Source organism: Plectropomus leopardus, chromosome 1 (assembly GCF_008729295.1).
Source record: "Plectropomus leopardus isolate mb chromosome 1, YSFRI_Pleo_2.0, whole genome shotgun sequence".
In the NCBI taxonomy this organism is placed as follows: domain Eukaryota; kingdom Metazoa; phylum Chordata; class Actinopteri; order Perciformes; family Serranidae; genus Plectropomus; species Plectropomus leopardus.
In genome coordinates, this window is record NC_056463.1 from 24,723,928 (window position 1) to 25,003,479 (window position 279,552).

At 39.7% G+C, this 279,552-nt stretch overlaps 8 protein-coding genes and 1 pseudogene across 14 annotated transcripts; 5 read left to right on the plus strand and 4 right to left on the minus strand.

Annotated features, from left to right (window-relative positions):
• The first annotated feature begins 4,547 nt into the window (after positions 1-4,547).
• Positions 4,548-10,672, plus strand: rhcga (Rh family, C glycoprotein a). The gene is made up of 11 exons (XM_042506532.1): positions 4,548-4,847; positions 5,555-5,747; positions 6,353-6,503; positions 6,607-6,754; positions 6,914-7,080; positions 7,173-7,310; positions 8,348-8,484; positions 8,666-8,790; positions 9,187-9,260; positions 9,387-9,460; positions 9,547-10,672. Exons 1-11 carry the CDS (start codon positions 4,619-4,621, stop codon positions 9,578-9,580), a joined length of 1,470 nt encoding a protein of 489 aa, XP_042362466.1. The 5' UTR covers positions 4,548-4,618; the 3' UTR covers positions 9,581-10,672.
• Positions 10,673-47,837: 37,165 nt separating this feature from the next.
• Positions 47,838-59,295, minus strand: kif7 (kinesin family member 7). 2 transcript variants are annotated; one of them, XM_042506648.1, is made up of 20 exons: positions 59,227-59,295; positions 57,056-57,448; positions 56,631-56,828; positions 56,107-56,506; positions 55,680-56,027; positions 54,995-55,187; positions 54,754-54,921; positions 54,372-54,530; positions 53,946-54,076; positions 53,685-53,803; positions 52,841-52,996; positions 52,535-52,740; positions 52,103-52,300; positions 51,746-51,871; positions 51,334-51,510; positions 51,022-51,237; positions 50,514-50,720; positions 49,541-49,739; positions 49,098-49,259; positions 47,838-48,517 (listed from the first exon to the last, which is right to left on the minus strand). In XM_042506648.1, the coding sequence occupies exons 2-20, from the start codon at positions 57,384-57,386 to the stop codon at positions 48,123-48,125; spliced, it is 4,089 nt and encodes a 1,362-aa protein (XP_042362582.1). In that variant the 5' UTR covers positions 57,387-57,448; positions 59,227-59,295; the 3' UTR covers positions 47,838-48,122. The 2 variants fall into 2 exon arrangements, with proteins under 2 accessions (XP_042362582.1, XP_042362659.1); XM_042506725.1 differs by lacking the exon at positions 59,227-59,295 and adding an exon at positions 59,147-59,222.
• Positions 59,296-61,835: 2,540 nt separating this feature from the next.
• LOC121958064 lies at positions 61,836-81,080 on the plus strand (annotated as a pseudogene).
• Positions 81,081-81,521: 441 nt separating this feature from the next.
• On the plus strand, positions 81,522-87,554 carry LOC121958154 (keratinocyte-associated protein 3). 3 transcript variants are annotated; one of them, XM_042507208.1, is made up of 7 exons: positions 81,522-81,819; positions 81,927-81,963; positions 83,253-83,437; positions 84,832-84,891; positions 85,030-85,227; positions 85,442-85,576; positions 86,145-87,554. In XM_042507208.1, exons 2-7 carry the CDS (start codon positions 81,951-81,953, stop codon positions 86,214-86,216), a joined length of 663 nt encoding a protein of 220 aa, XP_042363142.1. In that variant the 5' UTR covers positions 81,522-81,819; positions 81,927-81,950; the 3' UTR covers positions 86,217-87,554. The 3 variants fall into 3 exon arrangements, with proteins under 3 accessions (XP_042363142.1, XP_042363062.1, XP_042362991.1); XM_042507128.1 differs by lacking the exon at positions 81,522-81,819 and having other exon boundaries at positions 81,833-81,963; XM_042507057.1 differs by lacking the exons at positions 81,522-81,819; positions 81,927-81,963 and adding an exon at positions 81,971-82,227.
• A 2,761-nt stretch (positions 87,555-90,315) lies between these two features.
• On the plus strand, positions 90,316-149,921 carry LOC121957973 (frizzled-3-like). Its single transcript, XM_042506845.1, has 11 exons — positions 90,316-90,397; positions 91,361-92,291; positions 115,796-115,992; positions 116,687-116,989; positions 117,193-117,355; positions 117,713-118,012; positions 119,007-119,258; positions 122,937-123,085; positions 123,463-123,577; positions 147,211-147,374; positions 147,468-149,921. Exons 2-11 carry the CDS (start codon positions 91,950-91,952, stop codon positions 147,688-147,690), a joined length of 2,208 nt encoding a protein of 735 aa, XP_042362779.1. The 5' UTR covers positions 90,316-90,397; positions 91,361-91,949; the 3' UTR covers positions 147,691-149,921.
• Positions 149,922-150,472: 551 nt separating this feature from the next.
• On the minus strand, positions 150,473-165,132 carry kif28 (kinesin family member 28). The gene is made up of 27 exons (XM_042487828.1): positions 164,905-165,132; positions 162,951-163,142; positions 161,766-161,816; positions 161,444-161,596; positions 161,296-161,331; positions 160,404-160,523; positions 160,087-160,194; positions 159,132-159,286; positions 158,940-159,051; positions 158,771-158,838; positions 158,446-158,588; positions 158,234-158,355; positions 157,076-157,166; positions 156,370-156,430; positions 155,857-155,980; positions 155,299-155,434; positions 155,091-155,209; positions 154,753-154,860; positions 154,530-154,622; positions 154,209-154,349; positions 153,892-153,962; positions 153,585-153,719; positions 152,412-152,578; positions 152,001-152,095; positions 151,520-151,652; positions 151,191-151,324; positions 150,473-150,631 (listed from the first exon to the last, which is right to left on the minus strand). The coding sequence occupies exons 1-27, from the start codon at positions 165,130-165,132 to the stop codon at positions 150,473-150,475; spliced, it is 3,255 nt and encodes a 1,084-aa protein (XP_042343762.1).
• Positions 165,133-166,976: 1,844 nt separating this feature from the next.
• On the minus strand, positions 166,977-194,554 carry ahctf1 (AT hook containing transcription factor 1). 4 transcript variants are annotated; one of them, XM_042507461.1, is made up of 40 exons: positions 194,355-194,554; positions 191,703-191,829; positions 190,845-190,995; positions 190,579-190,681; positions 189,796-189,976; positions 189,467-189,674; positions 188,556-188,672; positions 187,654-187,738; positions 187,357-187,507; positions 186,884-187,016; positions 185,766-185,947; positions 185,491-185,552; positions 185,107-185,235; positions 184,830-184,920; positions 184,067-184,156; positions 183,419-183,559; positions 183,056-183,160; positions 182,612-182,708; positions 182,058-182,181; positions 181,878-181,934; positions 181,608-181,754; positions 181,202-181,392; positions 180,865-181,009; positions 180,595-180,726; positions 179,801-179,948; positions 179,488-179,638; positions 179,264-179,365; positions 177,843-177,987; positions 177,452-177,667; positions 176,543-177,248; positions 175,824-175,994; positions 174,756-174,852; positions 174,155-174,276; positions 173,714-174,051; positions 171,623-173,599; positions 171,034-171,298; positions 169,606-169,779; positions 169,432-169,529; positions 168,448-168,530; positions 166,977-167,796 (listed from the first exon to the last, which is right to left on the minus strand). In XM_042507461.1, exons 2-40 carry the CDS (start codon positions 191,821-191,823, stop codon positions 167,598-167,600), a joined length of 7,935 nt encoding a protein of 2,644 aa, XP_042363395.1. In that variant the 5' UTR covers positions 191,824-191,829; positions 194,355-194,554; the 3' UTR covers positions 166,977-167,597. The 4 variants fall into 4 exon arrangements, with proteins under 4 accessions (XP_042363395.1, XP_042363484.1, XP_042363243.1 ...); XM_042507550.1 differs by having other exon boundaries at positions 171,034-171,268; positions 179,264-179,368; XM_042507309.1 differs by having other exon boundaries at positions 179,264-179,368.
• Positions 194,555-197,193: 2,639 nt separating this feature from the next.
• Positions 197,194-204,659, minus strand: si:dkey-127k13.1 (PWWP domain-containing DNA repair factor 3A). The gene is made up of 14 exons (XM_042486729.1): positions 204,484-204,659; positions 203,220-203,343; positions 202,220-202,542; positions 201,833-202,100; positions 201,424-201,567; positions 201,251-201,321; positions 200,723-200,799; positions 200,463-200,523; positions 200,307-200,382; positions 200,151-200,201; positions 199,788-200,029; positions 197,878-198,099; positions 197,659-197,747; positions 197,194-197,566 (listed from the first exon to the last, which is right to left on the minus strand). Exons 2-14 carry the CDS (start codon positions 203,224-203,226, stop codon positions 197,473-197,475), a joined length of 1,725 nt encoding a protein of 574 aa, XP_042342663.1. The 5' UTR covers positions 203,227-203,343; positions 204,484-204,659; the 3' UTR covers positions 197,194-197,472.
• An 8,038-nt stretch (positions 204,660-212,697) lies between these two features.
• Positions 212,698-263,032, plus strand: LOC121944145 (putative protein TPRXL). The gene is made up of 4 exons (XM_042487842.1): positions 212,698-212,832; positions 246,975-247,694; positions 260,548-260,729; positions 263,008-263,032. Exons 2-4 carry the CDS (start codon positions 247,110-247,112, stop codon positions 263,030-263,032), a joined length of 792 nt encoding a protein of 263 aa, XP_042343776.1. The 5' UTR covers positions 212,698-212,832; positions 246,975-247,109.
• The last annotated feature ends 16,520 nt before the right edge of the window (positions 263,033-279,552 follow it).

Below are 279,552 nucleotides of genomic sequence, written 5' to 3' on the forward strand. Positions count from 1 at the left end.
ATGTTTAACTGCTCCACAGCTGTTTTAAGACGACATTGTATCATTTCACCGATTAAGTTGAATAATCAACATTTCAACTTCCTCAACTCTTTTACAACAATCATTTTTTATGTGACCTGTTTATTTTATTTTTTCTTAAGAAAAATGGTAGGATCCTTCCTAGCTGTATTGCGGCATTGATTTATGACTGTTAGATATTCCCCAAAAGCACATCTTTTTGCTCAGGGTGGGTCCTTCCGGTGACATGGCCTCATGATCCAACAGCTCTCTTCAGCTGCCTGAGCTCCCTGTGTCCTAATCACATTTTACTCGCCTACTGTCGCTAATAGAGATGATGTTTAAAAATTATTTAGGTGTCTTTCTTAATCTTAGACAAATGATAATCAGAACAGGAAAATTAAGACAAATAATGTGGCACATGTCCCTGACTACGTTCACATTACAAAATATTCCATTTTTTGCCCTTATTATTCAGAAACAGACCATAATCCCACCAGGCTGTTTTCATGGCTAATGAAAATAAGATTTCCCTTATATGGAGCCATGCATACTCACATTACCATGTCCTAACATGTCATGTATCACGTCTAAAAATGGAAAAGTGGAACGGCTGGAGTTGCTTGTCATTTTGCTTCTTTGCATCAAAATAGTTTTCCACCGGGAGCCGACTTTCAACAATGCAATATTTGTGCATTTCTAATAACCTATTCATATCGATATCTTTCATACTGTTTGAAAGTATGTGTGTCTATCTTTTAGACCAGAAATGTGAGCTGAAGGTCCAGACAAACTTAGCTAAAGGTCAGCCGTTAGTCAATGCTGGTTGGTGAGCGTCTGTCGCCCTAGCCTTTGTGGTATGTCCCACACTGTTGGCCCTCGTTGGCCTTTGTTGACTTTTCAGTCAATTCAGCATGTCGAATCTGCATTGGGGACTACTTTTCTTTAGCCATTGAGCTCTCCAGCACAAATGTTTTCTAATGGTTAGTGTTTTTGTTCACTGGTGTGTGATAAATCTGCTTTGTTCTTTCAGTTTTGGATTGTTAATGTGCTAACTGGATAACTAGCATCAAGACAGTCTTCTGGTTTCCGTTTTGGACTGATGGTTACAGACTGCTGCCGTCTGCTGGTATGGAGAGTTTTCCTCTCACGCAGGTGCAGAACATATGTCCTGGTTGGCCATCAATTTTAGTTTTGCTGTGTGTTCATGCAGAAGTTTTTGGTTCTTTCTCTTCACAAAAACAGGGCTTGTCACACCAGCTCTGCATACAACGGTTTGTTTGATATCAAATGAGTTACCATCTCACGAATGTTGTTGTCACATTACTAGCTTAACTCAAATTAACAAAGGTGAGGTTTAAGCAAATAAAGTTAGGTTTGCTAGGTTAAGGGAAAGAAAAATGGTAGGGGGTTGTTACATCACGTACTTCTCTCTCTACGTCAGATTTACCCTTCATTCCTCCACAGCTCCACCCTCACGTCCAAATAAAGTCACTTCTGGCTCCAAAAAAACAAATGTGGCGATGACCAAAATGCCAAACTTGAGGGTTCAAAACAGTCGTTGATTATTTTTACAGTCTATGCTTCTGACCCCATAACCCAACTGGTTACAATTGTGGCCTGCTCTGACATGATTTTCACACCTGATGATTTGTTACTAATACACTCCAGACACATAATCTGTTAGTGAATATAAACTAAAACCTCACACTCCAGTAAATGCAAAAACAATAAATTTAAAAAATCTAAGTCCTAACATCTGTCATTAAAGCATTGCTTAAAATGACACATTTTGTGATTAATTAAAAAAAAAATTTAAAAAAGAGAAAAAGAAAAGCTCTTCGACACGCGTTATGTTTTACCGTTTACCATTCTCCCACAAATTGTCCCTAGTGACAGTTACTCAGTAAAAGTTAGAATCACTTTATATTAAGTTTAATTTTGTTTTATTTAACACAGTAAATAGAACACTTTTTTTTCACTAGTGTACTCGTGATTTCGGTGTGACACTAGTGAGGTTCAGAAGGCCTTAGTTTGTTCAACAACACAAGACAATGCAGTACAACAAGACACAGTGCAAAAATATACCAAAACACAAGGTCATAAATCAGTCTGTCATGAAACCATAAATACTTTTTAACTCACCCTGTGGACACAATTTAGGACTAATAAATCTAAGGTAATACTGATAAATATCGATTCAGTAAAATCATGCAGCCTGTCCATCGTATTTAACAAGAATCTTTAACCTGTTTGTTGTTTTTTTCACTCGTTAAACCCAGTGATACAGCTTGCAAAAGATATTATGTACAAGTACAAAAAAAAACATTACAATGAAGCAGAGCTGGAGTGAACTCTCTAAATCATCATTTTTGACTCCCGGGCACAAGCTGTCATGTTTTCAAAGAGGGAGAATCTCGTCAGTGATAAATACTGTTATGTAATCAGCTAAAGAAATGAATGTGTTGAACGAGGAAAACAGATATCATCTGGAATGTTCTTGGTGTCACAGAGATACATATGATGAGTCCTTAAACTGGAATCTCATCTGTTAGGTAACCATCAAGTTCGGATAAAACAGTCAGAACAAAAAGTACACCTGAGTAGACGGGGGAGAAGACAAAAATAACCAGTCGGCACGTGTTGCGCTGAGTAGACAGTCCTCTCCTTATTTTACCACTAAGCTTGCTTTCATGTAAATTAGACAGATGAAATTATAAATACAGATATGTTAGTATTGACCCATCACTCATTTTGGGTCATATGTTTTCTGTCACTGAATAAATTAGGCCTTCTTTTGTCTTCATGCAGTGGTGAACTAAATAATAGACCTGAATGGTATAATACGCTTCAGGGGGTGGTTTTGCTTTCATTTCATGCTTTCTCATCACTCAGCCACCAGGATACAAATTCTTTGAGGGTCCTTAATAAAGGCGCTTTACCTCCAGCTGCTCCAGTGGAGTGGCTCAGTGGTTAGCAGCAGTCACAAACTGGCTCAGTAAACCCTCTTTTAAAGTAATAATCATGTTATTTGCTTTAACTTTTTATTATAAAGTCAATGCACAATGTTAACAACTGCATAATGACATAATTTGTATTATAACTGGTTTCCTGTAAGTCTTGCTTTCATTTGCTGTCTGCCACTGACAGTCAACCAAGAAAATAAAGACTAAATTTATGGCACAAAGGAGGTGTGGCAACCATTGTGCAACCAAAAAGGGAAGATGTTAAGTGCTTTTGTTTTATTCAATAGCTGTTGGAAACTATGTCCTGTTACCAAAGAATATCAATGTGAGCTCGTTGCGGCTGCCATCCCCAGCCAGCATTGAAAAATTACGTTGGAACAAACAAAGTAGAAATTATAGTTGATAGACTCTGAGAAAAAAAAACAGAGAGCAATCTGTCTTTGCAACAGCAGCGGCAACAATAATACCACTTTCCCACTGCACAAAAAATCCTGTAACACCAGCTAAGATCTGGCTTTTGTATTTAATGAGTAAGGTTACAATCAGCATTTACACCTGGGTCAAACGACTCTGCAGTAGTCACGGGTATTTCTTTGCTCCAGCTCCGGTAGTGATGGAAATACAACACCCATGTTTGGAGGTGCTAATCTAGCCCCTTTACCTGCAAGATGCAGTGACGCACTGCCAGAAAATACTGTCCGTCAGCAGTCAATCATCAATCCACTTTAGTCTGCACTGACTACTAGAAATTTTAAAAATGACTGGGATAAGAACACTGAAATGAACAGACTGAATAGGCTGTGATTTTTTGCTTTTTTAGCCGGTTTAGAAGGCTGCAAACATGCGCTAATTTTGTTAGAAAAGGGGTATAAGATACACCAGGGAAGGGAAAGTTAAAAAGTTTCCACTTTAAAGGTTATAATGAAGTAGAAAATGATTGTCACTGGAAGACTCTATTGGCGATTTTCTGATTCCTGGAAAGAAACTGACTTCTGATTTAAGTAATACAATACCTTAATTCAGTTTACAACTGTGGTAATGATATGTAACGTAAGCCTAAATGATAGATGTGTTCATTCTGGAGCAGTTAAACACTCTCACACAGCTTATTACTGACACTCAAAATGAATTTCCAAAAACAGACCAAGGAAATAATTTTAGCAAGTCATCATTACAACTGTAACCACAGTCATTGGATTCTGTGGTTTATATTTTTACAGTTTTACCAAGGCCAGATATTTACCATGTTTTTGATTGTGTTGACCACCTGGAAAATGTGATAATTTTTGTTGTAATAGCCAGTAGTTGCCACATTACAAAATAATGACATATCAAGTTATTCTGTGTTGTATCATTTCCATCATAGATTCATTAAGAGATATTTTATTTCCTGATGGTAGCCTACCTGTTCTAGGAGGAGTGTTGCCAGCTTGGCCTGGATTTAATCTCACGAGGAAAGGTGAGGAGGTAAGGAGTGGTTACCTGGTGACAGGTGAGGTATGTCCAGCCCCCTTATTTTTGAGTGCCGAATTGAAGCACACCCCCTCCAAATGTTCACATATAAATATACCTGCTGAGAAGCTGCTGAAAGTCACAGCAGAGCAGGGGGCCTGGTTTAGGAGTGATCGGAGCATCATCAGCATAGCGTTACCAACATGGGGAACTGTTGTGATGGCATGAGGAGTTTCTTTGGCCGGCAAAAGAACACCAATATCCGTGTTAGTCTGCCGGCTGTCTGCTTCGTCTGGCAGATTGCTATGATTATCCTGTTTGGAGTTTTCATCCGGTATGATGAGGAATCAGATGTTCGGAAATGGATAGAGCACAAAATTAGCCACAACATCACCAGCAATATCGAAAATGACTTCTACTTCAGATATCCCAGTAAGTACAGTAAAGTAAAAGTTACATATTTAAATGTGTGCATTGATTTGCTGATTCTGTGATAGTGATGTTGGTACAAAACTCTAGTAATTTTCCACTGATGGCAGTTGAATTCTTAGGCATTTTTTAAGATATAAATGTACAAATGTAACAGTTTAGAACCAGATTATAGCTATTTTACCTCGACTTTACTCTCTTGTTTCTGCCCTTGGTTTGCATTCACTGCTGGAACCTGCCACATTACAAAATGATACTGCATTAAAATGTCAAAGGTCATAAAAACAACATGAATTATGATTTAGGAAGACATTTTTCCATCGTGAATCTAAATGTTTAATGTGGAAAAGGCAAATTTATGAAACTTGGTTACAAAAGCTGGACATTTTATGAGACAACCATTCTTCTCCTTGTGTGTAACATTAAAATATTAGCACTGCACAATGCAAATTCCAGTATGTTGCCACCTCATTCTGACATTGCAAGTGAAAACTAGTAAAAGCACAAATTACAAATCTACACTTAACAACAACATAAATTCAGCATTGAAATTACCACAAATTAATTAATCTGAAGAAGAAATTTAAGTGTAAGAGAGAAAGAGATTTTGTTTAAGTAAGACAATTTATTGTAAGTGCTGTTGTATTTAATTATTCTACAAAAACTCACTGCATGCCATGACAAAAATGTGTTTGTTTCCCTCTCTTCAGGCTTCCAGGACGTCCACGTAATGATCTTTGTTGGATTTGGTTTCCTCATGACCTTTCTGAAACGCTACAGCTTTGGTGGTGTGGGCTTCAACTTCCTGATCGCCTCCTTCGGTCTGCAGTGGGCTCTTCTCATGCAAGGCTGGTTCCACTCCCTCGACCCAAACACCGGAAAAATCTCTATCGGAGTTGAGAGGTGAGTCTTCAGTGCCAGCAAATAAACATATTTTTGTACGTCATCAATCACTTAGCAAACTGGAGAAATGCCGACAGAGATGCACTGCTGTATTATGTAACACATTCTTTGGCCTGTCAAGGTTACATGTCTTTAACGATGAACATGAAAGTCTCACCTTTTCTCGTGTGCTTTGAAGAGATTCTCGAGTCACTGCTGTCATCATGCATGAAGTCTTTTGTTCGTTTGTGCCTCGCAGCATCAATGAGTCAAAGCAGTTATTCTTGTTTTAGTGAAATTCATTGCTGGTTATGTGTACAGAAAAATAACAAATGACAGATTAAATATCTAGACAATCCAGTTTGTCCACTGGAAGCCTGGTTAACTGAACGCTGTTACACTCATTTGAACTTCTCTCTTCAGACCTATTATTTCTATCATCAATCCAACAATGTTATAGTAGTTCACTCTTTAAAGCGTGGTGAACACAGCAGACTACACACGGCAGCTCGTACATGGCTAGATCTGAGTCATAGACTATGGCGACACCTTGCAGGCAGCCTCCACTCAAGCAGCGTCAAAGTTCCCACTTATTTTGACCTGGTCCTTTTCTTTGTCCCCCACAGTCTGATCAATGCAGACTTCTGCTGTGCCGGCTCCCTGATTGCCTACGGTGCCCTCCTGGGAAAAGTTAGCCCCGTCCAGCTGATGGTTGTCACCTTATTTGGCGTCACACTGTTTGCCGTGGAGGAGTACATCATCCTCAGCCTCCTTCATGTGAGTCTCACCAAACACAATCATCCCACAGGAAACTTGACTATTTCCCAGAGAGTATGAATTTTCCTTCAAACGTTGCAATTTGTGCTGCTTATTCCCACAGTGCAGAGACGCTGGTGGCTCCATGGTCATTCACGCCTTCGGAGGGTATTATGGACTGGCCATCTCCTGGGTCCTCTACAGACCAAACTTACACCAAAGCAAACGCCTCAACGGGTCTGTCTACCACTCTGACCTCTTTGCCATGATTGGTGAGTGATTTATATTTTACTCTACAATACTTATAAACCTCACATCAGTGTTTTCACAGTTCATTTGACATGCCAACAGTCAACATGATCAAACTTGTTTGTCTGATTGTAAATGAGTCAGTTTATCTGTGGTTTAACTGACTGCCTCTCCCCTCACAGGTGCTCTGTTCCTGTGGATGTTCTGGCCCAGTTTCAACTCGGCCATCACAGACCATGGTGACGGACAGCACAGAGCTGCCATCAACACATACCTGGCCCTCGCTTCTTCTGTCCTCACCACTGTGGCGATCTCCAGCATGTCTGAGAAGAGAGGAAAACTGGACATGGTATTGCTCCGTCACTGAAAAACAGCAGTTAGTCATTCAACACTCACATATTTCTCAATTTCCCATGACTGACATGCTGTCGTACCTGACAGGTGCATATCCAGAATGCCACTCTGGCAGGTGGTGTTGCCATGGGAACAGCAGCAGAGTTCATGATCACGCCCTATGGTTCATTAATCGTGGGTTTCTGCAGTGGCATCATCTCCACCTTTGGCTACCTGTTTGTCACGGTGAGTGTGTCGTCTTTCACCCCCCACCTTTAAATCTGAGAACTCCTGAAGTCCGTGCTCTGGTTTTGAATCACTGCAAATGGAAAGTTGTTAAAAAAGGGGGGGGGGAGTTGCGTAAAGAAACCATGAAGGAAGCAGTGAAATTAAACCATTTGTGGGATGTATTACAGTAAAAAGGCAAGAAGTGATGACTCAGTTTAGGAACACTGAGTACTTAGAAAATTAAATGGAATCAGTCCAATGAACTGATGCCACTGGTGCCAACACACACCTTAAAACATGAGTGCCAGTGTGGATGACTTTATGGCAACCGTGTTTTAGTTTGAGAGAAAGGAGAAAGCATTTTTTTCTAGATGACTCACACACAGGCATGACTGTATTTTATACTTTGTGAGTTAAAGGCTGATACTGATATGTTTTAGAGTCATTCATATTTTATTTGGCTGGTTTTAAATGAACTTGAATAAAAGAATTTCTACACAACAATTAGGTTCTTAGCATTGTGGGGACAGATTTGAAGATGCAATTAGTCCACAGTGTGGGCAGATAAAATTTATAGAACATTTTATTATTATTCATTTTGTTATTCTTTTTTAACTGTAAAAATTGCCTAAATGAATACATACAAACAGAATTCAAAACCACATAAACATGAAGACCTTTAAAGCATGAAAAAAGAGATAAATATATAAAATAAATAAGTTAAAATAGGGGTTAAAAAAAATAAGAATAAAGTAAAAATACATAAATGGATTATTAGTTTAGAAGACATTCTTTAAACTAAGAAATTGGATCAGAATGAACTTACAGCGACAATGGGAGACCAATGATTAGTAATACAAATTTTCATTTTAACTTTTAATTGAATATATAAATTTAAAATAAGAAGAACATTTTTCACCGCTTTCATTGCAAACTGCACTGGACTAGAACTGCATGGAGCTCTGTATTTGTTGTTGTTGTTGTTGTTAAATAATGACTAAGGCCCTACTTACAGATAAGTTATCAATGTGCGGCTGTTTTTTCTTCGCTTTCAGCCCTTCTTGGAGAAATACCTCAAGCTCCAGGACACATGTGGTGTCCACAACCTGCACGCTGTGCCGGGGATGCTCGGCGGCTTTATTGGCGCCATTGTTGCTGCAGCAGCCACTGAAGATGTCTATGGCAAAGAGGGGTGAGTGACTCATGCACGGACAGGCACACGCTTGATACTTTCAGACCTGTTTGTTGACTCCAGCAGAGTTTATGAAGGCATGCACTGTCACACCCACATATCAGGTCATGGTCTTTGTCTAATCCTGCTGATTAAGTACTAATGATTCATTGGATTTCAACTTTTTTTTTTGTCTGTTTAGGTTGATCCAGGTATTTGACTTTGAAGGCAAATTTGCAACCAGATCTGTCTTAACCCAGGGAGGCTTCCAGGCTGCTGGCACATGTGTGGCTATTGCGTTTGGACTTGTTGGAGGAGCCATAGTTGGTGAGTTTGTAAAACCAGTTTTAAGTGATTTCAGTTATTCAAAGGCATGATGTTTATTTCTAGAGCACTTAAAAGCATATTACTATTTGTTTAAAAAAAAAAAAATCCACATGTTGTGTTTTAAGGAAACTTTACTCTCTAACTCTAAGCAAAATATTTCATATAAAAATTACATAATGAGAAACATTGCCATTTAAAAAAGCATTTGCCAATGTCAGTGTTTTCTGTGTGTGTCAGTTAGGAAACATTTACAGGGATTACTGATCTTAATCTCACCATCTGAGGTGCTTGTTTAGCAGCAAATGTTTGCTTAAATGCAACTTTGCTGCCAAGAAAAAGTTATTAAACAGAAAGTGGGAAGTCTTGCTTAATGTCGTGTTCTTTTTCTCTTCAAAGGCATCATTCTAAGGTTCCCAATATGGGGCGACCCTGCTGATGACAACTGCTTCGATGATGAAACTTACTGGGAGGTAAGAGCGCTTCTCCACCACTAGGTGGAGTCCTTGCCCTCTGTTGTTGCTGAGTAAAGACAGTGGTCTATGAGATGACTCAGATAAATGTGTGGTTCATGATCTGATCCTGTGTGTTGGTTTCAGGTTCCTGAGGATGAGGAGAGCATCCCTCCTGTTCTGGAGTACAACAACCACATGATACACAAGCACCAAGAGATGTAAGCTCACTAACACTTAGACATCCTCATTCCCTCCCTCTTCTCATGAATCCTCATTAAATATGATCTTCTTCCTGTTTCAACAGATCCGAGTCAAACTTCTCCGTGGAGCAAAGTTAGACAGAACAACCCTCTCACATCACTTTAAACTTGATACAGCTGTGAAACTAATCCATGAAGGGGCCAAACTTAAAAAATGTGCAATTCTACAAGAAAGGAATGATATTGCTAACACTTGGGTCCTCTGCCACGCTTGTTTCGCATCATTTTCGCCTGATATATTTGTCAATGATTGGAAGCTTGAGGTTATGACAGTGATGACCAAATATCTTGCTACTGGAAAAATGATTATGAATCAAAACTTCTTGAGGGATTTTAAACAGCATTTACTTTCTCTTTCATTTTGGATTTAACCTGATATAATTTTCAGATGCTTAATGACTGTAAAATAGATATCCAATGAATCCAAGCAGCACGATGAGAGGTCAAAGACACTTTATGTTGTGGAAGATGGTTGCTATGCATGCAAGAACTGAGAAACATTTTCACAACTTTGGAAATGCATCACTGTACATAAGTGGCTGTAAATCTTTTATTTTAAAACTCTGAATAGTTTTTAATATTATGTATTTTAATTGTTGAATATGATCATTGATGATGTTTGCCTATTGTTTCTCATCTCACCTCTTATTTAGTTTTGTGTAAAAAAAAAAAAAAAAAAGAAGGAGCTCAGTGAATAATCAAAGGTATTTGTGAAGTTATTTAGTTATTTCTTTCAATTTTTAGACTTTGTGTATATATGAGTTTTATTACTCACTATTTTTTTGTTGCACTTGTTCTTTCGGTGGAAGTTTTGAGTAAATACTGTATCTATGATACAATTTCCAGCAGTTTGGGTGCTGTAGTGTTGAATGTGACAGTCTGTTTATTGTATTATTAACATTTAGTTTAATATTTACACATTCAAAAATCACTGGCATTTTAATAAAGTTATATTATTGTCTTTACACTTCTGATGAAAATGCAACAATGTCAAAACTAAATTATTACAATACTGATATTACTGATACTACTGTGATAGCCACACTCATGTACCTTAATAACTGGAATAAATGACAATCATGATGTGAAAATTTTCCTCTGTGCATACGTCGATAAAATATATGAACAAATGTGAATTAAAATCATTAAAGGAATACTTCACCCCCCAAATGACCATTTGTACATATATCAATTACTCACCCTGTGTAACACTGAATTTGGGGGAAAAAAACAAAACTTTTTCTCATGCCTTCACAGCGCATGAATAATCCAGAAACTGAGAATAATTTTGATGAATTGAAGTCATAGGGTCCAAGTTTAACAGCAGCTCCTTCTTGTTCTTGTGACCCTCCCTCCACCATAAATAACCATACAAAATGATTATTTAAAGTTGAATGTCCCTCCCAAAAGCCAAATCAAAAAAACACAATCCTCTCCCCTGGTCTTAAAAATGACTTGCATTGCCTCTCCCATCTTCGATTATTTCTTATTTCATTTTTATCATCTCTTATTGCTTTATTCTTATACTCAAGAAAAAAAACTTCAGCCATTTAGTAGTTAAACTGTCTTTCGAGATCAGCCTGTTCTATCACCTCTCTTCATTTTATTTGCTTTATTCTTGTTGACCTTTTGTGTTAGCATTTTGCTCTTTTCTTTTTGTTTGACTTCTCTGGACCTTTCTCTGTTTGGCATGTATGTTGATGTTTATTTTATTATTTCCTGAGTTGCTGCCTTTACTTTGTCTGTCAAAGCACTTTGTAAACATCTGTTTTAAAGGTGCTACATAAACAAACTTATTATTATTATTATTATTATTATTATTAATTATTATTATTATTATTATTATTAGCGTATTATTAGCATTATTATTATGCTACACCCCTCCCCTCTCAAAAAGGGAATAGTCCCTCATGGTTGAAAGCAAAGCAGGTCTTTTAGCAACTTAAAAAAATAACCTTAAAAACATCTGTCTCAGTAAGTGAACACTGTATTGAGAGTAGCCTATTATCACCGCTTTACCTCGCCGACGCCGTCACGCAGCCTTTTCCCTTGGCACTACATTTCCTCAACCGTATAACTTCCGTATTCCTACGCAGAGGCCCAACTATCAAGCGCATTGTATCACGCCGCCGGTCAGCTGCTGGGTTCAAACTTTCAGCAGTAATTATGACAGCGAGGACGCAATGGCGGTCACTGTGGACGCAGGGATTATAAACCTTCACTGTAATACATCCATGTGATAAACCCAACTTTACGGAGAGAGACTGAACGGGCCGAAAAAAAAAACAGAAAGGTTTTTCCGACTTCCGATTGAAATGCTCCCATCTGCTCGGGAAAACGTGTACGCCCACAGGAAATGTTTGTTTGGCTAGCCTCTGAACACCAGGAGCATGTAGTCTGTATGGACAACAGTATTCACAGACACCAGCTAACAAAGAGAAGTTTTCGGCGATTTTACACATACAGATTCATTGATGTAGCTAGCTGACAGAGACGGAGGAGTAGGCTAGGAGGCTGCTAGCCTACATGCTAGCAAAGACTTGGATCCAAACGCGCATCAACTGAATGGAAAGGCCATTAAGAAGTTATTATGGCCCATTTCACAACGCAAACACTATATAAATGTCAAAATCGAGAACAGGTAGCTCTGATGACCGTTCACCTTGACAGACTGGGTCTACATTGACGTTGCCAGAGTTTCGCATTTGGACTTGAGCGGCTTTTTTATCGCACTTTTTGGAGTTGGAGGTCGTTGTCTTCCCGCGTCCGAGTACGCTGGAGCACCGCATAACTGACCTGTGCATGACATCCGGTGACCGAGAGCTGCTGCTGTCTGGACTCTGATACAGCTTCAGGACCTTTGCTTGGTAAGTAGCTGCATTCATTTCTAAGTATTTGTTATATGTTTGGGTTCAGCAGCGCTCTTCAGCAGGTGTCTCTGTAGCTTATTTGGTGTTGGTTTTCAGGGTTGGAAATTAACTTTTTTGTCCACTTTGTCCACTGTCCACTGGTGGATTCCAAAATCTACAAGCTACTCATTGTTTATCTATCTACCATTGTTTTATCGACTCTAGCAGCGACTTGCATATTTTACCAGCATTTGTCTGGTGGCTGGTGCTTATTTCCACCCCTGAGTTTTACATAATTCTCCGAGAGAAATGTTCACTGAAACCGCACACTTGTCTCAGTCTTGCAGGTAAAGTGTTGTTATTTAGATTCAGTGCAACCAGCCACAGCTGTTTATATGTCTTTGTTTTAAACAAAACATGAACAGGGAGCACGCTGAGCATCATCTGCTATGTGCAGGATATACTGTGTGTAGTAACTGGCGTTATTGTTGGGTTCAGCAGTGCTCTTCAGCAGCTGTCTCTGTTGCTTATTTGGTGGTGGTTTCACATAATCGTCTGAGAGAAATGTTCACTTGTCTTATTGTTGTGTGCAGAGTGTTGGTGTTTAGATTCAGTGAAACAAGGCACAGCTGTTTTCATGTTTTTAAGCAAAACACAAGCAGGGAGCACTCCGAGCACAATCCAGGCCCACTGTAGTCAGTCTCCAGGACCACTGTCAGCTGCAGACTCCACAGAGCTAGGCTTCATGGAAGAGTGTCCAGAAAGTGTGCTTTTAGTCTCTTATGACCAGAATAACTGCTTGCATATATCTCGGGTATTCTTCTACCTGATTTACCTTGAAAGATGTACTTAATAAAGCCCAGTTATTTTTTTATTTTTTTTATTTTTAAAGTTTCCTCTTTATTGCAATTACTCTATTATTCCACGAGATGGCGGTAGGGGGCAAAAACAGAGTTGATGACGTTTAGTCAAAATCTTTTCCTCTCTTATTCTGTTATATTAACGCTTCTGTCCTTTAGAATAAATGTCTGATTATCTGATGATTACTGCCTTGTATGACAGGAAATTTTAAGGTGGAGGATCAGAGGGAATAGATGCACTAAAAAGGGAAACTGTCCAGATTTACCTTCATTTACCACAGTATTTATTTAGGTAAATACCCAGCTGATAGGTGTAAATATTTTTTTAATGTTAGAATAATTCTAAAGTTCAAATGCCCGTGAACTGAATAGGGTTGCAACGGTATGACCTTTTCACAGTTCAGTAACCATCTCAGAAAATATCCCAGTTTCAGGGTATATCAGTATTTCAAAAATCAAATTCATTATTATTATCAGTCAGGATGACCCTTAAAGGAATAAACAGAAGGTGGAAGAAGGACAGAAGGTCAGACAGAAGGTTTAGTTTTGTTTGAACACATGTTTTATCAATATAATCAAGACTTGAAACCATTTTTAATGAAAGTATGTGTAAAGCTGGCCCTTAAATAAAGGTGAGATGTACACGGTATGATAATTGTTAACTTTCGGACCATGGTGTGCCTTTAAAACCTGTATATCACTGCAACCCTAGAGGTGAATGAGTGTAAATACCCTCATCTCAGCAGACCACGGATTCATTTTCACTTGACTGAAGGTGTAAGTGTGGAGAGTCTCTGAGAGTTAAACCCATCAGTCAGTGGACGTCCAGGCGGCTCCTTCAGGTCATCGTGGCTTGTTGACCTCCAGGGCTCTGGTCTCCCTGCTCCCCGTATTCTGATGGTAATGAGTCCTGGACAGGCCGGTCTATAGGGTCACTTCCTGACCAGTCACTGGGACATTTATGAACTCTTAATACACTGGGTGGGTGGACATGAGCTTTGTGTTGGTTTTGTCCGGCTGGCTGGTGGTAGAAGCTTTATTGAGTGAAGAGGTCTCTGAACGGTCCTGAAGGGGTTTAACAAGTTGACTGAGAGGTTTTCTGTGAAAACACTGCTGGAGTCAATTACAGCAGAGTCTGTGTTGTTAGTACAGTGAAACACAGCGTTTACATGGTATCATACATGTGCATTAACGTCATATTATATGCACTGTTTTTACACAGATCTGTTTTACTTATATGAATGAAGTTGTGTATCAGCTTCAGCCTTTGGTCAACATAAACTCTGATCAATGTGCCCTAACATATTGTTTATCGTGAAAATATAGAAAAGTGGAATGGCTGGATATGGATTTTTTAAAGTTTCCTACCAGAGGCAGACTTGTTCAACAAAGCAAATGCACCCTCCGTCTTTCATTCCTTCAACCATTTTCTTGATATTTGCACATGTTGATATCCAAGTCAAGAAAGAAGAACAAGTCAGAAGACAATATCTCTGGTGCTTTAACATCCATTTTGAGTGTTTTTTAGAAGAACTGTCCACTGTGAGTCCATCAGTTTTTTAGGAGTGCAAATTCTACATATGTGGAGTGTTTTTTTTTAAAATGTAAATGCAGAGGACCTCAAGAGTCTCTTATAGATTTTAAATTTTTTGCAGCACACAAAAATGTGGAAGGGCTTTAATCACATTAATGTGTAAACCTCATAGACATGTATACACTGTAAGTTGGATAAAACATGAAAAAATACTTCTTTTGAGCATTTTTAAGTCACATTTCATCACAAAAGTTAATATTTATAGTCATTATTCATCAATATACATGAAATTATATTCCCTATAAGTCATGAAGGAAGATGTGGCCATTATTTTGTATCCTGAGGCCTGGTAGGAATTTCAAACCAAGACAAGCACAAACCCACGATCATATACTTTTAGTAGGTACTGCGGCTGCCCTTACAAAGTACGCAATGTTTAAAGCTCTTGCTCATATAGCCTTTGCTTTGGAGTAGAAACAACATGTCATGAGACGTCAACCCAGAGGACTCTGCTGTGTTACTTTGCAATGTATGTCGTTTTAAACTTTTAAGTTATAGCTGCATACATTGTAGATGCTAACATATAATTTTCACAATAGTAAAATATAGACTGTGATTCGATTGTTTTGTTCACTTAAATTATTAATATTACTGTTTGACTGGTCATCAGTCACCACGATGTGATGTTTGACAGCTGTCACTGAGCTGCATCTGTTTGCAGATCAGTGTATGCTACTTGTTATCTTGCTACGCAAAGTTTTGTGGTTCACAATAGTTAAAAAAACTTACTGGTTTGCATACTGCAAAAAGCCACCACATGCAGTAGGACATAATGGTATTTTTGGCATACTTCATTTGACGTACGATGTATTGGTACATACTAAATCTTTCACTGGCATACTAAATAGTATTCTAGTAGATAAGTAAACAGGTAGTATCCCCTAGTGATGTGAGGCAGCTGTTTCCTGCAAACTTCAGAGGGAAAAACTGGACTGGAGGTCACTGATTTAATCTTTTAATGTTGAATATTAAGAACATTTTGACAAATCTGTAGCTCTGTCAGACTTCACTCGAGTCCAGTCTTTTTAGAAACTACACGAGTTTGCTTTGTTATTTTGATAACAGGGTCCAATAGGTGAAAGCTAGGACCACTGTAACAGAGATGTTTCTCTTAAATCACCGTGCAGACAGGCCTTGCAGTGGCTTGATGCCGACGAGAGTGGATGCAGCTCTTCTTGTGAATCATACGACCCTGGGGAGTGTGTTTGTGAAACCACTTGGTCTGCTATTGTCCTCCTGGGACTGGCCTTCTTTGAAAGGCTGCAGAAAGCCTGTAATCAGATTAAAGGTTGCTGGGAAAGGGAGGAGGGATTTTTGAGGGATAGCGAAGAGGTCGTGGAAGTTCTCTAATCAGTACCCGCCATTGAAGTGCAGAAGAGGGGCTAAATAACGCAGCAGGAGGGGAGGCGGGAGCCAAGCTGGAGGGACAAATTGGCCTGTTGTTGAAGGGGGGATAATGGGACAATGAGGGAGGGGAGTATAATCAGTGAGCATAGAGTGGGATAGAATAGGTGCAATGGGAAAAGGAGGAGACTGAAGAACTCCAAAGGCGGTGGCCTTGTCCCATCCTGCCCTGGCAATTATATCACCTTTGTGAGCTGATTGGAGCAGGCTGCAGAGTCCATCTGGGCTTTAAGATGGACGTAACAACCTACATTTTCTCACTGTCCTCACCAAGGGGTCTCACCGGGCCACTCAGCGAGATACCAGAGGCTCTCGTGGTCTAAATAAGACTCATCAGCACACTCCTGAAAAGCTCCTGCCCTTCTAAACGTCCACAATACCTAATTGCCACATGACACTGACAATCATTAATCACATCTCCATGCTTTCTCTCAGGGTTTTATGTTATCTCAGCTGAAAAAGAAACACACAGAGCAGAAAATACTCTCGTGACTAAAGTTTGTTGTTGATTCAGTGAGTTTTGTTGAGAGAGGACCCAGTAAGTTAACCAACAGAATTAACCCCCTCACTGTCCAGAGCTTGTAATGCCGATGTCGTATCACAAGACATCCCGAAGCCTGCTGAGCTCCACCAATCTTTCCATAGGATCCTTTCTGTCATTGTGATTACTCATCAAATGTCCCTTGCCCAAACAACAGGCATCACTAAAGGCCAATCACTACTTTTTTATTCAGTTGACAAGAGTCCATTTGTTGGGGTCAAAGGGGAAAGTCTCACGGGGGAAGACCTCTCTGCCGGCACTGGTGAGGAGGAAAACCAGAAAAATCACTATTCATAGCAGGGGAGTGCTTTGATTCGGGCACAAAGGCCACAAGCTCCCTGCCTAGATTGAAAGAAGTAGAAATCACAGCTGCATTAAAACATGTGTGAGGTATCCAAACTGAATGGTTTTGCTAATTAGGAGCTCCACCTGCCCCCGAGCCCTCATGAGAGTAGAGGAGATAGTATTTGATTATTATAATAGAAATGAAAATCTCAACATAGTATTTTTTTTCTGTCAGGATGTTTGTTAATGCTGTTGCTGACAGGAAGTAAACGTGGGACCAAAGCTGTTGCCCTAGCAACAGAATAGCAATGAAATAGTTCATAGACCAAATCACCATGACCTCACGCTGATAAAAACTTATTAGCCTAGCTTATTTTATGTATTGTGTCGCTTTGCAAGTGTCTTTGATCAACCACATCTACAAGCATGGAGGCTAAGCATTGTACTGCTGTTGACAAGGCGCAGCAAAAATTATTTTAGCTGACTAAAAAAAAATCTACATTAGTTGAAGTGTAAACTATATTTGGAATATTTTCAATACTTTACCTCACACACTTATTGAGCGATGCACGAGTAGACCAGTAAGTGAAATGACTGTTTTTGTGGGTGGAGTAATTAAAGGCCCAGACACACCCGTCAGCTGTCGGTCACTGTTGGGTGGTGAGCGTCTGTTGCCCTAGTCTTTGCAGTTTGTCCCGGTCCGGCCCCAGTCGGCCCCAGTCGGCCCAAGTCGGCTTTTTTTTTCCAGCACATGCAGCATGTTAAATTGGTGTCGGAGACCGCAGAGCCCATCAGTGAATGAAATCACTGTCATTGGCTGTTCAGCCCAGCGCACGAGAAGAGAAACCGAAGTGAGGAAAGTAAACAAACAGCTAAAGTCAAGAAGGAGTGAGGTCGAAACAAAGTTGTTATATTAAGAAAAATATTTGTAGAAATGTTTCCTGATGGTTTGTGTTTTTGTTTACTGGTGCATGGAATATTGTATTTGTGTTGTGAATATGCTCACTGACTAACTAGTGTCAGGACAGTCTTCCAGTTTTCTTTTTTAATGACAATTAGACTCCATACCAGCTGCTGATATGGGAAGTTATTTACTCTACACAGGCACAGAATAATAAATACACATATATATGTATTTTTTATTTTGTTTTTTTTAGGGGGGCAAAAACAGTTAAGGCAGCGTTTCCTCAGAACAGTTTTATTTTATGTTTGTGATGCGGGCAGAAGTTATTGAAAACAAACATTGTGATTTAGCAGCAGAAAATCTACTTGATTTTAGGCCTTTTGAGATTTGATAATTGGTTACTTTTGGTAACATTACATTTTAATTATCAGTACTCCTGGTAGAGGAAGCACTTAAATGCACAGGTGATATGACAGAATAGAATCACATTTTTGTCTTTGTGTATGTGTTTTTGTTTCCTACCGTTTGGTCTGCTACACTTTAACATTTGTTTGTAGTAACACTTAGTCTGCTGTGTTTGTGCTCAGTGTAATGATTCCAGGAGGAGACGAATATTCATTATTACAGTTGAGCTTAATCAATATACAGTTTGGAATTATATCTGTTTTTGGACCGTGAAATTTACTCTCCACTTCCTGTGTATGCCCGAGTTTTCACACAGGCATTAATAACAGTTATCCCAAAAGAGAATTTTATATCAGTGCCCTCGTATACCTTAATCTTAAGGTATTTGTCAGAGTGTGTTTAAATAAAGAAATGGGTTGAGCAGTAACGGAAATAAAAGAAAGTACAAATAAAGAGAGAAAGTAGAGAGAGACAATTAGACTTCTGCCTCTTATGGACAAAATTCTCACAGAAATACTCGACTGTCAACATCTGTTTGAGTTTGGCCTTTCAATGGAACCACAACATTAAACATACATTCCTTGTATTTATTTGTTTCTGGTTAAATTAGACCAGAAATAGACACTCAAATGGAAAAAGGCCTTCTCGGGTCTGCAGGGCTGCTTTGACAAAGTTTTGGACATTCTCATTGCTATGCCGCTGCTGCTGTCTTACTGCAGACTGGTTGCTAGGCAAGACTGTGGGCTGGAAAGTGCATGTGCTCTTTGGCAGTGTGTGACTGAAAAGGCCTTTCCTGTACCATGTCAGTGCTCGGAGTTTGCTTTTAAAATATGAGTTTTAGTGCTCTTTTACAAATACATAGAGATGGACAGACACAAAACACACTGGTAATACGTGAAACTAAGTGGCTTACATTTGCCTACACGGTGACTTCTCCAGCTTATACACCAATGTTTCAGGTAGATTTCACCTCATAACCCTCTGGTTGTTCCATGTAAATCTCTATATCTATTGTTGCATGTAGGTAGGAGATTTTGACGTCATTCATGTTGAGATTTCTCATGGAAATTTTATTGTGGGTCCTTTAGTAGTCATGGAAAAGTTTTAAAATGTTGTCCAAGAAAATATTGGGAATTGATGGCTGACATCTGGCTAGCAGTGCCCATTATTTTATACATTGGATACTTGCAGCACTTTTAATGGCCTTACTGCATTGCAATGAAAACAACCAATTAGAGCAATGAGTCTCTAAAGCAGCTGTCAACTATGTCTATCACTTCCCATGAACTGTCAAACTAGGTCGCGCTGATCTAATATGAATCAGATTTCTGCTGTTGTGTGCTTATTTCTTGCCCCAAATGTTTTCAGAAACATTTTCTGTAAAGTTTACCTGTAAAGTGAGTAAGGGTTGGTCTGGCCAGTGGGCAGTGCTTGGTTCTTCAGTCGACTATTTCCAACATGCCAGCCAGGTCACAAATTTTCTCATTTTACAGCTAAACAGTATACTAAAGTATGTTTTTGAAATAAATAAATAAATAGGTAATGCAGTAACAGAATCTTGATTTATTAAAAGCCATTTTTTTTCCCACCAATATACTTGACTAAATTATTTCTTTAATATAACTTTCTTCATCACTCCAGTTTTTCCTGTGACCATTTTTTTTCTTTAGATCCTAAATTTCCCCCTGAAGTTGACAGAGCACATGGCCTATCGCTCTTCTTTTTCTCAGTATTTTTGGGGTAAAATAGCCAATGTGGCATTGTGACAGTAACAAATTGAAAATTAATACATCCCACCAACAAATCTGTCTCCTTTCTTCGGTGATGGTTTGCAAAGTGGTAGGCCTGCAGTAGCTATCATTTCTGTAAAGAAAAGCTTTGTCAAAGAGTCTCAGGAAGGAGGGGACGTTTAAAACTAAATGTACCTTTGTGAAAGCAGAGTTGCTGATTTTAGAGGTGGAAGTACACGAAAAAAACTACTCTTCAAAGTAATGTGATTGGATGTGAGTGTTTTAGAGAGGAGACTGCACAGGTTGCACAATAGAATTTCTACACCAAATCCATCAATGTTCTCAATGTGCAGAGCCAAATTACCCATTTTCTGCATGATGACTGTGTGCCAGCATGTTTACACACTTTAGGAGCACAACACAAGACTTGCAGGTGACACAGTGTATCTTCAGCAGAGACCCAAAGTCAAAGCTGATGAGCCTCACTGACAGAGAGGGGGCAGTAATCTCACACTCCACACTGTGACAAGTGCAAATGAAGGAGGGAAAGTCGTGGAGCAAAAAAGGAGGGAAAGAGGGGGACAGGAAAGGAGAGGAGAGGAATGATTCTCTTGGGAAGGGAGGGTGTTTGGGTGAAAAGCAACAGCATATGTATTGTTGGAGGTCCTGACTCGCCACCCTGGAGAGCTCCCTGTTCCCACGGTTTGCTCAACAAACAAACGCACCCCCTCTAACACACCCACACACACACACACACACACACACACACACACCACCATGCACCCGCACGCAGTGGTGATGTCATTAATTACCATCAAAATGAGCATGACAGCAAGCAAGTGTGCGTGCGTCTGCCAGCAAAGCTTTGTGTGAGTGTGTGTGTGTGAGAGAGAGAGGGAGATGTAGGGAACGAGAAAGAAAGAGACCATTGTCCATTCTGAAATAAAGAAATCTCCACTGAAGCATTGTAAATGGAAAAGGCAGAAAAATGGACCAAATTTGGGGATCTTTGAGTGAGAGCTGGGCTGTCACATCTCGTCAGAGCCTCACAAAACCTGATACGCACACATTGCCTTGCCTGGCTACAGAGACACACTGTGGCCCTGTGATTGTGTGCTCTCCTGATGCAATTCAGCCTTTTCCCCATCTCTGTCGTTCAGGAACAGGGATCCTGTTTTCATGAACCCTCTGTGTGTTTGTGTGCATGAGTCCACATGTGTACGTGTGGGATGTTGCACCTCTGTAAGCTTTTTTTGGTCAAGAAGAAACATAATAAAAATGGTAATTTTCAGGTCCTCATTATGGCAGGCATACTTTTACTTTTACTAGTATTTAGGTTTAGATTCAAGGGTAGTGCACTGGGCTTTTCACCAAATCCAATATAAACCCACCTGCATCATTAATAGATGCTCAGAGCATAGAATGTAGATTATAGAGCATGTAAATTTGTTTAAGCAGAGTTTGGTAACTTTAATTTAAAAAAATTGAAACAAATAAATAAATAATATTTCAAAAGAAAATAAATAGAATGAAAATAAAATAAAATTTAGAATAAAAGATTTTTAAATAACAATTCTTTTTTTGTCCCAATATTCACACAGCACTAAATCTGACAGATAATGTGCATTAAAAAAATAAGAATATAGGGACAGGGTTTCAGCAAATATGGCACAAAAGTTGTTTTCATAAAAGCTAACAACTGTAGCATTACGATGGGCTGGAGTGGAGGTTGGAGTCAAACAAACACCAGACTTTGACCCAGGACACAGGTGTTAGCGACATCCGCAATTGTTTCATTGTACCATAACAAAGTAGTTTTGTTGCTCAGACGTAACCGCAAACCAATTCTGAACAATGACCTCTTCTGCATCTAGATAAAATGCAAAAGGCTTCCCTGGCATCATTTCAGTATTTAAGGTCTGGGGCTTCTGCACACAGGCCCTGACACACCAAGCCGACAGTCGGCCGTTGGTCATAGTTGGGCTGCCGGTGAGCGTCTGTTGTGCTAGTTACTACGGTGTGTCCCACACTGTTGGCCCTCGTCAGCCTCTGTCAGCTTCTTTTCCACTGATTCAGCGTGTTGAATCGGCGTTGGAGAGTGCTGAGCCCGTATGTGAATGAAATCACTCTGACTGGCAGTTCGGCTCAGCACACAAGAAGAGAGATGGAATTGAGGAACGTAAACAAAGGGCTAAAGTCAAGTCACTCAAGTCAAGCCAGAGTGAGGTCGAAAAGAACATATTATTATTTTTCTTTAACCATTGAGCTGTTTAGCAGAAACATTTTGGTGGTTTGTGTTATGGTTCACTGGCACACACTAGATATGCTTTGCTCTTTCAACACTGCATTGTATTTTTATTGAGCTAACTGGTAAACAAGCATGAAGACGGTATTCTGGTTTCCCTCTGAATGGCGATTACTAGGGCTTGAATCATCAGTTGGAGACTATAAGTTGACTGAGATAGCTTCAAGTCGAGCAGTCATTTTTTTCTGTGCAGCATAAGTTTTACTGTGGCGTGAGTGCTCTTGACATTCACACTACTCTTTTCAGCTGCAGACATGCAGGCAGCAGCACGGACAGAGAGACAGAGAGAGACCACATCTACAGGGACCACAGGTAAAGAAGGGGTGAATTTACAGCTCACGGCAAGTTAATACAGTGATACAGTCACAGGCTTTTGTTGGCAAAAAATGTTGTGCATGTGCTATTCGTCAGAAGCACTGTTAGCTTGTTTATCATGTGAAGTGGATGCCACTGTCACACTGAACGTCCCCCGGAGCCCAATTAGGTTTTAAAACTTTGTATGGAAAACTAAATGAATAAACAAATACTCAAATCTGATTCAACTGGCATAATTCTGATTTGGGTACAGCCTGAGTATTACAGACGAAAGCCGTCTGCTGGTATGGAGAGTTTTTTCCTTTCACACAGACTCAGAACATGCATGCTGATTGACGGTCGGTTGAAGTGTTTGCGTTGTGTTCATGTGCAGCTTTTTGGCCAAGACAAGGTGAAGTGAGATAACTCAACAGTCAGCCCTTGTCGCTGCTAGTTCTTTGATGTCAGTTTAGTGTGCCTGGGCCTTAATATGCAAAATATGAGGAGCAGGGATGAGATCACATTGGTTAAACCTTAATTTATGGTTTGATGCCGCATTTGGTTCACATTTGATTAATTTCGTATACTTTTTCCGCAAAGAAAATATAATATTCACAGTTTGCCTAATCTGTGTGAAACTCATTACTAAAGCAAATGCCATGCAAGAAGGCAAAAAAAAAAACAAAACAAATGCAATCGTCAAAGTCGTATTTACATTTTAGGTGTGTTGAATGACTCACAATGTCAGCTGTGCATTGAGTAACATTCTCAATCTTGGTCTATGTGTTAACTAGTAAAGATCAAAAGGCAGGAAATCAATCATTCATCAAACTTACATTTTATATATATAAGTTGTCTGATATATACAAACTGGCCACTGTCTGAAATGAGCCACAACTTTACATAGGTAAGCTCCAGTACGTAAAGGAATTCTTCACCAACAAAATAAACCATTTTAATTTAAATTTTTAAAGAAAACTTTGTTTTTCTTGCATGCCTCCATGGAAAATGGCCAAGAAATTGTTTTACTGATTGATTGGGGACCACGTTTAACAACTTTCACACAGACTCTCACACAAAACGTGCAGTAAAACCAAGTCTTATTTATTAAGTAGTCTGCTCAGTGCTTCCCAAACATGCATTTTCATACCAAAAAAAAAAAACTAAACCCCAAAACCCCAAACCTTAACATTGGAGTCTGGCTTTGAAGAGAGCACAGAGATAAGTGTCACTGTCAGTTCCGTTTTGAATAGAAATGTTTTAGAGAAAATGCATGTGGGAAGTACTGCATACATCTGGATAAATGAGAAATGCACATGGATGCGTTGGACTGACCCTCTGACATTCATCCCTAGAACCACTAGCATCGCTAAAACAATTTCAGCTTTGTGTGTTCAAATCATGAATACTTCCAAGCTGAAGCACAGAGATGACCATCCTGAGTGGCCTTTGTCTGGTTTGGCTGAAACACATCTGAGATGTGGCTTGGTTGTTAAAAGTGTAAGGTGAGAATTGAGTGTCCTGCTGTATAACTAGAGACTCCAGGTTTCTCTATACATCTAGTATTTTCTCTAACCTTTATAAAACCTAACTGCCTAACCTTACTGAATCCCAAGAGTTTTTCATATCATTATTGGAAACCGTGTTTGTGTGTGTGTGTGTGTGTGTGTGTGTGTGTGTGTGTGTGTGTGTCAGCTCTGTGTCCTACAATTTTTTTGGCACGACATGGATCATTGTATGGACCTTCATTAGAGATCAGAGTGGGCCTCTCTAAGCTCTGTTTGTGCAGTGAACCAGGCTGTGGACCAAGATTATTGTTGAATGTGCAGCCATGAATGCATGGGATTCCACCTCATCAAAGTTTGCACAGATAATTGCTACTATTTGATCTCCGCTATCTGAAAAGAAACCGTGTTAATTAGAAGCTTTGATTGGGATGTGAAGAGAAAAGAAACAAACGTGTGCTTTGTTGTCTTCCACACATTTCTCCTCTCCGGGGTTTATTTATCTGCAGAGCTGAAAGGTTTTTGTGTCCCAAACTTTGATGAGGTCCTTGTTTCAGGACCAGTCCATGCGCTCCATCCTCCAAGCTCATCAGCCATCCCAGTGAACTAAAACAATGCACTGCATTGAAGACAGAGGTGGAGGGTTGAGAGCTTTACTTATATGTATAATTTGCTGTTTAGCTCTTTAATACCCCATTTTCACCTATACCTATCACCTATATAAATTAGCACATATATGAAGGTTTTTTTTTTCAATACTGGAAAAGATTAGATTATTTTCTCATTGCCAGTAGATCAGAGCTTGTATGCAGTAAATTAGTATGCCTGTCTTTTTTTTGGTGTCTTTTTTACTAGTTTGTTAATTCGCACCATCACAAATATGACATAAAATAATGTTAGTAAACAGTAGAAAGAGGCATGGAGGTCAGTGAAAATATTAGGGTTGTAACCAACTCAGAATTATACCAGCTGAATCAGATTTGCCTGTTCAATACAAACACTGAAGTCCAAACTGGTTCTACAGGACGTTCAGTGTGACAGCAGCATCTACGTCAAAAAGTAAACAAGCCAGTGGTGCTAACGATAGGTCCGAAATGCGCAATTTTTGCCAACACTAGATATCAACAAAAGCCAGAGACTATCGTATTAACTAGCTGTGAGCTGTAAATTCACCATTTCTTCACCTTACAGTGCCGTCTCTCTCTTTCCCTCTGTGCTGCTGCCTGCATGTCTGTAACTGCAAAGAGCAGCGTTAAAGTCAGGAGGACTCACTGTTCAGCAAAATCTGGAGATCAAACCCCCAAGTTTAGGTAACAAAAGCACATGGTTAGGTTTAGTAAAAAACACGGCTTGGTTTTTAAAAAAGTATACTTGTGATATGACATGCCTCTACTGTAGCATGCTACACACGCTAGCATGCCACATAGTTATTAAAATAACTTTTAACAGTTCACTCTGCATGTGTCAGGAGATAAATGCAGGTGACAATGGAAAACTGCAAGTTTCCAGCAGGTGGTGCCGAAATGACACCGGCTTCTCATTTATTCTGTCAGACACATTTCTTTACACCAAGTTTACTTTATTTCACTGTATGTACTCAGTCTATATGTTGGAAGTGACAGTGTGTACGTCTTTCCTTTTATACCTTTGTATATTCACGCAAGGTGACAGGTCTGTGCTGTTTTGCATCCATGATGCTCTCATGTACTGTGTATCCAAATGACTCTGTCATGTGGTTACAGCCACAGTTCATCACTCAACGGCTCCACTGAAGCACCGACCTGCACACAGCTTTTCAAAGCAGATCCTTAAACTTGAGTAAATTGGATGATTTGCTTTTCTAAATGTATTAGTGACTCCAAAGTGGTAATATTTGTTAATGTGAAATCTGTCCAAAAGTAAACAAGGGAAGACTTTTAACCGTTACAACCATGGGCAGATTATGAGAAAATGGGCCCATGCAAAAGGGCCCCACCAACTCTCCTAAATATGACAAAGTCACACAGACTCTCTGCAGGTTTTGCATCTATTTTTAGCTGTTATGCATCTTTTTGTAGTCATTTGGGTGATTTTGGTTAACTGTTATTTTTGGTTTCCTGGATGTTTTCACTACCAGAATATGAACCCTTATACCAGAATCATGTAGCTCATTATGAGGGATGATCTTCAGTGTCAAGCACTTTTTCTTGAAGTGTGAACGCAACAATCTGCTATAAATTAAAAATATAATCGCTAGAAAAAAAAGTCTAATTTGCAAGACAGCAAGCTGTTCTGTTACTTTGAGTTTTCAGGTGATTTTGCTGGTTTTAGATTTGTGATATGGCACCTTTCTGGCACTCGACTTTTTGGGGGGCATCTCTGCAATTTTTTAAACTATCCAGCCGCTTAAAGCCTTTGAAATCTTGCTTGCAATGTGTAAGCCTGTCATGTGTGAATGACGAACTCTCTGAACTCTGAACTGAACTAAATACATCGCTGTAATCTTTTGTCTCTTCCTCTCCTTTCTTAGTGGTCATCTCTTTGAGCTGAATCAGTGCCCTCAGTCTTTCTTTTGGCAACCCCCTTTCTTTCTTGCGTCCATGCTCTATTCTTTCCCTGCCATTTGTCTTTTCCACTTCATCTCTTTCCACTTGATAACAACTTAAGAAAAATATGGAATTGCTTCCCTGCAGTTGTATGCCTGCACGATCCAGCCAAGATGCAGTTTACGTCTAAGTCTGTCCAGACTATGTAGCTGTGACAGTTGACGATGCTTCAGGTATTGATGGTGCTGTAAAGATGCTATAAATTCTAAAGCGTGGACACTTTACACACATCTTCAGCCCGGCAGCACAGAGGATCTATAAAATCAGCACAGTTATGACGTTGAGTAATTGCCAGAAACATTTTTTAGCAGAACATTTTGATGTCACAGGGAAGTTGACCTTTGACCCTTTGGATATAAAATTTTGTCACTTTTTTATCCTATTAGATATTTGTGTGAAATTCTGTTATAATTAACATATTAATTATTCAGTTATGGCAAAAAACATGTTGTGTAAGGTCACAGTGACCTTGACCTTTGACCACCAAAATCTAATTAATTCATTCTTGAGTACAAGTGAACGTTTTATGCCAACTTTAAGAGAAATTATGTTCTTGAGATATCACTTTCACAATAATGAGACAGACGTAAGATCACCGTGACCTTGACTGTTGACCACCAGAGTCTAATCAGTTCATCGTTGAGTCCATGTGGACATTCGTGACGAATTTGAATAAATTCACGTAAGCCTTTCTTGAGATATAAAGTTCATGAGAATGGGACGAATGGGCAGATAACCCACAGATGTAATGCCTCCGGCCATAGCTATCGCCAAGGCATAAAAGTCCGATTGGCGAGGTTTGCATTGCTCAGTGAGGCCCTGAATTTAGCTTTGATTCTGTTGTGTGTGCTGAAACCACGTTCACATGACACACTTGCAGCTGTTACAGTACGCATTCTTTGCTGAATCTGCCAGGTCCAGGTTTATTTTGGCAACTTTCTATGCATTCATTTAAAACAATTTTTTTTATTTTTTTTTTAACTTTTTTGGCACCTTTTAAAATACAAGACAAATGGCACACGTGGCTATAAAACCATACAAAAGTGTGAATGGATAGTGAACAGTTCATAATTGTGGGAAGTAAATGTTTTACAAACGTATACACCCAGATACAGGAGAAAAATGTAAGAATTACAACTATGTTACAGTCCCAGTCCCAATTTGTTTGTGCTTTTTTAAACAGACTCTCTATATATCTGTAAATTACTGAAAATATCAATATTTCACTGTTTTAAGAGGGTTTTTCAGACCCATAAAAGCAGTTTGAGCTGTTTTGCCTACATTACCTCTAGATAATATGTAAATACAGTTCTGCTACTGAAGATGTATTGATGACAGACTCCAGATTAGTGGACATAAAGCTGCTAATGAGCCTCTGATACATTTGAGATAGCCTCAGCCTTGCTTGATCATGATGTTCTTCATCTGTATAATCTTGGCGAGATTTTCCTCTTCTTCTAAATCAAAAGACTGAATAGCAATAAGGAAAAAAAAACATTTTCCTAATTATATAGAATCCGGGCTTATTTAGCTGCTGAAAATGAACTTGTAGTGCCACAGCAGCCCCTTAAATTTGCCAAATAAGGAGCGGTGCTGATGAGGTGAGAAGCGGAGAATGCCTAAAACAAACTGTAGAGGGGCTCCAGCAAAACAGCCAGGGGCTTAAGATATATTAAATTACCATGATTGGGACTTAAGGCATGGTTAAAGCCTGTTTGAGAGGCTGGGGAGCCTCATAGCAGAGCTATTCATGTTGAGGGAGCTGGGTCAATAGGTTGGGGAAGTTCACAGGACCTGATTCTATTCTTATGCAAACGCAGAGTACAAGACCTAAAGCTCACTCAGTTGGAAGATATAAATGACTGGACAATCATCCACAGTCCTCCACAGACACAAACCTGGTCTAGAGCCGCCTGCTCTTCAGTCTTGATGAGGTAGAGAGTTTACTCTGATCATCTTACTTCCTACTCCGACAGTAAAATGCTCACGATGATGTTGAGACCCACTTTCTGGCACTTTTACATGAAAACTCTGACAAAAAAAATAGTATTGAATCCAGTTTTGTCTCTTGTAAAATGTTGCCTGTATGCCATACTGTAGTTTTACGCAGTGTAATGAATTGGATGTCATGATAAGTATGAGTTTATTTACATATAATAACAGCAGATAGTGAAAGCATACTTTGTTCTTTGCAGCACAGCCTGAAAATTAATTTCTCAGCTTTGGTGAGTATTGCGACCACTGCTGACACCTAACACAATAGACAACATCCATCTCCATCTGTAGAACAACAAGCACAGAGTCTGAGCATAATTAAAGGGGGATTTCACCCCAAAATCAAAATTGCATATGCATTGTTATGGGAAATGTGCATCTATTGCTATCTCACCTAGCACCTGTTGAAAATATTTTAGTTTTTATGCAAAAACTGCTAGAAAAACACATCTCTTATCAGCAAAAGAGGAGCGCTCAACAGGCACACTGTACCATAAGGAAACAGTGGTTTTGCTGGCGATGTTTTTCGCACTTTGATTGGTCCTTCACTTTTGTATCCTTGTTTTATGACACTCACAATGTCACAGATGTCATAAGTTTTGAGGAAGCGTGCAGTCAGAATGCCAATGGCACGCTCCCTCCAAACTCATGACATCTGTGTTGTGTTGTGTGATCAAACTGCACATTTTAGAGTAGCCTTTTATTGCAACCATTCCAAGATACACCTGTTTTGTAATGATGCTTTTAAATGACCATCTTTATATGCCGCACTTATTAAATGGATGGATAATCTGGGAAAAGAGGAAGTGAGCAAGAACAAATTTGCCACCAAAATTTGAGAGACCTGTTAGCCTTTTTGTGTGCGCAGAAAAAATATTAGATTATTTCTTTAGTATTTCGTTTAGTGTAAATTAACGATTGCATTGATTAAAAATAATGTTTGTGATCTTCAGTGATTGAAGATAATGTTGCATTAAGACATCTCTGTGATTTAAACACTGCATAGCTCCCCTAGAAATGCTTTTTCATGATTTTAGTTTATAGGAATTATGCTAATAAATACATACATTTATGTATATTATCTCACTTAAAAAGAGAGGCAAAAACTGACCGTGACCTTTGATGTGGCCCTTGCGGACACTTACACATCCCTTTTTCACAGAGTCATTCTTTTTTCTGTCTTAATTTCTGTGAGATATGCTGAAATAAGATATTCTCCTAACAGAGGCTGTAAATACAGACCTGCATGCTGCTGGGGCTTTATTTAGTAACGCTGGTAAGGTGTAACAACCTAATCTATGTGACGCATCAAAGGAACGCACACGTGTCTGTCAGCTTGTGCCGGGTCAAGTTGCGTCCCTGGAGAGTGAAAGGTCATGACCTCCGCTGCCCAGCAGCAGACTGACACTCCGCGGACACAAGGCTGTCACACTGTGGGAGACAGTTTACTAATCTACAGCTCAACACCACAGACAGGCTGCATGTAGGCTGCACGTCTCAATAGTTTACTGAAGACAGCTGCTTTTATGATACAATTACACCAGCTTACATCGCTTCTCTTTCATTATGGGTGAATGACTGGAGTCCTTGTGAAGATTCAATAAACTATTTATGTATTTACATATTTCCATTATTATCCTTTAAATTCTTACACTTACAGAGAAATATTACTGGATTTGTTGAGACACTGGACTAAACTTGAGCAAATTACTTGACTTTCAACCCACAATTGAGGGTTTTTGAACCCATTTTAAAACCCCTTAGGAGAGATACAGTAAACTGTTTGCCCAGTTTGGCAGAGAAATTACATCCACCAAGTGTGAATGAAGAGTTTACGTTTACTTTTCGTTTATTCATTTACTCCTTCATCACTGTGGTCTTTGTCATTTGTTTCAGCCAAGGCCTTTTTATCTGTTCACTGATTTATTTGTTTTGTTTATTGTTCTGAGATTTTAAAGAGAGAGATGAAAGAATGAAAGAAAATCACTTCCTGAGTACTTTCACTGTAGTTTTTGTGAAAAGGTAGTATATAGCCTTTATATGGGAGATTTATATGTAAACAGCCCTATGATGCAAACAATATCAGGGTTCCCACACATTCAAAGACCAATAATCAGCTGTCCACCATTCACAGTGTATAACACGAACATTGATCCATCTCAAAAATATTGACATAGCATAGTGATGGAAACTTTTGAATTCATGATTTTGCATGTTAAATCAAACTGCCAAATTATGTTTCTCTCATTCAAAGATGTCAAATTCAAATTTTATTTAAACAAAATACCAACTGGCTAGCATACATGGAGAGAGAGACAGCGCAGGGAGAAATTGAAGAAAATATGTGATGGTGAACAAAACATAAGCCATTGGCGCATGTTAGAGCTACGTTCAAATGCTACAGAAAATGAATCAGCCGTTATGTTACATTACATGAAACGCTACCCATGCAAGAATACTCTAACAATTATTTTATTACACACAACAAAAGTCCATGAATTTTCCAAAACTTTCAAGGAATTTACTAATCCATGACTTTACCAGGCCTGGAAAATAAGATTTTGAAATTCCATGTCTTTTCCAGGTTTTCCATGGCCACACAACCCTGCAATATGCAGCTTTATTGAAGACTGTCTCAAAACGTGCAGTGCTTGTTTGTCACTGTCTCTTTCCAAGGTGCTGACACACAGCAGCCTTTCTGAACTGTTTCAGCACAGTAAATAAAAACACAGTTTCTTCTTCTAAATTTTATTGAGGAAAAAGCAAAACATGTCATTCAGCCCTCATGCCATAATGCCATCTGAATAAAGAGTAAATGAATGAAAACAGCAATCGTTCCACATTTTGATTTTTAAATGCCTTAAAAGATCCTCTAAATACAAATAAAATCACAAATAATTAACTACAAAGACAAAAAGTCAATATTGCTTTGACAAGAGAACGTTGGGTCATAAATCAAATATCACATTTTGGTTAAAATCCATCCACATTTTTACAAACTTTTCAGAAAATGATTCTCAAATAACAAATACATGATGTTCAAGTATCATTATATTCAGAGAATATGCATTTTTTATAGTTTCAAATCTAGTGTGAGACTATTTCTATTTATGAATTGTGTCTAAAACTGTGTTTGCAGCCAGAGACAAAACCACATGTATCGATTGGCCGGCAAATCCATGTGATTAACACAGTGACGTAAGCTCTGAAGATTCTCCACAGCATGGCAGCATCAGCATGATTGTGGTCATTTTCTAAAAGAAAACAAAAGAAAAAGACAAAAACATAAATTATAAGAACCAGCTCACCATTTAAAATTTTTGTACAGGTTTACTCTGATAATATGGCATCCCCTCTGATACATTTACACATTTCTTAAAGTGGTTGCATCATCTCAGCACATGTATGCTTGTCTAAGGGGAGATCACTCCTGCAGCCACGCCGCTTCCAGATTTCATCCATATATATATATATATATATATATATATATAAGTAGATTCCTGGACAATTTAATCCCACTGGGAGACATGGCAAGACCTTTTCTTTGCCAATTGTCACCCTCTCTCTTATTCAAACCTCCTCTTTCTGCCTGCAGCTCCACAATGCACGATCGTGCTTGCTTTATTTTCATGTTCTCTCATATCTTTACTGCCACCCCCGAGCCCCTCAGACAGCATGCAGTTTATGCAAATCATCAGCCTTTCTTGCTCAAAGTTGAATGAGACCTCAACAAACTCTATCACCCCTCACTCACTCACTCACTCGCACGCACACGCACACACACACACACACACACACACACACACACACACAGTTTGAAAGTGAACTTGTCCTTGCCACCATTTGTGTAATTTCAGTTTTTGTTTTTAATTAGAAATTCTTTACTTGATTACTCAATACAGGTGGGCTTAATGAAGTGAGGTGTAGCTCTGAGAGAAGAGCAACACATAAAAGTGTGTGTGTATGTATGTGTGTGTGTGAGTGTGTGTGTGTGTGTGTGTGTGAGTGAGAGAGAGGATGATGAATGTGAAATTCTTGGTGTTCCCAGGGTCTGGGTGGTGTTTGAAAGGCCTGAGTGGGGGGTTATAGGGGGGGTCCTGTGCCCAGCTGTTGGGGGGAACCTGAGTCTCTCTCTCTCTCACTCTCTGACAGGCTGTCCTTTTCACCAGCGCATTGCCAGGCCGTTCAGCCCGCTGCCATAACAACGCCACAGCCCCTCTGTCATAGAAACGCCATGCAGTGACTGCAGAGCACGGGGGGAGGGGGGAGGAGAGAGGAGGAGTTTTGGGGGGGAGGTCTGACACAAGTGAATGAAGAGTCGAGACATTTCTACCTCTGTGAACTTGAACTTGACTGACAGTCTGAGCGACTGGCGGGGAAGAATGGAAATCCAGTCCTTAGAGGTTTTCTGTGATTTAGTTCCCACAATACTTTTATATGTGGTTAAATATTTGCTGTATAAATCTGTTCTCTCTAGAAGTTTAGAGAAAAAGTAGTTTGGGTTATTATGAGCGGTATGGTATGAAAGAGTAGAGATCAGATTCGATTTGGTGCATGTGTGTTTCGTGAGTCTGACTATATTTCTGACAGAAGGCCCTGAGGACAACCTTTTTCCATGTGCCTGTATAAATCATGAAGTTTCATCAAGTTTTTTAGTCAAATGCATAAAAATAAAGCATTTTATTGCAGTCACATTACTATAAATCATCTTGTTACAGTGAAATTAAGAAATAATCCAGATAATAAAATGATACTAATCTTTATCAACACAGAAATATCAAAACTTCTACAACTCATGATGGTAATAATAATAATAACAGGAGGAATGAGAATAGTCTTTTTCTTCATCTTACATTATTGCACATCTAACACTACTGTCATAAACTTTAAAACTTATATTACTACTTATTATTATTGGTATTTGTGCACATAAAAATTATCTTTAGATTTTTCAAATAATCTTTTAAGACAGTTGATGAGGACTCAATAACAATAAGGCTAATATTTTCAACATCCAGTTTTTATATCCATCTATCTGCCTCAGGGTCAGTGTGATGTGCCCGTTCGCTCCAGCCTAAACCCTATGAATGGTGACTGGTCCACATCGGGGGTCTTAGCTGCTCAGACCCACTCGACCATGGGAAAAAAGGGAGCTGTGAAAGGTCCCCTGTCGCTGTTACAAAGCCAAGAACAAGCCATAGCAGGATAATCGCGTTTATCCCCAGATTAAGACAGGATCGCAGCTGCAGTATCCTAGTGGGGGGACTGGGGGCTGTTGGGACGTCAAAACACACAATGTCGTGCCTTCAGGAGAGCTTAAAGTCATTCTGCGCAGGTTCAGGTACTGAGATATGAGGCTGTTTGGACCCGGATGCCTTCATGCATCGTTCCTGTATACTGTAAAACCATGGCTTTGTTCTGGTGAGCGCGAGGTCTCGCAGCAGAAAACAAAATGGCTCGTACAAAGGGTGAGACCTGACATTGTACGCATCATTCTTACATCACTCTTGCTATAATTGTGATCTGCGTATCGAACCATCTCCTTCTTTGCTTAAATGCCAGTCTCAGCCTCTGTCACATAGCAACACATCATCTAACTCCCCCAACACACACACACACACACACACACACACACACACACACACACACACACACACACACACACACACACACACACACACACACACACACTCCAATGAAGACGTGCATATTCATGAGTCCCAATGTTTTCTGCTGCCAGTTCTAGTATTTCTGTATCCCCCTGCGGCATTTAAAAAAAACAACCTAGAATACGGCTTGAGAATATATATAATAAACTGCACTGTATGTACATAGTACAGCCTCGTTTAATCACAATATCGCTGTAATCCTGAGCAACTACTGCTGGCACGTCTTGCCATCGCACCTCCTGATTTGAACACTAGATGTCACTACCTCACCTGATTGATTAGTAGTCGATAAAATCATTTACCTCAGTATGCATGGCGGCGGACCTGAAAAGACGGAAGATAGACAAATACTTTGCACAACAGTAAACTACTGTTAAGTCAGACATTAAACTGTTTAGTAGTGTTGCAAAGTTGTTTTGATAAGAAATTAATATTCTATGGTAAATGGGTTTTTCTGGTCTAGAAACACTGATTTTCTTGCAGTGTGTGCATTTACTATTGTTTGACCTGTGACTCCTTATATTTTTCTGTATATGGCCTACAATCAGAAAAGTCTGGCCAACCGTGCTGTAGTACATTTTACTGTCTTTTTATTGAAGTTTTAAAATGCTACTAAATCGGGTTCTCTTAAATGTCTGTGTGATTGGTACAGATGTCGTAACAGAAATCAATAACAGATAGTAGCTTTTACTCAGACCACCCTTACTTGCATAATTCAGTAAAAGTATTCATTCAGGATTATTTTACCCTTAGTAACAAAATTGAAAGAATATGCAGTTGTTTTGTAGGCCTTTGTCATTTATAGTTTGTTTTATTTTATTTATGTTTATATATATTCATTTATTTATTGTCTCCTCGTGCATTTCCAATGTTGGGTATAATTAGTGTATTTTGTTTTGATTTGTTATTATTATTATTGTTATTAGTAGTAGTAGTAGTAGTAGTAGTAGTTGTTGTAGTAGTAGTAGTAGTAGTAGTAGTAGTAGTAGTAGTAGTAGTAATTTATTAGTTGGTTATTTTGCTAGGGTTCTTTTTGTAAATATTTGGACAGGTGTCTGATGTGTTGGTTGTTTATGAATTGTAGTTTTGAAAATTGTTCATATTGTGCAGAGAACTTTGCTCCATTGAGGTACCTCTGCTATTATTACTCAAGCAGGATACACATCTGACTCGAGCATCAGTTCTGGCATAAGACCACACACACCCATACACTGATCGTGAGAGAGTCACTCAGACGTAAAGAGGCAGGAAGACAATGGGACAACTTTTCCAGGAGACACTCTCATGGCTGCTGTGCTAATGCAAGCATCTGCCACTGTCTGGTCTGACGCGACGTTCCACTGCCTGGGGTTTACTGCAGCGCCCTCTCACATATATACAGCGTTGGGAAAAAGAAGTGGCGGACCTTTGTCAAGTGCTCCTTTCACAAAGCAGCCATTGTGGAGAGAAGCCAGGATCAGAATGATAATGTGGACACTGGCGACTGTTTACCAACAGGTCTCCTGCAGCTGCAGCGCTCAGCACCAACATGCAGCGTCTGAGAGGGCTGCACTGTGTTTGTGCATGAGAGAAAATACAACACCTAGACTTTAAATGTGTACAGGTGTATGTTAGGTGTTTGTGCTTGTCCATGAATGTCTCAGAAATCTAAGAAGAATAAAATATAATTTTTGGGAATTCCTTCAAACTGTAAAGAAAATCTAATTTGCAATTTAGAACAGCCTTGTTATGGACAACAGTTATTGCGCATTGAGGCTGAAGGCCAAAGAGAACGAGCAACTATTATCAATTCTATTCTGTTAATCTATAAAATAAAGTGAGTCATCCACACACTGAAATGTTTAAATCCAACGGTAAACCCATTTTTAAATGAGCTAATCAGGCAGATTTACACATGTGCACTGTGTTGGTAGTCTCACAGCGTTTTGCTGTATGAGCTCACATTATCACCCAGCTTCACACCTGCCCCTCCCCCAAGCTGCTTGTCTAATTACAGCCTGGTGTCTAATAAAGGAACAGTACCCCTTTTATTTTTCAAGCCGTTGTGCCGACAGTTGAAGCCAGTACTTGGCTTTGTTTTGATAAGAAAACAGAAACCTTAAACACAGATTATTACAGAAAACTCAGATGGCACAAGGAAAACAACTACCCAACAGATCTGTAAGTCTGAATATAAAATACTGGAGTGTATTCTATGTGCTTTGACTGTATTGAACACAATAGTCTTATAATGGCACCATATTGTCTGTGTCTGTGTGCTAGGACTGGCATGATATCAGATTTTCACTAAACACTTATCATGGCGAATAGAGTTCACGATTACGATCGTGATATGTATATAGAATTTGACACACACATAAAAAGTAATTAATCGTTGTCTTTATTTATATAATAAATATTTATATATATTTATCTCAGTAATGTGACCCCACTAATTAGTTTCTTATTTATAAATATATTCATAGATATTTTATAGTTTTTTTATTATTCCTATTTTATGTAAAAAAAAAAAAAAAATTATCTAGTTTTGGTTTATCATGTGTATTGCCTTTTGGCAAATAATTTTCACTCAAAATACAAATGTAGGGACGCGGCGATAACTGTACAAAAGCTTACAAAAAGAGCAATTTCACTTAACTGATAGTGAAGAGGCAGTGCGATGGTGTTTGGGAGGGAGACAAAGCAGGAGTGGAAAGTAACAAACTATTGAAGGGGCTGATTATTCACACGATATCAAATGTGTATTAATAACATGTCAATATTTTATTTTAAATATCACTGTAATCATACCGGTATATTGTGACGCCTCTACTTTGTGCAGCATTTGATCAGCTGAGGACAATTATGAGGACAATTTCTTAAAATACTAAAGTTTAAGGGACTAAGCTGGATTTTTTTTAAAGCAATTTTTAGGAAAATTGCATTTTACAATTAAAAATGAACGAATTGTGGGGTTTGTAGGCAGTTTTAAGTATTTTAAAAACCAGATTAAAAACTTTCAATGTTTTAACCTTTAAACTATTTCCCCACCAGAAATTAAATAAAGGCACCTTTTAAAGCAACTTTCTTTTTTTTCTTCAGGTTTTTAGAAAATTAACAGTTAGGAAATCATTTAGGTGTCTGGTCAAAATTTTGGGGGCAGGTGAGCATTGGGGGGGCTTGGACTAGTGACTTTAGTATTTCTTTTTTACAGCCCTGGTTGTGGCTACTTCGTTATGTGTTTTTATTTATAGACATTTTTTCCCGTTTTTTATGCAGACCTCTTTGGCAGAGCGTTTTAAAAGATATTATGAGTTCAGCTTAGGTTTAAGGGCGAATCAGCACCTTTATAAAAACGATTAATGACAAGAATTGACTGTCCATTTTCTTTGTCCGTAATTTAAATATTCATATTGGTCTTGTTCTCCAGACAGGCAGATAAGAGCGGAGGTGCTGCTGCGCCTTTAAATACTCTCTCTGCTCCCCTCGTTTCTATGCAATTATGTTAATATGCAGAGCTTGTCTGGCTCCTATTCATTATCGGCTGGAGTTGCGTGATTGTTTCCTTTATTTTCCATCTTTGTAAGGCCACTCTTGTTTTTTTCTGTCTTTTTTTTTTTTAGGCAGGCCCGCTTTATCCCGCAGTAATGGTTTGGCGGAGGGACCATCAGAGAGCGCTCATGTCGGATAAAGACTTTCGGCAGGACGCGTTTCTGCTCGCAGCTTCAGTCTCTGTTTCAGCCGCTCTGTGAGTAACTTATCTCTGGGCTCTGTTTGTAAAATAACCCAGGTGAAACGTAAAACAGCCCAGGTTTTTGATGATACTTATTTAACTGTATTAAACCGTAAAGTCCAGGTGACACAAGCAAGCCCGCTAATGAAAATACATTTCCATATGCAGATTTTTTTTGGAGGTCAGACCACAGTTTGAAATATAAGTGAAAGAGGGAATATTACATATGTATTTTGCTCTATTAGAAATCTTTATTAATCATCTCTTAATGTATGACTTTTTTTGAAAGGGGCTATTATGAAATTATAGGCCTTCTTCTCCACTCTCACTTCGATACAGTAATTCGCGTTGATTGACTCATTAACGAAAAACGCCATCATTGTTGCCTCCTCTGATTTATTCATTCCTGCGCTTTAATGGAGATTTGTGATGAAAAAATATTTCCATGTTCATTGTTCACGGGCTGCATCTCTACCCATTACACGTACAAGACAGATAGACAATAATTAACACATTAATTAACACAGGCTGGTGGTCTGTGAGATTTTACCAAAGCAGATCTATTGACTAAAGGCCTGTTATTTAGGCCTGTAATTTCCTGTCAAAAAAAAAAAAAAAAAAAGAGGGCACGTTAGGTAAAAGTTTCATATAAGGCCCATATTTAAGGCCTATTAAGGCTCATTTTTCTACTATATTTTTAAATAAATAAAATGAAAATAATTTCAGTGAATGTAATATTTTTTGGACTATTGACTTAAAAATGGCATCTCCCTTTAAAGGATCAAATAAACAGATTATACACAAAACCAAATGAAAGCATTCAGTGTTACCTATTTGAATTTTTAACTCCTTACATTTTCTTTTCTATTTAATTTACTTTACTTTTTTGCCCATGTTTATGTGGGAGGAGACCACTATAACAGGATGTGGCCACACTGATGTAAATGAATCAGGTGATTGCAGTTCGATCTTATCAGTTTTAAATGACCTTAAAATGTCCAAATTTATGTGAAAGTGGGCCTTTTCTTTTCTCTTTAAATCTGTCGCGCTTTCTTTAAAATAAGCAACAATTACTTGAACGTGCAGACTGTACACCATCAGAACAAAGTGTGTGTGTTGCTGTAAGAGTGGCATTCAAAATGAAAAACACTCACTGGTGTGCCCTCGTGCAGGATATCCATGAGAAATAGGAAATATGAAGACACTCTGTGGTGTTGCTGGTGTTACATTACATTTTAATGTTTTTACTAATTGGTTTATCATATATAAGATATATATGATTTTTATTTTTTTTTGTGTGTGTATTGTTTGGACCCAAAATAACTATCTAACTAACTCACTAGAAGCTGAATCTGGGTTTTATTATGCGAGGCAGTTTTTGATAGGAGCTGTCTAATATTTGCTCCTCAAAGGTCAAGTGTGCTACAATGTGTTGTTTCTCTCAGCTTCACTTAATCAGACTTATTATTATTTCCCCAGCGGTGACATTAGTGGGAGATGTCAGGTGAATAGGAACAACAACTTTAATGAAATGCCATGAGATGGTCAGCCAGCAGATCACTGATTCATTCATTCACTGTTCAGTCACAGTATAGCAGTTACACGTACACCGACTCATTGAACGATCTTAAAAAGGGCTCAGAAACGTGACCTCACTAATTACATCTCTTAGTTAGTGAGATCACACCAGAGAGGAGACGTGCAGTAAAACCTGAGACAGGAGGACTTAAAGACCGTGCTGATTATGGTCTGACAGACAGCTAACGAATTACAGCGGCCCCGCTATGTGCCAACACAACCATTTTAGAGGCAGCAGGGAGACGCCGTCAAGATGGCTTCCATACAGACAACATGATGTTCTGACAGTGAAGGAGGCCGAACTCTATAACCTGCACAGTCTGACATGTGTCCTCACCACAGGACAAGTCCTTTCTTTCAGAGTAAGGACATCACAGCGGTGGCCAAGTAGATTCAGGACAATGTTTTAGTTTTCTTTTGCATTTCCAACAACTGGTGCAAAAATTTATGGCATTAAATAACTACTGCCATCTGTACATCAAATAATACCCAAAAATACAGTTAAGAAAATATTTGGGTAATTCAAAATGAAATGATGCATTTTTTATGATTTAAAAAAGAAAAGTTGCAGTAATAAAAATGAAGCCCTTTTACACCAGCAAAAAGGGATGTTTAGATTCACGGACACAGGCTGACATTTTCCTCTCTTGCCCATGGCTCGACAGTTTTGGAAAGACTAAATTGTGAAACAGGTTCTTCATTTTTTTATCATGTATTTTATTTTATTGCTAATATGCAAGACAGGGGTTAAGGAAGAAATGTCTGTGGGGGTTTTCACAGTAAGAATAGTGGATGTTTAAAATATACAGTCTGGTTGACAATCAATGCAAAATAAATTGTGAATCTCAGTGATGATATGAAACATACAAAGTTACACAAATGAAGCCACATGTATCATGTGTCTGTATCTTCACTTTACATCATTTACAGCAGTGTGCTTAAAGGCAGCAAAAAATCCTGTTTAGATACATTTATTTAAATAACAGTAGGATTAAATAACATTTTAAGACTTTGATAACATAAAGAATAATTAATAATTTTATAAAGGAATTTATGAGCATTATTATAGTTATATTGTAAGTTATATCATCTGAAGTGTTTGAGTTTATCAAATCAATAGTGAAACTGGGCTATTAGTTAATACAATTTGTTAAATATATCCATAAAATACATTTCAAAGAAATGGTACCAGGTATCAAAACTCGAAAAGAAGTGTGGAGCAGCAAGTGTCTGTGTGTCTGAAAACATTACAGCAGAGAGACTCTTTTAGGATTTTTAACATATGCAGTATTTGCTCTGTATTTATTTATTTATTTACTTTCCAGTAATAACTCCTATGTTCCCAGTAGTCTCAAATGTCAGAAAACCTTCTACAGAAAGTTAGCTCTGTCTTCTGAAACGTGAAATTTCACAGAAAGAGAAAAGGGGAACATAGTATAAATTACAGAGCTTATAATGACATAAAATATAAAATATATGTGTGTGGTTTGTCTAAGTGGTGTAATAATTAAACACAGAATGTGTGATAACTACTGTTATTTAAAAGGCTCAACAAAATACCAACAAATTAAAGTAATTGGAATGAGGTATTCACATCAACAAGCCAACAGCTCTAACTGTGTTCAGGACTGTTTCAGAAACTGAAAGTAAAAAGACATATGTGTTTTTGATCTATGATTGCCAGCAACTAATGCTAGAAAACTGATCATGCCTAAACAATTTCTCAAAGTTTTTTTTTAAAATAAAACTAACAGTCCCATATCCAAAGATGTTCAATTTTCTATAACAGCAAATCCTCACAAATGAGAAGCTGGAACTGAAATGTTTTGTCTGGAAAATCCCTTCAAACAGTTGCTTATTGTTTTTCTGTGGATCGTCTAAATCTGCTTATCGACTAATTGTCTCAGCTTTGTGTGTTATTTGCATGTTCAGATGAATCAAACTACTCAGTGTGTTGATAACCCACCTGAAAAGACATGGTGTCCTCTTGTGTCTGTGTTTCTCTTTTTGTTTATTGTCATTAATGCAGGAAGCTGAGTGTTTGGAGGTCATTCCTACTTTCGGTTATCTAGCTTTATGATGGATGATTAACACTCATACAGCTAGATAACCAAAGACAGGAACAGGCTCCATTGTTTGCTCTAACAGCAAAAGGTAAGTGTGAACCTGGGAACAAAAAAATGGAAAAAAAATGAGTTAATGCTTGCTAAATTGAACACAGCAGGGCTTCGACTAACAATTTTGATTTAAAAACTGAAATACGTTTATCTTAATATTTTCTTCCATATTTTTCCCCAAAACCAAACGAAACAAGTTTTTGAAGCCTTTCTATCAAATAGTTTTTTTTCCATCAAAATACACAATAACATATATAATCTCCCGGGCCGTCAAAGACAGACGTCAAGTCTTCATAAGGTAATTGTAACTTATTCAAATTTACGGCAAATAAAAAAAGTGAGGATGAGTCACAAACTTCACAGTATGGAGCTGTTAAGTAGCATCTTGTACTACATTGTATATTGCCACTTTAAATTATATAACCTCGGTCACCGGTCTCTACGCTGTTACCCTAACTTTTCAAAATGTTCCCCCCAAAAAATCACCCCGTTCACCCCCACAAAACAGGGCTTTACCCTGTTATAAAGCTCCACATAATATTTTTTCATCAAAGATCAACCTCTAGAGTAAGCTGCGGAGACATATATATCTAATTTTTGGATATTAGTCTTGTATTAAATGTTTTTCATAATTTTAAACAATAATCCTGTTTTTCATTTCTTGCCATTACAGTACTGTGTTGCTTTAAGGTATCCAACAGTGTACCTGTAAAAAATACTTAGTGGAAATTGCTCTGCTGCAATACCATAATTAATACTTTATTATGACACTCACTGAGATTCTGAAGGAGCACTTTTCTACATTTAAATATATATTTTTTTCCTAAATACGATTTGTTACATTTCTTACATTTGAATTATCCAGTAATCTTATTAATATTTAGATTATAACATAACCTCAAAATAACCTCATGATGAACTTACGCTTTCCTTAGTAAGTGCGTCTGACGTCAGTCGTTTTAATTGGGGAGTAAATGCACTGACAAGGCATGCGTCACTTTCTTTGTACATCCAGGAGAAAACTCTCACACACATTACTACAATTATCATAGCCTTTGTGAATTAACATAATCCATTCAAAAGACAACAGAGTCGGGACTGTGTCTATAGTCCATTTTAGACAAGCAGGTCCCATTAATAAAACTGCAGGTTTGAAGTTGCTGTTATTGACTCAATCTGGAGGGTTTGTGGGCGCTTTTGGTTAAACAGGCCTGTAGCTTCATTGTTACAATAAACAGCCTCATGTTGACTTTGATAAACAAACAATATCTTATATATTTACTTCATGTGAGATTTTAACAAGAAAAATAATGTAATGTAGACATAATAAAAACACTGACTGCTGGTTGTGACTTTGACCATGAACCCAATTTGAAACATTAGACTTGAATACAAGAAATGATTGCAGACTGTCTATAAAACCCTTTTCAATATGTCAGATGTCAGGCAATGCACGTGCAGACTGAGAATAAGATGTATCAATTTGAAACACGCCTGTAGGTGATACTAACAGGTCTGGTTTGTGGAAACTACTCAAGACCATTGATTTCAAAAGACTTACTTTCACATCGCGCCTCCTGCATCCATGGACACTAAAACATCCACATGTGGTGATGAGGACGGTCGGTATCATCTTTCAGGCTCCAGATGTGCAGGACGCACGTGCAGCCTCGCTGTGACAAACAGGTGAGCGCGTGGATCAGATCAATAAATCCCACACCATCTGCCGAGGCTGGGTGTCCGCGTCGGGCTGTGGGTGAGGTATCCTTGTTGAATTGTGTGTTTGTATCCGTCATCAGGAGGTTTTTTGGGTGTTTTTTTTTTTTTTTGCCGGGTCCGTGCACGCACGAGCAGATGAGAGCAGAGATGTGGGACGGCCTTTCATCTGCAGTGTGAGCGTGTGTCTCCCTTCAGCCCGAGGTCCTGAGGGGTCTTGAGGCTGCGCTGTGTCCCCTGACGGAGCCTCCACTGAGCTCCTCTCACCTCCTCGCTGCCTTTTTTCTAAACGCCCCCCCCCCCCCGGCTGTGGTGACGTCACGCCGACGGCAAGTTGACAACCAATCACATGGTCTCCTCGTGTGTGAATGTGATGTTCACATGTAGCCTGGCTTGGATCGTTTTAACTCTGGGTCTGTGGGAAATAGGAAGTTAAATGTAAATATATTAGATTTTTTTTTTTACAGTTTTATTATATTTAGACATTAAAAAGTAAATCCAGCAAAAGTTAATGAACTCATTTTTTGGAGCCTGCATGCACATTTTGTCTCAACTGTAAAAAGCAATAGCTGATGAGTTGACGTCTATTCCCTGGTAATTAAAGCCAAGATATACAATTTGAAAGCATCTGACTTTGGCGCCCCTCAGTGGAAGTAAAATTAAAGACACTGTGGCAGACAACAATGCAAAGTCTGATTTAGTGTTGGATGTATCTGCAAGGTCAAACATGTTGACATGTGACAGTTAGGCCTACACAACTTTGGTTGGATTTTCAAGCAAATTGCCAAAATAACTGTTGGCAATGTATGTTACTGCAAACCACAGATGCATTACATTTCTAGGGTATTATGTAGTAGTTATGTTGAACATTTTTTTTATGTTGCTTCTTTTTTTATAACAACAACAAAAAAAGAATCATCAGACATCAAACTCACATACACTACACTTTTTTAAAATTGACAAAACCATACATATAAATAAACAAATTGAAAAAACAACAACATGCAGACATACACATAAACAAATAAAGAAGACAATGTAAACAAAGTAAAATAAAGAATAGTATAAAAAAGTGTTGTAGCTGGTCACCAGAGGTAGTTACAGTAGTGTTGCGTGATATAACCAAACAACTGCATCACATTTCTTAGATATTTGGCAGTATCACAGTGTATTTCTATAGCAGCGTATAGCATGCGTCATCGCCAGGACACACACATTTACAAAACATTCTGAAGTCACCTTGTATATAATAAAAGCCACGTATGCTGTATGCCCTGCTCGCACCCACAAAACAGCTGCAGAGTGCACTGCAGACAGCCTTCATGTTTCAGTAATGCTATGGTTAATGTGTGGTTAGGTTTAGGCACAAAAACCACTTGGTTGTGTTTAGGAAAAGATTATGTTTTGGCTTAAATGTCCAATGTGTAGAATTTAGGGGGATGTATTGGCAGAAATGGAATATGATGTAAAAAGAAGCCTATTTGTTCTTTGAGGTGTAATCATCTGAAAATATGAATTGTTGTCTTTTCCTTAAAATTAAAGAAAAATTAACAATTAAAATGAGCTGTTTATATCTCTATAGGAAGCTGGTCCTCGTCTACGAAGATCGTCATTTTGCACCACCATGTTTATGCAGTAACCTAAGAGAGAAATGAAAGACCAGGAGAGAAAGAGACTTCTGAGAGTTATTCAGCTCCGTGTAAAAACCTGCTGAATGTCTGGATATGGAATAAGGTAAGCACGCACTAAATAACCAGAAATAAATAGGTGAGCACAGATTAGCAAGTGCAGGGCTAGAGGCCTGTCTCCAAAATGCTGAAAAGTGTCTGAGAAAAACTGATTTGGAATGTCAAACTGTTTTATTAATTCTTTGACTATTTAAAATCCAGTGGGTCCATTTATTTTGGAGAGGAGGAGACCTTTGTGGATATTTCGGCTCCCGGTAAATACCTCCTGAACAATGAACACTGAAGGAATCAGATCCGGGAGAAGTTTCAGCTGGGTGCAATCTGCAATGCTCACCACTAGATGTCACTAAATCCCCCTAAATTTTACTCACCTTTGGTCTCACAATACCAACCAGAAACACAGCGATATCTTTATAAAAAATAAATCACTTTTCATGGCACATTCACCAGTAGAAACACAGTGACTGGTTGCTAAATAAGACCCATGTTTAGTGGTTAAAAAGCTGTTGGATATGCGCCAATGATTTGCTACAAAACAACCCTTTTTATTGTCCGTGTAGGTTCTCAGTCATCCAGGTCACTGTAATCCGAGGTTTCCTTTAAAGTGGCAACTTGACTTGTTGACGTTTCTTGAAGATGTTTCGCCTCTTCTCCAAAAGTCTTCTTCAGTTCTGAAGAAAATCCTAGCACCAGGCCTGTTTTTGAGCTAGAATGAGGTGACTAACTGATATTACAGAATTTCATACTGGACCATTGTTAGATTTTTCTTTTACAAGGTCTTGTTTTTAATTTATTGAATCGTTTTTGTGGAATCGATAAGTACCCTTTGAACTTAATTCAGTGACTTTATTGCTCACTTTTTCACCAAAACCAGCAACAAGGCTTGAACTTCCCCTTAATCTGGTTTGTTTTTAAAGGGGTAAAGAATACAAGTTTCAGTCTGGAGGAGATAAAACCCAAAAAGTCTTACTTGAGTTTGACTCATGGAGCTGTTTTCAGAGATATCAAAGACTCGTGTGAAACCCTGAGGATTTACCGCCCTCTGCTGCTCACATTGTGTCCACACTGTGGACAGTTTCACTTGTGTGCAGAAGGACAGATATATTGAGCTCTTGTTCATGAAATGAAGAGTCAAGATCAGTCAAATGGTGCTCTGTGTAAATGCAGATCAGATGGCTTTCTCATTTCTTGTGGGGTATAATCATCCTGGAATTACAGTTCCTATAATTTGGGGTTTTTTTTTATGTAACCAGAAAATAGGCCATGACATTGCCATGGAGTCAGTAAATTAGCTGTAGCGGCAAATTTGTTTTTGTTTTGTTTTTTGTTTGTTTTTTTAAAATTTTGTTTACATTTTGACAAATTGACATCATTAAAAGTATGCCGAGTTAGCTATTAGCAGTTACTTTTTCCAACATACTCATTAATGTACAGACATCTGTCACTGGATTAATTTGAAAATGACGAAAACTGAAAAACTTCTCAATTCTCAATTATGTTCTGTAGTTATAAGGAGCATATTTTTTTGTTCACATAGATTTGTAATATATTTTTTTTGCCTTATCAACTGCAATTTAACAACATAGCGCTCTTCATTCTCAGACACAGCAAAAAAAAAAATAAATGAATTAACAATTAGAATAATACATTAAATGAAAGCAAACACCACTCATGCTAAAATAACTTTTCAAGAGGCCTTAAGGAGCACCTTTTCAATGATTTGTAAGCAAATATATGGAAGATTATGGATGGACATAATAATTACGATCATAATTATAATAATAAATATAGCCATCAAATTCAAGCCCTTTATTGTTACCAGAAGGAAGCCGCTCATTGCCAAAATCAGTGCCACAGAGGGCAGAAAGCAGGTTTGAGGCTTCACAAAGCTGAGTGAAGTTACAACAGCTGGTTTAATTTTATCCAAACACGGAGTGAGACCAGTCACACGATTCTCTCCGGGGTCTGCGGCTTCCTCTCACAGTCCAAAGACATGCAGGTCAGGTGGATTGGTGACTCTGTCTGTCTATACGTATGTATCAGCCCTGCAATAGTCTGGTGACCTGTCTACTGTGTACCTCGCCTTCTGCCTCCTGATGACAGCTGGGATTGGCTCCAGCCCCCCCCCCTGCGAGGACAAGCGGTAATGGACAATGAATGAATGAATGAATGTTCCTGGTATTATTACTGATCATCCTCATGGACAAAAAAGTTGCAAGCTTGTAAATGACAACAGTCTTCACTATCACTGTTTATTTGATCTCCTTGTGAATTTTTGGGTACTGATTAGATTTCTCTTCTAGAAAAGGACTCAACAGTCAGACACACCCTGCACTTAAACCCACACCACTCCTACACTAATCTGACATTTTACAGCAGCTTTCATACCTCATTGACATCAGCTGTGATAACAGCCAACCTGAGCATCGATTTAAAAAGGATTACAGACAAAACGGCAAAAATCATTTCTTTTGCTGTAAGTTGTGGAAGAAATTAGAACTTCATGTAAAAAAAACACACAACCCAGATGAGAGTGAGAGAAAAAGACATTTTCATATAAAATACCATAGAAGGTAAAAAGCACTACATGATTAGATCATTTTGTCATTATGCAAATGATTCATCTCTTGCTGACTTTTATAGTTGGCACGTTCATAAACCTACCCATTTTATAACATGGAAACAAACTTTACCCTAGTGAAAGTGCTTCATATAAAAATCAGTGGATGTCTTTGTTTATTAAAAAACTGTATATACAAGTACAAAAATCAAAATACAAAAACCAAGGATGGGTAATGCGTCAAAATATGTCAGAAACCACAGAACAAAAATCTATGCGAATGGTCTTAAGTAACACAATTTGTTTGTTTGTTGTTTTGTTTTTTCAGACAGGATTCTTCCGCACGTCAATAAACGCGTTGTTTGACGTCAGTGGTCCGATGTTGAGGCTGGATCTGCGGGACTCTCTACGTGACTTAACCACAGGCAGTGATGTCTGTCCGAAACAGGACCCCATACCAGTTTGAACTACACGATTAACAGGAACGTCTCCAGCCGCTCGAAGCCACAACTCCTCCATAACAGCAGGCTCCTCTGTGGGGAGAGAGGAGCGTCTCCATGTGGACGGGAGAGGGGTGTTCACCAGCTCTCGCATTTCTTCTCTGGACCTGGGAGGTTTCTCAGACTGACCCGTCCCCCTGCCTCCTGGACTGTCCTCACGGCAGCGGCTCAGCTTCTCCATGCTGCCGACGCCTGCTGGTTTACCATCAGATGCCACAGCTGACGGACAACACGTCGAAAGGACAGTTAGAGCTGCGGGAAAACACTATTCTCAACAGTGAGTATTACCTGACAGACGTCAGTGCTGCTGCTGTGGGCTTACTGAATATCAAAATGATGAGATTGAGATCTGTGGCTAAAATCTGACCAACGAAAGACGACATCTCTCTGCCTCTGCATCATTAGACGTAGGGCTCAATAATGTGGAGCAAATAAAAAAATCACAATATTTTTGATCATTCCTCAGTCAGTGTACTTGTTGATCTTTGGATTTTCCTTTCAGAAACCAGATTGAATAAGCATTCATTTATATATATATATATATATATATATATATATATATATATATAATATCCAAAGACCAAAAAGTAGTATTCTGGGGTTGACCACTGGTACTTTCTCTAAATAATAACTTCAACATGCAAGTAGGCACTTAAGTCATTTTTATATGCCAAAAAGCAAGTATGGTTTAAAAAGATGGATATCCAGAGCCATCTTGCTGCAAGCTGTAAATGCAATTATTATGATAATCATAAATATTTAAAGAGACATATAAATATTGATGTAATAATACTCCTACCTTTGGCATACTCTTTTGGCTGGCTGGCTGAACAGCAGAGCTCCCTCAGTTTGTTGCTTAGCTCCAGATTTGCTGCCTTGTAGTGGTTCAGCTCCTTGCTGAGGTTATGGATCCATCCTTCATACTGCCGCTGCCTCCCTGCCAGGCCCTCGTCCATTTGCTCTGTGGGAGCAGGAGGACACACACAAGGGTACACAATTACTATCAATTTTATTAGATAACTGAGTAAATAGTACATTGAAAAAATAAAATGTCGATATGATAACAAAAAATGGTTAAAAACTTTCAAACAATATTCTATCTGTAAACCTAAAATATATCCTGTATAGACCAACAATTATGTTTTTATTACTATAAGTGGTGAAAATATACAAACACATGCATTCAACCTTTTTTTAAATGAGAGACCTTTTTTTTTTGTCAAAATTTACTGTGATCCGTACCTCGACACTGTTGCAGTAAGAGCTGCACGCTCCTCTCATGTTCCTTCTGCTGTTGTGTGAGCCGGCGATCTGTGTCCAGTTGTGTGCGATCGAGAGCATTCTCCAACCACTGCACCTGCTTCTGCTGCTCATCCAGATGCATTTCCAGCTCAGCTAGGGTGAGCTGTAGCTTACGCTCCTCCTCCCGCAGAGACACCACCTACAGGAAACATCAACACTCTTCAGCGCACATACCGGGGACTTCAGACGTTAAGAGTCTTACCGCACAAAGTCTGACACAGCTCAGCTTTCTTACTGCTGAATAAAAAAGTGTTCCCACTACTAGTAGCTGTTTAAAGTTATCTATGTTTAACCCTTTGAAACCTGAGCAAATTGGTTTATTTCAAAAACATACGAGAAGGTGACAAGCAATTTAACAAGACATTGTCATAAATTTGTAAAAAATTATTTTAAAAAAAAGTTACGTTAAGAAGATAACCCGAAAACAGGCAAAAAAAAAGTAAAATACAAAAACAAACAAGAAATGACCTTTAAAAGGTACTGATAATAAAAATATGTTGTTTTTTTTTTCAACATAGTTTAAATATAAAATGATTTTAATTGTAGATATAATTTTCAGGACACTTAACCAATTTTTGGATATTTTAAAAAAATAATCCTTCCCTCTTTTTCAAAACAAACTTTTAGGTTATTTTCTTGTCACCTTTTACTTATTTCTAGCAGTTTGTGTGACATTTCTTGCCAAGTAAGTCATTGCTTTCCCCCCCCGTATTTTAGAAAGAAATCAATTTGTCCATGTTTCACAGGGTCAAACGGCTTGTGAAAGGCGTCTGAGAACAGCACAAGAAAAGCGATGTCGCTCCACGTTTTAAAGGGTTAACTGATATTGTTATTATGATGGCATTTCGCAGTGATAAAGTACATAAGAAGGCAGTAAAAGTGAGCTGAATCTCAGGTTGAGTGTTGCACAAACCTTGTCGAAGTACTTGCACAGCAGAGCTCTTGTTTCAGAGGCAGACAGGTAACTTAGTTTGGCCATTAGGTTCATCTCCCACTGGGAGAGCATACTGGCAGAAGCCCTGAGCTGTCTCTGTCTCTGAGTGATGGCCTCATTCTTGTACTCAATTGCTGCATCCAGAGCCTCGATCGCCTCGTCCAACTGGAAAAGTGTTCGCTCCTCCTAAAATACATCAGAACAGGTGGACTTGATGTGAACGTGAACATGAAGACAAACAGGTGATATCACAGCCTCCAGTGAGAATTTGTAACTGCTCGCCACATGTTTCCTTATCAGTTACTATCACTGACATTCTAAATTTCATTTGTATATCTCTTTGAAATAATTTCATCTTTCTCTGCCCAACATTTCAAAATGTGTTTGGCTATCAGTGATGTGAAAACAAAAACAAATTTTATACATTGTTCAGAGGACACAAAGTGTCTTTTTTCTGTTACTATTTGAACCATGACTGATATCTGACCTCAGGTGAGAGCAGGCTGCCCTGCCGCAGCTTATCGTCCAGCTCCACTCTCTGTTTAAGCAGTGAATCTTTCTCTTGGCGCAGGTTGGAGATTTCTTGGCGAATCTGTTGTGAATCTTGAGCACTGCTGCTGCGAAGAAGACCATTCCTTTCACTCAGCTCTCGCTCAAGCGTCTCGATGCGTCCCGTAAGCGTCACCAGGTCTTTACTCAGGGCCTGGAGGAAATATGAATGGAAATGTTGGAAATGGAAATGTAGCTTTTACCAGCTTACTGTGTCAATGAATGGAGTTGTTTGTGGTTGTTATAATACCTGACTGGAGCGAAGCCTCTTGGTCTCCAGTCCGCTGCGTTCCTGTAGCAGAGCTTCTTTCTTGGCCAGGATTTGCTCTCGTTTAGTGAGCTCTCCTTCCAGATCTTCCAGTCCTTTCCTCTGGTCCAGTACCCGCTCCATTTCCTCATCCAGCCAGCGTTTTTGTTCCTCGATCTTCTGCTCACACAAAAGTCCATGTCATGTTGAAACAGAGACATACACACACACAAACTGAGGCTGCAGGGGAGTGATAACTCTACAAGCAAAACTCCACACATCTTTACCAAAAAGAAAAATTCCTAAAAACAAAACCACTGAGTGACAAATTTTCCTACAGGTTTAAGGGCAGTTTGTTTTGTATGAATTCAAAGCTGCTACGGATATAATCTCCTTTAGAGTCTCGTCCTCCCACCTGTTGTTCTTCCAGTGAAATGACAGAGCCGTTACTGCCGCTGCGTCTCTGCCTCTGGAAGGCAGCGATCTCCTCTGTCTTTATTCTCAGGATCTTTTGCTGCTGCTCATTCTTTATTTCGAGTTCCTGCAGGTAGGATGGAGGAGTGAAGAAAAGGAGGATAAAGCTCAATTGCAGGATTTGCATAGTAGAAAAGTAAAATCTCAGCCTTCATACAGTGTACTGTTAAATTTTCCTTTAAACCATTGCCAGATGTTTGGACTTTTGATGGGTAGAGGTTACGTTTCACGTTTTCACTGTTTAGGAAAAAATATGAAAAGCACTCTACTGCTACTCTGCTGTATTAGCCTGACTCACCTTGACTCTGTGAGTTCTTCGTTGCATCTCGCTCTCCAGACGTCGTTTCTGCTGACTTTCTTGGCGCAGCCGCCTTTGCAGCTGCTCCTGTTGCTGCCTCATACTCTGAACACTTCGCTCCAGCTCCAACACCCGACGTTCGCTCTGAGCAGGAAGGTTAGCGAGACGAGCGGTGTCCCTCTGACGCTGGCTGAGAACCTAATATGAAGCCATACACATTTAATCTCACATAAGTTTAAATGTACAGGTACAAAAGGCATGAAAAATAGTACAGTGTTGTCTTGCTCATCACATGGCAAGGGCATGGGCTTCAAATAGTATCTTAGCTGCTCAAAAATATTCTTTCAGATGTCACCGTCACAGTCAGCATCACTCAGTCTCCAGTTGTCTGTTGTGTTTTTAGGCATGAATCCAGAAGTGAAGCAGTCAAACCTGAACTTTGCTCTGAGCCGCAGCAATCTTCCTGCGACACTCCTGAGCTCTGGTCTTGTCCATCGTACTGATCTCTCTCTCCTGCCTCTCCAGGTCCTGCAGCTGCCGTTGAGCCTCCTGCAGCTCCTGTCGAGCCTGCACAGCTTCACTCTCCAGAGCCGTGATCTTATGGCTGTACTGTCTGTTCAGGGCCTGAGCATCCTTACCTAAGAAAAAAAAACACATACAAGTGATGTATGAAAACACAGAGCTGAATCTCTATTTGAAAAAGATGAGGCTATAGAGCAACTAGATCCAAACAACTACCTGTTTTGACCAGCTCCTTGATGAGTTCTTCCTTCATGCGGATGGTGACCGACAGCTCCCTGATCTTCTGCTGTGCCTGGAGAAGTCCCAACTCTGAAACACCTTCAAGACTTTTCAAACTTTCACGCACAGATGTCTCCCCAGTGCTGGAGTTGGCTACAGAGATTTAAGGGAAGACACAGGTGGACATCAGCAGAGCAACACTGTAGCAACTACATCACAAACACATGTAGGGCTTTCTCTTTGCACTTTTGGCCGCGCTGCGTCAAACCATGCCGAGCTGATTTGTGTTTCTTTTGTGAGTTTAAACATGCTGTGCCAGAGGTGAACCATTTCTAGAATAGGGTCAAAAGCGCAACCGGGTAGCAGTGACGTCTGCAGACAACCCCACTTTTCCCCCTCAAACAGGCGTGTTGCAACACTCAACTGCCTATGCAAGAGACCAGAGACAAAGGTGTTTTTTAAAGTGTGTCAAGTCCTCAGTGCTTTTGTAGCCTCTAACTTCATCTCTGTGTTTTGGAATTTAGTTTACCCCTGGGTCTTTATTTGTACTTTAGATATCTGCTTTATTATATTGTTTAATATTCGCTTTCAGCAGAGTTGTGTTAAGTCAAAACCCAACATTTACTAATTTTGCTGCTTCACAACAAAAGCTTTTCGATTAAAAAAAATATATATATTGGGGGAATGTATGTGGGATTTAAAAGGATCCTAAAAGATTTTAAGCATGCAAAATGTTATGAAAGAACATGTTGGTGAAAAAACTGTGTTAATGTTTATCAATGAGTGAACATGTAAGTAAAACCACAAATCGGATAGGGGCATCTGAGGTTGTTAGACTTACATGCTTTTCTGGCTAAACAGGGGTGCTGGTCTGGCTCAGGCAGAGATATGAGCCCTTGAATACCAGCTGCTGGTCCTCCTGACAGCATGTCCTTCTTAGTCCAGGTAAGGTTCACATGTCTGAAAAAATCACAAGCACTACATTATATACAGTACATTTCACACGTAACATGAGCACGTGCTCATTCTTTCAAGCGTGCATCATTTATTTTATCACTCAGTTTAAATGGTGTAAGCTAAAAGCTGATTTCTATAAACATACTTGCGTCTCTCCTGACTGCCCTCATCTTCTGTGTCCGGCAGGTCTGCTCTTCCTGGGATCTCCTGCTCCTCATAGAGGCTACCATCCTGATCACCACCGGGTCCATTACCAAGATAGCCCACTGGACTGACCTGTAACCACACACGTGAAGCCACAGATGTACAAACAAGTAAGCTACAACATATTGTGGTTAACTGTGTGAAAATGAATTTGGATCTTTATACACCTGATAGTGTAAACAAGCTCAACTAAATGGAAGAAATGTCTAGTTCTTTGTACACATGTGGGCTTTTTTAGAAGATGGGACTTTTCATTGTAACATTGGTATATGCTCATCTCATTAAAGAGCACACACTTCCACTTCTTAACACTATTTAAACCCACACAGAACCACAGGCTGATAGACGAACTGCGCTGGTTGGTCACCTGTCTGAATGTGCCTCCATTCTGACTGTGCTGCATGGAGCCCATGGGGGCCGTGTGGGGCCGTGGCCTCAAGTTAAGGCCCAGGCCCATCAGTCCTGGAGTAGACAGCAGACACTGCAGCTCTGCTATCATGTCCTGTTGCTCCTGCAGCTTATCACTCTGAGACAGAAGGAAAGCAATGAAATAAGTAACATAGCAGCTGAGCCAACAAACATGTTGAAAATCAGAATGTTATATAACGCTGACACAGCCTGAGCTGGTATCATCACCCTGCTCCCAAGTTAGCCCATATTAGGACAGCTTGTTTGACCCTGTGGTGATTACAAACATTAAATTCAGGTACTTGTTACATGTATTCATTATTTATTTCTTTGTATCTCACCTGCTGCTTGTATTGCTCCATAGCGTCCTCCAGAGCTGCTAAAAAGTCTGTGTTTTCTCTCTCCAGCCGCTGGATCTGTGCTTGAAGCATGGCAGTGCTATCTTCTTTCTCTCCATCTTTCTCACTTTCATGCTCATGGCTCCACCTCTCCTCAGCCGCCTCTGCATCCTGGGAAATATTCTTTATAACACATTTACAAACACTAAATAAATATTGTCTTAGAGGTGTGAAAGAGACAAACCTGGTTTCTCACAGAAGGCCTTCCTCTCCTTAACGCCACACTGTCCTCAGTGGAGCTGTTTTCGATGCCGCTGTCTGGTCCCGAGGCAGTGGTCAGTCCGCTCCGCTCCTCCTCCACTGAGCACAGCCACTCCTTCACTCTCAGACTCTGTTCTGCGGTCAGAGCCCCTTCACTCTGCAGCTCCTGCAGCAACCTGTGATACATTAACAATAGAGCATTAGAGGGAAGGAAACTAAATCTATTCAACAGATTAATTAACAGATATCTCATACTCAGGATGAGAAGCCTAAAAGTAGCCTTATGATACCGCCTGTAGTTTTATACCAGCAAACTCCATTCTTTTCAAGAGAGTTGAAGATAAAAACATAAAAGTAAAGTAACACCTGTGTTATTCTTTAAATAGGGTAAAATTTCTCAAGAGCTGCTGTGAAGCCCTCTGAATTGCGATTTGTGATAATGGGCTTTATAAATAAAAATGATTTGAACTGAACTGAACATGAGTATGGGGCACCAATGGCTTGTTAATTACAAATACACATTAATTCACAAATTAACTTCCCACTTAGTGGTCAAGGGCACGCAGCACAATATATACAAACAGAATAAGTAGCAGTCAAAACTGGCCGTTAAACCCTCACAGCACAATGACAACTAAGTTTAACTCCATCAATCGACATGCTTGAACCTGTAAGCAGTGTCTGTGCACGTCCTGTAGTGGGCGCTCTGAGCCTGCAGTCTGCTGATCTCTCCCTCTCCGAGGCGGGGTCTCCTGTTTGGGTCAGCGTGAGAAATGATGCGGGTCTCTGAGCGCTGGCGGTTTTCGAGCGCTCTGCGAAGGGCCTTGATTTGTTGCTCCAGCCCCTCCACGCGATCTGGCTCACGCTTGCAGTTGACTGTCGCCCGGTTCTGAATGTTTCTGGCCCTTGTGGCGTAGTTAAGTGTGTTCAGGCTCTCATCAAAGTCTGAGGAGGATGGACTGATGCAGGCGATCATCAGGGTTTTTGAATTTCCTCCCAGAGAGTCTTTTAGGATCCTAGGTGAAACAAGGATGATAATTTTACATCTGTTTCTGTAAGAATAGCATGCTAAAGTATCTCCTCTTCAAAACGTACCTCGTGATTTTAGAATCTCTGTATGGTATGTGAGAGCCTTTCCTCTTGGGGTCCCCCAGTGCCCCGATAACATTTCCCAGGGCCAGAAGACCGCTGTTAATCTGGATACTCTCTTTCAGTCTCTCTCCAGTGTTCCCCGTTCTCAAAATGCGCTCTGATCCTGCAAGGTCAACAAAGTGGAACTTGGAAGACAACATCTGTGGTCCAGAATTTGTTGCAGTCCCATAAAGGCGAGAGCTTCCCCGTCGCTGGTCCATGTAGACGGTAAAAATGGTATGTGAGCGGCTGGAGTTTGGATTCATCTGGGTTGCACCAGTGTGCCTGGCTGTGTTTCCTGACTCCAGTAAACTCAACACCTCGTCGAGACCCTCCACTTCACACTCCTTTACGCCACACAAAACTATGAAGTCACAGACGCAAACAAACACAAAACGCCGATTAATACAAACTCAAACCATTATTAAAAATTCATATCAAAATCACAAAGACATGCTTTAAGTCCAATCAGGCTGCCTGTTCAATACCAATGTTGCCTTTATCCTCCCGGATGTGGATGTCTTTGCTGGCTGTCTCCACCTCCAGTAAGTCCTTAAACTCCTCCTTGTAGACCTCAAGATAGGAGACCCGGACCGAGAAGTCTGTTAGGTCATTTTCATCTAGCAGCTTGAAGACATCTGCAACAGCCCGGGGGATGATACCCTGCTCCTCATCTCTAAAAGAACCTATAAACACAATTAAGACACATAATTACACACAACTGGCTTGTTAGGGTGAAACTTAATTGGAGTAGTGTGCACTTTGTTTAACAAGTACAAGTGTGCTGTACTGTCTGCCTGGTCTTGTTCTCTTTTTATTGTCTTATGCAAACGGACCTTAGTTTACAGGATAAACTGAACAAACAACAACTGAAGTGGAAAATGGAAGAAAAGGTAAAAAAAAAATAACTTACAAATATTAGCTTCTCCGATGGTGTAAGTCTTGCCTGAGCCAGTCTGCCCATAGGCAAAGACTGTAGCATTGAAACCTTGAAAGAAGGCATCTATGAGTGGCTGAACAGACACTGAATAAACCTCGTCTTGACAGCAAGTTTCTTCAAACAGGTAGTCGCAAAGAAAGTGTCGGTCGTGGCCCAGAGTCACACGACACAGCTCCGAGTCCACGGTGATGCAGCTCTCGTGGCAGTGAAGAAGCTCTTTAGGCAGCAGAGGACGCACTCGAACAGCCACTTGCACTGCAGAATAATCCCCTCTGCCTTGGCCGCTGGGCAGTTTGGGAGACATTTCTGTTTCACCACTGGAGCTCTTCTGTGTTCCTCTGCTACGTACGGATCATCTTTGGGCCACTGAAGGGGATAGAAATCACCAACAAAGGTTTTCTTTTTTAGCATCTCTTGGCGTCTGAGCAATGTAATATGGCTACAAATGAGAATGTCATTGATACATAATAACGAAATAAACCGACATAATAGCTCAAATACATTTTTTTTGTACAGGTGGGCAACAATTTTTGGGTAAAGCTATTTAGCAAGCAGCACATATCTGGCAAGCAATATGTGTCACTGGCAACCATCATCTTTCCTCAGGCTTTAAGAGTCATTCTCTGTAACCTCACCATGAAAAATAGTTTTTGACTTCTTTTTTGTTCGAGTAGCATAAAAGGACTACAACTTGCATTTGGTAGTGCAACATTGCATTGTAGGTTGAAAATTTGTGTAATCAATAATATTAATTATTGAATATTAATAGATAATATAGATATTATAGGCTATGCAGTGCTGTCAACGTATATGCAATATGTTGCTTTGAGCTTTGATTGAGGAAAAAACACATTTAGTATAGCTGAAATAAGCAAACTTTTTTTCTTTTTTTCAAATAACGAATAACTGATCAAAATGGAGAAAAAAATCCAATAAGAAACTTGGTAAGAAATTTTCCTCAAACGTGAACAATTTATTATTTTTAGAAAAAGCTAGGGTAAAATGTCTAGGGGGGAAAAAAGAAAAATCTATGGAAAACTATGTTTATAATTAATTAGAATAATTAAATATTTAAAAATGTTATAGAATTATTTTTAAGCACAGGTCATGTCCTTTTTTTTTTTCATTTTTTCTCTTTAATTAATTAATTATACAAAATTTTAGGTAAATATCTTGTGCTTTTTACCTTTTTTGGCTATTTTTGGGGGGAATTTCTTCTTTTGTTGCTCAAACCTTCTTTACATGTTTTTGAAAGAAATCAAGCCAATTTGCTCAGGTTTCAAAGGGTTACTACTAACTCAACCGCAACTCATTTTGTAGCTACTTTATAGTATATGAAAAAAAAAACTGAAAACAACCGACAAATAGATATGAGACATACATTTTAGTTGTGTTTTGTGAACATTTATGGTAGTGCCACTGCATACAGACTAGGGTCTGAATGGCTCAGTCCTGATCTCGACTTACTGCTGAATTATTTTAATATCAGCTCTCGGCTAACTCTAACCGAGGTCTCCAAAAGTCACGTCCTCGAGTAACGTCATGGTTTAAAAGCCATTACAATGAGTGGTGACTTGTTTCTTACGTTATTACACAGTAACGTGAGACAACATAACGTTAAATCTAACTAGTAAAGTTGTATAAGTCCTTTAAAACAAAGTCGGCCAACTTTGACCAACTAGATTCACGTCTAAAGCTTGGCGCCACCATTAAAACGACGTTATCACTTTACATCACATTCACAACACCACGGTCCTGTAAAGTCAACTTATTTTGACTATGTTAGCAAGGTGAAGTTAGCTAACCAAAGCACTATTACAGCTGTTTCACGAAGTAAATGCGTAAGTTACCGTTATTCATTAGTAACACACGTATTCAGGCTTTTTTTCTAAATCTTCTACAACATAAGTTTCCCCAAATCTCACGCTACTTTAGTCCCCTGTTTCTCAGATAACCTCCGCTAAGCTAAAGTTAGCAAGTTAGCCAGTAGTCCGAACAACAAAATCAAAACATGAGGATGAAGCTGGATAACTTTTATCTAGAAAGGTTAACGAGATTCATTACCCCGTTAGAGATGGGTAACATCAAACTGCATGCATTGATTGTGTGAGTTCTCGTAGCCGCTGATGACTAACATAACTTACTTTAGTGAGGAAGAAATTACTCCATGGATTCAGGATAACACTCGAGTTTTTCTCTCCTTTGGAGTGTGGAAGTTGAGGGGCAGTCAGGAGGAGGAGCCCGAAAATTTGGGCTAAATTCTGGGTGTGGACTCTGGAGAGCATCATGGCTGAGAGGGCTGTGCAGGAGAGAGGGACCGATAATATCTCACTATGTCCGGATCATATACCCGGAGAGACCTCTGCATTGTGTGCTACATCTTTCTAGTCATAAATATGTAATAAACACTGTGTGTTGGTCAGACGTCTATTCAAATTTTGGAAGTTTAGATCAGTGATACTCAACTTACGGCCCGCGGGCCAAATCTGGCTCCTGATAGGGAAACGACCAAAAATCAGAGAAATGTTCTAAAATCCGAGAAATATTCCAGTATTCTAGAAATTTCCTAAAATCCAAAAAACACCATAAAGTCCTAGAAATGTCCTAAAATCAGAAAAATGCCATAAAATCCTAGAAAAGTCATAAAATCCTATAAATGTCCTGAAGTCTGAGAAATGCTCCTGAAATCCTAGAAACATCCTAAAGCCTTTGCAATGTCCTAAAATCCTAGAAATGTGTGGAGCTGCTGCCACTGGCCCCTGGTCTGCTGTCATTTTGCAAAAGTGGCCCCCAAGCAAAGGAATTTCAGTATCCCTGGTTTAGCGTGTGTATAGGCTTAGAAAATGTAGGTAAGAATAGCATTTTTTGGCAATTGGATGGTGAGCACTTCTGTTCTGGAAACTGCTGAGAAATCCCTTTATGGTCAGTATATCTCTAGGAGCCATTCATCATCTCAGTGCTGCAGATCTCTAGTTTGTGGCGTTAAAGTTTGATGAAGCTTAACAGATCATCCTAGAGGTCACGGTAGGTTATTTTATACAGTGATGTTCATTTCAAAGATATGGTCTCACTACAATAACATTTCCTGATATTATCTATTTACCCCGTAACCCCTGGTATACAAGTTTGTTTTTTAAAATTTCACTTGTTTTGCGATTAGGGAATTTAAAAAGAAAAAAAAATCTTTGTGTTAAAAAATGACTATTTAGCCAGCAACTATGCTTAGGCTATATAGGTAGGGAAAACCTTCCCTAAAACGTCATTCTCCTCATAGAGTTTTGTAGTACAAAAAAACAGCAATGCGTGTTAAGCAAATGTCTTCATCTGGTAAAAATGATTCAGTACTTGTAGCTGAATAACTACTATTGTCCACTTCTATATATTTTGTCCAAAGGGAAAGGCACTGTGTTAAGGTGTTGTAAAGGTGCTGGAGTTTAAACAAGGGTGTTACATTGACTCCATAGACTAGGCTATAAAGGTTGTTAAACATTGTTTTGTCATTTAAATTTTTAGTGATTTTTTTTCAATCAGATATCATTCACAGAAATCATATGACTTATAAAACAACAAACAAAACAAGAACAGAAAGACGGTCTATAATGACACAAATGTTTCACACATGCACCCATATATACTTAAATGTCATGAGCTCTTAATAAGTAGAAAGTAATTATCCCAGACTTTAGAAAATTTCCCTTTTGTATTATTCATCTGAGCCAATAAGTATTCAAAAGAGGCAGACTCTGTCATAAGTATAGACCTCATCCATTCGGTGAATTCTGGGGTTTTTTTTCTATATTTTTCCAGTTCCTCAACACAACTCTTTCTGCAGTAATGAAACCATTTACCAATAAACCACACTGTGCTATAGTGACACCCAGGGACAAAATTGTTTTATTCACAAGAAGACTGTGAGGAGTGTGGTAAGAGCTGAGCTGCTCAGTCACCAAGTTTCACCAACACCTCTTTCCAAAAGGGAAGAACCACAGGGCATTTCCACATAGCACGCAAGATTGTACCCATTGCATCATTACATTTAGAACAATTTCTATTGTGTATCAGATCCCTTTTTTATACATATAATTATAGTCGGCATTATTTTTCATAGAATGAAATACAGAAGATACAATGTAGGCTGGGAACATTAAAAAAGGACATTGTATAACAGTGCTAAGGGACAAACCCTTTAAAGTATAGAGCATTGAATTATACATAATAATCACAAAGCCAGTAACATAAACAACATAAATTACAAAACTAACTAATTTTGATGAATAACAAACAAAACACATGTAAACAAAACAAAACACTGAAAAAGGGAAAACCTTAGAGGGATAAGTATTTTACAGTGGTACACAAAATAAAAAGGGGATCAGGGAGTTTACGTGCAAACCACCCTTAATGTGGGCGTCCCATTTACGCACGTAGAGATCCACTTTATTCTAGACTGTGAATGACGTTTTTCTAAATAACTAATTAAGTATCAGGCCCATTGTAAATAATTTGAATGGGGTGTAATAGTATATGTGTGTAATTTTGTAATGTGTAAATTCACTTCAAATATCAGTAAGCCAGTAAAGTTAGAACATTTTTGAATACAATAATATATCTCTCTAGTATATGGTCATTTATAACATTGTATTCATTGTAATATTTGTCAAACTTTATACTCATTTTGCCGGTCTCTACACCACTGCGTTTTTAGTGCGCAACCTCGCGCTCTCCAACAGCTGACCTCCCCGCCCACTCCTGCTCAGACAGAGAGAGACCTGAAACACATCAACACACCTCATGACGAAGTGGCCAGCATTTTGTCTAAAAACTGCTGTTCCTCTGCTTTTTAACAATATGTAACCCGCTGCTTGTTGGTGCGGTGGTAGTTTTCTGTTACGCGGTAAGATTTTTATTGCTACTCAACTTTATGTCTGCTAACCAATGTGTATATTTACCTTTCATTAGCTTGTTAGCCGGGGAAAAGTTAGCAGAGGCTGAACTAGCTAAATTAGCTACAGTAACTTCTCTGATTTGGCTGACTGATGTCTCTGTGTCCCGTAACAGTGATTTGTCTCCGAGTCCACGCTAACAGTAAAGCCTGCGACATAAGTTTGTCTCCAAGTGGGTAATTAAATTAAGTGATAAAGTAAGTCACGACTTCGAAAAAATGATACATGCTAAATGTTACAAACCGTTGTCACATGCCACAAGCGTAACGTTAATTGTACGCCCTAAAGTATGTATCTTTTGTATTTTTCCTGTAAATTGTAAACTAAGCAAGGCAGATAAGAAAATGACTATATACTGTTTAGTACAAGCAAAACACACCATATCCAAATCCTGGAAATCTCCTACCAGACCGAGCTTACAACCCTGGCTTGCAGGTCTGTCGCATTATATTGCCCATGAAAAACTTACACTTATAAGTAAGGCTAAATATTACACCTTTGTGAAGATATGGGGGCGTTTTATGAATTATCTACTAGGTGAGAAGGGTGCAGAAGTCTGCTTGTCTTAATGCTTTAATGATACCATAATTGTGTATATTTCCATTTGCTTTTCTCTCTTTTTTATAGTTTGGATCATCAATAATTGTATAGGTAGCAATTTCACTCCCTGATTATTTATTTTAGACTTAAGAAACACTCAATGTGATGTCCTGTCTCAGCAGTTTTATTAAGATGATACCTTGCTATGAATGATCTGTATTGTACCTTAGTTGCTTTTGTTTTTGCTGTACCCCGCAGTATAACAAAATCTAATTGAAATAGTTGTTTTTAAAAAATTTCTAAACCTTTATATATGTCATTTGTTCACAGCCCTCCCTCTTTGAGCTCTAATGTTATCCCGTGCCAGGCCAGAGAGGTAAATGGATGTGTGACAAACAGAGAGAGGAGATTTCAGCTGAGAGGCTTCCTATCACTTGTTGCAGCCCAGGAGCAGTTTTGTCAAGATGTCAGAGGCACAGGAGACAGAGGCTCCAGGTGCAGAGGGGAACCAGTCAGAGTCCACAGCGGGACACATGTCCAGTAATATTCAACAGGTAGAAGCTGGTGCATTTGTGTCATCGCCTGTAGCCTCTGTACAAGCTCCCTCCACCACAGCAACTGAGGATGAGGATGAGAGTGAAGATGAGTCAGAAATCCTGGAGGAGAGTCCCTGTGGCCGCTGGCAGAAACGCAGAGAGGAGGTAAGTCCACCCAGGATGCTGTGCTTGGATGTAGAGTTTCTGTCTTAATTTTAATGTTCTAAATAAAAGGCCTTAAAAGTCAATTAATTAATTTATCCACCTTTTGTTTAATTTTTTTTGTCAAACTGAGTTAAGCTCTCATGCGTTTAAGTCCACAATTCTGATGCTACAAATCTCAAAAGCTAGTCTGTCTTTTTACTTTATATTTGAACCAATCTTTTTGGAAAATATACATTTACCTATCTCGCTCTAATAAACATATTCCTAATCTGCTCTTTTTAACATCTTTTCTTAGAAAAATTATCAAATGAATCAAATCTTTTGTCTTCTTTTTGAAGTACTTTGCATCAAGCGCTTTGATTAGTTGTTAAACATCACAGGAAACAGGAATGTCATGTTCAAATACTTAATCTCTCTGTCACAGCTACACATATAAATGAAAGGGACACATTAAAAACCTTTTCTAAAAATCAGATTTTTCCAGTCAAGATGTTTGAAATGGTTTGGATTACATAAAACCTACCCGCTTATATACCTATATACATAATTGCTATGCTTGGAAGAGGAAAAATATGATTTGTCCAAAAGAAGTCTTAACTATGGTTAAAAAATACCCTAGAAGATCTTAAAAAACGTTCAATTTAAGTATCAAACACCTGTAGACTCCCTGTGATAGTACCAAGTGAAATGACGTACAAAGTATTAACTGTTTATTTAAGTGAGTTTGTACATTTAAGTGACACTTGTTGGGCCAATATTTTCTAATTTTATCCCACACATCATATCACTTACTTCTAGTTTGAAATAAATGTATGACAGCATAAACAGTCATGTGCGAAAGTTCATTATATATCGGTATCAAGCCAATGAGTCAAAATCTATTTGTCTGCTTTTGTCATCACCCTGTTGAGCCTGTGTGTTATCCTATCAATGGATTTTACTACGGCAAAAAAGGGGATTGCTCCTCACATTTGATCTTTAGCAGATGATCGTGTTCAGTAATTCTTTTCTTAATTTTAGTTTTTCTGATGGGAGCCATTTATAATTAAGATGGTGTGTCTTTATTCCATAATAATTTGCAGCAGGTATGATAAGCACAACTATTTCTTCACCAAGTCAGCTGAAACAGGGCATGTAAAACATGGCAGTAAATGTATGATTTTCAATAGTTTTGTTTAATTATTTCACTGTTAAAGATATATCCTCATCAGTTGTTTTTTGTTCACTCTTATTGCAGGTGAATCAGCGTAATGTTCCTGGGATAGATGCTGCGTACTTGGCCATGGACACAGAGGAAGGGGTGGAGGTAGTCTGGAATGAAGTCATGATCTCAGAAAGAAAGAACTTCAAACTGCTGGAGGTGAGGCACGCCAGTGTCGCAATGTACCAATAAAACAGTTACAGACACTCACGAAGGTGTGGTCGGGATGATATCAGCTCCAAGTGTAAAGAAGGAAACAGAACACTCTTTTTCCACAGATCTTTTTGTGCCTCAGTGGTTGATGCACACATATAGGACAAAAGTATTTAACATCAATGGGGTAAAATTTCTTTCACTACAATATAGACAAAAAAGTCATTGTAATGAGAATGACACAATGGGAAAAAAAACAGCATCAAGAAATTTAAAAGGTTTTCTGCCCCGCAGATCCATCATCTCACTTTAATTAAAAAAAAAAAACCCAAACTGACATATGTTAAAGAGCATGAACTTTGACAGTCAATGATGTATTGTGGCTGGTATTTAAAGTAGTGTGATTTAGGGAAATCTAGTAGTGAGGTAGCAAAAACTTTTGTGTCCCAATTGTGTAGGAGAACTGCTATGGCTGAATGTCACTAATGTCCCCAGGCAGTGTTTGACTTTTCCATTCTGGGCCTCTGTAGAAACAAAATGCTAATCTCTGTGGAAGAGGACTTGCTCTGTATGGAGGTAGATAAACATGGCTCATTATAAGATAATGAAAACACAAAGATTCTTATTTTCAGGTGATTATAAGCAAAAAGTAGAAATAGTACTAATAGTTTCCAATAGTAACATAGTTATGAATATTATATACTATTTCTGCCAAAAAATGCTCCTAAATCTTACACATTGGACTTTAAAATGAGCTTCTTTACAATATGTTTAAGTATCAAGTTATGTCAAAGGAAACTTTTCTTCTTATGTTATTTATTTATTTTTTAAATCCCCTCTTGTCCTTTTATCACAATGTGTTTAAAAGAAGTGAAAAAAGTTTAAGTGACATCTTCTAATATCTTGATTTGTCTGACCAGCAGTTTAAAACCCAATGATATTTATTTTACTATGACATTGCCTAGCTCAAAAGCTACAACAGAAGACCCAGCGGGCTGGCAACTGAAAACAATAACTTATTTCCAAAAATACAAGTTAATTACTACAACATGTAACACCAATAAATCAGTTATAACAGGCATGTATAAGAGAGAGAGAGAGAGAGAGAGAGAGAGAGAGAGAGAGAGAGAGAACAACTACAGAAGTCCACAGCCCCCGGTGTGACTCTTCTTATATCTCCCTCCAGAGAGGGCCTACAGCAAAAGCATTGACATCTTCCACAAATTTAGTCAGACATAAGTACTAACTATAAATATGAAAAAGACCAACATATTAATCTTTCAAAACTGATCCAGCTCTCTGAGAAACAAATTCACATTAAGAAATAATGAAATTAAACATACAAAACAATATACAGAAAGAGAGAGACTGTCTTTAGTTGCAATTGTGCTTTGGCAACGTATATCAAATGTCATGCCAATAAAGCCTATTGAATATAACATTGGAATGAGAGTGAGAGAGAGAGGCTGCCAAAGTAGGGAGGTATTTATAGCAGTGCACGCACAAGGCCCAGGTGTGGCTCATTCAACCGAAGAACCTCCTTTTAGCTCCTGCAACCCAACCAGACAAGAACCAGCAACAGAGTCTTCTCGGGATTGGGAGGAGGGTTGTCACAGCTGTCATATATGACAAAGAAAAACATTAAATCTTCACACTGGAGAAGCTTTAACAAGATAGTGTCTGACTTTTGCTTAAAAAAAATGCAATCATGTATTTTGTATTTGATTACTTCCATAGTGAGACAACAGTTTGACACCCTTTGGTGTCTAAGAAAATGACCTTCTGGTCATTTTCTTAGACATTACTTTACAGTTTGTTCACATGGATAGTTCTTTAGATATATTACTTAACAGTCTGGCTCAGAAGAGTCAGTGCAAAAGTTAAATGTCTTAATAGTTAGTTATTATTATATAGTATTGTTTGTTTTTCTGTGTGTTTAGGAGAAAGTGAAGGCCGTATTCGATAACCTCATCCATCTGGAACACGCAAACATTGTTAAATTTCATAAGTACTGGGCCGACACGAAGGAGAATCGGGCCAGGGTGAGTCTCAGATCTGGCAAAACATTATTTGGTTGACTTAGAATTGGCTACACAGGCCTATTATTGAATCTTTTGTCTGTTTTTATATTTAAATTAGTCATTTAAAAAATGCACCTTTTTATTTATATTGCCATGATGTTTGCCCAAGACATTTTCCCCTAATTTCTTCTTCTCCCTCAGGTGATTTTCATTACAGAATATATGTCATCGGGAAGCTTGAAGCAGTTTCTAAAGAAAACGAAGAAGAATCACAAAACCATGAATGAAAAGGTAATAGCTGAATGTATTTAAATGTACCACTTTAGAATAATGGCATATGAAAGTCTTGCTGTACATAATGTGTGCATCTTGTGAAAAGTGACACTTTATCACAGCATGGATCAGATGGGCTTTCCAAAGCCAGGACCAATAATTTCGTTAACACAGTAATTCACATTTGGCAGTTGGCAAGAAAAATAAATAATTAGAAAATACACTGTGTAGCAGTTCAGAGCAAAGTTAAATCGCATCATAAGCAGCTAGAAAGTGCTCTGATAAGGTGTGTGGTCCTACAGGCTTGGAAGAGATGGTGCACACAGATCCTGTCTGCTCTCAGGTTGGTTTCACCTTTTCAGGCATCATGTAAAATTCAATATGATCACTCAGAAAAATGCACTCACACAGAAAACAATCCACCCCTTTCTGATAAAGTTTGTATTTGTGGTTGTTTTTCTTCTGTACTGCAGTTATCTTCATTCGTGTGACCCTCCCATCATCCATGGCAACCTGACCTGTGACACCATCTTCATCCAGCACAACGGGCTCATCAAAATCGGATCAGGTATAGAGTTTCGCAGGTTTCGTCCTAGAGGGTTCAGTAGTGGAGCAACACAGTCGCTGATGGAGTCAAATGATACTGAATTATAGATTTAAATGTTAGTGATTATCCATGATTTCACAGTGCCAGTGTTGTTTTGTGTGTAAACACACTGCAGTGACTCAAGTCCAGCCACAAAAGCTTCACTACACTTTGTTCACCTCTCGTGCTGTTGTATCTGCTAAAGATCAGCCTCTAACGGTCCACACTGTATTATATTTACTGTGTTAAGGTAATGCTGATGTTATTTTTTTGAAATTCTTTATTTTCTGGGACAGCATTTTATGGTACAAAACATACTGTAATACAGACAGTTCATTTTCCCCTGTTGTTCAGATTAAAAAAAAAAAGAAGAAATTTAAGAGCTATTAACAATTTGGGCGAGATCATGTGTACATATAAAAGCTCTATAAGACATTTCATAAGGAGACTTGTCGGTAATATTGATGTTCTGTCTTTTTTCCCTGCCTCTTTTTTTCTGCCTTTATCACAAACTTTCTGTCTGTACTTTATCCGTCTGCGTCTGATGTTCCTCACTTCTCTCACTGTTCTCGATCCTACTTCTACATATCCTCCATTTTCTCTTCTCGTCTGCAGTTGCCCCAGACACCATCAACAACAACGTGAAGACGTGTCATGAGGAACAGAAGAACTTGCACTTCTTTGCCCCAGAATATGGAGGTAGACATGACCAAAATGATACTTCATTGTTTTTTCTGTTGGTACTAGTATTGACAGTTTTCTAAAGCTTCAGAGTAAAATGAATGATACAGATATATTACAGAGATGTCATAACGTTGTAAATTTGAAGTGTGTGGTTTCTTACAAAATTACATCATACATTGAAATAACACAGTAGAAGCAGGACATGGTATTGTGCAATTTCTTAGTTTGATGAATATGTTTTTTTAAATATGATTTTCCACAAAACCATTTTTTTTATTGAACTTATTATTGCAGTGACTACATTTACATGCAGAAAATGTCAGATTTTTGCCCTTATTTACGAAAAAGACAGTATTCTTACTAAGCTGTTTCCATGGCTAATGAACATGAATGTTACACTAATATTCCTGTTTATATGCAGCTATGCATTCTATGATTTACATGCCCCAACATGTCTGCTATGTCAAAATATGGGAAAGTGGAATGGCTGGACCTTTTATGCCATTTTGCCTCTTTGTTTTCCACTGATGGCAGACTTGCTCGACCGTGCAAACACAGCCTCCCTCTTTCATTCCTTCAGCCACCCCATTGAAAAGGTCGGCATTTCGACATTTTCACGTATCCAAAAACATGTTGCTATCTGAGTCTTTCACGATGTTTAAATAGAGTTACGTGTCTTCAGAAATGCGTGCTTTCCTTTTGACATGAATTTTTACGCCTGGCTTGCAAATTTTTGGCTAGCTGGATCTTGTATAACGCATCAGTGACAATGAACAAAGCCGATGGTAAACAGCCAATAGGCCGTGTTGCGCAAACAGTGGTATGACGGAGACACATATTCTGAATGTATTGTATTCATTTTGAAAAAATGCTCCAAAAGCAGAATAATACTGAATACAGATATCCCACATATCTGAATCAGAAAATGCTACATTTGGAATAAGGCGTAATTCAGAATATTTAAACGCAATATGCTGTTTGCATGACTCTTATCAGTTTCAGAATGTTAACATATTTGGAATAATAGTGGAATATTAGTATGCATGTAAATGTTTTTTTTAAAGTTGTCTTAACATCAGAGCAAAAGCTTTGTCCAAATAAAATAACCTAAAATTGAGAAAATATCTTATCAGAGAAAAATTAAACAAGACAAAGAAACTGGCCAAGCATTTGATGCCAATTTTTGATACACATTTAGCTCTGTGATATAATATCTGTGCACCTTTTTGTTTTTATTCCCTCTTTCATTGTAGCTGATGATGATGTCACCACAGGTGTAGACATCTACTCATTTGGCATGTGTGCCTTAGAGGTGAGATTGCACCCACGATACGTGATTGAATGGCCTGAGCCCTTTCTTAAAGCAGTATGTTAACACGTGTTTTGGTGTGTTGCAGATGGCACTCTTGGAAATCCAGGGGAACGGAGAGTCCTCTTTTGTTTCGCAGGAGGCCATTAACAATGCCATTCAATTACTAGAGGACCCACTGCAGAGGGTGAGATGAGTGTCTTGAAAGATCATACCAGCTGCGTGTGCATTAACGTGTCCTAGCCTTACGCGACATTTGTCATGAAGTGTGTGACCCAGATTTTGTTTTTGTAGGAGTTAATCCAGAAGTGCCTCGAGTGTGATCCCAGTACGAGGCCGACAGCCAGAGAGCTGCTGTTTAACCAAGCTCTGTTTGAAGTACCGCTGCTAAAACTGCTGGCTGCACACTGTATTGTCAGCCACCACCGTGAGTCTTTAACACAAACATACAAAAGACACAGAATCACAGATTTAGTCACAGATGTTGATTTGCTTTATTCAGGATGAAAATGTTAAGAAGAAGACTGAGTGACTTTAGCTAGAGTCAAAACTCATGAGCTTGCTCATTAGGAAGAGGTTCAGCTCAACCAATATGCATTAAATCTCCACTAATCACAATTTTCTGTTAACAATGGATGGGATTGTTACGCGTAATGTAGAAGGGATCATACTGGCCTCACAGCTACGAGAAGTATGTAGACAAATACGACTAACTGGTTAAGAAAGTCAAATATCCTGCAGGCTTAGAGGGACATTTCACCCCAAAATTAAAAAAAAAAGAAGTTTCCTCTTACCTGTAGTGCTACTAATCAATCTAGACTGTTTTGGTGTGAGTTTCCGTGTCTCTTTCCAGAAATTACGTCTCAGTTACACCAGATAATCCACAGCTGTTGTTAGCAGTTTGTGATAACACTCGTATCACAGCGCAGAAGGAAGCACACATCTACTCATGGATCAGAGGCTTGTGCAGGGGTAAACATTAATGGTGTCCCCCTCGGCTGAGGCTGCAACGTTAGCAAGTTCAGTGGTGCTACGTAGGTGGACTAGCTGTAGATGCACACTTTCTTCTAAGCTTTTGTACGGTTGGCGGGTGTAGTTCAATAGAAAGAAAATAGTTCCTACATAAAACTGCTCACAGCAAGGTCTGTGGATTATCTTGAGTAACTAGGTCGTTTCTGGAAAGAGACATTTCTGTTGACTGCATGTGTAACGGGATGTATCCAGGATTTAACCGTCAGCATGATCTGATCAGTGCTTAATGATTTTAAAATTATTCAGACATGATTCCTGAGAATGCCCTGTAGGAGATTACTAAAAACTTGGACCCCAATCTCGTCATCGCTGAGACGAAAGAGGACGTTCAGCTGAAGTAAGTGCCGGAAGCTGGTACCCTCATTTATTGTTTTTGTGTCAGAGACAAAGACCGCAAATCATAACAGTCGTAATTCAGAAAGAGGTATTCTTTTTCATAGCAACAACACCATTGATATTAGTCTTTTACTTTGAATATGTTTAAAAAGATATTTATTAATCTAATGCAGAGGTGGGAGGAAGTCAACCATGTGAAAGTCACGAGCAAGTCTCAAGTTACTGAAGTGACATTAAAGCGCGTCTAGTTTAGTTTCTGCTTTCAGTTGAGCAAGACATGTCATCGGTCAGGTCTAGCAAGTCATGAAATTCTGCGGATCTGTTGAAACTGTTTAAAAAAAGACACATTCATGTTCCTTTCTTTGTGGGGTTTTTAGTGATGGATGAAGTTGGGTGTTGTGGTGGTCGTTTCACTGGTTTTTGAGCTACAGACCTTGCATGCTGCTTTTTTTAATCACCCAACTGTCATCGATAGCATAATCATTGAATCCAATCCTTGAATTTTATTATATTTTTGGACAAGCCCCTCTATGATAGCTGCCTCATGCGATAGCCTCCTCAGGTCTGCAACGTCCAAGTAGGTTTCCAGATTTGCACTTATTGCACCAGAAATCACCCAATCATTTTTTCAAAACACAAACTCTTAACTTCTGAATATCTAAAAAATGTAAATATTTTGTTAAAACAAGTCAAGTCAAATCTTGTGTCTCATCTTACTGATATCATTTGTTGGTATATGTTCAACATATTGTGTTTTTCATTACTCATATGTAAATCCTCACTGATTTTTTGAGTTTGTTGGTATTTTAAATTTCAGTGATGTGAAGACATCAAACTGTTGTATCTCATTTATTTATTTTTTCTGTAGGCTTTCACAGTTTCCTGCCTTGGAGCTCGATAAATTCCTGGAGGATGTGAGGTAAGAAGCACAACACAGAGAGGCTCGAAGGTTCAACCCATTACCTTATTTGTATCCATGTTTCATGTTTATCAGAAAACAAAATATAAAACTCTGAAGTGATACACAGTTTAATCCGTTAAATATTACACTCAGGTGATGTTGTGATGTAACACTTCAGCATCCAGTCAATAACTGATTTCCAACAAGGGGCTGTGTTGACCAGTTAAAGACTTCTGTGAAGGCTGCCCTTGTGTATTCTCGGTCATGGCTCCTCAGAAATCCCTGCTCGATCCTCCATCCTAGATCCTCAATCCTCAATCTTCAGAGTGCATTTAGGGAATTGGTATGTCCTTTCAACATGGTGGATCTCGATTGGTTTTGCAGGTGAAGTGGTCAAGGATAGAGCAGTTGAGGAGGGATATTGTTGTGAAGCCAGAGTCTGAGCAGGCTCAGATGTACTCTCTGTTTCCTAAAGCCCTTAAGATAAATGCAATCCGTCCACATGGGGGCAGTACAGGACCATCTGAGTATTCATGTGTCTTCCATTAGCTTTCAAAATATGATATAATCAAAATATCATATACCACACTTCTGAAACATTAATCCTGGATTTTCATAGATTTGATACTGAATTGAACAATAAACAAATCACATGCTTTTTGGCCACGTTGCTGTGCAGCCAGTCCAGTATGTCTGTATTTTGCATTTTTTCTCTGGTCATGTTTTAAGACCTCTGTGTATAAGATAAAATCAGGGCCAAAGAACTGAATTCACCAAAAGTGGACCACGAATTGGATACATTGAAAGGAATTCTTAATTTTTGATAGTAGTAATTAACATGTTACTTTGTTGTACACATTTGTAATTTGTAATTAGGGTTATACAAGTTTTGACTGAATTCAAAGAGAAACAAAGATTTAAAAAAAAAAACACGTTTGGCCCCCTGGCTATCTTTTTCTCACTCTTCTCTCTTTTCCCTTTCACTTTCTCTGCCTTCTTTCTTGGAAAAGGAACGGTATTTATCCATTGACGGCATTCGGTTTGCCCTGTCCTCAGCAACCTCAACAGGAGACTACCAAATCTCCTGTTGTTGTCCCCTTGGTCAAATCTCCCACCCCTGAACCCACAGAGCTCGAGACACGGCGGGTGTGTACTACAGTTTACAATGCATATTACAAAAGGAAGACACAATAGTGACATTTTATTCTTAATTTACATGATCAGTCATTAAAAAAGATGTATACTGTGCATTTGTTTTGCTGTTCTGAACTCTTAGCACTTGTTGTGATTTATCCAGATTCCCATACTTCTTCCTCTGCAGGTCACTCATATGCAGTGTAACATTGAATTTGTCGAGGAGGGGGCAAAATATCATGTAAGTCTCTGCAAAAATATATACAGGTTGATAATTTATTGTTTAATTAATTGAAAATGCAACATAAAGGGTTCGCTCATGGACCATCAACATTATTTTATTCCAACAATTTGTTATTTATCATCCATATGGAAGTGTGAGAATAATTTTGTCTGTCTTTCCCTTTAGCTAACATTACTGCTGAAGCTGGAGGATAAACTGAATAGACATCTAAGCTGTGACATGTTACCTCGTAAGACCACATCTTCTATCACACACTGACTTTTAATCACACTGTGAGCCTCAAGATACAGTCAATAATTTAGTCATCTCAATACTGATGTGTTGAGGAGTTCACAGTCAGATACATTAGAGGTGAGCTGGAGCATTGATTTGAGTACCCCATTAGGTGCTAAACCACAAAATAGGGGCGAATATTTTTAAGTAATAAGGAACAGTCTTCTGCACTTGGAGCAAGCATGTCCAAAATCCTGCTTTGGGGCCAATTGTGGCCTGCGGACTTATTTTAAAGGGTCTTATTAAGCAAGCTCACTTTGCATTTTTTCTGTTCACCTCAAATGGCAGGACTATCATACAGTTTGTAGACTTGCACCAAGAAGGACTTATGCAGGTGGAACTGATGTTTTCATAAATAGATGTTAAACAAGCTAACAAATGCAGCAAACAAGAGTGAAGTTAACAGCGAGCGGTGAAAAGTACAATGCTTTTTCACTGTAAGAGACAACAGTTGGGTTTTGCTCATTTTTATGACGTAAAACATAAAAAAACGTGAAAAAAACATGATGTAAGAAGCAGCTGAACCCCAGGTATTTTTCACATAACCTAATCTGGCCCCCATTCAAAAATGTTAGGACACCCCTGAGTTAGAGGATCATTTGATCTTGTTGGAGGGTGTGTCTTGTGTAGTTGAGATTAGGGCAAGAGAAGAGGCCATTCTTTCAGCCGTGTGTTACTTTGTGTCACTTTGTCAGCTTATACAAGCAATTCTACATGTGTCAAAAATATCGCACCAGAAAGCTGGGCTCAGAATATTCCCCAGACCCCTAGACACAAGATACAGGAGACCCACCACTGTTTTTTTTTTTTTTCTTTTTTTTTTAATCAACAAGCTGTTTTTTGATGCTTTCTTTGTGCATTCTGGCACCTTATTTACATTCAAATCACAAAAAGGCCCAGTGCGAATCAATTTCATTTTTCATTTTGAATTAAAAAATGGTCGGTCGGCCATCTGGCACCCTATAGTGAGCCAAATTTGGCTCACGGGTCTTAAGTTGAGTTTCACTGGCATATAGTATTTTCTCTATGGGAGTGGAGAGGGAATGACATATGGTTATACATGTGTGTTTGCATGGGTATTTTGACTTTAATACTCCCAAAGTAGGACATCTGGACAGTTGAGGTTTATTGTTCAGGTTTGGGTTTACAGGAGATTACATTTGACTTTAGGTGATGATAAATGATTGTGTTTTGTCTGTATGAGTTACATAATACCCAAGTCCACTGTACTCTGAGATTTGACCACACACAGTGTTTTAATAGGCCGTACCTCTGCATATGTGTGCACTGAGGCATGCAGGAAAGTGAGAGTGAAATTCCAGAGAGAGCTTGAAACTCGGATGGCGTCACAATATACAGTACACTATGCAAGACTATTTTAGGCAGGGAGACTAACTGTCGCTTATGTGTCACAAAAACCATGCACCTCTATTTTGGACAATTTATTAATTGTTTTTTTTTACATTCTGGAGTTGTTGTTTTTTTATTAGTCATAATTGCTCTCAAAACCCCAGTGGGCATGAGTAGATGTTTCTGAAACATTGTCTTTGAAAACAACAAAAATCCCCCTGACAAATTCTGAATGCTGCACTTACTGAATTATTTTATTTGAAATTGAGGATTTGCATCTCCATGCTGTGCAGATGAGTAGGAAGCAAAGGAAGGCGGATGAGAAAGCAACTGTTGCAGTGGTCATAATAATGTAGGCAGTATGATCCAATGAGCACATGCACTCACAGGTATGGAAGGCATGTGTAACGTTGCAGGCGTGTGGGGAATGCCGGGCCTGTGAAAGGCTGCAGCTGACAGCTGTCACCTCCTGTGTCAAGATCTGACCATCTCTACCCAGGCTTTCATCTCCCTGTCTCTCATTTACTTACTCGCTCGACTTTATCTTCTCTGCTCTTTCTCCCTCCCACAGTTTCTCCCATCTTACGTCTTCTCTTACATACTCGCACCTTAATATCAATAGATCACATACTGTAATGACACATCATAGACACGCCCTGTTCTCTTTGTAAACAGTCCCTCCTGCTGATACGGGGGGGTTTTCCTTCAAAGCTTTCCTTATCAACACGCCAAAGTCCAAAGTAACACTGTGCAGCGTCACTGGCTAACTGAGCCACTTGAATTTCACTCCCCCGACCTTTTGTATGGATTTTCTACAAGAAACTTATACAAATGAAGCTTTTTCCCCACTCAAAACTAAGCAGCAACAAATATTGTTGATGATTTTATGTTAAACCACATATTGCAGACAAGCACCAAAGCCTCTCACTCAGCTCCATTATCAGTCCTTTCATCATATGGCTGTGAGCTGCTAGTGTTTTTCTGTTCTTAATGTCAAAGTCTTTGGACACTTCATCTCCACTTGTTTGTCTTGTCCACATTCCTGATATAATTGACAAGCAGGGTTATTAAAAATCGGTAGACCATGACAACTCCTCTGCTCACTGGGCACAAGCAATGTCTCATGTTCAGCGGTAACTAAAATAAAAGTTAACAAACACACTTATAAGATAAATGTTTAAAAAAAAACACTTGCATGATATACTATCCATATAAAAACAGGTCAGGGGCTGAACAGAGGGTTGTGAATGTTTATGTGTTTGTTGTGTTTATACTAAAGTTTTAAGGTTGCAACACAAGTTCTGAAACTTTTTATCTGAGATATTTTGAGCTTGTTTGTTACGAAAGCAAGTAAAAATCCAGCACGTTTCCAAATTTTGTGCAATGTTGCATGTATTTTGTTAAGACTTCTGTTGATGCCCTTTGTATAGTTCACTATACATACTTCACAGTTCAGTTTTCAGTGTACTGACTTATACTTTCACAAAAGGCACTGAGTCCTTCATTTATGCAATGCAAACATTCAGAAGAATAGCACAGTTATAGTTATTTTACATAACAAAAGGTTGTACAGCTCCATTGCGACATGGATTATTGACACTGCTGCTGCTGCTGCTGCTGCTGTAGGAATATTAATCTTTGCCTTTTCTTGAAAGAAGTCATAAAGGTTCAGTGTGTAGGACTTAGGGGGATATATGTGCTTAGATTGAATCTAACGTAATAAGTATGTTTTCTTTAGTTTATAATCATCCCAAAATAAGAATTGTTGTGTTTTTAATACACTATAAGGAGCCGTTTATTTCTACATAAACGTCCACAGAGATCGCCAACCAAACACTGGCTCTAGATAAGGCCATTTTCACATTTTTCTGTTGAAAGTCCATCTGTTGAAAAAAACACTGATTTGTAACATGAAACTGCTTTATTCAGTGTTTTTAGAGGTTTAAATCACTTGGTCAGTTTGTTTTGGAGAGGAAGAGACCTCTGTGGATAATTCTGCTGAGTTAAAAACCTCCTGAGCATCTGGATCTTCAGTTATTGCACAAAAAAGCTAGCACGCAGTAGCAGGTGCTGGGACGGTGGCCTATCTCTAACATGTCAAACAGCATAGGAGAACAAGTGATTTATATGGTGAAACTGCTTTATTCAGTATTTTTACCGATATCAATCCCCTGGTCTGTTTGTTTTGAAGGGGAGCAGACCTCTGTAGATAATTTGGATCCTTGTAAAAACCTCCTGAATAATGAACACTGAAGGAATTCCAAAACCTGGAAAAGTTTAAGATGGTTGCAAGCTGCACTCCTCACCACTAGATGCCACTAAACCCCCCTAAATCGTATACATTTAATCTTAAACTGTAATCTACTGCGGATTATTAGGTTCAGAAGTTTAAAAGGGGGATAAGCTTTTGATGAACTGGGAGTAAATTGGGTTTTTAGGACAAACACATGGCTCATTAGAACATTTGTAAATATATAAAAAATATTAGCCCAGAAAGAAAGGTTCTCAGCACTCTAAAATTGAGGAGAGGAGAGAAGGTTTATGACTGTCCATTAAATCGTTAAGCCTTTAACAGCAAGTCAAAAGAGGAAAATTTGAAAAGCTTACATGTTTTAACAGATCGTGCCCTATTGAAGACCATGCTGGTTGAAACATGTTGGCTTTTTAATTTTTCTGCCAGATGAGTCCCAGTCTAGATTTTCCGTCCTTTTAAACGGATCGGACATCATCACTTATTTACTCACTGGAACCGACATGGTTTGAATTGGTGTGGCCAAAAGTGCAAACGGAAAAGCCTTCCTAATTTACACTTTGTCCACAGGAATATAAACACGGCACTACCAAAAAAAAAAGGGGTTCAGAGACTCAAAGAGCAGCAGCAGTACTGCTGTTTAATGGTCTTTAATGTTTTGAAGGTGGGCTGTGGATTTAAAAACTGCATCTGGACCATATTTTCTGAATGTGGTTTTAACCCCTAAGCCTGACCTTTTTTTTTAGCTGTAGATCTGTGCGTTGTAGCACTTGCATAACTCCTTGAGAGATAGTGCATGACTGGTAGAGTTGATGATGATGAAAGTGGTGTTACATGTCTGTGATGTATGTTATTAACTGTGCTGTGTTTTTCAGATGAGACTGTTCAAGAGATGGCTGAAGAGTTGGTGCAGCTGGGCTTAATCAGTGAGGTAGGTGTTATGTGTGTTTAAGAGAGATTCATGTTGTGTTTGTGTGTGTGTGTGTGTTAAGCTGCAGGCAAAGGTGTGTGGGTGATACTGTAGGTGAGCTATTTTCTGCTTTTTCTGCACCAAAGTCAGTGAAAATGCTGTTGACTTTAAAAGGCGAGGTGACTACTCTCCTACGTACCCTCCGACACAAACACACCTTCCCCTATAAGAGCCTAACGTTACAGCTGCACATTCACTGCTGCTACATATGGACTCTTGTGCCCACTCTCTCACCAACCCACGTTAATGTTATACAGTCGCTTCATCTCTCCGTGGGCGAGAGTTTACATAGGTTTTTTCCTTAATGAGTTGCTTCTCGTCATGGATTTTATGGATACTTAAAGCAGTTTTATACCTCGTCTGTTGTACTGACTTACATATGTTTGTCTGTGTGTCTTACAGCTTTAATGATGGGCTGTGTCTGTGTTATCTGTTATGTCCTGGTTTTCTGAAAATGTTTGTGTTCTCTTCACAGGTGGACCAAAGCAAAATAGCCTCTTTACTAGAAGAATCATTTAGCCAAGCTCTTCACTAGCAACGGTTTCCTCGACTTTGTTACTTTTTTCATCCTAATCAAGCTCTCTGTTACATGTTGTTTTTGTGGACTATATTTAATGATTTTTTAAATGTCTTTTCTACTAAGCTTTAGACGGTACTGTTACCAAAAGGGAGGGATTCTTCCTCCACATCAGGCTTTAAACTTCCAAAAAATGCACAAAACCTTTGTCATAAAGCCAATTTTAGAGTCCTGGTGACTCCAAAGTTCACTATTTTATTGTAAAAGTCAAATCATGCACATATATGTGCGGTCATTCTTTTGAATGCATTGGCTGTTTAGTTCAAATAAAAGGTAAACCTCTATAATGCTGCAACAGAGACTTGATCGTGACAGTGCTGACTTGATTACAACTTTACCGTTAAAACCCCTTTTAGCTCAAAACACTGTTTTATTTCACTGTGAGGTGTTTACATAATGAATAGCCCGGCTTGTTTGCGTCAGGATGAGACGGTCTAAAACATCTTCAAGGTTGATTCAGACCTTTTATTAGAGTCACAACACACACTTAACTCACCTCTTGCTGTAGTTGTACCTCAAATTTTAGTGATTGGATCCACTTTTGTTGACTGAAACTATATCTTTTGTAGGGATGACTGGAAGAATTTTTATCCAAAGATGATTTTTCAAAATAAGCCAAACCATTCTTTCTGGATTCTAATTTTACAAATTTGACTTCCGTTTTTTTGCCTTTTATGAACATGAGCTTTAGATATATGAACATCCCGGGCTCTTTGGCTCACCTATCTGATTAAATTTATGTTAGTTTGAAAACAGGATGGCAGAAATGAAACTTTCTCCGTTGACTTCATAATAGACAAATACCAAACGGATATTTATATCATGATGCCAACTCTCTCTTAATAATGGTTACTTTGAGGTACTGTGAACTCAGTGTTACTGAATTTCCATTTGTGTTTGTTTTTATATATTGTTGTATTGTTTGCCTTATGCTGGACCTACGCACATGTCTTAAAGTCCTCTTTTCTCTGTTTATTTTTATCACTTTATTCATAGTTTTACCATTTGCTGCTTGTTGGGTTCACACATGCTACTCTACCTGTAAAATTAATTCATGTGGGACTTGTGTTCTGAACTCGGCTGCCATATGCTGTTGAAAGAGGACCTGGCCTTTAATGATTCATCTTTTATTTATGTTAAAAACAGTGTATAGTATGTATTTTCTCTACTTATTTCCCTTTTCTTTACTGTGACTTTGCACAGAGACCACACTGTTGAGAGTCTGAGCCAACTCACAACTTCTCTTGTTTCTGCTTCTGTTGTTTTCAACTGGGACCCAGCGGGTTGACATTATACTTCACAGAGTGCACATGCTCTTGAATACAAAACATTACATCATGCATGTCTTGTCTAGACTTGTACTTGACATCAGAGAGTTGCCTTTGGCCTTTTAGTGACATTTTGACTCAACTCTTCATGGACTACTTTTGCTGCTGTGTCTGAAAGCTCATACAGTTCAAGACCTTAAAGGTATACTGTGCAGGATCATTGCTTACTGTTTGTAAACACACTTGCCAGTGAAAGGAAAAAGTAAAGTAAAAGCCAAACCCAGATTAACTTTTGTTTGGCATTTCACCTGGCCATATTTGCTATTTTTTGGCGCTATGTCTCTTGGATGTTGCTTATGGTCTGTCACCTGTTGGTTACCTTTTATAAGGCCCTGACCTCACCTGACTGCTGTGGGGGTACACACCCATAAACCTCCCAAACACCAAAAATGAATAAATACAGGCAGAGGGCAGAGTCTCTGCAGATAAATATACCGCCACACGCATTTAGAGGATCATAAGTGATGATTGAGAATGATTACTTTTTAGGAGTCTTTGCATTTTTTATTGTAAGAAAGTCCTGCATGGTGTACCTTTAAAGAGGCAGTTAGATTTCAAAGAAAATGTAACACTCAGTATGCCTAGAAAAAGACAACAACTGTTACAATGTTATTAGATACGATGTCTAACCATTTTTCTGGCATTTTATTGAGATTATACCACAGAGATTATGTGTTTTATAATCACAGTACCAGTTTAATTAAAGGCTGCCATATGAGCTTGCAGACAGTCGCCTCACCAGTAGATCATAGTAATCCATTCATCGCCACTCATATTTCTATATTTTTTACTTACTTTTCTTCTCTTTGTATGTGCATTTGTGAACTATATTCCAAAGACATGTTTTAAAATCAGCCAGGAGAATGTAAGCACACCGCTTCTAGTATAGAGGAGTGGTAAAAACCAACCAATGTGATCACCAGTGCAACTTTACATGTACATACTTTATCTCTCTCTCTGACTCTCTGTACTATCTTTAATACCCAAATTATTGGTGGTCTTAAAACTTGTTATTAAATAATCACACAAGGTGGGCAGCCTGAGTGTTGCTCAAGGATGTGAGCTTTTGGTTATGTTTGCATATTCCATTTTGTAAATGACATCAGCGTCAGTAACTGTGTCTGAGACGTGTATCCCGACAGTCTCTGCAAAGTACGACTATTCTTTCAAATAAATGGGTGAAATGCTTCATTTTGTTACTTTTGGCAGGTCAAAAACAATCCTTTACTAATTATTATTAGTAGTAGTAGTATTTATTTATTTATTTTTGCATGTTGAGAGAATTATACAACAAAGATGCCTGTAGATGTGCAATGATAAGTCAACTAATTGATTGGATTGAAAGAGAAGTAATCAAGTTTTTTGATAACCGATTCATTGCTAAAGCGATCTTTTCAACAAAAATGGCAGAAAGTAACCATTTCAGAATCCCAGATGCAGAGATTTTTTTTTTTTTTGGCACACCAAAACCCAAAGCCATAACTGAATTTCAGGAATTTAGTTATGCTGTTGAAGTATTTAATATAACTGCATACTGATATACAGTATTTGATATATATATATGATATATGATATACTTTGGTTTCTTATTTTACTTTTAATATTATTAATGATCTGATATGCAAAGAATTATACTGGTACAGTTAACATTTTGAGTTCTGCATCCTGTTTTAATATGTTATGTATTTGTACATATGTCATTTCCCTTAAAAAGACAAATACACAGCTTTGACGAGAAGGAGTACACTGATTGTAAGACAGAAAACATTTATTAGGTACAATCCTTTTCTTAGAATATAGGGGAGAAATGCCAAAATTGAGCCTTTTCAACAATGAAAATAACAGTTACTTGCAGCCCTATGCTCATAATAAATCTGAAATGACCGCTGCGCCCCTCAGCGTCCAGAGGACAGCCACAGGTAACTCACAGGTGAGTGTTCTGACGTCATACAGGAAGTGGACACAAGGACCTTGGAGTTTCTGCTTTTGTGTTGTCGAACAGTTGCTCGGAAATAACTGTCATTCATTTATTTGAAGGTAAACGTTTAGCCCAGCAGAGGGATGTGCACTTTTGGTGAGTAACTCTCTAATGTCATTTTTAACTTGAAAACCGCCTTGCTTTCGGTAAAAGTAACGTCATTCAGCGTGCGTGTCCGACGCTTGTTTTCCCTCCTCGGGTGTAATTTACCGCAGGCCTGCAGGCAAAATGATCCGGTTTCATTTATAAAAGTTAGCACAGGCCTCTGCGACGTGTTAGTGCGTGTACAGCAGTCATTACTCTGGCTTATGCTTAGAGGAAACGAGCTTCAAACGTTCAAAGAGACTGACGAGAGACGAGGTCAGTAATTTAAACGTTTTTTTTTTTTACTGCTTCCTCACATCTTTGTGACTCTGTACACACACACACACACACTCACACTCACACTCACTCACTCACACTCTCACTGAGTGCTGCCTTTCTATGCAAATGTGTATCCATTCCTAAGCAGTCAGTGGTAGAAGAATATGTGTTCTAGGTTAAACGACCTACTGTTGATAAATGCATTTATTAGAAACTTGATCTTTTTATATCCTTGATATTTTAACCCTTTGAAACCGGGGCAAATTGTCCTGATTTCGTACAAGAGCAAAAGAAAAAGCCATTGAGCAACCTTATGAGAAATAACCTCAAAAATTAGCATGAAGTTAGTTCAAAAAGGTTCAATAGATTAAAAAACAACAACAAACAAACAAGGAAATGACATGGGCAAAAATAATAATTATTTGATAAATATATAATTATTATAATTAGCTTTCTAGGCATTTTTTTTGTAATTTTTGTTGTATTCTTTTGCAATTTGCAGGACATTTTTTGCCAAATGCTCATTGCCCTTATTACATGTTTTCAAAAGAAGTCAAACCAATTTGCTCAGATGTCAAACTTATGAAAAGCATCTGAATGCAACACAAGAAAACTGATATTGATGCAGTTTTCAAAGGGTTAATGATCAGCAGCCATGCGTATGATGACACCAGATTAATTTGTTGTAATGTTAAATGTTTGTGGGCATATAGCCTAAGATTTGAGTTCCTTTTCTCATACAAGTCACAATTCAGTTGCTTATTTTTTCAATCTGCATTCAACAATATTGTCCAGTGATTATGATTGATTTGGTGCTCATGTAATTTGGCCCTGAAAAAGCCAATATCGGTTGGGTGTTAATCCAGAACGAGGTGAGGTAAGGTAACACAGAATTATAAATCATTTAACCAATCAGTTTCAAACTATAACTCAAGCAATGTTCCAGATATTATTTTTATAAGCTGTATCTAAAAATAATATTTAAGTATTTTTTTGTATTTTTTTTTGTATTTGCTATCCAGATAAGGACAAAGGGCCGAGGAGGCTGATGAAAAAGGGATTGACTCTAATCCTGGTTGGCCATATCAACTTCATCCTTGGAGCTATTGTCCATGGCAATGTCCTCCGCCACATTTCCACACCCAGTCAGCACATCACCACTCAATACACTGTTGCCAACATCATCTCTGTCACCTCTGGCCTGCTGGTGAGTCAAGAATCCAAACATTCATCCTTTATTTCAGTGTCAGATATGCAGCGTGCACCAAGAGGCTTAAGGATTTTCTAACTTTAAAAAGCAAAGCAATCCTGATCTGAACTGTCTATCATGGATTTGATGAGCTTTGTTGTTGAATTGATCACTGTGTTATTCTGTAGTCTGTGAATCAGAGTAACACGTATTGACCTGCAGTAAACAGCAAAAACGATTTGCACTGTTGGCTTCAAAGTGTGTTTTTCTCAGCAACCAGGACTGAACTTGCCTATTACAGAAGCTGGTTTTTCAAGCCAGTTACTAGTTGCTCCAGGGCAGGCTTCATTACATTAAGGTGTCAGATAAACTGGCAGCGTCTGATGATGAGATGGTGTTAATGTCAGATGTCTTTGAAATGGACTCCTTACCATGTACTTTATATAGGATGTTACAAGTTTAACAAGTAATATAGTCAGAACATAAAGATTAATTACAAAATATATCTTACAAACACTGCTTTCCATTGGTGCTCTCTTACATCCTGTTATTAGTAAGCCTCACTGTGTTTTCCAGCATCCATACTACCATACTATATAGTATGGCAAAAAAAAAAAGACTGAGTATGCCAAATGCAGTGTGCCAAAAATACCAGGATGTTCTACTCCACCTGGTTGGATTTTGCACTGTGTAAGCCATAATGCTTTTCTGGCTATTCTGACCTACAATCCTCTGCACAGCGGCAGATATGTCACATCGACTGAGCTGCAAACAGATGACCGCTGATTAACAGCATATTGACGGCTGAAAGAGGCCACAATGACAGCACAGAAAAGTGACTGATGAATGGTCAAAAGGTAATTATAGGAATATAACTTGTTTAAGTGAACAAAATAAACATAGAGATTACCACAAAACAAAACATGAAAAAAAATAAAATAATGGAGAAATGTATATTTAGGATGATTTAATTAATTTAGAATGTCATAATCCATAATGTATGCATCCATAACTTAAAAGTTAAACTTGCAAAGTAGCAACAGCAGGGCTTATGGAGTAAACCTATGTTTCTGGCGCGTTTTGTTTGATCTCCATGGTAACGGATACATGAGCAAGAGGGTCAAAGTTCAGGGCGTGGTGTTATTAAGTAGTATGTCTCAATTGTGTGCATACTGCATACAACAGTACATATTTTGTAAGGGCAGCTGCTGCACCTATTTAAATTTTTTAAAAAATGATGGGATTTGGAACGCATCTTCATTTCTTCCTTTGTGTCTAAAGTCTTCTTAGCTTGGCACCCAAATAAAAAAATGCAGCCCCACATCCTTGGGGCCAGCCACTATTTATGGCTCATAATTTAATAAACGCCGCTCCAAAGCTGAAACAATCATCTTGTTATTTGAATCTTGCAGAGCATTGCCACTGGGATTATTGCCATTGTTGTGTCAAGGAACCTTCATGTTTTAAAACTGGTGAGATTTTAATTTGTTTTCAGCTACTGATATAATCACTGTAGTCATTCATTGTGTGTCTACTCAATAATTATTCATGTTTACTATTATTCATATTATTCATTCATATTTCATGTAATGTTGTCTCTGTGTCTCCAGCAAATAGGACTTCTCATTGCATCATTTCTGAACGCCCTGCTTTCAGCAGCATGCTGCACTGGGCTCCTCTTTGCCATCAGTATCACTATTGCTCATGATGGTGAGGGTTTGATGACCGGATGCAATGACACAGAGGTGCCCATCAATGCTCGGTCACCTGTCAGTGCCAGATGCCCGTTTGATACAACACGAATCTATGTGAGTCTGTACTTTCCGACAACATTTCCACGTCACTTCATCCTCCTGCACTTTTACCTCAGTTTCTCTACAGGTTGCCCTCTGTCTGACTATTCAAGCACCAACCTTTGAGGCAAAAAAATCTGTAAAAATGTCACAGGAGAAATGTTCGACCTCATAGTGGTACTTAATTTTGCATTTTTGCTCCTTGTTTCCGTCATCCCCTGTCTCTCAGGATACCACCCTGGCGATGTGGATCCCTTGTGCTTTGTTTTCAGCAGTTGAGGCTGGTCTGTCTGTCTGGTGCTTCATCGTTGGTTTGGCTCTAAGAGGCCTGGCACCCTGTTGTAACAGCTACATCAAAGAGCAGGTGTGTGTGTCTTTGTGGTGGTGGTGGGGGTGGTCTTGGTTGAGGGGTGTGTCTGTCTGAATCTTTGTCTGACTCAGACAGACAGTTTGTCATTCTCTGTTCATGTTATCAAAAGACCATTTAAACCCTGTTGCTCATGGTACAGAAGGAAGCGTGCATCTACTGCTTGCTCACCTAGCAACACCGAGCTAGCTAACATTACAGCTCAGACAAGAAGGATGGCATTAACGCTCTCATCTCGAGCTGCCACGAGCACAAGTTTGCCACTCGTGAGTAGATGCACGCCTCCACGGTGATACAGTTGGCTGCTCACAGCGAGGTCTGCAAATTATATTGAGTAACGGAGTTGTGATTTCTAGAAAGAGACATTGCTGTTGAGTTTTCCATGTGTATTATTTTGGCGCTTTGAGCATGACAAGTCGAATGCCATCTAGTTCCATTATACTGGAGAGAAGGCAAACATCTGTATGGCCGATATCTCCAACACTCTGCAACTCACACCAAAACAATCAAGATTGAGAAATAGCACTACAAGTAAAAGGAAAAACTATATTTTTGATTTTCCCAGTTGGAGGAGGAAGCTGAGGGCGCTCCCCACAGCCAACGCCTGATTGGACAGCGCTTGAACCCTGATGCCTAACAGAGCAGAGAACAGGAAGGACAGCACTCCTTGTAGATAAGCAAAATCCCAAATGGCATTGCTGCACCTGAGACCAGTAGATTTTGCCCTACAGTCAGATAGGTGAGTGTTAATATATGAAATCAGTTTTAAGAAGCTGGACCATGCTTTGCTGTATCATACAGCCACATACCCTGATTCACAGATAAATTACCAAACGGCTCTATTTGTTTTCATTGATAAACCAAACAGTTTATTTAGTGAAGCTGTGAGCTGAATACAGTTGGGTTAAAGCTGTGATTGGTAATGTTTATAAACTTGTATAACTTTTTGTCATATTTACTGAAGCATGACAGATGATCTTTGAAAAAACATGGCAAAAAACTGGTAAATTGACATTACCACACATCAATGAAGGAAACGAGTCTCTAACTGAGCTGTCAATCATGTCAATCACTACACGTGAACTGTGGTCAAACTGTCAAACTCGACGGCGCCGATCAAATATGAATAAAGATAGCTGGAACATGAGAGTTTGTGACCCGGCCAGAGGGTGGTGTTTTTTGTTGTTTTTTTTTTTGGCTCCGCTGTATCCAACATGGGGGCCAGGTCACAAACCTTCTCATTTTACAGCTCAACTGTACACTAATATGCTTCTGAAAACCACTGAGGCGAGAAATGGGCAATGCAGTAACAGAATCTTGATTCATATTTGATCAGTGCTGCCTAGTTTGACAGTTTCACAAAGTTTCATGCTGTTCGCAATATGAAGATGTGATTGGCAGCTGCTCTCAAGACTTCTCAGCTCTGACTGGTTGTTTTCAGTGAGCCACAGTCTACTCTAGCAAATGCCATTGGTGAGAATAGGAGAAGGAGAGGGGACATAATTCTCCTTCATAACTCTATGTGTCATATATGATACTGTGAGTATGTAGTTACAGTTTCAACAAACATGACTAAAGATTATATTTTTTAAAAGTTACTAACTGTAGTTTTAATGTCGGGTCATCTGTACAATTATGAAACCCATAAATGGGAAATTAATTTACAGTGACTCAGCAAAATAACTCACCAAATGTTTCTTTCAGTAGGTGTATTGCAAAGTGCTGATCCTCCTGTGCACATAATAGGACTATGTGTGCATATATGTGTGTGGAAGCTGAATAGAGGTGTAAATGTAGTATTATCAGTATCCATGCATGACTGTTTAGGTTCAAATATACCAGCTATGTCACGTCTTTTAGTAAACCAATGTTTATGAAGGAAATAGGTTTTTATATCTAGTGAAACTTTCTTTGATCATTTATTAAGGTACATTTTTGTTTTTATGAACTCTTGCTTTCAGCAAAACATATTTTATTTTATGTTTTTTATATTTTACCTTTTTGGACAGTTTCTAAAACACAGATTTAATGCCCGCAAATAATGATGTTTAATGCTCACTGCAACTGTGTAATGTCTTTGCTATAAAATATCAAATTATCTTTAGTAGTGTGCAGATTGAGTAATTGGCTTCAAATTGAACTGGACAAGCGCTGACATGTTCATTAGAATTACTACTGTGGCTTAATTGTGCAGGTAAACCATTGACCAGACCACCATTTATGTTTTTGTTTTTGTTTTTTTTTTTTTTAAATTTTTTTACATTGTGTGCATTTTTATTTAAAAAAATTTCCACTTACTGCATTTTATTTGTCAGCATTGTGCTATAATTGAATAAATTTTATTATGTAAGGTATATAAACTCCCCTGTGATATCCTCAAAAATTATGTTTAATGTTTTACATATATATTTTTTGGTTTTGTTTCTAGTAAGACATATGCAGTGGCAAGATGACAAGAGAATGAGGAAACTGAAATGGCAAATTTTAATTATTTTTTTGGGTGGATCCAGAGTTACAGCAGGTCATCACTTAAACTTCAGATTGCTAAAAGTGTCACCGTGGTATTAAAAGGATGTTTTAGGAAACATTCCCTGAATTAGAAGTAATCTGGATTGCAGCATAGCTATATTTAGATTTAGTGCATTTGTGCATGTCCACTGTACTGTGGGTGATGTCAAGTGGGGTCACGTTAAGAGGTTAAACCAGTATGTGGGGCAGCCGCCTCAGCTGGCAGTGACCCCCCACAACTCAACGTCAGAGAAGATCAGATCAGCGTTGAAACGGTTAATCTAATGCCGTGCTCAATTGTGTGGAACGGAATCATAGCACGCAATGCTAATCCTCAGGCTTCAAGGGATAAATATTGACTTAGTGCTGACTGATACAATCACAACACATCTGTTTGGCCATTTCAGTCAGGATGGCGTTGATGTCACTCAGTAAACTCATATTTGAAATCATGAGATGAATATGAGGTAAGAGTATAGACACAAGCTTATTGTGGTGTCCAAACAAATGATCTGAATTCAAGCAAAGGCGTGTGTTATACTGCAGTGATGTGTTGGCATTTTCAGAAATTATGGCTTTTCTGAAATGTCTGACTTCATTATCAAGTGGTTCTTGCAGAAAATGTTTCCTGTGAAGTAATGGATCTCCCATATCTGAGGTTTTTGCAAAGAGCAGTCCATTTAGGAATGTACCACAATTCATTTTTTTTATTTCAATAATTGACCATCCAGCAAATTACATTAATTTTGATGACTTGGATTGTCAGTGACAAAGTCGGCTTGCATTGATTTCTTGAAACTGACTGACTTTAAACCCTACATTTTATACAAATTGAAAATGTAAATTCAAGGCAGACTTAGAATGCACTTATCAAGCAAATGTTTGGCAAAATGGATAGTCCAAAACTTCTGGTGTTTGCACTGCTGTTTCCAAACAAGAATTTAAGCACTTGAAATAACTTGAGCAGGACAGCTCGATAAAAACAAATCCAGTGTCATTACTCATATTTTCTCCGATTCAGGCTAGCTGTAACCTCTAATATATGTGTGGTGTATCTTGTAACATCTATTGCCTATTCTTTTAAAACTGTACAAATTTGGATGTGCTGTACATGTCATTATTTGCTTTATGGGTTCATAGCAGTATGCATTTAATGTATGATTTTTAATAAAGATTTTTGATAATGTTACCTTTAGATATTTTTGTGATTTTAGTTTTGCCTTTCTACTTTATATTTTGGTTCCCATTGTTGCCACAGGAAGACTGCTGTCCCTTGTTGCACCGAGCCCCTGAGGGAGGGAGTCTGTCTAATGCCACAGATACGGTCATGTCTTTAATGGGGTCCCAGGTTGAATCCCATTTAATCCCAAAATGGCCATCATATGACCTTGAGAATGATGCTGAATCCCTGGTATCTCGGTAGCCTTTAAATTCCCAGGCACCATGGGTGGATTATGAGTGTGCGGGCTCCTGGTAACAGATATATAAAGGGGGGGCATAGGGGCAAGGCACATTGATTTTGTTGTGTTTTTGTGTTTCCTCTTGTTATGCATCCTTTTGTGGTTGTTATGTGTATCTTTTAGGTTATTTTTTGTCTTTTTTCAGTCGCTACTTGTTAATTTTGAATGACATTATGAAGGTGAAGGCCAGAGCCCACCATGTATATTGAAAAAGGCAAGATACATCATGAAAGGTGACCAGGTTCTCCCCCTTCATTCGTGCCATTAATCTTTATAAAGGTAAGACGTAGCAAGTTTCACGGTGCCACTGCGTGACTGAGGGATGCATGTCACTTATCCACTGTTTTACGATACATCTATCCAGGGGTAGAAGTTTGTTTTATAGTCTGAAGCCAAATTTACTCAGAGACGGTGTTTTAGATGGCAAGCTCAGCATTAAGAGGCCTGGATCTTTGATTATTTTCAGTGAAAACAATTTGCTTAATTCCTGTGCAATATTGCTCCAGAATTTTGAGATCTTGGCTCATTCCCAAAAATTGTGAATGTATGCCCCCGTTTCCTCTTACATTTAATATAAAAAGGAGAGATCTAGTTATACGTTTTATTAAGAATAAAAAGGTGTTTTGTAAAGAATTGTGTTTTTAAGTTTCAGTGGCCACAGCAGCATGCAACGTCCAGTGGGGCCAATTTTGCCCTGTTGCGCGGTCACGATGAATCCGCGGGCACGATGTGTGTTCACTGCACGCTGCAGGCGACCAGCTGCAAACAGAGGAGCAGCGGAGTGCTGCAGTGAGAGGAGCCGGTGGAGCCAAGGAGGAGTGCCCGAACCACTCGCTATTCTCCACGCAAGGTAAAACATTTCTAATCGTATCCTTACACAGAAACTATGTGATTTATTTGATTGATTCTTGTCGGAGAGAGACTGCAGTTGCTTTAACGGAGTCGTGCACAAATAGCGCGCCGCTGGGCTGAGGACGCTGCGGTGACACACACACACACAGCTCACAAGATTGATATGCTCCCGCGTGCGTGTCAGCGTGTGTGATTCTTGCCTCAAGATGCCCCACTGAAGCCCACATACGTAAAGGTTTCTGCTATGTAAAACTAGCCAGGGTTTCTTCAACAGAGTGCTAACGTAAAAGGCTGCGTCCTGTAACGTTTACCGTACGTTAAAACGGTGTTCAGTGCAACTGATCAATTCAGTGTAAACGCTAGCTAGCTGTCAGCGTTGTTTGGATTTCACGCAAGTTAGCTCGTGCGTCGCTTAAGAGCAATTAGGTGTACATTTAAACATTTTTTTAAAGGACACCCATATTTGCTCTGCGCGTCCAATATCACATTGACCGAGCTTATTATTATTATTATTATTATTATTATTTCTAAGTTTACCTTGTAATGTTGGATAACCATAAAGACACCGAGTGACAGTGTGAAACCTCGCAGGGGGACGCTACTGTTGCCCGGCCAACCTCACACAAACATGAGAGTGGGGGAGTGTCTGATCATCCGCAGGTGTAACGTTCACGTCAACAGCTTGAAACTGGCACTGGTCACCGTGGTTTGCTTTAGACATGTTTTTTTTACTGCAGCATGAACTATGTATGACCCTGCCGACGAAGATTATTTGACATTGAAGAGTCTCAGTCTTCCCTAATGGGCTGCTGCAGATTTAATCAGATATTTTAATCCTGACTTGTATAGAGACAAGGGTGTGGCTGATCAGAGACAATACTATAGATACAGCACAACTTTGCAAGCCCACTCTGCTTGTTTGACCATCAGACCTTTCTTCTTTGTGTGTTTAAACCTGCAGGACCTGCTCCATGGATCCTCTCCAGTGGGGGAACTAGATGTAAAATACAGGATCTGTGTTTTCCAGAAGATTCTGGGAAATCAGTTGGAGGATAATGACAGGTTGTGGACTCATCATCAAATGTGTCTTTGAAACATCGCTGGAAATGGAGTGAGAGGTGACAAAAACAGAGTGGAAGAATACAGCAGCAAGGAGGAGCCCTCCAGCAGACGTCTGATGGTGGATCTATTATCTTGGCTACATGCTTTCATTTTTCAGGATGGAACAAGGGGGATCTTACTTTGACCAGGGGATTACTAGGGATTGGAGAGAAACCGTGTAATGTTATTTTTTTGTGAGGCATTGCAAGAAAAGCAGATACTACAATGGCTGGTGGACGTTTAGACTGACACAAAGAGCAGCTTCATTCATGGCCCGCAGATGAATTGGGACTCCATCACATGTGCAGCTCAGAGTGGACCCGCCTTGTGGATTTCTTACTTCTGCCTCCACTACTGACAGTAAAAATGGACTCAGTCCCTTCTAATGTTAAGACGCTTTAAAAACACTTCCTGCATGTCTTCAGGGCTATCTAGTGGGTGTCTGCGTGATGAAAGTCATCAGTATAAGTCCCTGTGGAGAGATGTCCAACATTAAGATGCATGCACCTGTTGGAAGAGGATGTATGAAAGACTGGTTTTCAAAAACCACTGCATTGTACTACAGACAAGTTCCTGTGGGTTTTTCGTTCCACCTCATCCCCGTCTTCCTCCTCCTCATCTCCCTGTTTACTCCTGCCCTGTCCATTCATATGGAGTCCATAGAGAGCCACAGCGAGTTCAGCTGTGAGCCCATCAGACTGAGAATGTGCCAGGATCTGCCTTACAACACCACCTTCATGCCCAATCTACTGAATCACTACGACCAGCAAACGGCTGCACTAGCCATGGAGGTAAGTTAATTTGTGCATGTCAGTTGGGGATGCATGCTTTTTAATTTATTTTTTATTTAAAAAAAAGAAATTTTTTTTAGGGACAGTTCATATTAATTGGGATGAACAAAATATGAACAATACCTCAACTTAGGGCTGATGTTTTGCGCATGCTCACTTTGTCATTAAAAGAAATATAAGTTTGTGGTATCTGCAGATAATCAGCATGATGGCCAATTCTGATATTTCATTTTAAAGCCAATATCTGCCAATTCTCATGACGTATCAATATTATCGAGCATCCCTAATGTTAATAAACATCACTGTAAATATGTCAGAATTAGCCAGGGGGCTACTTCTTCATCTGTAGTCCTTGGGCAGGTGTACATTTGTCAGCCTAAAATTAAGAAACAGTTTTAAGGGCAAAAAGACTTCACATGCAGTGCAAAAGGCTATGAGGGTTTATACATGATTTATATCACAGCAAAAGACGTTGTACACTCAATATTCTAACCTAAATTCATTCACCTGAGGAAAATGTGTGATCTTATATACTTGGCAGTCATGTAGTGTGAGCTTTTTTTTTTAGATAGGATTTTTTTGGGCGTTTTGCCTTTATTTGATGGGACAGCTTCAGCAACAAAAGGGGGAGAAAGAGGGGATGATGTGCTGCATAGGGTCAAGGTGTAAATCAGACCTGCAGCTGCTGCGGCAATGACACAGCCTCTGTTCATGGGGCGACCACTCTACCACCTGAGCTACTGGGCACCCCATTTGAGCTTTTTTTTAATAACCATAGTTAGTTAATATACTGAGATTTTTTACGTCTTCTGCAAACATAAAACATAACCAAATCACCTTAATGTTTTTGCGTACAGAGATGGTTTGCACAGAAACATTGAAGAAGCCCTGTTCTACACTGAGAGAAACAGGTAACCTTTATAAAACATTGCCCCGAAATGCATTATCTGTAGGCCATAGTCGACAAATTGGATACATGGAGCAACACTTGGAGTGGAGCGGCCTTCACACAGGCGTGGAATATCAAAGAGTTAACAGGAGCAACAAAACAGTTGAGATTAGGTGATAGTCTCTCGACGCTCCTCATGTTACAGCTCCAGCCTCACGCTACATGTCACCGCTCCAAGTACGACTGTGTATGTGCTCACTCAGGCACTCGTGACCTTTCATGTATGTGATCAGTAGCTGGCAGACGCAAGCGGCAATCTAATGGCAGTAGCAGGAGAAAATTTACATCAGAGAGGAATTAGGTGGTTATGTGAGTGATACTTTCAGGTAGTTTGTTTTTAAGGACATTAGTTTTGAGCAATAAGGGGGAAAGGGTGCTGTGTTACACACTATCTGAGTGCTAGTACTAGACACACACCATCCATCTATATCATGTTACCTCTCTTTCCTACTCTTTTGTTGCTCTCCAGAGAGGGAGATAGAGCGCAGAGCAAGGTGTTGCTCAGTGACTGTAATTACCTGTTTGCAGCCGGTATTTATTAGTAACAAAGGCTGTGTATAGCACTATGTTTGCGAATTGAACGTGTTTGGACTACCTGGTAATTTCCAAATGATAAAAGATAATATATTCCAAACAAACAATAAACTTCATTTTTGCAGACAAGGCCCATCCTGTTTTAGTGGGAAAGTCAGGTTGGGATGTTTTAATTTCCAGACTGTCACATTTTATGTGTCTTCATCTTTTCAGATGTCTGTCACGCCCACTATACATGCCGATTGGCATAGTTTCAACCATCCTTTTGGCTAATATGTATAAACTGTGGTTTACACTTTGAAGAACAGGGAAGGATAGCAAATACAGTGAGTTGAATTAAATCCGCCTCCAGCTGTTCATAGTTGGCATATTATATTACCCCTGTTGAAAAGCAGATGAATTTGGACAAGGCTAATGTTGGCTTAGCAATGCTGTGTGTTTAATCTTGAGGGATTTTTATTTTTGGTGAATGTTGAGTTAATATTTTCCCATGTCAAAACCAGATGAATGTCAGCCAAAAGATCAAGCCAAAAGACTCTCTAAATATTTAATCACAGAAAGGGATTCCTAACATTTTCTCATGTCAAAATATGCAGTTCAGGAGACTGTCAGGATCACTGCTGTCTGGCGCTCCTTTGTTCCCGTAGAGGATTTAAGAAAAACAGCTTTATTTCCGATTGACAGCCGTGCATTTTGAATTTGCTTTGTGTGTGTTTTGAATGGGCGATGACAGTCATTGAGTCTCAGGATTCACTCGGCACATTAAAGACCATGCAAATGTTCAAATCAAGTCGATTCCCCAGTGTCATGTCAAAACACGCTGTGTCAGGGATTGTAAAAAGCATCTGTTGTTGAACTTGATTTGACCCAGATGAAGAGGGAGCCAAGTAACTGACACCCTCAGTCCCTCCTGTCATGGAAGAGACAGCTTTCTGAAGATGGTGGAGTAGCAACATGAGCCTTGTTAGGTTTCCTGCTCTGGTCTGCTTTGACCAGTCATGGTAGTCCTGGTGGGAACCCTGGAGGAAATTCAATAATATCTCTCATGGGACAGTGGCTGCATAATGACAACTTGTGTGCATGTTGACAGATCTGTGCATGTAATGTATGTGCATGGGCTTATGTGAAGGTATGAGACTGTGCAATTGAAGCTGTAACTCTACTTTAAATAATAGTTTTAAAACAAGGGTACCTTTTGTGTGGATTCCACTTTTTTTCCACCCATTACTTAAGTGAATAGAATTAGATTTTCGATTTATTTATTTATTTTTTTGACAACAGTAGTTCCAAGGCTGGGGTTGAACCGGGATGTTGCTGCATACTCGCTACCATCCGTGACTGTGTGATAATGTTACTGTGGCTGAAGGTAGTGTCGCCACTTTCTGTATCCGTCATTTTCAATGAAAAGCCCACAAGTTTAAAAAAGGTGTTTCTGTTACTCGCACATTGTGCTCCCAAATTATTTTCTAGTTCGAACCTATCAATTTTAGGTGCAATTGCTCGTGAATTTCTTGCACCGTAGAGCCCTAACCAAGGTACGCCTGACTTTTGTTTTCTTTCGACAGAAAGCCAATATACATTTTGAATATACATATGACAGGTATTGTCAATAGGAAATTATTTTAAGTTGGCATGTTGCACTAAAATCCGATTTACAGAAAATGTGTAACTTAAGTGATTTCAGATGGATGGCAGAGTAATTTTGCTGATTCCCATGTGTCCATATATCTTACTGCTCTGGCAGTTTTTTCTTTTCCAGAAAACTGCGACTGGGCTGATGAAATTGTTGTGCCTTTTATTATAACAGTATCAATTGTACTCCTGCAAAATATGAGTTATGGTCCAGCTGGACTAACATCTGGATGTTCTTTGTCAGCAAATTCAGCCTGAAGGCCCTGACACACCAATCTGACATCAAAGAACTAGTGTCACCTGTGTCTTGGTTTTAAAGTTGTACCTTAACAAAGAGTACAGCCAGTCGCCAACTAGCACATACATTCTGCGCCTGCGTGACAAGAAATAACTCCATACCAGCAAGCTGCTATAATTTTGTTTTGTCATTTAAAATGGGAAACGGTAAGACAGAAAAGACGGATTCAAGATGCAAGTCAGCTGGTGAGCAGATTACCAACTTTTTTCTTATTTCTGTATTTCAACATGTAAGTACAAGATTGCACAATGCAAAATATGAGATACTGTGAAGGAGGATTGTCAAAAACCCTCCAGGGGCTTGAAAAGGGGCACTACCCAGGCAATGATACATGAAATATAACATTTATAATAATCCATTTTCAACCCAATATTGAAAGAACAAATGATATTTAGCAAACAAAAACACAAACAATTATGAACCATTGCTGCTAAAGAGTTCACTGGCTCAAAACATAATTGTACCTGACAACGCCTTTTCAACATTTGTTTGTCTGCCCTCCTTACTTCTTATTCCCCCCTGTTCACTGAGTTATACTGTCAATCAGAGTGATTTCACTCATTGATGAGCTCTGCTGACTAATCAAAATGCTAAATCTGGCTGAATCGAGGGCCACACCATCAATACTAGGGTGACAGACGCTCACCAACAGCCCAACATTGACCAATGGCTGACCGCTGGATTGGTGTGTCAGTAAGGATTAGTATTGCACTATATGCAAAAAAAAATCATATTGGGATTTTTTGACAGATATTGAGATATGAGTGGGAACGGTAATTTTTGCATTTCATTTTCATGTTCACCTGTATCAAAAAATTGCAGCTCTTGCAAATTGGATATTGTACTTGAGCATAATGCAATTTCAAGAATAATTTAATGAATTCTGCAGACACATATGATTAGCATGCCAATATTAAAGCTTGTGCTTGTGTGTGTGTGTGTGTGTGTGTGTGTTTGGGAGTTTTACTTGTAAAAAATGTGAAATAAACAACTGCTGTTAAATCAGTGTGACATATTTCAGATGCCTTAATGAAACTGGAGCCATTGTCAGCAGCTGTTGTAGTCACTTTTTGGGTCATATCACATGATGAATGTTTGCTCTGCCTCAGTGACAAAGCTTCGTTTCTTGGCTTTCTTTCAGATGCTAGTGAGCTATCATGTTACGTCATTATTGTTTTTAGTTGTTTTCAAATCATGGTTTGAGACATAAACAAGCCCTGGATATAAAGCCGCTTTTAAACTCCACTTTATTTAGAAAAGTAAGATGTGCCTCCCCAGTGAGTCCTCAGTTTTAGCTGACTTTGCAAATAGTGCCTTTTCGCCATCTTCCTTTTAAATGTCAAGCTAAGCCAAAAATGGATTATCCCCAAGTGTGTGCACGATTAACATACTAGGCCTTATTTGAGTGACATGCTCAAGGTACAGAGCAGTGTTTTTTGTGTGTGTAATTGCTGAGCTGAGCTAAGGGTTAATTGTACACTAGTACTTTGTGTGTGTGTGTGTGTGTGTGCGAATGTGTGTTTGAGTGACAGGGGAGGTTTATAGTGCCAGCTGTCTTCTCTCACTACTGCTAACTAGCTGCTAATCTCGCTCTCAGTCCTACAATGAAGACATTGACTCCCACAGACCAACCGCTACCCCATCTGCCACAATAGTCAATTAAACCTGAGGGAAGAGGGTGAGTGAGACTGAAACATGAGAGGGGAAAGTGGAAGAGGAGGGAGATGAAATTAAAATAGGAGGTTGTATGACGGGTGAAATGATTTCTTTGGCAGTATAAGTGTGTGTTCATGTGCATGCGGGTGCTAGTGTGCAAGTCTGCTTGCATGCTTTTGTGCTTGCATGTCACGTAGGAATATGCCCCATACTGTCCATCTGCCACTGCATGTTATGGTTCCCAGAGGATGTGCTGTAGGTTGTGACATTTTTTTTTTTTTTAGCTTTCTGCACGTTAGACACAGAGATTTAGACATATGACATCATTGGGATTGTGTTTCTGCACTAAGAGACAGGAACTGCCTGCAAGCCTTGAACCTAATGCTGAGTTCTTTTAAAAAATGAAGATGATTTTCCAGAGCATTTTGCCCCCTAAAAAGACATATTCAAAGTTTATATTAGAATAGCATATGGCAGATGCTTCCTAACACACTGTATGTCATTTCACGTTGAAGATGCTTCTTAATGTATAATTGGTTAGTGATGCAATTTAATTTAAAAAATGACAGTGTATAGAGACTCTGTTACAGTTACAAAGGCAGAAAAGAGGGGGTTTTTCAATTGATGCACTGTGCTTTCAAATAAATCTCAAGGCTGTTTACAAAGAACAGATCAGCATGCCCATTATTGTTCTTTGTTAAATATATAAATAAAAAGGCATGCATCATGCTAGACTTGCTGTCCCTGAGGCCTCTGGGGCCCAGATGTCTGCTTGGCCAGGGAGTTTCCCCTTGAGTTAATGAGTAGATATGTGACTTTTCTGCACTGGAGTTTTATTTTGGTGTAATTGAGGTGAGATACAGGGTGTTCTCAGCCACTAACAATCTGCTATATCCAAACTATTTTCCTGACTGAAGGAGGATTAATTCATTTCATGCAGTAATTCACATATATATGGCAAAAATAATGGAATCTGAGAATGACTTGGTTTTGTGTTCTTGCAAATCTGTCAGATCCACACATTTCTTATTTTTTATTGTTTAAAATCATTCCCCTTTACTTAAATACAGGGTTCACAGTCATGGGTAACCTGGAAAATTCATGGAATTTCACAATCAGATTTCCCAGGCCTGAAATATCATGGAGTTTAAAAATCATTCAAAACTTTGGAAAAGTGATGTAATTTTGTTTTTTTTGTAATACAATTGTTATGGAAAATGGCAAACTTATTTTCTGAAGTTACTGCCATGTCATAGCTGTAATATGCATTGATGTAAGACAACGTTTTGTTTACCATTATATATATTTCTTCAATTTCTCCCCGCGTTCGATCTTTCCCTCCATGTATGCCAATGAGCTGAAATTATGTTTAAATAGAGTTTAAATCTGATATGCTTGAAAAACGCAGAGCATTTTCTCTTAAAATTCTTAAAAATGGCAATACCCCATTAAAAAAAAAATAGCTTAAAAGGTTGTCAGAGAGCTGTTGATTAAACACTGTGGTAATTAACGAGACCGTGGTTTGCAGTCGTTTAAAAAAAGCACAGAAAAAGGGTATTCTGTGCTGACAATATACCTTATTCAGTTTGCTCGGACAATTCCAGCACAATCTTTTGTCATTTGGATCCTGGAGTGAAAGAGATTAGAGAGCCCCTGGTCTAACGGTCAGTTTGAGAAAGGCTCATTTGGGCTACAATAGAGCACACTGTTTATAGAGCAAATAGACAGCAAACCTAGCCCTGAATGAACGAATCTACAGCTGTCAGTCACTGTGTTTACAGGCCCACTGCAAGAGTGAAATCAAGTTTTGGTGAGAAATGTATTAGTTCATTTGCATGCACTGCTATAACCTGATTACTATAAATCACACCTTCGCACGCAGCTTATGAGAAAGCACATTTCTCTCCTAATGTTTCCAATTTTGTTATTTAAAGTAATGCTGACATTTGAGATTGTTAATGATACACGCTGCAGCCCATGAGTTTTTTTTCTGTCTTTATTTATTGCAGCGTTCAGACAGACAGCACAGTGAGAGATAGGCTCTATGATAACAGGTAGCACCGATTTTTTCGTAGTGTTTGTCTGTTCAGCTACAGAAACCAGTAAATATATACTTATTTAATGTTAGTGTTACCTTTTAATTAACAAGCATGTTATTATGTTTTCTGTACTTCTATCACCCTCCTGTCACAAAAGCTCAGGCCAAGAATTTAAACATGGCCAAGACACAAGTCTTAACCGACAGAGAGCTATATTCACTGTGTTTCTCTTACTTCGAGTAATGCGTCAGAGGTTGTTCTTTACATGCATCTAAGTAATCAAGTTATAATAAAGCTGGCACTAACCTGAGTAAGTGCATGCAAACACAGTCAGGCATTCTGCCTTAATTCAGCAGGGCTCTGGTTACATGCACAAGTAGCCATCTGACAGTAATGTGATGCTAATATGGTTCATTGGAACAATATGATACCCTGTCAAGATTATGAAAAGTTAGAAGCAGTTTTTCTAGTAATTTTCACTAATAGTTTTGGGTGAGGAAAAAAAATTCTGAACTCCTTTTTAAAAAGGTCTAACAACAGCATCAGGTGTCATTAGATTTCAGGGAGTTTGACACTGAAACACAAGGTAGTTTGCCCACGGTCATGTAGGCCTCTTAAAATAATACATGAATATAACAGTGTTTTTTTCTCCTTATATTTGGTTATGGTATAATTAAGGCACATTACTGCAGTCATGTGACCTGTTGTGGGCTCCAAGTCAAAGTTAAAAAAACTACAATGCAGTGGCATATGATGAACTGACAGGCAGGCAGTTACACACTTAATCACTGTGAAAGGCTCTTAAGGGCTTTTCTTATCCCACAAGACCACCCTTGTTTTATAACTCCACCTACTCCAGACAGAAGGGTTGATGGAAGTAGATTTATTTTTTTTTAATTTACTATTAGAAATAAACTTGCCAGCCGAGGCATCAAAATACCTATTTTAAGTGCTTGTTTTTCTTTATGGGAAGATTTGAGCTCATTTGTTAAGTTTATTATATTGAGAGAATAATGTTATTAATTTGAACTTTGATTAAAAAGAGAAGACTTTGCTAGTATTTATGAGATGCAGAAGTAGGAAGAATAATCTGCAGGAGTCACAAGAACGACAGGAGGGAGTAAGTGACAAAGAATAAAAAGGGGCAGTTGAACAGAAACTGAATGTCAGAGACTAAGCCCGGAGAAATACTGACAGAGTGACAGGTCGTGTAAAGTCTTTAGACCCTACTGTCTCCGGTGTTTGTGTTTCTCTCAGTATGAGGTCCTGTCCTTCAAAATAAAACTGCTCTGTTCAAGTAGGGCCACCCTGGGGCCACCAGGTCCCCACAACAGAGAGAGTTAGTGTGTGCCAAATTTGCAGAGTTCAAGGCTCATTGTCCTTAAGCGTGGTCTGTTGTGAATTTTTCTTTGTGGGTGTGTGAATACGAAAGAGAGAATGAGGTTTTGTAAAAGTGTGTTTTTGTGAGCGTGCGATGGCTCGGTTGTGTTTGCGCTGTGGTTTACATGTATGTGTTTGTGTGTGTGTTTGGTGCATGTGAAGAGGCTGATTACCCTATTCACTCCGGCAGAGACAGACAGGTCCTCATTCAGTTTAAAAGTTCCCGTTTGTTTCAGTCGAACTCTTGATTATCCTGCTTATTCCGAAAGAATCTATTGAAGCTGCTGGCCCAAATGAAGCAATCATTTATTTATACACAGAACAGAGGCACTGCCTGGTGCTTGTTTTTGGCAGAAAGTTCCCATCAGCATAGCTGCCACTGCTGCTTATCCACTCTTACAATGCCAAGCAAAGAGAGATTTTAAGAACAATTGGAGAGATTTTGCATTGCTCAAATACTGTTCTTTAGCCCACTGAAATTATAATACCACAGGTTTCCACAAACATTTGAAGCAGTGGTGTATGCTGCTTGAATTCCCCAACCCAAGAACATCCCTCTTAGTAAAACGTATATGTTTTCTTTTGCAAAGCAGAAAAAAGAGGTGAAAAAGCAATCATTAGCTGAAAGGATACTGAAAACTGTCCAAACTCACGCCCATCCCTAATATGGACATGAAAGCTGTATTTTTATTTAACCTTTGTTTAACCAGGTTGGTCCCATTGAGATTAAGAATCTCTTTTTCAAGGGAGACCTGGCCAAGACAGTCAGCAGTAAAAAAATACACAAAATTGCAGGCAGAGACACAAAGGGAGACAAAATACAATTCACAAGCAAGGGAATTCTCCGGGGGACATTTGTACAACCAGGCAGACTAAGGACAATGACATTATATAGAATCTGCTTCTAAAAGTTACAAAGTAAACTTATTGTCATTTTTCTTAAACTACATTTAAGAAGAAATTAAATTTAAAGGTGATCCTGAATCCTGCTACATCTTTTGGCGTCGAAGGAGGAGTTTATGAGTCTCACATTCTGGGGTAAGAAGCTGCTCTGTAGTCTGGTGTTTTGGCAGCGGATACTTCTGTATCTTTTCTCAGATGGCAGCAGGGTGAACAGACTTTGGCTGGGGTGGCTGCTGTCTTTAAGTGTCCTTTAGGCTCTGTGCAGACACCTTACTTTACTGAGGTCACTGATGCTCTGCAGATGGGAACCAGTGACGGGTAGTTTTAATCACCCACTGTTAGAGCCTTCCTGTCCTGGGCCGTGCATGAACCATGCCAGTTTGTGATGTTTCCAGTCAGTATGCTTTCTATTGCTCCTCTGGAGAAGTTAATAGGGATCTTGCTCTAAAATTTAACCTTTGTAAGTTTCTGTAGAAAGTAGAGCTTTTTCTGTGCTTTTTTAACCTGGGTGGTGATGTGTGATGACCAAGATAGGTTCTCAGTGATGGTAACTCCAAGGAACCTACAGCTGTTCACCTGCTCCACCTCAGCTCCACTGATGTAGACAGGGGTGTGTGTCTTTGCCTCCGTCTTTGTAAACTCAACAATCAGCTCCTTGGTTTTACTGACGTTGAGCAGTAGGTTGTTCTCTGCACCGCTCTGCAAGGTTTGTTGATTTCCTCCTGGTATAAACTCTCATCATTGTTTGTAATATAACCAGTAATGGTGGTGTCGTCCGAGAGTTTTCCTGATGTCTGGGAGTGCAGTCATGGGTGCACAGTGTGAACAGGAGGGGGCTGAGCACACAGCCCTGCGGGGATCCTGTGTTGAGCACTAATGAAGAGGAGGTGAGACTGCCAATCCTAACTCTCTGGGGTCTGCAGGAAGTCCAGTATCCAGCTGCAGAGTGTTGTACTGAAGCCCAGAGTGTTAAGTTTTCCAATCAGCTTCATGGGAGAGATTGTGATGAATGTTGAGCTGAAGTCAACAAACAGCATCCTGATGTAGCTGTTCTTATTCTCCAAGTGAGTGAGGAGCAGTAGATATGGCGTCCTCTGTGGATCTGTTGGTTCTGAAAGCATACTGGTAAGGGTCCAGGCTGGCAGGGATGTTGTCTCTAATGTGCTAGAGAACCAGTTTCTCAAAACACTTCATCAGGATGGGGGTAAGAGCCACAGGGCAGTAGTCATTAAGACTAGACACAGCAGACTTTTTGGGTACAGGAACAATGACGGCTCACTTGAGGCTGGAAGGAACAGTCTCTTGTGAGAGTGAGATGTTAAAAATGTCAGTTACAACATAACAAGCTTATCAGCACAAGTTTTTAGTACACGTGCTGTAATGTCTGGGCCTGTAGCCTTGTTTATATTCACTGTTAGGAGGAGTTTTCTCATATTTGCTGTGGTCACTGAGAGTGGCTGGTCCTCTGGAAGCAGAGTAGACTTCTAACTCCTTCATTTTAGACATTTAGCAAAACCATCTCCTTGATTTTCAAGTCATTTTGCAACAAATTCTAGGCTAAAGGTGCAGAATACCCAAAAGCCCTTTTCCCAATTTCTGTCCGAACATTTGGAAGCAAGAGCAGGTCCTGAGAATGCAGTAAGTACTGTCCGGTACTTTTCTGCATGATGAAAACACAAAGATAGCGCGGGAATGTTTTTGCAACAAATGCTGTCTTCCAGATGTATTGCTTTAATTATTGTTAATATGTTATTTTATGTAAATTGCTTATTCTAATAACCAAATCAACTAATGATAGCCACAGTAAAGTATAACATATAGTTTGTTGAGCACTTTGTTCTGCATTAACTGCCCATTTATGCACCTATTCAGCCATTGTAATTCTGTTTCATCCAACCTCCACCCCATCCTGCTATCAGTAATGTATCGATGACAGTAGAGGTCTTTCTTTCTCCCTGCTTTTGATTATATTGATGTGGTCCATCTGTTTTTCACTCCCTCCAGTTCTTCCAGATGTTGGTATGAAGTCTAACGTAACATACTGTATATCTGCGCAATGTATAGTATTGACTGTGTGTTGTATTGGTGGGAGCCCTGTGGTATTGAGCTCTAATAAAACACACAAATATAGGTTATCCATGACTTATAGTCTTAATCTGAACCCATTACCCAGCCTGGGAACTGTGTCTGTGTGTGTATGTCTGGTGAGAGATGTTTAACCCTCACTGTTAAGCCCAACTTAACACCAACGTACACACAAACACACATCATTGATCCCCTTCTCACGCAAAGCCACTGAACACGAGGCAGCTCTAACATTTTCAGCATACTGCAGGGCAGGACCAGTGTCAGCATAAAGAGCTCTGGTGCTACTAATTGTGCACTTATCAAGACGCATGCAACTCTCTCCCAAAATAGCTCACTTGTAAATGCATACACTCACATGGGGTTTTAAACCATTCACATCAGTACCACAGAGAGTAGTCGTACTGCATTGCAGACATGTTTCGTTTTAATTGTAGAACATAATTTTACTTATATTGCTGTCTCTGACAATACCTGTCACCCTGTATTGCCTGCTAGTAATTTCATTTTGTTTATGTGCACGTTTTTAAAGATTTGTCCATAGTTTGGTAAAATAGAAGAATATGTTCACAGGTTACTGGGCTGTTCCACATGTGGTGCATTTCTGCTGCTTGTATACATCCATTTCCTATCAAGTCCTCCCAACATTGCCCAACCTGAGCATCCAACTCACTCTGTGACTGTGATGCTGTCTTGATTTTTGTCATTAGTAACTTAGATGTGTGGTTTAGTTGCACTCAGAGAAAGTGCATTCACCAGGAAGTTTCATCGTATGAATGAATTTGTCCAAGGTGTTTTTCAAATTAAATATGAACCTTTATTTTTAAAAGAATGTGTTGATAAAGTATTATATTTTATAGTTTCAAATGTAATGGTTTCTTCAAAACCATCAGTTTGCAATACTAATTCTTGATTCCTCAAATACCAGAAATAGCAGGTTTTAATCTGAATGTAACAGAGCGTATATGTAAGTGGTTAGCAGATGGATATGCACAGGCGCCTTGGAAAGTGTGAGGACATGTGTGGGTGCTATCTCTGATTTAGCTCCATTGTCACACTCTTGGCTCCCTATCTACATCTCTATCGTTTCATTTGACCCTCTCTCCTGTGCCTCTCAGTTTCTTCACTCTCACTTTCACACTCCCTCTGTGTTGCTCATTGCACAGGCTTGTTTGCTATACTTTTGGATGATTTCACCCATTAAAGGTGGGATTGTGTGTGTGTGTGTGTGTGTGTGTGTGTGGGGGGGGGGGGGGGTCTGTGCACACACATGCTTTGCACTGTTATACTCAACGAGCCATGGTCCTGTGAGAGCCACCACATCACCTGTTGCCATGGTAGTTAAATACGCAGAGAAGGAAGGGGAGGAATGAAGGGAGACAGACAGACAGGCAGGGGAGGAGAGGGAAATTGGATGATGAGTACATGTTCTGGAGAAGAAGGAGGAGGAGGGAAAGGACTGCTAACGAAAGGAGAAGAAAAGAAATACGAGATTCATACTTGTAGCTAAGTCATTTAAAAAAAAAACAACCTTTCTCTCAAGTGCTATTTGTCTTGGAAAGCAGGAAGAACAATGGAAATCTGTGGTATTTGCAGTCAAAGCCGTGTAATCATGGACAGACGTGGTGTAGTTGAAGAATATAATGTCTCTCCACCCACACCAATGGAAAGACAGGCTTCTATTGTTGTTAATATGAGGCGTGAAGTCAGGATACAGCAGCCTTGAAAAGTCAACCCACAATTTTTGCTTTGTTCATTGTTATCTGGCAAAGGCAGGCATGATTTAACTGGAGAAAGATATAATTTCAAACTGAATTGAAGATTATCCACAGCTGTTCTTCACTTAGATAATAACCGTATAATGTACTAATAATAATTAACATTTAATAATAATAACTATCATTTTTGCATTTTTAAAAAGGTGTGCTCTCCCTGTTTAAACCGCCTTGTACAATGTGCTTTGGCATTACTGTTTCACGCCAAGAAAGCCTGTTTAAAATTTGAATTTGAACTTCGATAATAACATTATCTAAGTCAGTCTGCATTGTTGTTTGTCCTCATTCAACCTGACATCATGTCTTTCTGGCTTTCTTGCTGGTGAAAGGATGGTTTCATTTAGTTTTGCTCTATCCAGTGAGCAATTGAAGTATCTGTCTTGTCATGGTCATTTTCAGTTTATTCAAAAGCTGCAGTAGTGGCTGCTCGGAGCAGTCAATTTGACTTTTTTCACATGGAACCAAACTAAAACTATCTAACAAAATCAGTGGATACATTGGAGGCAAAATGTGTCTTTTCTTTCATAGAGTCATAACTGTAAAAAGGAAATCTTATTGTTCACAAGGTTTGAGTATTTAGAGAAGCAGTGGACCATGTTATCTAAATATTTGTTGATTTGGATGGCAAATATTTTTGAGTAATTCCAGATTCAGATCTCTTGGGGAAAACAGGCTCTGATAGGATAGAAAAAAATGCAAAAACCTCTCTACAAAGATGAGATTGATGGGGATGATAAGCAGATAAGAGATCAAAGGAGGACCAATGCCAAACTGTGTCAAAAGAGATGACAGCTAAAGCAACAAGTCTCAAGACAAGATTACGAGTTTGGGGAAACAAAATCATAATGGGATAACCACGGTAAAAATGCATGTTGATGTACAGAGATTGCATAATAGAAAAATAGTAAATAGATTGGAAAATTTAGGAGCACGATAAGGTAAAATAGAAGTTGGGTGACAGAAAAGAAGCCAAGGAATGAGGACAGTGGGGAAAAGATGCACTGAGTTTAAGACATAAAGAAGAAAACACAAAAGTGAGGCAGAACATGTTGATAGTGTTGCTGAATACTTTCTGTCAAATATGCATTAACAGGATAAAAAAAGGTATGGGAAGTCTGTGAATGCTGATGTTAGAAGAGAAAGTGGAGGAGGAGGACAAGTGCATGTCAGCGTAATTGCCAGGAGTAAATGGGAGGCAAGGAAAATAAGAGGTGAATACGGGAGAAAGAAGAGAGGAGGAGAGGAGGAGGGGAAGTGAACGTGAAGGGGAATGCCATTAACGGCTTTGTCCGGTCCTCCCGAGTGAACGATGGAAGGACATGGATAAACGAACAAATGAATGAAAGAGAGAGAGAGTGTGAGAGAAGGGTGCCCCTTTCTTGACTGTCTTTTCAGAGATTAGGGAGGAGAGCATCGCGGTCTGTTCAGTTCATCTATTCATGGCCAACGCCTGTCTCTCTCAGTAGCCTGTGAGAGGAGTGAAGAGGCAGGCACATAGCCAGTGTGTGTGTGTGTGTGTGTGCGTGCGTGCGTGCGTGCGTGCGTGCGTGCGTGCGTGCGTGCGTGCGTGCGTGCGTGCGTGCGTGCGTGCGTGTGTGTCATGGTGTGAATGTCTTTATGAACACATTTACCCTGTGTGCATTATTGAGCAAGAAAGTACAAATGTTGCTTGAGATGAAAGAAGAGAAAGGCAGCAGCAAGAGAAATGCTTCTCTTAGAGAATAAAATAGAAAATAGGAGGTAAGCTGGTGAAATGAGAGGGACATGGGGGGGTTGTGTTATTGCTACGTGATTGTGAACTGAAACGATGCACTGTTATGCTGTTGAGAGAGAGAGAATGTAATTGGCTCTAATGTATGGATGCAATGAAGCAGGGTGCAGTTAGTAGTTTGAGTGCTAGGAGATAAAATTGAGGAATCGAGTTGCAGCAGAGAGGCTGAATCAAATGGGAATATTACAGTCTGCAGAAAGACAGAGAGAAATGGAGTATTTAGTTGTAATAGCTCGCGGAGAGGGAATGTTACAAGGATGTGATTTTGTAGTCAGCTAATGGATGTAGAGATGATGTGGTCTGACAGCATTTGTGCTGCAGGGCCCGACTGACTGATTTGAGAGAGAGTTGCGGTGTAGGAGAGAGATGGCACGAGAAAGAAAGGCGGGTATGCGGTGACGTGTCCAGACGGACTTTGGCGAGGTTTAGCAGCAAAAATCCAGCTATTTCTCGTCTAAATTCCTCCTCATTTGTCTGAAAGAGGTGCAAGAAATGGCACATTGCATCTATCAGGGCATTAAAAGATCAACACTGTACTCCTTTTAATGTGCAGGTTCAAGGGATTGAGGTTACTGATTTGTTACTTGATAGAGTCAGAGCACATAAATATTCTCAAAACACTTACTAGCAAACTATGCATGCCACCTATTTTTACCAGACTAAAAATGATTCCTTTATTATAGTTTCATTGGGTTTTATCGCAATTTACATGATCCGATTTGCTATTTGAGAGGTTTCCTGATTGAGAGCTGAAAGCACTCAAGAGCACTAAATAAACATAAACACAACAGTATAAGATCAATGAAAAGCACTGATAAAAGAGCAGCCTTACATTTGGAAATCCAAATAAGTTATTGAGCATTTGATATTTTCACTATGTTAAATAATGGAACACTAAGTTGGACAACTTTGGTCAGAAACTTGGGATTTTTTGAAAAAGGCATTGCTGCCACTTCAGGAGCTGTTTCTTTGATGGCTTAGACCCAGCAGCCTGTCACCTTGATCTGACCACAACACAAAGCTAGTGACAGTTTCAGGAAGTGTGTATGTGTGTCCGTCTCAGGTTCTCACACTCTATACACTCCTTCCAATCCATTTGACTCCCTAATCCACCGGGAAACCACCACTCTTTTCTCCATGCCATTCCAGTTTTTCTCCTTTTTTCCTCCATCCCTCCCTTCCTCCTCCTCCTCCTCCTCCTCCTTCTTATACGCTTGGAAATGTTTTCAAGTTTCTGCAGAGTTGGCTAACTGGATTTTCTACAACCTTTCTAAGCACAAAAACACACACACACACACACACACACACACACACACACGCGCAGGCAAAACTTCCCCTTGACTAAACAGACTAATCAGATACATTACGCATTTCCAAAACCCATATATGTTTTCCTGTTAAGGAATTGAATTTGGATCAGTGTAACAACTCATGGGCATAAGTACTCATTTGAACATCAATATTCTTTCAGTGTTCTTTCAGTCACATGAATTTTATGTTTATTTACTGTTTAAAACGTACAATGTTCTTACTTCATTATAGAGCTGCATGCAGTGTTTTGCTTCACTTGTTGTTCAATAGATACATTAAAAATTGCACGTTTTATGTTGTAGGACAATTTCCACTTTTTTTCTTAAGTATTTGAGTACTCTTTAATAATTCAGTGCAAGCACTTAAAGATTGAAGTCACTTAAAATGCCTATCCCTTGTAAAGAGACACTTGAAGATGGATCAAAACAACTCCCCATCATGCCACTTTTTATCAATGTATAGTTCCCATATGTTTTATTAATGTAATAAGTAAGGTGAAAAGTGGGACTGTGAATTGTGGAGATCAGCTATTATTGTAATAATTTTCCTGATGGAGATTGTCAGTAGGAAAGAAAAGCCATAGAAAAGTGATCAAGTTTTGATGGTCAGTAACTTCTAAAATTTAAGCTTAGCATTTCTCAGGCTAGCAGGCTAGCTGATGACTAGAGTTTATGTAATGTGCAACAGGGTTTTGTTGTATTTTCCCCATATGTAGGTTTTAATCCCTAACACACGCTGAACAGGATACGTTATTCAACCAGAAGAGCACTGCTGCAAAATGTTCTCATATGTAACACTCCCTGAATGCAGTGCTTTCTTTTTGGTATAAACTTTACAGCAGTTACTGGTATATGTCTTTTTAAATTATTTTTTATTAATTGATTAATAAATTTATTTCGCTTGCATTAGATGACTTTCAATTATATGACTTTCCGTGTGTCTTTCTTTCTGTTTTTTCCTTGTTTTGTTAGTTTTTTGGGGGTTTTTTTCCCTCCGATTTCTTCCTCTCTCCTTCACCCTGGGTTTCTTTGGAGAGAGGTAGTCAAGAGAAAGAAACTTAATCCCTCTATTGAACAAGAGGTGGACCACTCAGGGGCCTTTTTCTCATTTTCCTCTGTGTCAAAAAACCCACCCTGCTTCTCATTCGGAGTGCTCACAATAGCCTGTCTAAATCACACAGTCACATACAAAAATACATCTTTTTCCTGTGATTTTGAAATTGATTTTCATCCAGCATTGTCTGTCAACCCTCCAGTATATTGTTGTATAACGATTAGTGCCATCTGCCTGTTGTCTGGGCGATGTGATATTTTTCTGGATATCTATCAGTAGGTGTCAAATGGAAATGTGCTGTTGTCGGTGACTGTAGCCGGTGAGACAACAGGGTTTTTCTGTCAATCCCTGGGTGCCCATGAGGGCTTAGAAAATTAAAATGTCCAGGTTATTTTGGCTAAATGTTTTTTTCTTCTAAATATTGTAAAGAGTATGTGCAAATCATTAAATATCTTTGATTTTTCTTAGGGTGTACACACCCATCACATCTTGGGGCAACAAGCCTCCCATTATACCTTTGGGGATAGCATAAGGTTTCTCTGCACAGCAACTGAATCAACAGCACTCTTCTGCAGTAAAGGCACTAAAATAAAAATATTTCTCTGACATGGTGCTCACAAATATAGTTGCCAGAAGGCTTAGGTCAAGCAACCATTCAAACTATTCTAAAGCTATGTGGGGGATATGTCATGTCTGAGCATTGCATGATGGATGGAGTTTTTGAACTGTGCTTTGCATGGTGACCTTTATTAGTGGATTTAATTTATTTTCTGCATACTTTAGATGAGCTTCAACATTTTTGCTTTGACTTTTTTATCGAGTAGTGCTGACCCAACTTTAAGTTTAAAAGACAAAGTGTAGTTCAATCTTAGCACATAAATTGTTAACTGTGTTTGTAAATTTATTGACTATGTTATCAAATGCCTCTTTGTATTTTGTTGTTATTCTCACTCTAACCACTCTGTTTTCATTATGAGAGGGCCTTGTTTACAGCAATCTTTAGTTAGTAATTTTGTACCTGGACACTTTTTAATGCTTGGGGATTTAAAATTAATGTAAAATACATGCCAATCATCTAGAGAAAAGACTTCAGTGAACTTCAGTGATACACGGATACACAACCATTAGTGTGACATTACAAACAGCTTGCTATTGTGAAGGACCACAATATGTTTGTCCTGTTCAATCAGTTGTACATTGCGGTCTCTCTCTCACTCATGGATGGTAGGTGGAGGGCTATGCTTGGGTGCTCACATGCTGGAACAGATTATATGCTTTGTTTGTGGTGTATCACATATTTCTCAGCAAATTAATTTGGTCAGTCAGTGCAGTGCCTCACTTGTGACTTTTGCAAACCAAGTTAAAATGAACTGCAGCTATTTTATTAATCAGTTATATTTGGTGTACGTATTGTCTGTAATGACTGGAAGCAAATTCCCTCCCTTGATATTAAGTGGGTTGAGTCTTCTCCACATTGAAGGAGGGAGAGAGAGGAACAAGCAGGACGAGAGAAATCCTATTGCAGGAAGCTAATGCACTACATTTCCTTTTTCTCTCATATCCTCTTCGCCCCATCCTTACCTCCTTCTTCTAGATCGTTCCCTCCTTTTGTGGCTGTCTACAACCTTAGGGCTTTCCCACTTTCCTTTCCCTTCTCCATCACAACTGGCTACAAAATGCCAGACAATTCACTCTAGTTGTCCTCCGTGGAAAGCTGATTGCCTCCCCCCTCCTCTCACGTTGGGTGGCACAGTTAGGCCACTTAATATCAATATTCTCTTTGTGGTGGGAGATGGGGGGCAATTGCCTGACTGTCAGAATAATTGCCCACAGATAACTGCACACATGCACTGCCTTGTGCATGCACACGGGCCTTGTGCACCCACACACCGGAAAGCATGATAACTGGGACATACTTAACCAGAATACATGAACAGTGACACACACACATATGCGTAACCCCACATGCACGGGAGAAATGGGCAGAATGGGGACACAGAAATTGGTAGCAACACACACATTCGCAGTAGAGTTAGTATGAGGAGACATGAAGAAAGGCTACACTCTGTTGGCCAGTGAGAGACGCTCATGCAGAAAGCAACTACCACTCGGTTAAGTGTGGCCCCAGGCTCGTACCACAGACAGGGACAGAGACTGTTCTTCAGACTGACGCCAACATCGGTTTTTGTTGGGGGCAACAGAAGACTTTCAGATTGTAATTGACGTCAAAAATTGTCATTATAAGATATTTCAACTGTCTTTTTTGATAGTCGTCTTTTAATGGCACTCATGCTCACACAACACTATCAAGTATAGGATGGAGTGTTGCACACATAGATTAGTAATTGAGGCAGTGTCACACATATAACTGGCAATAGTACCTGTAATGAAATGGTTGTCACTGCAGACTCTCATGAATACATTATGATCGACATATAGTATGTAACATGTATATATAGACACTGAGAACATCAAAAGAAACAGAACAGCTATATTTGTGCAAGCTAAAACATTAGAGTGTTCTCAGATTTCACAGGCCTTGAAACTTAAAGCCTATTAACTGTTTTGCACTTGCTGCTAGAACATGATGACTAAAATTTTGGACTCATTGGCCATTGGTGTTATTCTCTCTTTACTTAGTGTCAGATCCCCACACACCACATTGATTCAGATTCAGGTATGAATATGCAACATATTTGATAGCATTGGCTAGCAGTGTCACCAAACCTTAACTCAAGACCTTCTGTTTTGTCAGGATGTTCAGAAGAGATTCTGATCAGTCCAAAGCAGCACGACTCTTTTACCGTTTCTTCAATTTGTATTACAAGAATACTGTGATGGTGAGAAATCAAGACACTACTGCACACAGACTCAAAACCATGATGCTAATGACCATGTTAACACACTCGATATTTAACAGCCAAACATAATGTTGTATTCAGAATGTTTAGGTTCAAACGCTGAATTGCCTGAGAAAGGAAGCTTGTATGTCCACACTCAAGGAAACACATGGGTTGTAAAATGTGTGAATTATTGAATGGAGCAGAGTGGTGTGTGTATATGTGTGTGTTCATGCCTACATGTGTTTATGCCAATCTCAAAACTATGTCACACAGCTCATGCGCCACTGCACCCATTTACTGGTGGAACATCTCTCCAATGTGCAGATCTAGAACACAGCAATTGAGAACAATCAAAACATACTCACACAAGGCCTGGTTCCACACAGAAACACGTATAAAAGACACGCACTCATACACATTCACTGATGCATGGGTATTTGCACAAATGCGCTCATAAAGCCAGTAAACACTTTCTATAGCTTTTGTGACAAGCAATCAATGTCAGTGCCCTGTTTTGTGTCCCATGTACACATGATTTATATACACAGACACACAAACACACATTGCTCATTGTTATAGTCTCCAGTCGATGCTGTCATGGTTCTGCTCTGATTTGTTTTCTTTTTTGAAGCTGCATTGGAGACTCTGCTTGGATGCAGCCGGATGATTTGAACTTTTAAATAGCTGAATAGATGCAGGTCATTTTGCACACATAACTCTAACAGTGCACAGTGCACCTAATGTTGCTGGTGATGCTGATGTATGAGCACATTAGTAGGCTATGCTGAATATATTGGGTGTGTGTATTAAGGCTGAATAATACGGGAAAATGATCTAATTGCAATTTTTTAGACTTAGATTGCGATTGCAATTCAGTATGAGATATTTTTTAAAGTTCCTTATCTTCTGTATTATTCACTATACACAAACAATTGGTCATTATATAGTTTGACCAACACAATATTTATTACAGTCAACATACAGGTACATTGCTCTTTCAGAAAAGGCCAGGCCTTGTTGCCTTGTTAAATGAGAAATATTGATGCATGAATGGGTAAAAAATAATATGTCTTTATTTAGCTATTGAACTGTAAAAACCTTCAACCACAGTAGAATATCATAACTTATGTCAACATGTGAACATGAAATATCATGACTGCACTGCAGAACAACAGGACAGGCATGGACATTAAAATATGAAAGATAAATAATAATCTCACAGATCTCCAGTCAGTTACAGTAACAAAACACACAAACTTAAGTGCACATTGACTATGGCTCCACCACACATCTCGCTGTAATCATGTTAATTGTTCCTGCTTCAGCTCCCAGTCCGCTGTTGGGAGGCGCACAGACTCTCTGCCCCAATCACCAACAGCTCTCAGCACATCTGCCGTCACTCTTTCTTTCTCAGTCACTTAACCACAACCTCACTACAGCAAGCAATGCAATTGTAAATATGTGAATTGTAATTTAACCTGGCCTTTTAAGCAGTAGTAGTACAAGCATCAGAGCTCATGCATGACATTGAACAAGTTGTTTTTACGCATCTGTGCTTTTTGCATCAGCTGTAGCCAGAGGCATTATGTTTGGGGTTGTCCTCTTTTTGGCACAAACGTCCACTTGGGCTCAGTGATGAACTAATCAGAATTTGGTGGTCAAAAGTCACAGTGACGTCATGTTTTTAACTCAAGAACAGAAGGGGAGACTTTTGGTCACATACTGAATTGTTGACACTAATTTTGAGTTCCCACTTTGCTACAAGGTTGGAGATTTGTGTGAAGCATCAATGTTATAGAATTTATAGCTTCTTTATAGCAACATCTATATTTGATGTATATTCTACTGATATGGCTACATGTTGCTCTTGACAGACATGAGTGTAAACTGTACCTGCAACCTGACTGGAGGCATGCAACAATGAGGCAGTAATTTTAGCCTTTATCTATTCTTATTTGTGCATGTAACATGGAGCAAAAGGCGGTGTATGTGCACATACACCCCAGTTGTTTCCAGCCCAGAGGAGTTATTTTAATCCCATCTTTTGCAACTTAAATGTTGCATTCTTCTACATTGTGATGTAGAAGTATTTAGTGTTTAGTGTTTAGAAAGGTAAGACTTTATTAAATGAAGGCCATTTTAAATGAGTTGAAATCACTTTGCCAACAACCAGCTAAGTGTCTATTGATCCTGACTGAAAACATATCGGTCCTCTTCTCATATGACGCTTACAAAAGAGGCTGTGATGTAAGAGAAAGAGAGAGAACTGAGAGATACTTACAGTCTTAAATCTGTGTACAGATTCATGAATCTTGGTGCATATTTTAAAATGTCATACTTTGCATTTTCAGCATTGCAGTTCTAATTTAATTTCTATGAAACAGCATTTTTTGGAACAAATTGATAAATTATTCACCTGTCAGCATGAGCAGAAGTAGCCACCAGCTAAACTTCATCAACAGAAAAGAGGTGTTGCAGCACAAGCCACAGTATTTGAGTGACCTTTGGCAATCCAGCCATTTCCTCTGTGTTTTTACACATATTTTTTTTTAAAAAAGAGCATCCCACAGTGTATTTGTTCAGGAGAATGTCAGCAGCAGTTGTTAAAGAAAATGCTAAGGGTGTTTTTTGTCTTTCTCATCACTCACATTTTCTCAATCAGTCTGACGGTTTGAATCAGCAGCCTGAAGGTCATGAGCCTGATTCTTTAACCTTTAAGAGTACCACCACCGCAGGACCGGAATCAATAATCTTTAGTGTGCAGGTAGCCCTGCTGTTTGTTCAGGATATTGACATATGGTTGCGGCTCAGCCTTCAGAGGTTGCTCTTAGACGTCCCTTACTTCAAAGGGATGTTTGGTAATATGATTGCTGCCATACATATTTCATGAGCCTCTAAATATTGATGGTATACTGAGAAGTATAAGTTGCAGCAGAGAAGATAGAATGTGTTTGTCCTCCTTCTGGCACTCCCTCCATCCTCTTTGATTGCTATTTTAGGTCACATGTGAGCCTTCTCATATTTGCCACTGATAGCAGTTAACTTGAGCCTTCTTTCCCACATGCATGACAGATTTAATAACAACCTTGTCAAGCTGGTTCCCGCTGATATTGGGATGTAACATTGGAAAGATGAAATGTGTGGATGTTTGCAAAAGAGCTTTTGGACTATTGTATAACTATGCACAAGCCAATGCTTTCAGTTCACATCTTAGAGTTTTGTGGCCGGCTCAAACATACATTTATTAATTTCCTTCCCTCTCGGCTCCTCCGCAGCCTTTTCATCCCATGGTGAATCTGGTGTGCAGTGCTGACTTGAGGATGTTCCTGTGCGCTCTGTATGCTCCAGTGTGCACTGTGTACGGCCAGGTGTCCATGCCGTGTCGATCCCTCTGCCAGCGGGCCAAGGATGAGTGCCACAAACTCATGGAGGTATTTGGAGTATCCTGGCCAGATGACATGGAGTGTAGCAGGTGTGTTTGCGTACAACATTTTAAATCAACTCAGTACTACAAAATGTAAACTGTCTTCACAAACAGGTTGTTGAGGCATCTGGGATTGTAAAGTTGGTATAATAATTCTGTGTTGTTTTGAATACATACTGAGTATTTGTGCAGGACTGAGTCTGCAGTATGTGTTTTGCATATATCACACTGTTCCTGTACCCACTGCTTCTCTTTGAACGTGTGCCAACAGCAGCCCCACATCAAGCCAGCCTAACTCTAAGCTTGAGCAACTTGCCAATGTTCTCACTTTCTTTGACTGTCACCTCTCCTCCTGTATCTCCATAAAGCAACTTTTCTTCCTCTATCACGCCTGCCTCTCTTTTTCATATATTTTAATTCAGCTATCTTGCTTGTATGTGACCGTGTCTTTTCTACAAACTTTTTTACATAAAAGTTTCTACTCTTGGTTGCCAGTTTATTATTTAAACCTAACAGAAAATAATGCAATCTAATATAAAAGACCTGCAATAAGTTCTAACTACATAGAGGTCATAATTTCCGTTTTTGTTGAAAGGTGTCGACTTAGCCTCAAGGTCATTTTAGTGGATGTAGTTTCTGGTGATGTTTAATTGTATTTTGTTATGCTGAGAGGTGTTTATAATGTCTTTTCACCCAATTTATATCAATGCAATTCTCAGTAAAACAGATTATTCTTTTCCAGGTTCCCAGATTGTGATGAGCCCTATCCTCGTCCAGAGGACCTGCTAACAGGCTCTGACCCCACTGACCAGTCATCCATGACTGTCCAGAGAGACTACGGTTTCTGGTGCCCCAGAGAGCTCAAAGTCGACCCAGACCTGGGTTACACATTCATGGGGAAGAAAGACTGCTCTGCCCCGTGCCCCTCAATGTTCTTCAACCAGCAGGAGCTGACCTTCATCCGCTACTTCATAGGAGTCGTTTCCACTCTCTGTTTGTCTGCAACGCTCTTCACCTTCCTGACATTTCTTATCGATGTCACCAGGTTTGAATAGTGGAATGTTTTATGTCTATATGATTCATTTATTGTGTATGACTACTTCTAAAACTTAAGAAGGATTGAAGGATAGAAATACAACTTGTAAAATTATTGCACTAATTTTAGTGGTAGCACTTATATAAAACAAAAGGGAAAGGAAATGTGTTCATTGTTATTTCATCTTGCTTTTTTTTGTTTTGCCCCATTAGGTTTCGATACCCTGAGCGACCAATAATCTTCTATGCTGTGTGTTATGTCATGGTGTCGCTGGTTTTCTTCCTGGGGTTCCTGTTGGAGGACAGGGTGGCATGCAATGCATTCAGCCCTTCCCTATTTAGAGCCTCAACCGTGACACAGGGTTCACACAACAAGGTTAGAGTTTTACTTTATTTACATCCAGTATCACCACAGTAACCACATACATCTGATGGTTATGGTTTTTTCCCTTTTAGGAAGCCTGTTGGTGTAACATGTACATTTACATTGTAAACTTTTAGATACAGTGAATAATTAGCCAGTAATAATGAATGAATGAATGATTATGATAAATTTTATGAAGAAGTTTAAGCAGAAATATGACACTTTGTCAGCATGTGAAAGCTCAAAATGTAGGTCTCTCTTAGCTCCACTTATTAGATGATTAACCTACTAATTAACTCTCTAGTTAATGATTTGCTGACTTCTCCTTGATGACTGATGAAAAGTTTTGGCTCCTGCACTCTCTCTTAGGTGTGCACTCTGTTCTTCATGGTCCTGTATTTCTTCACCATGGCCGGCAGCATGTGGTGGGTCATACTGACAATCACTTGGTTCCTGGCCGCCGTGCCTAAATGGGGCAGTGAGGCCATCGAGAAGAAAGCCCTCCTCTTCCACGCTGTTGCCTGGGGGTTTCCAGGGGCCCTGACTGTCACCCTTTTGGCCCTGAATAAAATTGAAGGAGATGGGATCAGTGGAGTGTGTTTCATAGGACTGTATGACATAGACGCCCTGAGGTGGTTTGTTCTGGCACCGCTCTGCCTCAACGTGGCAGTGAGTACAGTCAGGAGATAAATGAGTGGGTGGGTGGATGAAAGAGTTGATGAGTAGGATGGATGGATGGGTGAACAGATTAATGGTGGGTGGATGAAATGGAACAAGAGTAGGTTTTTGGCTGGAAACATGGAGAGATGGATGGATAAGTAAACGGATGGGTGGATGGTTGACAGCCCTTTGGCCTGTCAGTCATCCAGCTCTTTGTAAAACAATCATTCATTTTAATTTGGTTTAACTGTCATCAATAGGGATGGGAATCAAGAACAGGTTCCAGTTGAGAATCGGTTCCAAATTGTCCGATCCATCAGAACTGTTTACTGCTAAGCTTTTAAATTTCTTTTATCGATGCCCGCAAATTTTCCTGACAGAGGTGCATTGCAAAACAATGACGTCAAACTTGTGAGTCTACACTGTTTGAAACTTGCAACAAGAAGGAGAGAGAGGAAAAATGGTCCAAATTGTGGCATCATTTAAGAAAGAAAGATGACAAGAGAGCTGCTTGTAATGTCTGTAAATTAATTTCAAGTAAGAGTGGAAACATCAGCAATATGCTAAAACATATTTCTACTCAACATATGCTTTAATTTTAGGAATGCCACGATACTCTGCACACAAGTGCTACTGCTTCCCATCCGAGCAGCTCGTCCCTTTCCAACTGTAAATATCCTGTTATAATATAGTAACACTATTGGTACACAGGTTCAGAGGGTATTTTATTTGTCTAAAAAAAACTAAATGAATAAAGGTGCTGCACAAATATTCTCTCATTTCATCCATTTTAGATGTTGACAGTTGCTACTTCCAGCCAAACTCGCTCTTTAGCTCCCCGTTTCACACTGGCCTTCTTTATTTTCACACAGAAAACTGATTAGTAATCAATAGAGAATCCAACCAACAACAAGAATCCATAATGGCATAGGTATCGATATTTCTTATCAATTTCCATCCATGGTAACTGAGTGTCACCTATCATTTGTCATTCTGTCATCAGGTGGGTGTCTCTCTCCTGTTAGTGGGTATTGTGGCTCTAAACCGGGTGCGCATGGAGATCCCTCTGGAGAAGGAGAACCAGACAAAACTCGTCAAGTTCATGATCCGAATGGGGGTGTTCTCTGTGCTTTACCTGGTCCCCTTGTTGACTGTGATTGGATGCTACCTTTACGAACACACCTACCGGAGCATTTGGGAGACAACATGGATGGAGGAGAACTGCAGGCACTATCACATCCCCTGCCCATACAAGGTAGAGAAAATGGATTTGTGTGACACTGTCCAATGTTGCTGTGCTTGCAAGCTATAGTTTGTATCACAGGTTAATAAGGATGTGTTTTTGATTTTTGAAGTTTTTGTGGGGAAAGATTGTCAGGTGAAAGACAGCACCAGATCATCTGCCCTTTAAAACAGTGCACACATAAATAACTGTTAGTCGTGATCAGTTGCACTGTAACTGTATACTTATATCATCTTGTAAATTCCCGAGACATCAAAGATGAATTTGCCTGTTGAGTAGCTCATCAAAACTATTCGATTACCTTGTGTCTGTAAACAGATGGCTTCTCAGGATCTGCCTGTCAACTCGGTTTGACACTGAAAACAAATACACCAACACACTCTTGACAAGATATCCAGCTGTATTTCTATCACAGCTCATGCTACGGCGTGCAGACTCCCTCTGATTTCTCTCTGTTTCCCACTCACACACATTGCATGTGTTGTCGAACTGATAAAGTTAGATGGAGTGAAGTACTCAGTTACCCACTGTGGAGGATGCAGTGTTTTTCTGTCGTCATTAATTCACTCGGATAACTTACATGTTTATGTGAGACCAAAGGTGTGTGAGTGGTAAACATACCAGTATCAATGTGGGCACCAGATGCTTCTCCAGTGAAAAGACTCCACAGAGGTACACACATACTCAAGAACTGATCAGTGACAAATAATTGAAATAATTATTTTTGCTGTTTTACTATTAGAGCCTTATTTCTGTAGTTTGGGTCATCAGTTATGGTATCAATGTACTCACTAAAGTGATTGTTGAGATCTGGAAAAAACACCTAATTACTGCAACAAAATCAAGTGGGCAAAATAAGCATAAGCAGTTACACAATTAGACAAGGTGTAAACAAACCACCATTTTGGCCAGATTATCTAAAGCACTTAATTTGTTGGTTAAAATGGAAAAAGCAGAGATGACCCTTCTGTCTCACCACTATGTGAGAAATGTGAACTGTCAGAGGGTACGCTGCTTCACACTTTCTGGCTCTGCCCTTCACTCACTAGATCCGGACCCTAAACTCACCATCCAATTAGAAGCTGGACTCTCCATCTCCCCTGCTTATAATCCACTCTGCTTTCCTGTAGCCATGTAAGAGTCCTTGATGCTGGGGATGACTGATGCTAGAGGACTCATTTTTAGGGAATGGAAATCACCCTCTCTCTCTCTTCCTTCCAGAAATGGATGGCTGACATAATTTAAGTCATACAGATGGAAAGACTCAGGTTCTTGAGGATCAAGTCGATTAAAGAGTTCTTGGCTTAATTGGACCCATTACTAAGCCAAAGGAGAATGAGTAACACACAGCTCATTACTCGTGACTCGTGACCTAACCCTCTCCAAAAAGCCTCAAAATAATGAACAAACACAATAATTACAGTGATCAAATTTAAACCATTGTTGCCAGATGTCATTGGTACCAATAGAAATTAGGGCTGTACCCAACACAGAATATTGCCAGTCTAATCGGATTTGGCTGTTCAGTACCAATATTAGACAATTCGTTTTTGTTTTTCATACAAAGTTAGAAAGTTAGAATGGGCTCCACGGGACATTCAGTGTGACAGTGGCATTCAGGTAATATACTGAAAAGGCTTTTGGCGCTAACAACAGGTCATGAATGTGCAACATTATTTTGCAGACACTAGATATCAAACCTAAGCTAGAGATTCTATCATATTAAATAGGTGTGAGCTGTAAATACACCACTTACAAGCAGAAGATCTCTCCTCTCTCCTCCTCTGTTCTGCTGCCTGTATGTCCGAGTTTTAGCCTACTACTACTGCCGCAGCAAAATCTGGAGGCCAAAAGGTCCCCAGAAGTACACTGCACCGAAAAATATGCATGCTCGCCTTGAAGCAGTCTCAGTCGACTAAGAGTCTCTGGCTGATGATTTGAATCTCCGACTTTCAAGGGGCAGCCCTTGACCAAACCCATTGGAAGACCCAAATCTTGATAACTGAAATAGTCCTTTAACTATGTGTGCGCTTGTTTGAGTGACAGAGAGAGATATGTCGCTGCTGCAGTTGTGTGTGGCTGAGGGAGTAGAGATATTTTGAGAGGAGGGAGCAGAGCCAGTATGCATCATTAGCTCACCTAATACAGCTATCTGGGTTTCTCTCTCTTTGTCTTTCTCTGCTGGTTCTCACACACTTATGTCTTTCAACCTCTCAGTCAGTCTTTCCCTTCTACCCCTCTCACTCTCTGTGTGTATCTCTTTCTCTCTCTCAGGGCCGGCTCAGTCATGCTCTGCTGCCTGTTATCTATGACGGCTTTGTAGTGGTTGTGAAGAGTGGAGGGAGTGGGGTGTTTTACACCGTCTGGTACTAAATTAATAAGTAAATAAACGTGCACAATGGAGAACAACACACCACTGCATACAAGCAAGGCAACACAACCTTTTAATTAATTTCACACATAAATAATTAGATAATGAAACTTTGAAAGTTTGTTTATGTTTCCATCATTCTGCTGAGTGCTGTTACAGTGGTTTTATAATAGAAAAGTGTCAGCTAATTTGTGACTGACAGACTATATGAGACGGGGTGAAGGCAGGTGCAAGTGCTTATGTTACTTGTTAGTGTATGTGTGCATGCATGAGTCTGTAGCTGCCTGCGTGTGTGTGTGTGTGTGTGTGTGTGTGTGTGAGAGAGAGAGAGAGAGAGAGAGAGACTCCCTTTACATCCTATTGTGGCTCTGGAATTTCAATATTGCTATGTGATATTTGATCTTAACCCTAGGGTGTTCCTGCGTGCAAATGTGTTCGAGGGTTCAGTTGCATGTTTTTGGATAATCGAAGATTCTGTTGCCATTGTTCAAGTTCAAGTGACTTCATTTGTGTGTGTGTGCATGCGTGGTTATTCACTGAAGGCTTCTTGTTTTGTCTCAGAACCTAAATCTGAGACACTTAATCTTAGCCTGGGGAAGACAGGCTAAAGCTAATTAATACATATCTGTTTCCCCTTTCAAAAGCAAGAAAAGCTTACTAAAAGTCCCCACAAGTAGTCTTTAGGAAATGCTGTGAATGTTGAAATGCTTTTTTAAGAGCATCATTACTACAATATAATCTTAATTCAAATGGGAAAGTTAGTTGTACACAACAGTTTAAATACTGTATCATGTATGTAACCACTGCCCAGTCTTCAGTTTTTAATTATTATTACTATTTTTTTTTTAACCAGTTTTCACTGTTAGATGTCCGTGTGATCGCAAAAGTCTCTTTGTTTTAAAACTCAACAGTTTTGTAAGCTCTCAGTCTGTGAACTCCTGCCATCTGGTGGGAGACATTATATCCTGCATTTGAGTTCAAGACAAGCTGAGGAGAAAGCAGCTGCTTCAGTGCAGCTGCTGAAGCAGCTGGGTTTTTCTAGGAGTACCTCCCCTCTTCTATCATTCAAACTGACTGACTGGGCAAAAAACACGTGCCACTGCTGGATTCTTTTGCTCCATTTAATGTGCGAGGAGTTTCAGAAGCATCCTGCGCATTTTATGTATCTTAACTGCGTTGCTGTTAAAGAAATGTTAGACCTGCACTTAAGAATAAGTTATTTTCCCTTCCTCTAACTCTAATGCAGTTCAGGCTGTATTTCAACATTACTTCTTGTCTTGATTGTTTGACTTAATAGTTATTATTTCTGTTCTCTTTAGGTGGAGCAGACGAGCCGGCCAGCCATGGTTTTGTTTCTAATTAAATATCTGATGATGTTGGTGGTGGGGATCCCCTCTGTTTTCTGGGTGGGCAGCAAGAAGACCTGCTTTGAATGGGCCAGCTTCCTGCATGGACGCAGGCGCAAAGAGTAAGAGGAGAGATCAGATGATTTTAATTTGTTTTTTAGCCTGATGGTTTTGACCCTTATATAATTTTGTGGTAATGCTTATTAGGCCATTTTTTCCCCCAAGAATAGAATTAAAACACGTTTATGAGAGCACATGAACATCATATTTAATTATGCTATGAGATAAAATTTGGTATCTTAAAATTTAATATCCCTATGATACTTATTCAGACATATGAACCAGTAGCTGTAGTAACCAGCAGTAATCAGATGTTTGCATTCCTCCCTCTGCCGTCCCCTTAAAGTCTCTATCTACTTAAATATTTCTCCTATACCTTCCCCTCGTCTCAATCTTGAACCTCTCACTCCTGCCCTCACTTACCCTCCTCTCTTTGCAGCAGTGGGGTGAATGAGTCTCGTCAGGTGCTGCAGGAGCAGCCAGATTTTGCCCAGTCTCTGCTGCGCGAACCCAACACCCCTATCGTTCGGAAGTCCAGAGGAACATCAACTCAGGTAGGACTACAAACCCAGGGGTGATGATAGCAGCAAATAATTGTATTAAAGCCTCACAAAAAATCTGCCTGCACTCGCTAACCTCTGGCTTTTTAATGCAATGAAAATGTGTATGATTGGCATACACACCTGGGTCAAATGACAGCAGTAGACACAGGTATTTATTAACTCCGGCTCCGATCATCCTTGATAGAAACACAACAAGGAACGGGGTAATTTCAGCTCCTTAACTGGCAAGATGCAATGATGAATCCTAACAAATTACTGTCCGTCTCCAACTAAGCAGCGCTAAAATACCAATACAAATACATCTGCGCCAAGTTTGACAGAGGGACTAGATAAGTATTTATATATATATGTAGAGATTACATCTCAGAAAAGTTTTCAAAGACCTCTTTTCCTGCGGCTTTCTGCTGTTTACATATTCTTCTTGCCTGTCTGTGACATCAACACCCTACATACTATGCTATGATGTTTTTATGATTTCTTATGTCATACGATTCTATGAGGTTTCAGACTTTTTATGGCATAATTTGTTTATTTAATGCGTTTTTCAACTATTTTCAGCTGTTTTCAGGACATGCCATTTGACATTTTTGCCTTACTATAGCCTTGCTTTTTGGGCCATTTTTTCAACATGCCATATAATGGTGTTTTTGACCAGTTTTGCAATTTTCTATGCCATGGCGTGTCTTGGCATGCCATAGCATATTTTTTCAACATGCCATATTATGGTGTTTTTGACCATTTTTGCAGCATTTTTTGCTATGGCATGTCTTGACACGCTATTTAATGCATATTTAAGCTGTTTTCAGTTGTTTTTGGGACATGCCATTTTTTGCCATTTTTGCCATACTATAGCCTTGCTTTTCGGGTCATTTTTTCGACGTGCCATATTATGGTGTTTTTGGCTGTTTTTGCAACATTTTATGCTATGACGTGTCTTGGCATGCTATTTAATGTGTTTTTATGCTGTTTTCAGTTGTTTTTGGGACATGTACTACTATAGGCCATACTATAGCCTTGCTTTTTGGGTCATTTTTTCAACATGTTATATTTTGGTGTCTTTGACCATTTTTGCAATTGTCTATGCCACCGCATGTCTTGGCATGCTATTTAATGCTGATTTAAACCATTTTCAGGTGTTTTTGGGACATGTCATTTTTTTAGATTTTTGCCATACTATAGCCTTGCTTTTTGGGTCATTTTTTCGACGTGCCATATTATGGTGTTTTTGTCCATTTTTGCAATTGTCCATGCTGTTGTGTGTCGCAGCAGGCCATTTAATGCGGTTTTTAAACTATTTTTAGGTGTTTTTCAGTTAAATCATTTTTTGCCATTCTTGCCATACTATAGCCTTGCTTTTTGGGCATTTTTTCATATTATGGTGCTTTTGACTATTTTTGCAACATTTAATGCTGTTGCATGTCCTGGTACACTGTTTTATGCGGTTTTAAACTGTTTTCAGGTGTTTTTGGTACATTTCATTTTTTGCCATACTATAGCATTGCTTTTTGGGTCATTTTTTCAGTGTGCCATATTATGGTGCTTTTGACCCTTTTTGCAACATTCTATGCTATGGCCTTTCTCGGCATGCTATTTTATATGATTTTCAGCTGTTTTTAGGACGTGTCATATCTTTACATTTCTCACCATTCTATAGTATTGCATTTTGGTCATTTCTTTCGACATGCCATATTAGGGCGTTTTTGCAACAATCTATACTATGGTGAGTCTTGGTATGCTATTTGATGCAGTTTTCAGCAGTTTTTGGGACATGTCATATTTTGCCATTTTTTGTGCATACTATACTAAGACGTTTTCGGTCATGTCACTGGGACATGCATGTATTTGACATCTCCACTCTCCCAATCCCAAGAAAAACTCATTCACAGTAGTTATCAAAAACCATGATGCAGTTTATTACCCAAACACAACAAACAAAAATACACTACAACCTGAGGCTCAACTAACAATAAAAACAAATATCGAAGACAAGACAAGCCCCTGAAATGTAAAACAGCAGAAAGCATTCCATAAACATATGGCTACCTACTCTTGAAAACTGCAACATGTGCTCAAATATTTACAATTTTGAACAATTTACAAAAAACGCATATTTACAGGCATCACACACACTTACTAACAAAGCACAAAATCATAAACCTTACACATACACCTGGTGGCTCTGATTGAAGAGAAGGAGTGAAGGGGAAGTCCTCAGGCATAATGGGTTTAAAAAGACCTCTGAATCAAGATGAGCCAGTCCTGTAGCAGCCGATCCCAGCACATCCCCTGCCTCATAACACCTGCTCACACAGGGACAGATCAGAACACACACACACACAAAAGGAAAGGAGAAATGGCACTGGCAGAAAACAAAAAAACAAAGATCATGGAAACAATGTGACCCGAGGGATCAAAAAATATTTTAAAGAACATCCCATAGCACAAAGTTTCAAGCCATTTTGAACGATATGATATTGTATGACTTTTTGGTACAATTTTTAACGACATACTATGGTATCAATAACGTGTTCAAATGGCTTGAAACTTTGTGGTATGGGATGTTCTTCAGCTGTTTTTTTTTTTTTGGCCATGTCTTATTTTGACATTTTTTGCCTAAAGTTTAGAATTTTTGGTCGTTTTTGGGACATGCTATATAATAAGGTGTTTTTGGCTGTTTTTGCCACATTTTTTGCTATGGCGTATCTTAGGACTCTGTTTTAATGTGGTTTTAAACTGTTTCAGCTGTTTTTTTGGGACATGTCATTTTTTGACATTTTTGCCATTACTATAGCCTTGCTTTTCGGTCATTTTTTAACATGCCATATTATGGTGTTTTTCGTGTTTTTGCAACATATTATGCTATGGCATGTCTTGGCAGGCTATTTAATGCATTTTAAGCTGTTTCCAGCTGTTTTTTGGGACATGTCATTTTTTGACATTTTTGCCATACTATAGCCTTGCTTTTCGGGTTGTTTTTTAACATGCCATATTATGGTGTTTTTGGTGGTTTTTGCAACGTTTTATGCTATGGCATGTCTTGGCAGGCTCTTTAATGCGTTTTTTTAAGCTGTTTCCAGCTGTTTTTGGGACATGTAATCTTTTAGCATTTTTTTGCCATGCTATAGCCTTGCTTTTCGGGTGATTTTTTCAACATGCCATATTTATGGTGTTTTTGACCATTTACTTAATTATTTATGCCATGGTATGTGTTGCATGGTATTTAATGCATTTTTAAGCTGTTTCCCGCTGTTTTTTTTGGGACATGTCATTTTTTGACATTTTTGCCATACTATAGCCTTGCTTTTCGGGTGATTTTTTTAACATGCCATATTATGGTGTTTTTGGTGGTTTTTTGCAACATTTTTATGCTTATGGCATGTCTTGGCAGGCTATTTAATGTGTTTTTGCGCTGTTTCCAGCAGTTTTTGGGACATGTCATTTTTTGACATTTTTGCCATACTATAGCCTTGCTTTTCGGGTCGTTTTTTAACATGCCATATTATGGTGTTTTCGTGGTTTTTGCAACATATTATGCCATGGCATGTCTTGGCAGGCTATTTAATGCATTTTTGAGCTGTTTTCCAGCTGTTTTTGGGACATGTCATTTTTTGACATTTTTGCCATACTATAGCCTTGCTTTTCGGGTGATTTTTTCAACATGCCATATTATGGTGTTTTTGACCATTTTCTTAATTGTTTATGCTATGGTAATGTGTTGTCACGCGATTTAATGCATTTTTAAGTTGTTTTCAGCTGTTTTTGGGACATGTCATTTTTTGACATTTTTGCCATACTATAGCCTTGCTTTTCGGGTCGTTTTTTAAACATGCCATATTATGGTGTTTTTTGGCTTTTTGCAACATGTTTATGCTATGAGCATGTCTTGGCAGGCTATTTAATGCATTATAAGCTGTTTTCCAGCAGTTTTTTGGGACATGTCATTTTTTGACATTTTTGCCATACTATAGCCTTGCTTTTCTGGGTCTTTTTTTCGAGGTGTCATACATGGTGTTTTTGGCTGTTTTTGCAATGTTTTATGCCTATGGACATGTCTTGGCAGGCTCTTCAATGCATTTTTAAGCTGTTTTTCAGCTGTTTTGGGACATGTCATTTTTTGACATTTTTGCCATACTATAGCCTTGCTTCTCGGGTGATTTTTTCGACATGCCAATAATTATGGTGTTTTTGGTGGTTTTTTGCAACATTTTTATGCCATGGCATGTCTTTGGCAGGCTCTATTAATGTGTTTTTTGTGCGCTGTTTCAGCTGTTTTTGGGGACATGTCATTTTTTGACATTTTTGCCATATTATAGCCTTGCTTCTCGGGTCATTTTTTCGAGGTGCCATATTATGGTGTTTTTGGTGGTTTTTTTGCAACGTTTTTATGCCATGGCATGTCTTGGCAGGCACTTTAATACGTTATTAAGGTGTTTTCAGCTGTTTTTGGGACATGTCATTTTTTGACATTTTTGCCATACTATAGCCTTGCTTTTCGGTGTGATTTTTTCAACATGCCATATTATGGTGTTTTTGTGGTTTTTGCAACATATTGTTTATGGCATGTCTTGGCAGGCTATTTAATGCATTTTTGAGCTGTTTTTCCAGCTGTTTTTGGGACATGTCATTTTTTGACATTTTTGCCATACTATAGCCTTGCTTTTCGGGGGTGTTTTTTAACATGCCATATTATGGTTTTTTTTTGACCATTTCAACATTTTATGCTATGGCATGTCTTGGCACGCTATTTAATGCATTTTTTAAGCTGTTTTCAGCTGTTTTTGGGACATGTCATTTTTTAACATTTTTGCCATACTATAGCCTTGCTTTTCGGGTCATTTTTTTTCAACATGCCATATTATGGTGTTTTTGGTGGTTTTTGCAACATTTTATGCTATGGCATGTCTTGGCAGGCTCTTTAATGCATTTTTAAGCTGTTTTCAGCTGTTTTTGGGACATGTCATTTTTTGACATTTTTGCCATACTATAGCCTTGCTTTTCGGGTGATTTTTTCAACATGCCATATTATGGTGTTTTTGGTGGTTTTTGCAACGTTTTATGCTATGGCATGTCTTGGCAGGCTCTTCAATGCATTTTTAAGCTGTTTTCAGCTGTTTTTTGGGACATGTCATTTTTTGACATTTTTTGCCATACTATAGCCTTGCTTTTGGGTCATTTTTTCAACATGCCATATTATGGTGTTTTTTGGTTTTTTGCAACTTAATTTTTATGCTATGGTATGTGTTGGCAGGCTTATTTGCATTTTTAAGCTGTTTCCAGCTGTTTTTGGGACATGCAATTTTTTGACATTTTTTGCCATACTATAGCCTTGCTTCTTTCGGGTGATTTTTTTCAACATGCCATATTATGGTGTGTTTTTGGTTTTTTGCAACATTTATGCTATGGCATGTCTTGGCATGGCTCTTTTAATGCGTTTTTAAGCTGTTTCCAGCTGTTTTTTTGGGACATGTCATTTTTTGACATTTTTTGCCATACTATAGCCTTGCTTTTCGGTGATTTTTTCAACATGCCATATTATGGTGTTTTGGTGGTTTTTTGCAACATTTTATGCCATGGCATGTCTTGGCAGGCCCTTTAATGCGTTTTTAAGTGTTTTCAGCTGTTTTTGGGACATGTCATTTTTTGACATTTTTGCCATACTATAGCCTTGCTTTTCGGGTGATTTTTTCAACATGCCATATTATGGTGTTTTTGGTGGTTTTTGCAACATTTTATGCTATGGCATGTCTTGGCAGGCTCTTTTAATGCGTTTTTAAGGTGTTTTCAGCTGTTTTTTGGGACATGTCATTTTTTTTGACAATTTTTGCCATACTATAGCCTTGCTGTTCGGGGTGATTTTTTCAACATGCCATATTATGGTGTTTTTTGGTGTTTTTGCAACGTTTTATGCTATGGGCATGTCTTGGCAGCTCTTCACTGCACTTTTAAGCTGTTTCCAGCTGTTTTTGGGACATGTCATATTTTTGACATTTTTGCCATACTATAGCCTTGCTTCTTGGATCATTTTTTCAACATGCCATATTATGGTGTTTTTGGTGGTTTTTGCAACGTTTTTATGCTATGGCATGTCTTGGCAGGCTCTTTAATGCGTTTTAAGCTGTTTCCTGCTGTTTTTGGGACATGTCATTTTTTGACATTTTTGCCATACTATAGCCTTGCTTCTCAGGTCATTTTTTGAAGGTGTCATTATTATGGTGTTTTTGTGGTGGTTTTTTTGCAACGTTTTATGCCATGGCATGTCTTGGCAGGCCCTTTAATGCGTTTTTAAGGTGTTTTCAGCTGTTTTTGGGACATGTCATTTTTTGACATTTTTGCCATACTATAGCCTTGCTTTTCGGGTGATTTTTTCAACATGCCATATTATGGTGTTTTTGGTGGTTTTTTTTGCAGAACATTTTATGCTATGGCATGTCTTGCAGGCTATTTAATACATTTTTAAGCTGTTTCCAGCTGTTTTTGGGACATGTCATTTTTTGACATTTTTGCCATACTATAGCCTTGCCTTTTCGGGTCATTTTTTCAACATGCCATATTGTGGTGTTTTTGGTGGTTTTTGCAACGTTTTATTCTATGACATGTCTTGGCAGGCTCTTTAATGCGTTTTTAAGCTCTTTCCATGTGTTTTTGGGACATGTCATTTTTTGACATTTTTGCCATACTATAGCCTTGCTTTTCGGGTGATTTTTCAACATGCCATATTATCGTGTTTTTGGTGGTTTTTTTGCAACGTTTTATTCTATGGCATGTCTTGGCAGGCTCTTCACTGCACTTTTAAGCTGTTTTCCAGCTGTTTTTGGGACATGTCATGTTTTGACATTTTTGCCATACTATAGCCTTGCTTCTTGGATCATTTTTTCAACATGCCATATTATGGTGTTTTTTGGTGGTTTTTGCAACATTTTATGCTATGGCATGTATTGGCAGGCTCTTTAATATGTTTTTAAAACTGTTTTCAGCTGTTTTTGGGACATGTCATTTTTTGACATTTTTTGCCATACTATAGCCTTGCTTTTTCGGGTGATTTTTTTCAACATGCCCATTATTATGGTGTTTTTTGGTGGGTTTTGCAACATTTTTATGCTGATATGGCATGTCTTGGCAGGCTATCTTTAATGCGTTTTTAAGGTGTTTTCAGCTGTTTTTGGGACATGTAAATATAATTTTTTGACATTTTGCCATACTATAGCCTTGCTTTTCGGGTGATTTTTTCAACATGCCATATTATGGTGTTTTTTGGTGGGTTTTTGCAACATTTTATGCTATGGCATGTCTTGGCACGCTATTTTAATGCGTTTTTTAAGTGTTTTCAGCTGTTTTTGGGACATGTATCATTTTTTGACATTTTTGCCATACTATAGCCTTGCTTTTTCGGGTGATTTTTTTCAACATGCCATATTATGGTGTTTTTGGTGGTTTTTGCAACATTTTATGCTATGGCATGTCTTGGCAGGCTCTTTAACTTGCTGTTTTTAAAGCTGGTTTTCAGCTGTTTTTGGGACATGTCATTTTTTGACATTTTTTGCCATACTATAGCCTTGCTTTTCGGGTCATTTTTTCAACATGCCATTTATTATGGTGTTTTTGGTGGACCATTTTGCAACATTTTATGCTATGGCAATGTCTTGGCAGGCTATTTAATGCTGTTTTTAAGGTGTTTTCCCAGCTGTTTTTTGGGACATGTCATTTTTTGACATTTTTGCCATACTATAGCCTTGCTTTTCGGGGTGATCATTTTTTCAACATGCCATTATTATGGTGTTTTTGGTGGTTTTTGCAACATTTTATGCTATGGCATGTCTTGGCAGGCTCTTTATGCGTTTTTAAGCTGTTTTTCAGCTGTTTTTGGGACATGTCATTTTTTGACATTTTTGCCATACTATAGCCTTGCTTTTTTGGTGATTTTTTCAACATGCATTTATTATGGTGTTTTTTGTGTTTTTTGCAACATTTTATGCTATGGCAATGTCATTGGCATTGTATTTAATGCACTTTTAAGCTGTTTTTCAGCTGTTTTTGGGACATGTCATTTTTTGACATTTTTGCCATACTATAGCCTTGCTTTTCGGGTGATTTTTTCAACATGCCATATTATGGTGTTTTTTGGCCATTGTTTTTTGCAACATTTTATGCTATGGCATGTCTTGGCAGGCTTTAATGCTGTTTTTAAGCTGTTTCCAGCTGTTTTTGGGACATGTCATTTTTTGACATTTTTGCCATACTATAGCCTTGCTTTTCGGGTCATTTTTTCAAACATGCATTATTATGGTGTTTTTGGTGGTTTTTGCAACATTTTATGCGTTATGGCATGTCTTGGCATGGCCCTATTTAATGCTGTTTTTAAGGTGTTTTTCAGCTGTTTTTGGGACATGTCATTTTTTGACATTTTTGCCATACTATAGCCTTGCTTTTCGGGTGATTTTTTCAACATGCATATTATGGTGTTTTTGACCATTTCTGCAAATTTTTATGCTATGGATGTCTTGGCATGGCTATTTAATGCACGTTTTTTAAGCTGTTTTCCAGCTGTTTTTGGGACATGTCATTTTTTGACATTTTTGCCATACTATAGCCTTGCTTTTTGGTCATTTTTTCAACATGCCATATTATCGTGTTTTTGGTGGTTTTTGCAACATTTTATGCTATGGCATGTATTGGCAGGCTATTTAATGTTTTAAGCTGTTTTCAGCTGTTTTTGGGACATGTCATTTTTTGACATTTTTGCCATACTATAGCCTTGCTTTTCGGGTGATTTTTTTTCAACATGCCATATTATGGTGTTTTTGGTGGTTTTTGCAACGTTTTATGCTATGGCATGTCTTGGCAGGCTCTTATACTGCGTTTTTAAGCTGTTTTCAGCTGTTTTTGGGACATGTCATTTTTTGACATTTTTGCCATACTATAGCCTTGCTTTTCGGGTCATTTTTTCAACATGCCATATTATGGTGTTTTTGGCCATTTTTTTGCAACATTTTATGCTATGGTATGTCTTGGCAGGCTATTTAATGCTTTTTTAAGCTGTTTTCAGCTGTTTTTGGGACATGTCATTTTTTGACATTTTTTGCCATACTATAGCCTTGCTTTTGGTCATTTTTTCAACATGCCATATTATGGTGTTTTTGTGGTTTTTGCAACATTTTTATGCTATGGCATGTCTTGGCAGGCTCTTTAATGCGTTTTTAAGCTGTTTCAGCTGTTTTTTGGACATGTCATTTTTTGACATTTTTGCCATACTATAGCCTTGCTTCTGGTCATTTTTTCAACATGCCATATTATGGTGTTTTTGGTGGTTTTTGCAACGTTTTATGCTATGGCATGTCTTGGCAGGCTCTTTAATGCGTTTTAAGCTGTTTCCAGCTGTTTTTGGGACATGTCATTTTTTGACATTTTTGCCATACTATAGCCTTGCTTTTCGGGTGATTTTTTCAACATGCCATATTATGGTGTTTTTGGTGGTTTTTGCAACATTTTATGCTATGGCATGTCTTGGCAGGCTCTTTAATGCTTTTTAAGCTGTTTTCCAGCTGTTTTTGGGACATGTCATTTTTGACATTTTTGCCATACTATAGCCTTGCTTTTCGGGTCATTTTTTTTCAACATGCCATATTATGGTGTTTTTGGTCCATGGTTTTTGCAACATTTTATGCTATGGCATGTCTTGGCAGGCTATCTTTAATGCGTTTTTAAGCTGTTTTCAGCTGTTTTTTGGACATATCATTTTTTGACATTTTTTGCCATACTATAGCCTTGCTTTTCGGGTGATTTTTTTCAACATGCCATATTATGGTGTTTTTGAACCATTTACTTAATATATTTATGCCAAATGGTATGTGTTGGCACGTATTTAATGCACTTTTAAGCTGTTTCCAGCTGTTTTGGGACATGTCATTTGTTTTGACATTTTTGCCATACTATAGCCTTGCTTTTGGGATGATTTTTTTCAACATGCCATATTATGGTGTTTTTGGTGAGTTTTTGCAAACATTTTATGTTAACGACATATTATGGTATCAATAACGTGTTCAAATATGCTATATCATATTGTTTTCAGCTGTTTTTTTTTTTTTGGCCATGTCTTATTTTGACATTTTTTGCCTAAAGTTTAGAATTTTTGGTCGTTTTTGGGACATGCTATATAATGGTGTTTTTGGCTGTTTTTGCCACATTTTTTGCTATGGCGTATCTTAGGACTCTGTTTAATGTGGTTTTAAACTGTTTTCAGCTGTTTTTGGGACATGTCATTTTTTGACATTTTTGCCATACTATAGCCTTGCTTTTCGGGTCATTTTTTAACATGCCATATTATGGTGTTTTCGTGGTTTTTGCAACATATTATGCTATGGCATGTCTTGGCAGGCTATTTAATGCATTTTAAGCTGTTTCCAGCTGTTTTTGGGACATGTCATTTTTTGACATTTTTGCCATACTATAGCCTTGCTTTTCGGGTTGTTTTTTAACATGCCATATTATGGTGTTTTTGGTGGTTTTTGCAACGTTTTATGCTATGGCATGTCTTGGCAGGCTCTTTAATGCGTTTTTAAGCTGTTTCCAGCTGTTTTTGGGACATGTAATCTTTTAGCATTTTTGCCATGCTATAGCCTTGCTTTTCGGGTGATTTTTTCAACATGCCATATTATGGTGTTTTTGACCATTTACTTAATTATTTATGCCATGGTATGTGTTGGCATGGTATTTAATGCATTTTAAAGCTGTTTCCCGCTGTTTTTGGGACATGCCATTTTTTGACATTTTTGCCATACTATAGCCTTGCTTTTCGGGTGATTTTTTCAACATGCCATATTATCGTTGTTTTTGGTGGTTTTTGCAACGTTTTATGCTATGGGCATGTCTTGGCAGGCTTTCACTGCACTTTTAAGCTGTTTTCCAGCAGTTTTTTGGGACATGTCATTTTTTGACTATTTTTGCCATACTATAGCCTTGCTTCTTGGTATCATTTTTTCAACATGCCATATTATGGTGTTTTTGGTGGTTTTTGCAACATTTTATGCTATGGCAAAAGGCATGTCTTGGCAGGCTCTTTTAATGCGTTTTTAAGCTGTTTTCAGCTGTTTTTGGGACATGTCATTTTTTGACATTTTTGCCATACTATAGCCTTGCTTCTTGATCATTTTTTCAACATGCCATATTATGGTGTTTTTGGTGGTTTTTGCAAAACATATTATGCTATGGCATGTCTTGGCAGGCTCTTTAATGCATTTTTAAGCTGTTTCCAGCTGTTTTTGGACATGTCATTTTTGAATTTTTTATGCCATACTATAGCCTTGCTTCTTGGATCATTTTTTCGAGGTGTCATATTATGGTGTTTTTGGTGGTTTTTGCAATGTTTTTTGCTATGGCATGTATTGGCAGGCTCTTTAATGTGTTTTTAAAACTGTTTCCAGCTGTTTTTTGGGACATATCATTTTTTGACATTTTTGCCATACTATAGCCTTGCTTTTCGGGTGATTTTTTCAACATGCCATATTATGGTGTTTTTGGTAGTTTTTGCAACATTTTATGCTATGGCATGTCTTGGCAGGCTCTTTAATGCGTTTTTTAAGCTGTTTTCAGCTGTTTTTGGGACATGTCATTTTTTGACATTTTTGCCATACTATAGCCTTGCTTTTCGGGTCATTTTTTCAACATGCCATATTATGGTGTTTTTTGTAGTTTTTGCAACATTTTATGCTATGGCATGTCTTGGCAGGCTATTTTAATGCGTTTTTAAGCTGTTTCCAGCTGTTTTTGGGACATGTCATTTTTTGACATTTTTGCCATACTATAGCCTTGCTTCTTGGATCATTTTTTCAACATGCCATATTATGGTGTTTTTGGTGGTATTTTGCAATGTTTTATGCTATGGCATGTATTGGCAGGCTCTTTAATGTGTTTTAAAACTGTTTCCAGCTGTTTTTGGGACATAGTCATTTTTGACATTTTTGCCATACTGTAGCCTTGCTTTTCGGGTGATTTTTTCAACATGCCAATATTATGGTGTTTTTGGTAGTTTTTGCAACATTTTTATGCTATGGCATGTCTTGGCAGGCTCTTTAATGCGTTTTTAAGCTGTTTTCCAGCTGTTTTTGGGACATGTCATTTTTTGACATTTTGCCATACTATAGCCTTGCTTTTCGGGTCATTTTTTTTCAACATGCCATATTATGGTGTTTTTGGTGGTTTTTGCAACATTTTATGCTATGGCATGTCTTGGAAGGCTCTTTAATGCAATTTTTAAGCTGTTTATCCAGCTGTTTTTGGGACATGTCATTTTTTGACATTTTTGCCATACTATAGCCTTGCTTTTCGGGTGATTTTTTTTCAACATGCCATATTAAAAATTCTTTTTCCCCTCCCCTATGCCCAAAAACAGCTGGAAACAGCTTAAAAACGCATTAAAGAGCCTGCCAAGACATGCCACAGCATAAAACGTTTGTTAAAAACAGCCAAAAAACCATAAGATATACGACGCCTCCAAAAAATGATCCAAGAAGCAAGGCTATAGTATGGCAAAAATGTCAAAAAATGACATGTCCCAAAAAACTGCTGGAAACACTTAAAAGTGCAGTGAGTTTAATTGAGCCTGCCAAGACATCCATAGAATAAAACGTTGCAAAAAACCACCAAAAATACCAACCATAATATGGCATGTTTGAAACAATCACCGAAAAGCAAGGCTATAGTATGGCAAAAATGTCAAAAAATGACATGTCCCAAAAACAGCTGGAAACAGCTTAAAAAAAATGCATTAAGTAGTGTGCCAGCACATTAACATCGACTATGTAAATAATTTGAAATGGTCAAAAACCTTGCTAATATGGCATGTTGAAAAACATCACCTGAAAAGCAAGGCTATAGTATGGCAAAAATGTCAAAAAATGACATGTCCCAAAAAACAGCTGGAAACAGCTTTTCCTGCATTAAATAGCCTGCCAAGACATGCCATAGCATAATAAGCCCTTGCAAAAGCAGCCAAAAACACCATAATATGACACCTCGAAAAAAATGACCCGAGAAGCAAGGCTATAGTATGGCAAAAATGTCAAAAAAAGACATGTTCTAAAAACAGCTGGAAACAGCTTAAAAAACACATTTAATAGCGTGCCAAGACATGCCATAGCATAAAAAGTTGCCAAAAAAGGCAGAAAACACCATAATATGACATGCTGAAAAAATGACCCGAAAAGCAAGGCTATAGTATGGCAAAAATGTCAAAAAATTACATGTCCCAAAACAGCTGAAATCAGTTAAAAAACACATTAAAGAGCCTGCCAAGGCATGCCATAGCATAAAACATTGCAAAAAAAAGCCAAAAAGCACCATAATATGACATGTTGAAAAAATGATCCGAGAAGCAAGGCTATAGTATGGCAAAAATGTCAAAAAATGACATGTCCCAAAAACAGCTGGAAACAGCTTAAAAATGCATTAAATAGCGTGCCAAGACAGCATACCATAGCACAAACAATTAAGAAAATGGTCAAAAACACCATCATATGACATGTTGAAAAATGACCCGAAAAGCAAGGCTATAGTATGGCAAAAATGTCAAAAAAATGACATGTTCTAAAAAACAGCTGGAAACAGCTTTAAAAACACATTTAATAGCGTGCCAAGACATGCCATAGCATAAAAAGTTGCAAAAAAAAAAGGCAGAAAACACCATAATATGACATGCTGAAAAATGACCCGAAAAGCAAGGCTATAGTATGGCAAAAATGTCAAAAAATGACATGTCCCAAAAACAGCTGGAAACAGCTTAAAAATGCATTAAATAGCATGCCAACACATACCATAGCACAAACAATTAAGAAAAATGGTCAAAAACACCATAATATGGCATGTTGAAAAAATGACCCGAAAGCAAGGCTTTTATAGTATGGCAAAAATGTCAAAAAATGACATGTCCCAAAAACAGCTGGAAACTGCTTAAAAATGTATTTAAGAGCCTGCCAAGACATGCCATAGCATAAAATGTTGGGGAAAACAGCAGAAAACACCATAATATGACATGCTGAAAAAAATGACCCGAAAAGCAAGGCTATAGTATGGCAAAAAATGTCAAAAAATGACATGTCCCAAAAACAGCTGGAAACAGCTTAAAAAACGTATTAAATAGCGTGCCAAGACATGCCATAGCATAAAAAGTTGCAAAAAAAAGGCAGAAAACACCATAATATGACATGCTGAAAAATGACCCGAAAAGCAAGGCTATAGTATGGCAAAAATGTCAAAAAAAGACATGTTCTAAAAACAGCTGGAAACAGCTTAAAAATGCATTAAATGGCGTGCCAACACATACCATAGTACAAACAATTAAGAAAATGGTCAAAAACACCATAATATGGCATGTTGAAAAAATGACCCGAAAAGCAAGGCTATAGTATGGCAAAAATGTCAAAAAATGACATGTCCCAAAAACAGCTGGAAACAGCTTAAAAATGCATTAAATAGCGTGCCAAGACATGCCATAGCACAAACAATTAAGAAAATGGTCAAAAACACCATCATATGGCATGTTGAAAAATCACCCGAAAAGCAAGGCTATAGTATGGCAAAAATGTCAAAAAATGACATGTCCCAAAAAAAGCTGGAAACAGCTTAAAAATGCATTAAATAGCGTGCCAAGACATACCATAGCACAAACAATTTAGAAAAATGGTCAAAAACACCATAATATGACATGTTGAAAAAATGACCCGAAAAGCAAGGCTATAGTATGGGCAAAAATGTCAAAAAATTACATGTCCCAAAAACAGCTGGAAACAGCTTAAAAATGCATTGAAGAGCCTGCTAACACATACCATAGCATAAACAATTAAGAAAATGGTCAGAAACACTATAATATGGCATGTTGAAAAAATCACCCGAAAAGCAAGGCTATAGTATGGCGAAAATGTTTAAAAATTAGCATGTCCCAAAAACTGCTGGAAACAGCTTAAAAATGTATTCAGTAGCATACCAACACATACCATAGCATAAACAATTAAGAAAATGGTCAAAAACACCATAATATGGCATGTTGAAAAAATGACCCGAAAAGCAACGGCTATAGTATGGCAAAAAATGTCAAAAAATGACATGTCCCAAAAACAGCTGGAAACTGCTTAAAAATGTATTTAAGAGCCTGCCAAGACATGCCATAGCATAAAATGTTGGAAAAAAGCCAAAAACACCATAATATGACATGTTGAAAAATGACCCGAAAAGCAAGGCTATAGTATTGCAAAAATGTCAAAAAATGACATGTCCAAAAACAGCTGGAAAACAGCTTAAAAATGCATTAAATGGCGTGCCAAGACATGCCATAGCACAAACAATTAAAAAATGGTCAAAAACACCATCGTATGGCATGTTGAAAAAATCACCCGAAAAGCAAGGCTATAGTATGGCAAAAATGTCAAAAAATGACATGTCCCAAAAACAGCTGGAAACAGCTTAAAAATGCATTAAATAGCGTGCCAACACATACCATAGCACAAACAATTAAGAAAATGGTCAAAAACACATCATATGACATGTTGAAAAAAATGACCCGAAAAGCAAGGCTATAGTATGGCAAAAATGTCAAAAAAAAGACATGTTCTAAAAAACAGCTGGAAACAGCTTAAAAATGCATTTAATAGCATGCCAAAACATGCCATAGCATAAAAAGTTGCAAAAAAAGGCAGAAAAACACCATAATATGGCATGTTGAAAAAATGACCCGAAAAGCAAGGCTATAGTATGGCAAAAATGTCAAAAAATTACATGTCCCAAAAACAGCTGGAAACAGCTTAAAAATGCATTGAAGTGCGTGCTAACACATACCATAGCATAAACAATTAAGAAAATGGTCAGAAAACACTATAATATGGCATGTTGAAAAAATCACCAGAAAAGCAAGGCTATAGTATGGCAAAAATGTCAAAAAATGACATGTCCCAAAAACAGCTGGAAACAGCTTAAAATGCATTAAATGGCGTGCCAAGACATGCCATAGCATAAAAAAAAATTGGCAAAAAGGTCAAAAAACACCATAATATGACATGTTGAAAAAATGACCCGAAAAGCAAGGCTATAGTATGGCAAAAATGTCAAAAAATTACATGTCCCAAAAACAGCTGGAAACAGCTTAAAAATGCATTAAATAGCGTGCCAAGACATACCATAGCACAAACAACAATTTAGAAAATGGTCAAAAACACCATCATATGGCATGTTGAAAAAATCACCCGAAATGCAAGGCAAAAATGGCAAAAAATGAAAAAATGACATGTCCCAAAAAAACAGCTGAAAACATCAGTTAAAAAAACACATTAAATAGCCTGCCAAGGCATGCCATAGCATAAAACGTTGCAAAAAAGGCAGAAAACACCATAATATGACATGTTGAAAAAATGACCCGAAAAGCAAGGCTATAGTATGGCAAAAATGTCAAAAAAGACATGTTCTAAAAACAGCTGGAAACAGCTTAAAAACACATTTAATAGCATGCCAAAACATGCCATAGCATAAAAAGTTGCAAAAAAAGGGTCAGAAAACACCATAATATGGCATGTTGAAAAAATGACCCGAAAAGCAAGGCTATAGTATGGCAAAAATGTCAAAAAATTACATGTCCCAAAAAAACAGCTGGAAACAGCTTAAAAATGCATTGAAAGAGCCTGCCAACACATACCATAGCATAAACAATTAAGAAAATGGTCAAAAACACATAATATGGCATGTTGAAAAAATCACCCGAAAAGCAAGGCTATAGTATGGCAAAAATGTCAAAAAATGACATGTCCCAAAAACAGCTGGAAACAGCTTAAAAATGCATTAAATGGCGTGCCAAGACATGCCATATCACACAAACAATTAAGAAAATGGTCAAAAACACCATAATATGGCATGTTGAAAAAATGACCCGAAAAGCAAGGCTATAGTATGGCAAAAATGTCAAAAAATGACATGTCCCAAAAACAGCTGGAAACAGCTTAAAAATGCATTAAATAGCATGCCAACACATACCATAGCACAAACAATTAAGAAAATGGTCAAAAACACCATAATATGGCATGTTGAAAAAATGACCCGAAAAGCAAGGCTATAGTATGGCAAAAATGTCAAAAAATGACATGTCCCAAAAAACAGCTGGAAACTGCTTTTAAAAATGTATTTGAGAGCCTGCCAAGACATGCCATAGCATAAAATGTTGGAAAAAGCCAAAAACACCATAATATGACATGTTGAAAAATGACCCGAAAAGCAAGGCTATAGTATGGCAAAAATGTCAAAAAATTACATGTCCCAAAAACAGCTGGAAACAGCTTAAAAATGCATTTAAATAGCGTGCCAAGAACATGCCATAGCACAAACAATTAAGCAAAAAACGTCAAAAACACCATCATATGGCATGTTGAAAAAATCACCCGAAAAGCAAGGCTATAGTATGGCAAAAATGTCAAAAAATGACATGTCCCAAAAAAAAGCTGGAAACAGCTTAAAAATGCATTAAATAGCGTGCCAACACATACCATAGCAAACAAACAATTTAGAAAATGGTCAAAAACACCATAATATGGCATGTTGAAAAAATCATCCGTAAAGCAAGGCTATAGTATGGCAAAAATGTCAAAAAATGACATGTCCCAAAAACAGCTGGAAACAGCTTAAAAATGCATTAAATAGCGTGCCAAGACATGCCATAGCACAAACAATTAAGAAAATGGTCAAAAACACCATCATATGGCATGTTGAAAAAATCACCCCGAAAAGCAAGGCTATAGTATGGCAAAAATGTCAAAAAATGACATGTCCCAAAAAAAAGCTGGAAACAGCTTAAAAATGCATTAAATAGCGTGCCAACACATACCATAGCACAAACAATTTAGAAAATGGTCAAAAACACCATAATATGACATGTTGAAAAATGACCCGAAAAGCAAGGCTATAGTATGGCAAAAATGTCAAAAAATTACATGTCCCAAAAACAGCTGGAAACAGCTTAAAAAATGCATTGAAATAGCCTGCTAACACATACCATAGCATAAACAATTAAGAAAATGGTCAGAAACACTATAATATGGCATGTTGAAAAAATCACCCGAAAAGCAAGGCTATAGTATGGCGAAAATGTTTAAAAATAGCATGTCCCAAAAAACTGCTGGAAACAGCTTAAAAAACATTCAGTAGCATACCAACACATACCATAGCATAAAACAATTAAAAAAATGGTCAAAAACACCATAATATGGCATGTTGAAAAAATGACCCGAAAAGCAACGCTATAGTATGGCAAAAATGTCAAAAAATTACATGTCCCAAAAACAGCTGGAAACAGCTTAAAAATGCATTGAAGAGCCTGCTAACACATACCATAGCATAACCAATTAAGAAAAAATTGGTCAAAAACACCATAATATGACATGTTGGAAAAATCACCCGTAAAGCAAGGCTATAGTATGGCAAAAATGTCAAAAAATGACATGTCCCAAAAACAGCTGGAAACTGCTTAAAATGTATTGAAGAGCCTGCCAAGACATGCCATAGCATAAAATGTTGGAAAAAAGCCAAAAACACCATAATATGGCATGTTGAAAAAATCACCCGAAAAGCAAGGCTATAGTATGGCAAAAATGTCAAAAAATGACATGTTCCAAAAACAGCAGGAAACAGCTTAAAAATGCATTAAATAGCGTGCCAACACATACCATAGCACAAACAATTAAGAAAATGGTCAAAAACACCATAATATGGCATATTGAAAAAATGACCCGAAAAGCAAGGCTATAGTATGGCAAAAATGTCAAAAAATGACATGTCCCAAAAAACAGCTGAAATCAGTTAAAAAAACACATTAAAGAGCCTACCAAGGCATGCCATAGCATTAAATGTTGCAAAAACCACCAAAAACACCATAATATGGCATGTTGAAAAAATCACCCAAAAAGCAAGGCTATAGTATGGCAATCCATCCATCCATCCATTTTCTTCCGCTTATCCGGGGTTGGGTCGCGGGGGCAGCAGCCTAAGCAGGGAAACCCAGACTTCCCTCTCCCCGGCCACTTCATCCAGCTCTTCCCGGGGGACCCCGAGGCGTTCCCAGGCCAGCTGAGAGACGTAGTCTCTCCAGCGTGTCCTGGGTCTTTCCCGGGGCCTCCTACTGGTGGGACGTGCCCTGAACACCTCACCAGGGAGGCGTCCTGGAGGCATCCTAATTAGATGCCCGAGCCACCTCATCTGGCTCTTCTCAATGCGGAGGAGCAGCGGCTCTACTCCGAGCTCCTCCCGGATGACCGAGCTTCTCACCCTATCTCTCTAAGGGAGAGCCCAGCCACCCTACGGAGGAAACTCATTTCGGCCGCTTGTACCCGCGATCTTGTTCTTTCGGTCACTACCCAAAGCTCATGACCATAGGTGAGGGTAGAAACGAAGATCGACTGGTAAATCGAGAGTTTTGCCTTTTGGCTCAGCTCCCTCTTCACCAAGACAGACCGGTGCAGAGTCCGCATTACTGCAGACGCCGCACCGATCCGCCTGTCGATCTCCCATTCCATCCTTCCCTCACTCGTGAACAAGACCCCGAGGTACTTAAACTCCTCCACTTGGGGCAGGACTTCATCCCCGATCCGGAGGGGGCACGCCACCCTTTTCTGGCTGAGAACCATGGTCTCGGATTTGGAGGTGCTGATTCTCATTCCAGCCGCTTCACACTCGGCTGCAAACCGATCCAGTGAGAGCTGAAGGTCGCGGCCCGATGAAGCCAACAGGACCACATCATCTGCAAAGAGCAGAGACCTAATCCTGAGGTCACCATACCGGACCCCCTCAACACCCTGGCTGCGCCTAGAAATTCTGTCCATAAAAGTTATGAACAGAATCGGCGACAAAGGGCAGCCCTGGCGGAGTCCAACCCTCACCAGAAACGAGTTCGACTTACTGCCGGCAATGCAGACCAAGCTCTGGCACTGGTCATACAGGGAACGGACAGCCCGTATCAGGGAGTCCGAAACCCCATATTCCCGGAGAACCCCCCACAGGACTCCCCGAGGGACACAGTCGAATGCCTTCTCCAAGTCCACAAAGCACATGTGGACTGGTTGGGCAAACTCCCAAGCACCCTCAAGGATCCTGCCAAGGGTCCAGAGCTGGTCCACAGTTCCACGACCGGGGCGAAAACCGCATTGCTCCTCCTGAATCCGGGGTTCGACTATCCGGCGGACCCTCCTCTCTAGTACCCCCGAATAGACCTTACCAGGGAGGCTGAGGAGTGTGATCCCCCTGTAGTTGGAACACACCCTCCGGTCCCCCTTCTTGAAAAGAGGGACCACCACCCCAGTCTGCCAGTCCAAGGGCACTGCCCCCGATGTCCACACAATGTTGCAGAGTCGTGTCAGCCGCGACAGCCCCACAACATCCAGGGCCTTGAGGAACTCCGGGCGGACCTCGTCCACCCCCGGGGCCCTGCCACCGAGGAGCTTTTTGACCACCTCGGTAACCTCAGCCCCAGAGATAGAGGAGCCCACCCCCGGGTCCCCAGGCCCTGCTTCCCCAACGGAAGGCGTGTCGGTGGGATTGAGGAGGTCTTCGAAGTATTCCTTCCACCGATCCACAACGTCCCGAGTCGAGGTCAGCAGCGCCCCGTCGCCACCATACACAGTGTTGACGGAGTACTGTTTCCCCCTCCTGAGACGCCGGATGGTGGTCCAGAAACTCTTCGAAGCCGTCCGGAAGTTGTTTTCCATGGCCTCGCCGAACTCCTCCCATGCCCAGGTTTTCGCCTCAGCGACCGCCGCCGCACTCCGCTTGGCCTGTCGGTACCTGTCTGCTGTCTCCGGAGTCCCACAGGCCAAGAAGGCCCGATAGGACTCCTTCTTCAGCTTGACTGCACCCCTTACCGCCGGTGTCCACCAGCGGGTTCGGGTGTTGCCGCCCCGACAGGCACCAACCACCTTACGGCCACAGCACCGGTCGGCCGCCTCAGCAATGGAGGCACGGAACACGGCCCACTCGGACTCAATGTCCCCAGCCTCCCCCGGGACATGGTCGAAGCTCTTCCGGAGGTGGGAGTTGAAGCTCCTTCTGACGGGAGACTCTGCCAGACGCTCTGCCAGACACTCTGCCCTCACAATGCGTTTGGGTCTGCCAGGTCTGACCGGCGTCCTCCCCCACCATCAGAGCCAACTCACCACCAGGTGGTGATCGGTTGACAGCTCCGCCCCTCTCTTCACCCGAGTGTCCAAGACATACGGCCACAAGTCCAACGATACACAACTATAAAGTCGATCATTGAACTGCGGCCTAGGGTGTCCTGATGCCAAGTGCGCATATGGACACCCTTATGCTTGAACATGGTGTTTGTTATGGACAATCTGTGGCGAGCACAGAAGTCCAATAACAAAACACCACTCGGGTTCAGATCGGGGGGGCCATTCCTCCCGGGGGGCCATTCCTCATTGCCAACGTGAGCGTTGAAGTCCCCCAGCAGAACGAGGGAGTCCCCAGAAGGAGCATTCTCCAGCACCCCCTCTAAGGAGTCCAAAAAGGGTGGATACTCTGAACTGCTGTTTGGACCATAGGCACAAACAACAGTCAGGATCCGTCCCCCAACCCGAAGGCGGAGGGAGGCTACCCTCTCATTCACTGGCGTAAACTCCAACGTGCAGGCACCGAGCCGGGGGGCAATAAGTATTGCCACCCCTGCCCGGCGCCTCCAGCAACTCCAGAGTGGAAGAGAGTCCATCCCCTCTCAAGAAGACTGGTTCCGGAGCCCAAGCCATGCGTCGAGGTGAGGCCGACTATATCTAGTCGGAACTTCTCAACCTCGCGCACCAGCTCAGGCTCCTTCCCCACCAGAGAGGTGACATTCCACGTCCCCAGAGCTAGCTTCTGCAGCCGAGGATCGGACCGCCAAGGTCCCCGCCTTCGGCTGCCGCCCCCAGCCTCACATTGCACCCGACCCCTATGGCCCCTCCTACAGGTGGTGAGCCCACGGGAAGGAGGTCCCATGTCACCTCTTCGGGCTGTGCCCGGCCGGATCCCATGGGTAAAGGCCCGGCCACCAGGCGCTCGCCATCGAGCCCCACCCCTAGGCCTGGCTCCAGGGGTGGGGCCCCGGTGACCCGCGTCCGGGCGAGGGGAACTCCGAACCATTGATTGACGTCATCATAGGGGTCTTGTGAGCTTGTGAGGTCTTGAGTATGGCAAAAATGTCAAAAAATGACATGTCCCAAAAACAGCTGGACACAGCTTAAAAACACATTAAATAGCGTGCCAACACATGGCATAGCATAAAAAGTTGCAAAAAAAGGCAGAAAACACCATAATATGACATGTTGAAAAATGACCCGAAAAGCAAGGCTATAGTATGGCAAAAATGTCAAAAAATGACATGTCCCAAAAACTGCTGAAAACAGCTTAAAAATGCATTGTTTTTAAGCTGTTTTTCCCAACATAACATATTATATAGTTTTCAGTTACATTCTGACTTTTTAGCGGGATTTTGGATGATATTCTGTCATACTTGACACTCTATCATTTGTCAAATGAAGTCATTAAAAAATCATGCTATATTAGGCACGTTTATATGACTTTTGTCGCTCATGAATATGTCATTTATGAAATTTTAGGGATTTTACAGTAAGACTAATTTCTGCATGATTAGGACAAGGTCTGGAACAGCTACATCTTAGAAGCAATCAAACAATACAACCTGTAATCAGAAACTCACATAAAATAACAAATATTAATCAGAAACACTGTCATAAATATAAAAAAAATAAATTATATTAAAATCAGTATATAACAGCAAAATAAAAGACTTACCTGGATGCGCTGGATGAACCCAGGCCTCGCCTTTAAAATCTGCTCCCCAAGATCCACAGACATCCAGGACGGTCTGCCGATCGTCAGTGACTGCCATTCAGAAGCTTACAGAATAACAGAAAACAAGAACCTTTTCATTAATCCACTCTCCAAATTGCATCCCAGCTTTATCAAAGACACATACAAATTTGTTAATAATTAAGACACCTGCAGGTACTAGCTTACCCTCTCCTGTTCACAGTATATATAGACTCTGTACACCAACAGTTGGGTCTAAAGAAAATTTAAAGAAATACTCCAAAAACACCCAGGTCCATCTGACCCAAGTGTGAAATCCTACAGTTACTCGAGTTTACACTAACCAAACATTTACTATCTCCAGATGTGTGGGTGTGCGATGGGAAGGAAATACTTACTGTCATATGCAAATATTTACCTGCGGGCGGACTGGAAGGAAAAAGCTTTTCTACAACATACTGGCATATGGCATACTATACTAGGATGTTTTTATGACTTTTTATGGCATACTATAGAATGACTTTTTTTTATATATTCTAAACTTTGGCTATTTTATAACATACTGTACTTGAACTTTCTACAATTAACTATTCTCTGATTACTATATAACATACTGTTTGTCTCCAGTATATCCAAGTAGCTTTTTGGATACTGTATGGATAAGATTTTAATTTCATTGAAGGGATGGAGATCACAAGCTCATAGTTTTAACCTCATTTTATCTATTTAACAAAAGAGTTAAGGGCAAATCTCTGATGCTAATAGTTGTCTCATCTGTTTCACCTCCTGCCATCCTCCTGTAGGGTACATCTACCCACGCCTCTTCCACCCACTTGGCTGTCCTAGATGACCTTGACGAGCCAGTCAGAACTCACCATGGCCACCCCACCTCCACCAGGAGTAAGGCTAGCAGTGTTCACAGCAAGGCCAGTTACCACGGCAGCCTGCGCCGCACTCGTGATGACAGGTAGAGCAGGAAATCAATGACCTCCTGTTTCTATGTCAAAAGTTGTAAATGTGATTAAACTTAGATTTTCTCCTCTTCCCTTTCCTCTCTCAGGAGTGATACTATGGTTTACCGAGGTACAGAACAGCGCAGTTTCCATGGCAGCATGCCACGTCTCGACCACCCCCTCTCCACTCACAGCAGCCTCCATCAGATAGACGGCGAACCGAAACATGGCAGCCAGCAAGACTTATCTGAGGTCCCACCTACACTCATCACCTACGGAACAACAGGAAGTGACAGCCAAGCTGCTGCAAATGACGGCAGCAGCGCCTGAGGAGATTAGGATGCTGTCGAAGCCTTTCAGTGGAAGATGCCCTCTGCTGATACACGCCCGCCTGTTTAGTGTGAAGGTGTTTCCTTTAAAGTGGAGAATGTACCAGTGAGTGCTGTGGTGGTGATTTTTGCTCGTTTCACTGTAAGCTCGACAAGTTTGTTGACGTAATTATTTGAATTTACAAATGCTTGACTCAAACAGGCTGAGCCAACAGTACATCCATCAGTGATGCTGACATTATTCAGGGATCATTTTGGTTGTGCCCAGGTACATCAGAGCTGCCACTGGATAGGAAAGACTGAAAAAGTGGGAAGAAGTCATCATCATACATTATCAACAAGAACACTTAGATGGATGATGAGTCTAGTGGTGGCATTATTTCCAAATTCTGATCTTTCACCATCTTGCAGGACCTACATGAATATTATTAAATATGTGAACACTGCCGAGTACTGCTTTTATAACAATCTTAACTGTTTAGCCTTCTCCCACATATACTTATTTGAGTCCGTCTGTACTTGACGAGACTCGATTATTCCTAATCTGTTTGTTTTGGACAGCAGCTCTTAACAGACAACATTTATCTTTGTGTGGCTTCAGAGACCGATACATATGGGCTTAATGTGAAATCGTGGACCTCTCTGTGGTTTAGTGAAATATTTTTATACTGTGAAAATTGTCCGTCTGCTGCTGAAAGCTTCGTTTAGTGAGTGTGTGTGTGTGTGTGTGAGAGAGAGCGTGAGTGAGAAAAAGACACATATGGTCATATTTTGTTTTAAATTTAAATTCACGCCTCCAGTGGTGAATGCAGAAAGCACGATGGAGATAACTGAAAGATGTGCGTAACCTAGAATGTAAATGGTTTGTTTGAGAGTGAGAAAGTTGGTGATATAATACAAACATGGTCAGGTGAATTGGGCTGGAATAATGTGTGTGCAGTTAGACACACACACATTTATTCCAGCTCATGCTGCTTTTTGGCCTAACAAAACCATTTTAGCACTGACTTGTCTGCATTAGCTTAACAGATTTTTCTGGGGGGGAAAGCAGTTGTCAGTCAACCAGTCCAAAAAAATAAACAAAATTGGATATCCAGAGCATTGTAACCCAAATTCAGGTGTACATCTATCACTCTATTCAAGCTTCATGGCTGCGTAGACTGGAGTGCAATTTAAAAATGAAAACTGCTTCTATTGGCTGAAAGGTTGTTTTTTTTCTAATGTAATTTTCACCACTGTACTTGATATGTACCTTAACTGCTCTTGTACATACTCTTTGCTCTGTTTGTTTGTTTTGTTGTTCAGACACAGACTTACCCAAAGAGGTGCAGACAACTGGCAGTGATACTGTAGAAAAAAATGTTTGCTAACAGCTTATTGCTACATTTTCTCTGATTTTTTTTTTTTTTTTTTTTTTTACGTTTAAGTAAATGTTACAGGAGGTATATATTGTAAATGTTTTTTTTCTATAATTTGTATTTTGTTCCCAATCCCTAAAGACCCAATTAACCTACCTCACCTGTACCCTCAGCCTTCTCTGTACCTGTGGGCGGAAACAAACACATTCACATTATTAGGTGCTTTTGTAAAGAAAAATAAACTCAACATGAAAAATATTTCTGAACTTACGTAAAATTCAAACACTTGGGTTTAGCCTTGTTACACTCATCAATAGAATATCTGTCGCTGTCTGTCTCTTTCCCACAGCTTTGTGTTTTTTCCAGTCTACCTCTTCAGTTCAAATGTACCTATCTAACTCTCGGGCCTTTCACTGCTGCCTCTCTCAGCCCGTTTTAAGCTTCTCATGACCAACCACCTACTGCTTCCCCGTCATATCTGATGACTAGTCTGCCTCACATCTGCCTTCTGCCTCTCCTCCTGTAAACGTGCCCACGCTAATCTTTTTCTGGACCTACAGCAACTGTCTGTACTCTCACAATTCGTGACTGCTTAGAAACATTAACCGTTGTGCTTTTACCTCCGAATCTTACAAAGCAAGAGAAATGCTGTTTCAGACACTGTCACTGAACTCCAGAGGAAATATCTCCTTTTCAGATATTAAAAAATTCTTGTTAGTTGATCATTGGTATCAGCCCCCGCGGTGAGACATGAGGAAGAGGAGCAGGAGCTTTCCTTGCTCCTTGATTTCTGATGCCATGCTGTGATACGGCTCCAGAGTGAACTGCAGTCGCTTGAAAATATGACACATTATGATGGCTAAAAAAAAAAATATTGTGAATTCTGAAACTGAGTTGTATTTGCCTTTTAATTTATTTGCAGTTTGGGACTGTGACAACTTCTTTTACATGCAGTCTAATAAACTTTTTATAGACTTCAGTTCTTTGTTTTTCTGTTAACATTAAAAATGTGTGTTTATTCTCGCTGACTGGTGGTGTTATGGTTAGGACATCTGAATAACATAATTTACATTAAAAGGTAACTGCTTCTCCTTCAGTAAAAAAGAAATCCAATTATATCAAAAGACAAACATGTCCTAATGTGTACACCATGCAGAATGTTCAATATCATTGTTGGGCATTGATTTCTTAATGTAACTAATCTTTGCGTATCTTTGATGCCTCTCGTATCAGTAACATGTAAAAGTTCAACTGAGTGACAACATTTGGAAACTACTGGAAAATGACAGTATCTTCACCCTACACACACACACACAATACACACACACACACACACACAAACAATTTACATTTGAAATTTGCAGTGTTGTAAAATAAAGAATAACCAGAGAATTCACCTCCCTATTACTCTGTGAAATCTGTAAGTCAAGACCAGATTCCTGATCGTTCTCGTTTGCGGCGGACGATGGCGGCTACATCTTGCTTGAGTGTAGAGACGCTCTGTTCCAGTTGCTCGGAGAAGTCCCTCAGTAGACGACTCTGCTCGTCCACAAACAGTCTGAGCCCCAGTAGATCTGACTCCTCCTGGAAACAACAGGAACACATAACCTCAGAACTAACATCAACAGTTTGCCATAAATGTGCAACACTACACATGTACCGTGTGCTCTAGGGCCTAATATTAGCAACGCGCTCATTATTCTACTCTACTTTTCCAGATTACTAACCACAAAAAACATAACACACCGCAGATTTGATTATAAATTCCATGACTTATGAAAAAATGCCTTTCCTGCCTGGTTTTGCAGATGTTTCTTGCTCAGAGTTTATTTTTTGCTAAAAGAAAAAAAAAGACTTACAATGATTGTAAATAATACAAAAAAATACAAAAAGTCTTGTAAAATAAACATTTGTAAACTCCTTGAAATGTTAATAAATTTCCTGTATTGTCATATTCCAAATATACCGATCTTAAAGGAAAATCTTTGATTTAAGCAACACAGTAGGAAAATTATTCTAATCCACATCAGTTTGTGTGACAAGCTCACTGTAAAATTTGTCACTTAATTTGTGTGTCTGATTGTGTATTGTGTTCGATTATCAAAGGTTCAAACAAGGCCTTCTTGTAGTAATGGATACGTACGCTGGGCCTGTGTCTGCGCAGACGCTGCAGCTGACCCCTGACTGACGTCATGCTGTGGTAGAAAACCTTGAGAGCACGAGCAAACTCTGCATCGCAGCTGGGACGCACCGACCGACCACGCATGCTCTCCCCACCTAACACACAAAAAGGGGCAAAGGTGTCATATAATCTAATATTTTAGGTTTTATGAATGGGAATATTTTGGCATGTGACTTTTAAAGCATCTTTTAGTAACTCTGAAAAGTTAGTATGGATGTGATGTAAATGGTAGTTTTAAATAACATAATATTAACTTCAATCTTGGTGTGCATCGTGTATATTTCAGTTACCATTCCTGGCTGCGCTGAGTTGTTCTCTCAGACTTTGATTTTCTTTTCTCAGTGAAGCATTTACACTCTTCAGTTCTTCCAGGTCCTGCTGAAGAGCTCTCACTGAACAGCTGAGCTCTGCAGAGTCTACAGGCTGCAACAGATAGAGAGACACACACACACAAGGCACACACACACACACACACACACACACACACACACACACACACACACACACACAGTCCAGTTAATGACATTTTTGCATTATGGTTGTTGCTTGGAATTTGTCATCAGAAAGGGAAAATAAGTTTGAAGAAACAAATACAGTCAAGTGAAGTCCATCCTTTGATCTATGATTTTACTATTTTATCATGTTATTGGAAATACATAATGTATGAGGTTACACATGTATTTCTTTCATAGTGTCATATCTAGACTTAGAAACACATGAAAGTCAAAGATCATTTTTGACGCAGGAATACAAACTCAACATTAAACTCACTGTTGTGTCCGTTGGGCCTGCCTCCCCGATGATGAAGATACCCTCTGTAGTCATCCTCACTCCCTCCAGAGATGATATCAGGTCAGTACAACCCTCTGGAACAGGAAGTCAAGACTACATTTACAGTTTTTTAATACTACATTTTTAAATATCTGCTTCCTGTCATTTTCAGCTGCTGTTGTGACAGGAGGTAATAAACTCCAGTGTAAAATAAAACATTCATAACTAGGTTCGACATACTAGTATATTTTAGATACATTTTTACATACACCCTTGTAGTACATATATTCACTGAAGTTCCTGAGCTAAAAGAAACCATATTTGTTTCCTGCTCTCAGCCAATATACAGTACAAAAAAAAAAAAATAAAGAAGAGTCTTGCCTAATCATCTGTCTATCACTTCACTCTCACCTTGGAGGCCCCAGAGCTCCAGCACCACAGCGCTGCTCTGTAGGTAGTCCAGCAGACGTTGGGAGGTGTGAAGGGAGGCAAAGTGAACTCTGTGATCCAGCAGAGGATTGACATTATGCCACACAGCCGGAGTGTAGAGAGGCTGGCTGCAGTCAAATAACCTGAAACTGAGAGAGTGAGGGGAGGACAAGGGAAAACAAAGGCAAATGTCTCACTTCTGGACATATTAATTCGGATGACAGTAACACTCCCCATTACTATCATGACACTACTGGATATGAGCACACACAAATATTAAAACTGTGATTATCTTTTATGACAAATTCATTTTTCACTCATTTTCGTTTACTTTTCTTATGGAATATTATAGTATGACTTTTTAATAACATTTTTTATGGAATGCTATACAATATCTTCAATGGCATTTTCAATTCAATTCAATTCAAACAACTTTATTAATCCCACTAGGGGCAGTAAGTTTAGAGGAGCATGTAAACAAACTACACAAAAACCCCACAAAAAAACACACATAGCAGCTTTCACAATATACAATTAGGCAAGGAGCCAAGGAGGTGGGATAAGAAAACAGTGTATGCAGTAAAATATAAACCACACCTTACAGGTGTATAGCATTCACAGGGAAAAGTCTGACCGCCGAAGGGATAAAAGATAACATACGAAACGTATGTTTTTGACTTTTTGGCTTACAAATTTTCTTTTGCTTAGTTTTTTTTTTTTTAACTTTTTATGGAATACTATACAAGGACATTTTTAGGCACATTATACAATGATGTTTCTTAAAAAAATTAAGGAATATTATACTATGACTTATTTTGGAATATTATACTTATTACTTTTTTGGCACACTTTTCTTCTGACCTTTGATGACATCCCCTTTTACATGATTTTTTTATATTTTAATGGCATAAATTTTATTACATACCATATTATGACATTTTAAGGGCACAATATACTTTGACTTTTTGATAACATTTTAATGATGTACTATAATATGACTTTCTTATTACATACATGAAATGCATGCATGTTCACTGTAGTTGTTACTTTATCTTGACCTCCAGTTCCTGGGCTGTAATTTATTGTAGGGATTCTCGCTGTCATTCCTGCACTTCAAAATTCTCTTAGTGCATTCAAAGCCTCAACATGCCTCACCCGATTTGGACCCCTCTGTTGCGGGCCTCCCTGATCCAGCGCAGGCCACAACACTGTTCCAGGACCAGCTGGAAGTCCAGTCGTCGACCCAGTAACTCAGACGGGTCAATCAGAATGTCATCCTCACCCAGAGGGCTGGAAGGTAAGAAAGATTATTTATCAGTGTATCTCTTTGTGTTTAATAGGGTTATTTGCAATGTGTGTGTATGTCGGTGTATGTGTGTGTGTGTGTGTGTGTGTGTGTGTGTGTTTGTGTATGTGTGTGTGTGTGTGTGCGTGCGTGCGTGCGTGCGTGCGTGCGTCATACAGTCCTGCCGAGGTGCAGGGGACCAGCTGTGCTTGTAGAATGGCCTCCTCTGTGCCCTCTGACCCCAGTACCTGCACACAGAGATTATCAAGTGCAGGATACGTGTTAAATAGGAAGAAATTCATTGTTTGTGCATTTTTATGGTCTGGTATTTTGAAAGGCCACAGTCCTTCACACTTGGCAGACTTTATTTGAGAAGGCTCAAGGTGTCCAGAGGTTGAGCTAAAAAGACGACCTTGCCTAGTCAGGACAAAGGGTTACTCAGCACTGTTCACCTTTCATTAATGTGTGTGTGCACATACTCAGTGTGTTTGTACCTCAAGCTGCTCTTCTAGAGAGATGCGGAAGGCCAAAGACTGAAGCCAGAGGTGAGCAGTGCCCAGAAGTAAAGGCTCTACAGGATCCCAGAATGGGTCTTTCTCTCTGGGTAATGCAGCTGTAGACAGACCCTCTACTCTCTGACAGCGACAATTAAAAACTGATCAACATTTTCCTTGAATTGCTGATGGTCTACAACATTGAAAAGGGATCAGCAATTACAGAAACATAAATGATATCTGTCTACTGATTTGTAAATTGTTTTTTTTTTTACAACTTTTTGAAAAACATGAGCAATGTTGTTTAATTTATTGAATTACAATGTCTCTGCTCCTCTCAGCCTGATGTTGCTGATAGACCTCTTCCATCAGGAATTTACGGTTTACAAACTTGGCCTTGGACCACATCCACACCTGGGGAGGGAATGTGACAATAGTTTAGACAAAGGAACAAAAAAATCAAGACCACAACTCAAACCTACATTGAAATAATAAAAGCATATAAGCTGGGGTACAAGAGATACATAAAGACAGACAGACCAACCTGTTTTCTTCCCACAGATGTCACTCTGACAACAATCTCCTTCTTCAGATCATGTCCTTTTGAATCTGATAGTGCCAGATTCTTGATCTCCAACTTAAACTCCACTGCCTACAAACATGGCAGACAATAAATTGCAGATGTTTATTGTTCCTGCACAACAATGAATACATGAGATCCCAAAAACAAAAAATACATCTGCTAGATAATTTCCAAACAACCACTGCCAGAAAGAACATATCAATCCAAAAGTTACAGTTTCTTGAAAAACAGAGGAAGACACAACAATAAAAAGCACTGAATGTGTGAATCTGAAGATGTGTTGCATGTGTTTGTGTTACCTTGTTCAGTTCCTGGCTCATCTGATTGGCCTCAGCCACCATGGGCATCAGTTTGATGTAGTCGTAGAAGACGGCCAGCAGACTGGGGTCTGTCTGACTGGACCCAGCACTTGACTCACCTAAACACAGACACAAAGAGATAACATCTTACATGTTTCCCATTAAAGATAAACCTCCTTTACTTCCACCTGTTGATTCTCTTCCTCACCCAGATGGATGCCTTCAGCAGCAGCCAGCTCAGACTGGAAGTAGTCGTAGTCGTAGCGGCTCCAGTCATCCCCACCCCTCTCAGAGGGATAACCAATGAACAGATAGGTGCAGTTAGAGCCGAGAACGAGGCGGTCCTGAAGGGCAAGGAAAAAAACAAATACTTTGTCTTTGTGGGAGAGAAATCAATACACTAATGTATTGGGATATTTTGCGTGGCAATATTGTATTGATATACATATACAGATTTTGTATTATATAAGTTATGGATATTGCAAATGCAAATTTCACTTTTGGTAGCCTGTGAGATTAATAAAATTAAATGGTTTTCTCACTAGATACATGTATCTGCAGTAAAAATGATTGAAGTAAGATGAGCATACTAAAAACTGAATATATTAGATATGTTAACATAGATGTTGAAAAACTTTTTCCTTATCTGGCGGTTAAAAAAGGTGATATATTGCAATATGGTGATAGTGATATCACAGCAGGTCCCACCCCCAGTACGCATGTCACACAGTCGCATCATAAAGTTTGATTATGTGTTGAGACCAACCAGGTGCTGCAGCTCTGTTGTCTGGGAGACAGCGTTGCCATTGACAATGACCTTTGACCCTGACAGCGGGGTCAGAGTTACCCGCCGCTGTTCATTCCTGAATACAGCATGACGCTCGTGGATCCTAACAAACAAAAACACACATACAGTACATGAGCAAAAACAAACTTGTGTTTGTAAATTTAAAGATGAGAAAAAACACTAAGCTTCAAGCTTACACTTACAGTACTTACTTTTCTTTAATTTTTTAAGCATTAAATGTTCTGCAAAAATGCAAAGGCTTTTTTCCCACTTTGTCCTTGTGCGGACATAAAAGGTTCAAAAGTGTCGCAGAACATACAGCTTATCCCAGCATACACTTAGTCGAACACACATGAAAAAGTCCCCAATCAATGACACCATCCACATCCACTTTGGACATCTTGCATGAACTGTGGAGTCTCTAACTTTACTTGCATTGGTTTTATGATGTTTAAATTCTGCTGATGTGATACTGATGTGATGAAAACTCACCCTAAGCCCTTGATAGAGATGGATCTCGGGGAAGAGTCACAAAGGCCAACGTCCCATTCACCTGCAACACAAAACAGTATTGATGAGTTGTAACGAACACGTTGTGAACATGTGATGTCTCGAGAGGTCGGGAGCTTTTCTCTTGGAGCTTTGGAGGTGCAGGTGCAGAGAGTCAAACATTACTTTCCAACTTAAGCTCACTGTATTCAGTCCTTTTCAACAGGTAAACTTATTTCCTGCAGACTAAAGTTAAACAACACAAAACAGGTATGTAAAGCAAAATACTAAGTCACCATCTTCTGGGTAACATAATTAAAAAAACTATCCATGTTAAAAACTCTGTCCATGTTAATCGTTGCCTCTCCTCCACATGCACTGACTCCCCCTCCAGTTCACCTCCCTCACTGGGGCAATCCCTGCTTACTGTGGGTCTTGTAGTCTTTTACTCAATGCCATGATGATTTGTAGTCCCAGCTGTCACCACCGGGAGGGAATGTATTTCCCCTCAGTGACTCTAGCTCTCATGACATCACAACACTTAAAAACTGAGGCGATGAGTCCTTCAGGTTGTGATAAAGTGCTCAGTCACTTTGGCTCTCAGGGCCCTCTTACCTCTGTGACATTCTTCACTCCCAACACCTCCCTCTATGTTGAGATGAATATTTCACTTTCCTGTTCAGTTCACCTTTTAAAGAGACAGACTCACCCTCCTGAATGAAAAGCTTGACCACCCCTGACAGCTGAGCGTCCTCGTTGATGTTCAGGATATAAGGATGCATCTGCATCATCCTCCGCTCCTGACAAAGAGACATTACAGGTGGCAACAGGAGTAACGGTATCGACTTAATACATTAAACCTTCACAAAGTGCTTTTACGCTCTGTGCTTACCGGTTAACCGAAGCTCATCTGAAACTATGGAAACTCCTGAGTGTGTGCACCTCCAGTGGTGGACAAAGTACACAACTCTATTACCTGAGTCAACGTATAGATACTCCTGGTCAAATATTACTCCAATACAAGTAAAAGATGCGGAGTCAAATTATTACTTGAGTTAAAGTACTGGAGTACTTGCTTTTAAAAATATTCAAGTATTCAAAATACTTTTTCTGTTTCCTTTCAATTCATTGTTGTATTTAGTCATAGTACATTGACGGATCCTACTAAATCTATAACAACCCACAGAGTGCACTGATTTGTTTGTAGAAGCAAGTAAAGCAAGTAGACAAATCATAATTTTGTAGGCTAGATGAGTTCAACTGTTTTGCTCATTTTATTTTATTTAATCTGAAGCGATTTAAAACTTCAACTCGAAACAAGCATTAACTACAACAGGACTCACAACAGAATCTGAACTGAACTATCAGATTTAATTTGGAATAAAACATGTCGACAGTACATACACAAATTCTACTTATATTACACAGCATTGCCAGAAATGTGAAACAGCTTGCGTCTCCTCTTCACCTGTCTCTAGTGATGAGCTGCCCTATTGGAGTAGAACATGCAAGAGGTAGAGGTACGAGAACACCATGTCGACGGACAAACCACACACAGAACTGAACAGTTTATGGACTTTTGATTTTTAGAAAATAAATAAATAAATCCACTGACTTCAAAGCAAATGTAGAGAGAAATGTATTGGGAGTCGAAAGAATAACATTTGTTATTTGTTATCTTTCAAATGTAGTGAGACAAAGTAGTAAGTTTAAAAAAAAACCCAACAAAACTCAAGTAAAGTACAGATGCTCACACACGGTACTTAAGTACAGTAAATGTACTCTGTCAATGTCCACCGTGGTGCTCCTCTGATTGTTTATTTGACTGTGTGTGTGTGTGTGTGTGTGTGTGAGTGTGTGTGTGTACCTGTGTAATGTTAGCGTACTGTTGCTCCCAGTCCTTCAGCGCCTCCTGCAGGTGTTGTTCCCACAGAGTCTGTATGTCTCTGCTCTGGAGCTCATTGTGGGACAGCAGCTGACGAAGCTCCTCTGAACACACACACACACACACACACACACACACACGTTGACCCTGAACTGCTGAATTATTTTCTCTTCTATGCTTGAAGCACGTCTTACTGGTCTCGTCGTTGGCTCTGCGTCCCTCCTGGCCCAACCGGCTCAGTCGTTGCAGGAGTCTGGCATTCTCGGCCTTGAGCTCTTTAACTAGACGCTCAGTGGGGCTCTCGTTCACCACTGCTCGGTTCTGGATACGCTTTGCCCTAAAGAGGTCAGAGAGGTGTGGACATAAGAGTGAGGGTTGTGGATGGGGCACAGGTGGGACAGAGGAAAAGAAAACAGGGGAAAACAAAGATGCAAAAATAAATGACTCAGAGCAATTGGTGCAAACGTTTTAGCATGGTTTTTTTTGGATGATGGGTTACACTGCATGAATTCTTTGTACCGCTCAGCATAACGCAGCGTTGACAGCGACTCCTCATAGCAGATGTCAGCAGGACTCAGCGTGGCAATCTTGAAAATAAGATAAAATCCTAATTCAGAAATGACCACATTACTGAACATAACGCAACATCAGTGTGTATTAGCACTATTTCCTATGAAGTGTTTGTTACCATCACAGTGCGACTGTTGCCTCCCAGTGCAGACTGCAGCAGCTTGGTGAGAACTGAGTCTCTGTAGGGAATATGGACGACCCTCTTCCCCACCGCCACATCAGCGAGAGCGCTGCAGGAGAGGAGAGGACATGAAAGACGCTGATGGACCAGAGTGATCAAAAACTCGATCAAACTGACCACCAGGCCAACCTGATCACATTGCCCAGGGTGGTGAGGCTCAGGTTGATGGCCGTGCCCTCTTTGAGTCTGTCAGCCTCCGACCCTGACGACCGCTGACGCTCACTGCCAGCCAGGTCCACCAGGTTGATGTTGGACTGCTTTGTGATGCTCTCTTTGGAAAAAATCTGACAGAAAGTCAACAACAAATGAAATGACTTGAAGATAGTCATCTGACATCTGACTGTTGGGTCATATGCGGTTAGTTACTGAATACAAATTACATGACATTTTCTGTAATTGATAACATTTTTTTTCAAAAGTGACATAATCTGAATATTGAAAATATTGTACCTTAAGTATCTAAAAACATTTTAAATGCCAATAAAATGCATTTTAAATATCCCAGACTCAAAATGTTTCATAAATCCTAATAAATAAAAAAACATTAAATCATTAAGAAAAATCAAATAATCCTTGACAATATAACTATAATCTTTTTATAATCAGGCAACAATTGCTTGAAAAAAAGAGTACATTTTAAGTGTGTTGATACTATAAGAGTCAAATCTTGATCTTAGACACCATGGATGTAAAATAATAACTGGATACTGAACAACAAGATGGCACCTTTTCAGTTTAATGGAACTGGTCCATACCCCAAAAGTGTCCAGTTTCTGGGTTTACTTCCACAGTATGTGACCCACTGCATGTGCACAGTGGTGGTTCACTCTGCCCGCGAGTCATAGACTTAAAATTGCTTTGCATGGTTTGAGGAAACTCTTACAATAATAAATAAAGTCTCCATGGATCAAAAATTCATAATGGAAAGTGCCATAACTTGATTGCAGTTCAGGGTTTCCTCTCAACAGTTTAACAAATGTTTCCTTTAATATGATGGCCTGTGGGGAGAATGCTGCATTACCTCGAGTGGCCACTGGGAAAAACTGGATGCCAGACTAAGCAGTGTTCCAGGGGAGCCACTTACCTGTTTGAGCTGGAGGATAATGAGCATGTGTGAGCGACTACTGTTGGCGTTCATGTGCGTGGCAGCGGTGGTTCGAGTTCTGGTCCCCTGTTCCATCAACTGTTCCACCTACATTTTAATATTCACATTTAAACATGATTTCAAGTACAATCACTAACAGAACCAACAGAGGGATCCCAAAAATATCCAGAAACATCTGTTGTAGCTCTCATTTGTTTCCCTGATAGTTTTTATATCATAATTCTATGTAGCTCCCCTACACTGTCTCACAGTTTGTTACTGTATGCAGAAGTGTTTCTCTCCATCCGTCCCTCTACCTGTTGTGCGCTGTCACACGGGACAGTTCGGAGACCCTCCACATAGAAGCCTCTTTGCTGCTCCTCTCTGACTCTGAGTCCCCCAGGAGTACGAGACCCCCGAGACAGCAGGTCAACCACCTGGACAACAGAGGACCAACAGAGGTGGGACCAAGTCACAAGTCTTTGCAATCAAATCCTGAATAAAGTTCCAAATCCTAAATGATGAGTTTCAAGCCCCAAACAAATCGTAACACACTCTTTACCAAATATTATGTCATTTTACAAGAGTAATAATGTTAGCTAAGCATTAGCGCACTAGGTGAATATTAGCCTCGATTTACCATTTTTTGTGTAACTTAAATCATCAAAGAAGTTGGAAGGCGTTGCTTGTGTCTGTAACTTTCAATTTATACTTTTTTATGTACTGCCATTTGTAATTTGTTGACAGTTTTTGTACACAAACAAAGTTATCTTTGGTATCATTATGGTGCTCAGTAACTTCGCACAACTTCAAACAAAGTGGATTAGGAAAATTAAGAGTCGACTTGCTGGGAATGTATAATGTTTATCTAAGTTTATTTAGGAAATAAACCGATTTGTGGGGAACTTTTTAATATACTATTGCTTAACATACTTTTTAATCTTTGGGCTTGGAGTGAAGGTAACAAACATGTTCAAGTCAAAAGGCTCCAAGTTACATCATGAGTCATTGGTGTTTAAGTCCAATTCAAGCTTCAAGTCTTTTTGATTTTTGTCAAGTCAATGTAAAATGATGATATGTGATTTGAGTCCAAGTCTTGTGACTTGAGTCCACACTGCTGTGTACAAAAGCAGTGGCTTCCAGAGAAAAGAGATATTACAAACAAAAAAGCTAAACTGAAAAAAATAAAATGACAACAGCTGCTGTTACCTGCTCATTATAGATCTCCAACATACTGAAAAAGACCTGTGGAGACATCAAGAATAAAGACGTTCAGAATCACAAACACCACACCACACACCCATACAGACGACACTGTGTGCTGTTTATTTATGATGACCTGAAACACACTCTTTACCTGACACTGTCTGCTGTCCTGGTTCTCTCTGATGGCCTGAAACAGTCGGTCACAGAGTTTAGGAACCAGGCCTCTGTTGGGTCCGTAGCCGACCATCGAGTAACTCTTCCCCGAGCCGGTCTGCCCATAGGCCAACAGTGTGGCATTGTAACCCTGCAGACATCATTTCAGGACTTTTACTATGAGAACAGATCTAAAGTCGACAGACAGCAGAACCTTAAAATTGTTTTAGTCCAGTAGCACAGAACAAAGTCAATCTAATCACAGAGCTCTGTGTTAAAGATGTGAATGAATCTCCAGCTAAATACATGATGATTGCAACCTGCAGGGCATTCTCCAATATTCCCTCTCCAAGGTCCTGGAACACGCTGTCCTGGAAACAGAAGAGATTTTGTCAACGCTCACTCACTCCAAATTTATGCTCTCTAGATCAGTGGCTCCCAACTGGTCCATATTTCTCCTGTCATTAGTTCAACATCCACTCATAAGCAGGATGACGACATATTCACAAAATGTAAACGTGGGCTTACAACACAATGAAAGTCAGTCAGTCATTTTCTGTAACCACTTGTCCTCGTAAGGGTCGCAGGGGGGGCTGGAGCCAATCCCAGCTGTCATCATCCGACACATGGAGACAAACAACCATACACACACACAGTCACACCTAAGGACAATTTAGAGTCACCAATCAACCTGAGCTGCATGTCTTTGGACTGTGGGAGGAAGCTGGAGACCCAGGAGAGAACCCACGCAGACACGGGGAGAACATGCAAACTCTGCACAGAAGGGCCCCCGACCAGACCAAACCCCGTTCCAACCGGGATTCGAACAAGGGACCCTCTTGCTGTGAGGCAACAGTGCTAACCACAGAGCCACCGTGCCGCCCACAATGAAACAAGACTTATTGCAAGATTAAAGTGCAATTTCTTAAAACATGGTCGACAAATTGCACTGCAAACAAAATAGTGCATATCAATGCTTCACGATCAATGACATAAAATGCTACAAAGGCACAGCATGTTAACCCTGTAAAACATAAACAAACTGGCCTGAAAGCAATGAGCAACTTTAAAAGAAATAGCCCAAAAATTTGTAAGAAATGTATAAAGTTTAGAAGAAATTTCCTGAAAATTTGCAAGAGAAAATTAAGAAAAAAAAACAACAAAAAGCAAGCAAGGAAATGGCCCAAAAGAAAGTGCTACAAATATATGTATTTCTGTAACATATATACACATCTCTTTTTTTCTTTTTTCTCTTTTTTTTCCTCTTTTTTTTCTTGTCAGCCTTTAGTAATTTATTACAATTTGTGGGACATTTCTTGCCAAGTTCCTCATTGCCTTTTTTCCCTGTTTTTGAAAGAAATCAGACCCATTTGCTCGTGTTTCAAACGTTTTAAATCCTTGTGAAAGGTGTCTGAACACAGCACATGAAAACTGATATCTAGGTTTAAAGGTACAGACCTATGTCTGTACTTCAAAATGCTCTACCAGAATGACTTGGGGCCAACCTGATCGGCATATCGGCCCCCGGGCTCTTCGGGCACAAACAGGCCACCACGGTTTCGTGTGAAGCCACTGTGTGACCAGTAGGCGTAGTCGAAACAAAATGAACGACGACTCTGGGAGTCACGCGGGTCCTGGATGGTGATGGAGCTCGACACCATGGAAACAATACATCTGCTGCCTGCCTCCCTCTCCCTCTGAAAGGAGGGAGGAAAAGAAAGAGGATGAGAGGAGGAGAGAACAAGGCTGAGGGAGGGAGTTAAAGACTGATATTTAAAAAGGCGTTAGAAGAAATGACCAGATGAGCAACTATGTGAGAGTCGGACACTTTAGTGTGAATCAGCACTGGGGGAGACACCTCAGGTGAGAACAGCTTTTTCATGCAATTTTAAGATTTGGGGCCGTTTTACCTCCATAACATGTCTTCTGTGGGACTTCTGGAAACAAAAATTAAGATTTTCCTCTTCCTGCTCCTGTTTGTTCATGGAATGTGTGTAAGTGTTAGGAGAAAAAAGCCTATAATGGGTTTTTGTTATTGTTTTGAAGATTATACACTGACATGAGCAAATAAAACAAATATGCATGAAAATACAGGTTCAGATGTTAATTTTTATTGCAGCATGCAGCAATAAAACATGCAAAATGCAAAACACGCATGCAGCAAAGGGCTGAGGTTGGATTTGAACCTGCAGTGAGGACAGCCTCCGTACACGGAGTGCTGCTCTATCCACTGAGCCACCAGGTGCCTCAAACTATTGTGTTTTTTTTTTTTAAGTGGGAGCCAAAAATCTCAACTTCAGTAGCATTTAAATAAACTTTTTAGTTTTATTCTTGTCTATATTCTGAGTGTTTTTTCAAAGTAGTTTTTTTTTTTAATTCATAGCCTCATTTATAGAAATTTTTACTCCTAAACTCATGGAAATTTTTTTTTTCATGCCCGTCGACAGTATTTTATAATTTATGGAGTAGTAAGAGTTATCCAAAATTCTTTCAATAAAAATCTTTAATTCTAATATGATAAAGTAAAACAAGAATTTTACTAGGGTTCCTACAGCTTAAGGCAAGAGGGATTTAATACTTTTTTAGACTTTTTTTTTTTTACTGCCACTCGGAATTAAATTTAACACTCATTTTACAATAACTGAAAGAAAAAGTAAGCATGAACCAATATTAATTACTAAAGGTTAGAGAATTTTGCAGAAATATTTATTGCAAAATAAAACATGACTTTTAGGTGATGTTACTGGGAGAGGCATTTTTTTTTTCAGCTGTATTAGATAGGACAGATAGTGTGGGGGGGGTGGGGGTGACATGCAGCAAAGGGCCTTGAGTGGGAGTTGAACCCGAGGCTGCTGTGGCAAGGACACGGCCTTTATTCACAGAGTGCCTGCTTTATCCACTTAGCCACTGATGCCTCTGATTTTGGACATTTTAATACCAAACGAGGCCTTGTCTTTGGAATTAATGAATCCAGTGCCTTTAAGACTTTTTCACAGATCTGTGGGACGTCTGTTCAGAGTTTTGTTTGGAAATGTATTCAAATCGGTGTATTTTTAAATCGAAATAAGAAAAAAAATAACTGTCTCACTGTAAGAAACCAACTAGGGAATCTCTATTAGTCAAACATTTTACCCTGTTCACTTGGGTGTTCCCCCTTAAATCAAATCTCTGCCTCAAAAACACTGAATGTGTTTGTAGGCCATACAATATCCTCTTTTCTTGTCCTTAATAATTTCAGTTGTATTTTCAGAGGTTTTACCCAGGCTTTGCAGTCAGTGTGTACACAATACAGAGGGATATGTCAGAGAACGAGATACCATGAGATTACAGTACATTGCAATGAATAAACTGCAGGAAAACAGGCAAATAAATGACAGAGAAACAGTATAAAATAAGAAATGGATGACAGCTTTTAAAAGACAAACTGTACATACTTCACAAAAATGACTGAACACTGACCTTGTTGAATGGTCGGACTCTGATGGCCACTTTGACACAGTCTTTGCTGTGCATGTCTGAGGCTTTGGCCCTCATGGTGCGGCCGGCAGGTATCAGCGCAGGAGACTGGCACAATGAGTGATCAGCTCCCTCACACAGCGACGCACGGCTGTGTCGAGTTACACGTTGACATGGACACAGTCGGGTCAGTGTGACGGGGACTGTGGTGCCTGTTAGGAAACTCCTCATGAGGTTTTACTGACATGACAGGGAAGAAAAAATGTTTAGTATACATGCAGAAAGGTGGACGCGACCCTAAACACTTGAGTCTAAACTAGAACAATGTCAATAGATACTGTGACAAGCTGAAATAAAATATTCACAAGCAGCCTAACTTGTGATGAGTTATCTAATAAAAATCATCAGCATTTAATATGGGGAGAAACATGCTTTTTATTTACCATGTTATTATTCCCCACACTGGTGTCTCGTCAGTAAAGTGAAACCGTTAAGATAAAGCCGGTTCCACTTTCACCTCCTCCCACTATAAATAATTCATACAGGGCAGTTACACACATTAACAGCTACATTTATGGCAACATTTCAGTGACATTTCTGAAATTAAACTTCACCCAAACAGGCACATTTTTTATATTAATCATAAATCCTGACCTGACATTTACAAAATCTACGGTGTTTGATTGACATCTGATATCTGAGCAGGGTGTCTACATGCATCCAACATTTAAATTTGATGCTTTATTAAAGACTTTTTCAGGAGGGTTTTAAATAAAATATATGACTGACCTGTGGAGAAATCATCTTTTTCTTCTTGAAGCGCTGCAAGTGATTGTAAACACAGTTCCCACACATTTTCTTAGACAAAAATTCAAAACTTTTCAAGGAACCGTAGGAACAATTTTTGTCAGACATGTCAGATTCATATTCTCTTCACATAATTTCAGCTAACTGGTATACATAAAGGAAGACATAGAAAGTGGGAAGAAGATGAAGAAACGTAGGTGAAGGTAAAGGAAACCTCATCTTTACATATTAGAGCTACAACAAGTAAATATGTCATTTTGTTAAATTACTTGGAAGGTTATGCACAGAGGATTACTAACAATTGCAATGCACACAATAAAATTCTATGACTTCTCCAAAACTTTCAATTTTTTTTTTTTTACTAATTCCATGATTTTTACAAGCCTGGAAAATGTGACAGTGAAATTCCATGCCTTTCCAGATTTCCTGTGACTTTGAGGACCCTGTATAAAATTAAGAAGTAGTTTTGGTCAGAGGTGGGTTTAATGAAGGTTATTAGAGTGAGTTGGGTTAATCCGCATTTTGCCAACAGGTAAGTATAAGAGACAAATTAAGACAGATAAATGAAATTAGATAAAATGTTTGTGGCAATTAAAACCTCACAAATTCAAATTTAAGAACACTGAAATATTTTAGGGCCTAACATGGATAATTTTTCTAGAATTTTATGAAATCATAAGCAATGTAAGTCTATTTAAGGACCTGCAGACACCTTGTCTGAGGCAGCAGCAGGATCACTGTCTCCACTTTTTGTGAAGGATAATTAGACGCTTGCAGCTCCTTTCAATCATTCACTGCACACCTCAGCAGAAAGGGCCGTGTGGTCCAGTCACTCCTTTCGACCACCAAACTAACGAACACATGCACTTAAACTGAGACAATCAACACCAGAAGTAGAAAATTATTCAAGCTTAACCATATTTATCAAAGAGCATCATCAAAAATAAGACATTCTACATACATTCATCAGAAAATAGCCTATATGTCAGATGGTGGTTGCCATAAATTTAATTAAACAAGCCTATTAACATGTTCGAAACTATTTTAAAAACTCCAAACCAATGTGCAAGTCTCTTTGTTTCTGTCACACTATACAACATCCCCAGTACATACAAAAACAGTCCAAATCTGATGGCATTAGTGTACAAGTCTGTGTCTCTTTCACAGAAAATCACCCAAATTTTAAGACTATGGCATAGGCAGTCAGATTAGATGATCAAACGCATTCAGGACACTTAAAACTTCAAAATGAACGTAATCCTTTAGGATTTATTTATTAATTTTATTTGGAACATAGCAAAAGACTATATACAAATCTATCAGTAGAAATATTTAGTCTCCACCAGGTTGGTTGCTTTTCTTCTTAAAAAGAAAAAACAGCAGGCCTCAAAAATCTTAAAAGTAAACCACAAAAACAAAAACAAAAAAAAAAATAATAATAATAAAAGAGAATGTGATAAAAGGTTGAGTTCAGTCTCTCTGGTTTTATTAACGGGAGCTTCTAAAAAGCCCACATTGATTGCTTTCCCTTGTGCCATTCTTTGTCCAGAGAATAAAGCGGATTACGAGGAGCGTTGCAAAACGTCCAACACAAAATGGAAACAGATCCGTGATCAAGAGAAATCAAGTTAGTACGAGCAGGAAGTGTAAACTCCAAAAATATATGCCTCTCTCACACTGCTATCCACCAGTGTGTTTTGTCCCAAAAATATATTTTCATGCCTACATTGCTTTGATTTTATTGTCCGACAGGGAAATATACAAAGACGGCCGCAGCAGCGTGAGGCATTTGAGGAAATAGAACCGTCATGAGTGGACAGCTCCTGACCGAGTTAGTTCAGATCGTCCGATAGTCTGAAGTTCACTGGTTAAAACCACCACCAACCTCATTAAAGTTTCTTTCTTCGCGTGACAGGTTTTGTGTAAACGGTATCCATGATGCGTTTGCGTCTAAGGTTCATGCTCGAGGCCGGGGCCTCTCCCTCTTTAGTCCTCTTCAGAGCTCGTGGGTGTGGATTTGCTGGGCTGGGCAGAGGCGAGATCAGGTCCGCCTCTGCTATAGGAGGCGGCTCCAAAACGGCTTTGGATCTGAAGGTGAAGAAAAACAAGACAAAAACATGAACATGATGTGATTTTTCTTATCTGACTTTTTTGTGCAAAATGTGATAATTAAATAATCTGTTATTTTGCTTTGGCATCAGTATAATGTCAAAATTCATGCCAATGAATCTGATTTGAATGATTTCTCAGCCCAAACAGATCACACTATGCATATCGATACTAAAACTCTTAAAACTAGAAAAAACTAAAACAAAGCAGTTCTTTGTCAAATCCTCAGTTTCACACTTGACGTCTAAGCACGAGATGTCAGTTGCAAGCGGCAACCTCTGAGGCTGAAAAATGAAGCCGAGCTCAATCCTCATGAAGCCCGTGTTAAAATAGCAAACTTTACAACTTAACAGCAGAAATAAAGATGTTTACTGCCTGGTACAAAAAACGTTTGAGACTGAAGATTTTATTCTTTATAACGCACCTGTTTACATTATATTGAGGCCTAAAGTTACATATATACTCATATATAAGGGTGATCACGAGCCGTAATCTGCAACATCTGCGTGGAGCTGCGTGTCCCGTGTAAAAAGCCCAGTTGTTTGACAATGGTGCCAACAGAATATTATTATGCTTCTGTAAGCAGTGTGAACCTGGCGTTAGGGGTCCAGGAGGACAACAGGATCTTACTTGGCTGTTGATTTGCCTGCTTTTCTGGTCTTCGAAGCTCCTGCTGCTTTCTCCATCAGATCTTCTTCTGATGCAACTTCATCCTGGAAAAAAAAAGCAATGTTAAAAAACTTAAAAAATGCTACTTATACCAGTAGAAAGCTACATGACAACAAATGAAGTGTTTAAGTCAAAATGCACTAACTAAAGCAATCAATGGTGTGAAAACTAAGTAAGTGCAAAACTGAACTGTGATTGCTTACTGCACACATTAAGCTAGTCTTAGTAATAATTGGTTTTAACCTAAAATCCTTGCATTTTTTAAAACCTTTTCTTTTTTACAGGGCTCCCACACATTTTTACAGAATAATTTTCAAAACTTTTCCTTAATATTTCACCTCATTTCCATTATGTAATTCCAATAGTTTGAAATGAGTAGATCTGTAAACGCACACTTCCAGAGCATTGTGGATAAGCAAACTGCTATCGTTTGCTGTCTTTACTCTTGTGGTAGATGTTCGCCGCCTCCAACTTGTTGCACAGGCCAGTATACCAGACTGACACAAATGAATACGTTGCAAAACGCAAAGGCTGCAGCTCTTTTTTGGTGGATAGAAAACTCAAGATCCAAACAACGGTCAACCAGTGCAGAACTAGATTTCAGACTCAACTAATTTCACATATTAGACATGTTTTGGGAATTTTTGTGGAACAACAAGAATATATATTCATAACTTTTCCATAACATTCTGTTGACTCAAAAACATTTCCAGGCCTAGAAAACAGTTTTTCTAATTTTACAACTTTTCCAGGAATTTCATAACTGTGGCTTGTTTTTAAGGGAAAAACAAAAAAAAAAAACCTATCTGTTAAAGTCCCGGATTAACAATGACCTCATGAGATTACATGTTCGAGGAACTGACCAACACACTCAAATTCAGGTTAAAAATAAAATCCAGAGTCCTCCACATAAAAAGTATGAACATCATGAGCAGGAACACTTACATGAGGAGCAACAGAGGCATCTTTGACGACTTTCCTTCTGCTGCGAGTGACGGGTGCTGCAGACTCTTCACTTGGGCCTGGAAACTCTGCTCTTTCAGCTGACACACACAACACAGGGTTAAAACCATCATGGATGAACAGATCGACATACGGGTAAATGATTCAACAGCTCACCTCTGGTTCTTCTTCGTGAGGGGGAGTAGATGTATGAATGCTCGCCTAGACTTGACTCTTCCTCTTCAGGTTCGGGGATCATGCTGTCGTTTACAGAAATTAGCGAGTGAACCTGCTCCACTGACGACTTCGTACTCCTCTTGCTGGTTCTCACCATCTTTGTGACAACTACTCCTGTAATCGCATAAGCGTTTCTTTTAGTTTTATATTTATAGATTTAGGCATCTTTTTCAGCCATGCAAACTCATCAGTCAGAGACCCCTCAGTTGACTGAGATTTCAAGTCAAGCAGCTGTTTTTTCTTGCAGTTTTTTTTCAGTGTGCATATATTCTGGGGACGTTTTGGTCCCTAGATTTGGCTATTGAGTGAGCGTTCCTTACTTTAACACTGCTCTTTGATACAGTAAGCTGTGGACATGGAGGGAGCTGCCTGGAGGAAGAGAGGCTTTGCCCTTTCTTGCTGCTAGATAACGTTATCTTCTGCTTACAAGTGTTGAATTTACGTAGGGCTGCCACTTACTGCTAGACCTACTGCTAGAAACCTTGTTATTTAAAACCTAAAGTGAGGGGGCGCCCAGTAGCTCAGTTGGTAGAGTGGGCGCCCCATGTACAAAGGCTACGTTCTCACTGCAGCGGTCATGGATTCGATTCAACAGCTGGATAAATAACACTTTTTATACTGCAAAAGTTGAGAAAGTTTGTGAGACATTTATCAATAAACCAATATGTTAGCCGTTTTCCATGGAGGCATGTAAAAAAAATTAACAAAATAAAATATTTTCAAGGTAACATGGCATGACTCATTGATTTACGGATGGTTTTTTATGGGGTGTATTCCTTAAAGCGACATTATTAGGCTGCTGGCTACAAGCTTTCTCTTGAAACTACATAATACATAACATTGGTCCAATTTAGCTAAATGGCTACTCTGTTGTCTCATTAATGTGTATCATGTTTCAAAACAACTCTATTAACAACAAAACAACAGTATTAGCCTTGCTAATTTTATCTTAGTATAAAGAAAATGTAACCATCAGGGGCTAATGTTAACGTTGTTAGTTGGCACTCGACTGAGAAGCTCAAGTTATCTTGTAATCGTTGGCAAAATAGTTGAATCTGTAATTTTAAATGAGTAGTCTCAGAGCGCTAAAATCATTAACGCTGGATAAACCATGGAAAAAACACAGGTTACATTAGCTTACATCCAAACTGTGATGGCTAGAGTTCACTTAATCACAACAATCCAACCCTCTCAGGCTACTTAACAGTCCCAATTAAGCTCAACATATTGTCATATAATAATAATAATAATAATAAAATATTATTTGCCAAAAGGTGACAAGTTATGTCCATACGTTTAGGCTTTTATATTCTATAACAGATTTCCTGCAGAAAAATGCAGTTCTGTTCTCTTTGGCCTCATACATACCTTCTGGCTTCTCTTCTTCATCCTGAAGTCTCTTAATGAGGGCATCTGCAACAGGGGTTTCAGAATCCACCTCCAGCGGTGAGTCCAGTAAGGGAAGGTCCTCCTCAGGATGATCCCAGAGTTTGCTTCTAACTGGTCGGCGGGAGTTTGTACGACCAGCCTTGCCGTTGAGTTCAGACTCAAGTAGAAGTTCACTTTTTTCAGTTATCGTCTCTCCTTTCATCTTCCTGGCACTCTGAGGAAGTGATACAGGAACCAGTTTCACCTGGGAGTGTAAAATGTCATTGAAGATGGACTGATTGGATCGAGTTGCAATTCATAATTTAAAATGGACAGGAAGGGTGAAACTGAAAAATGATATGAGGTGAAACTTTTATGGAAAGCTGTGTCTCAAATATTTCGATAAAAATCTAAATGAATTGATGGTTTAACATCAAACTAAAATGTCTCGATATCTGTAAACATTAGAGGACGGCGAAAAAGATGAAGCTTTACATTCTTGGTATGCAACTGGCAGAAAACATTTTCTTATATATCTGATGGTTTTCACATCAACAACTTGCAAAAAAGAAAGAGATTAATTACTTACTTGTGGATAAACATTTAGGGTAATCCGGTTAGACTGCCGAGTCGCCCTGCTGGGACTGGAAAGATTTTTGCTTTCTTCCTCTTCCTTCTCAGATACCTCCGTCTTAGTTTTCCTGGAGTTGCGTCTGCCTGGGGATGCAACAACCTCTACCTGTTCTTTCTCTTCCTCCAAGACCTCTAACGCTGTTGACGCTGCCGCGCTGCTACTCGTGTTCCTTCTGCTGGACCTCCTTGGAGTGTTTACCTGAGTGGTCCCCTGTTTAGCCGGCGTGAGAGTTTTGGAGCTTCGTTGTCGAGAAACTTTTGCATCTGTGACGTCATCCTCTTGTTCCTCCTCATCTTTGATTTCAACCTCTGCAGACACCTCCTCACTTTGTCTTTGGGTCCTCCGGCTGGTCCTTGTTGAGGCAGCCCTCTGGGAACCTCGCCGTCTGGCTGGAGAAGAGGCCTTGGAGGTTGATGCCTCTGTGGTGTCGTTATCCACGGCGTCCTCCTCCTCAGTCTCATCTTTTGGAGGCTCTGGCTGAGCGTTGCGAGTACTTCTTCGAGGTGTGCTGGCTCGCGCTTTAGTTTCTTTGATCTGTCTACTTTTTCGAGGTGTACGACCAGGCGAGGCACGGACCAGAGTGCTTGTTTCTGCCTCCTCTTCCTCCGGCTCCTCTGCTTCCTCCAGAAGAGGAGAAATAAAAGTAACTGTCCTCCCTCTCGTGGTTCTCCTTGTTGGAGTAGCAGGAGCTTTCTTTTTCCTTTGAGAAGTGGGAGTCCCTGGCACAGCCTGTTCCTCGAGCTTCGCAGGTTTCTCTTCCTCAACATCTTTATTTTTTCTCGGCCGTCCCCTTGTTCTCTTTTTGGTTTCTGTCTCTATTTTAATGTCTTCCCTGTCATCCTCTTCTGAGGCTTTGTGGTCCTCCTGCTTCTCCTCCACAACAGTCTCTGTCTCTACTATGTCCTTGTCTTCATGCTGCTTCTCCTCCACAACAGTCTCTGTCTCTACTATGTCCTTGTCTTCGTGCTGCTTCTCCTCCAGAACAGACTCTGTCTCTACTAAGTCTTTGTCTTCGTCTTCGTGCTGCTTCTCGTCCAGAACAGACTCTGTCTCTGCGCTGGGAGTTAGGTCCTCATACATCTTAACAGGCCCATTCTCTTCAGGTTCTTCCTCATCTTCAGCAGGTGTTGGTTCGTCCTCCTCCTCCTCTCCCAGCTCCTCCCCAGTAGCATCTTTCTCTGCAGGAGAGTCTTTTTCATCCACAGCTGTGAGGAGTTCTCTTTCTGGACTTGGTTCAATAGCAGAAACACTTTCAAGCTCACGATCTTCAACTAACATTACTACAGGGACGTCCTCCACTGGACTTGGTTCAGAGGCTGGGGGACCGTCAGGTTCATGGTCTTCAACCAACATCACTAACTCTGCATTGATTTGTTCTTTAGTATCATCCGGCTGCTTTTCCTCAGTGTTTTCCTTTTGTACGTAAGGAGGTTCTGACTGTTCATCTACCTCAATTCCATCCAAGGTGTCCATCTCCTCCCTTTGCTCCTCTTCAGTCACTTCTCCAGACGGAGGAGCATCCTGATTGTCTGAGCCCAAAACAATAACCTCAGGTTTGGCCTCAATTTCATCAACAGCCTCCACTGTGGGAGACAGGGCGGGCTGGTCTGAGGACTGGACATCATTCTCCACAGGCAGGGTGCCTGCCTCTTTCTCAGCATCCTCGTCCAAATCTAACATCAGAGAGAAGCTGCTTTGAGTTTCAGATCTCGGGTCGTCTGGCGCAATGGTGTGCTGCAGCTCAGGAAGACCCAGCTGAGATGTATGGACCAGGCCGTCCTGCCCCTCCACGAGCTCCAGGGGGACCAGGAGAGTGGTGGAGGGTTTGAGCTCCATGTATGATGCTCCTTCATCCTCATCTGCCACCATCCCTGCTTCATCTGCCCCGAGTCTCACCATCACCACATCGCCCTCCATGTCATCCTCCATCATCTGTAACAGAGCAAACACACAGGAGGAATGATTTGCTGATTTTGATGAAGTGGTTTATTATTTAGTCTACAAAATGTCAGAAAATGATTAAAATGTCTACCACAACTCTGTTACCTTTATTTCTGCGCCGGGCGTGATCAGAGAGAACTCTGCAGCCTCTTGCTCTGACAGACTCGGCAGGAAGTGGGTGTGTCCTTGTTGTACAAAAACTGAACTGGGTTGGAGGGGCGGCAGCCTCCCATTACCCTGGACCTCCTCAATGATCTCCACCTCACTACCAGAGTCCTCCTCATCAACTTCTTCCTCCCCCTCCTCTTCCTCAGCTTGATCAGACGACTCCTCCTCCTCCTCCTCCTCCTCCTCTTCTTCTTCTTCGTCGTCGTCGTCGTCGTCGTCGTCTTCCTCGGACAGAGGGCTGGAGAGCTCTTCACTATCGTTCACACTCACGACGGCTGAAAACAAAGGAGAAAAGTGCAGGTGTGTGAGAAATTTAGTAAAGCAGTACAGTAACAGTTTAACCAGTGTTAATGTGCACATGTGTTCAGTCTTCCTCACAGTGGGAGTCTGTGCCAGTTGGCTCGGAGGACGTCACAGAGGCAGTCGATTTTTGGGTGGTGAACACCGGAGGAGCCTCAGCAGCTGCCTGCACCTCCGCTTCAGCCGCACCTGGTGACTCACTGAGAGAAAGGAGAATGAAACCTTCAAACTGTGAAAAACTACACAGTAAACAGCTAAGAGAGCCAGTAAAGCACAGTGTTTCACAACATTTTCACATTTTCAAATTAAATCCCCACATTTAAAGTGATATAAACTTGTTGAAAAAGTGACCTAGAGGGGTTGTTTAAATATAGAATATGCCCTTAATAATATTTTCAGCTAACAAATAATAATTCCCATCCCTTGAGTTTGTTCATAGCTCAGGAACAAAAACAAGATCTAGGTTCTAATGCTGGTGAAAGGAAGATAAAACCCTGCAAGTCTATACAAACGTTTCAACCACTAGAGCAAACTACAATGATTTAGTGTTGGATTTGACTGGTTTTTATTCTTATCTAATGATACACTGAATGTTTTTCATGCTTTTTTATTTAAACATTTGGTGTTAAAACAAAAGACATTTCTTTCATCTTTTTGTAAAACAGAAAAGCGTACAGACCTGTTGAAGGATGTCTGCATTTGTGATGTGTCATGAATTCCTGAGCGGGTGAGCGGAGGAGACAGATCGCTGCCAAACAGATGTCTCTGCACAAACTCTGTCAAGGCAAGGCAAGTTTATTTGTATAGCACATTTCAGCAACAAGGCAATTCAAGGTGCTTCACACAGAACATTGAAATACAACAACAGACTCTCAGCAGACCTGATATTTTCTGGTAGTTTGTTCCAGATATACGGAACATGTTTAGTTCTGACTTTTGGAACACAGAGCAGACCTGCACCAGATGACCTGAGCGGTCTTGATGGTTCATACTGGACTAGAAGGTCTTTGATGTATTTTGGGCCTAAACCATTCAGTGCTTTATATGCTAGCAAGAGAATTTTAAGTCTATTCTCTGAGAGACAGGGAGCCAGTGTAGAGACCTCAGAACTGGAGTGATGTGGTCCGCTCTCTTGGTCTTAGTAAGGACTCGAGCAGCAGCGTTCTGGATCAGCTGCAATTGTCTGATGGACTTTTTAGGCAGACCAGAGAAGATACTGTTACAGTAGTCAACTCGACTAAAGATAAATGCATGGACAAGTTTTTCAAGGTCCTGCTGCGACATCAGACCTTTAATCCTAGAAATATTCTTGAGGTGTCTGTCAGATCTGTCAATGAAACAGGAGAAAAACCTCAGTATGATGTCATTATAACCTTGGCTTGGTTGGGTAATGTTCTTGTTTTAGTCTTTTTTTTGTCTTTTTAATCCATTTTATTTAGTTCTTTAATCTTAGTTTTATTTCATTCAGCTTTACTACTATTACTGTTAACACAGCTTTTGATTTTCTCAAATTTTCATAATTTTTTGCATTGTTTTTGTCTTTTGTGTTTTTACAGTATACATATGGTATGCCTTATTATTGGCTTGTCAATCATCTGTGAAACACTTTGAACTGGACCAAGTTTTAAGCATTACAAATGAAGTTTGATCAACTGGGTTGTATATGAATTACTTTATTCTTCCTTAATATGAGGTGGCAATATCTTGAAACATTTTCACTGTAAAAATGCATCATTTAAGGACGAACCTGTTGATTGCTCCAGCTCCTCTTCTGGTTCGTTTGTGGCTTCAGATGATTTCAGATACTCAGTGAACTCTGTGGATTCAATGGCCTCTGTCTGGATATCCTGTTCTGCTGGTTGATCCGGAGATTCTACCTCAGCGCCAGAGTCCGTCCTCTCTGTTACCTGGTTACAAACTAGTAGCAAAAAAAAAAAAGTATCAAACAATGTTTTAAAGATGTGTGGCAGAAACGCATGCATTCAACACCTTTTATTAAATTAATTTTATTAAAAATTTAAATATCAGAGCAAGGTGCGTCTTTGTATTTTGGGCTGCCAACCTGTAATAAAAACTCACAAGGGAACATTCATTCATTCATTTTCCTCACAAGGGTCGTGGGGGGGCTGGAGCCAATCCCCGCTGTCATCAGGCAGAAGGCGGGGTACACCCTGGACAGGTCGCCAGACTATCACAGGGCTGACACGTATAGACAAACAACCATACACACTCACAGTCACAACTAAGGGCAATTTAGAGTCACCAATCAACCTGAGCTGCATGTCTTTGGACTGTGGGAGCAAGCCGGAGACCCCGGAGAGAACCCACGCAGACACGGGGAGAACATGCAAACTCCGCACAGAAGGGCCCCCGCCAATGGACCGTACACCATTGTAACACGGGACCACGACGCCACCGTGCCGCCCCGCAAAGGAACAAATAGAACAAGTTCTGCAAATAAATTACCTTGATTATGACTAGACATTTCCTCTTGGTGAAGAGTTGCAGCATCTTCACGTTCGCTACTTGACTCAACATCCTGTTCATCCTCCTCTTTCGACTGAACTTCTTCCTTGTTTTCAGCCTCCTCTTCAAGACCAATCTCCATCACCTCTTCAGCCGCTTCATCGTCGTTAAGCTCCTCGTCACCCTTCACCTCCTCTTCCTCCTCCTCTACATCCTCTGATGTCGGGAGAGGGGTTTGCTCAGTGGTTGGTGACGGCGCTGGTTCTTGATTTTCATTTGGGCCTTTGATGTTTATCGTCACTACGTCCTCTTCTTCCTCTGTGGCTTTATGCTCCTCCTCTCCTTCCTGACCCTCTGAGAGATCAGGAAGAGGTGCATCATAATACTCCAGAGTGGTGTCTGTTGAACGGACAGACGCCTGGCTGGTGTCAAGGCTCAGGTTAAGTCGTGCTGGTGCTGAATCTGATGGTCTGGTTTCTGCAGTGACTTCATGAATTGAGGAGGACTCGTTCTCAAAGCATCTCAGGTGTGGGGAGGGAATACCTCCTTCTGGAGGCAAGAACTTCACAAGAGGCTGTTCCACTTCCTCATCTCCGCCCTCCTCCTCCTCCTCCTCCTCCTCGGGCTGTGAGGACCAGGTCTTGTGTGTAGCCTTGGATATTGTGGAGCCTCTGGTCAGCAGGTTAATCTCACTGTCTGCTGCCATCTAGAGAGGAAAACAGTTCCATAGAAGACACATTTTATTTTAAAGACAAGACAAAACAAACCTCACAAACAAACGAAGATGATATCTGATAAGAAGCGCGCTGATATATACCACTAAGCACAAATTCAAGAGATTTTCTTTTTGTTTGGATGTGAGGCAACTTCTCATTCAACACACAACTATTATCTTGTGCCTGATCTTACCCCATTGGTCCATCGGATGCTCTTCTCTGGTTCAGGAGATTCTGCCTCTTCAATAAAGGTGATCCGGCTCTCTTTGCTGCGGATTGGGGGGGTGATGGAGCGTCCTGGAGAAGCAGACGGGGTTGCGACTGGTGTGGGCCTCAGGCTGCTGCGAAGGATAGACTGGGGAGTGAAGGCTGAGAACACAGGACCAGAAGCAGCCAAAGCCCGAGCTCGCTGAGAAAACAAAAACATGAAAAGTGTAAGTAACAAAATTCTGACAATTAGCCAACTATCAAAAAAAATGCTTAAACAACATTTATGAATGATATACATAAAAAAATTGACTTGGACATATTTGACTTTGGATATTCCCACATGGTAAAAGTCTGAGAGTCAAATGTGTACTCACCTTGACAACCTGTGGAGTTTGCAGTAGACTGAGTTCAGGGACCTTGCTGATGCTCTTTGGAGAAACCCAGGAGCTGGGTGGTCTGGGAGGGCTGAGAAGAGGACGAGGGGTCTGACAGGAGGGGTGAACCACCAAGTCCAGCAGCCTGGTTCACAATAAAGAGAAGGAATGCAAACTATCCATGACTCTCTCTCTCTGTTGTGCATACATGTACTTTTTGAACTATAAATATCACTAATCAAGTATTTGTTGAGAGTTCACGGTATGAAACCAATAACTTAACACAATACTAAGATGTAGTATTATTATTGTAACTATCTGAATTCTGAACCAGAATAACAGCCTCATTGTTGTATGCCTCCGCAAACCAGTCAAGTTATAGTTACAATGCATATCCATGACTGTGCAGACTCATATGTAACCATGACAGCTGACAATGCTTAAACAACGGACACTTCTGCAAAAAAGCTAAAAATTCTTAAACCTCAATTTTACCCACACTTGTTAAACTCGGCAGCACAGGCGATCTATACAATAACCACAGTTTCAAGGCGGAGACCCAAGATCAGTGTCAACAATCCAGTATCTGACCTGTCTCACCCTCTGATCTTAAGATACTGTATAATATTGAATAATCACCAGAAAGGTGTTTTGGTTGAACATTATGTCACAGTGAAGCTGACCTTTGACCTTGTGAATATTAAATGTGATCACTTCATAAATTTATTCTTTTAAACATTTGTGTGAAATTTTGTCATAATTAGCATATAATTTATTGAGCTCTGGCCAAAAGCATGTTTTATGAGCGGCCTAAGACCTCTGACCACCAAAATCTAACCACATCATCTTTGAGTCCAAGGGGACGTTTTTGCCAAATTTGAGGAAACTCCCTCAAGGTGTTCCTGAGATATCACGTTCACAAGAATGGGACAGATAGCCTGAAAACATAATGCCGTTCGGCCAAATCTGTAATTGTAATCAAATGGAGCAATTATAAAACTGCTCTTACAAGACTGACATACATAGTTTTCCAAGTTAAAATATTTCATCCACTTTAGGTCAGTTTAATGTATGGGTCGAAAAATTCCAATTTTCATTACGTTACTTAACAACTGTGAGGTGTCTGGAAATGTAACAGTATAGCAAATAATAAAAAATTCAAATAATGTCCTTTGAGAGGTGCCTTGCCCTGATGCTCAACTAAATTTAATCATTGCACAATATTTACTTAATAAAGGATCTAACAACTGGTATTCTGCTGTCTGGTTCTAGTAAAAAGAAGTCCACGTTCACAAACACTGAATAAGGTGCCCCTTGTCCGAGGAACAAAAATATTCACTGAACTAGTGTTTCCTGTTATGTTAAAACAAATATGCGAGGTACGCTTCACTCGGGCGAAGATGGAGCTCTTGTGTGAGTACCTTGACTTTCGTTTGGAGGTCATGGTGATAGGAGTTCCCAGGAAGGGGTCGGGAAGGGCCATGGTGGATGGCTTGGGGCTCTGAACATCTGCTGCCCTGGGGCTGCTACAAATAAAATGGAAATAAAATAAAATAAAATAAAATAAAGGTTTAAAATAAAAAATCAAATAAAAATGTATAAAAATAATCACCCATGACAAGCAATTTTGGTATTTTATGCTGACCTCCTGGCTGGGGAGGACTGTGGTGTAGCTCCTTTGCCTAACCACACCTCTTCAATCTTGGTGAGTACGTTGTTGATGAAGCCGGCCCTCGACATCACCTTCTCATTGGTGGAGCGCTTGCTGATGGTTGACAGTGGCTGTGGCCTCGAAACTGGAGCACAGAGTGTAAATATGTTATTTATATTTGATTAATAATGTTTGAAGATGTTATTTAGATTACATTAACAATAAAATAACAGATACTGAAGCAACACACACATTACCATTGGGGTTAATTTCAACAGTCATGAATTCTAGTGGAGCATCTGCTTACCTTCTCTGTGGATGGTGGAGGGATGCTGGTAGGGCTTTGCTCTCTCCATTGCCAGTTTCCTCTGGACTCTGGGCAAAACTCTGCCGTACTGATCCAATATTGAGTTCCTGATGTTGGATCGTTCTTTAAGCTTTGGGTCTCGCTCGTTCTAAGAACAAAGAAGCAAGAGAAGGTGGTTGTAAATCTTGTGGTATCCTCTCTCTGTAAAGTTGAATGGTAACACAAATTTAAATTTTTTTTCTACAGCACTTTTAAAAAAAATCTCAGTGGTTTACATTTTATCAAGGCTCAAAGTTACGCATGGGCACCTAGAGTGACAAGCTGTCTTCAGTCGTCTCACAGTCTATACGTCTGATCCACCTTTTCACTGTTGGCTCCAAAAAAATAAAACGAAACGTGGCCGTCCACAAACAAATGTGACGTCATGGTACCTATGTCCTTTAAAAAGTCTATGTGTAAAAGCAACACTATTGGCCTTATTCATTTTGATTCACAGTCAAAGTTCACTGAAATCTAACCAATACCCATCATTAAAAAAGATGCACACACAGGGCGCCTGGTGGCTCAGTAGAGCAGCACCCTATGTACAGAGGTTGTGTCCTTGCCGCAGCGGCCGTGGGTTTGATTCCGGCCTCAGCCCTTTGCTGCGTGTCACCCTCCCCTCTCACCCCTTTTCATACTTAAAACTATTCTGTCAAATAAAGGTAATAAAAGCCAAAAAAAAAGAGGCATATACATGCCCACTAACGCCGTGATAATTAGCGCAACACTTTGCATGTGAATGTCAAACTTACCACCAGGTTCATCTTGAGGCCGTGGTTGAGCTGCAGGGCAGGAATGTAGTTGGCCTGCTGAAGGTAATGAACCATCAGCAGTTCTCTGTTCTGGAGACCCCCTGTGCCCTGGAGAAACTTCTCCAAACATTCCTGAAACACAAAGGCAAGAATCAAAAGGGTTTAGGCATCAACTTTAGAACCCCAAAACACTGGGAAATATTAATCTACGATCAAAATAATTAAGCAGCAGGGTTTTAAAAAATGCAGTTTCACTCGTCTCTCTTCTACCTGCTCATTGATTCCGAGGGGCAGTTTGAGGAGCTCCTTGATGAGGCCCAGCTCCTGGCAGCTCTCATACAGGAAACCCAGCAGCTCATTCATATTGAGGCGACTAGAGTGCTGCCGGAGTAAAGACCACGCCTCTATGAGACACCTAGAAAAGAAAAACAACAAGAGCATGGTTTATAGTGGTAACCAAAAGCGGATTTTTAAAGGTCGATCTAATAACAATAGTCTGGAAAAGGAAATAAACAGACCTGAATAATCATCCAGTAAAACCTCAACATTGGTGTCATGTTTAACTGAGCATTTATTTTCACACACTGTCCCTTTCCTTTGCTCTTACCTGTTGTAAAGCAGTACAGACAGGCAGAGCTTGGCCTGGGAGGTGGAGGAAATTGGGGGCTTTGTAACGTGGAAGTATCGTAGTGCCACCGAGTGTTGGCCCTGACACATCAGTGCTTGAAGGACACGCTCGTGCTGCCACTCAAACTGACACTGAGAGGCAGCTGGATGCAGGAGCAACTCAAATGAACTCTGATGAGGACAAAGAAGAAAAAGGACAGAATCATAAATAGGAGTCAGAAAAGATTGTAATGTTGAATGATGCTCTAACCAATGTTTTTCATATGCAAATATGATGGTCCATTTCCCTTTAAATACAATGACACTCTTCCGCCTTGCACAGCTTCTATGTATCCAGATTCACTACTTAAAACATCATTAATGTTTCTGGTGGTGTCATTGTGTACCTGGTGGTCATGGTGGTCCAGCAGCCAGAGGCCTTGCACTAGTTTCACCAGTCCAATAGGGATGGCAAAAGCTGTGGGGAAAGACTCCACTGATGCTCCCTCCTTATTAGGGAAGGAGTACATGACATCCAGCAACAGGTAAATCACCTGGGACAACAGGTCAAGGCTCATACATGCAGCACACATAATGTAGTCCATCATTAGGAGAATTTAGGATTTACAACTCAGCCAAAGTAACTGGACAATTGCGCATGATTAATCAAAGGATACAATTGCATGTTTGGCAGCTTCATCAATGTTGTCTAGTAGATAAATGTCCAACAAGGCCTGTGGATCAAAGGTGTAAAGTCAGATTTTTACAAGTTGTAAGAGCCAACAATGTAAACATCTAACATAAATTAGTGGTACAAAAAAATAACTATATTAAAATAAAATTAATTTAATGCTTACATGCAATGAAGGTGGCGGGTATTGCCCTGTCCCGCCCTCATCCCTCTTCCAGAGATTGGTCAAACGCTCACCACACTGGCCAACCAGACCATCAATCATCAGGCAGTCTGCACACCACTTCCCCCTAAGAAAGACAACAGCACAGCATTACATCAACTGAGACCATCATCGTGATTAAAAAGTCACTGAGATATAAGATGTGAAATTGGTTAGATACAGTCCTAGATTTGGAATATAAATATGAATTGATGAATTAATTCATTTATTTTTATCTATTTAACCTTTATTTAACCAGGTTGGCCCCACTGATATTAAGAATCTCTTTTGGGGAGACCTGACTAAGAGAGTCAATGGTGAAAACACAAAGTTGCAGACAGAGACACAAAAGGAGACAAAATACAATTCATAAAGTTTGTATTATAAGAAAACTATCTAAGTCAAAAGTGAACTTTCTGCCAGTCAAATGTATAACCAGACTCGTTAAAAACCGACATCCTAAAGAATCAAATCTTTTAATCCTTAAAAATAAAATAAAAGAATAAAAGACTATTTACTTAGCCAGCCTGGCGAGCTCCTCTCTGCGTATAGTATAATAGTTGCTGATGACTGAGTGAGTATAGAAAGGCCTGGAGATCTGGAGAGCGTCGTCATCTGTTGGGGAGGACAGTTAAAATCGGTAGAGAGAAAGAGAAAAAGTTAAAAGTGAAAAGAGTGATGTTCAAAAGGTTGACAAACTCCTTAACAAACTGTATGCTTCAATGATTATCTGTTAAAAAGTATAAATAATAAAAATGACAAACTCAAGAAACGGACAGATTTCTGCTCCTTTTAATGAATATGTTTAGAATTTTATAATTTAAGATATTTCCCCGACTCCATGTTGCACAATGCCTCTAGTTTGTCAGTGACCTAAAGACATTCAACCTCCTCCCACCTTGTTTACTCACTGACTCTAAGAAACACTTTCACATATAATGTTTATGCTAGCAGCGCTTTACCTGATCCTTCAGGCAGCAGACCGGTGCGACAGAACCAGAGCACCACCTGAGCGTACTTGGAGATGAGACTGGACACCATGTTCTTGTTCATCAGACCCACCAGACCTACACAACACAAAACCTTTCAGTAAGTACGAATGACTGAGAACAAAAACACAAAAGCTTCTCGGCTGCTAAAATATGGCCGATCAGAGGACATAAACACATCATTCATATTGAAATCAACGCTTTACTAAACCCGGAAAAAACTACTGAGTGTGTTTCATTGCAGTTTATCACAGATGTGGATTGAAACTACTCTCACATACATTAAAGGGAAACACAACACTTGTACATGTGATTGTGTGTGTGTGGATGCTGCACCTTTTTGTGTGAGCTCCTGAGCTTCACTGAGCAGACAGTGGAAGATGGTGCTGAGGTTTCCGAGCAGTCTCTGGCTGTGCTGCAGCAGCTGCATGGTCTGAGGGTCTGTGAAGTTGGATGAGCTGTCAAACAGCGGAGCACCTGGGGGACAAAAAGAGGAACATGTATAAAACGGAAATGTATAAACAAAATTGCAATGGGCATGGGGATTTATATTGCTTAAATAATAAATTAACAATACCTACAAATGGACAAGGCAAGCATTCCCTATCCTTGCCAAGGTAAAATAATAATGCACTGTAAAAGTCTGAGTTTTCATCAACCTGAAGGGTTAATTTACCTTACAAACAGGCTGTGCAAACACGTCTGATCTAATATATCAAAATGCATCACTGGATTGAGTGAGTGGTCGCATAGCACCTACATATAAGGTTCGTCAGATGTTCAGTTTATGACAACTGAAAGCACATGTTAAGATGTAATAAGATCATTTCAAAAATTAAACTTTGCTCAATGTTAGAAAGCTTTAGCATGTGTGATACTGTTCAGACTGCAAAAATGCATTTGCAATATCCAACTTAAAAAGCATTCTATATAATTCAGAATATCTTTTGATTAAAAATCAATCGATCAACAAATAAAACATACAGATGCCATCGAGCTCCTCCTTGGTCTGGACCACTTTGTTCCAGGCCCAATCCAGGATGTAGCGCAGGTTCAATGCAGAGCCTGGCTGTTCTGTTTAAGAGGGACAGAATTACAAGCATTAGAGTTCACTGTATTTACGCAGATAGAAAGTGCTTTACATAAAATAAATACAATACATGAGAAACAGAGGCTAACTCAGATAAAATTTGGATTTTATTTATTTCAACTTTGCATCTTTTAATGATTTTTTTTTAATGGGGCTAGCAAAACAAATATAATCATTTATTTCCTCAACATTTTAATGATGTTTTTATTATGTGCCTACCAACTACAGATGATAATAACTATGTAAAGAAACAATTGGCTGTGAACTAAGAGAGTATGAGAGAATATACTTAATGTTTACCAAGATATTCTCATTCTGTTAATGTCTTTTCATTTTCTGGAGTGTCGCCGACAAGAAAGGCTGTTTTAGGTTGAGTTAAATTAACTCTTCTGTGGGCTATTGTTTTTACATCAGTTTATATTTGAGCCATCAAAAATGTACTTGTGCTACCATTTTGAGGGGTTTCGTGGCTTGTGGGGCCAGAGCTTAAAGTATTGGCATTTATCTCTGTGTAAAGATGAGCATGTATGTGTGAGATGAAGCCAAAAAGAAACACTGAGTGAACATCTTCACCACAAACTTGCCGACATGGATACTATGGATTTTGATGATTAATTTGAGAAACAATTTGACGGTTGCACAAGTACGACTCCTCACCTTCTGCAGTCCACTGCTTGATACAGCCAGTGATCAGTCCCAAGGAGCTGGTCTCTACTGCTGTGGACAAGATGGCATCCAGCTGCTCCTCCTAAAGGCCGACATCAAGTTACAGAAGCAAATACTATCAAAACTTCTGAGTAAACTTTTTATTAAACTCTGTATATGTTTGGGTAACGTGAACATAAAGAAGAGTGCAAAAACATCAAGGGTGGTGGCTTTGTGTGAACAAGTGGTTCTGGAAACCGAAATGTCAGCTCAGTATATGTGTGTGTACCTGAGAGAGGCTGGAGGCCTGAGTGTCAGCCAGGCGAGATGAGAGGAGGCCAGACATGAGGCAGCGAGAGTAGCTTGTGGAGATGACGTCACTGGAACAAGGAGCAGCTTTTTTCAAGAAGCTCAGGGTCTGGAGTTGATGACAATGATGAGGTGTTAAAGAAGCCTATTTTCAAGTCAAACCGTCTTTATATTTTTAAATCCTATGTGAATGTCAGGTATTGTGCTGCCTTAGCAATAAATATAATATCATCTTATGCTAATTAAAGCACAAGAACACAGAAGGAAAAGGCTATGTAAACTAAAATATAAAAATTTTAAAAAGTGGCATATTCACTTCCTATAACATTGATCTAATGCCATAAATTTAACACAGGACACTTGCCTCTTTCTGATACCCTGAGCAGGTTAAGTGCACGATCCCAGAGTTGAACAAGCAGGTAGCATCTGGAAAATGAAAGGCACATCAACATGACTAAATTCTGTTTTGACTACAAACCTGGGCATGATGTCACAAGTTAATTCCTGCGCATTACAAACAGACAACACAAGTACACAGGGATAAGACATGGAAAAAATGACCTTGTCGATAAATGACTTTTTATCATCTTTCCTTATTATCTTATAAAATATTGTGGTACATGTTGTGTCCACACCTACCAAAGTTATATGTGGTGGGGTTGAAGTACTGTTCAGGTGGGGGACAGGTGTAGGGAAGGCCCCTGCTCAGGCTGCGCTCATGCACCACCACATCCAGGAGGACGTGTTGAGACACCATCTTCACCGCGGGGTCCAGAGACCAAACTGCCAGGTAGGGACAATTTTGCAGACACTCTCCCGATCTAACAACAACACAAAAGCAAAAGTAAATTACAGTTTCACAGTGAAATCAAACTAATTTTACAATAAACTTGTTGAAATAAGGGGATAGTACGCCCTTAATCACCCGCATCACTGCTGTTTTATAAAATCACAAATAAATATCAAACAAACATCATTCTGAACCTTTCATATCACACCTGCTTTGTTCTTGTCTTTAGTTTAATTGAAAATACATCTGAGTAAAAATTTTTATTCAACTCTGTACAGAACCTGGGTAACGTTTAATCGAAAATATTTTAATCGCCAAAGTTAAACCTTTCACTTCTGAAATGGTTTCATTGGTAGCTGAAGTTCTTTAACCCCTTTTTATCTTGAGGCACATTGCTGACAGGCCAAGGTGAGGGAAGAGTCTCAAGTACTCAAAAATAGATTTATTGATAAATATATACATATATATATATATATGGATTCCGAATATTTGGAAAATATTAAATACTCATTTCCAGCAGTATCATTACACCAGCTGCGCTTTCTCCCTCTCTTACTGTTCATGTTTACGACAGTCATTCTGCTGCTCTCTGCTACTAACCAAGAAACGGCTTTCATCACTGTCATGCTATTGCCTTGTGTTTCTGTAAAAAAAAAGTCCTCAATATTTCCACATGGTATAGAAAATAGTACTGAATATTGATATTTTTCAGGGTATTGTATCGGAGTTAGAAATTCTAGTAGTAGAGTCAAGAGTCAATTTTTTAAACAAATTTATATAAGAATATTATTTCAAACCTTTTTGAAAAAACACAAAAAGGCTTTTACAAAATCTTCAAAGATATTCCAACCTTTAATTGTTTGTAGCTTTTGACATAAGTTGATAAGTTGATCATTTCTTTAAAACATATCATAACTAAGAACTCAAGAAACCTCTAAAGTAGTCATAAAATCAGTCTTCATGTTACCTCAGAGAGTCTGGCATCTGTGCGTGGTACCAACGGTTGATGTCAAAAACCCCGATGTAGGTAGATGGAGATCCCTGACCGTAGGCCTTGACTTGCCAGCTGAAGATAGAAACACTGGTGTCTGGAGATGCAACTAAAAAAAGGGAGGTGATGGCGGAGGGAGTGAGAGAGAGGAGGGGAGAAAGGTATGGGTGATTGTGGAAGTGATACAGAACATAAATGCAGGTAAGACAACTGAGAAGCAGATACAGTACGCAAAAAAAGGGAGAGAAAGAGTAGGACCATTTCCTCTCATGCAGTGGATAGTAGTTGTAGACACAGTTTTACTGAGGACACATTTTTCTATGATGACAATGCTGACTATGTATAAGCTCAAAGCATTCAAACCTAGTCAGACATGCCTAAAATCCCCACATATTATCTCCCTACATACTCATATCTTCCACAGGTAGTTTCAGCGGGAACATGCTAACCTTCGTTCATGCTGTCATCTCTGTCGGGATGAGGTCGGAACTTCTCGATGGTCTGGCAGCTCAGCAGGCGGGTGTCGGTGGCCTGCGTCCTGAGAGGGAAAGCTGTTCCACTTAACTCCTGACTGTATCGTTCCTCGCAGTACTCCAGACCCTGAGTGACAGAAAGTGAAAGTGTTAAGTGAGTAAACCTAGGAACTATATACAGTGCGTTTGCTGGAACCGATAAACTGACTGATGCTTCACTTTTAAAGTGGATCAAGAAACTATATTAGTGTGATTGTATTATGCACAACAGACCTCATAGAGGATCTTTCCAGAAGCGAGACACTTCCTTTCACTGAAGGCCAGCTGAAGCAGGCGGAGGCTGACAATATCTCCCTCGCTGCGTAGGAGGAAGAGGAGGCAGAGGAAAAATAAGAACTTGGCAAAAAAGAAAGCACACACTTTGCTGGGATGGAGTACTTGGAACACAAATAAAGTCAATCTGCAGAATCATTTGCTTATAGAGACGAAGTCTAACCAGAACCTCCCTGTCCTGGCCCAGAAGCAAGAAAACCTCATTCCATAATCCCATCGATAACTGTGACAACACTATTACAGCTTTACAACAGAGCCTCTCACAACAGCATGTTGTGTGGCTCGCTTCATAGGCTTAGAGAGGGATGGTAATTATTCCAAAAGCAAACTTTTGCAGCCTTTAAAGAACACAATTTTCCATAAGCCCCAGGGTGTTCACAAGATTAAAGGTTATTGCTGCATTAAACAGGCAGGTCAGCAGTTAGCTCAGACATACATGTGACAACAGCAGGACAGAGAGGACTGTATACTGTACAAGTTTTTAGACAGCAGATATCAAAACTAGAAAGTTTAAAAACAAAACAATAGAAGACACTTATGGTGAATTTTATTAAGATGGACAAAGTATGACAAAAGTCCCTGAACCGCCATTCTTGTGGGTTTTTTAGGAGCTGTAGTTTTTTCCTGTGCTCACAAAGTCATGGTTTAACTTTGTTAAAAACACAAAGGTTTAAGTTTATTACAGCCACTGCTGCAGTGGATGCTGATTTCTTAAATTATGGGGAGTAAACCACAGGAGCACGCTTCATTTTTACAGACCGATGGAAGACATGAATGAGAGTTTTGCTTCTTCATATTCAAAACAATGAACATGATAAACTTGAGCTCCATGTAAGACTTACAGGTCCTGAGAAGACTGGACAGCCCAGAGGTAGCAACAGTTCCTGGGGTCATTTTCTGGCTCCTGGAAGGTGAAGGCATGCACAGGCACCCTGCCACCCTCTAACTGTGAGTGGTATCTGTAAATGAAACACATCAAAGGAAATTTATTTCTACACGATGACCAGTGTCAAACACTGACGGGTTATTGAGTTTGTGCTGGTTTGTTATTGTTATTTGTTGTTAGCTGCTGTGGCTCAAATTGCTATGAGCTGGAATGAGCTACAAATTTGGTCCAATAACTAGAAATGACGGGCAAATGCTTCCCGAAAAATATGACCCCAATTAGCCACATGGTGTCACTGTAATTAATGCTCAAAGTGATTTTGTAAAGACAGTGCCTCTCAAAAGGAGATTTTTTTTTTACCAATATGCATAATATGAAAAACAGCAAAATCATCTGATTTTTCTTATTTTTGACTCTATCAACACTAAATCTGGGAAGCAGCCGTGCAGGACTGAGATACACATTTGTTCATTCCCATCCGAAAAAGTGGAGCAAAAGGTGGGACTTTGAGTGTGCAGCCACTGAAATGCTGCAAACACTGTAATAATGAAGCAATAATAATTGGTCTCACTCCTTCTTTAGACAAAATTAGACCAGATAAAGTGACTTTAATCGGCTCTGTGAAGCTGGAAACCCCATGGCTGTTGCTTGCGGATCATATTTTGGTAATTGATCTGCTTCTTTTTATTGGCAGAGAAAGAACTTAAACCCAAAACTGCCACTTTGAGAATACTTATAAGGACATACCCCAGTAATGCAATAATGCAGCATGGCCTTATTTCAGGGGATGAACTATCCAGGAGTTACGCCCAATTATCTAGGTAGATACACCTTTCACGACAAATACAAGTCAGAAGAAACACTCACTCCTTCTTTAGAGACTTCATATTCCACAGCTGTAAGTATCCGTCTAAAAATCCCACTGCCAGCTGGTTGGTTCTGGGGATATACTGAAGCGCTGTGGCTCCGACTCCACTGGGCCCATTCAGCTGGAGACAAAGATGTCTGCCCTGCCTCGTGCTAACTTCTCTCAGCCTGGGGATCTCTGCAGGAGATTTGGTCACTACCTGCAGGTCTGCAAACAGAGAGCATTTTTATTAAACCTCTATTTCATCAGGATGTCCACTGAGATGGAAATCTGTTTTAAAAGGGACAGACGATCGAAAAAAATCCACGTTGTCACACAAGCTCCTCACCTGAAGCCTCCAGTTCACTTTGGCTGCAGGACAGGTCGTCGAGACACAGATCGACAAGCAGAACATGACCAAGATCCGTTACTACAGCGGCAATGCCAAAGAACCAGCGCAGACTCTGGTGAAGATGCTGGGTCGAAGTGCTTGCTCCGCCGTAACTAACTAACGGCTCAATCGCTGTGATCTGAAGAACAGAAAGGGTGGAAAGGAGAAAAGAATGTCAGACAATGTTGACGTTTTGATTATAACGATGAGGTTGTTTTTGTGCCACTTCAGCAACACAACACAAAATTGACTTTTGCAAAGCAGAATTTTTATTCTGTCAACACAAAAACACAAAAATCTGTTAATGTAAGATGACCAAAAAACTACAAATTGTTCTTTAAGGAAGAATGACAATAGCAAGTATATAAAGCTGACATAAAGAAATGTTTGCAGGTGGAAATTTCTGCCAAGAGGGGTCACTGTGTATTGACAGGGTGCCTACACATTTCCATGAGCTGTGTTTCTTTTTCTGTCTTCATTGTAAAGGCTTTAACATTTGCTGAGATGTTTCTAGAGCACATTGCTTGCAGGGGTTGTTATGTTGATTATTCCACTTGAGAAACATCTTCTGTTTCCTCAGACTGCTCAAACATTTTGTAAATTTTAATCACTCAAACAATGTTAGAAATGCTGCCTTAAACCAGTAATTTGCCACTTGGCGATTTTAGCGTTCAGATTCAAAGCACAATAGCATCTTTACTCGGTAAGAGACGAGGAGACCCTGTTGCACCTCCTACTCACCCTGCCTGGTATAACCACAGCTTTGACCACCCTGGACAGTCCCAAGTCATAAAGACACAGCACACTGCCCTCTGTTTCCTCCAAGCCAACCAGTAATCCAGACCTGGTAATGTAAAACAGTAAAGGAGTTAATATGTCATATTTCCTCTGCACCGTCACTGATATCAATAAATATGTTTCATAACAGTTAGTAGTACATTGTTTCCATTGATTACAATCAGCATCAACGAGTGGTAACAAGATAGATGTTGAAAGAAAGCTCTGACCGTTTGAGCCAGCTGAAGTCCCTGGCAGCGAGGACACTGGGTGGGTGTTCGCCTCCACTACTGAAGCAGTAGGCAGACAGCCGCTCTCCCGTCACTGCATGGACAACCTCCAGATGAGGGCCGCAGGCCAGCCAGGCCAGCCCGCTGCGGCCTTCACACACACAGAAGGATATGAAAGGTTGGGGGGTTATGATCCAGGATTATCATCAGGCGAGGCTCCATTTTTAGAAGTAAACAGCTCAGGAGCTAACAAGTGACCTGCAGCCAGTTTAATAAGCTGCTCTTAAGCTCAAACTTAAATCTAAACACCTTTGATTCTGCAGTGGCAGTATTTACATCCTTGATTGGCTCATTCTGTTCCAGCAAGTTTTTACAATAACTTTTACCAGCTACGTTAAATAGACAGATGGATGGAAAATTGTACCATTACAGCAGCTTTAACAAAAAACTATTATTACTAAAATTATTAGTGATGTGTGAATTGCAGTTAGATCTACGGGCAACGTTGGTAATATTTGGATGAAGCAGGATGGGTGGGAAAAAATAACATCCTAATAAATAGTGGATGGGTGAAATAACAAATAACTGTTTCCATTTTCATTTTTTTCCACAAAATAAATAAAATTTTTTTTTTTTTTTTTTAAAGTACAAATACAGTTTTTAATGACAAACTACACCTTTAAAGAAAAATGATGAATAATGAATAAGTGCTCCCCACCTGTTAGAAATACTTTAGTGTATTTATTTTGGTCATTAAGAGAGTAGTGGCAATATGTTTTTAACTTTCTATTTTTCATTGCAACTACGGATGGAGAGAAGAACATTTATAGATTATTCATCAGTAAAAAACAGGCTTACCAACTGTGAACCTCCCATGCAGCACAGAGTCGAGGGTGATCTCATCCTCACCCAAAGCATCTACAGTGACGCGTGGGAAAGGCAGCAGGCTGCTGGTGACTTGGGCAGTCAGGTCATGCATTGTTCACTGTATAAACAAGAACAACACAGGATATGCATCTGTTAGAAACAGCAGTTAGTCAATTTAACCTTCACTCACACGTCCCTGAAAAATACTGTAAACTTGCTGATTAAGTTGTGAGGACAAAGTTTTATTTTGTCAATGTCAGAAGCAGGATAAGGGTTTCTGGAATAACTTTACCTACTTCCAAGATGCATTAAGAAGGGAGATAAATCAAAGGTGTAGAAACAACTTTAATGCAAGACTGATGCATTTCGGCTTGTGGACTTCATCCATAATGATCCCGGTGAAGACAACAAACTGATATGACTTGGTGTTGCAATTAAGTTGTTCTAAATACTGCAAGTGTGAGTTTCTACACTTTTGATTTTGTCAATTTCACCCTGTCCTGGATAAGTTTATCAATAAGTGAAAGTACAATGACAAAACCAGGGTTGGAAATAAGCACCAGCCAAACGCAGGTATATGCAAGTGGTTGGTAGATTTGCTTTACTCCCTGGGCATGAAAACAATGGTTATCTACTGAGTGGTTAATAAATTTGGAAATCCACAAGTCAAAGTGGCAGTGAAAAAAAAAAGTTATTTTCCAACTTTGATGGCAACTGGTTAAAAAACTATATCTGAGCTCCCCTACTCCATGGATGCACTTCAGTCATTATCTGCTCAGCTGGGTTATTCAGTACAAAAGAGGTCTTTCTTTCACACCACAGTTGTACCCCCAGTTGTCAGGAAACATGCTGTCAGCAAACTTGCTGACAGCTGGTGCTGCGACTGGGTTTGCTTTTTAATCAACAACACAAGACATAATGCTGCACATCTGTTTTTGCAGATGCGAGTTCTGACAGTGAGTCCTGATAAAGAGTTTAACATTAGTCTGAATACACCCTGAAGTTGCCTATTTTTAAACCCTCGTCTGTGCCAATAAAGTTCACAAAATCCGAACATTCTGAAAAGCATGTTTTAAAAATACATTTGCTTACATGCCTTAACTCTTTTATTTGTCTTACTCTTTTACCCTGCGTTGAATTCTGTTTATTCTTATGTTATTGCCACATCTGACCCAAGTCTGTGGTTAAATGTTTATTGCTGTCTCTCAGCCTTCTTACTGCACTAGTGCTCCAACAAGATAACATAATCTCCAGCAGTATGGTACATACACACTGGTGTTTTCAAGGCCAACTCGACTTCAATGGAAATTTGCCTGTCAGTTTCACAGTGTGCAAAGTAGGACACAATACTGCCCTCTGTGACCACAATGCAAAACACAGAGGATTCAAGTGAACTCCCGCGCAACAAGCCTGTCAATGCGCAGCTACATGCCACAGCGTGAGGCTGAACATGTAGACATACTATGACGATGACCTATTAATCCACTTAAAAGCGCCGCCACACTGTTAGACTATTGACAGCAAAGGCTTCACAATAACCGTCAACCCGTTTAAAGAAAGCAAATCTGGCTTTAGCAAATACATCGAGCACTCACGTGTGTCAACATTGGCATGTGACAACCCATAAAATGTGCAAATCACGCAACTTGTTACTTACCAGAGCAACTTTTTAATGTAATTGCCAAAATAATGAAACAATATTGAGACTTTATAGATGTTTAAACACACCAATTCACTTGCTAATGTTAGCTCGGTTTTTAGCAACTGCGGAGCACAGATTAGCTTCATCAGCTGCAGTTGTTAGCCTTGTGTTAGCTTGACAAAATGTAAACAAACCATCGATCGCTTTCTTGCTATGTAATGAACAGTGCTGTGATGACATAGCAAAAACAATGCGAATATTATCTGACGTTAGAGGAGAATACAGGCTAGTGGCTGCTTTACACACTTTTCTTAGTACATTAGCAGGCTATACAATTAGCTTGCAAGGTCACGCAGGATTACAGTTCGTCACAGATCACCGTTGAAGTTGAGCCATCTGACCTAACTATATGCACACATGGTATAAGTTATTTCACGCTATGTCTCAAGTTAATTTGTTTGGTGTGTGATACAACAAATCGACTGACTACAACACTGGTGAACATCTAAAGCCAGTTTAGTCAGGGCGGCTAGCTAGTATAGCATTAGGTACACTGCTACTTTCGCTAACGTATAGCGACTGCTTGCGTCAATGCTAGCAAATCAACGTTAGTTCTGTGATCCACTTTAGGGCTTACAAACAATGTTATTACTTCACTAGAGCCAGCAGGCGACGACTCTTGTCTTTACTTGAATTTATAAATGTAGCTAGGTAGCGTTACGGGCAATTCAGTAGTGTTGGTTTAGCTGTAGCCGGAACAGTGTAAACGTGCTTTGGTGTAACATAAACTAGCATTACAAATCTAGCTTGTAGCTACTGGCAACATCACGGCACATCCGGACTTCGTGAACGACAAATTGAGTTCTTACTGTGAATCTTTTCAGGGAATTTAGCCACTGTAGGTGTGTTCAGTAAGCTAGCCTTGTCGGCTATCGTTCAGCAGCGCTGGAAAACGTGATGCGACGAGCCGCTAGCTGCTAACACCGTTAACGGTTCACTACCTGTCCGAGGATGTTGACGGCTTTATCACAGCCACGGGTGTTTTGTTTTGCTCGACGAATCTCCCGATCCCCTTTCTCCTCTGTCATAATCCGCTTCTTTTCAAAGTACGACTCATGCGTAGAGCCCCGTGGGCGCTTCAACTGACTGACAAGTAGGAGATGCTTCCTCTGACTTCAGGTTCCTGCAGCGCAGAGCGCCATTTCCTACCATTGGAAAGTGCTCAGTGCACTTCTTCTTCGTCGGCATTAATCCTGACAAACAAGGCACAGTCACGGTGTACTGCTGCCCCCTACTGTTTGGGCGTAAAACTTATTTTGGAGCTAAAAAGCCTGTTCATAAGGGACTGCTGTTGTATAAATGGCTAGTGTACTGGTGTACTTTTTATATTATCACATTTATGTTTATGACCCAAAATCACATTTAATGTCTCTGTCTATGTCACTGGGCTTAAGGATACACAACATCAGTGGGTTACAACCAAGATCTGAAAAAACAAAACAAAACAGCCTATATACCAAAAGAAAATCGTAGAAAAGAAGTCCATATGGGTCACATTTTATATTATATTGGAAATGACTAAGATCCAGGCAGAATCGAAACATTGTCTTCAATAAACTTGTGCGATATGGAGTAAGTGTGCAGGCATTACCTTTTTCCCTCATGAAAGTTGTTTTTTGATAGACTTGCTCATAAGGGATTTGTGTATAACTATCCTCTCTTCACATTTTATAGGTCAAACATTTTTTTGCATTGTTGCTGTGCATACATGCGAGTCTCATGTATCCAACAACCCTACTAATGAAAAAAAAATGGAAAAAAAAGCAAAACCTCTTGCCTTTTTGTAGCTCTCTGTTTTCTCTGCTCTTTTGATAACAGCAATATGTTAATATTCAATGTGTGTTTGGGTTTTTTTGGTGCTTAAAAAGCGCATATTTCTTCGGTCCCAAAGTGCGATTAGAGTCATGCTAATGTTTTTTGTCATGAACAATCATATGTGACAGTATTAGGCTGAAGATTTTAGAAAGAGAAATTAAAAACATGTTTTAAAGGTAAATAGGTAAAAAATAAAGACTAGAAAGAGCTAGCGAGCATGCCTATAAATATAAAACATATACATATACTGTGTGTGTGCATATATATATATATTAATATAATCTATATAATAAACGGGCGCAGTTAAAGTTTGTGTCCATTTGTATATATATATATGGACATCAAGGGAAAAACAATGGAGCTGCCAATAGCTGTCAAGGCTGGCGATGACAGTAGTACCAGGCGTCATTAATAAATTTAAAAAAAAAAGAATATTAGAGAAGGCAGTAAATCAAGGTTGATGGTAATGTGTTTTCATAGCATTTGTGCAAGTGTCACACTCATGCTGCGCTGTATGACAATAATAATGAGATCATGTTGGAGAAAAGGAAGTTGTGCAACATCAGCAACTGCTCTTTCGGGCTCAGTGTTGAATTATAACCACAATGGTGAAAAAACGCGCACACACACACACACACACACACACACACGCACACACATATGCACACACACACATATTTAACAATGACAAATTCTAATGCAGCCTGTGGAGCGTGTAGTGCAGACGTAAACGAGAGCAGTTAAAGTTTGTGTTCATTTGTGATGGTGTTGTGTTCAGCTATCTCACAGCTGGGGAGACGCTGCACTGTGGTCTGGTAGTACAGCAGATAAAACTTGTACTGCAAACAGCAGCAGGATGACAGAACTGCGGCAGGCACTTCATCTTGTTGATATTGGATAAAAAGGTGCTTATGGTGTTTTGATACTAAAGATAAAATAAATAAATAAAAATCATCAAAAGTTCTTAAATTTACAGCTGACCAAAGCTGTTACAAAAATGCCAAAAATAATATCCACTTCAATAAGTGAGAAAAAAACTGAGTCTAAAAAATACCAAATAATGTGTATAGGTCAATATTCTAAGATAATGACTGAAAAAACCCCAGATATGCTGATGTATACAGTGATTAACAGCACAAGATTTCTTCTCCCCTCCTTTCAGTACAATAATGTTTTAATTGGTCATGTCCCAAATAGACTGCAGTGTATGGTGAGAATGAAAAATGTTTCATAAAAATAGCTAATTCCATTTAAAACGACACTAGGCACCTTCAGAAGATAATTTTTGACCTGTGCTCTCCTAGTTGTGCTGTAAAGGTCATGTATCAACAGGGGGATTGTGTTGTGATCAGTATTGGGGAGTAACTAGTTACATATAAATTACAGAATAAATGTAATTGTAAACAGCTAAAAGAAAACACAGTATGTTATTAAACTGACTGACTGACTACTTATCAAAATGTTGGTGATTATAAAGGAGTAACATTCCAATACATCATTTTCGCTGAAGATTTTATATTTTGAATAAGACATTCATTCAGTTGTTTTGTATCTTTTCTCCACGCAGGAATGTCTTCTTTTGGCAGGGCCTCTTTCTGGACCTTTTTTTCAGCTTTATTGCTCATTTTCACTGAAATGCTCAATGCAAGAACCAAGGACACATCTGCTGTAGAGTTAATGTCACCACAATCACTTACAAAAGAAAAGTAATCAAATGTAATGAATGACATTACTCTGATAAAGTAATTAAAATAGTTAGATTACTTATTAAATTTTTAACTGGGTAACTAATAATCTTTAGCCTATTACTTATCAAAAGTAACTTTCCCAACACTGGTGTGAAGACGATTTGTGTTAAAAAAGTATTTTTTTTGGTAAATCCATCATTTAGTGTGTAAGAGCATTTACTGCAAACAAAACAAACAAAATGGTTTCTTAGAAAAATAATGTTGCAACACAAGCAGATAAGCATATGCAGACATAAGTCTTTAATATAAAAAAATGAAGACTTGTTATTATTACTGTAGGCATTATGAACCAGTTGCTTATAAGCTCCCCGTTTGAACAGCTTAGACGCTTAAAATTCAGTATGTACAAGTTTGTATCTTAAAATGCAAAGCACAGTTGGTAGATTGATTTGACACGGTTTATCAGTGATTGTGAGCCATGCAAATACTGCTACATCTTTTGTAAACAAAAAAAAAAATACAAAAATAATCTCCTGTTTTACAATACTCAAATCTTCTAACTGATGGGGTCAGAGACGATCACAAGGTTCTGACACTGAGACTTTTTCCTCATCTGCCGCTCAATCATGAGATCAAACTCTTGTCTTTCCCTGAAATTAAAGAGAGATGAGAAAAACAGTCACCAACCACATTTGGTATTTAGTGTAAAAAAGTGTAATGTTTTTACTCATCAAACTCTTACCTGTGACTTATACATCGTCCCTTTAGGTACTTCTCTTCTGCCTTTTTTACCGAGACATTGTCCACTCCAGCTATGGCATAGATGATGGCCTGCACAGGAGGATAAATGTCTTACAACACCTGCACATCATAAACTGTGAACTACATATTAGAGAACTTACCATATGCTATGATTGAAAGACTAATAAAAAAACAAACCCTGACGAAATCTTACGCTAACCTCAGGAAGAAGCACATCCAGGACGAAGGGGACTCGCTCTATGGATTTCATCTCAGCCAGGCAGGGGGTGGTGGCTATAGCCGTTGCATAGAGCTCATTCAGGTACCAGTAGACCTGGTCCAGCTGCTGGTCATCTTCCAGGTATATGTTCACCACCCGCCTCGGGCGCGCACTCAGAAAGGAGCAAAGCCATCGTGACTGCTGCTGGCCACGGATTACAGCCTGTAAAGAGAGTGATACCAGAAGCGTGGTTCTTGCAGGCTCTATTGTAGAGTTATATACAATATCTATTAAAAGGATGAGCCATATTTCCTTTTTTTATTTCTCTCTGCTGCTGCAGAGCTTCTACCCTCAATCAATCGATCATTTTTTGTCACATGGGATTATACGAGGGGGAGTTGAGACAGCTTTGCCGCCAGCTCAATTGCAAGCAGAGACTTTTTTCTAACTTGTTCAAATTTGGTACACATATTTCTGTATGGTTCTTCCTCAGATTAATGTGAAAACATTTGTTTACAGGACTTATAGCCCCGCAGCAAAGTTCAACATGGCCACTGCTCTTGAGGTTCATCAGAAGCAAAGAGCTGTCATAGAACTTCTTGTTGCAGACTGAGCCCTTATAAACTTCCACAAAAGCCTGGGAAATGTGTACAAGGATGAAGACAGCTGTCAAAAATTGGCTTTGTAAACCCCCAGCCGAGTTTTATGATGCTGGGATCCAAGTCCAAGGGCTAACTGGATGTGTTCAAGGAGCTAAGTGCACGAGTCAACCATGGCAGTCTTGTGGTCCCCCGGCCGACTGGTTACGAAGCCAATTTTGAAGGCTGTCCTAATCCTTGCCCCCTCTTTCCTTCTCTTGTCCTCTGCTGTCAGATCAGAATATGGAAAAAGAGTCACCTGGCTAGATGGTGCTGCCCAGGATTTAGCCAAATATCAGTGAATCAAAGGAAATCACAGTTCCCTACACAACAACCATACACAACAGTTCCTTTTCCTTTTGGAAACTAATTTCGCATGAGGATGGTCCAGTTTGTTTTTCCAGCACCTCTACAACGGCTAGCAGGATGCTGGTTTGACCTGTGCCCACTCTACTTTTCCTCAATGTTTACATTTGAAAACTTCGACCTGGTAAGCTAGCTAAAAGTTGGCAGGAGAGTGTTTCCTCATCCTGGTAAGACTTGACTTGCAGCCACATGCCACCACCGCAACAAAAGAACCATCAACACAAGACGTACCAGCAGAAATTAAGCACAAACTTAGTGGAGCTGGAGGAGAGATGCCTGGAAATGTTCTTGTTCTTCTTACATCTAGTAGGCCCTCCCCTTACAGACATATTATTATCACGCTTTTTTAAATGCACAGCTGATGGGGCTGACAGATAACATTTCACTGAAATTGTATTCACAGGATTCCACGTGACAAATAAATTGATTGTTTCATGACACTAAAATCTCACAGTGGATCTTTCATTTGCACTTTAACAGAGACTCAAATGTCCAATACAAAACAAAATAACAGACATGTAGAAACTTCAGACAAAATTATTTCTTTCATTAATATTCTCAATTAATGAAAAAGCTGAACTGGCCCTATAATGTTGCAGTAATTAATTAGTCTAAGTGCTGTTTAAAGTGAGCAGGCAAATCCCATGTCCAGTGTCAGGTACATGGAAAACATCTGTTTGGACATGGAGGAATTTTATTCCAACGAATAACCGTCCAATCATTGCTGATAGTTAAACATGCAGAAATTGCTTATTTTGTCAAATTACATGGCACCGACGGAGGGATGCACCTGCACATATGTCTTTACATATAAACACATATACATATAATCTACTGATATTGACAAAGTGTTTGCAAGAACTACAACAGCATTACAGCAACACAAAAACTCCAGTTAAAACATACCAGAAGGCGTCCTTCCACCATGCGCTGCTTCACTATGAAATGTACGAGCTTCTCATTAGCACGGTTGTGGGCGGCATGACTCCGGTCTGGCAGCAGCCTTTTTGAACTCCTGCTGACCTCCTCGTGCTGATCATTAAAGCTGTCCTCCTTATAATCATCACATGGCGCCTCCATCATCAAATCACTGGCGATGGTTAGTCTTTCCGAGGCTGCCTGCGGGTACTTCCTCCTCACTGGGTAGCCTGGAGGAGTTACAGAGAGTGAAGAGCATCGTCAAGACCAAGTACGGCTGCAGGTTTTCACTCTGCAGTGGCCTGATATTCAGAGGTGCCATGTTAATGAATGTCACACAACGAAACTTACTCATGTCATGAGCAAAGTACTCAAGAAAGGAGCCAGAAAATGAGCCACATGCTGCAAAGACAAAAAAAAAAAAAAATGAGAAGGCCTACTGTAGATTTAATTTTTGCATCACTGGCTTTTATCTGTTTCTGTCTGCATTAAATGGACATTACTTACCAATGCGTATTCTGTAGTCTGTTATGAGCTCCAAGGACCACTCAATAGCAGCATCATATTGTTCTTTGGCTTTACGCTGTGACAACATCAGTATGAGAGATAAAGATACTCTGCCACACTTTTTTAATGTAGTGTTTATTTATAAGCAATTCTTACCACCAGCTCATTAGCTTCTTCACAGTCAAAAGGCTTCAGGGTTTTCAGGGCCACAGTAAACCTTCAAGAACACAAGCATACAACTCAAAACCAAACGCTTGATCATTTGATAGTATTTAAGCATTTGAATCATTATTTTTTTTTGTTTCAACATCTCGATTTTTGCAGCCAAGTTTAATGACATCAGACTGTACAGTCGTTTACATTAAAAGGGACAGAGGCATTTTACCAACAAAGCAGTGACAAATTTGACTTCCTACCCTTTCTTTTTGTGAATCATTGGGCCATCAATGAGCATGATGCTGGCTTTTTTCTGTTTACGATTCACACTTTTTACCTGCAGAAAAAAACACCACAGATTTTAAGGTTTTCAGTGTTTACTTACCTACTTGACCTTTAAATATCACCACTACAGGTCATATTTGAGTTCACCAATATTTCAAGGCCGTAATGGACTTTAATTTAATTTCCCCAGCAAACATCATCTACCTCTCATATGAAGGTGACGCTACAGTTTAACTGCATAGCTATAACAAGCACAGTGTTTATTTGTGCTAAAATTACATGTTAACTAATCCATTTGGTTGCATGACAGAAAACTGATAAACAATTTCCATAATAACTGTTAATGACACTGACTGAGCAAAAGTGCAGAAGATTTACAAGTTCAAGCTTCTCACATGTGAGGAATTGCTTTTCTGGTTATGAGACAAATGTGTTGTTCCTTCTAAAAAATGTAAAAATGTGCTTACAGGAAATTAACCATCCTCACAGGCTTTTGAACTTACCAATCCAGGCCAGAAGGGATAGTTTCTGAATTTATACCAGACAAAGACCCCCTCTGTGATGGACAGGGGCTCTGAAAGACAAAAACAATCCAGTTGAAGTGTGTACTATGTGCACACAACCCAGTTCGTATCTAATCTTTGTCTGTAAGCATTCAGTTACTGCAATCTCTCACTTTTGTCCAACTCCACCAAGAAGCTTGGTAGCTCCTCTTCCTCTTCCTCATCACTTTCCTCATCTTCTGGGAAGGACAAAGATGGCAGCTGTTCCTCAGGGATGCTCAGCTCTATCGATAGATCTGAAGACAGCAAAGACTCGTCTTTTGGGTGGGTGGGGGGGGGGGGCATGGGGGGGGGCAGCAATAACACAGAATTAGAGCAGATAAACATGCTCACCTGACTTTTTAAAAAAAGCTACAAGCTGAAGTAGCTACCCTTGCAAATACAACTCCACACAGAGAACAACACGATTAAAAAACTGATTCTACAAAAACTGCATCTATGCAGAAAATACACAATGTCTCAAATTTCTTAAAAGCATTATGGTGACTCTGCATGACATGTAGAAGACCTTGCTCTGCTTACCTTGCTCTGCTGTGTCAGGCTTCTCCAGTTCGAATCTTGGTCTCGAGCGTTCTGATGACTGAGTCGTGCTTTCCCTCTGTAAATTTCGCGTCTCCAATTTCCGCGTCCTGCCTCGCCGGCACTTGGCTGGAGATCCATTGGTTTTACTGCAGGCCTGTGTTTGCTCCTTCCTCGCCCTTTTTCTAACTGGTCTGGGCTGGGAAGCGTGAGCCCTCCTTCGTCTGCTCTGAGACTTTGATTTGCAGCGTGGTGAATCTCCCTCTGATGTCTACAACAGAACAGATGTCAAAAAGGAGTTGAAGAATGTCACTGCTATTTCCTGTGTAATGAGAAAAATCTGTGGGCTAAAAATGCAGAAACACGATCAGTGAAAATATGATCCAACACCTTTAACTTTGTGATGAGTTTAGTGTGTTCTGGCTCCACTTGTTCTGCTCCAGGAGGAGACTTTGAGTTGTTGGACAGGATGTCAGTGGAGGAGCTGCGGACTGGTGTGGAGGTGAGGAGGGCTTCTTGTGTCTGTCTCCTTCGTCCCCTGCCTCGTTTTGGAGTGCTTGGTGAGGAACTTCCCGTGGACTGGCAGACGTCGGTGACAACACTGCCTGGTACAGGATTTGATTCCTCTGTGGCTTGAAATGAGACAGTGTCCGAGGTGGTTTTCTTTGTTAGTGTCTTTTGAGGTTCCCTTTTTCTGCGTTTTCGTGTTCCACCTGAAATATAATTTCAAGATTACGCTGACTCTTAAAGAAGTATTTAAGTGATATAAAGAGGGTCCTCACATAAAACTAGACTGTCTATGCAGTAAAGATGCAAATACTTTTTAAATTGGTGCTACATGACCTGAGAAAACAGAGAGAATGGGCTGTGGCATTTGCTTTTAAGACGTTAAAAAAAAAAAAAAAAAACAACCTACAACTACCAGAATGCACTGTGCTGTTCCAGTAATGTGCTCTTGTTTGTGTGACGTAATGGCACCTGGCTGTTAAAAACAGTCTCATATTACAGCTAAACAGCTAAAACATGTTTTTGAAACATTTGAGGTAAGACGTATAGGCAACTCCGTAACAGAAGCTTGATCTTTGATCAGTGCTGCTACGTTTGACCGTTTGATCTCAGATTTTTCAGCTTCTTTTTTTCATTGTGTAGGAAATAGTAAGTGGGGCATTAAAACATGTTTCTAAAAACATTTTAGGCAAGAAATAGGCAACACACTAACATTATCTTGATTTATATTCAATCAGCACTGTTTACTTTTACCATTTGATTGGATTTTGGAGTCTGAGAGAAAAAGAAATAGAAAGAGAGAGAAAGGGAGCAAGACAGACCAGCCTGTCTCATCCTGTGTCCACGATGGTGGTGGGGGGGGGGGTGATTTATAATGGGTTACCTTTCATTGTTGTATGATTTAGTGTGACCCTTCCCTTACATTGGATCCGGTGTCTACTGAATTGCGAAGGTGTGACATTTACCAGGGCTGATTTCCTTCACCTGGTGGGCGCCAGGGCTGACAGCTGAGCGACAGATGAGGAAGAGAGAGAGAAAAGGATGAGGGAAAATTGTTTACACAACCCTTATTTTTTAATTCAACTTTTAAAAAAAGTCAGACATTATAGAAACCACATGTTGTCAAAGTGACAAGTGACAGACTAAAACCCCACAAAACAAAGCAAAAGCATTTTAAAAGCATGCAGTAGACAAATTACTGTTGTACATGTATGCATCTGCACATTGCTTACACGTTAAATACTGCATATCATCGTGTACTTAAACTTATACCAAAGTAATTTTCTGGTAAGATATTATTGTTATTGTTGTTGTTGTTGTTATGATTATGATACATGTACTTATACAAGTATTATCTTTTAGGGCTCTTCATCCATCTCTGACAGCAGGTTATGATGTATGGTAGATACATTTTTATTGTTTAACCGACCTGCAACATTTGGACACTCTGAGTAGGACATACTTCCGCTTCAAATTTAGGCCATGTTAGGCCAAAGGTACCATCTTCACTCTGCTTAAAGTTACATATGCCAGGGAATTAGCGAAAACAGAAAAGCATGTCGCTACAAAACGGGATCAAAACACTTTGCAACTGACCGCTGCAGACGAGCTAACGTTAGTGCACAGAGTCAGTACCGTTAAGGTACGTTGTTAGGGAGTTTAAAAAAGAAAAAATAACGTGCCCAAAAACTACAACTCTGCCTTTCGCTAACATGTGCAAACACCGTGCAAAAACAACAAATAATCAAGTCTGGATGTTTCACCAATACACGAGTTGACACGTTAAGAGACCAGACAAAGGAGACTGGTTGCTAGCGCAATCAAGCTGGAACTTCTATGAAACGTTTATGCAGTTTAGCTAACATGCTAAATTTGTAAACAAACGCACCGACAAAAATCCCGAGCAATTCCAACGCCGACTGTTGTCTATTACTGACGCATGTTATACGAAAAAAAAAACGGCTCGTATTAAGTTATGTTGCAGTTGAAACTATTAATCGCCATAGGCTATAGCTTCGGGAAGCTATCTTTATGAATTATATCAAACAGTTAATGCATTATCTGCTGCATGCACTTCTTCAAACTCAGCTGAAACCGCATAGTGATTGACACATTTTCGTCAGGGCAAAACGAAATGAGCCACTCACCTTATGTATTATCAAATTCTGCTGTTTGTTTCACTAGATGGCTACCAGCATCAGTAAAAACTTGCACACATACGCTGCTTCTCGCGGACTGAACAGATGCTCCAAAACTTCGAAACTGATCAAATATTTAATATAGTTAAAGCAACATGTCGCACACACCCTGCGAAACAGCACCACGGATCTATTATAAACAGCACATACAACAAACTACCAGCTTTTATTTGGTGGTGATCGCGGATCGTAAAGCAACTTTAATGATACGTAGCGCCACCTAAAGCAGCGGAGGACGATGATGCAAAACAATCTCAATACTATGATAGGGGCAAAAAAGCTAGAAAAATTCTGTTCAATTTTCCATGGATCCATTTTTTAAATTCCATATCTTTTATAATATTTTTTTCTGGTTATGTTTTCTAATATTATTATCTTTTTGTCAAGTCAGTTTATGTTTTTTTTTCCCTTTCCTTTCTTTTCTTTTATTGAAACCCAATTGTTCCTTCCCCCTTTTTTGGGGAATGATATGACAGTATATGTTGGTCCTCCAGCAACTTAAGCAGTCATTTCACAAACACTCAATTCAGGAGCCACAGCCCTCGAAGGCAACATGCTGATTTCTGCTGATATCACAATTTTTTTTCAATTTTAATTGGCAATTGAACGTGTAGTTGAAGTATTGCTCTTATTTTGAAAAATGAATAAATATGACGTGATTTGGAAAGCATAGCATTTTAGTCTCCATCTTCTAGTGGGCCATCATAAGAGTTTGAATAATATGATATTAATTAACCTAAAAGAGACTTGATGATCACTATAATTAGGTGAGGAAAAAAAATGGATATATCGACATTGGCCATATTAGTTGCTATATATCGGCATTACAGATATTGGCTATATATATATATATACATATATATGTATATATATATATATATATATTATATAATGCGCCGCTAGACTAAACCATTTTGCATATATAGGGGGAGGGCAGCACTATTTTTTAAATATTTTTATTAATTTTTTTGTTTATATAGTGACACTCAGACACTTTTAATTGAGTTATAGCACTGATTACTTAGAAATCAAAAACTGCAAAGAAAACCACTATGACACTTTTACTTCTTCTTCTTCTTCTTCTTTTACTGCCTCCTTTGGCTTCTATACGCTACAATGCACTGGCCTAAGTTTTACATTATTATAGTAGCCTACAAGTTTTCACATCAATTGTCTAAAAAAGATCTCTTTCTATTAAATGATATATGGAGTTAAAACTGGATGCCCAAGCAGTGATATTGTGGCAGCTAATGGGGTGGGAATATTGCTAGTTATAGGAGCAGGTTGCGGAGGAGGAAGTGGGTATACTCTCATATATTCCAATGGATTTTTGGCTATAAGTGAATATTCTGTGAACAGCCAGAAAAAGAGGTATATCCTGTATACGTGCATATACCCTCACTACACCTGTGTGCTTTCCCATGGAGTATTGCATCCTATTGTGGACAAGTATTCTATACTATATCACCTTCTTTTCTTCAACACCAACATCCTTTATTCAGGGTGATTTACCTTTGTTTACTTCCCATTCCTGCTGTGACTCATTATGTAACTTCATACCAGTCTTTGGCAGCTTGTCTTTATGCTCATTGCAGAGAACAAGCAAAACTGTCTTATAAACGTTTTGTTTTCCCCATAATGAACTTTTCTCTGTCTGCATGGGTAAATAAAGGAATAAAATAATGAATATTTTATTTTTGTGTTTTTTCATTCACATGACCCATCCCTCCTGGGATTGTTCAGACACATTAAAAAAATAAGAAACCAAACATTTCAGTATGTAAAACCACCATCATCCAACAGCACGACATTCTGTCCATTCTGATAAATTTTTGTACCTGACAGAATTACCTACTCGACATTAAATTACATTTATACAGGTGGTAGTCCATTCTGATAGATATAGATATGGATACAGATAGATATTAACATATTAAATCACCATGTGCTGTAGCTGAATCTGAGCTGAACAGTTTTCAATGGTTTAACTTGCTCTTCTGATGAAAGTGTGACTTTTGTTTCTGCTGAAAATCTGGCAGTGAGCCAGAACGCAAAATACACCAGGACCTGAAACCAAAGCAGCTACGTAGAATTAAACCACCATTAACTTTATTATATACAGTCATACTTTTTTCTACTGTGACGTTTTAAAATGTATTTTGCAGAGAGAGAAACATGTCTGATTGTAAATGGTAAGATAGTGCCTCTTTTTTGTAATATAGCCTGTGTGAGAACATATTTCCTGTTGCCCAGTTTTTATTTCACAATAGATGTGTGTCAAATGTGCTTCAAAATAATGGGGCAGAGCTCTATAAAAATGAAGAAGTAAAACATGGCATGATTACCATAATGTTGAAAGCAGTCTAGCATGCTCTGTATTCACTCAGCTGTTGGGTGTTTGAAAAGCTTCAGTAATAACTTTATGACAACAGTAGAGGGCACTGTGTAATCACTCAAACTGCTCCCCTTTACAACACAATGCTTCCTAAAAACACTTCATGACTTTATGCATGTGTGTCTCCTCTAGTAAAGGCATTATAAATTAATGCAGAAAAACTACTGATCTTATATTGAATTTTTGACTCATCCACAGGCCTGGATCTTAATCCTGCACTCTTTCCTTATTTTCCTCTATTTGGTTTACCACATAGGCCTACACTTAAATTAACGGACCTTTTGACTGATATGCAGACTGACAGAAATGACTGCAGATCACTTTCTAAACACATGTGGGTCAGGAAAAAAAGAGCGGCAGGGGCCAAAAAGTGCACATATTGAATATTCAAAGATCAGAGTCGTCATGACACAGATCAGCTGCCTTGTTTGTCAACATCCATGTCCATGTGCCGAAGCCTCACATAATATCCATCTGTAACTCAGTGCTTTTCTTAATCTCCATCCTGAAATGCTTTTAACTTGTCGGTAGTTTACTTCGTTAATTAAGGAGTTAATTAGGAGGTTAATTAAGGAATTAAAGAAAATAAGTGCACAGAGCCACTCACTTGTCACTTGTTGAGCTGTTTGGGTTAATAATTGAGTTGACTGTTCAATAATGTTTTCTGTAAATTTCATTTACTCGAGCAGAGTGGAGGATTTAGTGCATATAGTGATGAGGGTTGCAGATTGCAACCAGCTGACACTTCCTCCATGTGCCAAATGTGAACTCCTGGTTAGATTGCTTCAGTTTTCATTGTTATCCACAGAGGTCTCCTCTTCTCCAAAGCAAACAGACTAAGTCATTTAAACCAGTAAAAACACTGAAAAGAAACTGTTTCACATTACTAATTAGAGGTTCTCCAATGCTGTTCGGTTCGTTGAGGAGGGGCTGCTAACTATGGTGGCCAAGATAAAAATGACATGGAAATGTTTTTTTTGTGAATACAAAATGGCCCTATTTAAAGCTAATGTTTGGTTTGTCCGTTCTGGACTTCCATAGCAACATCGCGATGCAACATGACTAAATCCTACAGACTGGACCTTTAAACATCTATTTGGTGTTTCTTTTCTTCACTGTCTAATATAAAACGCTGAGGGGGAAATGATAATTGCTTTACTGTGTTGCCTTTTAAGTAGATACATTTAATTCTATTTCATCTAAAATACTGGAATTAGCCTAAAATAAACCTAGTGCTTCAGTTCAATTGTTCATTATCATTATTGGGGATGCACAATAATATTGGCACATTATCGTTCATCATAATCGGCCAACTTGCCTTTTCCTTTTTTGCACAATGAATAAAGCAGTGGTCGACTGATACTGGCCGATACCGATAACAATAATCGATATTTGTAACTGATATGTATTGACAACAAAACAAAATTTAGAATTTGAAATATAACAAACTTGAACACAAAACTTTGTTTAAATACCTTTAGCAAATGTTTAATCAAAACTTAAACTTTAAAATTAATATACAGCAAGTTCCCAGCAACTTTTTTTTTTATAAAACCAAGTGAAGATCTAAAAAAAATGAATAAATAAAAACAGCTCCTTTACAAAGTAAAAGTTCCTCCCATGCTAACACAGACTAATACAGACAATTGGCAAAATGCCAAATATCGGCCCCAATAATTGACTAGGCCAATAATCTGTTGACTACTACTAAAAGGCATTGTATTTGGTGTACATGTTTATTTCACTACAGAAGAGACTTGATGATCACTAATATTAGGCAGGGGAAAAAGAAGATAAATCAATATCTGTATCAATTATCACCCAAATGATTCATTAAATATCGGCAAAAATCAAATATCGTGCATCCCTGATTATTATTATTATTATTGTTTTATCAACATTTCTAAAACCTAAAAAAATACCATGGGAGAAAAATAAGGACTTTAACGTTCTCAATGATAAATAGACCCTTGATTCTTATTCTGAAATGTTACTTTATATGTCAAAAACACACAACCACATCATCCTAACAGCATCCATAAAACAATTTTACAAACCTCCATCCAAAAAGTCCAGTTTTCTCCCTCCACACAGGCAGCCGTCTACATGCCACTCAGCCGGAGCCTCTGGATGTGTATTGGCCTGTGGATGATGAGGGGCAGGCCGGCCCCGCCCTCCTCCAGATGTGCGCCTCTCTCCTGTCTCCTCAGTCCACTGCTGGCTTCAGCGCAGAGCGGAGCCTGGGGAAGTCAACAGGAGGAGAGTAACAAGTATAAACAACGAGGAACCGACTTCCTCCGCCGGGGGGTCTGCGCCAGCCGCATCTCACTCGATCTAATGAGTCGTGACTTTATCGGTAGCCCATGAGACGGAATTTGCCCCAGGTGGGAGATTTCGTGTTACCTGGCCGGAATCAGACGCAGAGCTGATGGAGAGAGGCGGACCGGCTGAGTGCGCAGCGCTGCTGAGCAGAGAGGTTCATTCAGCGCAGAGCTGCTGACAGGGAGCGGTCTGCTCTCTCGCCCGACCTGTGTGAATACTCAGTTTTTAAAAAGAAGTGATTCAAGAGGCAACAAACCGTGGAAAAAGAAAAACATCCAGGATTTTGTGCTCCTTTCCGGCGCAATGGGGATGTAACCGGTGTCCATATGCATTTGGAAGCGGCGTGAGGTTGCCTCCAGATTGAGAAGAGCAAACTGCAGGGGCGTGTGGTTAATTGAAATCGATCCGGTGTTCTCGTTTTGAATGTGAAGCAGCAGCAGAGGTTTTTTCTCCTCTCCTGCCTCCCCTCCTCTCACCTCCAACATGACTTCACTGTCGGGGACCAAGGAGAGGTCTGTGAGCAGCCGGAGCAGAAAATATGGGGTAGGTTACTCACGACAGTAGCTGAGAGGTGGACACACCTCTGTTAGCTCTAAGCCTGGTGAACATAAAAACTTATCATGCGTTCAGTGATGCATGCACTTCACCTCACACCAACCATCATTAATAAGATAGGTTAATCACCTTTTCAGGCTGATGTAAACCAGCGGCATGTTCAGACTTTTTTTTTTTTTTTTAACTGGGGTGGCCCAAGAAGGGCAAGGACATATGCAGGGGTGGCATGAAGTATGAGCGCTGCTGCGGGCTGAAATGTCGACATACCTTTAATTTACAATTTTTGAGTACTCATACCTACTTTAATAACTAGCATTGTAGTGTCTTACATAGTTGTTTATAGTTTAGTTTAAAAAATAAATAGACCAACCACAACACAACAAAGTGACACTACACAAATGTAAAATAAAGCTTCTGTACTTTGTTAAAGAAATTGTTCCTCCAAAAGTAAATAGTGCAATAGCAAGTATAAAGTGCCAAAAAAATAAAATAAATAAGCTGTGTGAACACTTTTCTTTAACAGTTGTATCAATTTATTAGTAAAATTAGTCAGGCTAGCCACTACTCTTGCACATTACCTCTCAAGTATTTAAGGCTGAATTGCACCTATAAACGAAAATTCAATTTACTGGTCAAACAGTTCAAACTGACTGGGCAGATAGCCAATTACAGAGGAATGGTACCTGAGGTGGCCTATCAGATTTCAGGGGTGGCCTGTGCTACCCCATGCCATTTTCTAGACACGCCCCTGACTTCGACAGCAGACTCATTCGATTTGTACTCATGCTGCTCATTATTAAGTGATCACATTGGTGTCACAACAGTGGCATGTATTTAAAGTGATAGATCTCCCACATCTCTTAATTATCACTAACTGAGAACCAATCAGGTGTCACACTCACACCTGTGTCACTGCCTACCTCCTACAGCCTAATTAGTGTTAATTTCCAACATAGGGTTGTCTCACATTATACCCACCTCTTCACTTGGAGATTATCAAGTATTCCCACCTATCAGCCTACTCATTGCTTCCTTATTATAGCTCTTGTGAGGATTTAAAGTAGCTATAGGACCCAACCTCCGCAGCCACCACCACATCAATGAGTCTGCCCTCTCTGACTGGATTTGCCAAGCTGCAAAAGATCTAATTTTCAACTCTGTGCGGCTTATTTGATGTTTCCATGTGGCCGTCTGAATAGAGAAAAATAACACGGGTCTCCACACGGAATCTGACTTAATCCTATTTAGATGGTGATAAAGCATGCAATATGTTGACCGTCTCAACTTGGGCTGCAGCACCGTCACAGTAAATGTTTAACATTGCTTCCTGTTTGTGTGTTTTTTGTCGGACCATTTGATTTTTTCCCAAATGTTAGTTTCGACCTCTTGTCTACCCACTAACTGTCCATTACCTCTGTGTGCGTGCTGGCATGAGAGTGACAGTGACGATCTGTATGTTCAGGTTATGAGCTTCTTTCCAAAACAACATACCATCTGTAAATTGTTGGCATGTGTGGTAGGGGGGAGCGGGGTTGGTTGGGACAGGGGGACTTTAGCCAATTAGAAAGCAATTATGTCTAACTATTTACAAAAAATATATAAATAAAAAGCAAGGCTGTCAGCGTTAATGCATTAATTGCAATGCGATTTAAGTCTTTACATAACGTGTTATTTTTAAAAATTGCGTTAATCTGTGTTCGACATTCCTGTCTTTAAGAGTCTGTACCGGGCTGAGATTTAAAGCTAGAGTGATGATAGTCTCTGTGGCAAATATGCAAATCCTAGGACAGAGAAGGAATGGCCCTCTCTACTTCCCCTATGAGTGGCTAGTACTTGTTTCCTTTGTTGACTGGATTGTTTAGGTTTAGGGTAAGAATGTAAGGGTAAGCCAAACAGAGGCAGAGTAATGCGGGTCATTCCTTAGCCATCCTAGGATTCGCAAATTCATATCCTGTGGAAGCAGAATTTTAGTAAAAACGCACTCCTTGTATATTTGAGGAAATCGTGCCTTTCATGTTTTGGCTAGGCGCTAGAAAATGTGATACATTGTTAGCAGACACCTGTATCTGTTCGGAGATCAAAATATTTTCATTATGTGAGCATTGAAAGGTTATTTTCTGTCAAAGCAAATCCATCACAACCGACCCCGCTCTTCCCTACGCATGGACACTGAAGCTCTGAATCAGGCTGATATTTTTTAACTGGACTCATTTGCTTTTGACTCTGATGAATTTCTGATTCGTTTGTGAGAAGACCCACAAACAATGGGTGATTTGTTGAATTCATCAATATATGTAGCCTACTGAGTATAGCAAGGTGGATATAGTGAACACACATCATTAAATTGCTTTACAGGCAAAATGCAAATAGTTTGACTTTTAATTTGCATGATACAAGACATTTGGCCTGACCCCCTCCTCATTATTTTATCCTCATTTCTGTGCAGCCTGTTGTGTGCACTGTGATGAGTGGGATGTTGCACATTTTCATACAATCTAGGCTTTTTGTATGGAGTTACAAAACCTATGGGGAATTCATCCATTGGGGTATTAATTAATATTATTTACACCTGCCAAAATGTCTGCCATTAAAAAGGCCTATTAGTCAAGTTTTAACTTCTTACATTTCTGCAGATGCCCGACACCTCCCCGACCAAATCTGCCTCCTTTTTCCCTGACACATGGTACCGAAAAGCTTATGAGGAAAACACCCGCTCTGGCACACGCCCCGCCCCAGAGGGCGCCGGCTCCATGCCGAGCTCCACAGGTACCCCGTCCCCAGGCTCAGGAATCTCCTCACCAGGGTCCTTCTCTGGATCACCAGGGACCATCTCTCCAGGGATTGGGACAGAGTCGCCTGGTTCACTGGGTGGCTCCCCGGGTTTTGGGACAGGATCACCAGCCTCAGGCAGTGGAAGCTCCCCTGGTAGTGAAAGAGGGATATGGTGTGAGAGCTGCAATGCTCAGCTGACAGAGCTGAAAAGACAAGCACTGAAACTGCTCATCCCTGGACCGTACTCCAGCAAGGTAATAACTGGATTGTCTGCGTGTCTGTGGTGTGTATGAACATGTGTGTCTAAAACCTACTGCATGTGTTTACACTACCTGCTTTTTCACACGAATCGAGCTGGATATGCTCAGTAGCACAGCCTCCAAAAATAACTTGTTCCTTCATTAACTGTGGCATTTGGACAGTGACACATATTAACTTGATTGCTCATGAAAGACTGGGCCTCTAATCATTCCCTTGCTTACTGCATTGCTGTGTAGTCAGAGTTATTGTTCTCATAAATCATCAGGATGACCAGCTGTGGAAAGGAGTGGAGACTGAACAGCCTTTGGGATTTAGCATCATTATTGCATCTGAAGCTGTAAATCTATTACTGACACAGGGGCCAAATACAAAATAATAGATGACACAGACAAGAGTATTTAGATTTTTGTCTTGGAGTTCTCCGTTTTACCTGATTGATCCTATCACCAGAATTGACTGAGCTCACTTTTTTCTATATTGTTTTTCTCATTTGAGGGAATTAACATGATGGATGACTAAAAGACCACTTTGAGCAGATATTAATCGATATAGATAGATAGATTGCAGCCTTTTTCTAATTTTCTTTGACAGGTGATTTTTTTTTCTTTGGGTAATCCATATAATCAATTTTAATTCCATTAGTATAGGGATTTAGTGGCATCATGAGCCCCAGAGTGGTGTGAGCTGATTTATGATATGGTATCTAATCATATATTTTACACATTTATAATTGTGTGTGTATAAATATAATCAGTTTATCAACAAATGAAACCTGTGCTAATAACAACTAAGATTGTTGAAACAACAGGAAGGGAAGCCTGCACGACATTTGGTGTTACTTCAGATGACTATATGTGTTTGATGCAAGTTGTGACCAGGTAATTGTTTTGCAAGTCCCAAATAATTTCCAAATCCGAAATTTTGAGTATTGAGTCTTGAGAAAATCATAATGCACGCTTCACCAAATGTAATGCCATTGTAACAACAGAGGTTGGTGCGTTTCCGTCTTTAAGTTTTTGAACTGCACGTTTAACACAGCCTACTGCAATTCGTTATTTGTTTACCATCCATACTTTTTGTACATACGCAAAATTATCCTTGGTATTATTTCTTAAAACTTGTGATCAGTGACGTAACATTAATATTTTATGGTTCTCTCCTGCCACTTGATTGAATGCTGAAAAATATGTAACAATGTGGATCTTGAGAATTTCAGTTTGCTGGGAATGGATAGTCTTAAAGTTCAGGAAATATTTTGATTTGTGATTCACTTTTTAAATAACAATTTTTAAAGTCCAAGTAAAGTCACGAGTCACTGGCGTTTAAGTCAAAGTCGAGTTAAAAGTCTTTTTTGATTTTGTTAAGTCGAGTCAAAAGTCATCAAATTTAGGACTAGAGTAACCCCCTCTGAACATTATCACAGAGCGATAATTACATATTGTTTTGATATTGGTTTGGTTGGTAAAGAAAAATAAAAAAAAAACAAAAATGTGGAAGGCATGAAAAAAAACACACACTGAAAGTCCATCTGGCAGAGCTTTGGACTGCACAATTTTTCAGCACGTTGCCTCTGGGTTCAATGTTCCTCTGCTGCAGTTGACTGGATTTTAGTTATGAATGTAGTGGGGCCACACCACAGACTTGGAGTTAATTGGTAACAAATAAGCATGTGTTATGCACAATGGGGCTAATAAAGTGCATCCGGCGAGTGTCAGTCAAATATGGGACTACAGTGGGACAGAGAGACTTACTATAAAGCGAGTAAGACAGAGACAGAGGTGTAAACACTGGGTCCTCATTAGCTCAACAACATGACAGTTGGAAATTGTTAGGAACAGTGGGGGTTAATGGGGACTGTTGGTGGGCAGACCACTAATTAAAATGTAATTTGTGAGGTTGGGTTTAGGCTGATTAAAGCTTCCCCATTGTGGTTAACTTCATTGCAGTGGAGAATAAACACATGCACATAACTTACAGTATTTTAATCGGTGTAGCTGCTGTATTACTTTAATGTATTTGCACATAATTAAAACTGAGTAGAGTACTCCTGTAACAGTTGCAACTATGAAAACTGACTTAAAAAATATCACTGAACCTAGTACACAAAACTATGATACACAGGCTAAAAACACCAACAAAATGTTTGGCTTGAGAATTTTGTCAACGAAAAAGTCTTTACTACCCTTATCTTGGTGTGCTTGACAGATTCAAACTCAAAACTATGACTTAGAGAGTGGACTGCAGAAGTGGCAGTCTGTAAACAAGTGTGTGCTACAATGTGCATGCAGCTCATTAGATAGTCTTAGAGTAATTTCACAGTCAGAAGAGTGCATGTGTGCCTCTGACGTGCTCTTAAACATGTCTTTTTTTTTTAGTTTCACTTTAAGTTTTCCTCCTCAGCTCTTGCTTGTGAGTCCTGAGTGAACTAATTTAGGCTCAGTTGCTGCAGAATTTACTGAATGACCAAATTACATTGCTAAAATTGGGAGTGTTAGTAAAAATAAGTAAAAAAAAAAAACAAAAAAACAACAACTAGCAATTAGATCTGTTGTGGTGCTTGATGCATGGTGTGACCTGTTAATTTAAAACAATCAGGGAAGGTAAACCCCAAATTAAGATGCACTGCCCTGTTGAATCTTTGGAAACCTAATGCAAGATCTGAGTATACAATAAGAGTGCTGATTGACTGGGTCCTAAAACCCAGAACTTCGTTAGCATTTTAGCACTCCTGGCTACCTCCCCTTAAAGTCAATGGGTTTTTTAAAAGGTTTTTTTGGTTAGATGCCTGAAATAAGGTCTGTGGTAAACACGTGTTCAAGAGACTTAAACGTTTTGTGCTATGAGATAAAATACAACAGTTAAAATCCTACTTGTAAATTATGAAGCTTTTTTGTCATAAAAAAAGGCAGTTGCTAACAAGTGGCAAAATGAGACTTAAAAATCATGAAGTGGTGTTTATTTGCCCAGATTTTCTTGCTGAACAAAATGTGTAAGTATCATCAATCTCAGGCTTTTTCAAGAAGGAACCAGGGCTATGTTAACTTCCACGTCTGCCTACAGAAATACATCATACCTGCAGAACTCTATGTGGGGTTTGAGTGTGGTTTCTTCATCATACTCCTCTTACAAGAGTGAACTGACCTGCACAGGTGTTTTGTGTCAGGGAAAAGCTGAACTCATGTCCTTGGTGAAGCAATGTGACCTAATAATCCTCCTCCTTCACCAAATGTGCCAGAACAGCACTTCAGCTGAGTGTGTGTGTGAGTGTGAGTGTGAGTGTGAGTGTGTGTGTGTGTGTGTGTGTGTGTGTGTGTGTGTGTGTGTGTGTCCCTTCCTCTTGTGCTGTCAGCACGAGACCCCATGTTATTCCTCTAGGAAACTGGGACATATGTGACCCCTCACAGCTAGAATAGAAACACACATCCACCAACAGATATACCCCCAACATACATTCATACATGTACACGCACACACTCTCTGAACCATGTAGACCCGTCTCTGTCCCTGGATATGAATACATGATAGGTTATGCTTGACCCATGAACGCACGCACACATGCACGCACACACACACACAAGTACACACACACACACACACACACACACACACACACACACACGGAGCTGTTGATACTATGCTAATGATGACCTTCACCGTTCTTACTGTTGAATATTTTGCTGTTTACAGTTCTCTCTCTCTGTGTGTGTGTGTGTGTGTGTGTGTGTGTGTGTGTGTGTGTGTGTGTTGTGCTTGGAGAGCATTTAGCATGTTTGTGTGGCAGTCTGTTCAAGCATTCTGTGAATACAGAAACAACCACAAACACATACACACAAGCCTCCATGTTCAAATTTGTTACTATGCTTAAATGTCATGATATTTGATTGCGGCAGACGCATCGGTGTTTGCGTGTATGCTCATCCACTTGTTTGTCTGATAAGCAGCTATGAGTGCAAACAAAGTAGGGTTTTTGTGTGTGTGTGTGTGTGTGCTGTCCCAAATAGTTGGAAGCACCACAGATTCATTCATAACACTGACACTCAAAGTCAACATTTGAATGCTGCACAGCTTTTTAATTTTTCAAATTTTATTTTGCATGTCACTTTACCGAGGTCACTGATGCTCTGTAGACAGGTATCAGTGATGTTCTGGGCAGTTTAAATTACCCCCTGTAGAGCCTTACTGTCCTGGGCCGTGCATGAACCATTCCAGTTGGTGATGTTTCCAGTCAGTATGCTTTCTATTGCTCCCCCTGCAGATGTTAACCAGGATCTTGCTCTGTAATTTAGCTGTCCTAAGTTTTCCTTAGAAAGTAGAGCCTTTTTTTTTGCCAGTAATTGGTCGGATGGGTGTTTTGGTGGAAACTCGCCCAGATATTGCCCAGATATCGCCCAGATATCGCTACTGCGCAGAATCCGGCTCTCAATGACATCACCCTCGCAAGATGGCAACATCCGTAGCCCTGACATTTTAGCCTCACTTAAGCATAGCAGGGCTAAGTGGGGGCATGTCGTCCATCTTAACATGTAGTCTATGGTTGGTACAGCCCTAGTGTGCAGTGTTTATCTGCTATCCATTATATGTTTTAGAGAAAATACCTAATTCATTTATTCATTCATTCATGAGTAGTCTAAAACAGATAAATATAGCATCTGTGGGATTTTTTTTCTGATGTGACATAAATGTTATCCTCAAATTAAACTGAAATTCATTCAGTTGAATTTATTACTGGTAGTCCTCTAGAGAGAGAGAGAGAGAGAGAGAGAGAGAGAGAGAGAGAGAGAGAGAGAGTCAATGAGAGAGAGGGTAACAAAGTGCACCGTTGAGGGATTAGAACGAGCAGAGTAGGTTTTCAGGTTTAGGCTCACACACACACGCAAAATGCGAACTTGTAACCACAGGACTCAAAAGCACATCTGGCTGCACAGCTGCACTCACTTAAGGCCCCTGTCCCTGCTCTACTGGTGTGTATAACCGTAAGTCTGTCTAAGTAAGTGTATTCATCCCTTATATCCACGCCCAAATCATAAATGGATGCAGGGTGATCTGTTTTTGGCTGGTCCAGTTCCGCCCAGGAAAGTGGGTCAGTATGTGTGCGTGCATCTCTGTGTGTGTGTGTGTGTGTGTGTGTGTGTGTGCGTGCGTGCGTGTGTGTTTTAGACACCAGAAAAGTGTCTGTTTCAGATCAGCTGAAAGTCAAAACTGTGTATGTTTATAAAATGAAGCATATACTGTTCCACTTCAGACATAGAAATGAAACCAAAAAAGGACATGTTTGCGAACATTTTCACTCTCTGTGGACCACTCACTGGCAACTTGAGATTTATTGAGATTGCTTTAATCTGTACTGAAGAGTTTTTCAAGTTTAGAATATATATTATATGTGAGCAAATTGTTTATATTAGCAGACACATTATTTGACTGACAAGATTTGTCTGTACATGAAACAGCTGCCAGCAGCTTACACAACACATGCGTTTTGGTCTTTGATGTACATTATTAAGGCTGGAATCACAGATACAGTGCAGTGTCGTGAGCACAGAAGCTTATATTACATTTGGGGAGTCATATTTCGCTTCACGTTGTTCTTAAAAAATCTCTCACAAATCTTTGATCCATGTTATTGATAACTGGACTTTCAATGGTAATCACTGATAACTTTGTCTGTACACCACGGCACATAATAGAGGCAAATAACACTACAAAAACAGACAAAAAAGAAAACATTTAAGTACAAAGCCAGCCCAATTTCTTGCTTATGGTAGAAATATACAAATATAAAGGAAAATGACCAAATCAAGAAAATCTGCAAGTCTACAAATTCAGGCAGGCAAAACAGCTCCACGAATGTGTGGCGTACACAACCAAACCATGTTGCAGTCGTGGTAGCCGGTAAGCAGCACAGTTATGTCTGGTGGAACTGTCCCTCCCAGCTCCCTTACAGTGAAGCTGGCGACGAAGACAGCAAAAAATTGGGATTTATTAATGTCGTACACCAACTTAAGTAAATCATAACATATCAAGTATAGAATTCATCTGCAAATGGCCTAGTTCAAAAAAGTCACTTTTTTTTTTTCTTTTTTTTTTTTTTTACATTTTTTTAATCAAGACTAATGTTTTGGGCATTTTAATTGATAGGACAGTTTTTAAGCGTGAACGTGGGAGAGAAAGAGGGAGCAACATGCAGCAAAGGGCCCAGGCTGGAATCAAACCCGCGGTTGTGACTTAGGTGAAGCAAAGGCTGAGGTTTAAAGCTTCTGATCTGTCTGCTGGTTCAGATGCCTTTTCAAATCCGCCACAACAAATGGGGTTAACACTCTTGTGGATATAATCAATTTAGCTTATCCTAGTCACTTGGTAATTTTCACCCCAAACCAGTAATTTGTCTGTAATTAGTCTGCTTATCAGATCAAATGGTGGAGTGTTATTGCTCTGCAGTCTGTCCTCAAAGGGATGTATGTTTCTGCACACAGGTAGCTAGTTTTCCCATAATAACCAAATCCCATAACACTACAGAGGGAGGCCTCTGGTAACCACGGCAGCTGGTGTTGCCACGGCAGCGACATGTGACAGATGTGAGCCGCATACATATCTCCATCAGCGCTAATGGGCTCCTCATAGCTGTGTGCATGTTGGTGAGAGGCAGAAAGAGGGTGAAAATATATGGAGTCCATAAGAATAATAGCACATGTTTGTGTGGATGTGTGTGTTTTTGAAAAGAGGTAAGAAATAATTTAATAGTGCGTGTGTGTGTGTGTGTGTGTGTGTGTGTGTGTGTGTGTGCGTGCGTGTGTGCACGTGTGTGTGAGAGAAGAGAGCGATCATGCCCTCCTGACGCCTTTCAGGTGTGAAAGACATTACCATATAAAGAGGTGGCTTCATCAATAACAGCAAGACGCTGTGGATGGATGGATGTGTGTCTTTGCGGAAGCGAAGAGTTTCTCACTGGGTTTATGTCAATTTGACCCACCCCCCAGCACACACACATACACATCATCTCAGAATCTATTGTAATTTACTGTTATATTTATCAGAAACAAATAGTACCCAAAGATTAATTAAGATTGTTAAGTAGTTTAAAAATGTAGATACTTTTAATTTAAAAATAACAACGTAGCATATAGTCATTGCTACACTAATTAAACGTTCTGTCTGCAACATTCAGTGCATTAGTATAACAGAAATCCTTGCTATCTAAAGTTATAGTGCAGTAAAGGCTTCCTGAGCAGAGAATAAAGTCACACTACCCCTGTGTGTGTTGTAATATGAGCTTCTCTGTCACATGCGCTTGTTAGTCCATGTGTGTATCCCACCACTGGCTGGCTCATTGCCACAGCTTTGGACTATGCTCATATGGCAGTTACCGATGACAATGTAACAACATCATTGTGAAAGGCTAGCGCCCGCCCTCCACTTCCCCTGGTTAACAACACTAGCTCTGTCAGTACTGTTGCCGTTGTTTAGAGCTGTTTATGGAGTTAGCACCGTTAGCTGCTAGTCGCCGGCTCAGCACCTCTCTGCTAAGAACCGCGTTCAGATAACTCATATGCTCTGAATTTTTCACAGAGCCCCTTTAAAGGTACAGGCACACCAAACTGACATCAAAGAACTTGTGGCAATGAAGGCCAACTGTCGCGTCACCTCACATCACCTGTGTCTCAGCAAAAAAGTTACACTTGAACACACCACAAACACTACAGCAGATGGCCAACGGGCACTTACCTCCTGTGCCTATGTGGGAGGAAGTAACTCTCCACAGCAGGCGGCGGAAGTCTATATTCGTCATTCAAAAAGGGAAACCGAGGACTGACAGGACGGATGCAAGATGCTAGTTAGCCTAACAACAAGACCCGAGCTTGACAAAACAAAGGGTATTTACTGTGTTAGCAAATAATAACACAACATGACAAGTTTGTTTTAATCTCATCCGCTTGGCTTTAGCCCTTTTTTACTTTACTTACCTCTTATGCACTGAGCTTAACCGTCAATCAAAGTGATTTCATTCAATTGCTGTCTCCGACGCTAATTCAACACACTTAACTGACCAAAAAAAAACAAAAAAAAAAAGCTGACGAGGGCCAATGGTGCAGGACACATCATAAAAGCTAGAGCAGCAGATGCTCACCTGTGGCCCAACACTGACAGACAGCAGACTGTCGCCTTGGTGTGTCAGGGCCTTAAGTGACCCTTAAACCAACAAAGCCAAGTACAATAAAATGCAATACAGTTCAACAGTCCTAGTTTGCATGGATGTTACAGAGAAAAAAGTTTGCAGAGAAAGATATGGGAAAAAACAAAGATCCAAAAGGGGTCAAAACGCCTCGTTTATAAAATGGACAAGGAGACTGGCAGAACTCCTTCAAGCTAACAGATGGGCCTATATGTGGAAGTGTGTAAATAACATCTTGGAAGAACAGCTATCAGCTGGTAGTTCATATGTTGTAATGGTGTGGTCCCCTCAAGGAACATATATTTAATGTTGAGAAATGTTAGGCTTTTCACTGGTGTTCACATGTGTTAATTAAGCAATATCACCTGAGAAGAAGAGCTGTTGTACTGTACATCATCACGGCTGTGGTTTGCTCGTAGGCACAAGGCCGTGATGATATACAGTACAACAGCACTCCCTCTCGTGAAGTTTCCCCCACAATTTTTTCCTGCCCAACGGCATCTCCCAATATAGAATAGTCTGTTACACTACAATCTACAGTAACAGTAGATACTGTAATTACTGACCATTAATGTTTGCCTTATTAACGGTTGAAAACAGCAGTAGGGCGGAGTAATATATGCCTAGTTAAATGTCCCAGGGACGTTGTACTGTATATAAGCACTCATGGAAATCAAATTGCTTGGTCGGAACTAACTGTTGTATAATTTGTGCTAAAGAAAACCAGCAGGCTGGTAAATAATCTTTGATTGTGTACATGTTTTCCGGGCCACCGCCCTGCTTCTTTCAAACAGATACTGTAAGTGAGATTATTTAAAATGTCATGAGGCATGCAGTGTTTAGGGATAAACAAACATAATACTCTACTCTTGTCATCTATACAGTCTACTCATCTCAAACAGTGGAGCCCCTCTGGAATGAGGTGGAACCAACATGAATGTGCTATTTAAGATCTTGCAGGAACAAATTTGCATCGACTACGATCCCTGTGGAATATTCCCAGCACCTCATTTATATTTTCTATACCTTGAAGAATACATACTGTTAGAGACAAAACCCAACCCACCATCAATTAGAAGAATGTGTGGCTTTTATCTTGTATCTGCTATTTTCATAATCTCACCGCCCCCCCATCTCACTCCCTCATTTAACATGCCTGCAGATATTGCCATGCAGGGACCAAGATATCAACATCATTGACAAACTAACACACCATATCTCTGTCTGTTTCTCTCCCACACATTTTTATTTTCTAAATTAGGCTCCGGAGAAAGAGAGGAGAGTAAGAGAAACAACAATTCAAATTTTTAGAGGGGAGGGAGGAAGAAGAGGAGAACCTAGGAGAAGGGCTTAAAAAAAATAAAAGTGGGAGAAAAGAAAGAAGAACATTATTCCTAATAGTGCTATCATTATCATTAAAGTCACTGACCCAGAACGGGCACACTTAATTAGACTAACTACCCTAGCCAGTAGGCTGCCACAGTCAACACACTGTGTGTGTGTGCGTGTGTGTGTGTGTGTGTCTTTGTGTGTGCGTATAACCTGTCTGTCTGTAAAGAGACAGAGAGGCTACTAAAAGCTTTGCCAAGACGGCAGATGATGTTAAGTTTGCCAATGTGCCTTAATTAGGAAATTTAACACAAAATGTGGATGTACAAAGTACCATGTGTTTGTGCAATAGTGGGTGCCAGTTTGCTTAATGTTGACTCTCTAAATGCACTTCCTGCTCACTGGCTTATTTTAAAATGATTCAAAGAGACTTAGTTCCAAAGCCAGATTTTCTTTTCTTTTTGGTCACTTTGCATTAGTATGATGACTTATTTGAAATGTTTGCATCACTTTTCCTTAGCAATGACATTTAATGACTTCACAGTAAATTAATGTGAAAACACATATTAAATTGGGCGTCCCAGTGGTCTAGTGGTCTCGTGGTTTTTGTCTGGGGACATTTGTCCTCACCCCTGTCGTTCTCTAACCCTTTATTTCCTGTCTGTCTATATTGTCTTCTTTCAAGCTAAGGCAAAACAAGAAAACACATATTAAGAGAAAATGAACAGGTGTAGTCCACTCAAAGCAGTGGCAAAGACAAGCCAGTTTTACATTTATTGCACCTCTGTACACCTCACAAGACAAACACAAACACAACATCTGCACACCGACAACACATCACAACAACAGGCAAATCACATGCATGAGTGAATGCATCCAAACACACACCCACACACAACAGTGTGTACTGATACTCACACAATACACACACCGAGGCACCCAGAGGTTCATATTAAAACACACACTGAGAACCAACACACACTGGCATGTGTGCACGTGCACTGTTGGATGGTGGTGAAAGTGGCAACAGCATCCACTGCCATGAGGTCTGTAGCTACCATGGCAACTGCCTCTCCATCACCTCTACAACACAGAAATAAGTAGAGAGCACTACTATAGTTGTGCACCTGTCTGTCTCCACCTATAGATGTTCACATATGGTATGTTTGTGTTTGTGGTTTGTGTGTTTCTATTTATCTGCCTGTCTCCCTCAGTTTATCTTATATCTGTCTATCCATCCTATCCGTCTGTCTGTCAGTGGTGAAAAATGTGCAGTGCCTCTACAGACACTGTTTTTCTTCCCTGTGCATTTTCCTCAGACTTTTAAAACTTTTTGATTACGCCATCCAGATCCAAGATGAAAAGAGAAAGTGTTCCAGTAGCTGCAGGTGCCAGCTTCAACACTCTGTGACACTGTGACAAGTCTCGCTCGCTGAACAGTTTATTTCAAAGACCTGCTAACCACACTTTTAAAATTAGCCAACCTGCTGTCACGAGCTGATATATCACGCAGAAACACATCTCGCACACACACACACACACACACACACACACACACACACACACACCGTCACAGGCTATCACATAGTCAGATATAACACATCTATCTTCAGCATCTCACACCAGGAAGATCTCATGACAGGCCGAGGTGTGAGTGACAGGGATGACTTATATGTGTGGTGCCGAGTGTGTGTGCATGTCTGTATGTCTGTGCCTTACTTTATCTGTGTGAGTTTTCGACTGTCAAAGTAAAGGCACCTGCAAAGCCCAAGCACAAGCCCAGGGGCCCCAGTTGCCAGTGCCCTCCATGGCCTTCCCCTGCAAAATGTCCCTTAAATTAATACGTACCGACCAAGAAGAGATGCAAAATGACCACAAAGAGATGCAAAGGAACTTCTTACAGACACAATGACAACATAAAGGAGCAAAACAACCACAAAGAGACACAAAATAACAAAAAAATGAAACAAAGTTACGTAAAAGAGACACAAAAAGACTAAAAAAACAACACAAAACTACCACACACAAAACTACAAAAGAGACACAAAACCCCCAAAAGCTGTATAATAACTACAGAGACAGCCAAAATAACAAAAAAGAGGCAAAACGACCACAAAGCCATCTTGCTCCTGAGTAGGAGAGGTGGCAGGGCCTTTTACATATGTTCCCAGGGTCCATTCTTTCATATTATGGCCATGGTTGTGGTGTCAATGTGTGCGAAAGCAGCAACTATGAGCACATGCAGGCCTGACACCATCTTTATTAAAAATACACTTTCTGTCATTTAGATTAGTCTAGTAAACAACTGCTTTCAAAGTCGATCTGCTGCATAAAAACTGCTGCTCTGTTATGTTTGTTCATGTTTTTAGTTTGTATGCTGATATTTGGATGTGTAGTAGTGCAGTATAAATATAAAAGAAGGATTGAAGTCATCATGATACCTCTGCTCAATACAGATGAAACTAAAGAAGCGTCTAGAGGGAGAGGGACAAAGTTGTTTTGTGTCAGATACACATACATATATATGCACAACCAGCCTCCGGCAGCCTCGTTGTAGTGCTGTGCTTAGGTCAGTTTGCAGGTTTATTTACAGAGTATGAGCTCACCAATGTCCAATACTGTGAACAACCTGCTGCTCAGCTTTCACAGCCATTTACGAGGACATGGTGGTGTTTCAAGGTCAAGGGTTTATTGACAAATCATGTCAATAAACTTAAAATGATCTCATGGTGCTAAGCTAAAGTTCCTGTTTTTGACAGCTACAAAATTTGCAACATAGTCCCAAAGTTAACGCACTTTGATTCAAAATGCTCAACACTGTGTCTATTGCAGATAATTGTTGATGTGTATGTCTTTTATCATACCCCGAGGAGCAATGTGATTACATTTTCTTATACAGTGGATCTAATTTTCAAGCACAGCTGTTGTTAGTATTAAAATGGAAATTGAAAAGAGAAATATGGATAGAAAGAAACAGAAGAAAAGATGAGCATGTGGGAGGAAATGAAATAGTTTCGCAAACAAGTCCGCACTGTCTTTATGTGTGTGTGAGTGCTTACTGTGACAACAGACCCACCTTTAGGGTCAAGATTAAAGCCAGGGCTCTGCCAGTCAGTTGCTCATGTTTTACAAGTACTGTAATGGCATTCCTGTCCTAAATACAGGGCTGCAAATTTGTGTGGGCGTACATTCCTAGCTTAACTATATAGGTTAAGAGGCTGAGTAATGCCAAAAATAGGATGAGAGGAGAATTCTGTGTGTGTGTGTGTGTTTTAAGCAGCACTGTGAGTCTATTGTGTCAGAGCAATGTAAAGGGCAGGAGGTGAAACGAGAACAAGGATGACATTTAAGCTGCAGTTTCCAGTCCGGCTCCACGGGAGACTTCACTGCATTGGTTGTGGATCAATTACCATAGTATACTTTCTTTCAAAAAACATTTATTCTTTTATGGGGTTCCAATATTAGAAAATGTTTTTGATAACCATGACTTCACAGTCTATCCCACCTTTTAGGTTGTGGTTACGTTCTGCAGAAATTAATGTTGATGCACTACAGGTTGTATGGTTCTGCAATACTGTGATGGTTTAATAATATCTGAGTAAACTGATTTTTAACAAACATTTTTAATGGCTGATTTGCTCCCCGCCAGGCTCTCTTTCTCTCTATTCGTCATCCCTCCCTCATACAGACTAACAGATATAAATATCATTAACCTTCTCCTAATGCTTATCATCCATCTCAGCCCTGCAGCATCCTCACATCATACTTCTCTCCAGCTTATCAACAAGATGGAGGAAGATGACGAAGAGAGAGGGGAAGAAAGGGGAAAAAAAGAGACACAGATGTAGCAAGGCATAGATGGAGAGAAATAGTGTGCATGTGTATGAGAGAGAGAGAGAGAGAGATAGAAAGAGAGAGAGAGAGAGAGAGAGAGAGAAAAAGAGAATTAAATTGGCTGTTTGTTCCCAGTCTGTGCTTCAATCAGACACAGAGAATAGCCTCTAGCCGTTAAACTTTCCAATTACCTTGAGCAGATGGAGCCTGCGGGGCTCGATTTAGAGGGTTTGAAATGGTTGTTGTTGTTTACTGTTATCTTCTATTGACTGTACACCAGGATACACACAGTGCCAGAGAGGGAGTCATACGAAAGCAGGGTTCTCCCTCTTTAATCTGTACCTCTACATATCTCTGTATCCCCCCTCTTTGCACTTTAGTCCGTCTCACTGAATCACCTATTTGATATCTGACTAAGTGATATCTGATTGATCATATCATCTGGATCAGCAGCAGTTGGTAAAGCAAGCTTGTGGCCAGTTGCTTGTCATGTTGAATCCATGTTTGATGAAACCTTGGATGAACAAGTCTCCCCTCTCTCAGTAACAACTGTGCTCTTGAGCAAGACTCTGAAACCTCTGCTGCTCCCTACGAAGAGCCCAGCGGCCAACAGTGCAGCACTGTAGTAGCTTTACGGAGCTCCCATGTATGAATGAGTGCTACTGTGTGATTATGAAGCCTGGAAAAGAGTGAGCACGCTCAGTTGACTTTCATGGATATAAGACTGTTAAAAAAGTGTTTTAGTTTTAGAGGCTTGCAGCATGATCCAAGCACACCCTGAGGAGGTTTAAGGTTTATGTTAAAACACATAAACGCTCTGTAAAGGCCTGGGGGAACCACCTGACAAATTGGTTTGAAGTCCTGGGCAAACACAGAGGTTTGTTTACTTAATCTGGTATTTTAGGCACAGTGATTTTTTTGTTTTAAATAACTCTCACATTAATAGTCTTTTGAATTGAATATTAGAATATTAGTCTTAATATAAAAGCTGATTTACCATGTATTCTTATTTCTCTAGTATCTCAGTATACATTTTTAGCAACAACAGATGAGGCGAAAATTCCTCTTCACAAAATTGCATTCAGTTCTAATTAACAAATGTTCTTAAACATGATGAACATTACACCTGCAAAAAATCAGCACGTTTATCACTGTAAACATGTTAGCGTGCCAGTATTAACATTAAGCTTGAAGCATCACTATAAGTACAGCCCAACAAAGCCCACTTGCATGGCTGTAGACGATTGTTTTGTCATCAATTATGTTAGGCTTTTTAATTTTTTATTTATTTTGCCTATTCCTCATGTACATGGGTGTTTTCAGAACAAGACTTTCATTCTCAATAAAAAATAAACAAACAAACAAACAAAAATCCAATCCATGCCAAACCAGCAGGCAGGAATATAACCATAAAGCCAGGTAAAGAAGAAGATAATGTTGGTCAATACCTGGAGGTACCTGGTTACCTGGAGCAGCATCCTCTTTAGTGCAGCCTTTGTTCCTCAATATAATGAGAGAGTAACAGCACATTTATGTCTAAAAATGTAAAAAGTCCTGTTGGCAGGGTTTGAGCCAACAGTTTTTTTGTCTGCCATTGCACAAAATGTTACCTAATTTGTGAAACCTCACAAGTAATAACGGCGCACATTCTGATGTTTCAATCCAAAATTTCTGTTTTCCCTGTCTACATGTTGAGAATTAAAATGGACTTTCTGATCATCTTCATTATGGAAGGAGTTTTACAAAAGATCCATTTTCAGTATCTAAAATGCAGTTTGCAGGTGGACAAAAGGCCAACACGGAAAAAAATCTGTGTTCTTAAAATAATTGTGTACGTGTGGACAAGGTCTTACATAGGTTTTGCTGAGGAAGTAGACAAGAGGTACTGAGCGAAAGAAAGGGGTGTGACATGTAATTTTTGGTTATATCGTACTTATCCTAATTAGGACACCCTGAATACACTCATTTCTTTCAACTGCAGATTGATAACAACATTTAAGTCATTGCCTAGTGGCTCCAATGAGTAGTCAAGTTGGCAGATGTAGAGTCCAGCACACAACCTGGCATGTGTTTGAACTACTTTCTCATTATACAACAAGTAGCTCTGACGAACAATCTGACTGGTCAACAAGACATTTAGAATGTGCTCACACCAGCATGACAGCCTGACTTCCTCATCACTAAAAATATTACTCCGCCGTTTCTCAACTCAGTGATGCTAACGGACCTCAGCACAAGTGCCTCGGCCCTGACCACATCACTGTCACATCACAAATGGCACTAAAGCACACCCTTGAGTTTAATATTGCTTAATTAAATTCTGTATTAGTTCATGGTTGACATACTTTGGCCGAATTTTGAACCAAGGCAAACCCTGACAGAGTTTTGAGTTTGTGCTTTGATGTGTGTAAGGGTACACATGATGTTTCTGTGTGTTACTGTTCACCTGTTTCAGTTTGTGTGCACACATGTATCAGGCAGATCTTTACCTCCGGTTCCTCTTCAGTGAACCTCACTAACCTTGAGATGGAAGGATACCAGAGGGAAGAAAGGATGGGTGGGAAAAAAGAGGAGGAAAAGAGGGGAGCAGGGGAGGAGTGAGGGAGTGTGTGTTCAGGTGTGAGATACGGCAAGATGGATTACCCAACCCAACAGTCCATTTATCACTGTCAGAGAGAGAGAGAGAGAAAGAGAGAGGGGGGGAAGAAAAAGAGGGAGGGTGAGGGATGTATGGCAGAGAGAGGACAGGGTGGAGGGCTTGGGGAAAGATAGAACAAGAATAGGTGGAGGACGAAAGGTTGACAAACTCTTGTGAGAAAGGAATCCACTGAATCTAACTTATGACAGGTCATGCTCTAGAGAGGATGGACACGGATCTAAGAGGAGACATGGAAGTTCAGGAAGTCGTTTTTCTGCATTCTTTAATTTCAGCAATGTTGTCCCTGTGTATCAAATTAGGTAGTGAAGCTTGTAAATTTGCTCTGTAGTTTGGTGTGTTGGCCATTACTAACACTGGCCGAGGTAATAATCCTCGTGGATCATGTGTAGCATCATGCCAAGGTTCAAGGGTGCCATCTTGCCCCTCAGATCAGAGTTACAAGGTAAAGTGGTTGACATCTTCCCCTATGAAATGGGACAACCCTTCCAAGACTTCATTACATCATCGATTCATTGATGCTGGCATTTATGTAAATTGTAAATTTGCTGTCTGCTGTGATGGTTTCTCGCATGGGCTATAGGCAGCATTTTGCAGTTGTCAGGATCTATTTAAAATTAAAAGAAGTCACCAAATAAAAAAGGAACACTGCTTTATTATCTGGCCACAAGCAGAACTCTGTAGGCTAACATTAGCAACCCATGCTCCCACCTGCCAGTCTGCACTGCTATGACAGGAGAGGTAACAACTGCAGCAACTTCACTGCTGGACTTTGTTAGCCTGAATTTCTGGTGTTACATTACATAAGAAGGGGGACTGTCATGCACATTTTATCAATAACAATATAATATTAGCTAGCCAGCTAGCTAGCTACCAAGGCATTGGCCCTCTGGCAATTGTTTTCTTATGCTTGTTATAAAGAAAAGGACCATAATACAATAAAACAATGTAAAATTAAGCTAATATGATGGTTGTCAATTTTTTTTAAAAAAAATCTCTAACTAAGAAAATACATATTGAGTTTGGGCTAAGTGGTAGGGACAAAACGTTTATTGGGATTGGGCCTTACATGTGGTGGTGTAAATCCCTCTAAGATCTCTCACTGGTAGTAACCAGGACCAGGCCTTTTTTCTTAGGCCATAATTTAAATGGACAACACAACTACAGTGAGTCTATTAGAGCCTATTTAGACTCATAAAAGAAGACTTGAAGACTTGAAAATACAGGTAATTGTTTCTATTTTGATTATTTGTTAAATCAGTTGTTATATTTAGACCTCTCTGTTAGCAGTTTTAAGAAACAACATAGAGAAAATAGTTAGAAATTAGCTGTATTTTTACAGTGAGCATAATGTTACAGGATTGCCCCGCAGAGCCACCTGCACCTCCTACAAACATCCCATGTGAAAACAGACATTTATACGGACTACTTTCCTACTTAAATTAACTAGCAATGAAGCCAAGTTCTTCATCTATATTCAGGCGCCAGGCAACTAGCTAATTGGCAGCTAACTAAGACGTTAAAGTGGTTTGTTTTCATGGATAGCTTTGGTAGCTAAAGCCTAATTTACAGTGCAGCACTGATGCAGATGGTGGGCTCATTTAAAAACAGCCAACAGAGTTTATATGCAATTCATTTACAGCCAGGCACCACCGTGGACAGCCAGATAATTTAAAAACAGGCACCGGCAAGCAACTTCCACATAAAAAACAGGCAGTAATTTAAACAACTATTTCATTTACAGCTGGGCACTGATGTAGATGGCCAGCTAATAAAAACCAGGCTCTCTTCCAGCCAGCTAGCTCGTTTACACTGTGGCAGGGGGCTGCTCTGTAGACTTAACATCATACAAGCTGGAACAAGATTCATAGCTCAGCCTGTTAATGGGAGGGCAGCATTTGCCACACAGCCAGTATACACACAGACTGCTCGGCAGACTCACACTCTTAAATATGCATGAAGTATAAATAAAAAATGCAAAATCACAATCACTTGTTATGTTTGCATGCCAGAGAGAGACCTAGATGATCTGAACTGTCCATAACATCTGTTTTCAGTATTTGTACCCTTTGATTGGGTTGAACATCCCACTACACACATACGCAATGATCAAGCAATGCTATTTTTGTATATGGGCATATGTGTGTGCAGTAAGGGCAACACAACTTCATGGAGCAGAATGGCTGATGAGCACTTAACCCAAGAAAACCCATGGCAACGTTCAGACAGCCAATTAATTATGGTTGTCAATACCAAACTGTGGCTGCATGAACGTAGCCTCTGGCAGGCTGCAGACCAAAGCACGTCACCAGCCTGGTCTGAGGAAGCGCTTCAAAGGCTTTTTGTAAAGACCTTCACACTGACCCTGCTTCATGAGAGTCACTTGCCTACAGTCATTCAAAGAAGTGACATTTCAAAGAATATCTATGAAGACCAACACATCAAAGTATGCGAAGCCACTGTCTTGTCCGAGTGAGCCAACCTCACTGCCCTGCACTCACTGCGACTGAGAGTAAGGACTGCCCTCGGCAAGTCGCCACCTTAGAATTTTAAGGTTTCATCAGTATTATGGGTGGTTTTGAGATACTGAGCTTTAAAAATTTTCTATTCCAAACATCAATAATGATATGAACCTTTTTGCATTACATAAAAAATCAAAAAAATGCATATAACTTAAAAAAAAACCTTACATAATGTTAATACGTTTTCACAGAAAAAGAATATATGAATAATTCAATTTTGGCAAAGATGTCAGACAGAATCTTATAATTCCAAGGAGAAAGTGATGAAGACATTCCTCACAGATAAACAGCTTCTACTCAATTAGACCAGTGGACATGCACACAGTTGCATCTCATTTGAACATTGAGCTATATGGTAGATAAAGGGGCCCCACTTAGGAGGTTTTTGGGCAGTGGCGGTGGACTTTATCGTGCCTTTATGGTAGGTTTAGGGGGGTTTATAGCTGTCATTGCAAAACGTGCTAACATCAGTGGTATACCCAGTTCTGAAGCTTTGAGTTCAGCATTTCAGCAATTGTCTCCTTGATTTTTTGGGGCGAGAAACGACCATACTTGGGTGAGCGGCTGTGGAAGAGCGCGGGGTGGATCTGACAGGGAAACACTATCAGGACACCGACAGCAGTTAGCCTGTCACTCGAAGTGGCCTTAAAATACGCCTAAATTTAAGCCTCAATAAAATGTCAACAGTTGAGTTTTAAAAATTTCATCCCCGTACAGTTGTCATGAACAGGGATATTATAGAGAGCAAAACTGTTTTTTGTACCAGGCAGTAAACATACTTATTTCTACTGTAAAGTTGGGTATTTTAACACAGGGGTCTGTGATGATTCAGGAACTGCAGTTTTTGGCACTTCTGTGTTGGCTTCATTTTTTAGCCGTGGAGGTTGCCACTTGGGAAAAACATAGAGTAGTATGTCTCATCTTGTTTTCTTGAAGCTGAAAACTGACTTATCTCTTTGATGTTATAACAATGGACACCTGTATAATTGCCAATTGCACAAGGCCTCACCAACACACATAACATTTTACAGTGCACACACGCTGCACCCAAATCCAAATATGTACACACACACTTTAAATCTAGCGAGACAGCATGCAGCAGCCAATTTACATCCCCTATAGCTAGTTAGTTGTGTTTGCTAATTAATTTCTGCATTGCTATGGCAACACAAACATCCTAATGCGTTTTTCTTTGTTATTAATATAGCGTGTCAACATCACAAGGGAGTGTGTGTACGTGTGTGATGACAAAAGTGTGTGTTTGCGCCTCTAAATGTATGCATAAGCAAATTTGTGCATAATAGGCTACCATTGTGTCCTAACCAATCTAACTCCTACACCCATGATTGGATAATATGAAGGAATGACCAATTAAAAAGGTGATTAAATGAGACATACTTCAGTGAGAGAGGGAAGGAGGGAAGAGGTACTAAATGAGCAAGAGACAGAGAGAGAATGTGAGAGAGGGGAGACCTGTTGGGTGTTTTTCACTACTACCTACTGGGAAAACAGAAACAAAGAGAAAATTCTGGGGAGGCAGAGATTGGTTTTCTTAATGTCTAGACTCTCACTAAGATTCTAATAAAGAGCATTTTCTCCTCTGAGTTATTTCCACTGTGTGCTACAGAAACATAAATCTGCCCTTAGCTAGCTTTTACAGCCATGTAAACACCAAGTTAATACAGTGTTTACTTATTATGCTTACAAACAAATAGCATATTCATCCTTAGATGTGGGTTTGCTGCGCGTGTGCATGATCGATTTTCAGAGCGCAGTCAACTTTGTTATTTCAGCAGGGATTATTTTCAATATCAATAATCTGTCCATTATTATCAGAATTTACACAATTAATCATTTTGTCATTAAAATATCAAAAAAAATTTAAACATGCTCTGTATAATTCCCAGAGCCCGAGGTGATGTCTTCAAATGGTGTGTTTTATCCAACCAACAGTCCAAAAACCCAAAGCTATTCAATTTAGTCTCATGTATGACAATGAACGCATCAAATTCTCACATTTAACAAACATGAAATCAAGAAATCTGAAATCAAGATTTCTGGGTCAGTTTGATCCCAGATTAATTAGCCCTTCCTAAATCCTGCTCCTTTTTGCTCTGTGCTCTAATAACAGATGAGCAAGCTTTGAACTTGACAGAACCTCGGTCCACTTTCAAATGTACAATTTAAAAATGTTAAAAAGAAAAACAAATTTTCAAGATGGTTAAAATATGAGGCTGCAAGACCGTCATAGTCCTCACGGACACATTATGTTGTATATTATCACATCCTAAATTAGCTACTGTAGAAAAACGCTAACCAACTACCTCGCTAACTATAGCTACGTCAGAAGGAGTTATCCTAATGTCAGATCAACAACTCCAGTCAGGTCTGCTTCCTCCAAATTTCTGCGATAATAAAGAGTTTTAGAAAAGGAAATATATCTTAATTGCTCAAATATTTTTCAGATTAGATGAATTATCATTTGCCAGAAAGGATCAAGTCTAATAGGGATAAGGTGTCATTATTTAGATTATCTTTGTAAATCAGAATTTGCAGTGTTGGCTTGTTCATAGAAGTTAACATTAAGAATTTATCCTTACGTGACAAAAACCACTGTTATAATTTACATGTAACAATACAGAATTATTTTTCTTTTATAAATAAACATATATATAATAAACACTGTGGCAGCCAGCTAAATGCAACCTACATGATGGATAGCTTACAAAAGCTACAGTAGTGCAGTGAATGATGTGTCCCCTGCAGATGACAGTTTGGCTGAGAATCACAGTAACTCAGATGTGGAAAAAGACTGTCAGCTAAAGCTTTATTACCTTAATAATGCCTTTCTTCACTTATAAATAAAGTGCTGCTTCACTGTTGTTGTCGGTCCTACACCAAATATTAAAGTTTAAAGACTCAAAAATGTTTAGGGCAGGCTGTCAGGCTGACATTTGGTCCTGTGTGCTACATACTTGAATTTAGAAGCCGAACATATTAGGTGAGTGACAAGCACCTAATATGTCCTGAGAGTGAGACAGAACCACCACAAGAGAGAGACACTGACAGACAGAGTGTGTTTTGGGAGAGATAGTGAGAGAGAGACCTGTGCTTGACCTCTGTCAGTGTAACATTTGTCCTGTATGTGTGCACATCTATGCGCTTCATGTGTGTGTGATTCATTTATAACCTCTGTGTTATTGACCTTGCTCCTGCACAGACATCAGACTCAATCATTCACACACACAAACACACTCACACTGACACACTCATTCTCCATCACAAGACCAATGTGCGTGATCATGAGCCACCAACGTACTTGAAATTTATTGTGTTTCGTCTGGTTCGCAGTTTTCACTCTTTGTCGTTTTCTTATTATTCTGTCACACTCCTGCCCTCGACTGTGTGTGTGTGTGTGTGTGTGTGTGTGTGTGTGTGTGTGTGTCCCCTATAAGAACAGGTGCAGGAGACCGTCTGCATCTCTTCAGCATGAATTCACTGATCCTAGACCTGCCGAGAAATGCCTCTGTGTGTGTGAGTGTGTACTACAGAGTGTATACAGGAGCAAGTGGTGGTGAAATGAATGAGGGGAGAGATGAGAGGAGGTAAATACATATGGGGGGAGGGGGAAAGGTTTACCTTCCTTGGTCACTCATCTGTAACTGATTACACACACACACACACACCCACACACGCCAATAAACCAGTGTCAATTTGGCCATAACTGACTATGAGAACGTCTCTCCTCTCTCCTTCTTTGCATTGGAAAATTAAACCTTTTTTGTCACATTCTTTCCTTTCTCTCCTTGATCTGCTATCTTCTTCTTTTTCGTCATTAGTGTCATGCCACGAACTGCTGCTAAATATAGGACAACAGGGAATGACAAAGGTTTTAAAGTAGGGATGCTATCAAACAGTTAAATGTCAAAAAGTTTAACCATTCTGTCCTAGACAGTATGGTTAAGTGTTGTTTAGTGTGTTTGTCTATTTATGTGTGTGTATTAGGCTTGTGTGTAATACAGTATTACCATACACCAAATCCTGACTGTGTTTTCAAATAGTACAAAATGCATACGTTCATCTTTCTATTAAACATATATGGAGATGCTGTATCGCGCTGATGCAATGCACAACACGCACCACCAGAGATCACTCTCTACAGGTGGTGACTGAGCTAAATCAGATAACAACTACAAGTGGTGGGGATAAGATGGGGAAAATAACAGTAGAGCCACCGTATTTTCAGATTTAACTGGGTGAATTAAGGGTTTGTTTTCAACACCACAAAAGATTGTGATTGATGGAACAGCAAAAAGACTACCTTAGACAGTCTGAGCTGACAGGTGAGTTTTATGTTGTGCCTGTGTGTGTTAAGTGTGTTAAGAAGGGTGTTAAGCTATTCTTAGTACAGTTAAAAAGCAAAAAAATGTATTTGGTAACAAAAATAGGTGTAAAAGTATAACTAGTCTTCACATTTGGTAAGCTTATTACACTAAAAAATCTAGGATATATATCTATAAAAAATCTATATATATATATATATATATATATATATATATATATATATATATATATAAATATAAAACCATTTGAAAAAAAATCAACGTATGGTGGTGACGTTCCTTAAAAGACTCCTCTCCTGAGAAGTCATGGGCCTCCTTACAAGACAATGTCCTTCTTTACTCCTTTACTTTACTGTCAGTGCAAAGGTCACATTATCACAGCCTTCCCAAATACAGGGGTTCCACATGAATTATTGGCTCATGATTACATGGGATAAGTACAATTTTTTGTGCATTATCTTTCATAGGAAAACATACGAACAATGCATGAGAACTGCCTGGGAAAAAAAATGTTGCCCATGCCTAGTGTGTCTGTTAGAAACTGTGCACTGTTGTGTTTTTGACAGCCCATTTTTCCTGAACCCTTTACCTTCAGTGTGCTCACACATATGCACTCTCACACACAAAAACAACAGTAATGGACAAACGGGCCTGAGCTGTCTTTTCTTATCAAATCTCAGTAATGGCATCCGTCTGTGTCCGGTCTGCACCACACACACAGAGTGATTGTCAGCACACTAAGAGTCACTAAGGTCACTGTGCGGTTTGCTTGGAAGTGCTCTCTCCTTTCTGTCCCTCACTGCATCCTTGCAAGGCTGAGTTTGTCTGCCCTTGTAGGAGGAAATGAATCACACATACATGCACAGGCTATCTGTGGCGCTGAGACTGATTGAGTCACTCACAGAATACTGATGATCTCAGAGGTGAAGAGATGCCTGGAAGAGACAGATGAAGGAAGGAAAGAGCAGGAAATATAAAGGTTCACAATGAGGCATTCTTATCAAACCACAATCTTGTTAAACGGTGTATTTATACTAATCATTCTATTGTAAATCTGGTGCTGTTAAATGTAAGACTTGGAAAATAAAATAGCTCCCAATTAGACTTCCACATTTGACTCCTTAAGATTGCTTTTCCTGGACTGAACTCTAGCTTGTCTGGCAACATAATACCACGCTAATGAGAGAGAGAGTGTGTGTGTGTGTGTGTGTGTGTGTGTGTGTGTGTGTGTGTGTGTGTGTGTGTGTGTGTGTGTTTGAACCAGGGGAATGTAAACAAACTCAAAGTTATACTGTTCTACTGAATGATGAGCTGGAAATAACAAAAAGAAAGTACTACTGGGAAGAGAAATACAAAATTGAAGTCAAAGGGAGGGCAGTGTGTAGGTGTGTGAGTGCATGTGTGTGAGTGTGTGTGTTCAGGCTCTGCATAGCTCACACTAGAGTATTAATGATGTTACATGGAAGTGTGCATGTGTGTGTGTATTCAAGCCCAGTATCACCAAAAACTCCATCTCTCTTTCCTACACCACCCTCTCTCTCTCTTCTATAAAACACAGCTCTCTGATTCCCCTTTTTTCAATCAGGCAGTTTGGCCGCTCCCCAAAACTCAGCTAATTAGGAACAACAAGGCCCTCATCTCAAGGACTGTACACCATGTCCACTTTAATGCTCCTGGGTCGCCTGTCTGCTGTGCATGTGTGTTCGAGTGTGTGTGACAGGGAGATACAGAGGGGTCGAAAGAAGCCAAGAGAGATTAAAAGCTCCTTTTTGAAATTTTTAGCAAAGGTCTGACTTTTCCAGTTCTTTCCAGATAGGAGAATCACTTTTTGACCTTGATTTGAGGATTTTTTTTTCTTTAGTGGTTTATTTTATCTATCTGAAACATGTTTTATAATAATCAACATAAAAAGTTATTTAAATGAGACTGTGCTCATTTCATTGATTGCAAACTGCACACAGTGGTTGGAGCAAGACAATGAAATGTTATTTAAGAGGAAATATAATAAGAAAAATGACACACTAAAATGTTGAAAGTTGGGACTTATATTCTGTATATATTCTTCTCTCTACTCAGCAGATGTGGACTGTGGCTAGAAGCCTTTCATTGGTTGGCTATTTAGAGCCAGATTCTCTTGCTTCCACTATCTGAGTGTACGCGCTTTCAAAATCTACAGGAAATGACAACAACAACACCAGCCTCTGAGCTAACAAACTACACTCTAGTAATGACAAGTTTTGATGGAGATTTGGATTGTTCAATAAGGCATAATACAACTCTTTCGGTACATTATCGTTAAGATCTACATCGAATAAAACAACTTGTAAACACATCTCCTAAAAGCCTAGACATCGTCTCTCAGGACTCTCATGCCTGATGTTGCTCTGTTTTCTGACATGGCCAGTTGGAGTTTATTTGTCACATCTTTCAAAATGTCCCTCCAGTCAAATGCAGCCCGTTCTCGTTCAGAACTCATAAATTAATGTCGCTTTGTCAGTGCTTTTAAAGTAAGTGCTTAACACCAAAAGCACCTTTCGGTGTGCACGAAACACTGCTGGCTGGTGTCAGCTGATAACGCCACCAGACAGAACCGGTCACAGTGTTATCGTACACCTGTGGACGGCATCCTGTGCATCCACATGAAATGTGGCAGGGTGGTGTCAAGTGGAAACACTGCTGGTAACAACGGATCCCACAAACCCGGACTTAATAGCTCCTGGAAGTAGCATTAATTGCTAGCGGTGCAGTGGAGTTGCAGCAGAGAAACCATTTGTGACGGGCTTAAACAGGGTAAGATGTCTAAAGAATCATTGTTTTTATAATCAGCATATTTTAGCTAAATTAACATGTGCATTAAAGCAAGATATTGGATTATCTGCCGCTATATTAGTAGATTTACGAAGCAATAACAGATATGCTATCAGAGTAACCTAATGTTAGTACACTGTACTGTATGTACTGCACACATATCGTTAGCCGCTAACAGCCAGTTAATTTAAAAGGTCTTGCTTTTGAGTAGATTCATCTAAGACTGGGGAGTTAAAGGGGAGAAAAGGCTTGTGTGATTTATTTTACAGCTCAGTGTGAGTTACATGTCAGCTTTGCTAAGGATAACATGGTGCTGTCTTGTGATATATTAGTATTGATATGGATTAAGAATTCACATTTGAGACTAATAAACAAAGAACATTAAACAAAGAACAAAAAAACATTAAATTATAAAAAATTAATAATAATAATATAAAAAATTATAAAAAAGAAACGTTATTTAAGGGTGAATGTTTTTAGCTTTGTGATTCTGTTGACTCCATTTGTCTATATTATGTTTCAGCTCAGCTGATTTTCCACTGATGGCAAAGGGAGGGAAGCTGAAAGACCTGAATGAGATCGCAGGGTAAGTCATTTGGAAAAATTTAAGATACTAGGTTTAATGGGGAATTATTCTAAACACTGACATTGTTACACTACTTTATTATATTATTTTTTATTATGGTGAAGGCTCTAGTTTAATGCAGTTCATTAACATGCATTCAAATGCAGTGGTATACACTTACACTGCATTAAAATCACTCTCTTATATAAACAGTAGTGTGACAACATAAAACAATGTAGCTAGACCTCTTTAAACAAAGGAAAAAGCTTGGACACAGGGACCGGCAGGCTGACGAAGGATCAAAGTCTGATAAATTATTAAAAAAGGATCAATATTTGTTGGCCTATCATATGAAACACTATGGACAAATGCTGAGGTTAGCACAGCAAAAGCTAATTTCCAAGTGAGTAATTCACTATGAGAAGCGCAAACTTTACACAACTAACAAAGTTTCATAACTGAAGCTGGGGAACAAACACACCTCATCTCCCAAAGGAGTTTCCCACCCAGGCCTATAAAGGTATGTCTGACCCTCTCTCCTGTCCTTTTCTCCCTCCCTCTTTCAGCAAAAGAGCTACACAGGATTAAATGGAGCCTGGAGACTCCCTGCACTAAGACAGCACCCTCATCCTGAGTGTCAGCTTCCTGTCCTCTGCAAGCCTTTCCCTGTTCCTTATTTTTTTTAACCATATACAAGGCTTCCTAATGGTGTGCTCTTTCTTTGGGTAAAATGTTCTAATGCAGTTTTTGAAAATGACAACCTCATGTATTTTTTGTAGTTGTAATCTGTGGTGAGTGTAAGACTACTTCTGCTGGCATTACTCAACAACCTTTTCCTCATCTGCATGTCAGCGTGCCTCTTCACACCTGGATCATCCCCATGCAGCACAGCAAAGCATGGTGGAGACTATCTGAGAGGACACCACAAAAGAAAGGGCACATACCAACTGCTTGATGTACTATTTATGTTTCTGAGTTTATTAGATATTAATTAAATTAATTAATTGCAGTAAGTAAGTCAGTAGAAAGTCAAAGATAAATAAAATACATATTTATATATATAAAAAATCTGTAAAGCCACTTCTGAAGCAAAATATACTTCCCATAATGCCCTCGTTTCCTCTCCGTGTTCCAGCTGTGTTCTACATATTTACTGTAACATGGCTAAACACACTACTTCCCCCTAAATCCTTACACACACACCTGTTGGACTTTGAAGTTTGTGTGTGCATTGGTTGAAACATGTTGCAGTGCTCCTCTTTCATTTTATTATTTGATGGTGCATTATCTCTCCCCTTCTCGTGGATAAGTGGCCAAATGTAGTTGACATGACATTACTGTATATATTTTCAATGCAGGTACAATAAAGTTCCTAAGTAGAGCAATTTTCAGCTGTCCACAATAAGTACTTTTGGTGCCAGTCTCAGAAATGAAGATAAACTCACTCCTTCTAGGAGGAACATTTCAGTCGCACAGGGAGAACTGCTAAAGGCCTGTTTCACACAGCACGCACCAGCAGTGCTTGAGCAGCGACGAACCTGATGGTTTTTTTTCGGTGCCCATGAGTAAGAGCATTCACACTGCCTGCTTGAGCAGCTTATTAGATGCGTCTCAGCTGTGTGTCAGCCGCGACACATCTAGAGAAACGGTGGCTTGCCAATTTTTTATGCATGCAGTGCACCTTTGTCAGCAGAAATAGACAGTGAAAATGGTGTTTTGATGATTATATTGACTCTATACCACCTTTAACTGCAGTTTAAAAGTCTGTCTCTGTCACAGAGATGAGGAAATACAAAGATGTCTGTTTTACTCCAACTTCTCTGCTTCTGTTTCAAAATAAAAGCCCTCTGACAAAATCTCTGTGGACAGAATCCCATTAGTTGCTGACACAAGGCAATTTATTTTGAAATGTGCAGGACCATGTTGTCGGCAATGCAGGACTTCCTACTTCAAGAATGAGTGGAATTTATGCTTATAAATGTGGAAATACAGAATTCACAGTTGCAGGCAGTGATGCAGCAGCGAAGTTGCAACAATGCTGCATGTGTGAATACTACAAGCATGAAACACGCTGCAGCTTGGCAAGGCTGCTGCCAACACTGCTTACACTTGCTGTATATAACAGGCCTTAGAGTGCTGGAAACATTATAACTGCTGCTATCATTATTGCTCCCTCCTTGAGCCGGATTCAACAAATACAGTCAAAGTCTTGTATGAAAAGATACCATTTTTGGACCCGACTGAAAATGTATCATAACCTCACAGCTGAGCACAATTACTGAACAAAACTGAATAAATGCATTTGTAAATAAATAGTTACATACATTTTAAATTTGCTTCTACCTCCACTCTCTTTCCTCCAGCCAGCCTTCTCTCACTCACACTGCAAACATATTTTTGTGTGTGTGTGAGAGAGAGAAAGAGGGAGGTGCACACACTAGTGGCTTATTTTATGTAGCCTGAAGCTTGTGTGTCTCATGTCAGTCAGGACTGTGTGAGTGCTTACCTGCATGTGTGTACAGTATGTATATGTTTAAAAACCACATTTTATTCCTTATACTACTTAGTTTGCCTGAGTAGAAAGGTAGCCTTTATCCATAAACACACACACATACACACACCAATCAGATGGTCGCCAAGGTTGAAGCTCCTGCCCTGTAAGTGTGTGTGTGTGTATCTTGTGGTCTTGTGGTTTGTTGACATAGCCGAGGAGGCAGTGCTCACATTGAGTGGTCGCATTTTACTATTAGATGAAATGTTGCTTTGTGTGGACACACCCTTGCACACACACGCACGCATGACGCATGCACGCACAAGCGCGAAAACACACACACGCGCGCACGCAGGCACACACACACACACACACAGACGGTATATTGATTGAGGAAAAGGAACAGGCTTGTTATTGACGGAGTATTATTTGCGTGTAGCAGACAGTACGTTACATTCATTCTCTTTTCCTTGCTAGCAGACGCTCATTAGATTTTAAACATATGGCCCACCAAAGAAGCTGACCACACACACACACACACACACACACACACACACCCACACCCACACCCACACTCACACACACACACACACAAAAATCCAGATAATCTACAGTCAGGGCAACGTTATAGACTTTGGGGTGAAAAAATCTGTTTAGATGCAGTCCTGTCTCCTCGAAATTACATTTATACAAAACTAATTTGAAAGCCCAAATATGTATTGAGGGAAATGTAATGCAGAGTGTTATCGTTACGTTTTACCTACCTCTAAGACTAACCGCCATTCCTAATCTTTTAATCCTTCTGCGATTCGTCTTTTAAAATTCTCTTTAAATTTAATTTTTTATTGTTTAAAATAGTAATTGTTTATTTTATTGGGAATCAAACTAAATTTAATTCAATTTATATATTTCTGTATTCCACTGAACTCCTTGGCATATTTTTTTTGTATAATTTATATATTAATAATCTATTTATGTGTCCACACATTACTGTATGTGTAAAAAGAAAATTTGTAAAACAAATTGCCCCTGGGGGGGTTTAATAAAGTTGTTTGAATCTAAATTGAGCAATGTTTTTTTTCTATTACCATAATGAGAAAATGTCTCAAAAATGTTGATAGTTAACATATCAGCAAAATGTTCACTGACAATGTATATCTGTTGTTTCCTGCTAAAATAGGCAAAACATTATTCACTCGTGGTAACTACGCCATTATTTTTCATACCTTTTTTAAATTAAAACTTAACTGATGTCGCAGTTGTTCCCTAAACTTAAAATGCCTTTGTTGCTGAAACTTAAGGGCCAATTCATAATTTCTGCTTTTCTACCCATGTTCACGAGGGTCTGCAAAAACCCTATGTGGACAACCACGTACAGCCCATTTTTGTGACTGCACTGACTGCACGCATGGCAAGTATGTAGCCTGGGCATGCTGCAATCTCTCATTTCACAGTCCAGTCGATTCCAAAACACTGCAGTCAAGCCAGCTGTAGCCACTGTACTGCGGTGAAGGTAGTACATTCACCTCAAACTCAATGTCTGTCTTGTTTCAGTTCCACCTGATGTTGGCAGTAGGACAGTAAACTCAACTCTTGGCCCTCCCGTTTACTGTTCACGTGAACGTTGCTGTCCAGTGACGTACATTGAGAAAAGTATGTGTGAGCCTTAAGTCATAAGTCTGGACATGAACACAGGATTCTGATGTCACAGTCTCGCAGTTTGTTCACCATTGTCAACCCCTTATTTGAAAAGCCATGAATGTTGCGTTTCATTATCTGAAAGAAATGTATTTGAACATAATTAAGCCAGTGATTATGTTGCCTGAATTATGCCTGCAACAACGTAATTAACAAAGTAGTTTAGTAAAAATAAAACCAAGTAAATTCACAAAATGTTGGCAAGAAAGCTGCCTGTTCATGTAACTGATGTGCTACCAGTCAGTCACTCATTATTTACTCTTGTCTCTGTTTTTCTGTTCCCTGTCAATCATCTGTCTTTCTATCTTAATGTCCGATTGTCTAAATCTGCTGAGAGATAACCTGCGGCCATCACATGTCTATTGATTTAATGCACATACACACACTTCATCTCCATAACCCATGTATTGATTAAGCTTCACTAAACAAAAAGTGCCTACCCATCACTTTGATTAATCCTGTACATGCCCAGCCTTTTCCCTGGCACAATACACTGACATATTCAAATGAAAGCCCCAGCATGTTCAACAACTGTATTTGCTGTTTTCACTAGTAGCGATTAGATTGTTTGTGTGTTCCTATTAGATGTTAATGGTTAAACTATTCTGTTTTGTTTCTGTTGTTAAATCAATCAGATGGAAAATGCAGCTGCAAATGTGGATCATTTTCTTGGATGACAGTTATTGAGAAGATGGTGGATGTGATGGCTCTGTTTGTGAGATGCAGGAGCACCTGGTAATAGCAGTCTTTCAAAAGAAAGCAGTTTTGGAGACAGAGAAGATTTTATGTCATCTCTTAGGAGGAATGTGCACAGCAGAATCACGTAAAATGATAGAAAAGTAACCCTTTTTCTTGTGGAGACTACACATGTTCAGATAAGGTCTTTACCATTTACCCAAACTTAAAGTAGCATTATTTTTATATATAACCATATGCTCTATGCTGAAACCACTGTTGTAACACTCAAGACCAGTCTCAAGACCAGTTTCAAGACCACTTTTTTCATTTTAATTGGGACTTGCCGCAGTTTCAGACAAATTAGGACTCGGGATTTTATTTCAGAGACGGTCAAAACCACAACCACTAAGTTGCCTGTGCCAAAAGGAGTGTTGAATAAAATGAAAAAATAATAAAATAAAAGTTGATTAAAATCTTCTTATTGTTTGTATTTGTTTGGTCATAGATACCGGATATCAAGACATCTCTCATGGTACACTTATATATACACAAATCTATACAGTATGGCAATAAAAGAGGTGAATTTCCATTTGTTTTCTGGGTATTTTTATGGGAATGTAGATCTTTCATATCAATTGCGTCAAGCAAGCACAAGTGTGTCATGCAGTGTGGGACTCGCACTGGTCTAGTCTTCGTCTTGACTCAGTCTCAATTCCTCAAAGTATTGGTCATGAACTGATCACGGTTAACTTGACTACAACACTGGCTGAAACTATCACTTGTTCAGAAAAGGGAAAAGCCTACACAGACACCTGGCCTTAGTGTTACAGAAGAGGAGGACTGGTTGAAAGCATGATGATAATTACAGTTATGAAGTGAGTTGGCACCACCTTCAACAGATGTTTTTTTTTTTTTTTTTTTTAAGTACAGAGACACACACTTGCTGATAACATGCTAACGCTACATCAACACTGACAATTAGCTCACAACGTCACACTTGGTCCTTTTAACCCCAACATCAGTCTGAAGAGCCTTAAGTAAAGCCAGACTTTTACAAGGAATAACAATTCCTATTTTATGACCTTTTGTCAGATATGCTTTGCAGGAGAAATATTTTAAGAGGGTCAAATGAGCTTTAGACACAGATGTGTTTCGGGTGTGTGCATGTGTTTTGCTTGTTAACTTTGATATTTAGACCAGAGAGTCGTGGCAGGAGATTTAGAGCAGCTTTGCTCTGTGTGACTGGCTCCAATTAGTCTGGAAAAACACACGTGCACACACACGTAACAAATACCTGTACATGCATTTGTGCACACGGGCACAGATAACTGCGCAAACAAATTGGACAAATACCCGGATTTCTGCACACAAGAAAGTACGCTTGGATTGCTCACACGGATGCATACACACAACTTCACCAGCCCAAAACACCAGTGAACTAACACAATGAGAGAAATCAAGGACAGAACAATGCATTAAGTGTTTCAGGTGGTTAAGTTTTTATGTTTAGATATTTTTGGTCCGTCAAGCCTTTATCTCAAAAACTTTCCAGCTTCTTGAATGTTGATATGTACTATATTGAATGTTCTTGGAAACCTGCTAACCTGGCTGAAGTTGTTGGAATAAAAACAGTCACATGGTCCGGGGGCGTCGGGTGGCTCAGTGAATAAAGCAGGTGCCCCATATATGAAGGCAGTGTCCTTGGCGCAACAGCCGCAGGTTCGGTTCCAGCTTTGCCCAAAGTTGTTAGTGCAATATCAGCAGCTTTTAAGAGATTTTTCCGAAATGTTTAATTTCCATAGCAGGCTTATGATTATTGCTTAAATGTCACTTGGGAACCAAAACCAATCATACCTCCAAAACTACCGGTAATACTGGTAATATCTGATGTAAACAGTGATTTAAGTGCAGAAACATTGGAAATGTTGAAGAGCACAAGTTGCTAGGGTCAGTTATAACCGCTACATCGATGTATACACAATCCGTGTAACCCTGACCTAATGCCTTGCACTCTGTTGCTGCATTTGCAAGGTTAAAATTAGCCCAAGGTGTCTGAAATCAAGGTGGTATTTTGTTGAAGTTTTTTTTTTGTTGTGTTTTTAACAAAAGTGCTAATTTGTCTTTACAAATCATCCAAGGTTTGTTTCTGAAAGTGCACCATTAGCATTTAATATCATGCTTTACCAATTCAGTGACAAAAGAATGGAAAAATGGGTTTAAAAATGAGAAGCTGAAAGCAACTGAAAATGCTCGAAATGTCAGGGTTTATTTGAGTGCTTCTGTTTAAGTAAATTTACTTTAAATATTTTGAACTCATCTCCAAGAAATGAATGAACAAGAAATCATTCACATTATCTTTACAGAGCTGTTCCTTCTTCATCAAATACTTTTTATTCCCTTTTTATGGGAAATACATTTTGTAATTTCCTAGTGCTAGAAACTGATAGCCAAGCAATTAAACTCGTGTGAAGAAAAATAAATGGCTGCTCTTTTATATTTTCATTACCTATTGCACCAAGATGCTTTACAGATGCTTCAAAGGTGCAAAGTCACATCATGCACTCAACACACACAATGTCAGGCTGCAATGTAGAACAACCCATGCAGAAAAAGAAAAGAAGGGTGAGGAAAAGAGAGAGTGAGTAGAAGGTCAGTTCTTTTTTCATTCCTGTATTAAAGGACTCTACTTGCTGCCAGCTCCAGTGACACTTTTACCTTTTAGACCCAAAGGATGTAGTGTGTGATTGTGTGTGTGCATGCGTGCGTTTTTGTGTGTGTACTTGCTTTTGCACGTCATTCTGTGTGTGTGTGTGTGTGTTTCTCAACACATCTTCCCCCGGGCTACGATGCAATGTTTCTTGGATTTTCTATAAATATTCATAGTCATGATTTGTTCAACACGCCTATCATTCCTCTCCTCTCCTCTCCTCTCCGTTTTCCGTAGTTACATTCTCCAAAACATGCGGTTCTTGCATTATACTGCTCTCACTCATTCCTCCAGACATCCATCTAAATCTCGGCTCTCTGTTTCTCTCTCCTTCCAGGATCCCTCTTTCTCTCTCCTCCTCCATGATAAGCTTCAGGTGCCCAACAGCTCTCGGCGGGCGTGGAACGAACGTGACAGCCGCTGTGATGTCTGCGCCACTCACCTAACTCAGCTCAAACAGGAAGCCGTGCGCATGGTCCTCACCCTTGACCAATGGGATTTGTCTCCCCCCTCTTCCCCTCCAGCCCTGATTGGACGATATGGATGTCAAGGACCTTCAGGTCCAGTGGGAGCATCAGCAGCACCAGGAGGTCCTGCATCACGAGACTGGATTCCTCCTTTTCTTCCTTCCTCCTCCTCCTCCTCCTCCTCATCAGCTGCTGCTGCTGTTTCACACCCGCCTTCACAGTCACTATCCCCAAGCCCAAGCCAGACCCCAACGCCAAGCCCAAGCCACGGAACATCCAACGCCAGCCATGGGAGTCCCTCAGTGGGGCAAACATCCGGCAGCTGTGCTCCCACAAACCAGCAACCTCAAGGCCCAGGGCACAGACTCGGGTCCAAGCCCAGCTCCCTGGGGCTTGGAGGTGGGGGGGACAGAAGAAATGGTTCCCCCAGTTTGGGAAAAGTTGGTGCCCAACAGCACCCAGTGACTGGAGTAAACAGCCCTGGCAATAATAGTGGTAATGCGAGTGGAGCAGTACTGAGTACAGCAGCTCTGCAGGCCCATCAGCACCTGAACCGAACTAATGGAGGCGTTACCCTCTATCCTTACCAGGTAAGACACCTGTAAAGGTGTGTGTGTGTGTGTGTGTGTGTGTGTGTGTGCGTGTGTGTGTGTGTGTGTGTGTGTGTGTGTGTGTCTGTGAACCATGCAGTCACACAGAAAAATGTGTAGAGTTACTCTCATGAGGATATTGCAAATATTACCATGGAAACTAAAACAATTAATTGTGGTCTTATATAATTACAACAAACTATAAGAGGCTACAAGCTTGCAGATGAACACATCTCTTGATAGGATTCCGACAGACAGACAGGACTTGTAACATTTTAATTTTTCAGCTTGTAGGTGCAGCTACCTTTGGTAGTGAGACCTTTTTTGGAGAGTTGACACTGATAACACCTGACCTCTGAGATGATGTGTTCAACATAAACAGACAGGCTCCTCTCTATTCTCCTGCACACTATCAAAGACATATTAAAGTCTGTCCTGCTTTATACATTTATTTCTCCTCAATGGTAGAAGCGCTCACTTAAAGGTCCAGTGTGTAGGATTGAGAGGGATATTTTGGCAGAAACTAATATAATACGATAAGTATGTTCTCTTTAGCGTATAATCACCTTAAAAATAAGAATCACTGCATTTTTGTTACCTTAAAATTGTTACATAGGGAGCGGGTGCTCGTCTACAGAGATCCCCTTTATGTTTCTACAGAAGCCCAGAACAGACAATCCAAACACTGGCTCTAGATAGGGCCATTCACGATTATACATTTTTGTGTTGGCCACAGTAGTTTGCAGCTCCTCCACAATGAACAGTGTCGGACAAACATTAACTTGTAAAACAGGTTACATTATTCAGTGTTTTTATCCGGTTTAAATCATTGGGTCCGTTCAGAGAGGGAGGGATCTCTGCTGATAATTAGTCGATAAAAACCTCCTGTATTTCTGGATCAGCGATAAGGTTAGCACACATTAAGTTATCACAGAAAAATATTGAGCATTTATTAACTCATTGAATGCCACTGACGTATATATATGTCATTCAAAAGCCAACGTTCGAGTGCCATTGACGTATATATACGTCAAAGTGTGTTTTCTGCAGCTGGCACAAGGGGGCACTCTCACGCTCCTTGTGTGTAATTTTGGGGCTGCTGGGATTCGTAGTTGTAGTACAAAAGACGGTAGCTCAAAACATGAAGTGGAGTAGCCGGGATCAGAGAGCAGAGTAATCTGTACGGAGGTGATGCGCCAGCGGACGCTGGAAGAAACTCTCATGGATCTGCCCCCCCCCCGCTCTTGACTGAGTGTCCCGCAGTCATTTGAAAAAATGAGTGTTCAAAGCAGGCCCGGTCGCCCGAATACTGCAGGTAGGAATATTGGAAGAGGACTCCGGTTCTATTTTGTGGGTTTTCTCTCTCTGGAACTGGAGCTGATTTGTTGCATTGTGATGTACTTTGTATATTTACACATTAACACACATTTGTAATACAATTTTCAGATGTCTTTTATGTAATTGAAGGCAAAATTATAACATTCAAATCACTGTTTTGCTTGACAGACTCCCTTTCACAAAAATGCATTTTTCTCAGCTTTCTAGAAAAAAAATGGTCTTTTTGATGAAACTAGCCTCTATTCAACTTCAGATAAATCAAGAATGGAACAAGGTGCAAACAAACGTTTTTTCCATGACGAAAAAGAGAGTTTCTTCTTTCATTTGAGCAATTTGGTGTTTTCAGAGTCTTTGTACAAAATATTCTGTGGGTCTTGAAAGATGACTCAAAATGGCCAGAAAAGCTGGCACAAGCCACTTTCCATTATATAATAGGGCTGGCACTCAGTGAGTTAACAGGTCCTGGGCTAGCAGCCCATCTGCAACATGCCAAACAACGTAGGAGAAACGTTTATTTGTAATGTGAAACTGCTTTATTCAGCGTTTTTACAGGTTTTAATCATCTCGTCGATTTGTTTTGGAGAGGAAGAGACCTCTGTGGATAATTTGGTGGTCCTGGTAAAATCCTCCTAAGCAAATGAATACTGAAGGAATTTAAAAATGGAGGAGTTTCAGCAGGTTGTAATCTGCAGTCATCACCCTTAGATGCCACTAAATCCTCCTAAATCTCACACACTGTTCCTTTAAGGGACTAGCTACAAAAAAAGTTAATCAAAAATCTTAAACTGCAAAGAGACGTTGTGAAGTTTGTTTCTCCCCTAAAAGAGATCCCGATGAGGACTCAATAATGGACATAGAATTCATGGATTCAATAACATCTCTGTTCGAAAGAGAGGCAAATGTCGTCTTTTTTAACAGGAGCGAGGCAGGACATAAAGCATTAAGTAGACATGATGTAAAGTGTAGAAGTGACTCAAAGTGAAAATGGAGATAAAAGAATGAATTTTAGGAAGAGGGGAATCACAAGTAGACAACAGAGGAAGATAGTAGGGGGGAGAAAACGCCTCAGGTGATGTGTGGTCTAGAGGTGTATGGAGGGAGGCAGGAGAGCTGAGACTGCAGGGGAGATCCAGAGGTGTGTGTGTGTGTGTGTGTGTATGTATGAACGTGTTCTACAGATGTAATAATTCATACAGTGATAATTAGAACTCTAGGGACTCTATGTCACACACCCCCAGTACCCCTTCACTCCTTCACTCTCATTCTTTCACACACACTCTTTACTTATTCCTTATGCCTTTTTCTTTCCCTCTCCCCTATTATTTCTCCCGTCTTTCTCATACTTTGTGTGTTTCGCATTCAGCCCCTCTTCTATCTTTCTGTTTCCCATCTCACATTGTTTTTATGCAGCTCATGACTTGAATTAGATTCAGAGATATGGAGTCATAGATGGAAATTACTTTGTCCAATCTCTGGAATTGTTTCGTTATCTTTTCCTACTGGTCAGAAATAAATTAGGCATGACAGCCTCTATATATTCTGGCATGTCTCTGTGGAAAAGACAATGAAAGTGTTCAAATTTGAAAGAGCATTTCTTTCTTGCCTAATTTCAAATAATCACATAATTATGACTGATTTTTTTTTGGTTTAATTTTTTTCCCTTTACTTCTGCTTATTTATTATTTTTGGATAAATTGCCTCATGTTGGCGGTCTACAGTATTCATGAATGCGTTGATTTTGCTTTTTTTAAAAAACTAAAAAACATGTTTCTCTTAAAAACAACATCTTTTTTTCAGGTTTTTTATTTGATGTTTGTTGCCTTTCATAATATCACACTGTTTAGATGACTTAACACTGTTAGCTAGCAAGAAAGAAAGCAAAAAAACAAACATTTTTAATGCATTTATATCCATTAAATATGTATTTGTTTGTGTGTGTGTTGTTTTGTGTGCATGTACATTAAAACAACTTGTATTTCAGCATCTGTGTGCAAGTGTGTGTGCAAATGGGCTCTGTTTTGCGTACAGTATGTGTTGTTTGCATGTGTGCATGCATTTACCAGTGTATTTCTGTGTTCTGTGTTTTAGTTTGCGGCTGTGTTGGGAGGCTTGAAATGTTAGCAAGTCTTGAGTGTTTGTGTTTGGGCTTTGACAGTAATGGTGTTTCAGCAGGAAAGGAGAAACAGAGCACAATAATAAATCACCCTTGTTTAGACTTACCCCCGAGAGAGGAAGCAAAGGGGGAGGAGCTGAGCAGGGAGATGATCAAAAAAATACAAACGGAAAGTAAAAACGAGAAAATGAAGAGCAATTAGAGTGACAGACAGAGAGATGTGGGCAGAGAGGATGAAGAGAAGGTTCGAGAGATGGGTCGAAAATACGAGAGAGAGGAGACCATTTATTATATTCGTGTATATGGACAGACTGCTGAGATGTCAAGCGACCTCTGCTCTGTATTTCCTTTTTGCCACAGAATTGGATGTTGTTGCTTCACTGCTGTGCACTTAAGAGCATAAAAACATTGTTGTTCATGTTGTTGCATCAGTGGAGCTTTCAGATGATCTTATGGTGGAAAATGAAAAACCTCTTCCAACATGTTCATGCAGAACGAGAAAACTAACACATGTAGAGTGATTGCAGGGAAAATGAGTAGGGTTTCACTTGAAACTCTGCACCCAGAATCAGAGGGTTTTATGGGAAATGTGGTCTTGCGCTTCAGAAATACTGACAATAGCAACACTGGTATGGTCTTATTTGATGTAATTACTATTATTCTTAATAAATTACAGTTAGTCACCTTCAGAAGGAGCTCAACAAGAAACAGAGGAGACCGAAGGGAGGAAGGACGCAGAGGTAGACAGAGAATGGAAGAGACCCGTCTGCCAGTGTAGTCGACATTAAAATCCTGCTGGGTCAGCCATCTAAGGGGTGACAACCTCCGTATTTTATATTTATTGCGACTTTTCCTTTTGGTCCCACAAGAAGTGTAGAACAAATGGAAAATGCTGAATCAGTCAGAACAAGGAAGACTGATTATAACAGAGTGAGTGTGAATCTGCCAGGTAGTTTACTGGGATTGGTGAGCCAGTGAAGGTCACAAACTCTTTTTAATGGATTTCAAGTAATTTCACGTTTAATCACTGATTAACGCAGATTGTTTTATTGGCAAAAAGTCCAATCTAACCCCAAGCTTGCCTCAGACTGGCTATCGTACACATATTAAGGTTTAACAGCTCAAGGTAAAATTTATCGTCAATAATATCGTACTCAATAATAACACACAGAATAAAATCAAACAAAAACACGTACAAACACAGGAAAGTGTTTGTAGTATGAAATACATCATAATGGACTATATATGTAAATGGCACAGCAGTGGATATGGAAATTAGTTAATCTGTTAAGTCAGTCTACATATTGAGAGGATCCAGCATATGCTAATTTCCTGGGTCCAGTTACTGACCAAGATGGTCACAAGTGCAGACCAAAGGTCCAGACTTTAAAACCACTGGGTGAGGTCAGACAACAGTGTGCTCAATGATATATAGGTCTTTAATTTTACCAATGAAACAACACAAAAACCCATCTGTCCTTTTGTAGCATAGCCAACTGTGTCACATTTGCAATTACTGTTCCCTGGAACAGGCAAAAACTGTCAATTTACAGTTAATTTACTTTTTGGTCTCTTTTAGTGCTGGTGGTGTCTGTGCTACTCTTGCGCTCTCTCTCTCTCTGGCAGGAAAAAACAAATCTAACATTGTCTCTTTGCCCTCTCTCTGTCCTTCAGGCGGCTAATTGAAAACAGGTTTATATTGTGTGTGCCTGTGTGTGTGTGTTTACACTGTTTCTGTTTGTTGCACCAGTGTGTATGTGTGTGTGTGTGTGTGTGTGTGTGTGTGTGTTTTAATTGTATATCTTGCACAGAGAAACAGAATGTGAGATACAACACACACACACACACACACACACACACACACACAGGTTTGCAATATTTCCCTGTTACAATTTGTACAAAATCAAAGCTAACCATCCATTGCCAACCACTGTCCAACTTTGCTGGATATCCTTATGGGTTAATTAGGGCAGCAGTGGTGGCGTATAGGTTAGAGAAGTTTGTGACCTGAAGGTCACTACTATGATCCTACTATGATAAGTCTGTTTGGGGAAAGTGAAAGAGCAGCGCTTTTTTCCACTACTGTCTGTCATGGGTCTGGCATAGTAATGGGAGTACAGTGGTCCGGTTGCTCCAGTGTAGTTGCACACTGGCCAGCAATTGCAAGTGAAGACTAATAACAGCACATAGATGGACAACGTATCCTCATTCAATGGATTGTATGGTATCTGTCGAATTAGCGCCTCACAAATGAAACTATGTGCTTAACGTAAAGTTTCTGTGGTTAGGTTGACTTTGGTTGATTGGCTCAGTGTTCAAATGGGTAAACAAAGCTGTAAACCTAGCATAAGTCCTGGGGGAAAGTCCCGGGTTTTGTGACCCATCCACCTCTCGAACCTGCCTTCTTAATAGACTGCTTCCTTCTTTGTTCCCATAAGTGCATTGGTCACATGATCACAGCCTTCCCAAATTCATCTCTTATACACAAATTACTGGCTCATGATTATGTGCTATATGTTATAATATTGGTGCATTACTTCTTATAAAGAAACACACAAAGGGTACAAGAGAACAGCCTAAGGCAGTTTAGTGTCTCCGATTTTATAAGCTTAAATAAATCTTGACGAGCACACCAAACTTACAAAACAATGCATATTCCATTAATTACTCCAGCCAAGGTCCCTCTGAGTTACTTTATGAGAGATAAGTGGACATGCTCAGTTGCCAAGAGAGGGCAGCATTTAGCATTGACGTGTAGTTTTGTGTTGCTGCATAAAATAAGAGAAATAAGAAAATAAGTGCATGCATGATTGAAAAAGTAGTGTTTTTAGTAATATCCTTTGAATCATGAGAGTTTTAGAAAGCACTTATCATCTCTGCTTTCCATAAAATCATCTGTGCTGCAAAGTGAATGTACATAAAACTACATTTCTTCCTGTCACTATTTTCTCTCTGTCTTTTGGCACGCAGTATTTAGCCTTGAGGCTGTTTCAGATTTGATTATGCAACATGCTGCACATATGTAGATAGGAATTAGATATTCTATCACACTCTCCTCTGCCTCACATTTATTCTCTCTCCTTCTATGTATAGCTATCATTTACTCCCACTCTTTCATTTCTTTTTTGCCTCCACTCTCCCGACATGTCATTTCCTTGTGTGTTGTCTATTTTTCATGACTGTTTATTGAATTCTTTGCTTATTTCTTCCCTCTGTCTCACATATACTCTGTTTATGTAATTCCATCTCTAATGCAGACTAAATAAACACCTTGTTTCAATCACTCAGTTATTTTTTAGTGTCTCTCTCCCACTTCCATTCTGAAAGGCCAGGCTCTCTCTCTGCCTCCTCTCTGCTGCAGTAAGCATTTAGATTGTTTTACAGATTGTGTCTATCCCCCTGATAAAAGCAGGCAGGACCACACACATGGACACACAAGCACATCATTTCCTTTTTCATCTTCCTGATACAAACCCGAAATTCTAGGCACAAATTCTATGTTGGCTGCCTGCAGTATGTGGTTGAAAAAGGACCGAAAAATAAAATAAATGTAAAAGTGACAGATGAGGAGGGTGGGGACTTGGGAAATGGCGTTTGTCTTGTAATGAAGATGAATGAGGCAGCTTTTACTTTTTTCTAAAAGCAGAGATAGAGAGGTGTGGGTAAGTGTTCTAGTGCAGAGAAAGAGGAGGGCTGAGAGTGACAGAGTAAGTGTCTAAGTGTTTATTTTTTATCTTGTCTTACTGGGGAAATCTGATCTCACATTCATCAAAGTCTCTCATTGACAGGTACAACCTCAGAATGAGGTGACATGAAAACATGACGGTCAGATGCTGTGTTTTTAATGATTTCACTGTTATACTCAGCACTCTCTCTGCCCTGGTGTTTTCCAGATCTGTGTCTCTGGCTTCGATGACCTGATATCCCCATAGGGATCATTAAAGTTTCATCCAGAGTAATTTAATTTAATTTATGGTAGAATGTAAAGAGAGAAACTCAGCCTGTGTACCTTGTGGGGAAAAGTCTAGAAGGAAAAAGAGTAATGACCTCCTAAGAACAAAGACAAACAACAAAAACACAATTCATTACATGACTACATAACCCCCAAGTGCCATCCATATCAGAGCAGTAACCAGGAGACCATGCAGGAATTTGTTCTGTCATCTCTGGGGTACTGCTCATATCAGCTAGTCTTACTAAGAAAGATGCTCATGTTGTTGCATTTGCCTCAGTCATACACCGTAGATGTATTCTGTTACACTGGAAAAGCACAAATCCACCTTCTATTTCCTGGTGAGGGATCTGTATCATTTAAAAAAAATACAATCCCAGTACCTTTATAGTGATACTGTTACCAATAGAGTACTTCATTTGATATCCATAATGTAAATGTAGTGGCATGCAGTATAGCCATACTATAGGCGTATAGGCACACTGATCTGCCAGCTTTGTCAAATACACATCCCTCAATTTACCTCATCACAGACTGTATGGGCTGTAGCTGCTATGGCGGGAGTGGGGGCTCCTTGCAGGAGAGGGTTGTTAAAACTGTCTGGCTGCACACACACTGTGACAGAGTTAGCTATTAGCTTTACACAGCTAATGTTACTTATTATGGTTATTAATGGGTTTAACAACAGTCAAGCCATTTCTGTGTGAGTGTGATCTTTAACAGCAGTCATTGTTTGACTTTGTACTGAGTTATTTTGGTTGATATGTTGTTTTTTTTAAGATGATTTTTTTTTTGTTTTTATTGCCTTTATTTGACAGGACCATATAAGTGTGAGAGGGGGAGAGAGAGGGAGGGCGATATGCAGCAAAGGGCAGTTGATGCAGCAAGGACACAACATCTGTATATGGGGCGCTGCTTTATCCACTGAGCCACCAGGCGCCCCATTTCGATTGATATCCTAAAGGTATTAAGTACAGATACAATACTCCTCAAGAGGTGCCAATGTTTTCTATTATTTCTCTGGACCCCAACTGATTTTCAGTAGATTCATTCTTTGAAGTAAGTACCGTGAGCATCCTTATTATTGTACTTTCTTCCAAATTTTATTTGTTTTATTCACTTTGTGTGTGCGCGCGCTTGATTCATTTTATTTATTTGTTTGTTTGGGTTTTTTGCGCTCCTGTCTTTCTCTGAGAGTTTGGGGGTTAGAGAAAGGTGCTGTTACATTTCTCAGTTTTAACAAAGCAAAAAGGGGGAAAACCATTTTCAAGAGCACAGATTTGTACTCTGCACATGATATTTGTATAATACCGGTTTCCAATTAAAAATATATGGTAGGAAAAAAGGAATCCAATCTATGGAGAAATAATAATACTATCCATCTATTCTCTGTGCGCAGTGGTTCAGATGCAGAACTAATTTGACAGCTTTCTTACAATAGCTGGTTTAATGAGATGCATGAAGCATAATTACCCATCAGCACACCGCAGTTTCAGATGCAGAGAAGCACAGCAAACCTTTTGGACTCTTGTGATAGTATAAAATGAATGAGGATATGGTTATTGCACTTTTTTGGCATCCATGGAAGGTGCAGCTGAATAAAACATAGAGTCTATCCTTTCTCTGCACACTGAGCTGCTGACCGCTACATATTATTCAACCACCTTTACTCTAGTTTTAAGCCCACATTATACTAACCCTCCACAGGGACATTTCTCCCACACCATGGTTGTTTTCCTCCTCCCATTTATAAGGATAAATGAGTAGCCAGTACAAATGTGCAGGTATTCCATGTAGCTCACTGAACCTTTATTCCATATGTTCACAACTCCTTTAATAATGCAGGGACAGCATGCTTAGCCTGAGCATTTGAAATGCATGTCGGTGCACAGAGAGGACGTATATAAACTATAGAGGCATCTCATTTACAATAGGTAATTTATCAAGGCAGTGGGCTGCGTGCTTGGACCCCAGGAGCCCTCAGCAGTAAATATACGTAGAGGGGAGCTGATTTACACACACATACACACAGGTGCAGAGAAATGCAGACACATGAACACACTCAGAAATGCTCACAATAGCCATACATGTTCACAGACTTAGTCTCACACAGGCTATCATTCCTCCATTGGAGCGTGGGGTGATGATTTAGGTGCTCTGCTGTCTGGCTGCTGGCAGCACATAAAGAACTATAATCAATAATCCATATCTATTTCACGAATGGGTCACCTACACACACACAAACACACACACACACACATATGACCACACACCTGTGCACACAGTGACAAAGTGCAACACACACTTTCATACAAAGCGGTTGAAATGCCTTTGTATTTCTCTCAAGCATCTTCTCACTCTCGACCAAAGACCCCCACACACATAAGCAACAAAACCTTAACGCTGGTGTGAGGAACTGTTGTTGTCCCCCTCTGACAGTGAGAGCAATTACATAAACATTGCCGGCATGTGGTATGACATGCAAAGCTTGCTGCAGCTCCCCCACCACCAGCAGCACTGTCTTTGTCTTTTTTTTGACTTTGATCCTTTCTTTGTTATCTAAAGCATCCACTCCAATTTTTTCTTCAACGCTTCTTAAGATTGTCTAACTTATCTTCTGTCATGCAGCTGTATTGCTAAGGACTCTAAAAAAAACTTTTGTTTCAAATTGTCAACATATATAGTATTTAAAAAAATATCAGAATCACACACATACAAACGAAGTATTAGGTCAGAAAAATTAAAAGCAGTGCCAAACTGATGAAGGCAACAAAAATTAAACTAATTTAAAATAAATAAGAGACCTGCCACCACTACTAAGGTATACTGACAAATACAGAGTTTTCCCTTGCAGCAATGGTTTAATCAACATTGTGGGAATTCCTTTTGGCAAGAGTCTGAATATAGTGGGCGTTCATAAATAAAAGTCCACTCTATATGTGGCTTTAAAGGAACAGTGTCTAAGATTTAGAGGAATTTAGTGGCATCTAGCGGTGAAGATTGCAGAGAGGTTGAAACTCCTCCAGATTAGAATTTCTTTAGTGTTCATTGCTTAGATTTCAAACTGGGAGCCAACCACCACAGAAGTCTCTTCTTCTCCACAACAAATGGACCAGGTGATTTAATCTGGCGAAAACACTGAATAAAGCCGTTTCACTTGTAACAAATCCGTGTTTTTGCGATGCTCTCATGACGGATAGGCTGTGAACTGCACTAGCTGATGGGAAAACGCAAATGACCCAGTGATTGGTTTATCCATTCTGGGTTACTGTAGAAACATGGCGATACATCAGCTGCGTAAAAAAAGGCAAAAGGCTAAAACAAATATTAAAGATAGCTATGTAGGCAAGTGCATACAAAGATAAAGTTATTGTACATATACCCAGTAACTCACAGAGGCACTACAAATTTCATTTCTGTACAGTGTTATAAGCTCATAGTTCTCTCTCTCCGTCCCCACTGTCCTCCTTGCCTGAATTCTATCTAATAAAGGACAAATGCCCTGAAGGATGATTCAATAATAAAGGACAAATGTGAGCAGCCTAAGATGGCAGAGCAAAGGGGCAGAGAAAATGAAATTGAATAGGTTAGAGGCAATGATAAAAAGAAGTGGAGAGAAGGAAAAGAAATGACAGAGTGGAAGCAAAGGAGGAGGCGTAAGGTTAAATGAGAGAAACTAAAGAGAGAGGGTGTGTTTGTTTGTGTCTATCTGGGACCCAGACAACATTCTGCTGCTGGCTCAGTGTGATCAGTGGAGAGCTTATCTGCTGTCTGTCTGCCAAGGGAAACACACACGCACACACACACTTGAAATGAACATGAATCAAAAAAAGTCTCCTACCCTGATGGCAGGAGACTAGATAAGAATATGAGACAGTCATCAGATAATAATTTCCTTATCAAAAGTTGAACTGATGTCAGATATTAAATTTAAATTCAAGTGATAAAGGGGGATTTGACATGTTTTGCATGTTTTTTCTTTTGAAAAATATTCTGTAAATTGTTTCAGTATTTCTAAAGCCAAAATTCCATCAGAATACACAATCAAGATATTCTAAAACGGGAAACAAATTGACCTGAATCTGTAATCTGACCATCTGGAAAAGACAAGGTCAGAGATATACTGTAGTGCACTGCAGTGTACGTGTGTATGTGTTTGTCATGATGGACATATATACAGTCAGCATGATCAAAGTCATTCAGGAATAAAACTCTTGTCACACCTGCCCGAGTGCAAGAGAGAAAACAGAAGAGGGGTGAAAATGATGGACAATGACCTCTCTCTCTCTCTTTCTAGTCATTCCTATAGTCACTCACACAATGTGTTGACTCCAGAAAAAAATGTAAATTTGAGAATCATAAACTTAACTCCTATTATGTTATTTATCTTGAGCAAGTACATCTACACAGTAGGGTTTCAAAAAAATCGATACTCATTTATTTATCAATACTAAAAATTAGTATTAGATACTCACTGCCAACAGTATCAATAGCAACTGTGCCGTCTTTGCCACCTCATTGACACACAACTACACACACAGCACCACTGCAGACAGACAGGCAGGCTCACAGCCATGTCCCTCACTAGCAGGTGAATATGTTAGTTGTCGTGCACAACACTGTCAGCTCGCACTTGCAACCTACCGTTCCAACTCTATTTGCTCAGTGTAGAAAATATGGTACAAAGTCAGCAGAAACTCAGAAAATAAACAGGCCTGTAAAGGAGTACACATGCATGTCATTGTCACTTTTTTTTTGCTACCTCAGACAACCTAAAAATAATTTTGTTATTGATATCTTACAGTGAGTGTGCTGTGTTTTGTTTTTTATTCGCACTACCTGAGGCAACTTAAAGATATTGTTCTTATCTTCATTAAAAATATCGTTTTATGCCTCTTAACTGTCTACATACGTAAAATACACCTGAGGGCATGTGGACTCCCATTTTGACGCCTTGAGCTCAGCATTTCATGTGGATGAGACAGTGGAGCTGTTGAGGAGCAAAGGGTGGACCTGAATCATTAAGTGTAGCAACATCTCTAAAACAGCCTGTGGAACTTCAAGCCTCATAAAAAATGCTATATAAAAAGTTATACAAGTTAAAAAATTCAGTCACGTACAATGTGAATGTGGGAATTAGCCATAGAAAATCAAAACCTGGCTTTTTTGTACCTGGCTATCAACATGTTTATTTCTGCTGTAAAGTTGGGCATTTTAACATGGGGTTTCATCTGTTTAGGAGCCAGCCTTGAGTGGCCATTCAAGGAAGTGCAGTTCTTGGCACTTCTACGTTGGCTTCATTTTTCAGCCCCTAGGTTGCTGCCTGGGTGGATCATTCCCCCTCGATATATATAACAATGGCTGCTTTGCAGTGAAGCAACAAATCACAAACACAGAAAATATGTCAACTATTGTGAGTAAACATTATGTATCTCTCTGTCTCTCGTCAGATCTCCCAGATGATCTCTGAGGACTCTAGAGACGGCTTGACTGAGGCTGCCCTGAACCGCTACAACACACACTCTCCTTCACACACAAATTCAGCATCACATTCAAACTCTCCTTCCCACACGCCACCTGTAACCACGACAGCTTCAACAACCACTTCTGCTGCTGCCTCCTTCTTTGCCAGGTAAGATCAGAGCACTGCATTCAGTGCTTGCCATACACATCTGGAGCACGTCACCCCGCTCATGCATGTGGATCACCTGGCATCCTGCTTAATCTGACCTCTCCACACAGTGCCAGTCGTTCTAATATTAATGGTGAGCAGATCTGAAATAGCGTTCTGATATTGGGATTTTCACAATTAATTAAAAACATTGAATCATACAACACTGATATGAACAGTGGTTCTGTTTTTTCTTTATTCCCATAAGGATCATAATTTTAGGATTTAGCGGAATTATAAGGACTAGAAGAATCAGTATTATAGATGATGTTGAGCATGTTAATTTCAGCAAAAACAAGGATGTGAGATGCATCTTACCTGCTCATTTGTGCAAGATTAATCCTCGGGTTTAGACATGCCCACGTTCTGACTGTTACGCTGATGTCTCTCAATTTCTCTGATAGAGCAGAAAGAATGAAAGAAAGAGCAACAAACAAATACACTGTTGTAAGATAAAGGTGTTAGAAAAATGAAATGCTATTATATACTGTGCACAAGTGTACTTACTTATCTTTTTGTGTGTTTATTTATAAATCAACTATCCAGTCAACAGCCATCAATGAGCCATATAATCAAATCTAGAGAAATGCAGAGCGACACAACATAAATAAGACACGGGTATTCTGGGTAAATTATTGATGAATAAACATGGCATGCTTAAAATGAATGAATACATTATTCATGGGTAACACAAGACTATGAGCGTGTCACAGTGTCTGAAGTATTGCTGAGACGTCATATCTAATGAGCTGCTTTAAATCACATTTTAAATGATACTGATGGTTTCCCTTCTCACTCTATCACATCTTCTCCTCTCCTCACATCCTCACGTCCTCACATCCTCACGTTCTCACGTCCTCACATCCTCACGTCCTCACGTTCTCACGCCCAACTCGACAAATAGTGACACCTGGTCAGTCGCCCATCACGTAAAAATATCAATCAGTCAATCATTTATATGTCACATGAAATTATACAAGGTACAGCTGTGTACCAGTGAAATGTGATTCCATCAGCTCCTTTAACTTGTGCTCTGTAATTCCAGACTTTTTTGCGCCTTTTTACATTGTTTGCTTTAAAAAAGTCCATCTTTCCAGATGGTTCCTGATATCCATGGTTTCTGATGAAATGATTAAACTTTCCTCAAATCCCAACCCCAACAATATGGCCACATAGTTGCTCCTCCTAAACACAATGGGACAGCATCACACGTTCCCACCATCAAACCAGTCCTTACTCACAGTAAAGCAAAAAAATATGATGTGCTATGTACTCTCCTGCATCAGTTTTGGATGTCAACATCAACATCAACACACTCTTTCTTTAGCTTTCTTTGTATGACCCCCTACACTGTCAAGGAACAAGGCCATTTTACACACACACGCACGCACGCACACACACGCACACGCACACGCACACATCTGGTTGACATTCCAAAAATACAGCCAGCTGTCTTTTGGCAGATTTATGAGCATTAACCATCTAAGTGAAAGGACAGGGTTTGTTTAATGGTGCAGGTGTCACTGTCTGTGGACATGTGTGCATGTCTCTCCTGTTTTGGGCACACACACACGCACACATGCACACACAGGCACTGTTTGTAATTCCTGTCATTTGTGTGTGCATGTAGTAGGATTTAACTTTAGAACTTAATTGGCAAATGGCAACAGTGCCCACTTTTTCACCTTTAATATTTGACTGTGAATGTGTGCGTAGTTGTCTCTGTGTGTATTAGTAAGTGTGAGCGTTTATGGTTGCTGGATGCAGTCAGCCATGCAGTGCTGGTAAATCCCGTGGCTGTCTTGCTCTTTACTCTCAGACGTGGACTGCATACAGACACTCTTATTACATACATACACACACACACACACACACACACACACACACACACACACACACACACACAATCTCCCTCTTGCTCACTGTCTGCACACAACAAAATCCCTGTGTCCACCACATCTCCTCTCACCTGATCCCTCTTCCTCTACATCCTCCTCTTTCTATCCCTTCTCCTGTCTTCATGTAATTGCCTTCTCTTTTGTTCTCTACTTTCCTCCACTCCTCTCCTCCCTTTCATCGTTCTCCATTTGTCCCTTATTTCCACCTATTTCTCCCTTTCCACACTGACCTTTTCTTTACCTCTGCTAATGTGCGTGAGAGTAATATCCTTCATTAGTACCGATCTGTCTGTGAATATGTCACACTCACACAGTAGCGCTCCATCTTCCCTGTGCTGCAGTGGCCCTCTGGGGACGGTGGGCTAGAGGATAGAGACATGCTGTACATGCCTGTGTGTGTGTGTGTGTGTGTGTGTGTGTGTGTGTGTGTGTGTGTGTGTGTGTGTGTGTGTGTGCGCGTGCGTGTGTGTGTGTATGCGTGTGTCCTCCCTCACTGGGGGAAGGGGGTTTCTATCAGTGAAGGAATTTTTTTACTGCATGCTCCGAGAATTGGATCTTTGGGGACTTGGCTGTGTGTGTGTGTGGTTATGTGTGTGTGTGTGTGTATGTATGTGTTGCTGAAGGTAGCACAGAAAATGAATAGGTCCCAAGTGAGTCGGTGAATTGGGAAGGCGTTATTTTGGATGGAGGATGGCTGTAAGACACGGTAATGCCGTCTCTTTCTCTGCCACTGTTTGCTGCCTCTTTTTTCCTTCCATTAAATGATAATTGATCAATAATTAGGCACCGTTCATAACGGTTGATTGATGATCTAAATATCAACTGCCTGATAACATCAAAACCACATTTTTTGTTGTCATTTTTGCTAATGTGTCTTTTTACACATTACACATTGAAGAACTTTATTTTATTTGACAGTGAAGAAGCTAATTTGCTCCTTGAGTGATGTTTTTTATTCCCTCACTGTCTTTTAAAGGTCCAAGGTTTATCATTTAGGTGGCTATATTGGCAAAAATTGAATATAATATACTATTTTTTTTGGTGTATAATCTCCTGAAAAGAAAATCACTGTGTTTTTGTTACACTGGAATGAGCCATTTAAATCTTCATAGGGAGCAAGTCTCTGTCTACAGAGATAGCTATGTTTCAACGCTGTGTTTTTACAGTAGCCCCGAATGGACAAACCAAACACTGGCCACCACAGTTTGCAGCCCCTCTATGATGAGAGCGTTGCAGAAATACAGATTTTTTTATGTGAAAAAAAGCTTTATTTAGTGTTTTTACTTTTTTAAATATGTGGATGCATTTGTTTTGGAGAGGAATAGACCTCTGTGATTAATTTAGCTCTGGGGTAAAAACCTCCTGAACAATGAACACTGAAGGAATTCTATCCTGGAAAACTTTCAACTGGATGCAATCTGCAGTCCTTACTGCTAGACTCCATTAAATCCCCCTAAATATTACACATGTCGGACTAAGGGTATAGAGCATGCTGCTGCATGGAAACACAATTTCTGCATGAATCAAACAGATTAGTGACCAGCTCAGTTTTCTACAGAAGCACAGCCCAACATGTGATATGTGTGTTAGTACACGAGTCTCAAGTATTACGTGGCCATCTTAACTCCATGTCACACACACAGCAACACACAGCAATGTATTCATTTTTTAGAGCTTGGGCTTTTTTTTTGCTTTTTTTTTTTACATTATAGCATGTAAGATGGGGTCTCATTTGGAAGCAGGGAATGTGTAAATTGGAGGCTATATGTACATGTCAATAGATAAGCCAGTCCTCTGTCTAAGCTTGTCTTGCTGACCCCCCACGACACACACAAACACTAACACACCATCGCTCTCTGTCTCTCCCTTTATCTGCCTCCACTGACATCCTGTTAAATAGAGTGTAATTAGCTGCTGAGCATACAACATAGCCTAGAGACACCAGTCATAAATCAGCTGTGTGTGTTTCAAGTGAGCCTTTATATGTACATGTCAAGTGAGAGTGTTTGTAGTTACGAGGAAGGAAGAGAAAACAAAGCAAAAGCATGTTAGTAGCCGGACTATGTGTGACCTGTGGTGCTTTCTAATGAGAGAGAGACACATGAAGGGACTGAAGGGAAGAGAGCCAAGGATGGATAAAGGGATCAATATGTGTAAGGAAGGCTGAATGGATGGTGGGATGGACGAGTGGATAGAGAAGAAGGCAAAGGATGAAAGGATAAAAATAATGGGGGAGGGGGTTAAAATAGAGTGAAAGATAAGGGTTTGATTGTAGAGTGAAGAGTGAGAGTGAGAGTGAAGGTAATGGAGAAAGAGGAGGGGCAAACAAAAGGATTGGGGGTGACAGAGGAAGAGCTGATGGATAGAGAGATGGAGCAGATGGATGGAGAACAAGCGCACTTCACTTTAGGATTCGATTGAAATAGATCCACTCGGCCAAATCCCAGGCCACTTGTCATTAAACGCTACCAATTAGGTGGCGTGTGCATGTGTGTGTGCTATGCTTGAATTGTGCCATAGATTAAACCAGTCAGGGTGAGAGAACATAATAAGAGGGTAATAGTAAACGTATATCAATGGATGCACGTTACCCAATTGATGTGGCTGATGAATTTGAAGGATATATTATAAAAACAATCACCAAAAAAAGCTAATATGTGTTTTGCCCAGGGACCAGCAGCAGAGTAGCTGTGCATGAATCCATCACAATCACATCTCATCCTGAAAGCATCAGCACTGCAGCAGCTGCACAAGCCTGTTGTTTCATTTGTTGCATAGAAAACAAATGTTGATTTTAATCCCTTTTAAGCCTTTTTAATATTGAAAATAAAGCCATATTCTATATTTTTTAAGATACAGTAAATTAATGCACCAATAACTTCATATTATATAATTCACTGCACATTTTTTATACTACATGGGAAGATTTGAGCATTCAAGTGATACAATAAGAAAACCAGTAATTGCTTTTGATTGCATTTGCTGCAATATAAAATCGTAGCTTGCACACAATGAAAAACCAATTAGTTGCCTCCTTGTGGAGCTTTGTTTCATACAGTATATGAACTCTTACACACACATTCGCAGCTACAAACACACACATACAGATTCACACACAAATCTCCTGGGAGAGCTCGTCAAATGGTGAAACGCTTCGTCGTTCTCCGGGTCACTGAATCCACATCTCTCTTCTCCTCCCTCCTTCCTGATCCATCGTCCCTCTCTCTCTTCTATCTCTCGCATTGCATTCTCTCTCCATCACGCTGACTCCCCCCCTCTCGCTCTCATTTCTGTAACCTGCTGCAGTTAATTGAAAGCCAATGGTGTGAGAATATGGCTCTTTGACAGAGAGTGTGTCAGGGCACAAGGTCTTCTCTCTTCTCTCTCTTGCTCGCTCTCGCTCTTTTTATAATCATAGAAATATATGTGAAGATAGATTAAAGCAGAACAGAGCAGGAATCTCTGCCAGAGCAGTTTTAGAGGTCTTTTATTTCATCATACCGTTTATAATGCTGCAGTGTTCAAATAGGATTGTTAGAAAATCTGTTTGTTGGATCTGTGTAAGAGTTCATATACTGTATGAAACAAAGCTCCACAAGGAGGCAACTAATTGGTTTTTCATTGTGTGCAAGCTACGATTTTATATTGCAGCAAATGCAATCAAAAGCAATTACTGGTTTTCTTATTGTATCACTTGAATGCTCAAATCTTCCCATGTAGTATAAAAAATGTGCAGTGAATTATATAATATGAAGTTATTGGTGCATTAATTTACTGTATCTTAAAAAATATAGAATATGGCTTTATTTTCAATATTAAAAAGGCTTAAAAGGGATTAAAATCAACATTTGATTTCTATGCAACAAATGAAACAACAGGCTTGTGCAGCTGCTGCAGTGCTGATGCTTTCAGGATGAGATGTGATTGTGATGGATTCATGCACAGCTACTCTGCTGCTGGTCCCTGGGCAAAACACGCTTTTTTTGGTGATTGTTTTTATAATATATCCTTCAAATTCATCAGCCACATCAATTGGGTAACGTGCATCCATTGATATACGTTTACTATTACCCTCTTATTATGTTCTCTCTCACCCTGACTGGTTTAATCTATGGCACAATTCAAGCATAGCACACACACATGCACACGCCACCTAATTGGTAGCGTTTAATGACAAGTGGCCTGGGATTTGGCCGAGTGGATCTATTTCAATCGAATCCTAAAGTGAAGTGCGCTTGTTCTCCATCCATCTGCTCCATCTCTCTATCCATCAGCTCTTCCTCTGTCACTGCCAATCCTTTTGTTTGCCCCTCCTCTTTCTCCATTACCTTCACTCTCACTCTCACTCTTCACTCTACAATTAAACCCTTATCTTTCACTCTATTTTAACCCCCTCCCCCATTATTTTTATCCTTTCATCCTTTGCCTTCTTCTCTATCCACTCGTCCATCCCACCATCCATTCAGCCTTCCTTACACATATTGATCCCTTTATCCATCCTTGGCTCTCTTCCCTTCAGTCCCTTCATGTGTCTCTCTCTCATTAGAAAGCACCACAGGTCACACATAGTCCGGCTACTAACATGCTTTTGCTTTGTTTTCTCTTCCTTCCTCGTAACTACAAACACTCTCACTTGACATGTACATATAAAGGCTCACTTGAAAACACACACAGCTGATTTATGACTGGTGTCTCTAGGCTATGTTGTATGCTCAGCAGCTAATTACACTCTATTTAACAGGATTCAGTGGAGGCAGATAAAGGGAGAGACAGAGAGCGATGGTGTGTTAGTGTTTGTGTGTGTCGTGGGGGGTCAGCAAGACAAGCTTAGACAGAGGACTTGCTTATCTATTGACATGTACATATAGCCTCCAATTTACACATTCCCTGCTTCCAAATGAGACCCCATCTTACATGCTATAATGTAAAAAAAAAAAAAGCAAAAAAAAAGCCCAAGCTCTAAAAAATGAATACATTGCTGTGTGTTGCTGTGTGTGTGACATGGAGTTAAGATGGCCACGTAATACTTGAGACTCGTGTACTAACACACATATCACATGTTGGGCTGTGCTTCTGTAGAAAACTGAGCTGGTCACTAATCTGTTTGATTCATGCAGAAATTGTGTTTCCATGCAGCAGCATGCTCTATACCCTTAGTCCGACATGTGTAATATTTAGGGGGATTTAATGGAGTCTAGCAGTAAGGACTGCAGATTGCATCCAGTTGAAAGTTTTCCAGGATAGAATTCCTTCAGTGTTCATTGTTCAGGAGGTTTTTACCCCAGAGCTAAATTAATCACAGAGGTCTATTCCTCTCCAAAACAAATGCATCCACATATTTAAAAAAGTAAAAACACTAAATAAAGCTTTTTTTTCACATAAAAAAAATCAGTATTTCTGCAACGCTCTCATCATAGAGGGGCTGCATACTGTGGTGGCCAGTGTTTGGTTTGTCCATTCGGGGCTACTGTAAAAACACAGCGTTGAAACATAGCTATCTCTGTAGACAGGGACTTGCTCCCTATGTAGATTTAAATGGCTCATTCCAGTGTAACAAAAACACAGTGATTTTCTTTTCAGGAGATTATACACCAAAAAAAAAAATAGTATATTATATTCAATTTTTGCCAATATAGCCACCTAAATGATAAACCTTGGACCTTTAAAAGACAGTGAGGGAATAAAAAACATCACTCAAGGAGCAAATTAGCTTCTTCACTGTCAAATAAAATAAAGTTCTTCAATGTGTAATGTGTAAAAAAGACACATTAGCAAAAATGACAACAAAAAATGTGGTTTTGATGTTATCAGGCAGTTGATATTTAGATCATCAATCAACCGTTATGAACGGTGCCTAATTATTGATCAATTATCATTTAATGGAAGGAAAAAAGAGGCAGCAAACAGTGGCAGAAAGAGACGGCATTACCGTGTCTTACAGCCATCCTCCATCCAAAATAACGCCTTCCCAATTCACCGACTCACTTGGGACCTATTCATTTTCTGTGCTACCTTCAGCAACACATACATACACACACACACACACACATAACCACACACACACAGCCAAGTCCCCAAAGATCCAATTCTCGGAGCATGCAGTAAAAAAATTCCTTCACTGATAGAAACCCCCTTCCCCCAGTGAGGGAGGACACACGCATACACACACACACGCACGCGCACACACACACACACACACACACACACACACACACACACACACACACACACACACAGGCATGTACAGCATGTCTCTATCCTCTAGCCCACCGTCCCCAGAGGGCCACTGCAGCACAGGGAAGATGGAGCGCTACTGTGTGAGTGTGACATATTCACAGACAGATCGGTACTAATGAAGGATATTACTCTCACGCACATTAGCAGAGGTAAAGAAAAGGTCAGTGTGGAAAGGGAGAAATAGGTGGAAATAAGGGACAAATGGAGAACGATGAAAGGGAGGAGAGGAGTGGAGGAAAGTAGAGAACAAAAGAGAAGGCAATTACATGAAGACAGGAGAAGGGATAGAAAGAGGAGGATGTAGAGGAAGAGGGATCAGGTGAGAGGAGATGTGGTGGACACAGGGATTTTGTTGTGTGCAGACAGTGAGCAAGAGGGAGATTGTGTGTGTGTGTGTGTGTGTGTGTGTGTGTGTGTGTGTGTGTGTGTGTGTATGTATGTAATAAGAGTGTCTGTATGCAGTCCACGTCTGAGAGTAAAGAGCAAGACAGCCACGGGATTTACCAGCACTGCATGGCTGACTGCATCCAGCAACCATAAACGCTCACACTTACTAATACACACAGAGACAACTACGCACACATTCACAGTCAAATATTAAAGGTGAAAAAGTGGACACTGTTGCCATTTGCCAATTAAGTTCTAAAGTTAAATCCTACTACATGCACACACAAATGACAGGAATTACAAACAGTGCCTGTGTGTGCATGTGTGCGTGTGCGTGTGTGTGTGTGCCCAAAACAGGAGAGACATGCACACATGTCCACAGACAGTGACACCTGCACCATTAAACAAACCCTGTCCTTTCACTTAGATGGTTAATGCTCATAAATCTGCCAAAAGACAGCTGGCTGTATTTTTGGAATGTCAACCAGATGTGTGCGTGTGCGTGTGCGTGTGTGTGCATGCGTGCGTGTGTGTGTAAAATGGCCTTGTTCCTTGACAGTGTAGGGGGTCATACAAAGAAAGCTAAAGAAAGAGTGTGTTGATGTTGATGTTGACATCCAAAACTGATGCAGGAGAGTACATAGCACATCATATTTTTTTTTGCTTTACTGTGAGTAAGGACTGGTTTGATGGTGGGAACGTGTGATGCTGTCCCATTGTGTTTAGGAGGAGCAACTATGTGGCCATATTGTTGGGGTTGGGATTTGAGGAAAGTTTAATCATTTCATCAGAAACCATGGATATCAGGAACCATCTGGAAAGATGGACTTTTTTAAAGCAAACAATGTAAAAAGGCGCAAAAAAGTCTGGAATTACAGAGCACAAGTTAAAGGAGCTGATGGAATCACATTTCACTGGTACACAGCTGTACCTTGTATAATTTCATGTGACATATAAATGATTGACTGATTGATATTTTTACGTGATGGGCGACTGACCAGGTGTCACTATTTGTCGAGTTGGGCGTGAGAACGTGAGGACGTGAGGATGTGAGGATGTGAGGATGTGAGGACGTGAGGACGAGGATGAACGTGAGGATGTGAGGACGTGAGGACGTGAGGATGTGAGGACGTGAGAGAGAGAGAGATGTGATAGAGTGAGAAGGGAAACCATCAGTATCATTTAAAATGTGATTTAAAGCAGCTCATTAGATATGACGTCTCAGCAATACTTCAGACACTGTGACACGCTCATAGTCTTGTGTTACCCATGAATAATGTATTCATTCATTTTAAGCATGCCATGTTTATTCATCAATAATTTACCCAGAATACCCGTGTCTTATTTATGTTGTGTCGCTCTGCATTTCTCTAGATTTGATTATATGGCTCATTGATGGCTGTTGACTGGATAGTTGATTTTTATAAATAAACACACAAAAAGATAAGTAAGTACACTTGTGCACAGTATATAATAGCATTTCATTTTTCTAACACCTTTATCTTACAACAGTGTATTTGTTTGTTGCTCTTTCTTTCATTCTTTCTGCTCTATCAGAGAAATTGAGAGACATCAGCGTAACAGTCAGAACGTGGGCATGTCTAAACCCGAGGATTAATCTTGCACAAATGAGCAGGTAAGATGCATCTCACATCCTTGTTTTTGCTGAAATTAACATGCTCAACATCATCTATAATACTGATTCTTCTAGTCCTTTATAATTCCGCTAAATCCTAAAATTATGATCCTTATGGGAATAAAGAAAAAACAGAACCACTGTTCATATCAGTGTTGTATGATTCAATGTTTTTAATTAATTGTGAAAATCCCAATATCAGAACGCTATTTCAGATCTGCTCACCATTAATATTAGAACGACTGGCACTGTGTGGAGAGGTCAGATTAAGCAGGATGCCAGGTGATCCACATGCATGAGCGGGGTGACGTGCTCCAGATGTGTATGGCAAGCACTGAATGCAGTGCTCTGATCTTACCTGGCAAAGAAGGAGGCAGCAGCAGAAGTGGTTGTTGAAGCTGTCGTGGTTACAGGTGGCGTGTGGGAAGGAGAGTTTGAATGTGATGCTGAATTTGTGTGTGAAGGAGAGTGTGTGTTGTAGCGGTTCAGGGCAGCCTCAGTCAAGCCGTCTCTAGAGTCCTCAGAGATCATCTGGGAGATCTGACGAGAGACAGAGAGATACATAATGTTTACTCACAATAGTTGACATATTTTCTGTGTTTGTGATTTGTTGCTTCACTGCAAAGCAGCCATTGTTATATATATCGAGGGGGAATGATCCACCCAGGCAGCAACCTAGGGGCTGAAAAATGAAGCCAACGTAGAAGTGCCAAGAACTGCACTTCCTTGAATGGCCACTCAAGGCTGGCTCCTAAACAGATGAAATCCCCACAGAACCCCATGTTAAAATGCCCAACTTTACAGCAGAAATAAACATGTTGATAGCCAGGTACAAAAAAGCCAGGTTTTGATTTTCTATGGCTAATTCCCACATTCACATTGTACGTGACTGAATTTTTTAACTTGTATAACTTTTTATATAGCATTTTTTATGAGGCTTGAAGTTCCACAGGCTGTTTTAGAGATGTTGCTACACTTAATGATTCAGGTCCACCCTTTGCTCCTCAACAGCTCCACTGTCTCATCCACATGAAATGCTGAGCTCAAGGCGTCAAAATGGGAGTCCACATGCCCTCAGGTGTATTTTACGTATGTAGACAGTTAAGAGGCATAAAACGATATTTTTTAATGAAGATAAGAACAATATCTTTAAGTTGCCTCAGGTAGTGCGAATAAAAAACAAGACACAGCACACTCACTGTAAGATATCAATAACAAAATTATTTTTAGGTTGTCTGAGGTAGCAAAAAAAAGTGACAATGACATGCATGTGTACTCCTTTACAGGCCTGTTTATTTTCTGAGTTTCTGCTGACTTTGTACCATATTTTCTACACTGAGCAAATAGAGTTGGAACGGTAGGTTGCAAGTGCGAGCTGACAGTGTTGTGCACGACAACTAACATATTCACCTGCTAGTGAGGGACATGGCTGTGAGCCTGCCTGTCTGTCTGCAGTGGTGCTGTGTGTGTAGTTGTGTGTCAATGAGGTGGCAAAGACGGCACAGTTGCTATTGATACTGTTGGCAGTGAGTATCTAATACTAATTTTTAGTATTGATAAATAAATGAGTATCGATTTTTTTGAAACCCTACTGTGTAGATGTACTTGCTCAAGATAAATAACATAATAGGAGTTAAGTTTATGATTCTCAAATTTACATTTTTTTCTGGAGTCAACACATTGTGTGAGTGACTATAGGAATGACTAGAAAGAGAGAGAGAGGTCATTGTCCATCATTTTCACCCCTCTTCTGTTTTCTCTCTTGCACTCGGGCAGGTGTGACAAGAGTTTTATTCCTGAATGACTTTGATCATGCTGACTGTATATATGTCCATCATGACAAACACATACACACGTACACTGCAGTGCACTACAGTATATCTCTGACCTTGTCTTTTCCAGATGGTCAGATTACAGATTCAGGTCAATTTGTTTCCCGTTTTAGAATATCTTGATTGTGTATTCTGATGGAATTTTGGCTTTAGAAATACTGAAACAATTTACAGAATATTTTTCAAAAGAAAAAACATGCAAAACATGTCAAATCCCCCTTTATCACTTGAATTTAAATTTAATATCTGACATCAGTTCAACTTTTGATAAGGAAATTATTATTGATGACTGTCTCATATTCTTATCTAGTCTCCTGCCATCAGGGTAGGAGACTTTTTTTGATTGATTCATGTTCATTTCAAGTGTGTGTGTGCGTGTGTGTTTCCCTTGGCAGACAGACAGCAGATAAGCTCTCCACTGATCACACTGAACCAGCAGCAGAATGTTGTCTGGGTCCCAGATAGACACAAACAAAACACACCCTCTCTCTTTAGTTTCTCTCATTTAACCTTACGCCTCCTCCTTTGCTTCCACTCTGTCATTTCTTTTCTTCTCTCCACTTCTTTTTATCATTGCCTCTAACCTATTCAATTTCATTTTCTCTGCCCCTTTGCTCTGCCATCTTAGGCTGCTCACATTTGTCCTTTATTATTGAATCATCCTTCAGGGCATTTGTCCTTTATTAGATAGAATTCAGGCAAGGAGGACAGTGGGGACGGAGAGAGAGAGAACTATGAGCTTATAACACTGTACAGAAATGAAATTTGTAGTGCCTCTGTGTTACTGGGTATATGTACAATAACTTTATCTTTGTATGCACTTGCCTACATAGCTATCTTTAATATTTGTTTTAGCCTTTTGCCTTTTTTTACGCAGCTGATGTATCGCCATGTTTCTACAGTAACCCAGAATGGATAAACCAATCACTGGGTCATTTGCGTTTTCCCATCAGCTAGTGCAGTTCACAGCCTATCCGTCATGAGAGCATCGCAAAAACACGGATTTGTTACAAGTGAAACGGCTTTATTCAGTGTTTTCGCCAGATTAAATCACCTGGTCCATTTGTTGTGGAGAAGAAGAGACTTCTGTGTGGTGGTTGGCTCCCAGTTTGAAATCTAAGCAATGAACACTAAAGAAATTCTAATCTGGAGGAGTTTCAACCTCTCTGCAATCTTCACCGCTAGATGCCACTAAATTCCTCTAAATCTTAGACACTGTTCCTTTAAAGCCACATATAGAGTGGACTTTTATTTATGAACGCCCACTATATTCAGACTCTTAGACTCTTGCCAAAAGGAATTCCACAATGTTGATTAAACCATTGCTGCAAGGGAAAACTCTGTATTTGTCAGTATACCTTAGTAGTGGTGGCAGGTCTCTTATTTATTTTAAATTAGTTTAATTTTTGTTGCCTTCATCAGTTTGGCACTGCTTTTAATTTTTCTGACCTAATACTTCGTTTGTATGTGTGTGATTCTGATATTTTTTTAAATACTATATATGTTGACAATTTGAAACAAAAGTTTTTTTTAGAGTCCTTAGCAATACAGCTGCATGACAGAAGATAAGTTAGACAATCTTAAGAAGCGTTGAAGAAAAAATTGGAGTGGATGCTTTAGATAACAAAGAAAGGATCAAAGTCAAAAAAAAGACAAAGACAGTGCTGCTGGTGGTGGGGGAGCTGCAGCAAGCTTTGCATGTCATACCACATGCCGGCAATGTTTATGTAATTGCTCTCACTGTCAGAGGGGGACAACAACAGTTCCTCACACCAGCGTTAAGGTTTTGTTGCTTATGTGTGTGGGGGTCTTTGGTCGAGAGTGAGAAGATGCTTGAGAGAAATACAAAGGCATTTCAACCGCTTTGTATGAAAGTGTGTGTTGCACTTTGTCACTGTGTGCACAGGTGTGTGGTCATATGTGTGTGTGTGTGTGTGTTTGTGTGTGTGTAGGTGACCCATTCGTGAAATAGATATGGATTATTGATTATAGTTCTTTATGTGCTGCCAGCAGCCAGACAGCAGAGCACCTAAATCATCACCCCACGCTCCAATGGAGGAATGATAGCCTGTGTGAGACTAAGTCTGTGAACATGTATGGCTATTGTGAGCATTTCTGAGTGTGTTCATGTGTCTGCATTTCTCTGCACCTGTGTGTATGTGTGTGTAAATCAGCTCCCCTCTACGTATATTTACTGCTGAGGGCTCCTGGGGTCCAAGCACGCAGCCCACTGCCTTGATAAATTACCTATTGTAAATGAGATGCCTCTATAGTTTATATACGTCCTCTCTGTGCACCGACATGCATTTCAAATGCTCAGGCTAAGCATGCTGTCCCTGCATTATTAAAGGAGTTGTGAACATATGGAATAAAGGTTCAGTGAGCTACATGGAATACCTGCACATTTGTACTGGCTACTCATTTATCCTTATAAATGGGAGGAGGAAAACAACCATGGTGTGGGAGAAATGTCCCTGTGGAGGGTTAGTATAATGTGGGCTTAAAACTAGAGTAAAGGTGGTTGAATAATATGTAGCGGTCAGCAGCTCAGTGTGCAGAGAAAGGATAGACTCTATGTTTTATTCAGCTGCACCTTCCATGGATGCCAAAAAAGTGCAATAACCATATCCTCATTCATTTTATACTATCACAAGAGTCCAAAAGGTTTGCTGTGCTTCTCTGCATCTGAAACTGCGGTGTGCTGATGGGTAATTATGCTTCATGCATCTCATTAAACCAGCTATTGTAAGAAAGCTGTCAAATTAGTTCTGCATCTGAACCACTGCGCACAGAGAATAGATGGATAGTATTATTATTTCTCCATAGATTGGATTCCTTTTTTCCTACCATATATTTTTAATTGGAAACCGGTATTATACAAATATCATGTGCAGAGTACAAATCTGTGCTCTTGAAAATGGTTTTCCCCCTTTTTGCTTTGTTAAAACTGAGAAATGTAACAGCACCTTTCTCTAACCCCCAAACTCTCAGAGAAAGACAGGAGCGCAAAAAACCCAAACAAACAAATAATAAAATGAATCAAGCGCGCACACACACAAAGTGAATAAAACAAATAAAATTTGGAAGAAAGTACAATAATAAGGATGCTCACGGTACTTACTTCAAAGAATGAATCTACTGAAAATCAGTTGGGGTCCAGAGAAATAATAGAAAACATTGGCACCTCTTGAGGAGTATTGTATCTGTACTTAATACCTTTAGGATATCAATCGAAATGGGGCGCCTGGTGGCTCAGTGGATAGAGCAGCGCCCCATATACAGATGTTGTGTCCTTGCTGCATCAACTGCCCTTTGCTGCATATCGCCCTCCCTCTCTCTCCCCCTCTCACACTTATATGGTCCTGTCAAATAAAGGCAATAAAAACAAAAAAAAAATCATCTTAAAAAAAACAACATATCAACCAAAATAACTCAGTACAAAGTCAAACAATGACTGCTGTTAAAGATCACACTCACACAGAAATGGCTTGACTGTTGTTAAACCCATTAATAACCATAATAAGTAACATTAGCTGTGTAAAGCTAATAGCTAACTCTGTCACAGTGTGTGTGCAGCCAGACAGTTTTAACAACCCTCTCCTGCAAGGAGCCCCCACTCCCGCCATAGCAGCTACAGCCCATACAGTCTGTGATGAGGTAAATTGAGGGACGTGTATTTGACAAAGCTGGCAGATCAGTGTGCCTATACGCCTATAGTATGGCTATACTGCATGCCACTACATTTACATTATGGATATCAAATGAAGTACTCTATTGGTAACAGTATCACTATAAAGGTACTGGGATTGTATTTTTTTTAAATGATACAGATCCCTCACCAGGAAATAGAAGGTGGATTTGTGCTTTTCCAGTGTAACAGAATACATCTACGGTGTATGACTGAGGCAAATGCAACAACATGAGCATCTTTCTTAGTAAGACTAGCTGATATGAGCAGTACCCCAGAGATGACAGAACAAATTCCTGCATGGTCTCCTGGTTACTGCTCTGATATGGATGGCACTTGGGGGTTATGTAGTCATGTAATGAATTGTGTTTTTGTTGTTTGTCTTTGTTCTTAGGAGGTCATTACTCTTTTTCCTTCTAGACTTTTCCCCACAAGGTACACAGGCTGAGTTTCTCTCTTTACATTCTACCTTAAATTAAATTAAATTACTCTGGATGAAACTTTAATGATCCCTATGGGGATATCAGGTCATCGAAGCCAGAGACACAGATCTGGAAAACACCAGGGCAGAGAGAGTGCTGAGTATAACAGTGAAATCATTAAAAACACAGCATCTGACCGTCATGTTTTCATGTCACCTCATTCTGAGGTTGTACCTGTCAATGAGAGACTTTGATGAATGTGAGATCAGATTTCCCCAGTAAGACAAGATAAAAAATAAACACTTAGACACTTACTCTGTCACTCTCAGCCCTCCTCTTTCTCTGCACTAGAACACTTACCCACACCTCTCTATCTCTGCTTTTAGAAAAAAGTAAAAGCTGCCTCATTCATCTTCATTACAAGACAAACGCCATTTCCCAAGTCCCCACCCTCCTCATCTGTCACTTTTACATTTATTTTGTTTTTCGGTCCTTTTTCAACCACATACTGCAGGCAGCCAACATAGAATTTGTGCCTAGAATTTCGGGTTTGTATAAGGAAGATGAAAAAGGAAATGATGTGCTTGTGTGTCCATGTGTGTGGTCCTGCCTGCTTTTATCAGGGGGATAGACACAATCTGTAAAACAATCTAAATGCTTACTGCAGCAGAGAGGAGGCAGAGAGAGAGAGCCTGGCCTTTCACAATGGAAGTGGGAGAGAGACACTAAAAAATATGAGTGATTGAAACAAGGTGTTTATTTAGTCTGCATTAGAGATGGAATTACATAAACAGAGTATATGTGAGACAGAGGGAAGAAATAAGCAAAGAATTCAATAAACACAGTCATGAAAAATAGACAACACACAAGGAAATGACATGTCGGGAGAGTGGAGGCAAAAAAGAAATGAAAGAGTGGGAGTAAATGATAGCTATACATAGAAGGAGAGAGAATAAATGTGAGGCAGAGGAGAGTGTGATAGAATATCTAATTCCTATCTACATATGTGCAGCATGTTGCATAATCAAATCTGAAACAGCCTCAAGGCTAAATACTGCGTGCCAAAAGACAGAGAGAAAATAGTGACAGGAAGAAATGTAGTTTTATGTACATTCACTTTGCAGCACAGATGATTTTATGGAAAGCAGAGATGATAAGTGCTTTCTAAAACTCTCATGATTCAAAGGATATTACTAAAAACACTACTTTTTCAATCATGCATGCACTTATTTTCTTATTTCTCTTATTTTATGCAGCAACACAAAACTACACGTCAATGCTAAATGCTGCCCTCTCTTGGCAACTGAGCATGTCCACTTATCTCTCATAAAGTAACTCAGAGGGACCTTGGCTGGAGTAATTAATGGAATATGCATTGTTTTGTAAGTTTGGTGTGCTCGTCAAGATTTATTTAAGCTTATAAAATCGGAGACACTAAACTGCCTTAGGCTGTTCTCTTGTACCCTTTGTGTGTTTCTTTATAAGAAGTAATGCACCAATATTATAACATATAGCACATAATCATGAGCCAGTAATTTGTGTATAAGAGATGAATTTGGGAAGGCTGTGATCATGTGACCAATGCACTTATGGGAACAAAGAAGGAAGCAGTCTATTAAGAAGGCAGGTTCGAGAGGTGGATGGGTCACAAAACCCGGGACTTTCCCCCAGGACTTATGCTAGGTTTACGGCTTTGTTTACCCATTTGAACACTGAGCCAATCAACCAAAGTCAACCTAACCACAGAAACTTTACGTTAAGCACATAGTTTCATTTGTGAGGCGCTAATTCGACAGATACCATACAATCCATTGAATGAGGATACGTTGTCCATCTATGTGCTGTTATTAGTCTTCACTTGCAATTGCTGGCCAGTGTGCAACTTCACTGGAGCAACCGGACCACTGTACTCCCATTACTATGCCAGACCCATGACGGACAGTAGTGGAAAAAAGCGCTGCTCTTTCACTTTCCCCAAACAGACTTATCATAGTAGGATCATAGTAGTGACCTTCAGGTCACAAACTTCTCTAACCTACCCTGTTACAATTTGTACAAAATCAAAGCTAACCATCCATTGCCAACCACTGTCCAACTTTGCTGGATATCCTTATGGGTTAATTAGGGCAGCAGTGGTGGCGTATAGGTTAGAGAAGTTTGTGACCTGAAGGTCACTACTATGACCTACTATGATAAGTCTGTTTGGGGAAAGTGAAAGAGCAGCGCTTTTTTCCACTACTGTCCGTCATGGGTCTGGCATAGTAATGGGAGTACAGTGGTCCGGTTGCTCCAGTGTAGTTGCACACTGGCCAGCAATTGCAAGTGAAGACTAATAACAGCACATAGATGGACAACGTATCCTCATTCAATGGATTGTATGGTATCTGTCGAATTAGCGCCTCACAAATGAAACTATGTGCTTAACGTAAAGTTTCTGTGGTTAGGTTGACTTTGGTTGATTGGCTCAGTGTTCAAATGGGTAAACAAAGCCGTAAACCTAGCATAAGTCCTGGGGGAAAGTCCCGGGTTTTGTGACCCATCCACCTCTCGAACCTGCCTTCTTAATAGACTGCTTCCTTCTTTGTTCCCATAAGTGCATTGGTCACATGATCACAGCCTTCCCAAATTCATCTCTTATACACAAATTACTGGCTCATGATTATGTGCTATATGTTATAATATTG

Coding starts and splice junctions, on each gene's coding strand:
- rhcga (XM_042506532.1), top strand. CDS start 4,619: ATGGGGAACTGTTGTGATGGCATGAGGAGTTTCTTTGGCCGGCAAAAG. Junction 8,791..9,186: donor TGTTGGAGGAGCCATAGTTG/GTGAGTTTGTAA, acceptor TTCTCTTCAAAG/GCATCATTCTAAGGTTCCCA. Junction 9,261..9,386: donor ATGATGAAACTTACTGGGAG/GTAAGAGCGCTT, acceptor TGTTGGTTTCAG/GTTCCTGAGGATGAGGAGAG.
- kif7 (XM_042506648.1), bottom strand. CDS start 57,386: ATGTCTCCCAAACTGCCCAGCGGCCAAGGCAGAGGGGATTATTCTGCA. Junction 54,531..54,753: donor TGGAGCAATACAAGCAGCAG/GTGAGATACAAA, acceptor CTTCTGTCTCAG/AGTGATAAGCTGCAGGAGCA. Junction 51,511..51,745: donor TTTCACTGGAAGAACAACAG/GTGGGAGGACGA, acceptor TTGTGTGAGCAG/AAGATCGAGGAACAAAAACG.
- LOC121958154 (XM_042507057.1), top strand. CDS start 82,176: ATGCTTAGAGGAAACGAGCTTCAAACGTTCAAAGAGACTGACGAGAGA. Junction 82,228..83,252: donor AGAGACTGACGAGAGACGAG/GTCAGTAATTTA, acceptor TTTGCTATCCAG/ATAAGGACAAAGGGCCGAGG. Junction 84,892..85,029: donor ACCTTCATGTTTTAAAACTG/GTGAGATTTTAA, acceptor CTGTGTCTCCAG/CAAATAGGACTTCTCATTGC.
- LOC121957973 (XM_042506845.1), top strand. CDS start 91,950: ATGAAAGTCATCAGTATAAGTCCCTGTGGAGAGATGTCCAACATTAAG. Junction 92,292..115,795: donor CGGCTGCACTAGCCATGGAG/GTAAGTTAATTT, acceptor GCTCCTCCGCAG/CCTTTTCATCCCATGGTGAA. Junction 147,375..147,467: donor CGCCGCACTCGTGATGACAG/GTAGAGCAGGAA, acceptor TTCCTCTCTCAG/GAGTGATACTATGGTTTACC.
- kif28 (XM_042487828.1), bottom strand. CDS start 165,132: ATGAGGAGTTTCCTAACAGGCACCACAGTCCCCGTCACACTGACCCGA. Junction 158,356..158,445: donor CAGAGCCAACGACGAGACCA/GTAAGACGTGCT, acceptor GTGTGTGTTCAG/AGGAGCTTCGTCAGCTGCTG. Junction 157,167..158,233: donor AGTACGCTAACATTACACAG/GTACACACACAC, acceptor TCTCTTTGTCAG/GAGCGGAGGATGATGCAGAT.
- ahctf1 (XM_042507309.1), bottom strand. CDS start 191,823: ATGCATGACCTGACTGCCCAAGTCACCAGCAGCCTGCTGCCTTTCCCA. Junction 187,017..187,356: donor AGATGACAGCATGAACGAAG/GTTAGCATGTTC, acceptor CCCTTTTTTTAG/TTGCATCTCCAGACACCAGT. Junction 168,531..169,431: donor ATGCCTCTGTTGCTCCTCAT/GTAAGTGTTCCT, acceptor TTTTTTTTCCAG/GATGAAGTTGCATCAGAAGA.
- si:dkey-127k13.1 (XM_042486729.1), bottom strand. Junction 201,322..201,423: donor CTTGGTGGAGTTGGACAAAA/GTGAGAGATTGC, acceptor TTTGTCTTTCAG/AGCCCCTGTCCATCACAGAG. Junction 200,800..201,250: donor ATCCCTTCTGGCCTGGATTG/GTAAGTTCAAAA, acceptor TTTTTTCTGCAG/GTAAAAAGTGTGAATCGTAA.
- LOC121944145 (XM_042487842.1), top strand. CDS start 247,110: ATGGTCCTCACCCTTGACCAATGGGATTTGTCTCCCCCCTCTTCCCCT. Junction 247,695..260,547: donor TTACCCTCTATCCTTACCAG/GTAAGACACCTG, acceptor GTCTCTCGTCAG/ATCTCCCAGATGATCTCTGA. Junction 260,730..263,007: donor GCTGCCTCCTTCTTTGCCAG/GTAAGATCAGAG, acceptor CCTGTGCTGCAG/TGGCCCTCTGGGGACGGTGG.